The 288,089-nt window shown below is 41.8% G+C and overlaps 3 protein-coding genes, 1 long non-coding RNA gene and 1 gene segment (V, D, J or C); 4 read left to right on the top strand and 1 right to left on the bottom strand.

Annotated features, from left to right (window-relative positions):
* Window positions 1-73,317: 73,317 nt before the first annotated feature.
* LOC105088276 (amphiphysin) lies at window positions 73,318-227,732 on the top strand. 2 transcript variants are annotated; one of them, XM_031454654.2, is made up of 21 exons: window positions 73,318-73,746; window positions 138,579-138,659; window positions 154,220-154,274; window positions 158,726-158,820; window positions 160,181-160,276; window positions 168,622-168,729; window positions 170,277-170,362; window positions 174,631-174,706; window positions 175,459-175,541; window positions 177,886-178,024; window positions 179,080-179,208; window positions 188,142-188,258; window positions 191,777-191,800; window positions 193,706-193,729; window positions 196,542-196,574; window positions 199,888-199,944; window positions 204,379-204,498; window positions 220,033-220,242; window positions 221,896-222,123; window positions 223,956-224,057; window positions 227,426-227,732. In XM_031454654.2, exons 1-21 carry the CDS (start codon window positions 73,678-73,680, stop codon window positions 227,531-227,533), a joined length of 2,040 nt encoding a protein of 679 aa, XP_031310514.2. In that variant the 5' UTR covers window positions 73,318-73,677; the 3' UTR covers window positions 227,534-227,732. The 2 variants fall into 2 exon arrangements, with proteins under 2 accessions (XP_031310514.2, XP_031310513.2); XM_031454653.2 differs by having other exon boundaries at window positions 188,139-188,258.
* LOC116153947 (uncharacterized) lies at window positions 193,738-195,858 on the top strand. The gene is made up of 2 exons (XM_031454655.2): window positions 193,738-193,764; window positions 193,876-195,858. Exons 1-2 carry the CDS (start codon window positions 193,738-193,740, stop codon window positions 195,763-195,765), a joined length of 1,917 nt encoding a protein of 638 aa, XP_031310515.2. The 3' UTR covers window positions 195,766-195,858.
* An 11,093-nt stretch (window positions 227,733-238,825) lies between the features above and the next one.
* Window positions 238,826-240,442, top strand: LOC135321668 (T cell receptor gamma variable 9-like). The segment is given in 2 exon segments: window positions 238,826-238,895; window positions 240,105-240,442. Coding segments are annotated over 2 exon segments (408 nt in total).
* Window positions 240,443-241,969: 1,527 nt separating this feature from the next.
* On the bottom strand, window positions 241,970-252,220 carry LOC135321717 (uncharacterized). Of its 2 annotated transcripts, none has more exons than XR_010381744.1 (3): window positions 252,096-252,220; window positions 247,021-247,277; window positions 241,970-243,276 (listed from the first exon to the last, which is right to left on the bottom strand). It is a non-coding gene; the product is annotated as an uncharacterized LOC135321717 (long non-coding RNA). The 2 variants fall into 2 exon arrangements; XR_010381745.1 differs by lacking the exon at window positions 252,096-252,220 and adding an exon at window positions 247,627-249,301.
* Window positions 252,221-252,286: 66 nt separating this feature from the next.
* LOC105088277 (T-cell receptor gamma chain C region C10.5) lies at window positions 252,287-274,860 on the top strand. 3 transcript variants are annotated; one of them, XM_064487709.1, is made up of 7 exons: window positions 252,287-252,549; window positions 252,659-252,970; window positions 262,096-262,155; window positions 268,729-269,058; window positions 272,669-272,704; window positions 274,177-274,210; window positions 274,296-274,860. In XM_064487709.1, exons 1-7 carry the CDS (start codon window positions 252,507-252,509, stop codon window positions 274,498-274,500), a joined length of 1,020 nt encoding a protein of 339 aa, XP_064343779.1. In that variant the 5' UTR covers window positions 252,287-252,506; the 3' UTR covers window positions 274,501-274,860. The 3 variants fall into 3 exon arrangements, with proteins under 3 accessions (XP_064343779.1, XP_064343780.1, XP_064343781.1); XM_064487710.1 differs by lacking the exon at window positions 274,177-274,210; XM_064487711.1 differs by lacking the exons at window positions 274,177-274,210; window positions 274,296-274,860 and adding an exon at window positions 273,966-274,170.
* Window positions 274,861-288,089: the final 13,229 nt, after the last annotated feature.

Below are 288,089 nucleotides of genomic sequence, written 5' to 3'. Positions count from 1 at the left end.
AGTGAGGAAGGCTGCAAGGTGAGTCCAGCCCCAGCCACCTTGTGAGCGCAACTCCAATGAGAACTGCCTCGCTGAGCCCCATCACCCACCCCCCAGTACCAGGAGAGACAGGAAAGTGACTATTACTGTTTTGAGCCACTAGGATTGTTTGTTTTTTTTTTAAGTAGTAATAATGATACTTCTTCAGCAATTATTATGTGGCACACCCTGTTAAGCATTATACATGCATTTGTCTTTTAAATTTCACAACCATCCTATGATTAAAGGTGAGGCCAGTGAGGCAGAGTGCTTAAGTAATGCTGCCAGGGTCATGCAGCTGGTTCGAATCCAAGTGAGTCTAGAACCTGTTCTCTCCACCACCTCACAGTGGCCTGTCCCTTGGAAAAGGCACAGTGTGGTCCCAGAGGGATCTGGGAGGCCGTCTGGTCCATCTGCTTTGTGGCAGAGTTTGGAAGTAGCTTGCCCAGCCCACACAGCCAGCCAGGGACAGACTTTCCCCTCCAGCACCCTGGGGGAAAGCCGCACTGGCAACAGAAGTTTAAATCCCTGTTCATCACCGGGTACAGGTGGAGGCCACAAGGTACGGCTCATGGCTGGGTCCTGACCCTGGTCAGGAACATCAGTTTGCTCTGGTCTTCTTTGTGTGAGGGTGGTAAAACAAACAGCATCTCTAGATTCCAAAAGGCTTCCCCGACCTCTTCAAACCAACTGGTTTTCTATTCCAGGCCCACTAATGATTGAGGGTTATGTTCATGGTCTAAAACACAGCTGATAGGAGTATATTTTAACCATTTTTAAATGTACAAGTCTGTGGCACTAAGTACAACCGCACTGTTCTGCAACCATCACCCACCATCCATGTCCAGAACTTTTCACCTTCCCATCTGAAACTCTGTACCCAGGAAACGTAACTCATCCCCCCACCACCTCCAGCCCTGGCACCCACCATATTACTTCCTGTCTCTCTGAATCTGACCACTCCAAGTACCTCGTGTGAGTAAATTCACACAGCACTTGCCCTTTTGGGAGCAGCCTGTTTCACTTAGCATAATGTCCTCAACGTTCATCCATGCTGTCAGCATTTTACTCCTTTTTAAGACTGAATAACATTCTATTGTGTGTGTATACCACATTTTCTTTACCCATTCATGTCAGTGGACACCTGCATTGTTTCCACCTTTTGGCTATCGGGCATAATGCTGCCATGAACATTGGTGTACAAGTATCTGGTCAAGTCCCTCCTTCAAATCTCTTAGGTATATATCTAGAAGCAGAATTTCTAGATCATAGGCTAATCTAATGTTTATAGCTTTTTTTGAGGCACTGCCAGATGGTTTCCTCGATGGTTGCACCATTTTACATTCCCACCAACAATGCACAAGGGTTCCAATTTCTACACATCTTTGACAACAATTGCTAATTTCTGATTTTGCTTGTTTATTTGTTTTTATGATAGCCAGCCGAATGGATGTGAAGTGGTATCTTATTGTGGTTTTGATCTGCATTACCCTAATGAGTGCTACTAACTTTTAGGATGATTAATTACACAGAAATATATAATCAGAACATTAATTAATCACATTTCTCCCGAGCATTGCCTAGGACAGACAGCCCTGTCTGTACACAGATAAATTATTATTCTAGTCATTCTAGAACAGTCTCTCACTTATGCTTCATATTTCCTAGCAGATGCTAAATGTTCTTGCCTCTACCTCCTTTAAAAGTAAGCTCAAATTCAGCCCTACTGTCCAGCATACTATGGCTGTTGGATTTAGGGTTTCCATGCAGGAATTCCTTCTTTGTGTTGATTGCAAAACTTCTTTATGTTTTTGCAAATCTGGAGACAAATCCATTAAGAAATTGGGAAAATGGAAAAAGTATTATAATTCTGTGATGATTAAAGCTTAAGAGTCACAGAGATGTTACTGTTTTAAGGAAATCCACTGGCATCAAGGGCAGGAAGCCCTGAAAGGAGACTCAAAGGCCACAGTCAACATTTTCAGGAGCCGAGGAGAGTTCGCCATCTAACCACACAGCCTTGCTCATAACTGTCACCATGTTGTAAGCGTGTGTTTGTGGTTCTGTCTGCTGCTAACAATGAGTCATTCTTGCAAACACAATAAACAGTAATACATTTATACATATGGTGTACTTCATATAAATCCTAGATGCAGGATTCCAAGAAATAACAAATTTTAGAAGCAAAATAAATCCTTAAATCACCAATTTCAACACGTGATTCTGCCTAGGGGTGTCAAGCCTTGCTAGGGTTTCCAAATGTTTGCTAGTTGAATACTATGCATTTTCTGGCAAACATCTAAGCTACAGTTCTTTGTAAATACTTAAATAGAATGAATTCAAAGAGGAGACATGTATGTTACTGTGGAATACTCCAATGGGAAATTAGAAACTGACAGATATTTGAACAAGCAAAGCAACAGAGATTGTATATTTTTGACAGCAAAGCCCAAATCAGGGCAACTAGACAAAATAATTTCATCAGTAAAAAGTGATAAGCTCATAATGAAGCAGCAAGTACCCTAATGCCCAACATGAAGATGCTTTTGGGTGCACTGTCAACAATTCAGCCTGGAATCACTGTGAGAAGAAAGAAATTTTTTTTTTTTACATCTGGGATATTTTTCCTGAAACAAAGACCAAAGCTATAGGATACGGCAGTGGTACTTTGTATGTTTAAAATTTTCATGTTAAGAATGGATAACTGATAGATATTAAATATGGTGTTTCAAGCTGCTTAAATGATTTTAGCTGGCATTTATTTTATATTAATATTCCCACCTTATAATGTTTTTATTATCAGATATCTCTATCAGGTAGGGATTATTTTTGCACATTATTGAAATATGTCATCCTGTCACAATATATTAGTCAGCAGTAGAAAAATTGTTCACTTATTACTGTATCTTTTTTTAAGCATAAAATTGAAACTTTTAACATATAACCACATCACAGAAAAATGAGTTACAATTATTATCATGGCCACTCATTATTATTTAAAAGCATATAATTTTTTGAAAAATATCGAGTAGCTTGTGATTTGGGGAATTCAGGAAAATTTCTAGGAATTTCACCTTTTCATTCACAAATGCCACAATTAATCATTGGGAGTTTGGAAACACTACTTGGGCTTTTGCAACCCTTCTTACTGCCTCTGCCTTTGTTTTTGCTGCATTCTCTCTGTGCTCCTCCTCTCATCACAGAGATCCATCAGAAATCCAAAACTCTGACATCGCTTTCCCGCTTAGAACTCCTCAGTAGCTTCTCATTTGTGTTCACATACCCGTCTGCATAAAAATTTTAGAACCCACCCCAATATATTTACTTATAAATTGCATAAATGTACTACTATACAAAACCAGCATGTTCATCTCAAAACATGCAAAAAGTAAAAATTTTAAAGGATGAAATTTTTTTACATACTGACAAATTCTCATTGGATTTTCCAGCAAACCTGTGAGTCATTTTGGGTAACTTCCAAGAGGTCATGTACCTTACTTTGGCATCCATCGATTTGAAGAATAAAAATCCAAATTCCTCACGAATTTTTTTCATGATTGGGCTCTCCTCCCACCTCTCTGCAACCCCCTCTGCTCCAAGCACTTTCCTTATATGTGAAATATTCTTTCTCATTTTGGCACTTCTGTAAATTTTGTCCCTGTTGCTTAGAATTAGCTGGCCTCCGATTTTGCTGGGTGAAGTTCCTCCCACTTTTTAGTGGCATCTGAAACATCACCTCTTCCAAGAAAGCTACCTGACACTCTCCAAGAAGAGCTGGTGAATGACAGTGATCGTTATTTTTACCATCATCATAAAGCAGCAGCTACCTCTCAGACTGCCAGTCCTCTCCCAGGCGGTGCTGGGGGTTCCGCCTGCACCATCTCACAGATTCGCTGCAACGTCCTAATGAGACTCAGTATCCCCCTTTTGTGGATCAAGCAACCAAGGTTCAATCCACCTGACGGTGAAGCCCAAACACAGGATTCCAGTGACTTCTTTTACAGCCCTTTCCCCACTGCAGTGAGCATTCAAGCTGTATCCGTCACAAAGCAGTGAGCCCTGGAAATCTGGGGCCATCTTTCATCCAAGTTTGCATTCCTGCCATCCAGCATCAGACCTAACACAAGAAAGAGACTCACTGGTTACTGAATAAATTAGTAAGCAATTTAAAGAACAGCTGTGTGGCCCTTTGTAGTGCACATATCAATGAGATTGTTGGCAAATAAATTCTTACAAGCGATTATATTATGAAAAGTTTTTTCTCAGGCTCTTCAGCAAGTGGTGTTGGGAAAACTGGACAGCAGCGTGTACATCAATGAAGTTAGAACACTCCCTCACTCCATACATAAAAATAAACTCAAACTGGCTTAGACTTAAATATAAGACAAGACACAATAAACCTCCTAGAAGAAAACAGGCAAAACATTCTCTGACATAAATCCTAGCAATGTTCTCCTAGGGCAGTCTACCCAGGCAGTAGAAATAAGAGCAAAAATGAACAAATGGGACCTAATCAAACTTACAAGCTTTTGCACAGCAAAGGAAACCGTAAGCAAAACAGAACGACAACCCATGGATTGGGAGAAAATATGTGCAAGTGATGCAACTGGCAAAGGCTTAATTTCCAGAATATATCAACAGCTCATACAACTTAATAACAAAAAAACAAACAACCCAATCCAAAAATGGGCAGAACTAAACAAGTAATTCTCCAGTGGAGACATACAAATGGCCAACAGGCCCATGAAAAGAATGCTCAATATCACTAATTATCAGAGAAATGCAAAGCAAAAGTCCATGAACGATAAATGCTGGAGAGGGTGTGGAGAAAAGGGAACCCTCCCACACTGCTGGTGGGAATGCAGTTTGGTACAGTCATTATGGAAAACAGTATGGAGATTCCCAAAAAACTAAAAATAGGCCTACCATATGATCCAGCAATCCCACTTCTGGGTATATATCTGGAGGGAACTCTAATTCGAAAAGATACATCCACCCCAATGTTCACAGCAGCACTACATACAATAGCCAAGACATGGAAGCAACCTAAATGTCTATCGACAGATGACTAGATAAAGAAGTTGTGGTATATTTATACAATGGAATACTACTCAGCCAAAAAAATAAAATAATGCCATTTGCAGCAAGATGGAAAGACCTAGAGATCATCAATCTAAGTGAAGTAAGCCAGAAAGAGAAAGCAAAATACCATATATCACTCATACATGGAATCTTGAAAAAAAAAAATTAAAAAAAAAAGGACACTATGAACTCATTTACAAAACAGAAACAGACTTGCAGACATAGTAAAGAATCTTATGGTTACCAGGGAAAGGGGGTGGGAAGGGGTATATTTGGGAGTTTGAGATTTACAAATGTTAGCCACTATATACAAAAATCAATTACAAAGTTCCTTCTGTAGGGGGAGGGTATAGCTCAAGTGGCAGAGCACATGCTTAGCATGCATGAGGTCCTGGGTTCAATCCCCAGTACCCGCCTCCAAGAATAAATAAATAAATAAACCTAATTACCTCCCCCCACCAAACCAAAAAACAAACAAGCAAAAAAGATTTAAAAACATTTCTTAAAGTTTCTTCTGTATAGCACAGGGAACTGTGTTCAATATCTTGTAATAACCTTTAATGAAAAAGAATATGAAAATGAATATATGTATAATATGCATGACTGGGACGTTGTGCTGTACGCCAGAAACTGACACATTGTAATTGACTGTACTTCAGTAAAAAAAATTTTTTTTAAGTTTTTTATCATTAACTCTTGTCTGTTCAGACATACAAACTCTCCCGACCTCTCATATCATCTCTCTACTCACTGTCAAAAAGAAGTCAGGATACAGGATATGATTAAATACTCAGATTTTAGAATGTCACGACACGGTCCCAATATTTGCTTAGCTGCAACTTTTTCAAAGTTACACAACCTCTATGAACCATGGTTTTATCCTCTGTAAAAAGGCGATGTTGACAGCATCTTCCTCTTAGAGTTGTTGTGAGGGTTATAAAGCATTTAGAGTGACAAGTGGCAAATACTGCTCAACATATCTTAGTTCTTATCATTTTTAGAAACTACCCAGAATTCGTGGCTCCCAAGCAGCAAAGAAACTGTAGCATCTGAGGGGTTCCTCCACCTTGGACCCCCTGTCTCTCTCTAAACCCCATCTCTGGGCGATCACCTCCACCCTTGTAGCTTCAAAGATGCTCTTCAGTTTGCCATCTGCTCTAGACTCCGTACTTTAATTCATGCCTTTAGCTCAGATAGCTCTCTGAAACTTCAGACTCACAGATCCAAATGCCTACTAAACAGATCCATTTGCCCCTCCCCAGTCACCTCAAACTGTGTCTAAAACACAAAGAATAGGACAAGGACAGAGACAGGTGATAACCAGAAGAGGACATGTACTTAAAAGAGAATTTGTTTCAGATGGGAAAAGCTGAAGTATCTTTAATGCTTGCAGGAAGGAGTGGCTGGAGACGAGAGACAAACAGATGCAGTGAGGTGGAGGGGAGGCGTAAGTGAATTGGTCTGGAGGGTGGGCAGAGGAGATGGTGGTGTGAGGGTGAGGGATTCAGATCAACCAAAAGAGGGAGACGCAAAAAGGTGAGTGATTCTGCCCAATGACTGCTAATTTTTTTTCTTCTTCTTCTTCTTTTTTTTTTGAAAAGAGGAAAGGACATTGTTTGCTAGAAACAAAGTAGGGTAAAGGAGTGCTTATGGCTTTATTCAGGTGGCGAGGATTTCACATTTCTGCCAAGGAATGGAAGAGGAGCTGCCACGCAAGGCTGGCTGAGGGGCCCATTGAGGTCAGAGAACATGAGTCTATAACCCACCACTCCGTGAGGCTGTGTGACTTTCTCTGTAGACTGGCTGGAGACTGGGACAGTGAAGGAGAGATGGACTATTAACAGAGAGGTCTAGGCTATTGGAGCCAATGTGAGGGGCAAGATGGCTTTGGTTAGGGCACAGCTGACAAAGGGGAAGACCAAACATGGAGGCTGTGATGAAGCCAAAGAGAAGAGAAAGGAGGAGTGCTGGGCTGGGAGGAGGATGAGGGGTCAGAGAAGGGTGCGTGAGTTACAGTCTTTTGAGATGAGTAACTCCAAGTAACTGCAAGGTTTTCATTGTGGCCTTGACAGTGGGTAGCTGAGGGAATGGTCATGGGAGATGGGCGTGTGTGGTTTTCGACATTGACTGGGACACTGAGGAAGGATGAGAAGCAGGCATCACTGTGGGTGGGGACAGAACTCGTGGGATCTTCCTCCTGGCATGGAGGGAGGGCTGGCTGAGAGCAGCTGCCTGCTTGGTGAGGACTCCTGAGAATGTGGGCGGGGAGAGGATGGGCCAGGATGTGGCTGGATCGTGGAAGGACTGCTTCTAGGACGTAGAGGAATGTAGTTGTCATGGAACCAGGGTTCAAGAGTGCCCAGAGGGAAGATTCAGGAGACGGGGGCAGAGGAGGACTAAACATTATATGGGTAGGTGTGCTGGGTGTCTGTGCTCTGGGCGGCAGCAGAGTCACAGAGAGATGATTCTCCTGGTGTAAGTCAGTAGGAAGAATATGTTTCATTTCCTAGGGCCACAGAGAATCAAAAAAATAAGAACATTTTTGACTGAAAAAAAAAGTATTGTTTACCCAAGTGAAGGAAAGAGGCCAGAAAAGGAAACAAAACCCACATTGTGGGTGGTGTGGCTCTTGAGAAGGTACGTGGGAGACAACTCCCTAACTTGCTATGGTTGCAACTATCAACTGAAGTAGACCACACAGAATGAGCAAAAATGGGGGAAAAGTAGTAAAAAAAAAAATTGTCTAACTTGTAAATGCCGACGTATCTGTAAGCACATATGTCCCTTTAGGGGATTCAGCCAATGTCGGAGAGAAAGCCCTTGTAAAGTTTCCATTATGTGACTTAAAGAAATGGAAAGATATCCCATGTTCTTGGATTGGAAGAATTAATATTGTTAAAATGGCCATACTGCCCAAAGCGATCTACAGATTTAATGTGATCCCTATCAAATTACCCAGGATATTTTTCACAGAATTAGAACAAATAATCCTAAAATCTATATGGAATCACAAAAGACCCAGAATTGCCAAAGCATTACTGAAGAAAAAGAATGAAGCTGGAGCAAAACAACCTCCCAGACTTCAGATAATACTATAGAGCTGAGTAATCAAAACAGCATGGTATTGGTACAAAAACAGACATATGGATCAATGGAACAGAACAGAGAGCCCAGAAATAAAGCCACAAACTTCTGGTCAATCTTTGACAAAGGAGGCATGAACATACAATGGAGTAAAGACAGTCTCTTCAGCAAATGCTGTTGGGAAAGCTGGACAGCTGCATGTAAATCAGTGAAGTTAGAACACTCCCTCACACCATGCACGAAAATAAACTCAAAATGGCTTAAAGACTTAAACATATGACAAGACATAATAAACCTCTTAGAAGAAAACACAGGCAAAACATCTGATATAAATGTCAGCAATGTTCTCCTAGGGCAATCTACCCAGACAACAGAAATAAGAGCAAAAATAAACAAATGGGACCTAATTAAACTTACAAGCTTTTGCACAGCAAAGGAAACCATAAGCAAAACAACAACCTACAGAATGGGGGAAAATATTTGCTAAAGTGAAGACTGACTAGGGCTTCATCTCTAGAATATATAAACAGCTCACACAACTTAATAAGAAAACAACAACCCAATTCAAAAATGTGCAGAAGACCTAAACAAGCAATTCTCCAGTGAAGACATACAAATGGTCAATAGGCACATGGAAAAATGCTCAATATCACTCATTATCAGAAATGCAAATCAAAACTACAACCTCACATCAGTCAGAATGACCATCATTCAAAAGTCCACAAATGCTAAATGTTGGAGAGGCTGTGCAGAAAAGGGAACCCTCCTACACTCATTGGTGTGAATGTAGTTTGGTGCAGCCATTATGGGGAACAGAATGGAGATTCCTCAAAAGACTGAAAACATACTTACCATATAATCCAGCAATTCCACTCCTGGGCATATATACAAAGGTAACCTTAATTCAAAAAGATACATGCACCACAATATTCATACTATTCATTCTAGTCTATTCTACCATTCCACCATTCCACCATTCATTCTATTCATTCAGCACTATTTACAACAGCCAAGACATGGAAGCAACCTAAATGTCCATCAAGAGATGACTGGATAAAGAAATTTTCCTATATTTATACAATGGAATACTACTCAGCCATAAAAAATGATAAAGCCATCTGCAGCCACATGGATGGACCTGGAGAATGTCATTCTAAGTGAAGTAAGCCAGAAAGAGAAAGAAAAATACCATATGATACTATTTACATGTGGAATCTAAGGGATAAAAAAATACAGACTTACTTACAAAACAGAAACAGACTGACACACATAGAAAACAAACTTATGGTTACTGGCGGGGGGAAGGGAGTGGGAAGGGATAAATTGGGAGTTCAAGATTCGCAGGTACTAATTACTATATATAAAATAGATAAATAACAAGTTTATACTGTACAGCACAGGGAGCTATACTGAGTACCTTGCAGTAACTTATGGTTTAAAATAACATGAAAACGAATATATGTTTGTTCCTATATGACTGAAGTACTGTGCAGTACACCAGAAACTGATACACTGTAAACTGACTATACTTCAATAAAAATATATTTTAAAAAAAGTTTCCATCATGACAGCCTACCCTTTTGGGGCACCACTGGTAAACACTCTGGTAGGATTTCAGGTAAGAGTACCAAATCTTTTATCTCCCTGCTCTTTTCTCACTACTTAAAAATGAAATGTGCCATCATTTCCCCTCTCCCCTAACTCTGCTCTCCCTCGAAACTTCATTAGGCTGTAATGGATTTGTCCCTTAGATCAACGTCCTCGCCATAATTTTCAAAACACGAAATAAAGCCATTTTATGTTTCTCTTATTACAAAAGCTATACATGTTCATTTAAGAAAAGAATTAAAAAAATAAAATCTTAACAGCAATGCATAATTACAACACTTTGTGGTAACCACTATTAACAACTTGGAATAAAGTTTTCCAGTTTTCCCTCAACATGCAATATTGTGACACTGCTGAATTACTGCCCTAGCACACTTTCCTATTCAACCCAGTAACGGATCTCACAGACTGGGCACTCAGGACTCCCCGGAAATCACAGATGGTAAGCAACTACTGCAGTCTTGTGACTCATGTCCCTATAGTCTAACTCCAAGAGCAGGCATGATACATGGCTCTTAGTGGGCTGCATGTTTGTTGAATGAATGAGTGAATATTTTCCTTTGCTTCCTACTGGGTTTTTCTTACCGGAGCTGACACAGCATGTCACAGTACAGGATGTATGGTTCTGAATATAAAAAAGGGAAGGACACTATCACCCCTAGAACAAATGTAGACCATTTGAATTGTCTTTAGAACTCCCTGCAGCCCACTGCTTCCCAAAATTCTTCCATGGAACACCAATCTCTCTTCAAGCTCAGAGAGCAAGGGCCTTTCTGGGGAGGTAAGTTTGGGAAAAATTACAAACTCTTGCCCCTGCCACACGTATATTAAAAAAGCATATTAGCGTATTGAAAGTCCTGACAGCCTGGCAGTAAGACATTTATGTCACATGAACTTTTATTTAATAGTGGGGAATAACTGAGGCCAGAAAATCCTTGAGGCTAACGAGCACCAGATGAGGGCCAGACTGAGTGCCTCTCCACTTGTGGGTCAGACAGAGCTCCCTGTAGCCCCCCCTTTCTCCCTTTCTGGCATTTTGTAAAGCCTCAGAGAAGTTCTAAAATTGGACCAGTGGGGCATTTTAGCTTCTAATGGGCAGATTTTGCAGAGAGCCTGAGAAAGTTCATGTATTTCATGTGCCATCTTAAGGTCTGGGCTTGTTGCCAGCTGTTTCCTATGCTGCTGTTGCTTAATGATGACCCACATGGAATGAAATTTTATACAGGGACCAGTGCTTTAGGGCAGCAAAATAAAGGTCTTTTTATTTTCCATGGGCACCAGTCACCTCCCCTCCCTTATTTGTGAGAGTCTCGGCTGCAATATAACTTATATAAAACATCACAGCTCATGTGCATTCATAAAACAATCATGGGGCATGCTTTCATTTGTCATAAAAATGAAGCTATCCACATACATGAATTTTTTAAAAATACATTTTCTCTAAAAAGTGCAAAAACTAAAAAAAAAAACATTCAGTGGAAAGTTGCCCATACATGGTATATCTGCTGGCCATTTTTGTCAGAATCACTAGACATCATTTAACTTTGTCATAATTCTAAACACTAGCAGTGAACAGTGAAAGTCTCAGGCCATTGAGGTCCATATCAAGAAGGACAGAAGGTCTGGTGTGGTGCTGAGGAGCCCTGATTTCGGAGGAGGACCTGGTTCTGCCATGCACAACCTGTGGGACATGGGACAGTCTAGTTCACCTCTTGATAAACCACGACAGTAATGCCCACATTCAAAGGTAGTGGTGAGGCTTTACGGGGCTTAGCAAGGGATAACTCTTCAATAGGAGGTAAGTCCCATGGCCTATGTGTTTCTGGAGGTTTTTAAGATTCGTTTTCTTTGCCTTCCTTTCTCTTTTAAGACCAGGAGCAGCGGCTTTTCGCTGCTTTCTGTCCCTGAGGTCTCCACCCAAGGGCAATCTGTCATTCACAAGTGCTCCAAATCTCATGAGCACCCTCTCCACGTTTGGACAGTTCCCTGCCATAGAAAGGGAAAGACTGCCTTCCCAAGATAGACTTTGAAAAACGCCATAGCCTGCCAATTAGATGCACTCATGAGATGGCTTGATTATGACCCAGGATAGTCCTGTCCAAATCCCATGGTCATTAAAGCCAGTGAGGTGTGCAGGAAATACAGAAGGTGTACCCAATCCTTGACTTAGAATTCAGCTGGCTTATTCCAGCCATGCAGAGCCTGCCGTGATGAGATGTGGACATGCTTCTCTACTCCAATTTGTCTTCCTAGTTCATACAATTAGGTTGCAATAGTTTGATTTCCAGCAAACTTGCTAAAGCTAATCCCTCCAGGGTCACACACGGCCACCTACCATACTAGGCAGGGAAGCCGCCTCCAACCTCTCTCTTCCCAGGCCCCAGTGGGGCTCATTTAACCACCCACACCATGGGGGCCTGATCACAGCTTCTGAACAGAAGCTGTCTGCAATTCAGCTCCACTGCTTCAGCCACAATGGAGAGGAACCCCTCCAGATTCAGAGAATGGAGCAGGGCTGGTTACCTAATAGATAATTAAGTCCTTCACTTCGCCTTCGTCATTTCCCAGGCACATCTTCTGTGTTATCACATGAAAAAGAGTGTGTGTCCCTTTCTACATCTTGAGTTTCAGATCAGAAGCCTGCTTCTGTCACATGAGCCTTAGTACCTGTCAGGACCATGGGGAAAAAGTGGATTTGGTTGGGGGAGAAGAGGGTAGAGACCTATCCCATAAGGTTAGATTTTCAATTAATAAATATTCTCCAAAATCCCAAATCCTTAAAGCAGATGTCTGCCTAGTCATGCAATCTGGATCACATTATCTAGGTTTTACGTTTTAAGACTACTTCCTTAACTTCAATTTCCCAAGTGATAAAAATGGGATCACAACCATGACTCCAAGTGAAAAGATACAGTGTAGTTTAACTAATCAAAAGCTAATTGGAAGGACTTGTACTTGGCAATGGCAGAGTGGCTGATACCTGGCCTACCCAACAAAAAAACATGGAAAACAGTAATACCTCCACAAAAACAAAACAAACCCGTCTAAAAGTCTCAGAGGGCAACCAAGGTAGTCAGCACCTTGGAGAGAGAAAGGAGACTCCCAGGGGTGAGCTGGACCTCTTTCAGAGCTTTAAGCCACAGAACATTTGCTGATTCACAGTGCAAGGCAATACAGGCTCAACGGAATCAAAGGTGGACTAGGGGTTGACATGGTCTCACTCAACTGGGGAGACCTAAACGGGAGTTCAGGTCTACCCAGGCAGCCAGGAATTGAGGAACCAAGATCCTGGAGGAAAGGAATTGCAGAGAAAGGGGTTCCATACCTGCACTGAATTCACCACTGAGCATCTGATGACCCCTAACGGTGTACACTGCAGAGTGTGACACCAGGAAGACCATCACCCACACAGCCATTCTAGACAGCACTGCCTAGTCTAATTAAATATATGCACACAAAATGGTCCAGCAACTGATAACAGATGAATAACCAAAAGAACAAAAAATACAAGTGGGTATGAAGCCTTGTGCAGGTCAATGGACTGATGAGCATGATTAACTCAACCCTCAGCAACTAAGCTGCCAGGAGGAAACTATAATAAGAACCTAAATTGTAAGATACTTAGAAGCAAATGTAAAAAAGAAATGTAAATGATCAATATAAATAAAACAACTAAATGTATGGAGACATGAATCACTGAACAAATGGAGAGACAGCTCTGATTTCTGGATGGGAACATTCAAAATTATAAAGACAGCAAAACTATAAAGACACAGGAATCTGTGTAGCTAGCATAATTCCAGCTGAAATTCCAGAAGATTACTTATAAAAAATTCATAAAAATTAATTCTAAAATTAATATAGAGAATAAATCAGTGAAACTTTTTGAAAAATGTTTGAAAAAGAAAGTAATGAAGTTGAACTGTCCCTAGCAGAAATTAAAATGCATTATAATAAGCTATAATGACAGGAATAGTTATATCACTGGAAGAGGTTAGATTTTAAATGGATTAAAGATGTAAGTATGAACAAGCCATAGAACACAAACCATAAAAGTAATGCAACATAATGCAGATCAGTGCTTATACATATTATGATTTTGTTTTTTATCATACAAATTTTGATCCATTTTGGAATTTTATTTGCTCTGAGTAAAGCGGGAATTAACCTTTATTTTTCCCAAGTAGTTAGCCATTGACTGAACATCCACACTGATTACTAATGATCCTTATCACAGACCAATTTCCCGTGATTTAGTCATTATCTAGTTCTATCTAGTTCTTTACCTGTACTATTACTATAGCTTCATACATTCTCATGCATGGGGCAAAATGACCTCATTATTCTGAGGATTTCTTTATATGACCTTTTAAATCATTTGACCAAATCACAAAGTTTTTTTTTTGTTTGTTTGCAACTGCATTTAATTCATTGACAGATTTGGAAAGATATTTGATGTCTCTACAATGTTGAATCTTTGGCTCCAATCAGAAGATATGTTCACAATTTTCTTAAAGGAGATGTATTTTCAAAACAAAGGATAGAATATACATATATATTAGTTATATTATTCAGCTATAATTTTTGTCTACATGATCTGCCAATGACCGGAAGAGATTTAAGTCTCCATTATTATATTTCTGTCACAGTCTCTAATATTTTTTAGTTTTTCTTAAAGGTAATTTTTGACTTTTTACATTTGAGTTTCATAGAAGTCGAACTTTTGTTCATTTTTAAATGACTGCTGATTCCTCCACGTCAGCTCTGATGTACTGGATTCAAACTTGCCTCCTTGAGTTGATCGAAAAGCTCTTGAGTTTTTTTTTTTACGGTAGTGGGGACTGGGGCCTGTTGGCAAGCCAACTGTCCACTTTCGGTATTGTTACAAATTTATCTTATGAAAGTATCTGAATATTAATTGTATTTTGTCCTTATTATTTTATAAAAATAATAAAAACATGGAAAGATAAGTGGGTTGGTGTTAACGATAAAAATAAATTAATTCTACTAAAGTGAAGATGGAATTCATCAAATATACCTAAAGGAGGAAATCCTCAGCATCAACTAGGCATTTATTATACAAATAAAGCAAAATTAAATTAGATGAATTACATCAAAACTGTAGTAATATATATAGATTATGTTGAAGAGTAGTGTCCAACAGAATACAAGCCACATAGGTAATTCAAAAATTTCCAGTAGCTACATTAAAAAAGTAATTTAAAAAATTAATTTAATAATTATTTTTACTTAAACCCAATACATATACCCAAAACATTATTTCAACATATACTAAATATAAAAATTGTTAATATAGTGATTTATATACATATTTTTCAGGCTAAGACTTGGAAAGCTAGTATTTATTTTACACTTGCAGTGTCTCACTTCAGATCAGTGGCTATCGTAATGGGTGAGGCAGAGCTAAAAGGTAACGAACTAGGAATCTTTCCACATTTTAGCTCTCCTGGAATGTAATTCCCCTTGTAACCTAATGGACTGTCTAGCTTTGGCACGTTACATTTTCATAAGTGCCGTGAACTTCTTTACTCATCATTTCTGTAAATTGACACAACGCAAATTTAATGCTCTTTGCTTGACTTTAACTTGATAGTAATCGTGTGGCCCATGTTCTATTTTGTTTGCATTTCCTTTCTATATTGTATTCATCTTAAAATTTGGATTGCTCTTGTTTTAAGAGTATGTCTTGTAGACATTAATGTCTGTAGCCCTCCTGTTTTAATTGTATCTCTTACAGACGTTAATTCACTGGTTTAGATTTGTGATGCAAGACTTGCGTCAACATCACTCACGTGTGTTATTATCACAGGCAGTTTCGCCGCCCCATTTGTGTGACGGTGCCTTCCTGTTCCCTATCTTTGCTATTTTGTTTGAGTTTATTTCACTCTTCTCCCTGGGGTAATTTGCAAGTTATTAAGAATAATCTTATTTCAATGTTAAGTAAATGTGGATACTTCAAGTGGATATTTCAACTTCATAAGCAAAACAAAATCCATTCACTTCTTCCTGTGGAAGAAAAGGGAATTCGCCCACCTCAACTTCCTTCTGATATCAGCTCCAAGTTTTTGGAGGGGTATCCTAGGACTTTTGTTTTGTCTATCATTGTTAAGTGATTATTAACATCATGGGGCTTCTCTGTAAATTGGGGTAGCATCAACACAGTGTACCATGAATATGATTAATCTGTTAAAATTTTAATGTTTACTATCAGTCAGGGCCAGCTACGTATCTGTAGGGAGGGCCCAGTGCAAAATGAAAATGGAGAGCCCTCTGTTTAAAATTATCAAGAATTTTAAGACGGCGAGAGCAGAATGTAAAACCACGTGGGGCTGTTTTAAGCATGAGGCTCGGGGTGACTGCACAGACATTAAAGTCCATAAAGACAGTCCTCTTTACTCTTTTCATAGCTCTTCCCCATCTGTTAGTTGTTTTATCATTTGGTAGACTGAAGTACCAAATTCTATATATACTACTTTTTTCCTCTACATACATACCTGTGATGAAGTTTAATTTGTAAATTAGGCACAGGAAGAGGCTAAAAACGATCATGAATAATAACATAGAATTATAACAACATACTGTAATAAGAGTTATGTGAATATGGTTTCTCTCTCAAACTGTCTCACTGTTAAAAATTTAATGCCTTTTCCATTTTAACTAAGCACTTATCACACACTGTGGCTCTCACTTTTGCATTTTAAGATGGGACAGCAAAACTAGCACAAATTTCTTTTCCCTTCTTCATAAGTTCAGGGATAGAAAATTTGTTCTTAACATAGATCTTAGCAGCCTCAGCACACAATTTTTTTTCTTTCCTTATTAAGTCAAGGACTTTTCACTTAAAGGAAAACACTCTACAGCTTCTCTTTGGCATATCTGAATCGCCAGCATCACTACCCTTGTGCTTTGGGGCCATTATTAAGTAAAACACAAGCACTACCATACTGTGACAGTCAGTCTGATAACTGAGACGCTACTAAGTACTTATCAGGCGGGATATCCTGAACAAAAGAATGTTTCATGTCCTGGGTGGGTCTAGGTGAAATGGTGTGAGATTTCATCATGCTACTCAAAACAGCAAGCAGTTTAAAACTTATGAACTGTTTATTTCTGGAACTCTTCATTCATTATTTTCAAATTGCTGTTTACTGCAGGTAAAAGAAACTGTGGATTTGAGAGGAGGAATGCCTACTGTATCTGCATTCCTGCTAGACAGGTCTGCCAGGATTAGCTTCCTTCCTGTAACTCTGGCCTCTGGGTTCCTTTGTTCTACCTGCAAAGAACCTTGCTGTTGCCCAACTTGAAGTGTCTCACTGATCCTTATCAGCTCCTACAACTGTAGAACTGATTTTCTTCATTCAACTCCCCGTCTCAAAAAATCATGACAAATTTATTTCCTGGGTCTCTACATACAAGAGATGGTTGTCTGTTACCTTTGCATGTAACTGATAGTTGAATATGGTGGAGAATTTATGAGTTGCCCTGAGTTTATTAAAAAACTCTGGAGGACTGCTTCTCAAACTTAAGCAAGCATCAGAATCACCTAGAGGACTTACTGAAGCACAGATTTCTGGGCCCACCTGCAGAGAATTGAAATCAGACTGTCTATGGTCCAGAATTTTATCTTCTACCAAGATCCCAAGGAATGCTGAAGCTGCCAGTCTGCAGACCACACTTGAGCAGACCTGTTCGGAGTTCAAAATTTCCTTCAAAAATTCCTGTGCTTCTTTTCCTGTCACTGCCTACAACACACTCTTAAAATAGTGGAACTGTGTTTTGATTCCTCCTTCAACTTAGTCAAAAGTAAATAATCTATTAGCAACTTTTTTTGATATTTTGTTAGGCACTGTTATGGAAAATGTTTGGTTTCTCAACAAAGTTTTCTGAACAATTCATTAAAATGTTCGTTCATTTAGGTGGTTTGTAAGGAAGGCTTAACTTCTTTAATTTTTCAGGAAATTTTTATTTCCTAGTTTAAAAATAACTCATGTATAACAGAGAAGATTAAAAGAGCATGGAAAACAGGGAAATAGGAAATAAAAATTTCCCCCCATCTCACCATCTGGAAGTAACCAATGCTTGCATTTCTGTCCAATTCCTTTACATATATTTTTATTTATTTTAACTGGTTGAGAGAAAAACCTATATAATTCAATTTGGGTCTTACATTTTCCACAGAAAGTTATTTTTACATGTTCCAAGTCAGGTGTAGAGATCTGGCAGGAATACAACTCTATTTATATGGCATGACCAAAGGTTTATTAGGTCACACCTGTTGTTCCAGTGTAATTATTCACAGTTCCTTTTTTTGGTTTGTTTTTACACTCAAAAATGTTTTACTGGAAGTTAAGGGGGAAAAAGTTGGAGGAAAAAGTAGAGACCAACAGTTAAAGGAAATCAAAAAAATTTGAACCAATAAAAGTAAAGTTTTATGTGTAGTATTTAAGGTTTGAAGATGCAAAAGAAAAGTTAAACGTAACTTAACTATAAAATTTTGGAAGGAGTAGAGGGAGAGGAGAGCGAAGGGTTAAAGTGATTAACTCCACACAAGAACTATTAGAGCTGATAAAAGAACTTGGCAAGGTAGCAGGATACAAGATTAACATACAAAAGTCAGTTGCATTTCTTTACACTAACAATGAATTAGCAGGAAAAGAAAGTAAAGGAACAATCCCTTTCAAAATTGCATCCAAAACAATAAAGTACTTAGGAATAAATCTGACCAAGAAGGTGAAAGACTTATACATGGAACACTAACTACAAAACGCTGATTAAGGAAATTAAAGATGACTTAAAGAAATGGAAAGTTATCTCATGCTCTTGGATTGGAAGAATCAATTTGTTAAAATGGCCATACTGCCCAAGGCAATCTGTAGATTTAAGGTGATCCCTATCAAATTACCCAGGATGTTTTTTTTTTTTTTTTTTTTTTACAGAACTAGAACAATCCTAAAATTTATATGGAATCACAAAAGACCCAGAATGGCCAAAGCAATACTGAAGAGAAAGAACAAAGCTGGTGGAATAACCTCTCCAGGCTTCAGAAAATTCTAAAGAGTTACAGTAATCAAAACTGCATGGTATTGGCATAAAAAGAGACATATGGATCAGGGAAAGGAATAGAGAGCCCAGAATTAAATCCACAGACCTGTAGTCAATTAATATTCAACAAAGGAGGCAAGAATATACAATGGATAAAATGGAAAAAATCGCTTTCTTCAGCAAGTGCTGGTGGGAAAACTGGATAGCAGCATGTACATCAATGAAGTTAGAACACTTCCTCACTCCATACACAAAAATAACCTCAAAATGGCTTAAAGACTTAAATATAAGACAAGACACAATACATCTTCTTGAAGAAAACACAGGCAAAACATTGTGACATAAATCTTAGCAATGTTCTCCTAGGGCAGTCTACCCAGGCAGTAGAAATAAGAGCAAAAATAAACAAATGGGATTTAATTACACTTATAAGCTTTTGCACAGCAAAGGAAACCAAAAGCAAAACAACACAACAACCTACAGAATGGGAGAAAATATGTGCAAATGATGCAACTGACAAAGGCTTAATTTCCAGAATCTATAAATGGCTCATACAACTTAGTAACAAAAAAAAAAAAACCCAATCCAAAAATGGGCAGAAGATCCAAAGAAGAAATTCTCCAGTGAAGACATACAAATGGCCAATAGGCACATGAAAAAATGCTGAGTATCACTAATTATCAGAGAAACGCAACGCAAAACTACAATGAGGTATCACCTCACACCAGTCAGAATGGCCATCATACAAAAGTCCACAAACGATAAATACTGAAGAAGGTGTGGAGAAAAGGGAACCCTCCTACACTGCTGGTGGTGGTGAATGTAGTTTGGTGCAGCCACTGTGGAAAACAGTATGGGGATTCCTCAAAAACTAAAAATAGATCTATCATATGATCCAGCAACCCCACTTCTGGGTATATATTTGGAGGAATTCTAATTCAAAAAGATACATGCACCCCAGTGTTCACTGCAGCACTGTATACAATAACCAATACACAGAAGCAACCTAAATGTCCATTGACAGATGACTGTATAAAGAAGCTGTGGTATAGTTATATAATGGAATACTACTCAGCCATAAAAAAGAATAAAATAATACCATTTGCAGCAATGCAGATGGATCTAAAGTTCATCATTCTAAGTGAAGTAAGCCAGAAAGAGAAAGAAAAATACCATACGATATCACTCATATGTGGAACATAAAAAAAGAAAAGAAAAGAAAAAAAAGGACACTATGAGATCATCTAGAAAACAAACAGACTTGCAGACATAGTAAACAATCTATGGTTGGCGGAGAAAGGGGGTGGGAAGGGATAAATGTAGGAGTTTGAGATTTACAAATGTTAGCCACTATATATAAAAATAGATTTTTTAAAATAATTTCTTCTGTATAGCACAGGGAACTATGTTCACTATCTTGTAATAACCATTAATAAAAAATACAAAAATGAATATATGTATGTATATGCATGACTGGGACAATGTGCTGTATACCAGAAACTGATACATTGTAATTGACTGTATTTCATTATAAATAAATAAATAAATAAATAAATAAATAAATAAATAAATAAATAAATAACTTGAGTTAAATCCTTATCTTGGAATGTTGCCCCACCAGGAACAATGGCACCAAATGAACAACACCCAATTGTTCTATAGAACTATTCTTCCAAACCCTAAACACTGACACTTCTGGATTATTGTCTTACCTGCATCTAGACCACAGAACCTCTGCCACAGTTACTGCAGAATAATAGGCATCTTCACCTATCTGCCAGAAAACATCACCATCTCAAGCTGTGAATTTCCTTCTTCTAAGTTTTACAACATACAAACAGTATGTCTGCTTGGTGAAAACTGGGTCACATATGGGTCCCCAGCAGCAAGAGAGTCTGGCAAATGTAAGTGTGCTTCTCTTTTATAGATTCCCAGCTTCTATACTACAGGAAGCCAGTAGAGGGTGTTGAAATTTGTGTTGAGTAAGCCAATTTGCAGAGTTTGCCATAGTCTACCTACCTAAATAGCACCTGTTGGCAGTACTTTTAAAGAGTACAAATTATATATGTATATATACACACACACACACAAATAGAAAATTCATACAGTATAGAAATTAAAAGGTAAAAGCTGCTTCTTATAATGCTTTTCCATCCTCACTTCCTGTATTAGTTATCTATTGCTGAGTAACAAATTACCCCAAAATATAGCAATCTAACAAAACAAAACATTTCTTACCTCAGTTTCTGCAGGTCAGAAATCTAGGTGCTGCTTAGCTGGTTGTCTCTGGCTCTACGTCTCTCATGTTGCAGTCAAGCTGCTGACAGGGCTTCAGTCTCATCTACACACTCAACTAGGGAAAGATCTTCCAACTCACTCACATAGCTGTTGACGGCATTTAGCCTTCCCCAGGCCATGAACTGAGTGCCTCAGTTCCTCACTGACTGTTGGCTGCAGGCCTCCCTTGGTTCCTTGTCCCATGAGCCTATGTTGCGGAAAAATGTGTTACAGCTCAGTTGTGACAGCAACCTGGATCCGGGCGAGAGACCAAGCAGCACTCAGAGAGTTGGAGAACTCAGGTTTATTACGCCAGCGGGGACAGAGGACTTAATACTTCAAGCTCTGGACCCCATCTGTAGGTTTACATAGGCCTTTTATAGGCTGCCAGTTTTACACTTTGCAACATCATATGCAAATAAAGTACAACGGAAGTTGACCAACCAGGAACAAGCTTTGTAGAAACAGACCAATCAGGAGTGAGCTCCATGCAAATGAAGTACTGCAAATGGACCAATCAGAAGTGACAGTAATAACCAATCAGGAGTGAGAGTAATAACCAATCAGAAGTGAGCTCAGGGAACCAATAGAATTCTAGGTGTAAGTTAGCCACTTTAGAGGCAAAAAGTGAGATTAAAGCCTCTGGGTCAGGGAACCGGGCGGTGCTGGGAGGAGAGCAGCGGCCCTGCCTAGGGGTCCTGCCGGTTTTTTTATGGGGCTTCCCGCCTCACCTATGCAGAGGGCAGCTCACAACACAGCCATCAGCTTCCCTCCTGGTGAGCTGAGGAGCGAGATGGCCAGAGAAAACAGCCAAGATGGAAGCCACAATCTTTCTATAACCTTATCACGACAGTGACACCATCGCTTCCACTGAACTGTAGCCACTAGAAGTCAGTAAGTTCAGCCCACACTCAAGAGGAGAGGATAACACAGGGGTGTGAATACCAGGAGGCAGATCATCTTAGAGGATGCCCCCAGGACCCTCTCGCCTCCAAGTAACCACTGTTAATAGTTTCTTATGATTCCTTTCAGAAAGAGAAAAAAATTGGATTTAAATCAATTTTCTGAAATTAACCTGGAAGTGTTCCAAGAATTACTGCTAAGATTTAAATGTCAACCATTCCTAAGTGGCATAAAAGTTGGATCCTCTTAGCCAAGTAAACCAGATGAGCATTAAAACTCACAGCTTGTGTTCGAGCAAAAAAGGTAAACAATACGGCGATGGTAATGTGGTGAAAGTACTTGAATGTGTGTTTACATTTGCACAAATGAAGGAAAAAAATCAACCATGGAACATACAGGCGATGCCTCAGAAGGAGTTTTCTGAAAAATAAATTTGCTCAGAAAATGCCTCCAGCACTGTGTCCACAGAGCTAACAGAGAAGTGGGGCGATGCCTCATGATACAGGTTTCCCTAATGTACAAATGACAATGACTATGTCTGCTCCCCTATGTACCACACATGGCCTCACTCAGAATTTACGGCCAGCCCAGCAAAAGTGGTATTAACCTCCCTTAGAGATGAAGGAACTGTAGCACTGAAATGCAAGCAACCCACCCAAGTTCCAACCCAAGGGTCTCTGGTTTTGATGCCTTTGCTCTTCCCACTTCATTCAATGCCCAAGGTCTGTTTTAGCCTCTTTCTGCCTTTACTGATGCCCAAACTATTCCACAGCTTGACTAAACAGTCATATCTGCAGTCTGCCTTGGGGATCGTTTCCCTCTATCAGAAGGGTATCTTTCAGCTGTCACCTGTCATCCCATCTCCTATGTGAAGAATTCTAGAAATAAGGAACATATGATTCTCATCCGGTTCCAATCAAGCTAATCAGTGATGCCTCACAGGTCTTTTTTTCTTCTTACAGAGGCCAGCAAATATTTAGAAATCATTCTTAAACTCTGTACACCTCAGTAACATTGGATGCTAGCTTTTGTCTTGTTTGAATTTAAATTAAGCAACTAAAAATAGATGAAGTCTCAGCTACTGGCGGAAGAAAATTATACAACAAATAACACTTGTAGACATGTCCACATGACTAATAAAACATATAATGATGTTAAAGAGACTGCTGGGAACTAGAAAGTACTAGAAGCTCTCTTACTGACGTATCTGAGCTATGACTATCGGTAAAATCTAAAGTGTCAAAAACCACTTCAGGATTAAGCATTCATCAAACAAATACTTACTGAGCTTAGTACCAGCCACGGGAAATGCAAAAATCAACAAAAGTATCTTTGGGATTTTAGGGGTCTAGAGAGGCAGAATGAGAAATGATTATATAAAAATAGTTACAGTACTGCTAAGGGGGCATTTATTCCCAAATCCGTACTTTTTCATGAGGAACTTCCATTAGACAACACTAGGATTTTTCTCCACCTATCTCCTTCCCCCTTCGCTGGTAACCAGGCTAAGGGGGAATTATCCCACACAGCGTTTAGAAGAGGAAAATGAACTTGTTTCTTTGTTTCTCTCTCTCTCCCTTCACCCAACTCCTCTTAAGCTCTCTGCCACTCTACTTACAGGAAGCATGGCAGGGCAGGTTCTGCCTGTATGTAAGCAGTTTCATTCATTCTCCAGCATTTGTCGTTTGTGGAACTTTGAACGATGGCCATTCTGACTGGTGTCAGGTGTTACCTCATTGTAGTTTTGATTTGCGTTTCTCTGATAATCAGCAACACTGAGCACCTTTTCACGTGCCTGTTGGCCATCTGGATGTCTTCGTTATACAACCCCTTCTCGATGACAGTATGTACAGTGTTCACTGATAAGACAGTGTGTCTGGCTATAAGCAGCGAGCGACAGCTCCCACTTCTTCCGTTCTCAGAGACGGTGATGCACTGGATGCTGCTGGCCCTGCTGGTCTCTAGGTGTGCTAGCGAGTTGTGCCTTGGCCCATGGTTTGAAGCGTACATCGCACAAACTCTCCCAGGTGACCAGTTGTCAAAGTAGGGGAAAATGCGGGAAATATGTGTAGGAATAGAAGCTAGCAGTCCTGCTAGAGTACCCATAGAAACAAGTCTGGGTGGTCTTGCTACAGTGATTTTATCTCATTAACTTTAATATTTAGTAATGCTTTTTAATCAAAAAAGTATTGGCACCAACCTAAGAAAACAAAAGGTACATATTCCATGAAAAATTAAGTGCTGGATTTCCATTTAGGAACATTGACAGTGAACGTGTGGTTTACACAAAATTCTGTTGCTGACGTGGGCTGTGGTGCTATCCCTGACGGAGTGAAACCAGAAGCCATGTCGGCTGAAAAAGCATCAGCCTTGTGCTGGTTATCAGATTCTAGCCTCTCACTCAGGATTCACCCTTTCTGCCTGCTCTGTGATAGTGGATGTGGGCTTTGCCAGCTGATGTGATGTGATGTTAAGCATTTTAAGCAGACTGCCTTGGAGACGGCAGGAGGAAGGGGTTTGCCTTCCTGGGCCCAGCGTGGCTCACTCCCTCCTGGAAAGTGCACTTTCTTCCCTCCCCACATCACTTTCTCTAGCACTTGTTTGCCATGTGCTGTCCGAATCTCTCAACTCAGGCAGTGGCAGTGTAGCCACAGTGTGGACCTGTGTCCCAGCCGAGTCTGCTGCTCCCTGCACCCTCCTCTCAGCCCCAACTCTGTATACACATGTGGTCCCAAGGAGCTGGTCATCTATCCCACCCATGCAGCCAGGAACCCCCCCCCGTCCCAAGCCATACACACAGGTGCACCAGGCTCCTGCAGAGGGCGGCTGCCTCAGCTCCCTGCAGGTGCCCCGATTCCTTCTAGGTGTTTTACATCAGCCTTGGCCCAGCTTTTCCCTGGAGAGTTGTTTCTGTGGCCTTCGGGATTCAAACACCACCTGGGCCAAGTCTTGCTCCTGCAGACTTGTCCACACTCTCCGCCCACTTGTCGACCTGCCTTGACTCATATGCACACAGACGGTTGTTTTGGATTTTTTTTTTTTTGGTGGGAGGAGGTAATTAGGTTTTCAAATTAAATTTTATTTTATTTTATTCTACTCTATTTTATTTCATTTTTAATGGTGGTACTGGGGAATGAACCCAGAATGCTAAGCATGCACTCTACCACTGAGCTGTACCCTCCCTGCAGAAGGTTGTCCATAACTGCCCAGCAACTGTGGACCAGCTCTGTCCCAGGCAATCCAGCCACTTATACGTCATCCACACCCTCTTCAATGAATTCTGAGCCTAGTCTTAGAGATGGGGCCCTTTCCAAGTTTGTTCTTCCTTATCTATTTTTTCTCAGCCCTTTAGATGTCTCATACCTTCAAATTAATTCTCCTATCATAGCTTAACAATTCCTTATTAAATCATGACCAGGCAAACTTTTGCTGTCAAGAGCCAAAGAGTAAATATTTTAGACTCTTGCAGACCGTACAATCTCTGTGACTACTCACCCCCGCAGCTGTAACACAAAGCAGCCACAGGTAATACACAGTGAACTGGAGTGGCTACAACGTTCACAGAGCTAACCTTACTGTGATAATCATTTCACACATCATCACACTGCATACCTAAAACTGACACTATGTTTTCTGTCACCTGTACCTCAACAGAGCTGGCAGGATAAAAGCAGGCCTGAATGTGGCCCATGGGGCACAGTTTGCCAACTTCTATATTAAACTTCTTCAAATTACTGTGTGATTTCTGTCTTCTGACTGCCCCAGGTTCAACTCTGACAACTGAGGCAGAAGCTGTCAGGGCTCTGCCGGCGTATTCTCAGTTCATGTGCTCTCCACAAGGGCAGATTTGTCAGGAGACTGCTTTCAGGCTGTTCCAACTCACTCTGCCCACACACACAAGGCCAGAAGACTGGGGCACTACCCTCGGGGTATCACATGACCAACAATTAAAGGGAACAGCAGTATGAATACTCCAGCTCCCTTGGCTGGGGTAATTCTGAGACATGTGTTTTGCAGCGATCCTTAAAGCTCCCCACCAGACTAGGCCACCAGGTTAACTGGTTTAGGAACAAACCTATTAATGCATTCCTTCCTTGTCCTATATCACCTTCCCACTCTCCTTATGGTTTCCTGAACCACCAAATAAATGATGTGCACTCAGTGCTAGCCTCAGTGTCTGTTTCTGAGGAAATGCAAGTAGGAAAGAGACAGCATTATTTAGGGTTGTTTTTTTGTTTGTTTTTGTTTTTTTGACTAGACTAATATAAAATACAACTTTTGATGCAGCACAGTCATGGTAAAAACAAAAACAATGTTCTTACTAAATTAAGAAACCTCTGCAGTATCTACAAACACCTTGCAATCAAAATAGCAGCTGTGCTTGTCAAATTTTTTAAACACTTTTATATAAACCAGTAAAACTGAACCCTTTTTTTTGGGGGGGGGGTGGAAGCTGAGAGGAGACACTGAAAACACTCATGGAGTGCAATGCAAGGTTTTACCTCTGGTGCCTAGCATCAACTGGAGTTTAGAAATGTCTGAGTCTTTGAAGACTTACTTTGTAAATCCAATTCAGCGTCAAGTGGTATTGAACGTCTGTGTAACTGAGTAAAGCTTGTCTGCATTGTATTTAAAATGTTAAACAAATGTAATCCTCAAAATCTCAACATCTGAAGTTTTTTTTTTTTTCTTAACTGCAGTTTGAAAGCAACACTTGTAGAAAGGAAGCTGTTGACATGTATCTCTACTAAAGCTACAGAGAAACTGAACAAACTAACAAAGAGAGTGCAAAGCGGGTGTAAGATTTAATTTTGAGATTCTGTAATTCTACTTTGGAATATCTTGATTTGTAGACAGAGTATTAATTTTGCAGCATCTAAGAAACAGATAAACTGAACTTCATCACAATTTAAAACTTCAATGCATTAAAGGACACAATAAACATACTACAAAGGCAACTCAGGGAATCGGAGAAAATATTTGCAAATCATCTACCTGATAACATTTAATATTCAGAATATATAAAGCACTTTTACCACTGAATAACAAAAACACCAATTTGAAAATGGAGAAAAGACTTGAATAGACATTTCTTGATAGAATATATACAACATGGCCAAAAAGCACATGAAGAGATACTCAACAAAACTAATCAATGAATGCAAACTCAAATCACAATGATACCACCTTATTATCCATGAAGACAGCTACTATCAAAGACAGAAAATAACAAGTGTTGGTGAGGATGTAGTGAAACTAGAAAACATACGTACTGTTGGTGGGAGTATAAGATGGTACAGCCTCTATGGAAAACAACATGTCAGTTCCTCAAAAAATTAAAATAGAACTACCATATGATCCAGCAACTTGCCTTCTGGGTATATGCTCAGAAGAATTTACAGTAGGGACTCCAAAAGATATTTGCACCCCCATGTTCACAGCAGCATTATGCACAATAGTCAAAAGGTGGAAGCAACCGAAATATCCAGTATAAGTGGTATATACATACAATGAATATTATTATTTTGCTTAAAAAAGTAGGAAATTATGATACATGCTGTAACATAGATGAACCTTGAGGATATTATGCTAAGTGAAATAAGCCAGTCATAAAAGGACAAATACTCTATGATCCCACTTGTATTACGTACCTAGAATAGTCAAATTTTTAGAGCCAGAAATTACAATGGAGTTGCCAAAGACTGGAGGTATGAGAGAATGGGGAGCTATTGTGTCACGTGTACAGAATTTCAGTTTTGCAAGATGAAATGTGTTTTGCAGGTGGATGGTGGTGATGGTCAGACAACAATATGAATGTTCTTAATCCCACTGAGCTTTGCACATAAAATGGTTAAGATGGTGAACTTTATGTATACTGTACCACAATTTTTTAAAAACTGCAGAAAGATACTTTGAATGGAAGCAAAGGACAAGATCTGTGAGACTATCTGGGCTGAAATGTTTACATATTTCAAAACGAAGAAAATTAGAATTGAGCATATTCTCCATTGAGCAGAATTTGTTTTGCACTTACTTGCATGTTAGAACCTGTAAAGATCATATTTTCTCAATTGAAAATATAGATTATAGTATGCCAAGAAACGAAAGGTGTGAACAATTTAAAATTTTTTAACCTTAAAATGCACATTTGAGGAAGATATCTGGCAATTTCTTGAAAAAAAATTTAAATCATTTAAAAAGTAAGTGAAGACCTTATGATCCAGCAATCCCATTCCTGGACATATATTCAGAAGAAACTGTAATTCAATAAGATATATGCACCCCAATGTTCAGAGCAGCACTATTTATAATAGCCAAGACATGGAAGCAACCCAAGTGTCCATCAACAGATGACTGGATAAAGAAGTTGTGGTGTATATATATGTGTACACACACACACACACATTGGACTATTACTCTGCCATAAAAAAGAATAAAATAATGCCATTTGCAGCAACATAGATGGATCTGGAGATCATCATACTAAGTGCAGTAAGTCGAATAGAAAAATTCAAATATCATGTATCACTTATATGTGGAATCTGAAACAAAGGACACAAATGAACTTATTTATAAAACAGAGAGAGTCACAGAAAAACAAAGTTAAGGTTACTGGGGGAAGGGAGATGGAGAGGGGTAAATTGGGAGTTTAGGATTTGCAGATACTACCTACCATTTATAAAATAGATATATAACAAGTTTCTACTGTATAGTACAGAGTACTATATTTAATAGCTTGTAATAACCTATAATGAAAAAGAATATAAAAAGGAAACATATATATCTAAATTACTACACTGTACACCAGAAATTAGCACAATATTGTAAATCAACTAAACTTCAATTGAAAAATGAAAAAAAATTTTAATAAAAATAACAGTGACAGAAAAAGCTATGACTGAGAAGCAGATTAAAGTAAATGAATCTGTGCCAAGAATGATTATTTCACTTATATTATTTCAAATGCTTAATCAATGTGAAGGGTTTTTTAAAAATAAAATTTACTTTAATATATATGGAAGTTTATTACTTTATTTTGTAAAAAAAGTATTTTTGAGGGGTTATTAGGTCTATTTAATTATTTTTTTAATTGAGCTACTGGGGATTGAATTCAGTACCTCACGCATGCTAAGCATGTGCTCTACCACTTAAGCTATACCCTCCCCTCCGAACGTTTTTTTTTACGTTTTAAATTTTATTTATTTTTATTGTTACTTTTTTTGTTTGCTTGTTTTGGGAGGGAGGTAATTAGGTTTTTTGTTTTTTTTTTTAATGGAGGTATTGGGGATTGAACCCAGGACCTTGTGCATGCTAAACATACACTCCTACCACTGGCCAAGTCGATGGGGTGGCTCAGGCTGGAACAAGATTATTGGGAAACGAGATTCTTTTAGTTCCACTTAAGGCTGACTTCCAAACAGTGCTTCCGACAGGCTTTCAGGCAGCTGGGGGAGAATGCTGTTCTGCTGTCACAGCTTGTTTTCCCCTTTCATCTGTTTCTCAGCCAGGATAGCCTACAGTTATGGTAAACCGCAGAAAGCACCTCCGTCCCACGTACGCCTCAGGGCTCTCGTGTGTCATGCTCAGGGCCTCTGGTTCACGAGCTCCAGGCACAGGCCTTGGCTCTGGCTCCATATGCCCACCCTGTGTATCAGAGCCATGAAGGGAACCATGGTGTGACTAATTTCTTGGATTCATGCAGCTTGTGAAGTTCCTTAGATGCACCACCTCCTCCTCACTATGTATCAACTGAACTTTGAATGCCTAATTATACACCCTTTAATTGTGTTCAGCATTTCATGACCGAAACTGCAGTTTCAATCACAGTGGATGATGGAATTTACTTTACCAATAAATAGATGAAGACGCCTGAGGACCTTATTATACAAGACTACGTTACCCTGAGTTAAGGTGGATTCTGACAGATTGTATTATTGTTGGCCAAATATTCTAGCTTTCCTTCCTTAGATGCTTCTGCAAGAGTTTTACACATTCTTACACAGTTGGATACAGAAGTGGCCATGTGATTTGCAGTAACCAATGAAACAGGGCAGAAGTAATACGTGTTAGAAACTTCTAAGCAGAAGCTTTAAGAGCCAGTAGGTGATTCTCTATGTCTCTTTTCTCTCCACCACAGCAACTGGCAATTTTTCAGGTAGAGGCTGCTCTGCTATCCTGGTTTCAGAATGAAGATGACATGGAGCAAAACCATAGTAATGTACCACAATAAATAGGTATGAGTGAAAAATAAACCTTTATCATTGTAAGTCACTAAGATTTGGAGTTGTGTGTTACTACACTATAACTTAACCTATTCTGACTAACACATAATTATCATAAACTCAAAGGCTAGAAATAAAATCTAGGGGTGCTTGTATACTTCAGTTATGGGAATCCCAGGGAAGAATGGGATGAAAAACACATAAAGACAAACCAGCCAGGACCATAACAATGTAGTCCTAGCCTGAGTTAGATGTTGGGGTAATCAGAGTATGTTACCTGGGTAAAACTGCCTCTTTTAGACAGACAGAAGAGTAAACGTGGACATGATTTTAGAAATAATGTTGTAATAGACTCAGCACTTGGTACATTTACATTTCTTATTGTGGAGAACCCCAGAAAATAGATTATAGATGACTGGGTTAAGAAAGCAAATGTTTAAGCCCAGAAGCAAAAAGAAAACGAATAAAAAGTACTCTGGTCTAGTGCACAGTTTTTGCTCTACGTGTGCTAGAGAGGAAACAGGACTGCTGTACAAGCTGGTTAGATTTTATACTCAGCTGGGTCTGCCTGAAGAGAGTAGGAAAACAGTAGAAGGAATCTGGACTCTAGAGGTTAATCCCAATGTTGTAAGAAAACAGGGATCAAAAAGCATAGCTTTCTACTATTACAGAAGGCACACAAGTTACTCTAAGACTAGAATTTAAGAATTTGATACATAGCTCACAGAACTCAAAAAAAAAAAAAACCCAATAAAAAAATGGGCAGAGGATCTAAATAGACATTTCTGCAAAGAAGACATACAGATGACCAACAGGCATGTGGAAAGGTGTTCAGTATCACTAATTACCAGAAAACTGCAAATCAAAACTACAACAAGGTATCACCTCACAATGGTCAGAACGGCCATCACTAAAAAGCCCACAAACAATAAATGCTAAAGAGGGTGTGGAGAAAAGGGAACCCTCCTACACTGCTGGTGGGAATGCAACTTGGTGCAGCCACTATGGAAAACAGTATGGAGGGCCCTTAAAAAATGAAAAATAGAGTTACCACATGATCCAGTAATCCCACTTCTGGGCATATATCTGGAGAAAACTCTACTTTGAAAAGATACATGCACCCCAATGTTCACAGCAGCACTATTTACAATAGCCAAGACATCGAAGCAACCTAAGTGTTCATCAGCAGATGACTGGATAAAGAAGTTGTGTTGTATATATATGATACAATGGGATACTATTCAGCCAAAAAGAAAAAAAAAAGGGAATGAAATAATGCCATTTACAGCAACACGGATAGACCTAGAGATGATCATACTGAATAAAGTAAGTCAGATAAAGACAATTACATATCACTTATATGTGGAACCTAAAAAATAGTACAAGCGAATTTATTTACAAAACAGAAACAGACTCACTCATAGAAAACAACCTATGGTTACCAAAGGGGGAAGGGGAGGGTGAGGGTATATCCAGAGTACAGAATTAACACATACACATCAATAAAAATAAACAAGGATTTACTGTATACCACAGGGAACTACATTCAGGATCTCATAATAACCTATAATAGAGAAGAATCTGAAAAAATGGAGTATGTATAATTGAATCACTTTGCTGTACACCTGAAACTAACACAATATTGTAAATCACAACCACACAAAATCTGTGGGGTGCTGCAAAAGGAATCCTAAGAGGAAGTCCACAGCAATACAGGCCCCCATCAAAAAAACAAGAAAAATCTCAAATAAACAACCCAACCTACCACCTAAAAGAATTAGAAAAGTAAAAACAGAACCTAAATCAGAAGGAAATAATAAACATCAGAGAGGAAATAAGAGATTAAAAACAGTAAGAAAAACTCAGTAAAACCAAGTGCTGTTTTTTTGAAAGAGTAAACAAAATCAACAAAGCTCTGGCCAGGCTCAGCAAGAAGAGAAGGACCCAAACAAACAAAATAAGAAATGAAAGAGGATAAATAACAACTGATAACAAACACATACAAAAAAAAAGAGAGAGAGAATACTATGAACAATTATGTACCAACAAATTGGACAACCTAGAAGAAATGGACAGTTCTAAAAACACACTGCCTACCAAAACTCAATCAAGAAGAAACAGAATATTTGAACAGTTATAATTTATAATAAAAAATTTTTAATTTAAAAATTAAAAAAGAAAAACCCTCCCTGCAAACAAAAGTCCAGGGCCAGATGTCTTCACTAGGAAATTTCACCAAACATACAAAGAAGAACTTAAACCACTCTTTCTCAAACTGCTACAAAAGACTGAAGAGGAAGGGACACTTCCAAACTCATTCTAAGAAGCCACGATCACCCTGATACCAATACCAGATGAAGACACTACCAAAAGAAAATTACAGGCCAGTATCTTTCATGAATATAGATGCAAAAATTTTCAATATATTAGCAAACCAACCAACACATAAAAGATCATATACCACAATCAAGCTGGTTTCACTGCATTGCACAAGGATGGTTCAACATATGCAAATCAACCAAAGCAATACACCACATCAGCAAAAGAGCAAAACCACACAATCTTCTCAGTAGACGTCAAAAAAAAAAAGCATCTGATAAAATTCAACATTCATTCATGATAAGAACTCTTACCAAAGTGCATATAGAGGGAACATACCTCAACATTATACAAGCTATTTATGACAAACCCACAGCCAGCATAATATTCAACGGTGAAAAGCTGAAAGACTTTCCAGTAAAATCTGGACCAAGACAAGGGTGCCCACTCTCACCACTTCTATTCAATAGAGTATTGGAAGTCCTAGCCACCACAATCAGACAAGATAAAAAGATAAAAGGGATCCAAATTGGAAGGGAAGAGGTAAAACTGTCACTAGATGCAGGTGACATGATACCATATATAGAAAACCCTGAAGACTCCACACAAAAACTGCTACAGCTGATGAATGAATTCTGCGAGGTAGAAGGATATAAGATTAACATACAGAAATCTGTTGCATTTCTTTACACTAACAGTGAAATATCAGAAAAGGAAAGTAAAACGAGAAATCCCTTTTAAGATCACATCAAAAACATAAAAATAAAACACTTAGGAATAAAGCTGACCAAGGAGGTGAAAGACTTATATGCAGAGAACTTTAAAATACTGATAAAATTAGAGATGATTTAAAGAAATGGAAAGACATCTCATGCTTGTGGATTAGAAAAATTAATATTGTTAAAATGGCCATAATACCCGAAGCAATCTACAGATTTAATGTGATTCCTATCAAATTACACAGGACATTTTTCACAGAACTAGAATAATCCTAATAATACAGAATCACAAAAGACCCAGAATTGCCAAAGTAATAATGAAGAAAAAGAACAAAGCCGGAGGCATAATCCTCCCAGACTTCAGGAAATACTACAGAGCTACAGTAATCAAAACAGTGTGGTATTGGCACAAAAACAGACATACAGATCACTGAAATAGAATAGAGCCCAGAAACAAAACCACATACCTAAGATCAATTAATCTTCCACAAAGGAGGCAAGAATACACAATGGAGAAAAGACAGTGTCTTTGGCAAGTGATTTTGGGAAAGCTGGACAGCTGTATGTAAATTAATGAAGTTAGAACACATCCTCACACCATGCACAAAAATAAACTCAAAATGGCTTAAAGACTTAAATATGAAACAAGACACCATAAACTTCCTAGAAGAAAACATAGGCAAAACATTCCCTGACATAAATGGTAACTGACATAAATCATAGCAATGTTTTCCTAGGTCGGTCTCCCAAGGTAGCAGAAATAGAAGCAAAAATAAACAAATGGGACCTAATCAAACTTACAAGCTTTTGCACAGCAAAGGAAACCATAAACAAACAAAGACAACCCACAGAATGGGAGAAAATAGTTGCAAATGATGTGATTGATACGGGCTTAATTTCCAGAATATATAAACAGCTCATACAACTCAGTAACAAACAAACAAACAAGCAAAACCCAGTCAAAAAATGGGCAGAATACCTAAATACACATTTCTCCAAAGACATACATATGGCCAATAGGCATATGAAAAGATGCTCAGTATTGCTAATTATCAGAGACACGTAAATCAAAACTACAATGAGGTATCACCTCACACCAGTCAGAACGGCCATCATTAAAAATGATAAATGCTGGAGAGGCTGTGGAGAAAAGGGAATCCTCCTACACTGTTGGTGGGAATGTAATTTGGTGTAGTCACTATGGAGAACAGTATGGAGGCTACTTAAAAAACTAAAAATAGTTATTATATGATCCAGCAATCCCACCTCTGGGTATACATCTGAATCAAACTGTAACTCGAAAAGATATATGCATCCCAATGTTCATAGCAGCACTATTTACGATAGCCAAGACATGGAAGTAAACTCAATGTCTACTGACAAATGAATGATAAAGATGACGTACTGCTCAGCCATAGAAAAGAATGAAATAATGCCATTTGCAGCAACATGGATGGACCTAGAGATTCTCATACTAAAAGGAGTAAATAAGAGGACAAATATCATGATATCAGTGATATATGTAATCTAAAAAGATGATACAAATGAACTTATTTACAAAATAGAAAAAGACCCACAGACATAGGAAAGAAAATTATGGCTACTAAAGGGGTTAGAGGTGAGGAAAGCATAAATTAGGAGTTTGGGATTAGCAGATACAAACTTCTACATATGAAATAGGTAAACAACAAGGTTGTGACATACAGCACAAGGGACTACATTCAGTATCTAGTAATAACCTATAATGAAAAATAATATATATATGCATGACTGAATCACTATGCTGTAAACCAGAAACTTACACAATATTGCAAATCAGCTATACCTCAAAAAAATATTGTAAATCAACTACTTTCCACTGGAATTTTTAAATTCAAGTACAGTTGATCTGCAATGTCATGTTAGTTTCTGTTGTAATGCATAAAACAAGTATACCTTAGTTAAAAACACTGACGCCTTGTTTTGCTGTTTCTGCAGTGAGAAGTCCTCCTGCAGCCCTGGAGGCCCCATCTGGTGGGCGGATAAGGCTCAGGGACGAGAGAGCACAGGGAGGCGGAGGAAACTCCGTGGCTAATCCTCTCATGCCCACCCCACATCTGCTAGCACAGTGGCACTCCCCTTGTCCTCCCGCTACTCTACCTCGTGGGTACACTTGGCGTTTCTGAAGGGAGGGGGGTGTGACCAGTAGGGCAGATCTGAGGAATCTCATGTCTGGTCACTTAACTCACAACATGCATGTAATTGACTATCCCTCAACCAATTAGAGGGGTGAGCAGGAGTGACTGGTTATTTCTACAGGCAGTTTTCCAAGAAATAAGCAGGGAACCAGAGAGACCCAGCGTGCAGCCAGAAGGAACAGGGAGCCAGCGGGGGTGTCTGTGACAGGCAGAATAGGATGTGTGGACAGCAGAAGGAAAGGTCCAGTAGCCTAAGGGGAACGTGCCAGCCCCGCCTGCGGCCCTGCCCAGCAGTCTGGGCTACAACGAGCTGACACAGGATGAGGAAGGCAAAGTACTAGATGGGCTTCAAAAAGGCAGCACACCTAATTTATGGAAAGATACGAATAGTTGATCGTTTGAGACCAAAATGGTGAGTTGTTTCCCTTTTCCCCATGACTCGTGCTTTCACATGTGTATGAACATGCACAAAGACACATGTGGACACACACACACACAAAGCTGAGGACTGACATGACAAAGATGACAGGGATGGCAGCGGCCAAACGGCCAGTTGTGAGATGAAAGGGTTGGCGGGTGGCGGGTACACAGACCAGGAGAACTGCGCATCTGGCTCTGCTGGAGCTGAGCTACAGGCTGGAGGAGCTAGAGGAAGAGGGACCACTTAGGGAACAGGAGTTGTGGGGCAGGGAGGAGCATCATGTGCGGCCCCTGCCCTCTGTAGAGGATCCAGAAGGAACTAAAGACATTCTCCCCTCAAGTTTGAAAGCACTTCTAAATACAGATGTAGCAGTCATCATCTGTGCTCTGCCCAGCCCCGGGGACTGTTTTCTCTGCACCCTTCCCCCCTGCTTCCCTTTGTTCTTGCCTCCAGAGCTCTGCGCCTGTGATTTTTTCCAGAAGACATCCTCAGCCTCCTGGAGCTGACTCTGTCTGCAGGAGCACAGAGCCCAGGTGGCCCCACCCCCATGGCCCTTCACCACAGATGGACTGATGTGCACGCATGCATGGAAGTGTGTTGGGGGTGGGGGTGACCTTGCTCAGGTCCAGGCATCTCTGAGGCTCAGAGTTCTGAGGCATCAGGCTGCAGCCACCCTCCCTGAGAATCCGTTTGGAAGCTCACCCTCGCTTACCTTCCTCCCCTTCACCCCTGTCCACACTGCTACTCCCTTGCTGGCTTTTTCTGAAAGCACTGCCTTAACGAATCACTTGCACTCAAATTCTTTCTTATCTCAGAGCCTTTTCCTGGAGAATTTTTTAAGGTGTAACTGACATACATTATATTAGCTTCAGGTGCACAACATGATTTGATATTTGTGTATGTTGTGAAATGATCACCCCAGTAAATCTAGTTTCTAGGGAATCTGACGCAAGACAACAAAGGACCAGTGAGTGCTGGCTTCTCGCTGTGGTTTGCTGACAGGCAGACTCTGCAGGCAGCCCTTGCTGCTAAGGTTAAGTGACCTCAAAACTCTCAGACAGACCCGGCACCGGAGTGTGGGAGGAAGCAGTCATGTCTCCAGAGGATCACTCAGCGACGAGGCTGCAGGAGGGCCCACCGAGGTCCCTGAAGATCATCTAACTGCCACAAGAAAAGCCAACATTGGGTACATCCAGCATAACGGAGCTGACAGCAACCATCAGCTGCAGTGGGGCACCAGGGCCAAGCACATATGATGAAAATAAAGATATACGTGACCTTCCCATATTTCCACCTAAGTGTGTTACCCACAGAAACACACACTTCTTTCTTCTTCCTGATACTGCCCAGAGATGGGAACCCGAAAGTCTGCGGAAAGAGAAGCAAGCTCAACAGGAGGTGACATGAAGACCTTAGAATGGGAAAGAGCCCGAAAGAGGGAGCTCTGAGCTCTGATTGAAGTAATACTTTACTTCAGCTGAGTATTTATCTGACTGAGATGAAGTTTTAAAACAGGAATGACTAGAAGGTTGCCCAAAAATAACAGCTTGGTGGTCAATATCTTTGAAAAAGTTTCCCTGCAATATTTCAAGTTTGGCAGCAGGAAAGAGTTGAAACCTCAAATGAACCAGATCTTCTTTGAGGGTAATGTTTAAAATGTACTGACCTTGGCAGAGACTGGCTAAGATGGCAGAGTAGAAAGACCCTGAGATCCACCTCCTCTCACGAGCACACCGAGTCACAACTATCTGCAGAACCATTGATCAAAAAGACCAGAACCTACCAGAAAAGATCTTCTACAACTGAGACATAAAGAAAGAACCACAATGAGAGGGGTAGATTCATAATCAGTCCCATACCCCCAAGTGGGCAACCCCCAAACTGGAGAATAATTACATTGCAGAATTTCTTCTACAGGAGAGAGAGTTGGGAGACCCACATCAGGCTCCCCACCCCAGCGGTCCTGCATCAGGAAGACAAACCCCCAGAGCATTTGACTTCGAAGACCACTGGTGCTTAATGTGGGGAGTCCCGCAGGACTGGGGATAAAAGAGACTTCATTCTTAAAGGGCACACACAAAATCTCATACACACCAGGACTCAGGGCAAAAGCAGTGATTTGACAGAAGCCTGAGCCAGACCTACCTGCTGGCCTTGGAGAGTCTCCTGGAGGGGCGAGGTGGCCGGGAGGGGAGGGAGGCTGCGGTTCACCCTGTGTAGACACACTGGTGGCAGCCATACTTGGGAGCTTTCTACCACGTGAACACTGCTGATGGCGGCCGCCATCTTGGGACCCTCCCTCTAGCTCACTGGCACCAAGACCTGACTCCACCCAACAGGCTGCAGGTGCCAGTGCTGGCACGCATCAAGCTAAATAACTAAGCAGATGGCACACAGCCCTACCCATCAGTGGACAGGCTGCCTAAAGACTTCCTGATTCCAAAGCCATCCAGAGACATGCCTCTAGACAGGGCCCTGCCCATCAGAGGGCCAAGACCCAGCCCCACCCACCAGTGGCTGGGCACTGCACAAAGCACAGGCCCTGCCCTCCAGGAAGCCTGCATTTTCCTCTAGACCAGCTTCACCCACCAGGGGCAGACACCAGATGCAAGAAAACCATAATCCCACAGCCTGTGGACCCAGCCTGTCCACAGCAGGCCAGACCCTATGCTGGGACCAGCTGGCCATTAGCAGGCCAACATAAGCTTCAGGACACCCCAGAACCTATGCTCAACTGTGTCAGAAACTGGTGTCCCCCGACAAGTGATCTGACACTAGCTCTGGGATCCCTTGGCCCCAGACTCCAGGACCTGGCTCTGGCTGCCAGTAGGCTGGCACTAACCTCAGGACCTGGCTTCACCCACCAGTGGATGGGCAACAGCCCTGGAGTCTTCTGGACCCTGACTCTGCCCACCAGTGAGCCAGCACTAGCCCAGGGCCTCCTAGGGTTCTGCAGGCGACTGCCTCATGACCAGGCCTCACTAACCGGCAGCATCCACACAAGGTGGGTCCCAGCAACCAACTAGGCCAGGGCCAAGCAAGCCAGCAGCACACAAAGTCAGCCCACCACAAGAGAAGGACCCTCACAGCCCTTAAGGGTCACCCCTAGAGCACACAGCTTGGGTGACGGGAGGGGAGTGCACCGCTGGAGTGCATGGGCTGTCACCTACAGAAGGCCACTACTCCAAGGTGGAGAAACATAACTAGCCAATGACAAGCATAAAAATACACATAGCATCTCAGACAAAATGAGGTGACAGAGGAACATGTTCCAGAGAAACAAACAAGATAAAATCTCAGAAGAAGAACTAAGCAAAGTGGAGACAGGCAATCTATCTGAGAAAGAGTTCAGAGTAATGTTTGTCAAGATGATCAAAGAACTTGGGAGAAGAATGGATGCACAGAGCAAGAAGCTGGAAGTTTTTAACAAAGAGTTAGAAAATGTACAGAACAACCAAATGGAGATAAAGAATATAAGAACTGATATGAAAAACACACTAGAAGGAATCAACAGTAGACTCAATGACACAGAGGAACAGATCAATGAACCGGAAGACAGAGTAGTGGAAATCACTGCCACTGAACAGAAAGAAGAATGAAAAGAAATGAGGACAGTTTATGAGATCTCTGGGACAACATCGAGTGCACGAATATTCACATCATAGGGGTCCTGGAAGGAGAAGAGAAAGAGAAGGGGCCCAAGAACATATTTGAAGACATAATGGCTGAAAACTGCCCTGACCTGGGAAAGGAAACAGTCACCCAAGTCTAGGAAATGCAGAGAGGCCCAAACAGGATTAACCCACATAGGAACACACCAAGACACCTTGTAATTAAAAGGACAAAAATTTAAAATAAAGAGAGACTATCAAAAGCAACCAGGGAAAAGCAACAAATAACATACAAGAGAATTCCCACAAGGCTATCAGCTGATTGTTTTTTAGGAAGAAACTCTGCAGGCCAGAAGGGAGTGGCACGATATATTTAAAGTGATGAAAGGCAAAAACCTACAACCAAATATTCTACCCAGCAAGGCTCTTATTCAGATTTGATGGAGAAATCAAAAGCTTTACAGACAAGCAAAAGCTGTTAAGAGTTCAGCGCCACCAAACCAGCTATACAACAAATGTTAAAGGAACTCTGCTAGTTGAAAAAGAAAAAGCCATAATTAAAAAACAAGAAAATTATGAAATGAACAAGCTCACTGGTAAAGGCAGGAAATCATCCACACACAGAGCCAGTAGGGACGTCAAAAAACAAAAGCAGTAAAATCATCTATGTCCACAATAAGCAGTTAAGGGATACACAAAACAATTAGATGTAAAATACGGTATCAACAGTAATTGTGAAGGGAGGAGAGTACAAAAGCAGGGTTTTAAAAATGCATTTGAAATTAAGAGATCAGCAACTTAATACACAGATCTCATGGTAACCACAAACCAAAAATCTATAATACATACACACAAGAAAGAAAAAGGAATCCAAATATAACACTAAAGATAGCCATCAAATCACAAGAGAGCAAAAGAAGAAAGGAGAAAAAAGACCTACAAAAACAAATCCAAAACAATTAACAAAATGGCAATAAGAACAAACTGATAATTACCTTAAATGTAAATGGATTAAGTGCTCCAACCAAAAGACATAGACTGGCTGAATAGATACAATAAACAAGACCCACATATATGCTGCCTATAAGATACTTCAGATCTAGAGACACACACAAACTGAAAGTCAGGGGATAGGAAAAGGTGTTTCATGCAAAAAGAAATCGGAAGAAAAGTCACAGTAGCAATATTTATATCAGACAAAATAGACTTTAAAATAAAAACTGCTATAAGAGACAATGAAGGAAACTACATAACGATCAACAGCTCAATCCAAGAAGAGAGCATAATTATAAATATATATGCACCCAGCACAGGAGCACCTAAGCATCGTTTCCCATCAGTACGCTATGAGACTAGAAATCAACTGTAAGAATAATAAACTGCAAAAATCAAAAAGACACTGAGGCTAAACAATATGCTACGAAACAACCAATGGATCACTGGAAATCAAAGAGGAAATAAAAAATACTTTGAGACAAGTGAAAATGAAAATACAATGATCCAAAACCTCTGGGACACAGCAAAAGCAGTTTTCAGAGAAAAGCTTACAGCCATACAAGTTTACCTCAGGAAACAAGAAAAATCTCAAATGAACAACCTAACCTTAATACACCTAAAGTAATGAGAGAAAGAAGAAAAAACAAAATCCAAATTTAGTAGAAGGAAACAAATCATAAAGATCAGAGCAGAAGTAAATGAGACTTAAAAAACAATAGAAAATATCAATGAAACTAAAAGATGGCTCTTTGAAAAGATGAACAAAATTGATAAACCTTTAGCCAGACTCATCAAGAAAAGAGAGCCCAAACCAATAAAATCAGAAATGAAAAAGAAGTTACTACAAACACCACAGAAATACAAAGGATTACAAGAGATTGCTATGAACAACTATATGTCAATAAAATGGATGATCTAGAAGAAATGGAAAAATTATTAGAAAGGTAAAATCAACCAGGAAGAAACAGAAAATGTGAACAGACCAATTACCAGTACTGAAATTGAATCAGTAATTTTAAAACTCCCAGCAAACAAAAGCCCAGGACCAGATGGCTTCTCAAGTAAATGCTACCAAACATTTAGAGAAGAGTTAACACCTATCCTTCTCAAACTATTCCAAAAAATTTCAGAAGAAGGAACACTTCCAATTTCATTTTGAGGCCAGCATCACCCTGAAACCAAAACCAGGCAAAGACATCACAAAAAAAGAAAATTACAGGCCAGTATCACTGATAAATGCAAAACTCAACAAAATACTAGCAAACCTAATCCAACAGTACCTTAAAAGGGCCATACACTGTAATCAAGTGGGATTTACTCCAGGGATGCAAAGATTTTTCAGTATCTGTAAATCAATCCATGTGATACATCACATCGACAAATTGAAGAATAAAAACCATATGATCATCTCAATAGATACAGAAAAGGCTTTTATGAAATTCTACATTCATTTATAACAAAAGGGTTCCCAGAAAGTGGGCATAAAGGGAACATACCTCAACATAATAAAGGCTGTCTATGACAAACCCACAGCTAACATACTTATTGGTGAAAAGATGAAAGCATTTCCTCTGAGATCAGGGACAAGGAAAGAATGACCACTCATGCTACTTTCATTCAACATAGTTTTGAAGTCCTAGCCACAGCAATCAGAGAAGAAATAAAAGGAATCCAGATTGGAAAGGAAGAAGTAAAACTGTCACAGTATCTCTAGGATACTTTATATAGAGAATCCTGAAGGCGCCACCAGAAAGCTACAGCTCATCAATGAATTCAATAAAGTCGCAGGATACAAAAGTAATATACAGAAATCTGCTGCATTTCTATACACTAACAAAAATCTATCAGAGAAATTAAGGAAACAATACCATTTACAATTGCATCAGAAAGAATAAAATAGCTAGGAATAAACCCACCTAAGGAGGCAAAGGATCTGTACTGAGAAAACTAAGGTACTAATGAAAGAAACTGAAGATGACACAAATTGATGGAAAGATATACTGGGTTCTTGCATTGGAAATATCAATACCGTTAAAATGACCATACTACCCAAGGCACTCTACAGATTGAATGCAATCCCTATCAAAATACTGATAGCATTTTTCACAGAAGTAGAAGAAATAATTCTAAAATTTGTATGGAAACACAAAAGACCCCAAATAGCCAAAATAATCTTAAGAGAGAAGAACAGAGCTGGAGGAATCACACTCCCTGGCTTCAGACTATTCCAGATACAATAATCAAAACAGTATGGTACTGGCACAAAAACAGACATGCAGATCAATGAAATAGGATAGAGAGCCTAGAAATAAACCCATACACTTATGATCAATTAATTTATGACAAAGGAGGTAAGAACACACAATTAGGACAAGTGGTGCTGGGAAAACTGGACAGCTACATGTAAAAGAATAAAATTATCTAACTCCATGTAAAAAACAGTCAAAATGGATTAAAGACCTAAATGTAAGACTGGCTACTATAAAACTCCTAGAGGAAAACAATAGGAGAACACTCTTTGACATAAATTGCAGCAATATTTTTTTTGGATCCATCTCCTAGAGTAACAGAAACAAAGAGCAAAAATAAGCAAATGGGACCCAATTAAACTTGAAAGCTTTTGCACAGCAAAGGAAACCATAAACAAAACAAAAAGACAACCTACAGAAAGGAAGAAAATATCTGCAGACGATGCGACCGACAAGGGATTAATCTCTAAAATATACCAACAGCTTATACAGTTTAACATAAAAAAAAAAAAAAACCCAACCAAAAAATGGACAAAAGACCTAAATAGCCATTTGTCCAAAGACAACATACAGATGGCCAACAGGCACATGAAAAGATGCTCAATACTGCTAATTATTAGAGAAATCCAAATCCACACGACTCAGAATGACCATTAAAAATAATAACTGCTGGAGAGGGTGTAGAGAAAAAGGAAGCCTCCTGCACTGTTGGTGGGAATGTAATTTGGTGAAGCCACTATGGAGAATAGTATGGAGGCTCCTTAAAAACAGTGTTACCATATGACCCAGCAATCCCATTTCTGGGTATGTATCTGGATCAAATTATAACTCAAAAAGATACATGCACCCCAATGTTCACAGCAGCACTATTTACCATAGCCAAGACACAAAAGCAACCTAAATGTCCACAGACAGATGAATGGATAAAGATGATCCAGTATATATAAATATATTCACATAATGGAATACTACTCAGCCATAAAAAATAAAGTAATGCCATTTGCAGCAACATGGATGGACCCAGGGATTATCATACTAACTGAAGCAAGTCATACAGAGAAAGGAGAATATCATATGATATCACTTATATACAGAATCTTTTAAAAAATGACACAAATGAACTTATTTACCAACCAGAAACAGACTCATAGACATAGAAAACAAACTATAGTTACCAGATGGGAGGGTAGAGAGGGATAAATTAGGAGTTTGGGATTAACATATACACACTACTATATACAAAACAGATAAACAGCAAGAACCTGCCATATAGCACAGGGAACTGTATTCAGTATTTTGTAATAACCTATAATGGAAAATAACTAAAAATGTGTGTGTATATGTGTGTGTGTGTGTGTGTGTGTGTATGTATAATTGGATTACTTTGCTGTATACAAGAAACTAACACAACATAGTAAATGAGCTATACTTCAATTAAAAAAAAGGATAAACAAAAAAAAGTGTCCACTATAGGAGAGGGGGAGATTCTGGGTTGTTTTGCACCTACATTCTAACGACCAAATACTCCTGGAGAAAAATAACAGAGCACATATTTAAAATACATGGTAATCAGCCTCGAATACACCCTCAACGCTGACGAGCAGTACTATTTCTCCGATCAACTCATTCTCTTGCTCTCAAAAATGGCTCTTTAAAATCATGCCTTATCCTTTCTTGAAATCTTTTGGTTTTCAGCAAATGAGACCATTTCCCATTTTACTGAGAACTGTGAAGCCATCAGCAGGTGCTCCTTCAACTTCCTGATAGTAAACCTATACAACCTACCCACATCTGCACCCATCATCACAGATGTCCCTCTTCCTGGATACAGCACCCACCTTCTCCTGTGCCTTGGACCCTATTTGCTTCTGCTATCATGATCACTCCTATCAAATATCCCTTCTCTCTTTCTGTATATTCAACCAGTCCTTCCAAACTAGACCCTTCCCAACACCATTTAAATATGCTTAAGTCTCTTTGAAAAACAACCTTTCTTCAGCAGGATGTGACTGGGGAGGCATCACAGGGAAGTCTAAAATTCTGGTAATGCTCTTCTCCTGAAGTTCACTGTGAGTCCATGTGCATTTGTTTATTTTATGCTTTAAACTCTGTATGTGTGTAGGTGTATAGACATACACACATATTACATAGGCACTTCTGTATATATGGATTTTTCACAATTGAAAAGGAAAAACCAAACCAAACCTCGCAATCTCATTTAATCCCACCACCATACTGTTGCGCCATGTATCGCTATTTTCTTTCACAACCCGACTTCTGTATTTTCCGTCTCTGCGTTCTAATTCCCAGCCTTTCCTCAATCTATTCCAGGCTGGGTGTTCTGGTCCCTTGCTCTCCCCCGTCCCCCAATCACTCCTCTGAATCAGCTCTGATAAGGTCAACAACGACTTCCCTGTCCTCAAACAGCGGGCACTGCTCAGACCTTACCTTACTGCACAATTCAGCAGTGTTCTTGAATGCTATTAACCACTCCCAGTTTCTTGCAACTCCTCCTGGTTTCCCTTCCTGCCCCTTCTCAGCCTACTTTGTGGACACATCTTTTACTCAGCGTTAGATTCAAAGCTTGCCAAGGCCTAGGTATTTGGTTTTTTTTAATAGATGCTTTGTTTCTAGGCAACTCCATCTGAGATCATTAGTTTTAATTGCTATTGCTAAGCTATTTACCTCCAATTGTATCTTAGCTGCACACATTTCCTTCAGTACCAGATCCATATATCCAACAGCCTATTTAATATCATTCATTGTTATATCTCGAAGGATCTTCAGACATCTTATGCCCAAGACCAAACCAGGCTCTTCCCTCCTCACCCCCAGCCACATCTTGTATTCTGCCAGTGATCCCTCTCTCGTGGATGCCTCAGGCATCTTTTCTTGGCCATCTTCTGTCCCACCACAGGACCTCTGCACATCTCCATCTAGCTGCCTGGAATGTTCTTCTACTGCCTTAGGTAACTGCAGACATTTTTTATGTCAAATGTCTCTTCCTCAGAGAAACCTTCCATGTCCCATGAGTCTAAGTCAGCTTTCTATGTTCGATTCCTTTTCACTGGAGCACTTACCTAAATTCAAATGTTTGCACTTATTAATTAGCGGGATTATTCAGTAAATCTTTAGGGGTCCCACTGGGCTCTTCACCACCTCCCTCACAGAACTACCCTTGTTACCACTCCAGTATGTCACTGGTGTCCAGTCTAGGACACCCATGGAGCAGGCATTCAATAACATGTTTAAAGTGTGGGTGTATAATCATAAACAAATGAATGATCAGCATGTAGTATGACAGAATTCACCCCCTAAGTTAGAGTTAAGTCATCTGGGTGCTTATTTTATTTCAAGGTCTGTATTGTTTTACTTTGGCCACACAACAAAATAAAACACAATGTCCAGAGAGTTGTGGATTTCAGTGGCCTACTGTACACTGTGCCGCACCTGGAATTGTTATAACTCTGCAGGATAAGATGCTAGGAGCCCACAGGAAGAACATTAAGAACATTGCTTCTGAAAAGGAACATCAAAAGCCTCCATGGCCTTCCTCTCTTGCTTAAAAGCCTCTCTCACTAAAAGCTAAAATTATATTATTGAATATGCGTTATTGTGGTAACAAGGAGGCAGGGAGGTGGTTGAGAAGATGGCACGACAATGCAGACAGGGGCTTAGTCTACGTAAACTTTGGGTGTAAGGCCCTTCCTCTGAGATAGGCTTTACATGTTGCAGTGCTTGCTCTTCTGCACATGAAGGACCAACCGCATGAGGAACCCAAGAGTGTTCCCAGCTTTTACAAGCAGACTGATCTTTCTTTTCTGTCCATTCCCAGAGGATCCCAGAAAGACCACAAAAGCAGCATCCTGGCAACGGTCACAGAGGTGGATTAAAGCCAAGGTTAGGAGGCTGACAAAGTCAAGAATTCCACCTTGAGCAGACAGAACAGGGAGTGAAACTCAGTAACGATCAGGGTGATGCTAACACACATTTACACGGCACTGACCATGATTCTGGCACTTTTCCCAAGGTTTAATATATACTATTTTAACCCTCCACACAGTTTTATCAAAGAAGTACTATTTCTATCCCAATTTTAGAGATGAGGGAACGGGGGCAGCAGGAGCTGAGTATCTTGCCCAAGATGATCAATGTTGTGCCATGGTTATAAGCTTTTTCAACAGAAAATGCATTTAGACATGGGGAAAAAAGCATCCTGTACTCCATAAAATGAACAGATAATACTGGGGGGAGGAAACTGGCCAACCGGTCCAGAATTAAGATCGACTTTTTTTTGTTGTTTTTAAGGACAACAAAGAATTGACTCTTAATGGGACGGGGCCACTGCTGTTTGTAACTCTGTCTCCTTTGAAAGTTGCTTACTTTTTGGGTGAGTGTATCCATCTGTCTACATCTTAACAATCTGCAGACTCTTCGGAACACACTGGAGATATAAACCAAATCCATGCTGGCCTCCAGGATGAGACTGATGGACCCTGGTGGGACTGAACTTTTTTATTTTCAAAAATTGGGGTAGGGTGGAATCTGGGAGTATCGAGAGATTGTGATCATAGGTCCTTGATGTACTACACAGGGATCCTGACCATATGGCCACTGGATTCAAGGACCATTTGGACCATCAGCTATGTGTGTCTCAGAAAACATGACACTACTGCAGACCGTTCTCCTCTTTGTAGAGAAACGGTGCACAGAGAAAAAGGACATTCTTAGTTTAATTTGAGTCACTTATCAAGTGACAGGATACAAAATTGAAGCGGACTGACAAGAGGACAAAGTTCTATGTGTTAGTGAAAACAGACATAGTCTCAGAATATAATGCATTAGGTTCTGAAAAGTTGGGGGACAAATGCTCAAGCCCCCAGAATCAGTGAATGACAGCTGAAGGATCCTGTGGCAGCTCAGTAAACAGGATGCCAGAGATCCAGATAAGAACTTCCCAGAGAACACTGTGGGACAACAGCAGGGATAATGTGCAAATGTGGGGATCCCTCTGAAGGTCTGCAGGGTCAGAGCCATTCCACTCTCCAAGCTCCCTGTGGATGTGGGTAGGGACCACTGAAAGCGGCTCACTCGGACAATGCTGTGGCTCCTGACGGACTTCCTGGGAAGAGTGGATGTCTGAGCGCCTGCAGGGCTTACAGCACACACTAGAGGGAGCTGTGAAAGAGTGCAGGGTGGTGGCTGTAAGACAAGGACCAGGAGAGATCTGAATGAGTCCTAAGGATTAGAATGTGCCAGGAAGGGAGCCATACTCAGAGACAACGAAAGATGAGAGTGGATAAAAGTGTCTTAGAAGAGGCAAGAGGGTCTTGGATGAGATCAGCTAAGTCATGCCATTAGGGACATCACGTGGCAGATGCAGAAAGTACGTGGAGAGTTCCGCCTTTTGCAGGGTTAATCTGGTGGAAAGAGTTCTGACAAGCCTACTCTTCATGGCTTCATATGAGAGCATATAGAGGACAGCTCCATATAAGGGTATAAAATAAAGCATGTACAAACAGAAAGCTGCACCACATTCCCTAATGAGCAAGTTTAATATCATGAAAATGTGAACTGTCCCATTCATGCAGAAAACACTGCGATCCAAATTAGAACTGTGGTCTGTACGGTTTTTTGTTGTTGTTGTTTTGATTAAATGAATTTAAAGTTCACATGGAAAAAATAAATGTTCAAGAACAGTCAAGAAATTTTTGAAAAAGAAAGCCTTATAAGATATTAAAACAGGTGAAGCCTCTGTAATAAAAGCAGTATAATGTTAGCATAGAAATAAGCAAAAAGACAAGTGGGAGCTATCTAGAATAGGGTCCCCTACAATGGATTCCATTGCCTTCGGGAATTTAATATAGGAAAATATTTTATAATTCAGTAGGGAACAGTGTTTTATTTAATAAATAATACTGGCAAAATTGGCTATGCATTGGGAAAGAATAAATGAGACTCCTGTCTCTCATACAAAAATAAATTCTAGATGGAGTAAAATCTTAAAGGTAAAGAATAAAATGATACATTTTAAAAGAAAGTATAGGAGACCACAGATGCAAGCTAGAGGCTGGGGAGGAAGGAAATTCATAAGCTATGAAAAAATTAGTCATATTTGATTTTACAAATATTAAGACATTTAAAAAGTATAACTAATATACAACATTTCTATTATTTTGTCACATAAGCAATAATTACAAAAAACATTTGCAATGGATGTAACAGCTAAAGAATAGGTTACATACATACAACTGTAACAAATTATAAACACATCTTTAAAAAGACAACTCAATAGAAAAATGGACAGAGGTTAGAAATAGGCAGGTCACAGAAGAGCAATTCCAAACGGCTTCCAAGACCAACAACAAAAGGTCTTCATGCTTCCTAGGAGTCAGGGGAAAGTAGATAAAAGTAATTATGAAGTACTCCTGTACACCAATGACATTGGCAAACATTCAAAAGGAAAAAGGAATTTCACCTACTGTTACCATCAGGAAAAGTGGGTGCTCATTCACTGATTCACATGTGAATTGTTTTAACTTTTTGTTAAACCAATCTAGCGAAATCTGTCACAGAAAATAAAAAGCAATCTAAAACCACGAAATCTAATCTTTAGCTATAAAAATAGCAATGCAAAAAGAAACATGTACTCAGATGTTTGCTTCAGCATTCTTCACTGTACTAAAACTCCCAGAAACAAAGTGAATACACATTAAGGAGAGAATGGTTATATAAACTGAGGTGTATCTAATCAAGGCATATCTTGCAGTTAAGAATCAGCCAGAGTTTCACTAGTTGACTTGGAGGAATTCCTGAAGCTGTTAAACTAGGAATGCTAGCGGAGGATATATAAAATACAGCCCCATACTTTGACTTCATACCTGTATGTATTGCGTGTTTGTGTGGTTTACGTATGTAAAAATTGTCTATGTTCATAAATATATGTACAAAAGGATCATGAAAGTATGGTCTCCAGAAGGTCACTGCGGTCACCTTTCAAAGTGGTTTGATGAAGTTTCAAAGTGACTCTAGTGTCATTTAAGTCTGGGGACAGGCCACAGAACACGGTAGCTGAGAGGTTGGGCTCTGGAGTCAGGCTGGATCTGAAGTCCACCACCACTGCTTGCAACTATGAAATTCACATAATCTCCTTGTGCCTCAGTCTCCTTATTTGTCAAATGGATTTCTAATACCTAACACACAGACTTGTTAGAAGAATTAAATAAAATGAGAAGTTAAAATATTTAAAGCACCTAGAACAGAGCTTGGCACACAGTAAGTGTCATAGGGAAGAACAAATCTGATTTCATATTGGATCTGTTTCTTTTGCTTCAACGTTTGTACTGTTGCTTTTGCTACAAGTTAATAACTAAAAGAATGTTGCCTATAGTCTGAAGTATACAGGATAGCCCATTTTCAAGGCTCTGACCTCTAAAGGTATACCTCTTTTCCATTCACATAGAGAAAAAGTTGCAGAACAGAGAATAATGCTTGTCTTACTGGAAGTTTATAGGAACACCTTGAACAGATCTACATGGACAACTGCAAGAACAAAGGATTCTGACACCAAGAAGTTTGCAACAACTAACTTTACTCCCTTCCCTTTTAGTATAAAAGCAGCCTGAATTCTAACTCCAGAAGATGGTTCTTTGGAACACTAGTCTCCCATTTTCTGGGTGTGCTGGCTTTCCAAATAAAGTTGCTATATTTCTTGCCCCAACGAGTCATCTCTTATTTGCTGGCCTGCCCTGTGGCGAGCAGTATGAGCTTGGACTTGGTAACAAGTAGTGTAGAAGTCCTTGTTAATGAAACGTTCCCACATTGCTTTATTTTGTGGCAATGAGAAGGTATCACATATGTTATCAGAAAGTTTTTGAATGACATTAAAGAAACAAACCCAGGTGTTGCTATAGTAGAATTTTCTGAATTAAAAAAAAGAAAAACTGCATCACTTTCTAACTTTTCTCCTTCACTTTCTGTAAAGTATGAGTGGGGGAAAAAAACACACCAGACTTAATTTTTCTGGGTAGGAAGAAAGAAGGTAAGAGAGGGCTGGAGAGAAGCAAGAAGGAAAGGAGAGAAATAAGGAAAAGAGAAAGATGTATATGCGCCTCTATGGAGGTTTCTCCAGTATCAGAAGTGGACAGTGCCCGGTGCAGGACAGTGTACGTAGTGACCGTCTGTGTAAATCAAGATAAAGATATGTAGAGTGATGTCAAGACAGGCTGGGACCTAGGACACTTTACTGGAGTGCCTGCACCTGGACAAACGTCTCCTCGAGCAACAGAATACAACCAAACTACAAGGGACTAAAGATAACTGCATGCAAGGCAGTTGGGGCAAGTTACGAACCGTAAGATACAAAAATGCCAGAAACCAACTGCCACTTTTGAGGCGCCGGGAGCAAAAACAGGGTTCTGCACATGATTCCCCCCCACCCCACCACCAAGGGGGTGGGCAGACCGCCTATGCCACCCTTCAGGCCCGACCTGACAGTAGGGGCCTACCCCTCACTCCATTTAAGGAATCAGCCCGCCCACCTAGGAGAGCCAGTCAGGGCACCTGTTACTTGTTCTCGCCCCCTCCTGCTGTAGCACGAGTCCCAATAAGGCCTTGCCTGAGTTTCTCCACCGGCCTGTTACCAATTTCTACTGATTAAAGAGCCCAGAGACCAGGTCGGTAACAATGTCAGCAAGGTAGGGAAATAAGTCCCAGAAAGCGTCTTTCCAGAAAACCAATGATTTAACAGCTATCCACAGGCTGAAATAGCACTGAAAAGAGCTCCAGAATCCAATTAAGAAACTGCCACAACCCAGTGGAGCAGAAAAACAGAGGAAGGCCACATAAGAAAGGGTAGAATTTTACCTGCCTCACTCCAGGGCAGCAAATCCCGTTGCTCAGGCGTTCCTTCCACAGGAGAAACGGGGAGCGGGAGAACCCCAGGAGCCTTCACCACTGAGGACCCCAAAAGTCCTCACGGCTGCTGTGGACTCCCTCAGCCTCTGGCACTGGGAATCCGAGGTGTCTTCACCAGCGTGGACCACAGTTGCGGAGCTCCTCAGAGCTCACACCACCGCGCTCCTCTGCAGCCAGCGTCTCCACGAACCGCCCACCACCCACGCACGGGCAGCACTGCGCATGCACACCTTGTATCCGCTACACCTGGAACTGGCGTCTTCCCACCCACCACGGACATCACTGCGCATGCACACCCTGTAGCCAGTGAACCCGGAACTGGCCTTCCCTCACGCAGGGGCACCACTGCGCATGCACACCTTGTATCCACTGCACCTGAACTGGCGTCCTCCCGTCCACCACGGGCACCACTGCGCATGCGCACCCTGTAGCCAGTGACCCCCGGGACTGGCCTCCCCCTACGCAGGGGCACCACTGCGCATGCACATACTGTATCCACTGCGCATGCACACCCTGTAGCCAGTGAACCCGGAACTGGCCTCTACCTACCCAGGGGCACCACTACGCATGCACACACTGTATGCGCTGCACCTGGAACTGCCCTCCCCACGTGACTTTGGACCCAGCACCAGACTTGCCACAACAGCGCACCCCACTGAGGCAGGGATACTGTTCCCCATAGACTTAACAAAAGTTCATAACTAATAGAAATGCTTGAACCTGTCTTAGAGAACAACAAATAAGCGAACAGCTTCTCAAACCCCTCCTTGTAAACTGCCTATGTGGAGTTAAGTTCACTTTAGTTTTCTTTCTTTTTTCCTATTTTTAATCACATACCTTGTCAGCTTCACACAGCCCAGCTATTTTACAGGAACGTGGAGTTAGCTCCTGGCCAATGCGAGCTGGCTGGGACCGCCCACCCTAAAACTGGGCCTTTGCATGTCCGATGAGTGAGTTTTTGATGTCAGAGCCAGAACACTCAACCCTTAGATCAAGCTAAGTGCCTCCATTTTGAATGCACAGAAGCATGTAATCCAGATGCACCTGTTCAGAACACTGAATACCTCATCTTTCCCCCTACTTCTAATCATCTTTGCCCACACCTAAGACTATTCTGCTTATCCCAGTAAGTACCCCAACCCCGTAGCCTTCAGGGAGGCGGATCGGAGACTTGTTCTCTTCTCACTTGGCTGCCTTGTGAATAAACTTTATCTTGGTTGTAAACCTCAGTGTATCAGAGTTTGACTTCCTGTGCATTGGGCAAATAGACTTAGTTTGGTAACACTAGTGCCCTCATACCCACTCAGAAATCAAGATCTTTCCCTACAGAAGCCAGTCAATAAAGTCTGGATGAAGTGACTGCTTCTAACGTGAAGACACCAATGCAAAGCTACAAGGAAAACAAAAAATCAGGTACACATGATGGCACAAAAGGAAGACAATAAATTCCCAGCAACTGACACAAGAGAAGTAGAAATCTATGAGATCTTTTACAAAAAATTCAAAGTAATTGTTTTAAAGAAGTTCTGAGAACACAGATAATTCAATGAAATCAGAAAAATAATACATGAACAAATAACCCAAAAAAAAAGTGTTAAGGACCTGAATAAACTTCTCCCCAAAGAAGACATACAAACGGCCAACAAGGTGTATAAAAAGGTACTTAACATCACTAATCATCAGGGAAATGCAAATCAAAACCACAATATCACCTCATGCCTATTAGGAGGGCAATTATCAAAAAAATCAAAAGATAGCAAGTGTTAGCAAGGATGTGAAGAAAAGGAAACTTTTGTGCACTGCTGGTGGCAATGTAAATTGGTACAGCCGTTATGGAAAATGGTGCAAAGATTCCTTTAAAAGAGTTAAAAATAGAATGATCATTCTATACAGCAGTTCCACTTTTGGGAATACAGCCAAAGGAAACAAGATCCAGATCTTAAAAAAGGTATCTGCACTCCTGTGTTTACTGTAGCATTATTCACAACAGCCAAGATATGGGAATAGTCTAAATATCCATTTATGAATATATAGATGATGAAGATGTTACAAACACACACTGGAATATTATTCAGCCACAGAAAAGAAAGAAATCCTGCCATTTGTGACAATGTAGTTGAACCGTGGAGATATTATGCTAAGTGAAATAAACCAGAAACAGAAAGACAAATACTGCGTGACTTCACTTATATGTGGAATCTAAAATAGTCATACTCATGGAACCAGAGGAGTAGAATGATGGTTGCCAGGGGTTGGGGATTGGGACAAATAGGAAGATGTTTGTCAAGTATAGAAAGTTTAAGTAAGATAAGCAAGCCCTAGAGATCCAAGGTACAGCATGGTGACTACAATTAGCAATACTGTATTGTACACTTGAAATTTGCTCTGCAGTAGATCTTAGGTGTTCCCACCACAAAAAAAGAATACGGTAACTATGTGAGGTGATGGATATAACAATTAGCTTGAATGAGGTGATCATGTCACAATGTATATGTAAATCAAAACGTCAAGTTGTGTACCTTAAATATACATAATTTTATTTGTAAATCACACTTCTACAAAGCCTGAAATAAAGATATCCTCCACTAACATACAAGGCACAAAACAGGGATTTTTGTATGTTTTGTTCACTAATGGACCCCACGTACTTAGATTAGTGCCTGGTACATAATAGACAATGAAAAAAGTATTTATCAAAGGAATGAATGAGTAAAGATCTCAAGCACTTAAACCAAGGCTTCACAGCGCCTCCTCGAAACCCTCTCACCCTTGCTACTTCTTCTGGCTTTAGAAAAGCAAGTAAAACATGAATTGCTCAGCCCTCAAATTGAAATTTTAAGAGAATACAAGTGCGTTGCATACAATATGAAGAAGAGAAAGAATCCACCCACATTATAGAAAAGGAAAGAGGATGTCAGGGAAGGGCCAAGGAAACATAATTAAGATAAAAAGAAACAGAACAGCAACCTGTCAACATACACAGGAAAGATAAGGTAAAAGTGCCACACAGAAGACAGAGCCCAACACAGATAAAAACATAACTCAAAGAACAGAGGGAGAGTCCTCAGAGCTGCTTTTTACTGTAAAACAAGTTACTAAAAACATACACTCAATAAAAGTGAAGTTTAGAATTGTGCTGTTGACAGTGATGAACTGTCTTGTAATAGACCAACCTTCCTGGCTGAGAATGTGCAGAAAAGTTGAACAGAGTTAAATACACACACACACACACACACACACACACACACACACACACACACACACACACACATACACCATTTGAAGGCATCAGAGAGCTACCAAGCCAGTGAGGACCTGAGGATGGTAAAATTGCATAAATTAGGGAAGCCAGGTAATTGAAAATGACATCTGGCATCATTTTTACTCCCAGCTCTTACCTGGGAGCTTTTACTGATTAAAAGACAGCTGCAAGGCTAAGAAGTTGAGGAGAAAACTGTGACTTATGAAGCGATTAAATAGAACTTCCGAAAGTCTCATGAGGGTTGGATATAAAAATTGGAGTACAAGCCCACAAAAAAGGAAGAGCTGTAGCAAAAGCATTCAGTTGGTATTAAAAACAAACAGACATTCCAAATTAGAGTGAAGTATAAATTGCCCAGCCCTTATCATCAAAAAGACCACAAATAACAAATGTTGGCAAGGATGTGGAAAAAAGGGAATCCTAGTACACTGTTGGTGGAAGTGTAAATTGGTGCAACCACTATGCAAATCAGTATGGAGGTTTCTCAAAAAACTAAAAATATAACTGCTATATTACCCAGCAATTCCACTCCTGGTTATATATCTGAAAAAAACAAAAACACTAATTTGAAAAGATACGTGTACCCCAGTGTTCAAAACAACATCAATTACAATTGCCAAGATATGGAAGCAACCTAAGTGTTCATCAACTGATGAGTGGGTAAAGAACATGTGGTACATTTGTGTAGGTACAATGGAATACTGTTTAGCCATAAAAAAGAAGGAAAACATGGCTGGGCTTGGAGGGTGTTAGGCTTAGTGAAATAAGTAAGTCAGAGAAAGACAAATACTGTATGTTATCACTTATATGTGGAATCTAAAAAATAAAACAAACTAGTAAACATAACAAAAAAGAAACAGACACAGTATACAGAACAAACTAGTGATTACTAGCATTGAGAAGAAAGAGGGGGGAAAATAGGGGTATGGGATTAAAAGGTACAAACTATTATGTATAAAATAAAAAAGCTATAAGGATATATTGTACAACACAGGTAATACAGCCAACATTTTATAATAATAATAATAAATGGAGTATAACCTTTAAAAAATTGTGAATCACTGTTGTATGCCTGAAACTTACATAATATTGTATATCAACTATACCTCAATGAAAAAACTTAAAAAATTAAAAAAATAAAAATAAAAATAAATTGCCCAACCTTCACCAAAAAACAAGTTTGAATGAACTCAATCTCTATTGGGATTAAGATGACCTTCATTCTCATTCCTCTAACTTCCCACCGAAAGTAAAAGTAAGTCCTACCTGGAGGAAGATATCACTGAGAGCCTCAACTTATCTTAACAATATATCACATACAATGCCTGACATTCAATCAAAACAACCTGCCCTGGCCTGCACAAAGGAAGGAAGGAAGGAGGGAAAGAAGGAAGGAAGGAAAGGAAAGAAAAGAAAAGGGAAAAAAGGAAAGAAAAATTATATGAATGAAAAGAAAGAGAAAAAAGATAAGAAAATATTTGGATGCGAAATTCAAAAATCAGGTAACACTAACATAGTTGTGATTAATATGCTCAAGAAATTAAGTGACAAGATGGTGGATTTCAGCATATACTGGGTGTCATAGAGAAAAATCAAATGGTTATCCTGAAATGAAAGATAAATAACTGAAATTAAGAATTCAAAGGTTGCAGGTGAGGAGGGTACAGCTCCACGGTAGAGCGCATGCTTAGCATGCACAAGGTCCTGGGTTCAGTCCCCAGTACCTCCATTAAAAAATAAATAAAATAAATAGATGATAAACCTAATTACCTCCCCCACCACAAAAAAAAAACAAAAAACCAAAAAACAAATACCTAGCATTCAAAATTGGAGGAGTTTCACTTCTGATTAGACTGCTGAAGTTATGAAACACCATTGCTCCTGCCCAAACAACATATCAGATAAAGTAAGAAAAAATTTAAAAAATTTTAAAATGACATTAAAATGACACTGAAGACCTGTGGAAACCATAAAATCTAAATGATTTATATTGCAGAATATCGCAAGCCCTTTCCAAGTGAGGAATGACTGGCAGCCATTTTTACATGCGGGAGTCATGGTCCTCTCTGGAAGCATGGATGTGCCACTCAAAAACGTCAAGAAAAAACTTGTTGGCTCAGTGTTGGGAATGTACCAGAAGCCAGCCTTTGGTTTTTAAACCCATCAGTGATTGCCTCAACTACAGTAAGCAACCGACCCAAAGTCATACCCTTCTGGGGGTAGCTTATATCTGCTGCCTGATTGAGGCATTTAGGCTCAGCACAGGACAACTGTGACTTACCTCTTTGCTTCTTTCCTCTCTCTCTTCCATAGATGTTGATTTCTAATAAACACACTGTCTCTATCTCAGACTGCTGCCTGGAGAACTCCACCTATGGACAGATCTGCCAGAAGTGGCCAAAAAAGTGAACATTAAATTGGGGTTTTGGAGCTAGATTACTCTCTGCCCAGCTGCCGCTGAAGACCTCATCACTGGTGCTAAGTGGAAAAAAGAAAGTTGTTAAAACTTTCAGCAGTGATGAGTGCTGATGGTGTACGTGAAAGAGAATGCACTAGCTGGTGAAAGGTATCAGTCAATGTTTGAAAAGCATGGGGTGGAAAGTGTCTCAATATATTAAAGGCCAAATATGAAAATCCCACAGCTGGTATCATATTCAATGGTGAAAAACTAAAAGCTTATCCTCTAAGATAAGGAACAATGTAAGGATGCCCACTCTCGCCACGTCTATTCAGCATAGTACTGGAAGTCCTAGGCAAAGCAATTAGGTAAGAGAAAGAAACAAAAGAGACCCAAATCAAAAATAAAGAAGTAAAATTGTCTCTATCTGCAGATGACAGATCTTATATATAGAAAACCCAAAAGACTGCGAAAAATAGTATGGTACCTGCAAAAAGACTGCTAGAACTAATAAATGAATTCAGTAAACTCAACATACAAAAATCAGCTGCATTTTTATGCACTAACAATAAATTATCTGAAAAGGAAATGAGGATAATAATTCCATTTGCAAGAGCACAAAAATGAATAAAATACTTAGGAATAAACTTAACCAAGGAGTTGAAAGACCTGTACACTAAAGACTATAAAACACATAAACAAATGGAAAGATATTCCATGTTCATGTATCAAAAGACTTAATATTGTTAAAATTGTTCATACTACCCAAAATGATCTAGTGAGTCAATGCAATCCCTATCAAAATCCCAAAGGCATTTTTAACTCAAAGAGAAGAAATTATTCTACAATTCATATGAAACCCTCAAAACTCCAAATAGCCAAAACAATCAGGAGCAAGAAGAACAAAGTTGGAGGCATCGCATGTCCTGATTTTGAAATATATTACAAAGCTACAATAATCAAAAGAGTATGGTACTTTAAGGCAGACATAGACCAATGGAGTAGAAGAGAGAGCCCAGGAATACATCCGTGCATATACACTCAACTGATCTTAGAAAAAGGTGTCAAGAATACACAGTGGGAAAATAACAGTCCTTTAAAAAAAATGGCATTGAGAAAACTGAATAGTAATATGCCAAAGAAAGAAATTGGACTTTTATCTTACACTTCATGCTAAAATCAACTGAAATGGATTAACAAGTCAAACATAAGACCTGAAACTATAAAACTAGCAAAAAACAGAGAAAAACCTTTTGATATTGATCTCGGCAATGATTTCACAAATATGACACCAAAAGCTCAGGCAACAAAAACAAAAATAAACAAGTAGGACTACATCAAACTAAAAACCTTCTGCACAGCCAAGAAAACAATCAATAGAGGCAAAACGCAACCTAAGGAATGAGAGAAAATATTTGCAAACCATACATCTGATAAGAGGTTAATTTCTAAAATATAAGGAACCCCAACAACTCAATAGCCAAAAAACCAATAACCTGATTTAAAAATGAACTAAGGACTTGGCATTTCTCCAAGAAAGCATACAATGGTAAATACTTATATTAAAATAAAGTTCAACTTCACTAATCAGCAGAGAAATGCAAATTAAAACTCCGATATCATCTCCTATCTGTAATGACAGTTATTATAAAAAAAAATAAAAGACAATACATGTTGATGAGGATGTGGAGAAAAGGGAACACTTGTACAATGTTGGTGAGAATGTACAATGGAGCAGCCTTATGGGAAAAGTATGTAGATTCCTCAAAAAAGTAAAAATAGAACTACCATATTATCCAGGAATTCCACTTCTGGGTATTTAACCAGAAGAATTTAAATCAGAATCTCAAAGACATATCAGCACTCCCATGTTCGCTGCAGCACTATTCACAATAGCCAAAATATGGAAACCACCTAAATGCCCATCAGCAGAGGAATGGATGGAGAAAATGTGGCGTATACATACCATGGAATTCCAGTCGGCCTTAAAGAAGTACGGAAATTCTGCAATATGTACAACATGGATAAACCTTGAGGACATCATGCTAAGGGAAATAAGCCAGTCACAGAGAGATAAATACTGCATGATTCTCCTTACAGGAAGTATCTGAACAGTCAAATTTGTTGGGGGACACTTGGCAGGGCCCGTGACATGGGTTGGTAAGAATTTACCAAAGGCAAGGGAGAGTTTAAGAACAGAGGAAGGTTTAATAGATTCACTGTCACAGGCAACAGCGGGCCACAAAGGCACCGAGCGTGAATGTGCAGGGTCCTTTATTGGGGAAGGGGCTGTGAACACAAAAGGATGGAGGAACAGATTTCAGATTGGATGTAAGTGAGGTAAGGGGCTTTGGTACATGGGAGGATAGTGGATTTACGACTCCAGGAAGGTGGAGTCATGGGCCGACACGAGCAAGCCAGTGGGATGTATGGCTCTGCTAAGGAGGAAACGTGGGCTGAGACAGGTCAGCCTGAGCTGCAGTGACGTTAGCCATTTCTCAGGGCTGTTAACTCTGCTAAGGCAAACACGTTAGGAAAGGGTGTACTTTTTTTTTTTTTCCTGAGGAATTGCAAGTGGACACCTGAGAGCCCAGGAATGGGGGTCGCAGGGCCTCGGCAGGCAGCCGCTGGCACTGCAAAATTAATTGAATCAGAGAATGGAATGGTGGTTGCCAGGAGGTGGGGGTCGGGAGGGAGGCGGGGGCAGTTACTAATCCACGGGCACAAAGTTTCAGTTAAGTAAGACGAGTAAGTTCTAGACATCTGCTGTACATCGTACAAGCATCACCATTGCACATTTAAAAATCTGTTAAGTGGGTAGATTTTATGTTGTTTGTTTGTTTTTTAGGTTTTTTTTTTGGGGGGGGGAGAGGTAATTATGTTCATTTATTTATTTATGTTTAGAGGAGGTACTGGGGATTGAACCCAGGACCTTTGTGCATGCTAAGCACGTGGTCCACCACTTGAGCTACACCCTCCCCCTTAAGTATTCTTAACATAATAAATTAAGATTAAAAAAAGAAAAATATGGGAGAAACAGTAACTAAAAAGATTATGGAGTTTTCTGCCTACTGCTAAACATATTGACACTCTAGGAAAAGATAAGGAACTAAAAGCAACTACCTGGCAGTTGAAAGCCCAGCAAGCAGCGTGGCAGTCAGAGTACCTTCTGCTAGATTTCAAAGAGGCTCTGAAAAGTATCTGCAGTGAGGGTGCAGAGACATCTGAGCATGAGGCCCAGGACTCAACCACCAGAGTAGTTTCAACGTTCAACTCTCAGCCACGGCAGGACTTCGATGCCAAGATCAGAGCCTTGTTATGGAAAGAACAGGACGGTGACACATGGGATGAGGATACCTGGGTTGAAAACCCTGAAAATCTTTTTTTTCAATTGAAGTATTATTGATTTACAATGTTGTGTTAGTTTCTGATGTAGAGCACAGTGATTCAGTTAAATATTTATAAATATACATTCTTCTTTATATCTTTTCCATTATAGGTTTTTATAAGCTATTGTATAGAGTTCCCTGTGCTGTACAGTAGGATCTTATTGTTTATCTGCTTTAGACACAGTAGTTCGTATCTGCTAATCACAAACAATTTATTCCTCCACCCACTTTCTCTCCTGGTAGCCGTAAGTTTGTTTTCTACATCTGTGAGTCTGTTTCTGTTTTGTAAGTAAGTTCATTTGTGTCATTTTTCTTAGACTCCACATGTAAGTGATATCATATAATATTTGTCTTTCTCTGTCTGACTTACTTCACTTAGTATGATAATCTCTAGGTCCATCCATGTTGCTGCAAATGGCATTCTTTCATTCTTTTCTATGGCTGAGTAACATTCCATTATATATATATTCCATTATTTTATACATATATACATACAGATATACACCGCATCTTCTTTATCCAGTCTTTCGTTAATGGACATTGAGGTTGTTTCCTTGCCTTGGCTATTGTAAATAGTGCTGCTGTGATCATTGGAGTGCGTGTGTCTTTTCAAATTAGTTTTCTCCAGATATATGCCCAGGGGTGAGATTGCTGGATCATACGGTAAGTCTGTTTTTAGTTTTTTAAGGAACCTCTACATTGTTCTCCATAGTGGCTGCACCAAACCACATTCCCACCAACAGTGTAGGAGCGTTCCCTTTTCTCCACAGCATCTCCAGCATTTATTGGAGGATTCTGAAAATATTAGATCCACAAATTTTCCTAAAACTTCTGAGCCTTCAGAAGTGGCAATTCCCTCCCCATCAAGAGCTAGCACTCTGTTCTCTTGAAGACAATTTAAAGGCCTCTCCCTCTGCAAGGCCAGGAAGTCCCCTCACTTCCTGGCTACGAGGCCCATAACTTGGGTGAAGTCACAGGATGTCCCAACCAGCAACACACAGGGGCTGAAAAGGGAGGAGAAGGCCTGTACCACAGAGGGCTGCCCGTCCCAGCTGGCGGGTACGGGCAGGACCGGGGGAGTCTGTGTGGGTCTAGATCTGAGTGTGCTTGATAAATGGGGCCCAGAACATTAGACTGGATAATGCAAAGTTTATAAATTAGTTGCACTTTTCCAAGATAAAGGGTTTAACACTTTAAAGACTCCAACCAGCTAATAGGATGGCTCCCTGAAGCATGAGCAAAGTAATGGCCTGTACTGAATGAGGAAAAATACCAGAAGTACTGTGGCAGACAGCAGAGGAAGGGGTTTGAGGACCCAGGGAAGTGGGCGTGCTGGATTGACTACGTAAGGCCGGAAAGTTTAAAAGACAGCCATGTTTGATGGGAAGGCCTGGAATACACTCTGAATTACTATAAATTGGAAAAAAAAAAAAAAAAAAGGGAAATCTTTACAAACTGAAAGGGAGTAATTTCTAGAAAATATTTTAAGTAAAAAAATGCAGAATAATATATATAGTATGCTACCTTATTTTAGTAAGAAATATGAGAAACTAAGAAAACATACACACTTACGCAATTTTGAAAAAGAAACACAAGACTGATAATACAAAAACCCAATCCACTTGGTTACCCACAAGGAATGGAGATGAGGGATGAGGTTGAGGGGACAGGGGAAAGAGTGACACTTCCCTCAGTGGACCTTTCTATACAGTTTTGACTTTTTGATTCATATTAATATTTTACATATCCAATAAAATAAAATTAACAAGGATGGGGAAAAATCTTAAGCTAAATGAAAACAGTAACAAACCTAACTGTTTCCAATGAGTAAGGTGATCTGCCTGACGTTTCTCATTTTTAATTATGGTAAAATATACATAACATACAATTTACCATTTCAAAATTTTTACGTGTATAGTTCTGTGGGATTAAGTGCATTCACATTGCTGTGCAATCATCACTGCCATCCATCTCTAGAACTCTCTTCATCTTGCAAAACTGAAACTCCATATCCATTAAACAATACCTTGTTGCTCCCAGTCCTAGGTAACTACCATTCTACTTTGTCTCTATGAATTTGCCTACTCTAGGTGCTTCATATAAACACAATCATACAATATTTGGTGATTGGCTTGTTTCATGTGGCATCATGTCCTCAAGGGTCATCTGTGTTGTAGCATGTGTCAGTAGTTCCTTCCTTTTTAAGGCTGAATAATATTCCATTATATGAATATATCACACTTGTTTATCCATTAATCAGTCAATGGACACTAGAGTTTCTTCTGCCCTTGGCTATTACAAATAATGCTGCTGTGCAGGTGGGTGTAAAAATATGTCTTTGAGATTTTGCTTTAATTTTTAAAAAATCTATTTATGCATTTATTTTACAGTATCATATTTTTTAAATTGAAGTATAGTTGATGTACAATATTATATGTTACAGGTATACAATATGGTGATTCACAAATTTTTTAAGGTTATGCTCCATTTATAGTTATTATAAAATATTAGCTGTATTCCCCATGTTGTACAATACATCCTTTGGCTGATTTTATACCTGACAGTTTGTACCTCTTAATCCTCCACCTCCATCTTCCCCTCCCGTTTCCCTCTCCCCACTGGTAGAGACCTTGCTTCAATTTTTGAAGAGGTATATATCCAGAAGTGGTACTGCTGCATCCTATGGTAGTTACATTTTAAATTTTTTGAGGAATTGCAACCTTGTTTTCTGTAGTGGCCGTACCATTTTATAGTCCCTGCCAAAGGTACACAGGTGTTCCAATTTTACTATATCTTCACCAACACCTGTTATTTTCTGGTTTTGAGAGTAGCTACCCGATGGGTATGAGACGGTATTGCACCGCGATTCTGATTTTGATTTTCCTGATGATGAATGATGTTGAGCATCCTTCCATGTGCTTATTGACCATTTGTGTATCTTCTTTGGGGAAATGTCTGTTCAAGCCCTTTGTCCACTTTTTAATCAGAGTGTTTGGTTTTTGTTGTTATAGGAATTCTTTATATATGTTCTGGATATCACACCCTTAAGATATATGGTAAGCAAATATTTTCTCTGATTCCATGGTTTGTCTTTTCACTCTGCTGACTGGTTCCTTTGATATACAAAAGAATTTAATTTTGATGTGGTACAACTTACCTATTTTTCTTTTGTAGTCTGTGCATTTGGTGAGATATCCAAGAAATTATTGCCAAATCCAATATTGTGAAGCTTTCCTTTTATGTTTTTGTATGAGTGTTACAGTTTCAGGTCTTACATTTAGGTCCCTTACCCACTCCAAGTTAATTTTTGTACATGGTGTAATACGAGTCCAGCTTCATTTATCTGCATGCAATACCCAGTTTCCCCAGCACCATTTGTTGAAAAGACTGTCCTTTCTTTGTTAAATGGCCTTCATACTTTTGTTGAAAACCATTCGACCATATTTGTGAGGGTTTATTTTTGGACTCTGTGTTCCATTCCATTGGTCTGTCTTTATGCCAGTATCCCAAGTAAGTTTTGAAGATAGTACTTTGACTTCAGTCCAAAGGAAAAAAAGGTAAACAAATCTTGAACTCTTCTCAATAGTGGTATGAATATTATGAAATTGTTTTGTGGGTGTTGTGGAATTGAGCAAATGAGTGAATACAGTAAGGTTTTGGGGAGCCAGAGCAATATGGAAGATGGGAGATACAAGTATGGAATGGGGAAAAGCAAGCAAGAACCTAGGTTGGATTTCATTTAGTGTTATCAATATAAATGCATTGTTTCAAAGACGTTCAGTCACTCATTTGTAATGAATGAAGCCTGAATCTAGACCTTGGTTTCTAAATACAATTCTCTGCAAAGATGAAGAAGAGAATGAATAGAGAAATGGTTTATTCAAAGGTTGGGGCAGAGAAAATAGAAGATGAGCCTTGAACATCTCACTGTGACAGAAAATAAGGAAGGCCTTGAAAAATGATGAGGATATATTAAAAAATGAAGGGGCTTTCACTGACCAAGTCTGGGATAGTTTAAACATCAAGGTAAATGAAAACAATAAAAGAATGAATAAAATAAGAACCCATGAGTCAATACTGACAATAGATAATAAATTAGTAAATACATGGGAAGAAAGAGAAAGCTCTTCTAAACACTAGAATGCTGATTAAAAAATACTGTTGCAGAAAATCACCATTTAAAAACCATCTCAGTAAGACAGATTTAGGCAAGAACCATTATGCACACCAAATTGGGGGAGGGTGATTTTGATAAGAAGCAGGGTATTTACGCAGTCTTGGAGTGTCTACCCACAAACTTCTTATTTATTACAAGTGTTAAAATAGTAGCCGTGGAGTGGAGAACCATGACCGTGGATCTTGAATCAGCTTGCACCCCAAACTCAGCCTCTGCTTCCTTAGAACCCAGCCTCCAACAGGCTCGCTCAAAAGCTACTGCTTTTTCACTAAATTAAGAAGGAAAACAAGGACAAATCAGACACTTACAAAAATACAATTGTTTTAAAACAAAGCAACAGATGAACCCAGGCTGTTCCAGCTAATGAAAATCTTGTTTTTGGAAATCTGTTTGTCAGTGATTTGGAATGGGGGATACATTTTTCTGAGATGCATGCTGTTTTGAAGAAAGATGTTGGATTCTTACGCGTTTCTGAGGCCTGCTGTAACGAAGTAACACCAACTGGGTGGCTTAAACCAACAGAAATGTATTCCCTCACTTCTGAGGTGGGACATCTGAAAGCCAGGTGTCAGCGGGGCCACGCTCACTCTCCCAGCTTCTCCAGTGGCTGTCCACCCCTGGCTGTTGCCACATCCTTGGTGTGCAGCTGTGGACCTCCACGCCCCACCTCCGTGATCACATGGCCCTCTTCCCTGTGTCGGTCTTCACATGGCAGTCTCCTTGGTGTGTGTCTGTTTCCAATTCTTCTTCCTTTACTAGTAAAGAAACTAGTCCTATTGGATTAAGGATCTGCCCTACTGCAGTGTGACCTCATCCTAATTTATATCTTAATCACATCTGCAAAGACCCTATTTCCAAATAAGGTCATATTCACAGGATCCAGGGTTTAGGACTTCAGTGATCTCTTTCAGGGACTTTAAAGAAAAACTCCTCTTGTGTGTTTCTTCTACACTCTCAATACTTCTGGCCACCAAATGCCAAGGGGGAAGGGTTGGGTTTCTGCACACCAAGCAATTCTACAACACCAGTTGGGTGTCCTACAATTCAATTCAGTCCTGACACTACCTACGCGGAATCAGTGTCAGAGCCCATCATTTAAGGCTCAGTCCCACAAGACTGCACTCCCAGCCTCGACTTCAGATGCCAAGTGCAAGTCCAGGTTGTCACTTGTGCTTCTGACCAACTGGCTATAAACTGGAGGTTCCCATGACCCCCTCTGAGGATTTAATTAATTTGCTAGAGCAGCTCACAGAATGCAGAGAAATAGTCTACTTACTAGATTACAGGTCTATTATAAGGATATAACTCAGGAATAGCCAGATGGAAGAGATGCATAGGGCAAGATGTATGGGAAGGAATGAGGAGCTTCTGTGCCGCCCCCAGGCACCACTCTCCCCACGTCACCACATGTTCACTAACCGGAAGTTCTCTGAATCTCACCCTTTTGGGTTTTTTTATGGAGGCTTCATTGCATAGGCATGGTTGATTCAATCATTGGCCATCCGTGATTAAACTCAATCTCCAGCATTTCTCCTCTCCAGAGAGGTCAGGGATGTGAGGAGTAGGGGGGTGAAACAGGAGTGGGGTTGAAAGTTCCAACCTTTTAATCACTAGGTTGGTTCCCCTGGCAAGGAACCCTCATCCCTGAGACCTTTCCAAAATTCACCTCATTAACACACACTCAGGTATGATTGAAAGGGGCTTTCTCAGAAATAGCAAAAAAGCACCTTTATTGTTCTAATCACGTGGGAAATTGCAATGGTTTGGGGAGCTCTGTGCAAGAACAGGGACAAACACCAAACAGTATTTATTATAAGTCACAATATCACAGAGACACAATTCAGTCTATGGCAGATGTGTCCCAGACTAGCTTCCTGAAGCTGATCTAAGCCCAATAATGCTGAACTACTGCAGTAACGCGGAAAGTCAGACTGATAGTCACTGTTTCTAACATCACCACCCAACTCACTTAATTCCTTGGAGATGGCTCCAGGCAGTAGCCTGTTGGGGGTCTTAGTGAAGAAAAGTAGAGAGAGTGAGGGAATTTCAGATCTGAGAATGCAATGGGGAAGAACCAGTCTGACTCCATATTGGATCTATTTCTTTTACTTTAACCTTTGTATGCTATTGCTTTTGCTACACGTTAATCACTGAAGCGATGCTGCCTATAGCTTAAAGTAGACATGATGGCCCATCTACGGGAACCCTGCCTCCCATGCCTGAGTGTTAAGCTAAAATACCTCTGTTTAAGCTCACAGGAAACACCCTGACCAGGCCTATTTGTGATCGGCTGCAGGAAAGAAGAAATTAACACATCCCCTCTGGACTCTGGCCGGAACCAGGACATATTTGCAACAACTTATCACCTTTTCTACTTTACCTCCTCACCTCTCCCTCTTTGTTCTATAAAAGAATCTAGTATCGAAATCTGGGCAAGGTGATTCTTTGGGACACTAGCACACCATCTTCCTGGTCTGCTGGCTTTCCTAATGAAGTCGCTATTCCTGCCCCGATGCCTCGTCTCTTGATTTCTTGGCGTGTCGTGCAGTGAGCAGCATGGGCTTGGACTAGGTAGCAAGAACAGGCAGAAGGTGTGGTCTCTGGAGAAGAAGGAGGCTGTACTGCTAGGGAAGAGGATACAGTGCTGAGTCTAGGCTTCTTGCGTGTAAAATTGTACCAGGACCTTGGCCTGGCCTCTTTAGCCAGGGGCTTTGATGGAAGCGTGGGCTTGGAGTGGAGGGACACTGCGGTGGGGGATCCCGTGGTCCAAGGGAATACCTCTACTATGTCGGCAGAGAGGTGGGGGGTGGCAAAAGATGGGGTGAAGGTCGGGGAGCAGTTATGCAGCCAAAGACGGGCGCATGTGCACAGCTATATTCATGTAAAACATAAACATGGACAAATTTAATCAAAAATAAGTTCCTTGAACTAAAAGGGTCTTGGGTCAACACATGACGAAGTTAAGCACTTGTTAAGAGGTTCTGAAGTAGAACAATGCGACAAAGCTGGGGTTTGTCCAAGCTGGAAAACTTCTCCATAAAACAGTTCAGCTATACAAGCAATTAAGAGGGTGCTCTCTGTAGCCCCAACAAATGTGCTGTTTCCCACATTGCACATGGAATTTTTATAGCTTGTTTGTGGATAGGAAATAACTTAAAATATTTGCAGGGACTTGTCCCTTTCTTCAGAAAGAGTTGTGGCTAATTGGAGTTTCTATTTTGTTTTGCTCCCTGACCTCTCAATTGGCTTGTAAGCCATTAAATGATGTTCAAGCAATTTGTCGTGGGGTATAGAAGTTGTTTTGCATCTATTTTGCATAAAGGCATCACAGATGGTGTTGAAATGCTTTGAAGTTATTAGGCAATTTAATACAATGTTATTGTTTTCCTTAGTGGCCGATGGCTCAGACTATTAAAACAAAGCTCTTGCCTCCTGTGCAGTATTTTGGGATACATTAGTGATGCATTATTAATAGAGTTAGGAGGTTTTTATTTTTAGATTTGGTTAAATTAGGAAAGGAAAAGGGTAGCCATGCAATTTAGTAAAAAATATATGTGGAACTAAAATGTAAATTTTAGTAAATTCCAAGTTGGCTTGGAAAAGTTGAATGTTTTCACCTGCAATGTACAAGATGATCAGTCAAAAAACATTTTTTTAACAGCACATCCTCCTTTCACTGTTCTTTCAACATTTGTGAGAAACAATAAAATTTTTGTCTGAGTCTTTAAACAAAGAGGCAAGTATAAGCATTAGTCATAATTTGTATGGGACCAAAATTCCAGTTAGATTCCACCAAGTGTTTAAATGGAATGGCTCCTTAATTATCTGTATAATGATGCAAAGAAGTTGTAGCTAATGAGGGTATATAGTATATACTTTAACTCATATGAGTGTTAGCAAAGAGGTAGACAGGTAAAAACTGGATCTAGAAATCTCCTTCCCTACGGGTCTAAATGGGACTTACAAGATATAAATATAGGCAAAAATAAACTTCTGTATCATTAAAACATCTGGAAAATGAGTTTTGTGATAATATAGTGACAATTCTGGGACTATTACAAATTACCAAAACCTGTCATAATGATATTTTTGACTTATCAACCAATTTGAAGTGCTATTTAGAAGGAAGGACGGTGAGCTGGGAGTAGGAATTAATTCAGGAATTCTGCCTCGTTCAGATGAAGATCTGGGGTTGGAGTCAGAATGCTTTTTAAGGTTGGGTAACCCTTACCTGAATAATCATTAAATATAATTTGATACCTAAGCTTGTCCCTGAAATGAGAGAGTTGGGGTTACTTTTCATTGATTGTGACATCTACATGGAACTGAAAAGGCCATGTTATTCCTTGATTGACTGAGGGGAAAAACGGATGACATTATATGGAAAAGACACAGTCAAGGAATGTTGGTGGGAGGGCCCAGTGGTGTTGGGCATGAAGGAAATACACACAAACGCATGGATCCTGTCCCTGTCAAATTACCCATGACATTTTTCACAGAACTAGAACAAATAATTCTGAAATTTATATGGAACCACAAAAGACCCAGAACTGCCAAAGCAATATTGAAGAAAAAGAATTAAGCTGGAGGAATAACCTTTTAAGTCTTCAGATAAAGTTACAGTATTCGAAACAGCATGGTATTGGCACAAAAACAGACAGATGAATCAGTGGAACAGAATAGAGAGCCCAGAAATAAACCCATACATACGGTCAATTAATCTTCAACAAAGGAGATAAGAATATACAATGGAGGAAAGACAGTCTCTTCAGCAAGTGGTGTTGGGAAAACTGGATAGCCATGTGTAAATCAATGAAGTTAGAACACTCCCTCACACCATACACAAAAATAAACTCAAAATGGCTTAAATACATGCACATAAAACAAGATATTATAAACCTCTTAGAAGAAAACACAGGCAAAACATTCTCTGACATAAATCTTAGTAATGTTCTCCTAGGGAAGTCTACCCAAGCAATACAAATAAAAGCAAAAATAAACAAATGAGACCTAATTAAACCTCAAAGCTTTTGCACAGCAAAGGAAACTATTAAAAAAAAAAACCCAAAAGACAACCAATGGAATGGGAGAAAATATTTGCAAATGTGACTGACAAGGGCTTAACTTCTAGAATATACAAACAGTTCTTACGTACAACTTAACAACAGCAACAACAACAAAACCCAAAACAAACAACCCAACTCAAAAATGGGCAGAAGACCTAAACAGGCACTTCTCCAATGAGGATATACCAATGGCCAATAGGCACGTGAAAAAATGCTCAATATTGCTAATTATCAGAGAAATGCAAATCAAAACTACAATGAGATATCACCTCATACCAGTCAAATGACTATCATTTAAAAGTCCACAAACAATAAATAAAATGAATAAACAAAATGGTGTGGAGAAAAGGGAACCGTCCTACACTATTGGTAGGAATGTACCTTGGTGCAGCCATTATGGAAAACAGAATGAAGATTCCTGAAAAAAATTTAAAATAGATTTACCATATGATTCAGCAATCCGACTCCTGGACATATGTCTGGAAAAAACTCTAATTTGAAAAGACACCTGCACCCTAATGCTCATAGCAGCACAATTTACAATAGCCAAGACATGGAAACAACCTAAATGTCCATTGACAGATGACTGGATAAAGAAGTTGTAAATACATACAATGGAATACTACTCAGCCATAAAAAATGCCGTTTGCAACAACATGGATGGACCCAGAGATTGTCATTCTAGGAGAAGTAAGCCAGAAAGAGAAAGAAAAATACCATATGATATCACTTACATGTGGAATCTAAAAAAAAAAAAAAAAAAAAGCCAAATGATCTTATTTACAAAACAGAAACAGACTCACAGGCATAGAAAACAAACTTATGGCTACCAGGGAGGGAAGGAAGTGGGAAGGGATAAATTTTGAGTTCGTGATTTGCAGACACTAACATATATATATGATAGATAAACAATAAGTTCATACTGTATAGCACAGGGAACTATATTCAGTATCTTGTAATAACCTATAATGAGAAAGAATCTAAAAAAGAACAGATAAATATATATGTGTAAGTGAATCACTTTGCTGTATACCTGAAACTAACACAACATTGTAAATCAACTACATTTCAATAAAAAATTATCCTAAGGACAAAACATCATTTTGGTTGGGGTCCCCTATTCCCATCCCTCTTCCACTAGCATTATTGCAGAATTATGACTAAGAATGCAGTCTCGTGCATGGCTGCATTTTTTTCAACAAATATTTACAGAGCACCTAATAAGTACCAGCTAAAGTGCTTCATGAATAGTCCAGAGTGGCCAGAATGAGAGCCACATGGCAACCTGAAAATGGATATTGGTGAATTTGATAATAGTTTGCACATAACTTTTTAGTATGCTCAGCATGTATTCCAAATAGAATTATCAAGAAATGACAAGCTTCCCTTTCCACCCACGTTACAGCTCTAGATTTGGGCATCTGGATGATAAGAAAAGTTAACCATTTTCAAAAAATATTCATTGTGTTCCAAAAATCGGTGGGGGAGTAACTGCCAGGAGAGAGAAGAGCTGATACAGAGGAAATGAATGGCTTGGGCTCTAAGGAAGCAGAGAAAAGGTAAACCCACTGCTTGGAACTCGGTCTCTTGTTTGTCAGAAAGAGGGCAGTGACTCTGCAATGGGGGCTGTAGCCAGGCCCAGTAAGGGAACAGAGGGGGCTCTGGAGCTCCCAGTATAAGAGTCACCATGGACTGATATGCTCCAGAATGTTCTGGTATATTCCAACATTCTTAGGCTTGTATTCTCATGGCGAAGATTGCGAAGCAGGGTGAAGGTTCAGAAGCCCTTTGTTTTACAGAACTGACTCAAATTCCTGGCTTCTGAACAGTCTTTTCTGCTGAATGTTGAGCAAGAGAGGAATCAAGTTTCTCTTCCTTTGCTCGGAAGTAAACTCCTGTTTACCTGGGATGTTGGAAGTAGGGTGACCAACTCAGGTAGTTGACCCAGGACTTACCTGGTTTTAGCACTGAGAGTCCTGTGTCCTGGAAATGCCTTCATTCCTGGGCATACTGGGGTGCATTGTCATCCTAAGAAAATAAGAGCCAAGTGAATAGACTGGGTATTTCGGTAACGGAACCATCACAAAAGTTACTGGCTCAAAACAAGTATCATTTTGTTTGCCCATCATTCCACTCTCTTGGCTAGGATGCGCTGGGCGGTTCTTCTGCTGGTTTTGCTGATAATTATTTGTGTGGCTGCATCCAGCCAGTGTGTCGCCTGGAGGCTGGTCTCAGCCGGGATTCAGGGATAACCGGGCCTTGCTCCCGGTCCAAATAATCTAGTGCTTCTCCCTTTTCAGATGGCCTCTCCAAGGGGCTTTACAGCAGGGTAGCTGAACCTCTCTGCAAGGTATCACAGGGCTTCTCGGAGTGAGTGCAAAACCTGCCTGGCTTCTCAAGGCGTAGGTGTACTTCCGCTGTATCTTACTGGTAAAAGTCAGTCACAGCGCCTTCTAGAATCAAGGTGAGGGGACTACGCTAAGAGTGGATACCAAGGGGCAGTTCACTGGGGGCTGCCAAGGTGACAGTCTACTCCAGAGATGCAGTGAGATGCTCTCTCGGATTCACAGGATTCAGGTGCTGGATTCAGGTGCCTGATTTCACTTCTGGCCCGTTTGCTGGGCCACCTGCCTTACTCTTCTCGAACTCTCAGAGAGAACTGAATATGAACAGTTTGATGTATCCCTATTATTCTTACTTCTGCTAAGTATCCTGAGGATGGTGCATGCCTGTGAAAGTTGCCATAAGGTGGGGAAGAAGCAACAGGTTAGGAGGCCCGGATCTCTCCCTGTGGGTGTGAGGCAGGACCCGGCTCTTCCTGCACCGCTTCCTGGATGGGCCTGTGCCGGGGGTCTCCGCTCTGCGCAGGGATTACGGAGATCGCCAAAGCACAGCCCCTGCCTTAAAGGAGCCGAGGGTTCTCGGCAAAGGGCCTCCCGCCCTCGCCCCAAGTCTTGTCTTTAAGTTCATACAAGTGCCAGAATCGGGCCCTCCCTCCTCTCCTCTCTCACTGCCTGTGCCACAGCTCTAACGCCTGCCTGGGCTCAGTTTTCCAGTCAGCTTTCCTCCTCGTGATGCTGCGAGCCTCCGGAGGGCAGGGCGAGGCCCAGGGGTTCTTCCAGAACCCACAGATAATCTAGGGGTGCGCTCTCTGCCCAGGGGATGGTCCAGCAGGTCCTCCTGGGAGACCAGCCCCACCCCTTTCCACTTCAGCGCTGCTCCAAGTCCACATTCCCAGGACTCCCCCTTCTCTCTCTCCATCTTCTCTGTTTTGAGGGAAAGAAATGGCCCCCCCTCCCCCAGCCCAAACTCCGCCCTAAAAGAACCCCAGAGCCGCCTTGGGCCCTGGGGCTGGCTGCTCGGTTCTGTTCCCTTTCTCCTCCAGGCTCCTCTCCATCACCGTGGGCACTACCCGGGCATTTTGACTTCTGGCTTCTTCCCTCTCTCGTGCTCGCCACCCCGCCTCGTGTCACTGCCAGGCCTGGTGCATCCCGCCTTCGCTCTGTCGCTTTAAGCGGGTCCCCGCCGCCGCGCACCCCCCTCACCCCTCCCGGCGCTCGGCTGCTCCGCGCCACTAAAACTGCTCCCGCTCCTCGTCTCCCGCTCCTCCTCCTCCTGGACTCCCGCTCCTCCTCCTCCTCCTCCTCCTCTCCGGCTCCTCCTCACCGCCACCGGCCCGCCGCCCGCTCCGCTCCTCGCAGCCTCCGCGGACCTGCAGCCATGGCTGACATCAAGACGGGCATCTTCGCCAAGAACGTCCAGAAGCGACTCAACCGCGCGCAGGAAAAGGTCAGCAGCGGGCGGAGGGCGACGGGGCAGGTGGCGGGGCCGCGGTGGGGAGGGCCGAGCCGGCCCCGGGAGCGCAGGAGGCCGGGCAGGGGGCCGGGGTCGCGGGGGACGCCCTGCCTCTCCGCCGCAGCCACTGCAGCAAAGCGGCACGCGGCGCTGCGGGGACCCGGCCGGGAGGCGGGAGCGCCGGGGGCGCGGGGACCGTGTCCCCAGCGCCTCAGGGTCTGCCCGGGTCTCCCCGCTCCCTGGTCCCCCACGCGGCCGGCCGCGCTCCCCGCTCTCCGGGGCGGGAGCCGGGCACCAGGAGTGGCAGGTGCGGCGGGTCGCCCGCGGCTCCCGAAGCGGAGGAGCGCATCTCCCTCCCGGCGGGTCCGGGCGGGAGGTTGCGGCGGCTCTCCTTCCTCCGGCGGGATTTCCTGGCTACTTGGGTGCAGCAGAAATGAGAGATTTAGCACAGAAGCTACCCCACAAATCTCTTTGGATCAAGAAGGCTGATGGAGAAAATCCAACGGCTTTCATACAGTACTGGGGAGTGAATCCTGGAGTTCAAAACAGAAATCTAGATACACGCTCTTTTTTTCCAGTCTTTTTTTGAGGGGGGTCTCTCTGTATGTGTGTCCCTTTTGACGCCAGTGCCCTTCTCTGGAAGGTCAAAGATAAATATGACTTGAACCTAACAGTTTTCTGTACATTTCTGCACAAAGGAGGGTGTTTTATTGCATTAAAAAGAATTATATTGTACGGATTGGGTTCCCTGGTGTTTTACAAGTCCCTCAGTAAATTGGTCACTGCCATTTATTTTTCTCTCCCAGAGGTGGGCACAAATGAATCCTAGGTCCATAAAAGCACAGCCTGGAGCGGTTGGAGAGGTGCTGTACCAGGCAATGGGCTTGCCTGGCTTCCCTGACAAATACTTGTCATCAAGACCTTGCCAGCACTGGGTCTTCATTTGTGTCCCGGGCAAAGGACATTCATATTGTCGCTTAAGCATTGCACTTGAAAAAGAACACCAGCTAATGTGCCCTGTGGTTTGTGTCAGTTGAACTGTGTTCTTTTTCACGTGGAAGTATTTGCTGTCCCTAGAATTCTGGATGTTAAGCATTTTCCTGTTTTACTGGAAGTCAGTTTGGCGCGTTGCTCGCCGTGACAGTGAATTTCCCTCTTTGGACCCAGACTCAGGCTGCCCCCCAGTTCCCACTGACCCTGAGCAACTGAGCAAAAGGGGGCACTGATCCTTTTGCCTGTCCCCATGGCCAGAGGCTCTGTGACTGCCTCTAGTCCCTCCCACCACACTGCAGTAAGAGGATTGTATTTCTTTTAATATCTACCCAAGCTCATCCTGGACCAATGTGATCCTCCCCCTGTTGCTCCTTCAGCAGCTAAATTAGCAAGGCTTCCTGCCCCTCTTCCAGTTCCTGGCTACTTGTCCAGAAAGTAGTCAGGGTCTGCTGGGATCCTGGCCAGGTTTTGTCATCATTTTTCCATACTTCACAGTACCCGCTTGTAGGTATTCCTCCCCCTCTTCCCAAGTAATTACTTGAATCTTCAGTCTGAGGCTTTTCATTGAATCCACTTTCCATCTGTGAAGGAATATAGTGATAAAGTCAGCCTTTTGACATATTAAATTATTTCTTAATCTAGGTCACCAGCTGTTAATATGCCAAAAATAAATGAAAAGAAAATGTAATCTGACTTACAGAGCATTCAAGCCCTTATGAAGTGTTGAAAACTCACTTTTTCATGATTAAGGTCAAGGGTGTATTATGATGATAGTTGTGGATAGTGGTTACTCTTCTGTGGGAGCAGCCGTCGGGGGGGAGGCTTGTACAGGGCTTCAAGGGTCCTATTTTCTTCCCTGGGGAAAGCTGCTGCTGAAAAGTGTCTGTTGTACCTAGTTTAGGGGGTTAAGACACCAAGAGGCTGAGAGCATGGGCTCTGCCCTCGGGTAAGTTCTGGGCCCTCCCTGAGCCTGCGCAGCACTACGGGAAAAGGACACAGAAGAATCCAGGTAAGGCAGCCCAGCTGAGCCCGGGCAGGAGCCCGTGGAGGATGGAAAGCAGTGTGTTGCTGTTGCAGGTTTAGACATCTCTCCTGATGATTCTTTCTCTCTGCATCTTCCATCTCTTCCTCTTCTCCAGACACTCCATTGCAGTCATTCTGTGCCACGTATGTTCTTGAGACCCTTTGTTCCTTGTTTTTACCACCGAATTTTCTCAAAAGAGAGCCCACTCCCTCGACTTTCTCATCATCTGTGCTCCACCTAACAGCGTGCATGCATTTTGGTTTCAAACACATGACTGAAACTACTCGTAGAGGTAACTTGATGGCTTTCTGTGAACTTAAAATACATTTATTATTATAAAATACAGTATTATTATTGAAAGCCTGTAAAGATTCATTGGAGAAAGAATGAAATACACATATAAGGGGGGAAAACCCACTCACAAATTTGGACCCTCATAAATTCTACCACCTAGAGCTTTCACAGTCATTTGATGTGTATCCTGCTAGATTTTGTTTCCTTATGTGTATGTATATATTTATACAATGAAAACAGGCTTATCCTATGTGGCTTTGTAACCTGTTTATTTCATATAATAATCATGAGGATTCCTCACTACGTGTACATATTTTCCATCACCATTTTTAGTGACTGAACAGTATTGGAATGTCTGGATTTTAATGAATCCCTGATTTTTGGACATTCAGTTCCCGCTGTTTCTGAATATAACTGCAAATCAGTAAGAAAACTTACAGGGAAAATGTTCCCCCACACTTTTAAGTATCTCCTTAGATAAATTCCTAGAAGAATGATGGTGTCAAAGGTAAGCTTATTTTAATTAGAGCTAGACTGCCTTTTGGAAAGGCTGTATCAATTTACATTCTCACCAGCAGTCCATGAGACATTTGACAAGACCAGCTAATAAAAATTAAAACACTCTTGGGGTACATCATTGGAAAAAAATTTGTTCCTATTTATCTCACTGATATGGTTTTTAAAAACCGAACATTATTTTTTTTCACTCTTATTTTTTTCATCTGCAAATTGTGTGTTTATATTTCTGCCCATTTTATGTAGCATCTCCATCTTGCTATTTGTAAGGGCAGAAACTTCATCAATCCCAAAGGTTACAAACATTATTTCTTCCTTTTCTGTTTACTTTTTAATTGTTTGAGGGTTTCTTTCTGCTAAAGGGCATATTCATGTTTATATTAGGTTTATGTTATGTATATATTCGCTTAAATCTATCGATTGGTTTTGCCTGGTTTCTCCTTTGGTTGTTGAATGAGTTCGGATCCTGCCACTTACCAGAAGACTCAGTTCACACTGGCTTAAGTCAAAAAAGGGATTTGATTACTGAAAATAAAAATATGGCTCTTTCAAGTGTAAATTTAAATGCGATTTTAATATATGTATATATATTTGAATTAAACTATGAACATATACATTCATATATATATATATACATAAATATTTGCACGTGTGTGTGTTATATGTGTTAACTCATTTCATTCTATGAGGCCAGTACTATTATTACCCCTATTTTATAGATGAAGAAGATGTTAAGTGACATGCCCAAGGTCACACAGTACGTAGTAAAGCCGAAGTTTGAACCCAAGCAGTCCAGTACTTCTTCATGACCTCATACTGCCTCTTCTAATTATGAAAAGGGCAGGGGTGGATAAACTTCGGGCCTGCATGGAACCAGAGGCCCAACCCCAGACATGAGGGCTCAGGTGTCTTCTCCTCAGCTCTCGGCTCTGCTGCCCATCCTGTCAGCCCCATTCCTGGGCAAGCTCTTCTCTTTCGGTGGCAAGATGGTCACCAGCAGCTGAGCCAAGAGCATGTCACCATTTGCAGAGAACTCCACAGTGCAGCCCTCACTGGCCCAGATGGGGGCTTGTGCCTACCCCTGGAAGAAAAACAATCTCTGGCCAAGGGCCAGGACCGTGGGTTGGCTTGGGCCTGAATCACAGGCCTCTGCTGAAGCTGGGGGTGGAGAAATTTCCCCAGGCCATATGGACTGATGGTGAAGGTGGGAACGGGTGTCGTGCTGGCCAAATAAAAGGCATCCACTGAGGCTTACTTAAATGGCCTTCTCTGTCCCATGTTTACATAAATAATCACATAGTTAATAATTTAAAATTTAATAGTCAATAAAATTTCCTATCAAATTAATACATGCAGAGATTTTAAAAATCAAATACTAGTAAAAGGCTTATGAAAAATAGCAGTCCCCTGTCCCTGTTCTCCTCAGCCTCCAGTCTTGTTTCTCCAGAGGCAGCTGTTATTAACCATAATGTCTCTCAAAAATATACCTAAAAGTACTTCTTTTTTTCTTTGATTGGGGGAGGTAATTAGGTTTTACTTATTTATTATTTAGAGGAGATACTGGGGATTGAACCCAGGACCTCGTGAATGCTAGGCATGCACTGTACCATTTGAGCTATACCCTCCTCCCCTCAAAACTACTTCTTGATCTATCTTTTCATGTTTGGTAAATACAGGGAAAGATTTAGCTCTCTTGCATTCACCCTTCTGCTTCTATATCCCGCAAAATATTTATAGCAAAAATTGCTGATCGCTAAGGATGATATTTTAAAAAATTAAAGTGTAATTTTTATTGACTAAAGTACATAAATCTTAAGTATTCAACTTGGTGAATTTTTGTGTGTATGGATATCTGCATAGCTACTGCTCGGATCAAGTTATAGAACATTGTCATCCCTCGTGCCTCTCCTGTTCATCTGTTTTATATTTATATGTTTTTAATTCCTTTACCATCATTCCCCTGATGAGCATCTTTTCATGTATTTATTGGTTATTTTGATATCTTCTTTTGCGAAGTGTCTAACAAAGTGTCTTGCCTATGTGTTTTTTTTTTTTTTTTTTTGAGTTGCTTATTTTCTTATTGGTTTGTAGAAGTTCTTTATGTATTCAGGATATGTGTCCTTTGTCAGATAGATGTTTTACAAATATTTTGTCCCAGAAAGTGGCTTGCCTTTTTACATTCTTAATGGTGCCCTTTGACGAGCTGAAGTTTAAAATATTTTTGAAGTCTTATCTGAGGATTACATTTTTCATACTGCTTTTTGTTTCCCTAGAGTTAATAATAGCCTTTTTTTTTTTCCATTTGCTTATTTTTCTATGAACTGTTTAGAATTGTTTGTTCCTGCTTTATCAGATCTGTCAGATGCCTATTACTATTATTGTCAAAGGTTCAGTATATCATATAGTGTAATTATTTTCTCCAACTGAAGGACCCCTCCCCCACCTTTGGAGCCTCTGCCCTTCTGCTGTAATCTGGGCTGATTTTCTTCTAGGCCTGATACAGAGCTGTCAGCCTGGGTCTTTCCTTGCCAATGTTTAAGGCTCATCTATTCTATAATCCCAGGCTTTCAAACTGTCCCCTGTTGTCAGTGTTGTGCTTTATCCTCACTTTCTGCAGTACTTGGTAGAACCAGGTTCTAAGCTAGACAGTGTGTGTGTGTGTGTGTGTGTGTGTGTGTGATTGTGCAGTGAGAATTGGCTACTTTTTCATTGGTTGCCCTGTACAGGCACTTTTATTTATTTATTTATTTTACTTTTTTCTTATTGGAATATAGTCAGTTTACAATGTTGTGTCAATTTCTGGTGTACAGCACAATGCTTCAGTCATACATGAACATACATATATTCATTTTCATATTCTTTTTCACCATGAGCTACTACAAGATATTGAATATAGTTCCCTGTGCTATACAGTATAAACTTATTTATCTATTTTATATATACCAGTCAGTATCTGCAAATCTTGAACTCCAAATTTATCCCTTCTCACCCCCTTCCCCCCTGGTAACCATAACTTTGTTTTCTATGTCTGTGAGTCAGGCAGTTTTAAAATGTACTTCTCTTGATTCTGCTGAATTGTTTCCATTCTTCTATCTTCTGCTTCTATAAAATGTATTGAACTCTCTCATTCATTAATAATACCTCTCCTGTTTTTGTCCTAATATGTTCCTACCTTTTTTTCCCCTTTATTGTCATTTTTGTTGGGTTTTGGGAGGAGATGATTATAAGCACATACTGTCAGCCTGTCTGTTTATCCAGAGGCCTTTTTACTTAAGTATTTAATCCCTCTGGGACTTTTGGGGTCCATCTTTGTTCATTTGTGAAATCCAGTGACATTTATGTGGCCTTAACCCTCCTCGACCTCTATGCAATATTTAAATTAGTGGAGCACTTTAAACGTTTTTGAAGATTTAAACTTTTTTTTAACATGACTCTAGTTAGGAGGGAAACCTTTGGTATGTTATAATACTAACCTTTTTCAGCATGAGATTTTTGGTTTTTGTTTTAGTAAGAGAGTTACACTATTTAAGGTGGGGAGGGTACAGCTCAGTAGCAGAGTGCATACGTAGCATGCACGAGGTCCTGGGTTCAATCCCCGGTACCTCCATTAAAATAAATAAATAAATAAGTAAATAAGTAAATAAATAAATAAATAAATGTATAAATCTAATCCTTCCCCCCAAAAAAGAGAGTTACACTATTTAAACTCTAAGGACACGTGCTGTTTGATATTTTTGGTGCCAGTTTATCTGCTCCAAGTGATTATTATATAACAGCCTTACGTGTGAGTTTTTTCATGCATTATGTCTTCCCAAGTAAATTGTAGGTGCTTGAGGACAAGGAAGAAATGTCTTTTGAATTGTGTGTATCCAGTGTTGATGTATTATTTGACTTCCTGCCCCTGCAAACACATGGTCTTAAAGCATCCTTAAACATTAGTCTTTCTCAGACTTTTGTGAAATTATCATAAAAGTTTCACTTTGTATCATTGTCACCTGAACTGTCATTTTGTGGAGGTAGCATATCAAGTATATGTAACCTTATGGGTCCTGCAGATGGTAGTGACTCTGTCAGTATTAGGTTGAACTGTGCCAAATTGTTAATTTTGTAAGCAAACAGTCAAAAACTGGTAAAGTCATGTAGGTCAACCCAATGTTGATTGTGTGATATGGCAAGAAAAACAGTGTAGTCTCCTTCCTTGCCTAAGTATGTGACATTTGTGGGGTTTTGTTTAATTGTTGCCTTACTGATGACCACATCTAGGTTTGTTCTCAAAAGGAAACATGTGGATGGTGGTTGTGTGTACATGTGCTGCTGTGCATGTGCGTGTGTGCATTTATGGATGTTTGTATGTAAATTGAATGAGAGAAGAAAGACTCTGCTCTGACCAGGAAACTCTTTCCACGGGGCCCAGAGCCTTGTCCGTGGAAGAGTAGCTTCTATGACCATGTTTACATCTGAAGACACTTTGGAGACTGAGTCTCTGAGGCATATCCAGGATTTCCCTTTTAAGATCATCTGAAGACTTCTTTGTTGTCTGCTTCTCCATTGTACAAGCTTATACCTTCTCTTCCACTAAGGTCATTTCCACTGGCTGCATTAGGAACTGCCGAAATTAAAAATAATTGTGAGGACATTCCTGACAGAGTAAGGTTTTTTCCCTTCAATTTTTTTTTTTTTTTTTTACACACAAACACACATATCTCCATGCACCCTTCTTTCTCCAGGAATGAGTACAATAGGGAATCAGAGCTGTAGGAACCAGGATTTTAACACTAGTACAAGTTACCATTATCCTTTACAACATAGCATACTGTGTGTGTGTTCCATAAGTCATACTTTAATCAGTTTTTTTTTTTTGGCAGGTCGAGGTAATTAAGTTTATTTGTTTATTTATTTAATTTTAGAGGCAGTGCCAGGGATCGAACCCAGGACCTCGAGCATGCTAAGCATGCGCTCTACCGCTTGAGCTACACCCTCCCCTCTCATAAATCATAGTTTAAAAGTCAGCTTGTTTATGAACCAATACAACCTAAGATACATGAAATACTTGTATGAATAATAATGGTCTGCTTTACTTGGGGTATGAAATTAGGTCCCATTTTTTTTTGAATATTCAAGTTAAATGCTTCCAACATCACAACCAACGTATCATAAGAATCTCCCACCCTCCCTGGGGTCCCTATCTCGTGAGCAGTTCAGAAACCCTGGGGGGAGTTTCCCTTCTGTAAGGGAGTCTGTGGTTTTCACTCTGGCCTGAGGAAAAGGGTTCCAAAGGGAGTCCAGCGTTCAGATGTCACTCTCGTCCCCTGGGTGAGCACTGCAGTGCACGAGGAACATGGTGGCCCCACTGATGGTTCTCACAGTGAGGACAGGGCCAGGAAGCCTTCCTCTGCAGGGTTGTACTCAGCTGTGCTCACTCTGTGCCACAGGGTGCCTGAGCTTCAAATGTCTGAGCTCTTTATCAGTGGGCTTATCATTTCCAAATACACTTGCACATATACTCACAGCTTCTCTTTCCACAATTTCCCATCACGCCAGGGTTCCTAAGTTCGGATACTTGATATCAGCCATCACTGACTATCCATCCCATTCCGTTCCCCTCCACTCTGTTCTGTTTTTAATAACAAGCTCATGGGGACATATCAAATTGAGTTTAACCCTGCAGTTTGAAAATACTACTGTAGAGGACCTCCAGCATCCTTCCCTATAAGCTGACTTTCTTTTGGGCCACTTCAGTCCATTCAAAGCTATGTGGACGTCTCTGTGTGTGTGTGTCTGTGGTGAACTTTCAAACAAAAAGTATCATGAAGCACTTTGGGGAGGATGGGTTGAGAAGGCAAAGAATATTTTAAGAAATGGTGTGTTCTGACTTTTTGAACACTGAGAGTTTCCACTTGACTCTTCAAACACAATTTTTTATTTTATTTTTCTAGCTATTTAAATTAGGGGCCACCTGAGTAGAGGTCCTAGGGAAATCAGTTGGCCCGTGGGCTTCTGTGAAGGGATGACAGATGTTACGATTTCTGGTGTTGCAGATAAAATTTTCCAGATAGACTCCATAATGGCTAATATTTACAGAATGAAAGTGTCATCATCACAGAGTTCGAGGAATTCACTCATGAAAGTATATAGTTAGACTGTATACCCAGCACTGTGCAAAATTAACATGAGAGTAATCATGATTTCCTGAGAATACTTCCATGGGCCAACTTTTAATATAGTAATGCTGAGGCTGCATTCTTATTGATTCACAATCTAAATTTAAGTGTAGTGCTTAAGTAGATGTACTTCCTGAGTACATATTGAGGGAAACTCTAATTAGGAATAATGTGGGATAAAGCCATTAACAAGATCTTAGTTTTAAAATATTTGCTATGCTATACTTATATGTCAATCTTGATTACCCTTAAGCTACTTAGAACAGACGTACAAAAATCAGAAAGAAAAACCCATTTTGGTCATTTTCATTTTATTCTCATGTAATTATTTAACTGAAAGTTTTTAACTGAAAGTTTAGTTCGTAAGTGGGAAGAACCTGAAAAAATATATTATATATAATATGTTATATAACATATATATACTTTTTTCTATCTTAAAGTGTTTATAACGATTTAATAAAATACTCATGGACCCACATAAATGCATTTTAATTATAGCACCTAACATTTGTTGAGTGAAAGGATGCTACGTTTACGTACTCCAATAGTTATGTATTCCATTGTGAAGTCAATCTGGTAAAATTCAGCTATTCATTTAGAGTCATTTATTCAGAATCTAATGCCCAAAAGGCACTCGCTAGATACTTGTAATATCGCGTTCAACACAGATGTCCTGGCGGAGCATACAGACCCGCAGGAGCTGGTAGAGAGATAAACCTTGACCATACTAATAACTACGTCGCTGTTAATGGAAAATCATAACAATTCTTTGAGGAGAAAAAAAAATAAATGTAATTAGGGAACTCATCTAGAGTGAGAGGAATGGGGACACCTACTTGAAGAAGGTAGATTTTAAGCTAAGATGCTAAAGGATGAATTGCAGCTATCCAGGGTCTGGAGATTATAGGAGTCGGTATGCATTCCAAACATCAGACCCTTTGCCCTTATTCAAGATAAATAAGATAAAAATAAAAGGTGTAGAATATAAATATCAACTGTTGGCATTGGCCTTGGCCTTACAAATGATCTCTTGTACCATTTAAATATTTATCAAAGTGGCAAAGTGGACCCTAATTGTGGTGGTCCTATTCTGGTAGCTATCCCTCTTTTGTGTGATCAGATTTTGCTTTCACACATTGAAGGGTCCTTGTAGGGCAGAGTTCCCTCTTAATACAGAGGCAGGACCCTCGTTCAGAGCTGACTTGCCCTCTGAATTATCAGGCAAACGAAGATCCATTTGTACAACAGCAGTAAATCCCAGCCCGATCGGCTTTCATAGATTTGTTGGTCTCTTATCTTAAACCGTCAGAAATTCAAAATAAACATGAAAGCCCTTATAAAATTCTTAAACACCACACATCTGGAAAGATGAGTTTGTCTTTAAAAGGTTTGAATGCAGTTGGAATCTCAGCTTTTAATGGGCGCGTGCGAGAGAACAGAGGGAACACATGTGGGTAAGGCTGGCACCAACCTGGCTTTGTTATGTTGTAGGCATTCCTGTCCCTAAGGATGGTTGTTAACAGTTGAAAAGCAGAGATGGCCCAAGTCTTAGGAGGATCCCCCATTGTAGTAGCACAGCCTAGAACAGTGTGATACCTCTCTCAGACCCTATCATTCCTCAATATTTGCGAGATCTGTACAAACAGTCCTGCCTTTTTTACCTACATATCAACTTCCTGCCTGCACTCTGTTCAGCGAGTTCTTCTCTGGTTCTCTAGCACATTCTTATATATGTCATCTAGTGGGCAAAACCACTGATTTCTCTTGGGTTAACACCTAGGAGTAGAATTACTGATTCTTTAGGGTAGGCATTATCTAGCTTTAGGGGATAGGGCCAGTTTCCCCAAGTGGTGTATCCAATTTACACTCCTGTCAGCAATTGTGAGAATTCAGAAAGCCTGATCTTCAAATGGTAAGTTTGACGTTGCAAACTGAGTTGTATTTGATCACTGCTACATCCGCACAGGACTCCTTGTTTAATGAACAACTGAGCTTATCTTCTAGTTTCACACATGGTCATAGGAACATTTCTCTCTCAAGAACCAGTCAGTGTAAAGTATTTAAATTAGGTGGTGGAGGGCTGGTGACCATTTTTAAATCACACTACAACTCACACGTGCGCAAGAAATGTACAGAGGGTGCGGGTGTAGACGGGGCGAGGGGCAGGAGGATTGTGGAGCAAACGGTCTCAGGGTGCTATATTCTGCCTCTTGTCCGCTGGGATCAGCATCTCTGGTCCACATGAGTGGCTTTCTCTGCAGGTGTATTTGGTTCAGTAACTTTTGACCTGCATCCCTAGGCTCACACGAGGCCCAGGGGCATGCTGTGCTCCAGCTGACTCCTACTCACCGTGGATTCCTCTCACCCTATCTGTTTTTCTACCATCTGGCTGGAATGCCATAATGTCAGGTTTCTAGTGGCTCCGGGTGGGGGGGAAATTCCATGTAGTCTGGTACCTAAGATGGTTTTGTTCCTTTATGAGTCATTTCATTGCCTTATGTGTGGCGATCATATTCCTGGGACCTCAGCTATCTTCTTCTTAACTTTTGGATTTTATATGCTGGATTTTCTTCGAGTGAGTCAAACCAAGGTGACAATCTCCTGTTTTTGGTGACATGGCAGTTTTATCTCAGCAGCTCAAACTGCTTTAATACACATGGTGCTCACAGGCTTATAGGACCTGGCAGGGAGGTACTGGTAACTTGGGGTCTTAATGCCTCAAGAGATGGGTTTGGAAAAACTGCAGAAAATGATCAGATATCTAAGTTCATTTCGTACAAGATGAACATCCCATAAAATCTTTGCAGCTCACCCTAAAGTTGAGCACCAGGAGAAGTAAGAGAAAGATGTACCACTAAATGTGACCTCACAGAAGGGGACCAAAACAGAGCCTGAACATGTGTGCTGTCACAGATTGACAAAGGCAGCTTCCCACAAAGGGCAGATTTTTCCTGAGCCATCAGTGAACTGATAATGTGTTCTATGTCTGCTTCTTAGGAACTTGCATATGCTAAGAATGTTGATCTCCTCTTAATTTAAGCTCATGTGAATAACTCCATTTTCATCTCTCCAGATGCTTTTCCAAACCCTCTCCAGTCAGTAAAATTTTTATGACCCATCATAGAAACTCTCTAGCATTGTCTGACAGCTCCTACTTCTTCTTCCATTAGGTGGTAGACATTTCAGGTTGCCCTGAGTATCCATTTTTCCTTTTTCCTGGCTATCCAGCTAAAGATAGCATTTCCCACTCTCATTTGCAGCTCGATGTGGCCCTGGGAGTAAGCTCTGACCAGAGGGAGATGAACAGAAAGTGTGCATAGAACTTCTAGATCTTGATTTTAAGCGTAGGGGTTTGGGTCCCATTGCCACCTCTCAGTCCCCGCTGTCTGGAATTTGGATGTAATGGTGGGAGGTGGAGCTGAGACCTTACACTTCACATCTTGCCACCTTGAGCATTGAGTGTGGCAGGAAAATAAGATGGCAGGAGCCTAGGTCCACCACGCACACCCTAGCACAGGGCTGCACAGTTGCTCGGCAAGGCAAGAAAATTCTGTCTCTGCAGAAGCTACTGTGTTTTCTGGCTTTTATTCCTGCAGCTGAACCTCTGTCCTAAGGTTTAGATTGAACTGTTTGAAATTGCCATTTTTTGTGAATCAAAAAATTGTCAGGTATCAGTTTCATAGACTTCAACTTAAGACTACACATCCATTAAATCATTCTTTTTCCTTTGGATCTTGCACCTACCATCTGAGGACACATACTGTGAAAGTAGACAGTGTTTCATGGAAGGTGCACGGATGACTCAGACACGGTGGAGACAGACTCTCAGTTCAGAACAGGTGATGATGAGTAGGTGCCTGATTACTTAGAAATTACCCTGATTCTATCTGATGAAAACATTGATCTCTTTAGTGAAGACCTCCCTGAAAGCGTCATAAGATATTTTAATTCTAATTAGTTGGAAGGCAGCCACCCCAGCAGCTGAGAGTATCAATGGATGGCTTTAAGGCTTGACCCCTGAGTGGTGTTTTTTGCTTGAATTGTGATGTGAATGGTCTGCCTGTATCAGATCCTTTGTGAAGGGCAGGCGTTGGTGAGGCTCTCTGGACTATTTGGAGCTGGTGTGTCTTTGGTAAAAGATGAACTAGACTGCTAGGACCACAGGAAGATTTTGTTAGGATTTGGAAGCAGTTCGGAATGCTGAGAAGGGATTTTGGAATTAGTCTGTTGTGGGTTCGAATCCTGATCTCACTTCGTGGCTGTGCAGTCTTGGGGCAAGTCTCCTCGAACCTATATTTCCACTTCAGTAAAATGCAGATAATGATGTTGATTTTTCAGACTGTGGTTAGAATCTGTGCTAATATTGTAAACATTTGGGCAGTATGTAGTAGTCCCATGGAATATAAATGGTAGCTGTTTTTATTTCCTTTGGATTTTGATGTCTTTCTCGAGGTGGTAAATTAGTGCTCTATTTATATGGTCTCTAACCCTCCTTTAGAATAGATGGCAAAAAAAGGATCTAAGTATATACTCCACACATCAGGCCAGATTGGGAAGTGCTTTGTTTGAACTGAGAAAACCTGGTACATAATGCATGTCTCCTTTGGTCACATGCAAGTGTGCTAAAGAGGTGTGGACCAGAGCCCCAGGTGGAGACAGACTGCTTGCTGTCACTGCCCACCCTCGGGTGCCTCTCAGGCAGAGGGTGGCCCTTCTTCTCAGCCATGAGGACACAGACCCATGGGAGCTTTTGAAAATCCTGATCCTGGTCCAGGCAGAGAAGCAGCTTTTGGCACAACCAAGATAGAAAGACACCTCTCTTTCTTTTCTCTCGGAGCTCTCTGCGTATCAGTGCTTTTGAGAAAACTGTTCAGATTGTAGGGAAGAACTTGATCCCATGTGTAAGATTAATCCGCTTTGCCCTCTATGCAAACTCTTGAAGCCCCCTTTGAAACTCTAGAGATCTTTTCATGGTGATAATGGTACAAAACAGTCCTACTAGGGTCTTCGTTGAACTTTAACTCAGAATTTTAGAGCTTGAAGGGACACGTCTGAAGGTGTGTCCTCAGGCCCCAGGTCATTGGCTTAGCGCTCGGTCTCAGCTGTGTAGCGGATCTGTTTGGGATCTATTTCATGTACAATACTTAGGGTCATCTCTTCCTGTGATTTGGCTATCTCATCAGCATCATTAAGGTTTTACTAATTAACTCTTCTTATTGACATTTCTGGAATAAGGAAGTAGTTAAACCTCTGTTCCAGCCCCGTGCAGAGGAAGTAGACTTGGCACACCTGTAGATAAGATGCGCTAATCTAAGCAGGCACGTTTAGGTGACTCAGCCTGGGGCCAGCAGGTAGAATTCAGCTGCTGGTTTCATTTCTCTCTTCATTTCATTTCAGCTGCAGAATCCTTGCACCAGGCAGGGTACAGAGTAAAAAGGATACTTCCCGTTGTGTTGATGCCTTCCACGGTGGAGGCTGGAGGTCTAGGAATCAGAGCTGTACACAGGGGTTAGTCGCATGATCATCATTTTGTAGAACAAACATGATCCTGGGGCCCATGTAAGAGCTTACCTCATTTAAACATTAAAAAAACATATTTTATTGTGGTAAGAACACAATACATGTGAGATCTAACCTCTTAACACATTTTTAGGTATGCAGTACCGTTAAGTAGAGGGGAGTGTTGTACAGCACGTCTCTGGAACTAACTCATCTTGTTGACCTGAAACTTTACCCCTGTTGGTTAGCAACTGCCTGTTTTCGCCTCCCGGACAGCCCCTGGCAGCCAGGGTTCCACTCTTTGAGTCTGTGAACCTGACTATTTCGATTCCTCACAGGAGTAGAATCATGCAGCACTTGTCCTGCGAGTGGCTTATTTCACTCAGCATCACTTAGCCTCATGTCCTCACGGGTCATCCGTGCTGTCTCGTAGTACAGAATTCCCTTCTCTTTTAAGGCTGATATTCCATTGTGTTTATTTTCCTCATCCAGGCACCTGCCCATGGATGTTAAGGTTGTTTCCACGTCTTGACTGTTGTGAATAGAGCCGCAGTGAGCCCTGGGGGTGCAGGGACCTCTTCCAGATCCTGATTTCAGCCCTTTGGGGATTAAGAAGGAGGATTTCTGGATCATTGGTCAAACCTGATATTTGTCTTTTTTTTTCTTTAGATTGTAAACTGACTATACTTCGGTTAAAAAAACAACCTGATATTTGACCTCACATCTGGGTATCACCTGCCTCACTTCTGTTTCATTTCCGTCTCCTCTCTCATTCTCCCGCTGTGTCTTTATACTCCTTGCATCTTTCCTGTATGAGCACATAATACGAAGGTAAATGTTATTTGTTGTTTATTACTGAATGTTTTATGTCCCCTTTTTATTTATTTATAAAGCAGGTGGAGATGGACAGACCCATGTTTAAAACGTGGCTCTTCCAGGTGCTTGCTGTTTGGCCAGGGAGAGTCACTTAGGTTCCCTCAGTTTCACTTTCCTCCTTTGTGAAATTTGTAAAACACTTACACTAAATAATTACTGAAAAGATTAGTAGATATTGCAAGTGAAATGTCTGGCTCAGGGCCTGGGATGGAGTAAGTTTTCCATACATGGCAGGTGCTATTTTTATAATCGATGTAAGCTGGACATTTGACATTGTTCTTAGAATAAAATCTCAGTTAAGTTGGTGTTTACTTGCATGTGCCCTTCTAGGAGTTTTCCCTTTTTTTTGGAGTCCCTGGATTTCTTTTATGCTATGCTCTTTCCTCCCTTTCATTGGTTTTGTCGAGCAGAATAGAAAATGGCTATGGAATGGATGAACTAATGATTATCTATAGAGTATTTCCAATCTGATCTGTAACTAAGTTTCCTTCTATAGAAGTAGTTACTTTACAAATATGAATGTAACAGGTGTTTATTGCTGGAGATCATCTACAGTCCATCCCCCAGGGATAACCACTCTAAATGTGTATATATTTTTTACCATATGATCCCAATTTTGTTTTCAAAAGAAGAGAAATTTAAAAAATTGAGATTATACAGACCATAGCTTTACACCCAGTGTTTCGAGGGGTTTTGTGTGTGTGTGTTTTGATTTTTGCTTAGCACCATTTCTTGGTTCAGTGCACTTGGAGAAGTGGCTTTTTCGCTGCAGTAAGGATGTGCTATTGTTTGAACCAGATTCAGCACCAATTGTGTTCATGGAATTCCCTGGAGGGCCTTGGGCGCTCCAGTGCGCCAGGCGTGGCATTTCTGACAAAATGCACGGTAAATGCATAGTCTGAGCCAGTGGCCACTGCAACTGAGCTCGGATGGGAGGATGTCTGGGTCCCATCCCGCATCAGGATGCCTCTCACGTTGGCTTTGAGGGGCTTCACTGGCACCTGGGTCAAACAGAAATAAAAGAAAATCCCCATCAAAGAACAGAACCCTTGTTCCTCCAGGGGAGGCTGTGCCTTTGTCCTTGTGTGCTGTGCACATGTCACTAGTTCTGCCGACTTTGAGGCTGTTCATCGGCATTGAGGATAGTTCTCATTTAAGAGTCAAGCCTGCGGAGGGGAGGGTACAGCTCAGTGGTAGAGCGTGTGCACAAGGTCCTGGGTTCCAGCCCCGGTACCTCCAATAAAATAAATAAATAAACAAACCTAATTACCTCCCCCTACCAAAATAATAATAATAATAATAAAACAATTAAAAAAAAAAAGTCAAGCCTGAAAGCAGAGGGCTGATTTCAGGAGCCTGCCTCTCCCGCAGCCTTGTAATTTGATGGTTAGCCTCCTCTCACCACTTAAATCCCTAGCAAATGGAGTTGGTGCCAAGAGCCCATTGGTCTTATACCAGAACTTGGCTTTTGCTTAAAATAATGCCCCCTGCTTCATGATGGCTGATTACTGACTAGCTAAAGCACGGTCCATACCATCACAAAAAGGCTATAGCTCATGGAAGCTGCCCGTTGTGTTGCTCAGAACACACACATCTTCTTTGTCTCCTGTTCTTTTGTGGGAGCATTCCTGACCTAGCTTGCCTGGGGAGGGGAAGTGAAATGGACAGGTTGAAAGAAAATGGTCAGTGCACGGTTTTGACTGCCGACCGAGGCTGGACGCATGGATTAAAATGATTTGCTGCCGAGGCATTTTCCTCACGCATGAGAGAGAGGCGAGCACAAGACTTTAATCCACCGATGACAGCATCTGGTGAGCGGACCTCCCGCTCCGATTTCTCTCTCCAGGAGGCCCTGGGCTCTGCTTCTCTGGCTTGATGTCAGTGTTGATCGTTGGTGTCGGTAGTGACAATTAGTGGCATCAATATATTGAGGGGTTTGGGGAGATCCACGGCAGAGATAAAACTGTCACCCTTTCTTCTTTTCAGGCGGGGGGGCTCTTGGGGTGCTGATCAGGGTAATCACCTTTGCTGTGGAGCTGAAAAAGCCTGGACAGAGATCACAGGCTTGTATTAGGAAGGCGGGGAGCTACTCAGTGAAGAAGAGAAGTAGAAGGGGGCCAGAGAGGAAATGTATCTAATTTCATTTTCACTATAGGATTGGAGATAGAGAGCGTTACCCTTATTTTCAGAGGAGGGCATCAAGGATGCAGAGAGAGAAAGCGGAGGATAATCAGAACAGCTGGCAGTGGCCGTGAGACAGCATTGAGGGGAGCTGGCCCACGGATTCATGTTCAGACGCCCACAGTCCTGAACGCCATCAAAGCTCGTGTCTTATGCAAGCGAACCCCCGCAGAAGCTCTGACCACAGGGATTTTACGAATAGACACAAAAAAAATCCCTGATTTATAGCAGACTTTCCACCAAAGGGGAAAATATAAGAAAGTTTCATCTCTTAAGTAAATTTCCATAATGCTTTATAAATGGAATTTTTAATAGAGTCAGTGTTTGGACCATCAAGAATTAGTGCCCCAAAGGCCCGAATATTGGAAGTCTTAGTTCCTATTTCCAGTAGCGCTAGCGGTGTATGCATTTAAAGTAATGCCCGTTACCAGGAAGACTGTGCGAGTTCCTGGCGTTCCTCCTTGAAGCATCTAGACCCTTTACACTTTCATTTTATTGTGCAGTCATGCAAATAGACGGCTTAGCAGACGTGGGGCCATTCTCCAATAATAGAAACAAGCCCTTCTGGTCCCTCTGTATCACCTCCTCCTCCGTCGATCTGTAGCTCTTGCTTCACTGGAGGCCCTAGTGGCTTCTGGTGGGGCCTTCTCACACTCCCGCTTTGGACCGCGATAGCCTCTCTGATGTTCGCTCGAAACACTGCATAAAAACACTCTGCTTTCAAAAACTGGACCTGTATCAGTATATAACCCAATGTCCATCGAACTATTTTATTATTCCGGGTGTTCTGCTTTGGAAATTTATTTCCAAGGGAATTCATCATTAAGAAAATGACTTTCTCCTTCCCACACCCTGAACGCTCCCCTGCACACATGGTGGGCGCGCAGAAGGAGCAGAGGCTTTGTGCGAGGTTGGAAGGTTTATTACTGCATCCTTTGCTCTTGTTGAAATTTCTGTCTTGCCGTCTTTTGTACCAGCTTCTCCTGTCTTCTGAGGCTCTGCTTGGAGCCTTTAGCAGGAGGGCTACCTGCTGGGGGCATTTGCTGTGGACCACCTGGCAAGGTGCCCAGCAGCACCGACAGAAGGCCTTGTTTATCAAGGACTTCTTGGGGCTCACACACCCTTGTGCTTCTGGGTATGGTCTTTCCACTTGTTCCCCACCTTTGTCTCTCAGGTCTTGGGAGTTCAGATTCGGCTGCCACCTGTTAGGTGATTATTCTTGGTTTTGTGGATCTCTTTACTGTAGTTTTTTCCTGTGTGTTGGGGACAGTGCAGATACCTCTTCTTTTATTTAGAAAGATTTTGAGTGCACAGGTGAATGAGGTCCATCAATGAAATTTCATCTGTCAGCCGTGGTCTTCATAAATGCCCACATCAGCCCAGACAGGTACAATTGCACTTATTTGCCTAGTTTTGAAGTTTTCTGGAAATTCCCTCAACTCATCTTAATTAGCACAGGAAGCAATTCTCACATCGAGCTAATGCTTTCTGCTGTATAACCGATGTCTTCCATGCATTACATACTCCAGTGTTTTTTTTTTAACATTGTTTTATTGAGTTATAGTCATTTTACAATGTTGTGTCAAATTCCAGTGTAGAGCACCATTTTTCAGTTATACGTGAACATACATATATTCATTGTCATGTTTTTTTTCTCTGTGAGCTACCACAAGATCTTGTATACATTTCCCTGTGCTGTACAGTATAATCTTGTTTATCTATTCTGCATATGCCTGTCAGTATCTACACGTTTTGAAATCCCAGTCTGTCCCTTCCCACCCCCTCCTCCTTGGCAACCACAAGTTTGTATTCTATGTCTATGAGCCTGTTTCTGGTTTGTATTTATGTTTTTTTTTTTTTTTTTTTTTGCATACTCCAGTGTTTTGTGAGATTTGTCAAAATCTGCATCTTTTTTCTTGTTTTTGTTTCTAGGATGGGAGCAGAGCTTGAATACAATTCTGCTGGAGTTGTTTTTGGTAGCTCTCTCGCTCTGGGGCCTAGGAACAGTCTTGGTCCTCAGGGTGGTGTCTCATAAGTGACCGGGTTGTATGCGCAGGGAAAGCTGGAGTTGTGCGAGGCTTGGTACTAGCGAGGAGCTGTCAGCCTGGATTTGTTGAGTCTCTTGGCACGTCAGGTTTCAGAGCCTGCGTGGAGGATAGATATGGAGGCCTGGCTCTTCTGGTGGCTTTAATTACTCAATGGCACACAGTCAAGGGGCTTTAGAAACCAACCACTATGCTCGTTTTAGGCCACTCGTTTTAGGCATGTGCATTTGTAGCTGTAACTTGTGCCAAGCTTGCTGCCAAAAATGGTGGAGGCACTAGGAAGAATCTGGCTCCTGTGGAGTCCAAAGGAGGCTGAGAGAATAGAAAAGGATTTCAAAACTGGTTTGAGTAGCTTGCTCTTTTGCTTTGGAATTCTCAGAAATGAAAGCTATGTCTTTCAATGTGATTTTTTAAAAATGTCGTGTTTTTCTGCCTTATTTTATTTTAGTTTTTTATTTGACATTATTTCAGATTTATAGAAAAGTTGTAAAGTGAGGCAATATTCAAAATCAGGAAATCAATACGGTGCTATCATCCCGTCTACAGACCTGGTTCAGCTTTCGCCTGTTGTGTCCTTATAGCGCACATCACTTTTGTCTCCTTTGATCTCAGACAACGCTCAGCCTTTCTTCGTATCAGGATATTGACAGTTTTGAAGAATCTAGGCCAGTGACTTTACAGCAGGCCCCTCCGTTTTGGCAGGCTCGGTTTCTCATGATTCAACGGTTTTGGCAGGAATAGCAGAGAAGTGATGCAGTGTTCTTGGAGTGTCATGATGCGTCACGTCAGTGTCTTGGAGATCATAGTAAGCAGAGCAATACGCCCTCAAGATGTCCACAGCCTAATTCCTGGAACCTGTAAATATCTTACCTTGCCTGGAAAACGGGACTTCACAGATGTGATTTAGTGAGGTTATCTTGAGGTGGGGAGATTATCCTGGAATATCCAGGTGGGCCCAGTGTAATGCGGGGTCCTGATACAGGAAGGAGAGAGGCAAGAGTGTCAGAGACGGAGATGTGACGAAGGATGCAGAGGTTGGAAGGACGCAGGACCTTGAGCCAAGGGATGCGGGCAGCCTCCTGAGGCTGGAGAAGGCAATTGAACAGATTCTCCTTTAGAGCTGTCGGAAGGAGGTTTTACTAAGACTGAAAAAGGAGTAGCAGGCACAGAAATGATCTAAAATAGAACTTTTCACTTACTCAGTGATTACTTGTTGTGTTCTTGCCCTGGGCCAGGCAACATTGGACTTGATCTTAAAGTCAATGGGAAATGGTTGAAGCAGCAGCAATTAGATGTGAGTGTTTAAAGGGTCGATTGGACCATGGTGTAGAGGATGGATTGGAGGGGTAGGAGGACTTGACAGACAGATGAGTGCACAGGGGAGGGGGCCGGGGGTGGAGGCCATCCACCAGGAGGAATGGTGGGGGGCTGGAGAGGGGTGGACAGGATTGAGGGGCCTTTGGGAGGTAGGATTGGCAGGACTTGGTATGTGGGAGTGGGCAAGAGGGATGATCAAGGGCAATTGCAGATTTCTGACTTGAGAAAGTAAATATAGAAGGAGGAAGTCAGGACTCCCATCCTTTCTCTTTCCCTTCCCGTCAGTGGTTTCAAGTTCATCTGATCCTGCTTGACTGCATCGTGAGTCAGAAGTCACAACATGAAGACACGCTCTGAGCCTGTTGATAACACAGCGTCCCAACATAAGATCAGGGGTGAACGTGCCCTCCTCACTCTTGGCAGTATGTCCCCCCACCTTGTTAGTACGTCCACAGATCCCACTGTCACCTCCTGCCTCCCACACTTCCTGCCTGGGCCCTCTTTCTGATGGCCTAAGACATCCTTGGGCTCCCTCCTTATGTCTAGATGGCTGGTCCTGGATGCTCTACCTGGAGCTGGAATTGAGGCAAGAGGCTACAGGGCACTCCCACTGACAGCTCGGGGAAGGTGGAGGCTTGTGTACAGGTTTTGCCCTTCTGTCTGCTCATCCTTCTCTCCCACAGCCAAGTGCCCCCTCGTCCTTCCTAGCACATCAGGGGATCCTCTTCCCCACTTGCTCACATCCAAATTCCAGTTGGACCTTTCTGGACACCCTGATTATGCGGGAGGATTCCTGCTCTTCTCCGTAGCCTCCGCTCTGTGTTTGGGCTTCACTGGCCAGTCTGATATCATTTCTACCTGCAGGAGAACCATGTCAGGGACTGTCCTATCGCCGCTGAGTTCTCCAGCCCAGATTCCAGCTATGATCTTTTCATAAACCTGTTTTTTAACATGACCTTTGTCGTTCCTAGAGCTTCGCACCCTGGACAGCAGCACAGACCATGTGCCTGTAGCCCCCTGTCTGCCTGCTGCGGAGGGGTAGGCAGGAAGCAGAGGGAGGCATGGAGGGAGGGGAGGAAAACGCGGGTGTGGAGCCCCGGGGAGCACTCTTCTTCCACAAGAAAGCTGGGGTCAGAGTCACTATGTCAGAGGTGTAGCTGGAAAGCTGCTCCCCAATCGCTCTGCAGTCACAGCGCGCCGGCTGCTAGCAGACGCCTTGCCCCACTTTGACATGGCAAGTGTCTCTCCTGGAGGGCAGAGGCCATCTGTGTCCTTGTTCTTTTGGACAGTCTACCACAGTGGCCTGAAAATCAGTCTTCAAATTCTTACTCTTTTTTTTTTTTTTTTTGGACTAGTCTCATCCCTGCCTTGTATTTCTTTCAAAGGTTTCTTAGATTCTTTAAAAAAAAATTTTTAATGGAGGTACTGGGGATTGAACCTGGGACCTCATGCATGCTAAGCATGCTCTCTACCACTGAGCTATACCCACCCCTTCTTTCTTAAAGTCTTTAATTGCCTCTGTATCACCTAGGATGATCATTTGAAAAAATATGGCTGATAAGAAAGTGTAGAAATAGTTGAGAATTGGCAACACTGCGTTCTTCGTCTGGCTGGGATGGACTGCTCTTCGGGAAGATTTAGCAGACAGGTGTGTTTGTTTAGCCCGTGTCGTGTTGGTTTTTTTTTAAAACAACACATTAAAATATCAGGAGAATCCACATACTGCTCTGGATTTCAGATTTCTCTAGAGAAATATGAAGACGGAGCAATGCTGGGCCGGCTTTGCCTCCAGGCAGCAAATTCCTGGAGCAGAATCGATTCGCTGCCCCGCCCTTTAGATGTGTCCTCTCTTGTCTGGCGGATCACCTCCCTCTGCTGAGCCTCAGGTCTCTTTACCAGACAATGGGATCATAATCATCACCACCTCACACATTTTTAGTGTGGAGTCTGTGCATCCAAAGCACAGTGTCTGATGTGAAGTAGACCAGCTCTGTGGGTTACCGCCCCCCCAAGAGCTAGTTCACGGGCTTAAGAGGAGATGGTGTGTTTGGGGAAGGTGTTTTGGGGGCCTGGGAAGAGGTGTTGGAAGGGGCTTGGCGTTCACCGGGATCACACAGGCCTCTTGTGTGCAGACCTGGCACAAACCGTGTCACCCTACGCTCCTCTCCTTCTTGCCCCACTTCCAGTCCATCAATAAGTCGTGTCAGCTCGACTTGCAGAACCTACCTGGAATCGGAGCCTCCTCGATTCTCCCTCTGCCCCAGACCACCCTCCTCTCTCACTTGGTGATGGGACCAGCCTGCTAACTGGCTTCCCGCTTGTGCCCTGGGCCCCCGCATCTGATTCTCCTCGAGACCACCAGGGCTAAGCTCAGAGTGAGTCTGGACTCCCCTCCAGTGGCGGTACCCCATGTCACTGTGGTTGCCACGTCCCACAGGTCCTCGTGACCTGGCTCCTGCTTATCTCTCTGGCCTCATTTCTTAACCACCCTCCCCGGCTCTCTCCACTCCGTATCTCTCCTCTCTGGGTTCTGCACGGCATCTTGAGCATCCCTACTCTTGAACGCACTACCTACTTAATGTGTTCACCTTATGATTCCTTTCCCCAGTTGCATGTATGCTTTGGGCAGGGATTTTATTTTTGACTGTGTGTTCGCTGCTGGAACTCCAGAGTCAAGGGCAGGACCTGGCGCTTGGTGGGTACCCCCCAAATGTCTGCCGAGGAAGGAACAGAAGCTAATGGAGGAGCTCATGTTACCTTCTTCTGTCCAAAGTAACACAGCAAATGAACACCTGCTATTTTTATAGAGGCAGGTAGCCCCTGGGACAGAACTAAATAGAGGGAAAATGATAGGTCCTGGAACATCCTTCTTTGATTAAAGGTAGGCGCCGCCCAGGAGCCTGCGTGTATCCCTTGGTGCTGTGAATGCGGCCGTGGTTAATTCAGCAGTGCTTGCTCTCTCAGAACACACGTTCACCAGGGTGTCCCGGCAGCTCCTTTTTCTCTTTTTTTGGAAGAATGTCAAAGCAATTTAGTGAATATGTTCCTGTACTGAAAGAATAGAATCTATTTCACTAGAGTGAGATAGATCCTTCAACAGAAAAATAATTAAATGTTTGACCCACTATTAAGCTGCTTTATGGTTTTCTTCTTCTAGAAAGCCCTTCCTTGAGATCTTTTAGCCGGTATGTCTGTTATGTCCCTACTGTGTGCCAAGTGTTTTGTAAGATATAAAGAGAAGGATCAAACCGATGTATGCACTTGCACTTCAGTAACTTGCAATCCAGTTGGGGAGAGAGAATGCAGAGTCACAGGCAGCTACAAGAGCAGGTGTGTAAGGACAGGAAAAGAGATGCAGCTTTGACCATCACTGGGGACTTAGACTCTGCCAGACACCACCCTCAGGGTAGGTCAGAGCACGAGCCCTTAGTTACTCAGCTGCCGGTAGGTGCTGCTGGTCCCGCTCACCGGTTAGTGCAGTGAGGTGCACAGCGCTTAGTAAGGGGCTCGAGAGCGTGCAGGCAGGATCCTGTAGTGCGAGATACTGAATTTGAATCAAGGTTGCTGGGCCCCAAGGTCATTAGATCCTAAGGTCACTTCTCTTTCTGCTCAAACACAGCTGAGAAGATGTTGTAGTTCATGAAGGGGGAAGATTATGTCTGCGGGGAGAGACCTCAGAGGAAGCGGAAGGGAGGGACTGGCTTCAGAAGGACCTCTGTGTCAGGGTAGTGGGCAGGCGGGAGTAGGGGAGCGGGCATGCCGGCTTTGGCTATGAGTTTATTGTTGGCAGGGCCAGGGAAGGATGGCGAGGGTTCGGGGGACTTTGCAGTATTTCCCTACTTTGGGGACCCTTTCAAACTTACGAGAGCACAGCTGAGAGAAAGGGGACTTCAGGCTTTCCAGATTTGTATGCTGCTCTCTCTCTCGGCTGGGGTCATTTTTACTTGGAAATTGTCTTAGCTTTAGGAACTAGAGGGCTTGATGGGAGTCAGAAGACCTGATGACTTAGCCCGATACACAAGAGAGAGAAAGAGAACGGGACTTCATTTTGGAAGAACTCATTTGCGGTTGGTGGGAAGACCTCCCTGGGCTTTGGACCCAGATCAGCCTGGGTGTCGACCCCCACCCTGTCAGTAAGTAGCCGTGTGGTAGGTTTTGCCCTCTCTAAAATGATGAGAGTGATATTTATCATGTTCTCCTTTATATAAGGCAAACAGCGAGAAGATTTCACTCTCAAAAAAATTTTTTTGCCATATATATATATATGCCATATATATATATAAAAACATGTAAGGCTGTAGTTGAAATAGGTTAATGTCAACTTATAAGATTAGTGAATAAGGTGGTAACATATATTTAAAAATCTCATATGAAATCAGATCTTTCCTTAGAGATACACAGCTTTTTTTACTCTTACATTTTATGAAACGATTTTTTAGCCTTTCCCATGCATTTCTGACCTCAGCATCTTTGTTCCCAAGGGAGCCACCTTTTGAATTCTCTGCCTCAGTTTCCCAGAGCATTTCAACACTCTTTCAGAGTCATTTGCAACTGGTATTTGAACTCAGGATGTCCATGAAGTCTTCAGTTAAATTTTAACAATTGCACCAATAATCTCTGGAAATTTTGTGTTAAATTTAGTATCACAAGAGTTCTTTATACTGATGACTTGGCAGCAAAGAAATAATAGTCTTTAGAATTAAAGCCACTTCCAACAGGTTTTCTGAAAATATGTATCTGGTTTTTTCCCCCTGATTACAGAAATAATAAATACCTGTAATAATCCAACATAGCCCCGCATAATTTGAGAGTCGATTGGGCACAGAATAAAGTCAGGAATGCGAGTAGGGCATACTCATTGGCAAAAAAAAAAAAAAAAAAAAAAGAACTTTACATTTTGACAGGTCCATTTTGATGTGGGGGCATTAACAGACCTGTAACATACAGCAAACATTTAGAAAATCATAAATCAGAGTGCCCTTTGCGTACCCAGATCAGTTCAGCAAGGAGGGAAGAACAGAATAACGATTAAACATGTCCTGGAGTTGCTTTGCTTTTTTTTTATATCTAGGGAAACTAAATTCTATGGACAAGATTCAAGGTAATAAGAGACACCATTATGTGTAGGTGACTGAGAGAGTGGTGTGGGCTTGAAGGTGGGAGGAAAGGACTATTTGAGATAAGATGGAAAGTAGTACAGAAAATGATCATTAATGAGCTGCTTTGAAGTTCAGAATTTTGAAGCTGAGAAGCCCTAGTTCACTACTCAAGACTATATAGAGGCTTAATATTAGAGTAAAAATTGTGATTCGTGGCTTAGAGAACATGATTGGCAGTCATGATAATTGAGAAAATTTTCTTTTGGAATGGGCCAAAGACGCTGGCATATATCTAGGTGTATATCTCTGATCTGATGTTTTAGTCCATCAAAGCAGGGTCATCCCTGCGCACCACTTTTTCTGTGCCATTTGAAGGTTTCTTTCATTGTTTGAGAAAAATTGCTTATTAAATATTTTGTTCAAAGAATTAAGCTCGGAGGACCTTGCTTTGCATTTGCCAGCCCCCAGTGAATATCTCGGGTTATAACAGAGTGCTTTCTCTTTGGCAAGCTTCCATCAGTTAACTGTCAGAGTCTCTCCAAATCCCTTTTCAGTTGATTTTAGTACAAAATGTTATTTAGGTATCAGAGGGTCTTTTATTACCTGGACTTAAGCACCGCCAATAACTCAGGAAGTTTGACAGTTTCCCCTGAAAGCACTTCCTCCTTGTAAGCACTTCGAGGTTGATGTCAAGGTTGTTCTTTGATGGCACTAAATAGTCACAACTGCCCAACCTGGTGTCCCAGCTGCTCTAGGAAACGCGGGCACCTAGAATAATTTCCCAATAGGTAAGATGGTCTGAAGTTGCAACAAAGGGTGTGGAGCCTGACGTACAGACGGGTGTGGCTTCAGCTCTTTGATTTATTTAGTTCCTTAAGGAGTCGTAAAAAAAATTATAAAGTTGGTAAAGGACGTCCTAGACTCAGATTTTAACCAGACGTTAGACAGGTATCGATCGTTCCATTCATTAACACCCTAGAGATTCAGAGTAGCTGTGGATTTTACTTATGTGTGTGCATGTATATGTGGGTATTTATTTATTTTAATTAATGATACTTGGGTCAATATTATTTGGGACCAAAGTGTGTTACAGGGAAAAGAAACGTAGGCTTGGAAGTCAAGAGGACCTGGTTTATAATGGAGACTCTGTTGCACACACAAGTAATCCCATCTCTCTGAGCTTCCATTTCTCCATCTGCAAGTTGATGATTAAAGTGCCTGCCTATTCTGTTGGGGATTAAAGAGATGTGTGAAACGCTTAGCACAGGATGCAGGATAGGGTAGGTGGGCAGTAAATGGTAATGGCGGGGATAATGATGAGGATGAGCAAAACTGGGACCCGTGGTGTCAAGTCTGGTGTGGTAGCATGTAGACCATTGATGTATTTATTCTCCTGGTTTGGGTTCTGTGCTTTCATCTTGTACGCCGCGGTGGCTCCAGACCACGTCTTCCACCTTAGGCTTTGCGTTTTCGCGTGAGTGCGGTAAATGTACGAGAAGAGATCGGTGTGTGTTGCTGAGCGCTGACTCACTAGCAATTAGCACTTCCACTTCTTGATTTGCTGGGAGCGTGAGTTACTGTCTAGAGTAGTTTTGAAATTGAGCAGATGCTCTTGATTTGAGACACCCCATGACTGGTACCACAGGACTGACGTCTGGTACTGTCGCTTCACATCACGCTGCTACAAGACACCAAATTTCTGACTCCACTCGTCTGCTAATGTACGGTTTGTTTTGCTCAAAGGATGCCCTTTAAAAAATTTCTGCTGAGAACGGGATGGATGCATGAGACGAGAATGGCCGAGCTGGGTGGTGGGTGCAGGAGGGCATATTACATTACATCCTTATGTCTACTTATATGTCTGTGGTTAATTTCCCATAATAAAAATTTTCCACATTTAAAAAATTCTGAGATGGTTGCCTTCCTGTATTTGGAAATAATAGTCATGTTCTAGTCCCATGTCTGGATACAGCCATCTTTTAGGTGTTGCTTAATGTATTGGGTCATTATTTGGAGGATGAGATGATTTAAAAGGGTAAAAAAGAGGACATCTAATTCCAAAAGAAATGCGAGAACGTTCTCTCAGTACAAATAGAGGAAGCTTAGAAAGAAAGTCTTTCTGGATGACTGCAATCTCACTGTCCTCTGGTTTAAGGATTACATAAGTGAAGTCCTCTGTGGCCAGATTCCGTAGTTAAGCATACATTTATATTTAATTTTCCCATCAGGAGAAATAATCAGTACTGAAGCATTATTGAGATTTAGAAAGTCTGCCATATATGGCTCTTAAGTGATGAAGGATGTTCAAAAATAGCCCTCATTGCATTTAAATAGCGTATTAGAGCAGACAGGAAAATTCCACTGGCACAGTGGACTACTTAATAGATCCACGGATTAAAAGCTTAGGCTGCATTTGGGTCCGTGGTGTGTAAAGCAACATCAAAACCTGGCATAAAGTGTGTTTGTCACGTTGCTTCTTCACATATTCCTATGTGTAAAAAGAACGTGTTTTTCTTAAGCCAGGTGTGTGTCTACAGGACCTGGTGCCACAGATGACCTCAGGGCTCGCCTTCACCATCAGCTGCATCCTCGTCCTGACGAGGCCCTCGCAGGTGCCTATAGTTAGCAGGGTTTATGATCTTTCCTTCCCTCTAGCTGAAAGCCAGCAGTCAGCTTATACCCTCTGACAGGCTCCGTGGGAGAAGGATGTTTGCTCACTCTTCCCCCAAGTCATGGTTTAGAGCCTGGAGGTTGGAGTCAGACAGCCCTGGGTTTAGATCTGGTACTGCCTCTTAGTAGCTGTGTGCCACGTGGCGTCATCATTCTCAGGTCCTCATCGTGAAATAGGAAGGACATTGATGTCTACTGAACAGTACTGTTGTAAAAGGAAGTAAGATACAGATCCTTGCTTAAACTGGCACCCAATAAATAATTGTGTGAGCTGTTGTTATTATTATGACTATGAATCATTGACTTAGACGCCTGAGCGATTGAACATGAAGCTTGCTACTTCCCAGAGTTGGAAATTGTCATCTTTCTTGGTTGTCACAGAGAATTCAAAGATGAGCATTTCGTGATTCTTACTTGGAAGGGAGAGGAGATGTCGATCTAAAACCCGAGAGGGAAAAGGTATTCCTGGTGGCTGGATGGCAAAAGTCCCCAGATGCCCTTGCACACTGGATTCAAGCCCAGATCTTTACATAATGGCCACTTTATTTCAGTAGAAGTCGTGAGGACGCAGCTCCATCTGCTCAGGTCTCTGCCGGAGCAGCCGTGCAATCAGGCCGTGCACCCAAGAGAGTTCAGAGAGAAAATTTCCAGGAAGCCTGCTGCCTGTGAATGTCAATTTTCCAGTTCTCTCTTCCTAAGCCCTGTCTTTCAAGTTCCTAGGAGAGCCTTTTCCTCTTCTACCCCAAGGCATGATTCATGGTCGAATGACAAGATTTACCCACCAGAGAAGGAACAGTGCATCTCTAAGGGGAGCTTTAATTTTTGCAGAATAACTGCCTCCAGCAGTGGGTCCCTCATGAACGGTATTGTCTGAAAAGGAAAGTTCTAGGTGTTAGTGAATGGCTCACCTGCCCGCAGGGACACCTTAGGAATGTGATCACATCTAGAGAGACAGACTGCTGTCCAAGGAAGGGGCCTCGAAGCAGGGACATCCATGCAACATATGCCACTACTAAGAAACATTTCCTACTAAAATGTCCCACTGCCAGGGCTGCTGGGAGAAATTCCTGATTCCACATGTGGGCAGCAAATGTCCAAGATGAATCTGGACTATCTTGTCATCCTCTCAAGACTCACGGGTCACTTCCAAAGGAAACAGATGCCGGCTCAGAAGAGCTCCCAGTGACCTGAGACATCACAATGAGAACATCGAAAGGATACTGACTCTGATAAATTAAAACACACCAAATACGTGAAAACGAATGGGCTTTTATAATGATCCTAAAAACGCTTACAAACAAATGCACACATAAAACTAAATTGGTTGTCACCAAGTCATTCATCTGTCATGGACTCAGGCCAATGAGAGTCAAATCCTAAACCCTCAAAACACAAGGACAATCCCAGCTCTCTCTGACTTGGTTGTTCCAGAGCAGAACCCAGTGCGTCGAGGGGTGTGGCCGTGGTGATGGCGCGAAGGGGAGTTCTTTAGGGACAGCTTTCAAGGGTTGTTACTCATGTAAAGAAGACGGCAGGGCTTGGTGGGCAGCGAGCAGCGTGGGGACTCCTGGCTACTCCATCCTCTGTCTCCAGGGTGCTGGTGCATGGCCCTCACAGCCATATCCCTCTGCTCTGGCACTTGTGTTGAAGGCTATTTCCCTATTAGACCATGAGCTTCCCAAGGGCAAGGGCTCTGATTTATTGCCCTCAGTCCTCTGGTTGTCTGCCACGTACCTGGCGTATTGTAGCTCTCAGTCAGCGTGTATCTAATGAGTAAGGACCTAATAGAATACGCCCTCATCCTTAAAGAATCCAGGAAGCCTCATAGGAATATTTACATACGTCCTTTCTTGTATTTTATTTTGTTTTTTATAAGTGTGTCCTGTTATTATGATTTTGCTGTGTTAAAAGTATATCTTTTTTTAAAAAATTTATTTATTTATATATTTACTTGGTGGGGGAGGTAATTAGGTTTACTTACTTATTTTAGAGGTGGTACTGGGGATTGAACCCAGGACCTCGTGCATGCTAAGCATGAACTCTACCACTTGAGCTATACCCTCCCCCCTAAAGGTATATCTTGTGCTCTTTTACTGAAATACTAAAAAAAAAAAAAAAAAATCTATCATTTACTTAATATCTACTATTTACTAGGCTCTAAATTAGCAATTTGTGAAGCTTCATTCTGTTGACCTTCCCACCCTTCTGAAATCTCTATTTTATAAATGGGAGATTAACCTCAGAGAAGTTAAGTAACTTGCCAGAGTCACTCAGCGTGGAAGTATGGAGCCCAGGTCTGTGGCCCTCCAAGGTCTGTATTCTTTTTACTACACTGAGATACAGAAAGGTAATTTTGGGCTCATGGATGTTTTGAGTGAAAGGAAGTGCTGTTGAATTTCATCCTTGAGAATGAACAAACAGGACAGTGGTGATTCTTTTCACTCTGACATTTTATGGCAAGAATTCCCTATTCCTGTTGGTAATAAAGCGTGAGCTTGCCAATGCATTGTTTACTATTATGTATGGAGAACCATTCAAAGGTAAATTTCCCCTTAGACAAAAATGTAATGAAGATAAAGAGTTTGAATCCATGTGCCAAATTGTGCTTGAGTGTGGGATGATCACATGCATTTTAAAATCAGGGCCCTGAATAAACAAGATTTTTTTCGTTTTTTCAGAATGCAGCCTTTCAGACAGTCAGCAGGTTGCACTCAGTCTGCTTTTGACGGCACCCTTTGTGCTCTTCATCCCACCCCTTGGGCTGAAGCTGTGTCGTGTGCCGACTCCTGGGGCCACTGGGTCCTCCCAAGCTGATGGCAGATGAGTAGTTTGAGAAAAGCACTTGGGTGACTTTTAACTTCAGACGGTGGGACTGGGAGGAGGTGCAGCCTGAGGCACCATCTGGAGGAGCATGACGCTCACTCACACTTTTAGTTTACATCTCTCTGTGTATTATCATCTGTCTGTCTGTCTATCTATCTATCTATCTGTCTATGTCTGAAGTTCTCAAACTGTTTGGTCTCAGTACCATTTTGTGCTCTCAGAAACACCTGATGGCCCCAAAGAGTTGTGGTTTATTTGGATTATGTTCATTGATATTTCCCATATTAGAAATTGAAGCAGAACAATTAAAAGCATAAGAATACACAGGCACACGTACCATTAGCTGTCAGAGCAAAGATGTCGTCACACAACATGGAATCTGCAAAACTTCACTACACCCTCACGAGAGAATAAGGGTGAGGGTGTTTTTGACCCTGTGGACCCACTGAAAGGTCTTGAGGACCCCCTCAGGGGTGCCTGGACTGCATACTGGTCATTTCTGATCTGTGTGTTTTTTGTTTCTCCTCTGCTTTCTTGAAGCCACTCCAGTCAGGCTTTCTCCCTGACCAGGCTGCCTGCACTGCTGTGTCAAGATCGTCAGTTTTCTCCACATGCTTAATTCAGTGGCCAGTTCTCAGTCAGCACCTTGCTCGATCTCTCAGAACCATTTGACACAGTTTATCCTTCACTCATCCTTGAAACATTTCCTTCACTGGGCTTTCCCCATGATTCAGTCCTTGAACTTCTTTTTTAAAAAATCTATGTTATTCACTTGGTGTGGACATCATCCAATCTCATATTTTAAAATACCATTTATTGTACAGATGCTCCCAACTATTATTTCCAACCTCGACCTCTCTCCTAAACTCCAGATCCGTATATCCAACTGCATACGTGACCTCTCTCCTTGGAGTCTGATAGCATCTCAGAATTCACATGTGCAAAACTGAGCTTTCCAGCTCCTTCCATAAACATTCTTGCTTAGTTTTCCTTATCTTAGCAAATGCCCATCTTTCGAGTTGCTCAGTCGAAAAACTTGGAGTTGTTGACTGAAATAAATGCACAGGCTAAAAGTTGAGTTATGTTTTATTTGGCGGGAGGACTCAAGCCTGGATGACAGCCTCTCAGATGGCTCTGAGGGACTGCTCCAAAGAGGTAGGGAGGAGCTAGGATATATAGGAGCTTTACAGCAAAGACCAGGTAGTCGGAACAATAAAAGATTACTTGTTATCTAAAGAAAACCAGGCATCTCAAGTTAAAGAAGGAAGCAAACATTTGGACTCATTGAATTCATTCCTTTGACAAGCACATAGCTATCTGGGGCCAGTATTCTGTCCTTTCTTATTCTGAGTCCCCTCAGGGTGCACCACTGTGAGTGGCTGCAGAGGCTGGGCTGCAGGCCCGTCCTCACTGGGGGGTGGCGGCAGCCGCTGATGACTTGATGGCTTCAGCATTCTTTGTTTACTGAGTCATTCTCAGCCCCTCTTTTGCACACTCCTCATTGGGTCCCATAGCCAGTCTCATCTGGCTCAAATTCTAAAACAGATCTAGAATCCTGCTACTTTTCACCCCATCATCTGTTTCCACCCCCATAATGTCCTGCCCAAGTTACTGCAAAGCCTCTGAGCTGTCCCTGGCCCCTCCCTCGCTTCACTGTAACGTCGTCTTCACACAGCGATCTGGTTGTTCCTGTTAAAATGTGAATCAGAACATGCCTCTCTTGCATTCTTGGCGATCAAGTGCCTTTTCATCTCTCTGAAAGAAAGCCAGAGTCCTTAAAAACAGCCCCCAAAGCTCCATTGTCTCTTTCCTCTTTCCCTGGCTCACTCCCATTCCCCCACCCTGATGTCCCTGGGGCACCTCTGGGCTTTTGCCCCACAGCATCCTCCTTCTAAAGTGCCCCGCTGCCGCCCATTTGTCTGCAAGGTTCACTTGTAACATATCAAAACAGAACAGGACAAAAAACCAGAAAAATGCCAGAGAACTTTGGGAGGTGTTGAAAATGTCTCTGATCTTGATTGTGGATGGTCTCCAGAGTGTTTGCGTGGGTCCAAATATCAAATTGTACACCCTAAATATGTCCAGTTCTTTGTATATCCACTCTACCTCAATAAAGCTGTCCCAAAACAATGCTGGACGTTATTCAAATATCACATTCTCAAGTTTCTTGTCAACACTACTTCTTGCTTTATTGTTCTCCGTGGCATGTTGCACCATTTAATATACTATATGTTTTATTTATTACTTTAAAAAAAACTGTCTCTCCTCTCCAACCACGGCAGAAAAATCTCTTAAGGCTGCAGTGTATTTTGTCTGTTTCTTCTCTTGTAATTCAGTGCCTAGATTGTGCCTGGCTGATCCTCAACTCTCAGGAAACATTTGTTAAATAATTGAAAGGGTGGGAACCAGACAGTCTGTTTCCTCTCCTCAGGTTGAGAAAGAATTCATGAAATATCAAAGAAATAAAGTAGGATTAACTAATTCTAAACTCTAAATTTTCACAGAGTATTCAAGGTAATGTATAATTTAATTAAAAAAATTTTTGGTATGCTTTATGTTAACTTTTTTTGTCTTCCATTATTTTTTAGTTTTATTTGGCAGAGGGAGGTAATTAGGTTAATTTATTTGTTTCCAGAGGAGGTATTGGGGATTGAACCCAGGACCTCATGCATGCTAAGCATGCACTCTACCATTTGAGCTATACCCTCCCCAGCTAATGTGTAATTAAAAAAAAATGTCTTTTAGAATAAGCCATGACTTTGATCCTAGGAAGGCCCAAATTTGTGTTGCGGTTAAAGTGCAGTCTCATACCTCCCGGGTTAGTGTCTCGGGCATGACCTGACTGTGTCCTAAGGGAACTTGGGTGTGGGCCTCTTCTTTGAAAACAAGTGCAGCTAGTTGGGAATTCTCAGGGCCGAATCAGCATGATTAGCATCCTTACTCCATTCATCTTGCAGCTTCTCGCACTCAGATAATAATAGCACAGGTAACAACAAGAGGTGACACTAGTTAATAACGGGAGGGTGACTATCTCAGGCTCCTTAGGACACGGGCTGAGGAAAAACAACCCCAGATGCAGGTCTGGTCCATCCCCCCAGGGCCCCACGCAGGACACCCCTGGGATTTGGCAACCCCAGGTTTGAAACTGAAGGATATACAGACAGCTGTGAGGGTTTGGCAAAAACAGGGAAGGTTCAAGACAAAATAACTTCGGGAAGTAAATCATTAAGTTTTCTACTTTTCCCAGGGCCTTTATTTTGCACTTGTATGTGGTAAACTCTGAGAAGGCGACACAGGATCCTGTGTTTCACACATATTGGAATACAAACCCTTTTGTTCGGGCAGCATCCCACTGGGGGAAATTTGTGAACATAGTAAGGGACCTTTTCTGTTTGGAATATGTTACATTTTTTCATCTTTCCTCTGGCCTCCAATGCTAGGAAGAGAAAGACATAAAAATTAAGTAGAAAGTTCTTATAATTAAATGTTTCTTCCAAAATGAGGACAAAGTCCAGGAGGGGGTTTTATTCACATAGCACTAAACCAGTGCTCTGATGAGAATCTGTAAAAGCGTATGAGCAGCGAACGTCAGCTGAACCTTTTGGAAGTTCACATTAGGCTAGCTTTTTGCATCAACTTTTTTTGTAACTCAGGGGCTGGTTTACAGTGTGTGCATTTTTCTGGGTCCTTCGTGCTTCTCTTTCGTCATGCATAATTTACTTAAAAGGTTTGGTGACAGAAGAGTCAGAAGTTCAATTTAGGTGTAGGTGTTAAGGTCATTACTTCAGATTTGGCTATAAATAGAAAACATGTCTTCCCCTAATTGATTTTGATTATTCCTTTCTCCCATAAAGAATTATTCTGGGAGTATAACCATTGACAAATGTTATTATATTCATCACACAGTTTTTGCTCCTTTGCAAGAAGAGTTCTAGATCAGGGATTTCTTAAATCTTAGGTTATTAAGTTGTCCTTTGATATCTCAGCAGCTACCGACTGCCCACTGATCACTGAACATAAATCAAGATAATACACCCCAACAATTGTAACCACTGTGCAGTACAAGACAGGCCTACCTTTGATGTACATTATATTAAGAAACACCTTAGGAATTGTTGGTTTGGGAGTGAAGGTGTCACCCGTTCCTGCCTTGAGGCTTAAGAACACTGTTCTCTGAAGAATGGTGCTGCAGGTGAAAGCAAAGCCAACAGGTGGTGCGAGGATCTGGCCAATTTTTTTGTGGCAACCAGTGTTCCAGGGGAGAGTGGCCGGACTGCGGACGAATGGCCATTTCTGCCTCTCCTGTCAGAGGCGGTGACTGATGAGTCACTCTGCACACTGTGGACCAGCCAGACAGAGCAGTGGGTGCCCGCACAGCCTCTGCTGGGTGTGTCATAGTCTTTCCTTTCGTCCCTGGTTGACTTGGAGTCATAGTTCTCCAAGTGTGTGGTCCAGGGACTTGGGCAGAACCCAAGTTTTATGTTGCAAGCAGCATATCTTCTGCCTATTCCTTCTGCTTAAACATCTATCTCCATACTTCCTTGTACCCTGGTAAAGGTGATTTGTATGTAGACCAGACGAGAATGAGAATAAGCCAGAACCCCAGACAGATCTTCTCCAAGAAATAATAATGACTAGTTATGGAGTGTGTATTGTGAGCCCTTTCTTTATGTGTTATTTCATTTGGTTCCTCAGAACAACCCTATCAGGGAGAGTTGATCATTTCAATTTCATAGATGAGACAGATTCCAGAAAGGGTCAGTGACTTGCTCCAGGTCACATTACATGGCAGAATCCAGATTCTGTCTCCAAGTCCTTATTTACTGCTGTGTTCTCTCTACTCCCCTCACTTTCCTTGTGCTTACACCCAGGAAGGAGTTAAGTGAAGACCCCTCAGGCAGGAGGCTAGGGGTTCTGTCCCATCCTTAAACCTTTCCTTTAGAAATACAAATGAGCAAGAAAAATGGACAGCCCTCTGCCCCCCATTCTTTTGCCCTTTGTCTTAACGTCCTCTGAGTTGATAAACGACTCTGGGTTGAGCAGCATTGTCTGGGCGTCTGATTCTCATAACCAGGTGATTTCCTGGAAGACCTCAGATGGTTCATGCTAGGTATTCTCAGGTGGATAAGTATAAAAACAAGGAAAAATAATGAAGACAGAACAGCAACACATTATAAGGAAAATTGTCTTAATTTAATATCTGAGGATATTAAATCAAACATTTGAAGGGCTGTCATGTCGCGAAGGGATTCGTTCTGCCCTAAAGCAACGAACTAGGAGAACCAATAAAGAGAAATTACAAGCATGAATTGTGGAGCTCAGTATTAAGAAGTTTTTATTTGGTTTCTTCCTCCCTCCCTCTTCCCCATCCCCGTTTCCCTTCCTCCCTCCCTCCCTCCCATTAGACTTTTCCAAAGTGGTCTGGGCTTGTCTGGAATGTTTGAGTTCTCCAGCACTGGGTGGCCATCTCACAGCCTTTCTGAGAAGGCGTGTCTCAGTGATCGGTTTAGAACTGGGATCTTACACAGTGCCACATCTCAGGGTGTTTAGAAATTCGAGTGGCAGTCAGGACCGGACGCTTCTAAAATGTTCATCACTGTAGAAGTTCCTTTGTAAGGGGTTTTTAGGGAAGGTGAATAAAAGCTACAGCAGTGGCTGGAGAAGGTCACTGGTGATTCTTCTGTTGCTGTGGCCCTGTCAGCTTCAGAGAGGACTGGTGGGGCAGCCACCTCCCCTCTTTGGCTCTGATCCCAGGTGAATGTCAGATAAGAACAGAGGGAGGGCGGGTAGTAGAGGCTGGGCAGTGGAGAAGTGATGGCCAGGCAAGGTGGAAAGAGCATCAGACTGCCTTTTGAGGGCTTCCCTTAGAATCCTGGCTCTGACACACAATGTTCACTCTCCGTTTCGTACATGTATAAACATTAAAACAACTAACATTTAACCACACGGATATTCATGACTATATTTTCCAGGTCAAAAAAACCCAACAATTACAGAGAAGACTAAAGATTTTTCTGGTTTTCTGTGCCCAGTGCGCGATCGAGGGTCCACACAGAGTAGGGCCGAAAGCACCTTTGTCCACAGATGAAGGATGCCGCAGAACACCCGGGGTCTGGATTTACTTACACTATTCAGCCTTTGGGGAGTGTTTTAATAATGATTTTTTATTTAGGTAATAGTAATGAATGCTAATTATAGACATTTGGAAGGCCTAGAAAAACAGAATAAAAAAACTCTCCCCTAGGCCTATCACGTAAAGATAATGCTGGTAATTGCTGCTTATCATTGTTTTATCTGTCCCATCAATATTTATGTTCATAATGAGTGGGCTTTTGGGCTTTGTCACAATTTTCAGGCCAGCCATCTCTCAGTTGTAAGTGGCAGAGGCTGTGTGAGATCAGCTGCTGACTGGGCCTCCCATTTCAGTTTCCTGAATCTTGTCATTAGAGGAATCCTAATGAGAGAGCGATGGCTGGCTGGAATTCTAATCTTCAGTGTTGTTTGGAGTGTTCACTGGTGTCTTGAAGATCCTGCTGTCTGAGTGGACCTCACCAGGGGCTGATGTGTCTGCTGGCCAGATGCCGTGGGGCAGAAGTCTCCAGTCCTGGAATTTTGATAACTCAGCTTTTCAGTTGTTGTCCTTATGGAATCTGCAAGTGCATGAGGGGAACAACAAGGCCCTGCTTCGTTCCTGTCGTCTGGCACCTGGTGAAGACAAGGAAAATAAGAGTATGTGTGATCAAGTTGACGTTACTAACTGTGGGAAGTGAGGCTGATTCAGTAATGTTGCTAGGGTGCTAGCTGACTACTCAGGAAAGAAAACAAAAGACCTTGAGATCCTTGCCTTACACTTCACATCACAGTCCATCCCAGGGCCAGTGCGGTGTTGTATTGAAGCACTGAGGGCCTAGAGCCAGCCTGCATGGGTTCAGATCCCGGCTCTGCCACTTCCTGGCTCGGAGACTTTGGTCAGGTTCCCTCACTTCTCTTTGCCTCCACTTTCTCATCTGTAAAATGGGGATGGTAATTAGTAGATGGCAAGTATTTGCAACACTTCTGACAAATGAAGAGGTGATAGGTTTCCAACGCAATTCGGCAGGATACCAAAGCTCATGCCTTGGGTTTATGTTCTATTATAATTGCCATTAGCCCATGTTCAAAATTATACACACACACTTCTATGAGTGGTTGTGTGTGTTTGTGTACATGTATGTGTTTCTTTCCTGCCTGTTCCATAAACGATACTTGTCAGCTTACAGTACTGTAAAAGGTGCAAAATAGCAAATATTACAAATAAGAGAGAAGAAGAAGTAGAAACAGTGTAGAAGGATGTGGGAGAGTCACAGTGCAGCTGGGATTGACAGGGCAACGTGGGGAGGCTGAGCAGTTTCACCATCCAGCGCCCATCAGTCTGAATCTACATCATCACTCAAGGGACGTCCACATCACTTTGATTCTGAGAACAGTGGAAAAAATTCTCTTTGGAGTCTTCAAAAGAGCGTGCTTACTGGTTATGTAACGGACAGCAATCTGAAGACCCTTTTGTCTGCACTGCTGCCGCCGCCGCTGTAGGCGATGCATTTCATTGTCCTGGTGTCAGCTGGTGGTACCACAGCAGAGCAGGTTAGAGGAAGTCACTTCTTGGAGTTGAGGACAGTGATACTGTGATGCAGTCCAGGTGCTGCAAGGGTCCTGGGCCTGCTTGTCCTCTCTCTGGGGCAGGTGATGCCCCTCACCTGCTCTCTGCGTTGGAGGGGGCCGGACCCTGCAGGCCGTATTTCCCAGGCTCCGTCAGTTGGCTTCCAGCTGGGCTTGGCCATGGGGAGGCACTGCTGGGAGATTGGAGGGCGGGTGGAAGGGAGCATCCGGGGTATTTCTGACCCTTCCACTTCACCTGGGGTGGTTACTTGCGCTGCAGCTGTGAGTCCTTCCTGGGTCCAGCTCCCCGGGGACTGGCCGACGATGGTGCCGGCTTCTGCTATGTGACCTTGTCCCCTGGGCTCTCTCCAGCTCGGGTGTGGGAGCAGTCTCCCCCGGCTGCTAGTCTGTGGAACACCTCACTGTGCCCTTTGGCGTCTCAGCTCCTGCAGCCCCTGGTGGTAAATAAGCAGTTTCTGATTTCTGACTCATACAGACATCAGGCCTCAGCTGATCTGGCTGGATTCTGGATGATGCTATGCTGTCTCACTAATCAACATAATAAAACAAACGAGAAGCTTGAAGCCTGGTCCCCACAGCTAACAGGCGGTCCATTACTCTTCATCACCTCTTCTTTGTGTTACTCCTGTGAGTATGCTCTCTTCACCGAGGGGCTGCTCGGGTTGATTCAGCCTTGCCAAAGTCCGGGACCTCCAATCTCCAGGACTCATTAGAGCAATTTCCAGCCAGGCTGCTGTGTATCTGCTTGGACATCCACTTGCACTGGGCACAGTGTTATGTAAAATATGTGCTGTCGTGGAGAATTACCATTTAGATTGAAGAAATGTATTTCATTTGTTTTAGTAATTTATTTCCAGGAAACTTATGGCCTTACAAATGGAACATAATTGGGACATTTGGTTTTTCGGTTTTCTGAAAATTGCTTCCGTCTCTATATTAATAATAAAAAAAAAGAACAAATAAAGGACACCTCAAAAGACACATAGATGCAGCTTTTCTATTACCTTGAATACTGTGGTTTCCCCGTTTGGATGGGCACTCATAACCCACTTCTCACAGTGATTAATCTGTTTATATCTCCCCACCTGTCAGACCCTTGTGCCTGATTGCTTTTTTAAATTTTAATTGAATTAAGTTAATTATTTTTTAATTTGAAGTATAGTTGATTTACAATGTTGTGTTAATTTCTGGTATACAGCATAATGATTCAGTTATACATATATATATTCCTTTTCATATTCTTTTTCATTATAGGCTGTTACAAGGTATTGAATGTAGTTCCCTGTGCTGTACAGTAGGTGCTGGTTGTTTATCTGTTTTATAGATAGTAGTTAGTATCTGCAAATCCTTGATTGGATTTTTATTCCAAGCCTTTCTGAATTCTGACCTCCCTGAAAAATCTTAAAAAAAAAAGAGCTTTTCTAAATCCTCATATATAAGCAATATTCCTTTATCAGAAAGTGGAAGAAACTGTCATCACCATTGCTATTCCTTATGGTGCCTGGTTCTTCCCCTCCCCCGGCCCCACTGCAGTTCAAGTGTGCTCTGCACCAATGGCAGATGCTTCTCTCAGGCACTTCTGTTTTACATAAAATGTGAGCTGGTATTTATTTTCTTTAGGACAAATGTATAAACACAGAAATACAGTATTTGCTTCCCACCCTCCGCCCCCTTGGAGTGTGGGAAGGAATAGATGGGATTTCAAAATTGTAGAATAGATAAACAAGATTATACTGTAGAGCATAGGGAAATATACACAAGATCTTATGGTAGCTCACAGAGAAAAAAATGTGACAATGAATATATATATGTTCATGTATAACTGAAAAATTGTGCTGAACACTGGAATTTAACACAACATTGTAAAATGATTATAAATCAATAAAAAATGTTAAAAAAAAAGAAATACAGTATTTGCAGTACAAGTAGGCACAAATACACATATAAACTTAAGCCACTGTTATGAAAATGTTACCTAGTATTAGAAATTGTTTAAGTGTATGGTGATTTTAAAAGATTATTTTGTATGATTATAAAATGCATGATGTTGCATTGAACTTCGTTTAGCAGTTCCCCACTTGGGGGGCATTTTTGTTTTCTTTTTACAAATAACATGATGATGAAGATATCTGCGCATAAAGTCATTGTTGGGATTTAAACCATTGCTTTAGGTGATATAAATTATTTCTCAGTGATCATATTATGCAGATTGTATTTATCAGCCAAAATAGATGGGGGTTGGATTCCTAAATCGTATTTCCCTTTTAAAGTGTAACGTTAAAACACTTATCTCCTAGTGGCAATAGAGTAATAGTAGTTGTCATTGTGAGTGTCTCAGATGCAGGGACTGGGCACTAAGTGACTCGTCTGCACAAGAGGGGAGAACTGGGGACAGAATGCCTCTGAGCTGCATGAGAGCAGAGACACACAAAGGCGGAAGCGTGAGTAAAAGACCCAGACCCCTGTTAGTTCCCATTTAATATGATTCAGGGTTTCAGCTGGGCCCCTGAGCGTGTTGTCAGTGATGGTCCACTGAGCATCTTGCTAGGATCCCTGGCTCCCCATTGCACTGGAAACCCAGTGCAGCTGAAACTACAGGTCTGGCTTTCTTCCAGGACATTCTGTAGAAGCTACTGTCTCTCGTTCCCCAGCCAGAAAATTAGCTTTGCATCTCTTTGTCCTTCATCTGTATTCACCTTGCGTGAGTGAGCTGAAAAATCGGCAAGCCTTTGACTGCTCTGTCATTTGCTGTTTTCATACTCAGGAGAGGAGCTGAGGAAATATGGTTGGGTACCTGATCGTGATTCCAGTAGTATGCCTGCTGGGTTTGCCCATGGGCCGGATTACAAAATGCTGGCAGCTGGCGAGCTGCATATACTGTGCCCGCTAGGAACTTAAGGAGGCTGGAAAGCACATGAGTTATATAGTTTGACAACGTGAACATGTGAAGGGCATCTCCTCTGTGACTTTAGTTTTTCATTAAACAAACTGCTCTTGGTTTCAGAATCTATATACTTTCCTTTTGTCTCACTGTTCCCTGCTTGGCATGTCACTCCACGATAAATTAAGTGCAGTGACTACAAATGGAAGAAGGCAGAATAAGCTTCTGGATGCGGAAGTCTGTTTGTCATGTATTGCCAGTGACAAGAAGATTGAGCCTTGTTATTGTGTTTCGTCTTCTGCTCCCAGGTTGAACTACTGCGGTGACTGGAGCCCAGTGTGGCTGTGAAGTGTCATAGGATTAACACCCATCACTCACCAATTATCTTTTTAAGGCAACTCTCCTCGAGATGTGAAAATTGTTATATAACGTGTGGTTTCGCATCTCTTAGCCTACAAACGTTCCTTTAAAAGGAAATGCTTTATGTCTTTCTCACCCAGGTGCTTACCACCCAGCCTCCCCACTCCTTTTGTGAAACTCTGCCTTTCATTCTACCCCGAGGACTAAAAATACCATTAATCAAAGTGTTTAAAATGGTTTCTCGGATTTAATCTGAGGAAAGTTTGGTGATGGAGACCACTTTTTAGGTCCAGAAAAGTTTCAGTTCTCTGAATAAACCAAGATAGAAATTTAAAACTAGACCCCTAGTTGCGGGACTAAATTGTCAAATTGTTCCTGAAATCGGGGCCGGCTGCTCAGTCCTCAAAAATCAATACTTGAGAGGCAAGTGTTGGTGGAAAGGAAAGTTGCTTTAATCAGAAAAGCTGGCAGTCTGGGGAGAAGGCAGACTCAAGTCCCTGAGAACCAACTCCCAAGATTCTACCCAGTCATGAAAGGTTTTAAAGGGAAAAGGGGAAGTAATATCAGTTAATTGTAGAGAGAGGGGATCAGACCCATCGCCGTCTCCCACTGCGTTCAGGTTTGTTGGCTTCTTGTGATCTTTCTTTAGATGGTGTCTTGTTCACAACGTTTGTTTGCAAGAGGACTGAGGGGGAAGCTGGGGAAGAGATCTGGTTGTCTGTTACTTACTTACTTTACTTCCTTGATCTATGGAGAGAACTAGCAGGTTAAGCAAGTTCCAAGTCATGTGATCCAAAGATTTGAAACGTGTGCTTGGGGTGAGTAGAGGGTAGGGGTGCCTGGTTTAAGGTTAGTGACAATATTGCTTTGCTAAAGTGACAAGACAGAAGGGGCCTCCTGCAGAGAGCTCTTTCCTGCCAAAAGCTGCTTACAAAATGCTGGCATCTCTCCTTTGAGTCCCAATTAGCGTTTTTTTCGCCAAGTGTCCCCCACCTGCATTTATCACATTTGGGTGGTGCAGAGCCCCTGGTATCATACGACAGCCCCAAACCACCAATGCCCATACCTGTCTGCTCACTGCCCTTGAGCTGTGTGTTGTGGAAGCCTTTCTCTGGGCCATCTGTCACAAGCATTTGTTTGGATGGGCTTTCTCTAGGATCTATGCTCAGAAAGGTTTCAAGAAATACATTATTTGTTTCAGTCAATGAAGTCAACAATGAGCATTCTGAATGTCCCTAGGCAGCCTAGTGGTCACCTTGTCTTGCAATTTTTAGCCTCTTAAATGTTTTATGAATCTTTCTCTTCTCTGCTGTTAAATAACCAAAATTTAACTGAGAACATTGGCTTTATTTAATGATTCATGAATCAGGCGGCATCCCATCTAGCAAACAGAAAGAAATTCTTCTGAGCTGTAGAAAAGGAAAGATTTTTAAAGGTGGAAAGGGGGCAGAAGAAGTAAATTGTTAGCAAAGAATGCATCGTTTCAAGGAAAAGCATATTCCTAAGGGGGATGGAAAGGTTCCACTGGGGCAGATCACTTCACTAGTGCTAACCAGTTCGGGATCACCTTCCTGAGGGTGGTTGAAGCTGCAGTTGCGTTAGGGATTAGGTCTTGGTTTGCTGCTGTGGGACTTAGCACAGGTGACTCCATTTTGGACCTGTTGTCTCAATTCCTCCGTTGTGATCAGACTCTCAGCCCAACTGAGAGATGTGACCAGAATTTAAGGCATTAGTGCCGCTGTCAGCTACTGCTCTGTAGTTCTTGAAGCTTCTGGTGATCCTTTGTGTGGTATTCATAGGTCGTGACTTTTTTTTTGCTTTATCTCTGTGATTTTCATGGGCCATGACTTCAGGTTCATAATTTTTAAGTTAGCCATTCTCTTCGTTCCTTTTCTGATGTTTTAGTCTTCGGGAGATCATTTGCTTGGTGGTTAGTGGCTGTAAACGTGCATTTAAAATTTTTGAGAGAATATAGTGCACCAGGGAGACTTTCATAATGACTGTTATAAACAGGATAATTCCCAGTATCAGGAGTGCACTTCACAGCCATGGTCCCTAAGACCCAAATCAATCAAAGTCAAATTAGTCAAAGAAAGACCTTGTGGAAGGAGTCACCTTTTCAAGCTAAGTGGCTTGCTCGCTCAGTGATTTTATATAACTGACCGTCAGTTTCCCCAGGAGTGTTCATCCAGGTGCGGCAGGCGGTGTTGGCCACAGCACAGACACCTCCTTGCTCAGTTGAAAGAGAATCAAGGGCATTATCAAGAACAACTTTGGCCAGAGAGTCTAGGAATTTTTGTCAGGCAGCTATTGCTTGAATAGCGGATTCTGCAGTACTTTACAGAATTAAGGAGAGATTCCTGACTTTATTCTCATTTACGTTTACTCCTAACCAGGGAAGTACAGCCCCACCAAAGGAAGTGGATCCTGAGTCATGAATGCCTCTCTGGTAATTCCTCTTTAACTCAAGGATGTAAATCTAGGGGAGTCAACCAATGAGGTGTCTTTGTTTGTGGAAAGTTAGGGGCTCAGTTAGGTAATGTAAGAGGCACTGCCTGGCTACGTGCCAGCCATCCAGGCATTCATAAGCCCAAGGAGAATGATAACCACCACAAAGACAAACCTTGTTGGGGTCACAGACCACTTCCTTCAAGATGGTACTGTTAGTGATGCCTGTTCAAGCCAGCAATCAGCCAGTGTTCTCCTAGCCTGCAATGGAGTTGTTCTGAGTACCTTACAAAGATGGGTGCTCTCGGTGGCATCTTTTAGTGAAAAGGGGAACATCTTGTGTAGATAATCACAAGAATGTGAGGGTGCAAGTGTACTAAGCTATACGTAGGTATTCGTATCAAATTGTTACATGCAGCTGTAATTGGAGAAAGGTAAGAATGATGCACAGGATGTTCTGGCTATAAAAGCTGAACTCTGTAAGAGACTTCTAAGGGGGAGGGGCCAATCATAGTTTGTAGTGACATTGGGAATGGAGGAGAAATTGGTCACAGGGGGAGCCAGGGGGTCTCTAGGATCATGGACAGTTCAGTTGTTTTTTATTTTAATGACAAATCCAGTTGTCTGAAAGGTTACCCCCTTAGCAATGGCCTGAGAGATATGAATGGTGGTGTCATTTTTTCCAGACCAATGCCAGAGTAAAGGACAGAAAGAGAAAAAGAAAAAGATTTCATGTTTAGTTAAAGTATGAAGTCTCAGTCTGATGTGTCGGAGGAAGCGGTCTACCTTGATGTTGGCTTCTGCTCTTCCTCGTCAGTTTGATTTGGAAAGGGTCTCCAGCTTTTGCACACGGCCAGGTGTCAGGTGGAGCTTTCTTCAGCTGTGTGGTGTGCATCAAAGTTGAAGTCCTTAGAGTTTGCCTCCCACCTGGGTAGGGAGGAGGACCTGGTGTATTCCCTCCCAAGGAGATTCAAGGGCAGTCTATGTTCTTAGTGATTCCCAATCAGAAGAGTGGGAGAAAACTGCAAACATCAGTTTGGAAAGTTGTGACCAGATACTTGAGGAAACTGGAAGAATTGAGGATCTAGTCCAGTTTACAGATTTATAACCAAACCTCAGAGATGATTAACAGAATTAGACTCTGATATAGACAAAGGTGCAAACGTATTTTTTTCTTTCTACAATTATCCCCATTTATTTTTTAAAAGGATAGTCACAGTAAAACTAATTCATTTGCATTATACTTGGCCTGATTATTTACGTAAATGTAGCAAGAATAGTGATTGACCTTATAAGCTCTTTTTAAAACTGCTGTGCTGGAACCTTTTAAGCAAGGTGCCGGGTCAGTTTTTCTAAGGCCTGTTAGGAGAACAGGTTCTTACTGAACTTACGCAAATAGCTGACTGTACTGTCATGAAAAGAGGACTCAAAATTTCTGAATGTTTTGTAAGAATCATAGTCATTCTCCTCACTTTCTTCAGTCCCATGTAATAAATACTCATTCTGCTTGAATCCAGTTTTTTTCTGGTAGTTCTGGGAATTTTTCTGCAGTTTAATTTTATGATATTAACGTGATCAGAAACCTGTATTCCAGAGTACTTGTCAGAATTCTTTCCATGAATCTTTCTAATGAAGTACTTTTTCAGGAACTGTCCTTCAAAACCGTTAGAGTAAAGCAATAACTGTCTGCAAATGATAAAAGACTTACAAACTACATGGCTAAAGATGTGATTAGCATTTTTTACAATGCAGTTGACAAGGAAATTTGGTTATTTCTGTGATATAGAACATTTTAAGATAATAACCAGAATTATGACTGATAGCATTATACCAAGACGTACCAGAATTTTAGGAATTTTGTATAATTTCTAGAACACTTATATTAATAACATTCACCCATACGATATAACCTAAGAATGTTTATCATCCCTTATTTGACAATGCTTCCTGTGTCATTTAACATATCAAATAAGCCTGCTTAGTTTAATATTGCTCTTTCATAAGGAGAGAGAACAAATCGTTTGAGATGTTCTGTAAAATCTCAATGTTAGTTCAAGGTCAAAAAGACTTCATTCAGAATTTGACTTTTGAGAAGCTTGTCTAAAATATAAAAAAACTTGCAAAACATTTGGTCAAATAGGATCACAGGTCACTGTGAAAAAAATAATTAGTTATTTAACCATAATGACAATTAGAGACTTTGAAGGCAAAACAAATGATTAAATGTTAAATGATTGTTAAAAAAAAAAAAAGGAAAAACTTAACTCTTTTCATGGAGAAGGCTAGTTTTACTTAAGTAATGAAAGACTTTATAATGATAGTAAACACAGGAAATTATTTTGATGAAGCTCAGTCTTTGCTTTCTAGGCAGATCATTTAAAAGGTAAAGAAAAACCTTCGTTTACAATTTCTCACTAAGAGAAGATCAACAATCCAATAAAATGTGTCTTTTCAGCAGATGAAAGAAAAACAAGGTTTAGTTTTTACATAAGTACATTACTGGTTTTAAAGCTTAATTTTATAACCCCTATAATAAATTTATTTGATTTTAGCCAGCTTGACCCCACAAGGTGAAAATCTCTCTCTCTTTATCTTTTCCCAATTTTTAAAAAATTATCTTTTTTCCTCATTCTGAAATAAGTAGTTTAGGACAAAATAACTTTCTTTTCCATTAAAAAAATGTACCTCCATTCCTCATATCATTTCTTATTGAAATCATATATTCTACTTCCCTTGTATACAGAGATGTTTTCCTTATTATTTATAGTAGCTTTAATTATAAATATTAGAATTTTTAACCCTAAAAACCTGAATTTTTAGTGAAAATAAGAGGTGAACAACTGTGAACTGTTTTTTTACATTATTCCATGGCTTGACAAATTTACAATTATCTTTCATATGTTCTAGAAACATATGCTTTCTCATAGTAAATTTTTTAGGGTGTCACAAAATATGTTTGCTAGTAAACCCAAATATCTTTTAATTTCTTTGTAAAAGGAAGCTCAAAGTGGATAAACCTGTGTTCAGTAATTAATTTTTCACTACTTCATCTCATTTGGAAATGATCTAGATACTTAATGACTATCCACCATTTAATTTAATTTGCAAACTTTAAGGTCTCAGGTTACTGAAAAGATTTGGAAGGCTCACCTAAAAACTTTTTTATCCTACTTAAATCGATTCAACTTACTTGTTCTTAACAATTATGTTTATGTTACCCATAAAAGCTTTATGAGACATTTGACAAAGTCGTTCATCAACCAAACCGTTTTTCTTGCTGACAGATTTTGGAAGAGATACCATGAACTTGTTTGACCTTTAGTAAACCTCGATAGAATACAAGTTATATGTCTGCAGTAATTTTAATGTTGATAACCTTAAAGACCTGTCTGTCTTAATGAAACCAAGACATTTAGACTAGGTTTTATTTACTAAAGATTATCTCAGGTCATGTGAAGCTGAAAAGCATTTGGGTTAGTTTCTATTACATTTTCAAGAATTTTAGAGCACATAATTTATGTAAGATCTTTATTTTCTTCAGGACAATTAAGTAGAGCTCTTTTACAAGTTAATTCTGGTCCTATCATCTAGAAGTAGAAAACACCACACATCTACCACAAACACATAGATACGCGTGAACAGACAGATGCAAACAGAACACACGCTTAAGATTTCTCCTTTGCCCAAGTTCCAAATGACCTTTCCTCATTTTGTTTTCCTCCTGATTGAAAACTACCTCCTTGAAATTTGTATTTTCACATTTACACCTCCGAGAACGGGCAAAGAGTGTAAGTTTCTCGAAGAAGGACTGGTTTCCTAAGATCAGTATTTTACACGCCTTATGAAATGAATGGGAGGGGTTTGGGGATTGATAAATAGGGATAGGTGAGCTTTGAATTGCATCTGGAGACATTTCTAAGATTTTCAAAGATTTTTGAGATAAGGACAGCTCCCCTTAATTCCTCAGAGAATTGTCCGCCTAAATGACATCATACGTTGATCCACCCGTAAATCCTTTTACAAGGGCTTTAGAAGGTTTTTCTGTTTCTCTGGGTACATCATTTTATTTTAGCTTAGGGGGGAGGCCTGAAATTTTTTTTCTATCAGGCTCTGCAGTTTGGCCAGTTTCTGACCACAGAGCTACTTTTAGCAGGGACAAACAGTAAATATTTTTGGCAGTATTGAACAACCCCTTTGACTCAAGAGGCATCCCTCAAAAGGGTGCAAAACATATTTTGTTTTTCTCTTTCTATGGGTTATTACAGAGATCTGGGAGAGCTGACTCTGGTAACGATGCTTACCGTCATCTGGTTTCTGCCAGCCTTCTTCGGGCCCCGTCAGTACTTCCAGGATTCACCAAAATTTGGCAACTTTTTCATTCATTTTAATTTTAGCTTCCCTTGGTGACTCAAGGGAATAATGTAGCAGCTTTGCAGAAAATCCCTCAGAGTCCTGTCAACCCTCTGCCCCCAGTTACTTCAGCCTTGGTTTGCAGTGAATTATTCATACAGGGCAATTAATGGTGCTGATGTATGTATCCCAGTAACCTGAGCTACACCTGGCAGGAGTTACAGTGCAGGGATTCTGTTTGGGAATAAGCGATCTTCAGGACCCTGTGTGGGGCCTCGGGGTGCTAGAAACAGGGAAGGGAGACTCCCAGCGCCCCAGTGACTTATGCAGGCTAAGGGAGTTTACACCTGGCTGAACCAGGACTTCTAATGATTTGTTTTTGTTGCTGACAGATGCTTTAGCTCTGAGCGTGTTATGTCAATCTGATATTACGTTAAAATAATCACTCCTTAGGACTAAGCTCAAGGCTTTGCCCACATTTGACAAATCAGAGCAAATCTGTGATCATCAAAATGATCTTTGCAGACTTGCTACAACACTCGCCTGCCAGGTGATCCTGGTGCCAGCCAGGTTGAGGAACTCTGTTTTAGAGGTGTGGGGCTCCCCGGGTCTCGATCCCTGTGGTGTGGCTCAGGGTTCCGCCAGGTACATTTGGTGGAGCATCAGTCTCGAGAGATACTCCTTGGACTAAAAGGTTCTCTGGTCAAGAAAATTTTGGACAACACTCCATACTGCACCTCCTTCTTTAAGAGTCAAAATGCACTTGACAATGTTCTCTTCTAGGAGGTTTATGGTTTCTTGCCTTTGTTTATGTCTTTAAGCCATTTAAAGTTTATTTTTGTGTATGGTTTGACGGGGTGTTCTGGTTGCATTGATTTGTACGCAGCTGTCCAGCTTTCCTAACACCCCTTGTCGAAGAGACTGTTGAGGCAATAGAAGTAAAATAAAAAATAAACAAATGGGACCTAATTAAACTTACAAGCTTTTGCACAGCAAAGGAATCCATAAATAAAGTAAAAAGACAACATATGTAATGGGAGAAAATATTTGCAAACGATGCTACTGACAAGGGCTTAATTTCCAGAATATACAAACAGCTTATACAATTCAATAACAAAAAACATACAATCCAATCCAAAAATGGGCAGAAGACCTAAACAAACATTTATCCGGTGAAGACATAGAAATGGCCAATAGGTACATGAAAAAAATGCTCAATATCGCTAGTTACCAGAGAAATGCAAATCAAAACTTCAATGAGGTATCACCTCACACCAGTCAGAATGGCCATCAATCAAAAGTCCACAAATGATAAATGCTGGGGAGGCTGTGGAGAAAAGGGAACTCTCCTACACTGTTGGTAGTACTGTAGTTTGGTGTAGCCATTATGGAAAACAGTATGCAAATTCCCTGAAAACTGAAAACAGAGTTACCCTATGATCCAGCAATCCTACTTCTGGGCATATATCTGGAGAAAATTCTAATTTGAAAAGATACACGTATTCCAGCGTTCAGAGCAGCACAATTTATGATAGTCAAGACATGGAAATAACCTAAATGTCCATCAACAGATGATTGGATAAAGAAATTGGGGTATATTTAAATAGTGGAATACTACTCAGCCACAAAAAAGAATGTAATAATGCCATTTGCAGCAACATGGATGGATCTGGAGATCGTCATACTAAGTGAAGTACGCCAGAAAGGGAAAGAAAAATACCATACGATATCACTTATATGTGGAATCTTAAAAAAAAAAAAAAATGAACAAATGAACTTATTTACAGAACAGAAACAGACTCACAGACATAGAAAACAAATTTATGGTTACCAGAGGGAAAAAATGGTGGCAGAGAGAGAAATTGGGATTTTGCAATTTGCAGATCCTAACTACTGTATATAAAATAGATAAACAGCAAGGACCTACTGTAGAGCACAGGGAACTATATTCAGTACCTCGTAACAGCCTATAGTGAAAAAGAATATGAAAAGGAACATATAGAGACAGATATACCTATCTATCTACATATCTGAATCACTATGCTGTACACCAGCAGTTACATCATTGTAAACTGGCTATACTTCGGTTTAATCAAAAAACCCATCATGCAACATTTGACATAGAAATAGATTTGCTTATTTACATTTGTGATTGTCTGATGTTAAAATCCCCTGCTTGCAGGTTGAGTTGCCTGGAACATTGGTTCTGAGATCCAAACCCAGACGCTGCTCGTGTCATTTCAGTTGTTTCCACGTGAAAGACAGGAGCACCCATCAGGGGTTCGGGGCCGGCCAATGCTTACTTGTCATTTGGGGGGATGGCCAGGAGAACCTTCATGGGCATTCCTGTTTCATTTATATGAAGTCACTCTGTTACTGAGACAGAAACTCAGCGTTTAATTCACATGTTGCAGATAAAAACGTGATTAATCGAAACGAGTCCACTTCCTATGGAGTGGTTTGCAGAACCACCTTTTTATAAAAACCTAATTGTGATGACTTCATTAAAATGCAAATTAAACTGCAAACAACCCAAATCCAGTCAACTATCCAGCACGTTTAACCATTTGGAAAATTTTCAGCTGTTTGCTTTAAGAGAATGAAGGAAGCACTGAATAGAGATTATGCATTTGTTTTAAATAGCCAGCATTCAAGGTGGCGTATCCTATGATTGTTACAACTTCAATCTGACCATCTTGGCTTTTTTCCTATGTTTACAACAAATGCCCAGAGTGAAGATTTTGTTTTTTTCATTTACCAGTAGGCTGTGATGTTGTTTGTAATTTTTTCATTTATCCTGTAGGGTGTGACGTGGAGTTTGTAATTTTTAAAGCATCTCTTTCCAAACTTGGATGTACACATGAGTTGCCTGGGGATGGTGGTATATTGCAGATTCCAACCCAGTGGGTCTGGGATAGGCCCTTAATTCTGCATTTCTAGCAAGCTGCCAGGTGAGGCATGAGAACCCACTTTGAGTGGCAAGGATTTAGAGACAGAAACGAGAACAGGATGGAAGAATTCCATCAAATAAACAATCGGTTATACTTATTGCTTGATAAACTCCTCAGTAGGACTAACTTACTCTTGAAAGCTTGCTGTGCAGTAAGAAGATTTGAAAGCGTTTATCGGTTACTCCTTTCTGTCACCCTGGACATGATATTGATCAGACTGCAGCATTCTTTCCATTTTCTGACTAATCAAATACTGAGCATTATCAGTTATGGCTTTAACAGGAATACAGGAGCCGAGGGGAAAGAGCCAGCATCTTAGAAAGGCAGCTCACGTCTGGATCTTTCTAAACAAAAGGCAGAGAAAAACTACACCATTGCCTGTAACACAGTGTGGACCTGGTGTAGCCAGTGAATCTAAAGCAGTTATCTCATGAGAACGCAGGCTGCGGAGAGAGATTTTTGCCTTAGAATCATGGTCGGGCATTTTCATAAAAACCCAATCCCAGCTTTTTAAAATTTTGATTTCTATTTCACACCAGCGACCCTGCATGGGACTTGATTTCCTTATAAACATGGAATCAGACAGATAGAAGCTAGTTGCTTGTAGGTGTTTTTCCTTTTTTACTGCACTCGGGATTTACTAGGTGCTAAGGTCAAAGATTTTGAATGGAACGACCATTTTAGTAGGACAGAAGTCGGTCATCCTGTTTCTTGGTTTTCTGTTCTGAAAGTTCAACTTTATGACCCTAAAGAGCTTTGGTATGGGAAGGAGCATCGTTCTTTATTCTCCTTTTTTCAAAATTGTTCTGACTCTTCTGGGTCTTTTACATTGCTGTATAAATTTTAGAATTATCCTGTCAGTTTCTTCAGAAAGCCTGCTAGGAGCTTGGTTGTGGTTACCTTGGATTCTCCACGGAAGAAAATCGACATCTGAACAACATACATGAAAAGATGTTGTGCAAATGCCAGGGATAAAAATCCGACAACCTTTTGAAAGGAAAAACAGTCTGCCTTGGAGATGATGCCTTCAACTGAAGGCTGGAAACATCCACTTTTTAATGAGAATTAAAATTTTAATAAGAATTCCTTTGCCAACTGTTGGGTTTATGGTCCTAAATAGTGTCCTCATTGGCAAAACCCCTTTGTTGTGGGGTTAGTACCATTAGACTTGCTTATGGTGCACATTGTTTCTGGTAGGATGAATCGCACTGGGTTTTTGTTTTTTTTAGATCATTCCTACACCAACACAGCAGTGGTACTTTTTTAGAACTGTGTTGGGTTGCTTTAGTTCATTATTTCTCACAGCTGGGAGGTAAAAAGGGTAGTGGGAGGTTTTGAGTTAGGGATTTCAAGACCCAGTTCTACTGCAGGATGCCCTGTGGAGAGGATGCAGGCAGCCAGCAAGGGATGGAGAAGGCCCCTGGCTCTGGCAGTGGAGGAGGGAGCTGGGATCTTTTACCTAAAGAGGAAGGGGAGGGAACTGTTATTACAATGTAGTGAACTCACCTACAAAACAGAAACAGATTCACAGACATAGTAAACTATTTTATGGTTACCAGGAGAAAGAGGGTGGGAAGGGATAAATTTGGGAGTTTGAGATTTGCAAAGGTTAACCACTGTATATAAAAGCAGATAAAAAAAAATTTCTTTTGTATAGCACAGGGAACTATATTCAATATCGATAATAACCTTTAATGAAAAAGGATATGAAAATGATTATATGTATGTATATGCATGACTGAGACACTGTGCTGTATGCCAGAAATCGGCACATCGTAACTGACAGTACGCCAATAAAAACAAACAGACAAACAAATAAAATTGAAAAAAAACTTAGAGGGGGGAGATGTCATTATTGGAGGGGCCACCTGGAAGGGAGAGGATTGAGGCCGCTGCAGTGGTGGCTTCAGGGAAGGGTCAGGGGGACCAGATTCCCATCCTCTCTGCTCTGCCCTTTCATCTTCTGCTGGCACTTCTCATGGTTCATTCGAGACAGAAGCCAGAGGGCCGGGGCCGGATGTGGTCCCTAGAGGCCTGCTTCCTGGAGCGCTGGTGGCAGGAGCGCTGGAGAGTGGAGGGTGGGGTCGAGAGGCATAAATGCAGAGTATGCACCACTGAAGTGTCTGCATGCATTTATAGATGGTTTGAACAACTAGTGAAAGGCTGTTCCAGAAGCATCTTTCACTTATGCAGGAATCGTGTGAGTGTCACTGAGGGTCTTCAGAACACAGCTATGTCTTTCCCACCCATTCTGTCCTGCAGCAATTCTTGCATATCAGACTGTGCTTCTTAAAATAGCCCCTTAAAGGATTCCCCAACCCAGACAAGAGTCTGGTGAGCTCACCCAAAGCAGCATACTGTTGGCACAATATTTCTTTGCTGTCTCGATATGTCAAAAATTCATACAGGGTTTGCATTTAACTTTATAAAATATCCATGTTAACCATGGGAACGAAACGATTGCAGCTCCAGGAGCTCAGATTAGATCTGAACAGTGAGCCTCGTACAAAACCGTGCTCAGAACTTTCCCTTCCTCAGTAATTCACTTCATGCAGATCAGGCTTTAAAAATAGTTGCAGAAAACAGAAAATCAAGGCATAAAATCAAAATACAGAAATGTGTGCAAAAATAATTAATGCTGCATACAGTTTGCTTGTTTCTTCGTTCTTTTTTCTTTTGTAACAAAAATTCTTATTTTTTGTTGACATGATGTCGATTTACGATGTTAGGTTCAGGTGTACAACAAGACGATTCAGTTATACATATGTATTTGTTTACTGATTGACGTTCTGAGGATGAGAAGTGTTTCAGCTCTCTGTACCCAGGAGCAGAAGGCCACATGCTCTGACAAACAGCTTTCATGCAACCATAAGGAGCAACCTTTGTCTCACCCAAGTCCCTCCAGCACCTTATGTGGCCCCCTGTTCCAGTGCTCTTTAAATAAAGGTCATGAAGACACTCAGAGTTCCTTCTGGAGCACAGATCTTCAGAAAACAACCACAGGAACAAACTGAATGGAAAACACTGTGCCTACCCCCATAACAGGACTCATTTCCGGAGGAAGTATGGTTTGGTGTTCAGTCTATTAGCAATCTCCTTTTTTTTTTTAACTTCCATTCAAGCCTACAATTTGCATAAACTTTGCTTTTTAAAAAATCAGATTATTGTTAGTTTGGGATCGATAAACATTAAAGATAGAGACTACCAGTGGAACTGCCTTTGAGTCACATCCCGTTGGATCCATCTGAAATCCTGGGTAACAGTGAGTCCTGGCATTTGGGAGTATATTGCCCCGGTTTAGGGGAGCATTTAGGAACCTATGGAATTTGGGTGGTGCTCCATCTGAGAATCCACAGAACGTGATTTCAGAAGTTCTTCAAGCACCCTTCTCTTTCTTTTTGTCTTCGTTCAGAACACGTTTGTGAGGCAGAAAGGGGCAGCTTACCACAAGGCATCATTTAATACAAAAAGGAGGGGACTTACTTGAAGAGGGCTGTGTCCTTCCTCATGTCCCTGGCCCTGGGCAGGACTGCGGTGGGGACTTTGGTGTGAGGATGCTTGCCGTATCATTCTTTCCACCAGAAAGTGCTGTACTTTTAAGTAACTTATAGTCTTGAAAATAAAACCTAAACAGGACAAAGCAAGCTGCTCTTGGTATTAGCCAAATTCTACCCTCAGTCCCCAGGCCTGGATTTTTTTTCTGATTCATGAGGAGATGTGTGAGCAGATCTGATGGTGGCATTTGGTTTTCTGGTTTGAACAAGGGTCACGTGGAAGAATTCCATTTCGTGCTGCTCTAAAACTTCAGCTATAAGAAGGAGCCACCACTAAAGAGAATTCTAGGCACCTAGGCAATTCCTCTAGATTTTCTTGGTGGCATTGACTGTGTTCCTGACACCTGTGTGTTTCCTGGAATTGGAGAATGGCTCAAGAGACATTTATTGAGCCACAGAAAGAGACCTGCCAGCAAACCATGCTCTAAATAGAGATGATTCCACAGTCTTTACAGCATCACATTAGCTCTAAAAGGTCCCTCGGTATCATAGAAGGTTGCAGATATGACCTTGGCAATACACTTAACTTTCCTCAGTCTCATCTGTTGCGTGAGTGAATTGGATTGCATGAAATACAAGCTTCCTGTCAACTCCTTCATTTTGCAGTTTAAGATGAAGATATTAAATCAAGGAGGAGAGAAAAAATTAACCCTGTCTAAGCATCTTTTGGAGCCAGGCATCGAATCAGGCACTTTTGCTTGTGTTCTCACTTAGTCTCCCCAGAATTGGTATCCTCCCATTCTAAAGATGAGAAAACTGTGGCTCGGCAAAGTTATAAGTTTGCAAAGGTTACCCAGGTCGCATAGGTGATGGAGCGGGGACCAGTTTTCTTTGACATTCACACTTGTTTTCTTTCCACTGTGCCCGTGCTCTTAGAATTCAGAGCAGTGGTTCTTCATCTGATGGAAGCTATGAACCCCTCCTAATGAAAAACACATCCATATTATATTAGGTCATTTAGGGACAACCTGGAATCCATGGACCCCAAATAGAGAGCCCCTTGCCCAGCGGGAGGCCACAGTCATTTTTCTTTTCCTAAGGGACATGAAGAGTCCGTCTTCGTAGTATTCACTCCACAGGTCTCAACTGAAGAGACTCTGTGTTGCTATGATTGTCCCTGTGGGTGTATCTTCATCAAAGAAAGAGAACGTTACCTCCTTTACATCTGTTTCATACCCATCCGCACTCGCAGCTGCCTCTTGCCTTAGGCAATTTGCAGCTCCAGCTGAAATCCCGGGTGGGGTTTTCTGGACTTCAGTTCCACCTGAGTCAACATCTTCCTTCGTATTTGGGCCGCAGGTCGGTGCTCTGAAGTCGCTGCTTCATCTTTCGCTGATACCGTGGGTAACTGAGGTCACAAAGATGCCTTGAGGAATCTGCATGAAGGAACCAGGAACAGACTGCTCCCTGGTGAACCGCCTGGGTGTAGAGCCCTCCGTAGCTGCCCTGGCCACGCGCCTTTTTAGCTGCTTCTCTATAGGTAGATTGCCCAGTGTGGCAGACCAGTTTTCTCTCATGATACATAGAGGAACATCTTCCCCCAGCCAAGCAGCATGAGGATTACTCTGAATGATTTAATGAGGTTGGAGGATCCCTGTATTAGCAATATTGTCACGAGATAGCACTTTGTCCCTGAGGATCACCCCTGGAGAGGGAAAATCTGGTCCCTCTCAGAGCCTCCGGATGGCTCAAAGGCCTTAGCAGACTTTCACGTCACTGAGTTTCGGTGTAAACCTTGTGTTCTGGGTTGGATACTGGAGGTGTCCAGTTTCATAGAAAAGCAGTCCCCAGACAAGGGGACCCAACCCAGAGGGAGACACTGGGCACCTGGCTTCCTGGAGAAGAAGGGGTCGGATGCCAGGGCTTCCAATATATTCCTCTTTGTTAGCTCAGTATCCCTCGAGCTATCTTTTTGCAGTAAGATTTATTTTATTTGTTTTTGTAAGTCAGAGGACTGAGATATCCTCAATATTAAAGGGGAGGATAGAAGAGAATGAGAATGGAGCGTGACACCTCACCAGGTGGAAGCAGCTTCGGCTCGTGCTCACTGGTTCTGCATTTTGGGGGCGCATCTCATCTCTGTTTCCCTTCCAAGCTCCTGAACATTCTTTCCTCCATGGCTTTCTAGCTCCCAGTTGCCTCTGTCCCACTTAGGATAAACCTCCTCACGTCAGAGACTTGAACCTTCTCTCTACCGTTTGTTATTCTCAAACTTTTTAAGTCCGAAGGCCACCCAAGAGGGGATGGAAGGCTGTGAACCTTCCCTCTCTCATCTATTCTTGTTTACGTCGCCCAAAGGATTTCCCAGAATCAGCAGGAAGGCTCATGCCAGCCTCTGAGAGGCTTTGATGGTGTGATGGCTGATGGACTGTTGAAATCTGCCAGAGCAAGAAGCAGATGTCATAACGGTCCAGAAATAAGTCCCACAGAGGACCAGAGGGAGGGCAAGGTGCAGGACCTTGATGGGCATGTGCACCATTCCAAAGGATGACTCATCTTGTTCCTGGCGCGTTAAAGCCACTTCTTTAAGTTTTGAAACACATCCAGAGAGAGGTCCAGGGACTAGTTCCCTGAAGTTTGGGGAACAGGGAAGGGTGTGCCCAGAGGCCATTTCAGATCAAGTGCCTGCACTGCGCTCCCTTGCCGCCGATGGCCTCCCTCCAGTCCTAGATCATGTAACTTTGCACAGTGTCAGAGTGAGCGCTTGGTGAACACTCTCTGAATTTGTAGATAGAGAGATGGATATATCAACCAACGAATGACTGAGTCATCTAGTTGTGGGTAGAGGTGGGAGACCAACTCTCTGTTTCTGGTCCAGAAAAGGCCACGGTCATCCTATGCAGTTGACTCCTGGACTCAGTGGTAATATGTCCATAATTTTATGTGCTCTGCTTTCTTTATAAAGACAGGATGAAGACAGAGGTGCCTCCTTGTCCAGAGGAGACTAATGAAATGGGATGATTCTTTCCTTGACTTTTAGAGTCTGGCTTAAGGAAGCATGAATCCCCCAGAGTTGGAGGTTTGTCTAGGCGGAACCCTCATCTAATGTGGGAATCTCTCTAGGGCATCCCTGGGCCAGTCCTACAGCATTCTTTCAACCATCACTCTTGTCCTGGGATCAGATTGTACATAGAAACACGTCTCGGTCACCCCTGTGACCTTCATCCTGAATTACATTGGAGTTTGCATCCCTTCTCCTATAAGTTTCCCACTTTGGATCGTAGGACAATTTATCCTGCTTTGGGTCATGCCTCACTGTTTCTTAACTTTGCTTTGATCTTTCCCTTAATTAACCGAAGTCATTTCCATGTGGAATGGAAAGTTTTGCATTTTTTTCTTTGACTTCAAATGCCAACAGCTTTTTTGAAAGCTGCAAACATAATATTCCATTTCTAATATTAACACATTGAGAGAAGGCTTATTCTCTTATGATTGCAATAGTCAGTATTTAATTTGCACTGGACTCTGAGGATTTGAAATTTGATCAGAATCTCGGCTTTACAGTATGGGGAAACTGCCCAAATTAAAGCATTCTAAATTTTTAATGACTTTACTTGGGGACTTTATATGTGAGCAGTTGCTTCAGAAATGCATGTAAATCATATAATTGGAACGGCCCTTGCAACCCAAGCTGAGAAGCTAACTGCTTTAGGAGACACTGAAAAAAGATTTATTAGTTTAAATATTCCAAATGGCCATATTCCTGCTTTCCCTATTTAATTTTTTTTTTTCTGCCTAGATCATGACGTCTTTTAGGATCCGAGCTTCTGAACTCAGGGCTGAGACTGAGAGGATAACACTCAGCCAGCCCTAGAAAAATATTTCTGAATCTTGCTGAAAGGAAAGGCAGCTGGAAAAATCTTATCCAACCTGGAATGTTATTTTGCACTTAAAAACCAACAGCAACCACAGTTGTAACAGAAATCCTATTGTGTCAAAATAGTAATGTGTCAACGTAGATGAGTTTATCTTTGAAGTGAAAGACCTAAATTCTAAAACCAAAATGCACCAGGCACAGAATTTTCTTCCTTTTCCCTGTAGGAGGAAGATGTGTCATGTTGTCAAAATCTGAATATCAGATGTATGAATATATAGTAATCCTCCCGTAGTATCAGTGGTGCCAAACTGTTCAGGCTTAATTGATACTTTCAGCATAGCCAGTGGAGAGGTGAATGAGAGAGGCCACCTAAATTATAAACTCACTGTTAAATACTGCGATATAAACATAAGGTAAATTTTTTTTTGGTCGTCTCAATTCTAGGTTTCATTTGTGAAATAAAAGAAGGTAAAAGCACTATTTTGTCATCTCAGTTCTAAGTTTCAGTGTCTTTGGTGCCTTAAAATACTTTCTATGTAGCAGATCAATCTTATAACCTGTATCAAGGCTTCTGGAGAAAAATCACAAAACTACTTAAATGTGAGCAAATGCACGTGGGTGGTTTCTGCCTCAGCTGGACTCTCAGTTCCGTCCAAAATTCACACTGTGTGTTTCTGTTTCTTACCTTTCCCAGTCCCACATCTAAACCATTTCCATCTCCCTGGTGGTGTCTTTACTACAAGCCTGCCTTCCGATTGTCACCAGATGAAGATGACCCACTCAGCCTCCGCAGTGGAAATCCGAGGTCATCCCTGCCTCTTCTCTGTCCTGCCCTGTTTTGTCTCATGAGCCATGAAGTGCTGCATGTTTACTTGTTGAGGACTGGTTTTCTCTGTTCCTTAGCTCCGGCTGTCATTTACTGCCAGGACTATTTAATTAGCCTCTTAACTGGTTTCACTCTTCGGGGCTTGCTCTTTCTAACCTGTCCTTAACACTGTCACCAAGGAGTGCAAATCTAATCACGTGACTGCCTCCCAGGAAGGGAAACGCCTCATTGGCTTCCCACGGTCCATACGAGCAAATTGAAGTCTTTGGTCTCGCAGATGAAGCCTTTCCCTAATCTGCCCTCTGCCTAGCACCCTAGCCTCATCTACCCTGGTTCCACATCTCGCACCTGTGTCCACACTGTCACCTGACCGCCGTCCTGAGGATGCAGCTCACTTTTCTGCAGCCCCTAAAACAATGTTTGTCAAGCAGTCTTCAGCAAGTCTATATAAGCTGGAGATAGAAACAAATAGGTTTTCTTCCCTGCCTGCTAGTCATTGAGATTTGCATTCTTCTCTAGGGAAAACATCTAACGTGGTGAGTTGATTATAGATTCAAAAATCAGAGGATATTTGAAATGTGACTCACTGAATTCCCCTGTTTGGTGAATAAACCTCTTCTCTAACACCTCTAACTCCGGGTTAAGCTCAAATAACTCCTAGGACAGTGAACTCATGAGCTCTGCCAACAAACTAATTTCCAGAAAACCAGGATAGACATTTTGGGGTGCAAAAATGTCCTTTCTATACCTTTTACCTGCCCATGCTGGGTCTTGGTCTTGGTTTCGGATGGGAAGGGTCCACTCCTTCCTTCTGTGGGTCCTTCAGGTGTTTGAAGAAAGCTGTACTCTCTTCCCCTTGGTCTCCTTCTCTCCCTGGTGGTACGCCCGGTTGTATCCCATGTGCCTGCCACCTCGTGGTGCCAGCTCGCTGCCTTTCTGGGGGCTCCTTCAGCTGGCGCCAGGGGGTCCGTGTATTTGTGTGTTTCCCACCTTGTCCCCCACAGAGAAGCATCCTGATGGCTCTCCCGGAAGCTCTCGTGCTTATTAGTGCAGCCGGAGATCACGTTAGGTGCTCCGGCAGCAAGACCACTTTGCCAACTCATGTTGACTGTCCGCTAAAGTCATTCCTTGATTCTACGTAAGGGCGGAAACGATGTGTTCTTAGCATCCGTCCTGTTGCGTTATGGTTGAAAGTTGAATACGGAAATACATAATAGTTGCACTTGGACAGTTGTATTTTGACCTAAATTTTATCCCTGTTGGATTTCATCTTGTTTGAGAAGGGTTTTTTTGGGGGCGGGTATCCTGATACTTATAACATATCCAATATGCTCCCCAGCTCTTTGGTAATGGAAGTTTAGGCCATCGATAAATTATTCAATAGGGTGATATAATGATATCTATAATAATAGTAGGTATTTATTGAGCATGAATTATACGCTAGGTGTCACAGCTCAACATCTCCATGTGTATCCTCGGTAGTTTCGCACAGTACTGTGAAGTAGGTGCCACTGACACCCTGTCCTTACACGTGAGCCACTGAATCAGGTACAGGTTCCCCAGGGCTGCCTCTGGAAACCTTTCTTTCGGTTGATGTTAATTCACTCATCAATATCCTGAGGACAGTCTTTCAGCCAGTTACTAACAAATCCACTCACTTGTCCTAGAAGCTGATATATATATATAAATCTCTCATATACAGGATATCGGTATGCTAAACTCCTGATTATTTATCTTTATGGTTTTTCCTGATTAGGAGCATATAAACATTGAGGAAATCATGGTAAATGTAGCAAATTATAAAGGAAACAATAATAATCACTCTGAATCTTACCATCCAGAAATAACCAGTATTAACTTTAAAATATCCCATATATATATATAATTATATATATAATCATGTTTCTTACGCTTATCAATTTATTCCTTAGTTACAGAGCCCAATTCTTGGAAAATCTCAGCATTTTCTGCTTGGTCTTTCAAAGAGACTCTTAACTAAGTGAGAAGAAATTATTAGTTAATTGAATGATTATTTATCCTTTTAATATTTATGTTACTGGATCCCCCCAGCTTTGTTTAAACAATGAATTTGCAATGAGGAATATGATATCTTTCATATGATTCATGTGTAATGTTGGTCTGTGAGATGAAGTTGTGTGAGGTTGAATAATTGGTAATGTATGTGAGTCCATATACAGTTTTTTTATCTTTATTAATGCCAAAGGAAGGAATACAAGCATATACTATAAACAGCTAGTTTTAGAATAGAATAAAACAGTCATTTTTTACTTATATACTTAGAATAATTACTATTTTCCTCCAAGGAAAATTTACTTCTTCAGGGAATCGGCATGGACTCTGACTTACTTGGGTAAATACTTTGATACTTGGGTTTATTTAAAACATTCTAAACCGAGTCTAAGGGGGAGAAAAAGGTATGGCCTGAGAATGTGTGTAATAGAAAGTACACGTTTATTGCTTATTTTGTTACTCAGGGAAAGAAATTTATCTATTTATTCCTTAGATATAATGCTATTTATCTTCTTTCTACCCTGATTTTTAAACACAGCAACTAGCATTTGTTACTTATGCTTTGGTAAGTCACTTTCCCCTGAAGGAATCATTCACACATTTCAGATGATTCTTGCTCTCACCACTGCACATACACTGCTTTCCTTTCCAGAATGTTTTTGTTTCACCCCAGAACAATTCTGACTATTTGAGCGACATCAGGATGAGATCTGTCAGGGCTTCTGGGTGCGTCTGCAAAGTGGACTGCTCTCTTCCATTTCGCTCATTTCCCCCTCCCCTCTTCACATTGTCTTTTGGAAAGCATTGCTGAATCAAAGACTGATTCTTTGCCTGAAAATGAGTTCCTTCAATTCATATTTCTGTCCCTGGGAGAAAATTTGGATCTGAGGCCATCCAGGTTATTCTGGAATAGCTGACGATTCCAGGCTTGTAACTGAAGCAGATGGGCCTAAATTCTACCTCCTGGTGCTGTGTTTGCAGTGAAATTAACATTGCAAAGTCACACACCAATGAGATTCATGGTCTTTCAAGGAGTGAGGTCTCTCAACAAGTAGTAGCATGATGCCTACAGGCAAACAAATAAAAGTGAGATGACGATAATAACAGTGGCTAACATCTAACAAACAGCTACTACATACCAGAAATTCTCCTGAGTACTTTACATAAGTTCTTGTTAATAGTTTGAAACAATTCTGTGATATAGGTAATGTTATTATCCCACTATATTATATCCTTTGTAGAATACGTTAATATCATATCCTCTTTTACAGAGGAGGAGAGGTTTGGAGACAGGCTAATTACCCTGCAGTAATAGACTCAAACTGGGATCTATTGGACACACCACAGGCTTGCAGATTTGAGTCTGGGTTCTGCTACTTGCAGAGCAAATGATCGTGGGCAGGTTGCCTGACCTTTCTGAGTCTCAGTTCCTTCATCTGTAAAAGAGGAATGAGCAGGCTTTTGGGTGGATCAGCTGGAATAATAGACCCAAAGTCCCTAATGTATTGATTGGCTTGGGGCATGTTCTTAGCAAAGGCTATTTGGTGTAGCCATTATGGAAAACAGTACAGATATTCCTCAGAAAACTGTAACTAGACTTACCATATGATCCAGTGATCCCACTCCTGGGCATATATCTAGAGGAAACTCTAATCAAAAAGATACATGCACTCCAATGTTCATAGCAGCCCTGTTTACAATAGCCAAGACATGGAAACAACCTAAAGTCCATTGACAGATGACTCGATAGAGAAATTGTGGTATATATATTCAATGGAATACTACTCAGCCATAAAAAAGAATAAAATAATGCCATTTGCAGCAACATGGGTGAACCTAGAGATTATCATACTAAGTGAAGTAAGCCAGACAGACAAAGAAAAGTACCATATGATATCACACATGTGTGGAACCAAATTAAAAAAGGATACAAATGAACTTATTTACAAAACAGAAAGAGACTCACAGACATGGAAAACAAAGTTATGATTACCAAGGGGAAAAAGGGTGATGGAGGGATAAATTGGGATTTCCAGATTTACAGGTACTAACTACTATCTATAAAATAGATAAACAACAAAGTCTTACTGTGTAGCATGGGGAACTATATTCAACACCTTATAATAGCCTATAATGAAAAACAATATGAATGGGAATATATATATATATATATATATATATATATATATATATATATATATATATATATATATATAACTGAATCATTACACTATACACCAGAAACTAACACATCATAAACTGACTATACTTCAATTTAAAAAAATCCAAGCCTGTTCAACTCCAAAGCCACTGAACCAACATGCTTCTGAAACAGCAAAACCAGCTGTGCTAAAAGGGAGACCTGCTCAGAAAAGTGAAAGAACCACCTTGCTCTGCTTATTATTTGAAAACATCATTAAATGGAACCATTTTGTCTCATTCACACACTAGGTCCTTCAGAAGCTTGGGAAAGCTGATGAGACAAAAGATGAACAGTTTGAAGAGTATGTCCAGAACTTCAAACGGCAAGAGGTAAGTACGTTGATCCAGTTTCTGGAGTGGGAATGCTTTGAGGTTGAAGAAAGAACTTCTTCACTGGGCTTGTTCCTGGAGGGTGACGCTGGTTAATCCTGTAGACTTTTTAATGTAAAGCCAAGAGGCAGGAGGCAGGGCTGGAACAAGATTTGAGTTTAGAATCTCAGGAGATTTAAGACTTTGCGTCTCTGGAGCTTTTCAATACCGGTGACTGATCTAAAGGAAAGAGGATCTTTTTGGTGATTTATATTCCACTATGTATTAGCAGTCATTCAACGCTTCTGGCAAAATCACTTCAATGACCGCATGCTTCAAGTGTTCTCAATAGAGATTACATCTCCCCAAGAGGGAGAAAATTGGTTCTTGGTGGAAGAAAAAAAAATCATACTCTTTTTTTTCTATGAATACATCACAGGAGCAGACATAGTCCATTCATGGTATGAAAACTTCACGGGGGGTGTGGTTAGGAAAAATTGTCTAGAAAGAGTCCTCAGGGGGAGGCGATAAGGAAAACCAGTTTGTGGTATTTGCTCCTGTAGTAGGCTGCTATGTGTTTAACAGACACACGAATAAAGGAACAACTGTTGTTTAAATTATTAAGGCTTGGTAAATGGCTAGTATATTACCTTAGGAGAGCAGGGATGAGGGTCAGGGAGAGGGAAGATATGAGCGGGGCTCTCTGAGGTTAGAAGCTTCAAATCTGGAGCTTATTCTAGAGGTGGAGTGGCCAGAAGGCGGGGCCAGCAAACTCTGGAAAATGGGCTTAGGATATGGGGACAATGTATAGGACATAGGTTTATTTTCCGGGAGCGACCAGTGTCCACAGGGGATATTGTGGCCTCTGGGATGACAGCCAGTAATGGAAGGTCATCACAGGTTTTATTTTACTCCCTTGGCTTCTGTTTTTAGATCCCTGATCCTGGAGGTTTCTTTTCTTCCGTATGTGTATCAGGTTTCTAACTGTTTTCTCACTGGAGATAATTCCATTTCTTTTCCTCACCAACAGGTTTATAAAATCCAGCAGGTAGAGCCAGGGAGGCTAGTCTCCACCAAAACACATTTGTGAAGGTCTCCAATTTCTTCCCAAGACTGAGGATTGATGTGTACGGATCGGAGCTCAATGGACTAAGACTGAGAGCAATCTTGTTCTATCTGAAAATGGGAAGTGGGAGGGGGGATTTGGAGAAGAAAACGGTAACAGGGAAAAATAGTTCACGTCCAGATAACTGAGTATTACAGAGAGCTTTGGGTTTAGGAAGGCAGAAAAGAGAATTCCTAGAGAAATGTTGGGTGAAGACCCATGGAATGAGTTGTCTCCCTGTCTCCTTCTGGACAACAGGTTCTCCACTCTCCTTTGCTCTCATTTGGAGAGTTCGCACGCACTTTTTCATGCACTAGGAGAACACTCACGCAGATCATTGACTTGGCTGGCAGTAACTTCCCACAGAGAAACTTGTCAGTCAGTGCCCTGTTACTTTTCAGGGCAACCCCCAATGTCTGCTTTGAAGGGTTGGATTTGGATAGAAGTAACTCATGTTTACAGTTTTCCCTACTTGAGGATTTACACTCTATCCTTTGAAACCTAGTCTTCCTGTCTCATGTGTCCCTAAGGATCTAATTAGTTCTTTGCTGTTAGATTTTTTTTTCCTCTATCACTTTTATGGCATTGGGGGTGCTAACAGCTAACCTTGGGGAGCATCAAGTTCAAGAATGCATTCATGACAAAGCAGGACTTTGCATTTTCCAATTATGGTGAATTTTCATTGTTCTTTTTTTGGCCTTTGTTGCTTGAACAAGCTGAGGATTGCTTTTTGTCTAGAGGAAAGTACATTTGTTTAAATCATCTTCATTGGCTAAATGATCCATGCTACTGGGAGCAGCAGCACAGAGTGACTTTATAATGCTGCCCTACCTCCTGGTCCTGTCACTATGTACATTTTCAAATGTTACGGAGCAAATAGTGTACAATCATTTTTTTTTTTAACTACTTAAAAAATTGAAGTATAGTTAATTTACAATGTGGTGTTTCAGGCATACAGCAGAGTGATTCAGTTGCATACATATGTGTGTATGTGTGTATGTGTGTGTGTATTCTCTTTCAGACTCTTTTCCATTATGGGTTATTACAAGATATTGAATATAGTTCCCTGTGCTGTACAGTAGGTCCTTGTTGTTTATCTATCTTATATAATAGTAGTACGTATATGTTAATCCCAAACTCCTAATTTATCCCTCCCCCCGACACTATCATTCTTGAAGACAAACCCCTTAGTTCTCTCAAGACTGTTAGCAGATTTCAAGATAGAGGTAAAGCGTCAACCTTTGGGGAAATTTGAAAGAACAGTTTTACTTTGTAAGAGTGAGACACATAGAATAAAATGTAGAAATTGTATTTCTCAGGGAATCTCCTGACCCTGTCTAGTTCCCTTTGAAAATATTCTTGCATCAGAAACATCTTGCATTGGTACGTGCTCATTTTGATAATTTTTTGCTCTAATCAGAAAGAGTCATTTCGTGTATTGAGGAGGGAGGGAACCTTCACCCTGTCAGTATATTAGAAGGAGAGAGAGAAAAGGAAGGGGTGGGAAGAAGGTGAGGAGAGCAATTTATTAATCTTCCTTAGAAACACAGCAAAGGTTGGGACGAATAGCTGAAGACTGAATTGATTCATACTCGATAGAGGGAAAAGTGTATCCCCTCACCCTCAATGTGTGTTGGTGACCAGTTCTCATCTGTTTCATACGCCGAGAAAGGTGTGGTGAAACGTTATCCTAGGAAGAAGCATCTACCGAGATTGTGGTGACTTCTACAAGGTTTCTTATTTTTAGTGTTAATATGACAGTGGCTCATTGCTCTCAAGGCAGAAGGCATTATCTTAAGGCAACATACTCTAAACACATTATCTGACTTAGGAAAATCTAGGAAATCTAGATTCCATGTTTTCCTGCTATTGTCTAAATCTGAAAAGATACTACTTACAGTATAAAGGGGAAAGTATATTTGAACTTAATGCATTGTGTTATAGTCATCCGGCCATACTCAGTTAGTACTTTAATCAAAAGTAGTCCACTAGAATGTTCTAGAAAGTATTCAAACACTTTGGGTCCCGATGATCTTTTTTGCTTTTAAATTCCCTTTAAGAAAATCATAAAAATCCCCCTAGTCACTGATAGATTCCCTGCTTGTTTGTGGTGGAAACAGAGGTGGCAGAAGAGTCTATGTTTGAACTTGACCTTGAGGCTTAGCTTTTACCTTATTCCAACCTTAGATTTTCTCTTTGGTCCCAAACATCTTTTCCTCAGAAGTGGTTTGTGTTAGACCAAGAGCGTAGATGAAGGGTCTCGGCATACACTCTCGTTGTCCACTGCGCTCCCTGTGGCTGTGGATTTTGTGGTCTAGATTTCATGAACAGCTCAGTCAGGATGGCGAGGAGAGGGGAGAGGGGGACCCAGCAAAGGGGGATACAGTGAACCCCTCCCGAAGACCTTGGGGTTTTCCCTGGTGACGAATGGTAAGGAAAGCAAGGACAGTGAAGCCCAGCGGGAAGGAAGAAATTTGATTTCACCGTTTCATCCCCAGAGAGGTTTTTTCCCCCTTTTCTCTGCTTCCTCTCTTACCAGAGATGCTAACAAGTAGCAGAAAGTAAGTGGCGTTAACGCTGGCTGCTTTCACAGCAGTTCACCTGGGAACACCATAGCCGTGTAGCCCTGCCACTTCTCCCGTGCCCACCACCGGGGAACGGCCTAACTGATACAATACAAATAAAAACAGAAAGAAATCCTGGGACTTCGAAAAGCTCTCCAAAGGAGGGGATTCAGAGCCACTGATTCCAATTATTAGGATAGTCCAGTAACGGAAAGCTGGAGTCATGTCTTCATCCTGCTCTCTCCTCAGCCCAGGGGTCCTGTGCGGGCTGCTCTCATCATTTTATCTGCACGGAATCCAGTACTTTGCACAAAAAGATTTAAAATGTATGTTAAATGTGAAGCTGAGCTAGTGGCAGAAGTGATCATTTTGAGCCCATTCCTGGAGCATGTTTTTGTTTCTGGGATGGGACAGGTGTTGAACAAAGTGTGAAATTTTGTAAGCAGTTTCATGACATTTTTTTCAGACCTATGTATATAAATCATTAAAAATGACAGAATAGATGTTTTAAAAAGAACGTAAATACAAAACCTACTCACACAATTTGTTCATGTGTGGATAGAATTTTTATTTATGGCAAATGGCATTTACATTCTGAAAATTTTTATCCATTTGCTTGAGCAGATCAGCCTAGCAGGTGCCCTGGAACTATTTCTTTTTACCACAGATAACCATGATGTGACCACGGGAGTGTGTCCATCTTTTGTTATGTTAATAGCGACTTTCTTCTGAAATAGCCGCTGACTTGATTAAATGTGAGCCCGTCGGGTCTGTTTGGGGTGATGATCCAAACATGAGAACAAAAATGACAGCATCCTGTAGCAGAATGTGGAGGACCTCAGTCCGCCCACCCAGCCTCCTGTCCGGTCATGAGAACTGCTTCTGAGTAAGAACCTCTGGTGGTGAGATTTCTGTGCACCAGAACGTGCCTTTCAAACGTTAGCTGCATCAGAATCACCAGGGAGGCCTCGGTACAGCAGAGATGGCTGGGCCCCTGCATCCCCTTTTCCTATGCAGGAGGTCTGGGGCGGGGCCTGAGAATCTGACAAGTTCTCAGGTGATGCCCATGAGGCTGGTCCGGGGGTCACACACTGGGGACCAGTGCTTTGTTTTTATTCATACAATTTTTACAAGCTCTTCCTCTGTTTAGTTTTTGAAACTTCTGATCCTGTTTTTTGTCTGTATGCTAGAATATAGATGTAGACTTGGTAGTCATACTCTGAGTTATCTGTGACCTCCACAACTCAGATCTGTGGAGAGGATCTTCCCTGTGGCAGTGTTCTCTTCTTCCCAAGGTGGGTGACCCTGGGAGTCATCTGCCCCATGGAAATACAGATGCCCCTGAAAGAGATGAAATGTGTGCTGCTCACACCTCGATGAGAATGAGTTTAATTAGGCTCTTTCTAGATTGTAAGGCTTCCCAGGGGGAAGGATGGAAAGGATTAGAACTCTAGGCATAGGATCTTGAGAAACAATGAAGAGTCCTTCTCTGGGAGTCAGATTAGTGCAGCAAATCTGAGGCCTTGAAAATGACAAGATCTTCTTTCAAAGCAGCTGAAGCAGTGCTGGGAGGGAACCTTAGAGCATTCTGTGCTTACATTGAACAAGAAAGGTCTCAAGTCAATAGTCGACGATCCTACCTCAAGAAACTGGAAAAGGAAGAACAAAATAAATCCAAAGCAAGCCGAAGGAAGGCAGTAACAATGATGAGACTGGAAATCAATGAAACTGAAAATAGGAACAAAGTAGAGAAAAGAAATGAAACAAAAAGCTGATTCTTTGAAAAAAAAGTCAATGAATTTGATGAACTTTAAACAAAACTGACCAAAAAAAAAAAAAAAAAAAAAGATACAAATCGTTCCTCAGCATTCATTTAGAGACCAGTTCCTGTATCTTCCTCTTCCCCTTGGAAAGGAAGCTTATTATCTAGTTTGGATGCTCCCCTCTAAGTGATCCCCAGGTTGGCCGCACTCTTCTGGTAAAGTGATGCAGAGAATTAAGCACACCTCTCATCCAAGCATAGGGAGGCTGTCTGAAATGGTTGTGAAGATCGGCATAGATGAGCTGCAGCTGATTTTCAGATTTGCATTAGTTTTATTGGTTTCCATTGCCTCTGATTCTCCCTTCTGTGTCACCCTCTCAGCTCCTTGCTGACTTTGGATTACAGTTTCGATCTAAGTGATGGAGAAGGAATGTCCGATGGCAACTGACTGAAACCTGGAGCTGGATATTTTTTTAGTGCTTTTTTGTCCATGTCATACTAGAGCTGCATATGAAAGCTACATATGTGTCCATCAGCATGCTGTGTCAATTACATGATAGACCCAGAGAAACATTATGGCAGTGGTTCCCAGATAACTATTAGAATCACCTGAAGACCTTTTAAGAATTCTAATTCTTGGGCCCCTCTCCAGACTTCTGAATCAGGTCACACATCTCACATATGTCTCTAAAGAGCCATCGAAAGGTAGTAACGATTTGGATGCAAGCCTGAAATTTCACTGATACAGTGAAGATAATGCACATATTTCCTTATATGTGGAATAACAGTACACATATTCCTTAACTGAGCATCTTTTGGACTGTGGTCATAAACCTGGATAATTATAAGAATTTTCTGTAGAGCTTAAAAAACTTACCAATTTCCAAGCCACACCTCACTGGCTTAGGCCAAAGCACTGATAAAGTATTGTTATTATTAAGACTTCTCATAAGTAACATTTATAAAGTTGTTTGGTACATTGTCTCACTTGATTTTCATAACAATTTATAATTCTGCTTTACGTATGAGGAAACTGAGTGTATCACAGTCACAAAAGCTTTCGTTGGTGGAATGAACTTGATTATTTTTTTTTTGGCCATTGGTATTTAGGCTTTCTTATTTCCTCACAGCAATTTACTGCGTTGGTTTGATTTTTTTTCTCATAGCCATTGTTGAGTGGTTCTTATACATCTGCGTAAATTACTGCTGTGAACTTTAGGATCCTGTATTATTGCAACATTTAAAGCTACAAAAAAAAGCTTTCTGAAAAGCATAACTGTGTATTTAAGACTCAAAAGTACAAATTTAAAAAAAAACATGGAAGCAGTTAAAGTTCCCAACTGGCTTGTTTTGGGGAGGTTTTGTATATTCCTTAGGAAGATATTCCTTTGTAGTAAGACACATAGCAGAACTTGGTTCAGTCAAGTATTTATGAAGCACCTACTCTCTGCACAGTTTATCGTTTAAAAAATATCACATGGAGTAATAATAGTGCATCCAACATTTATTGAATTCATACTGCGTGCCTGCTGCTCTGCTGAATATGGACTGGCTCCCTCGACCTTCATGATCGCCCTGGCAAGTGAGTTCTTTCATCACTTCATTTTGCTGATGAGGAGTCAGAAGCCTAGGTAGGTTAAGTGACTTGGCCACGGTCGCACAGTTAGAACTGTTAGAGCTCAGATTTTAAAGCCAGGCGGTGGTCCCAGAGCCCACCGACTTCGCCACTATGCTGTCTGAATCGCGTGGGGTATCCTCTGAAATCATGAGCTTTTGAGACAAACAAGTGAACAATCAGTATCTTTATTTATGGATTAGAACTGTATCACGAGGGCAGAGAAAATGGTACCATTACTTAGGTTGTTCTCATTGGTCAACCGGTGACAGCCACACTCATCAGCAGCTGGCATCCGAGCCTTTACAGTTGGAGGGCGTAGACGTTCAGAGGGTCGAGAAGCATGTGTGCTCTTGAGGCCAATTGTGGAGCCTAAATAACCCAGACCACCAGGGCTCTGATACTGGCTTACTGCCTACCAGGTGTGTGACCTTTGGACAAGTTTCTCAGCCTCTGTGCCTTAGTCTTCTCACTTGTGAAAATGTGCTGACCTCAGAGTTATTGTGAGGATTGTGAGTTAATGGAACTGTTGTGACACTTACGACAGTATCTAGAAGAAAGGAAGCACTCAGGAGATGGTGGACTTTGTTATTACGTTGCTATAGTAAAGGCTTGTTTTGAGGACATTGTTAAGATCTGAACCGCGTACCTCCTAAGTGTATATGTTGAAGCCCCAACCCCTAGTACACGTTAGAGTGTGACTGTATTTGAAAGGTAGGGCCATTAAAGAGGTAATTATGGTCAAATGAAGTCATGTTGGTGGATCCTAATCCAATACGACCATTGTCCTTATGAGAAGAGAGGAAGACATCATTTCTTTCAGGATGCACGCACACAGGAAAAAGGCCATGTAAGGACACAAGGAGCAAGCAGCTGTTTGCAGAGAAAGCAGCTGTTTGCAAAGTGAGGGGAGGGGCCTCAGGAGAAACCAAAGCTGCCAACACCTTGGTCTTGGACTGGTGGCCTCCACAACTGAGGAAATAAATTTCTGTGGTTGAAGATACCCAGGCTGTGGTGTTTTGTGATGAACCCCAGAAAACTAATAGAGACATCATAAATGAGGCATTCTGGACGTTATTTTCTGTCTAGTGCAAGGTACTTCATTCCCACTTATCAGTGCGTCTCTGTAACTTGATACAGCAATTGTTTTTCTAGTACTTGGAAGTCCTGTCCAGTTTGGTCATGATAGGATGTTGTAGACAGAGTGGCATCCAGACCACAGAAAGGGACACTGAACAATAAGCCAGAGGGAGAGTCCTTGTGGGGGTGGGGCTCCTATGGAGTTTCCCTTCATTTCTGGGTCATTCTCCCCTCCCCACTACATTCAGTATCAGGCTCTAGGAATTAAGGCAAAGACTGAAAAAATATTTATCTCATGCCTCTAATGCGCCTTGTAAGTCAAGTCAGTTCACACACACACACACACAAACCTCGCATGCATGAAATGAAAAAGAAAAAAAGGAATGGCTTTTCAAGGCTTTTCAATTGTCTAAAGGCAATAAAGCTTATTTTCAAGTCATATACAGCCTGCATCCTGTGGTGAGTTTAATAGTTCTAACTAGGCAATTCTATCCCCTTGAACCCAGCGCGGGTTAGCTTTCCCAAAAGGTCAGAACAGAGATCTGTATAAACTCAAGTTGGTGGACTTAAGGGAAATAGATGGGAAAATGGTACGTCTAACGACTAGCTGGCTTTCCAATTTTGTTTTGTTGAAACACAGAAGGTGTTTGATTTGGTTTTCAGATCATAGGTATTCTTGGAGTTGCTGACAGGGATGGCTGGAAACTGGGCCATGAATCTCAGATAAAACAGTGGAAGCTGAGATGCTCTCTTTGATGTCTGTCTCCCTTCCATGCACCACCCCCTACCGCCATCAGCCCAGAGCTGTGGTTTCAAAATACACTCCAATTTCCTATCTCGTATTTTTTGCACTAATACATGCCAAGAGGAAATTTTTTAAATGGAGACACCGTTCTATGAAATCAGTGTTGGGTTCTTAATGAGAGCTCCTGTTGTACAGAGAGCGCAAAGCAAGGAACCAAATGTGTGTGTTCTAGAGGCCCTTTGAAAACCTCTCGTCTTCCACCGTAACGGCACCTGAACTTGACAGAGGGAGAGCTGTATTTCTCAGTAAACCAAACGCCCGCAGTGTTGAGCAGCCGAATGTTATCTTTGATCATAAGTGGATTCAGACATGCCGTGTTAGTCTTATGGCTGCTGCTTATGGCTTGTTAAATCTCACCTCCCCGATAGTGTCATTTTCTTCTAAGCTTCAAAAATGATCAGAAAATGTATTAACATCGCTCCCAAGATTGAGTTAGCCTGTCTGAACTCCGAGAAGTTGAGCCAGTTTTAATTTTGCTGTGTCACTGAGCCTTTTCAAGAGAAAAATGGCCGCAAAGGCCAACAATAATAATGTAACTGGGAACTTCTGTGGGCTCATGATCACAGGTGAGCTGACAGGACTTAACTTTGTGAAATCACAACTCTGTGAAGTTATATCTCTTCAGATCCAAGCTTTATATATCTGTTAGTATTGTTGGCTTTCCCCCTGAGCCCCTTTCTAAATGTCAACTCATGGTTTCTTAGTTAGAGGAAATTTAATTTTTAAAGTGTTCTCTATTGTAGGTGCTGCTTGCTTTTTTTCCTTCTATTTTTTTTTAAAACAAAGGTTACCTATAAATATAACCCAGTACTACATTTACCACATTTTAACAAGTCAATTCAACAAGCCATTGCTCATTTAATAGGCATTATTAAATACTTATTGCCTTAAGGTGTTTAGCTTGACCTGCATAACTTTGCAAATAAAATGCACTGGATTTGGTTTTGTAAGTACAGGTTTTGCTGCAGTGGTCTGTGCCCCTGTCTGGGGTTGTCATGCACATGGTAGCGTGGGGCATGGGGCACCTGAATTTGCAGTGGTTGCTACCCTGAGTTTGGTTCCTTAGAAATTATTAATTCATTTCATGCATTGTGTCTACAATTCAGTCAAATTAATGCCTCAAGTATGGCTTCCTTCTTCTGGGCAGTTGAACTGGCTTAACTGTGAGCTAACAAAATTATACCCCTGTATTGATTCCTAAGTCCTAGTCATTTACCCATATTAATATCTTTTTGAAGCTTCAGAATTTAACGTACCTAAACAATAAGTGACTTGACTCATTAATCTTCAGATGTCATTTGTCATAGCTCATTGCAGCCCTTTTTTTCAGCCCAGTGTCCAGAGACAATTTGCCATAGCTGTTGGACTTAGAGACACTCTTCTTGCGTGTCGGAGTCTGTGGTAGCTCTTCTTACCAGGCACCTGGCTCACATTACAGGAAATCTGTAAGTCTTACTTGCGCTCACCAGAGTGCAGTAGGGAACTTTGACATGGCAGCATTTGTAGCTGGTCCTTTGCCACTACACAGACTAAATCATTACGTGTTCAAGAACTAAAGACGTGTTCTGGGAGCTGTCCAAGGTGCTAAACAGAGACTTAAGCCAGGAGAGCTGTCCAGGAGCCCCATCTCTCTGGGAACCAACCCCCTTCTCTGCCCCACTCTTCCCCCAATACATATAAACAAATAATTAAGGAATTGGTGTTACTGAAGACCTATGTAATGTAAAACAATTTGGAAACACATTTGATTAGGTATGGCAGTGATTTCTTTGTATTGGGCAACAAAGATCTGAAACTTCCCATGGTGATGTGCCTGCTGCACTTTTTCTCTTGCTACTTAATTAGATTTTAAACTTCAGTCTGATCCTTAAGGGCAGATATCATGACAGGTGCTCACAGGAGTAGGGAAAGGAAGCAACAGCTTCAAGAGGCCACTTAAGAAGAGAATAAAGGAATTTTTTGACCAGAGTCAGTGACCCTCAGACTTTTGTAAGGTTTTAAAACCATGAACACTTTTTGCATGTCTATTATTTTTTGACATCTTTATGATGAAACTCTAAACGACCCTGGCTTGTTTTCTAGGACAGCCAGGAAACAGGAGACTGGCGAGACTGCTTCCTTCTCAGCCCTGTGAGAGTGTGACACCCAAGGGAGGGAGTGTGGGGGAGTAGCTTCAATGAGGAAGGAGAAACACGCCACTCCCTCAAGTTATGTGGGAAGAAAGTGAGGCCTGGGGGACCGTCTGGGCTTGAGAGGCAGCTGCTTCTGACACTGATAAATGATTCAACTGAAGCAATAAATGAAGAACCTCTGACTAACACTGGAGCCATGTTATTACACTATATGCCCAGGCAAGAAATTCTGTAGGTGGTGAATCCTCTTGGATCTTTTCCAAAGAGGAGTATTAGTAGGCAATGCAGACAATTTAATTACAGTAGACTCACTTGCCCTTCGGTTGCCGTGGGCCCTGGGGAAAGTGTGACCAAGAGTTAGAATAATAATTTTATCTTATTCTGTAGGTCAGACATTAAGAAAATAGAAGGGAAAATTCTCAAGGCTGTGGAATTTTTAATCCCTTTTCTGCACATACCCGTGCACAAAACACAATTCAAGCCTGAGCCACTGAAATGGTCATTTTCAGAGGAATTGAGATGGACTTTCGATTCAGTGAAATCTGAGCAGTGCTGTGAGAACTTATTTCTCTAATACAGATGTCTTCCTCTCTTTTGTAACTTTGACAGTTTGCATGAGATTTCAAATAAAATCTGAACAGATAACTAAAAAAAATTTATTTCTCATTTAAAGCATATTTGTGATTCACATAGAATAATGATGTTAAGTAAATTTTACTATGCAGTAGGTTTTGTGCAGAAGAACTACTCTGTGGCATGTTAATAGGTGAAACATTTCTCTCCAGAGCCTTTTATCTTTTGATTCAGGCAGAATTTTATATGAAATCCAATATGGTTATTACCAAATGCTTTATGAACTTTAATACTCATGGGGAAAATTAAGAATTTTAACAATTGGAAAAGAATAAAGTTATTTAAATCAGCCTCCAGTTTTTCTCGTTAAATTGAACTCATCTATTTAAGCCATTATTGTATAATTTGAACTTTCTTCCACCCTTATGATATCTAAAAATTTCTTCTGGGATTCTTATTTTATTTTAAAAATGTTTATTGTTCTCCTTGGGCTAGATGAGTGCAGTGTATAGATTGGCGCCTGAATCATTTCATTCTCTGTCTTGTCCTGAAAGAGAAGGCAATGACTTACTTGTGGGCTTGACTGGACATGCTTTATTCCTTAAATATTTGGGAAAAGAATGCCCTTTCATACTAGTCTTTTGCTGTTTTCAGGTACTCTGAACAGTTGTGGTAGCCCCAAACCATCAGTCACCGTGGCTGGCTTTGTATTACTGTCTGAGAGGAAAAGCATCCTTGTGGGTGAGATGGGGGCCCTGCCTCAGCTAACTGCTTCTCCCCCTTTTCCAGGGAAGGAGCACGAACGGTAGTGCAGCAGAGCCCTAAAGCAGACGTCTGAAAGCAGGAGACATCTGTGAAGTTCTGTTTCATCTCTGTGCAGTTTTTCATTCTCCATCATAACAGGTGGCTGAGTGGTGGTAAAATAATGGTTTCTCCATTTGCTCCCCTCCGACCTCAATAAACTGATGTTTCAGAGAGATATTTTAGGTTTGTTTTGTGGCTGTGAGTGCCCTAGACAGACCATTAAGTGCCCCCAAGGTCTATGCTTATGTATTTTGAAAAATGTAGCCTTAAGGGACTCAGACCCTCCTAATTGCCCCTTTTTGGGCTGTCGGCCTTAGATGGGCCTGGCTCTAGATCTGTCTGGGTAAATCACATGTCTGATTTCACATATTATTCTCTCTAAATATCTGCCATCTGTGGGGACAACTAATTCTGGCCTTGTCCTCTCTCAGTACCATTCTCCCTCTTTAGTTGCTGGACCACCACTCAGCCTCCCATTTGCTTAACCATCCACATTATCCTTCATCTTTCCAGTTTGATTTCCTTTCTGAAATGTTTCTGTCAGTGCCTTTAATGCTTTTCAGCTCACTAACTCCATTGGCTTTTTTTTTTTTTCTTTAGACTGTAGCCTGCTCCATCTTTCTGCATTTCCACTATTGATGGTGAACCATTGTATCAGGCCGTTTAGGGTAGATTGTGCTGTGGTAGCAATACCTTGGTGACTTTCCAAAACAGATTTGTTTCTCGCTCATGAAACTGCACGGTAGCTGTACCTCATTCTGAGATCTAGGCTGGAGAAGCAACCCCTGTCTGGAACACTTTGGGGCTCATAGTAGAAGAAAAGAAATGGTAGGAGTATGTGATGGCTCTTACGTCTTCTGCTCAGAAGTAGCACATGTCACTTCCACTCACATTCCATTAGCCAAGTCAGGTCCTAAAACCAAGCGTGATGTTGATGGGGCAGGAAATAGAATCTTCCCTAAAACCAGATCTGGTAGGGAGGTGTAGTATAGATTTGACAATAATAGACTCTCCCCAAACAATATCTTTTCAGCTTTTTATTCACTCAGAATCTTACACAGTGCCTGTCATAAAATGGATATTTAATAAGAGAAAGACCTACTTCTTTCTTCCCCAAATTCTTTTCTTGTTGGTGTTGAGGTCCTTGGCCAGACTCCACCTGTTTCTCCTCTGGGTCGTTTTTAGCCTCTACCTTTACCCAGGTGTTTATCATTAGCATTTTTCTTCATTTCCCTTATCTGTTGCCTGCAAACAGTTTTCCGCTATACTTTGATGTTTTGGAAGTCCATCATGGTTAGGTTTGGTTTTGTTTTGTTTTTAAATGTAGCTTGGGCAGTTTGCATTCACACTGTATTTCTGAATGGCTCAGCAAGACAAAGGAAACCTAGAGTTGTGATTTTAAACCATGCTAAGCCAATGTGAAGGGAGTCAGTTGTTTAGATCTCTGATGATTTCTGGTTTGCCATTTGGAACAGAGTCATTCTGGTTGAAGTTCATATTCCAACAAGTGAATTAACCCTAAGCTTTCATCTGGTAGTAGCTGGATTTAGAGAGTTGCAAAACGGCTTGAGCTTAAGGCAGATAAAGAAAACCTCACGTGAGCTTCACATAGACTTTATCAGAATAATGTCACTACCCCTGCACTAGCGCATAGAGGAAAATGTTCTCCTCTGGAATTTCTTTTGGAGTCCGGCATAGTCTTAAACACGTCTTTTCAGAGTTTCTTCATATTAATCACTATCTGTTTTTAAATGTTCTGGGCATTTAGTCCTTGCTGTGTACCCCCAAACACTTTGAACGGCTGCTGCAGAGTGAAGTGTGATCTGCTTTGTGATGCACTTTTTTCACATAGACATTTTAGTTCCTCTACTAGATTGTAATTTACTGAAGGAATTAGGCTTTTTTATCCCTTTATTCCCCTCCCTTTTTGGTAAATTCTAACAAATGCTTGTTGAATTGAATATGACTCTTACAGTTGCTATGTTAATAGGTGTAGCATTGACTATCAAGTTAGAGTTATAAAGTAGTTGGCTATACTATTAATTTTCAAAGTGGAGTCATTCTGTATGCTAGCTCTCTGCAATTGGCTAAATGATTAGGCAACTCAAATGCATGCATTTTTAATGTGTTCGGCTGCAGTGTTGTAGCGGACACTATGGGTACCACCCATACGCTCCTAGCACCTACCTTTCCTAGACTGACTTGGAGCCGCCAGCATCAGCAGCTCTTTGCCCGAGGGCTTACTCTGGTTCCTGGAGACCTGTCTGCCCTGTGTGGACATAATGGGGAATTAATGTCCCCCAGGGGCTGCCCTCAGCCGTTGACTGACAAGAGTTGATGGATAAATGCCCCAGCTCCCTTGCCTCTAGGTTAGGATATCTAGAGAGTGTTTGGGAACCCTCTGCCAGAGTTCCCCAGCGGGATTACGGCAGAGTTGCCCACTGCGGAAACTTGCTTGCTAATGAGGCACCTCTTCCCTGCTCTGCCTCACTTCTCCATGCTACCATCGACATCTCCTGGAGTAACTCCAGATTAAAATCGAATCCTAGTCTCAGAGTCTTAGAGTTTCTAAGAGCAATCCAAACCAAGTATTTCTTTTTTTTTTTTTTTAACATTTTTTTTATTGAGTTATAATGTTGTGTCACCAAAACAAGTATTTCTATGCCAAAATTTACAATTTAATGATTTCTCTATTTCGGTGATGTCCAGTGGAAATACAATGCAAACCACACAGATAATTTAAAATTTGATGGTGACCACATTGCGAGCACTCAACAACCACATGGGGCTAGAGGCTGCCATATTAAACAGTGAACAGTGGTGATCAGTTTCCTACCATTGTAACGTATGTGTCAAAATTTAGAGACTGGAATATAGAGCTCTTGAATATAGAAGGGTGTATTGTGGGTCATAGTTTCCATTCTCAGCAAAGTCTTACATGCATTCTCCTTTTCTTTTAAGCTGAATAAAACCTCTAAACATCCAGAATGATGGGCACCTTGTTTAGACTGAGTCTGCATATTTATCTCCGTTCAAGAATGAGCTTCTGGCAAAAACAACTCAAGACTGAATGACTTTGTACATGTTTGCATGCAAAATATAGACGAGATGCTCAGCCTCTCTCTGTTTGTGTGTTTTCAGGCAGAGGGTACCAGACTTCAGCGCGAACTCCGAGGATATTTAGCAGCGATCAAAGGTAATATGTATGAGTTGTTTACTGCATGTTACCAAGCACGGCTTGTTCTTGGAATTTGAGAGTGACAGATTCAAGTGTTAATTATAAAGCCATTTGGCTTTCTGGCAGGATGGGTCCTTGAGCACAGGTGTTCCTTTCCACCCACTCCCAAATTCCCATTGAAATGGTAATCAGAATATATTAGGAAAAAAATACGTCTGCCCTTATGCTGGAAACTAGGAAAAAGTGCCTCCCACGTGCCAGAGCTCTCTAGGAAGAGTTGTTAGAGGGAGCTTGAGACCTTGTTTAAGGCGAGCTGCAGCTGGCTTCATCCTGAGGGAACGGTGTGTCCCAAGAGTTGGACGCTCTCAGCCTTCCACAGAAGTCGTCTAGCTGGAAAGGGCAGGGGTGGCAGCAGGGTTAGCAGGAAACATGGCCCTGGAGCAGCTGTGACTTGGGCACCTGCAGCCCTGCCACGGTACAGGGGACAGAGAGGCCGGCATCCCACTTGCAATGGTCACATCTCTATATGAAGGAGGGAAGACTTTCCCCCAGCTTTTCCCTGACACATTTTGCTGGTTGAGCCATGTTAACAAATGATACTCTGTAAGAGAGATCTGTGTTTGAATTCCTTTGGCCACGGCTGGCTGAAATGAATTTTTAAACAGGTGACTTCAGAGTTCATCAGAGCCCTTAATATGCTGGTGTAACCTGATCTCCTGTAGGCCTGTGGAGTAGACGGCATTTCCCACCCATTTGGCAGTGGAATGCTTTTCTCTTGTCAACGTCTTACAAGAATCCACATTCCTTGGGGCATATTTTGGGTTTGGGGAAACCCCCATAAAGGCCAGGGTTATGCCTTAAGTAGATCCTAATTTGCATTTTCGAAGTGCTTTCGTGGCCCGTTTCTCTGGTTCTCACAAGAAGTCTAGCTCCCTAATGGTACAGTGATACAGGCCGCATTGCAGAGGAGTGAGATCTTGCCAGGAGAGCGATGGGCCCTGGGTCTGGCCCTGGGGGCTGCGGCGGGGGAGTCACCAAGCCTCGTCTATGAAGAGCCCCAGACGTTCCTCATCTGTAAAGCTCTCCAGTTGCCGTCTGAAGTCCCCCCAAACCTCTCCCACTGGGATTCTGTGAAATGGGACTAAATGAGCTGCACTCTTTGTTTTATTATCGCTGATCTCTGGGCGGTATTTCCCTCTGCGGGTCTTCATTATTTTGGCTGATGGCTTGGGCTTTGCAAGGGAGAGCTGATGCTCTCGTTCATTTTAGCAGCAAACACTGCGTTGAGCCTCATGTACAGACCTGACACTGTTCTAGGCGATGGTAATGCAAAGATGTAAGACACAGCGTCTGATCTCACGGAAATTGCAGTAGACAAAGTGGAATAAACAAGAAGTCTAGATCTATGTGTAGTAATGTGTAGTTTAACAGAACTGTGTGTTCTGTGCTATCACAACAGAAGACAGACCCCCCACCCCTACCCCCATTCTAGCTGAGCAACAGGAGACCAGGTCAGAAATGGTCCTCCCAGGAACTTACCCTTGAATGGATCCAGGAAGGGGCATACGTGGTCATCAGGTGATAAGAGATGCCAGAGAAAGAGGTTGATGTTGGAGGGACGTTCCAGGTAGAAAAAGCAACACAGAGAAAGACTCAAGAGGCAGGCTGTTTAGGGAACAAGTCAATCAGTGAGATGCAAGCAGGGAACTGAGCTGGATGAGACGTGGAAATGTAGGCAGCGTTTGTACACAGAAGTGCTTATGTATCATGTCGTATTGGGTTTTATTCCGCCGATGGAGAAGCAAGTCATTACATTATTGGAGGCAAAGGAGTGAGTCCTATGATCAGATTAGCATTTTAGAAATAATTATTGTGGTTGTGCAGAATCCAGTCTAGAGGAAATGAAACTGCTAGGAGATGTCTTAGAAGCCTAGTCTAAGGGTTTAATAATAATAGCTAACCCTCATTGACTATGTATGTGCCAGGCACTGACAGAAGCTTTTTATGGCCTCATTTCACGTGATTCTCATTTCAACGTGTGGTGTGTATTATAACCGATTAATAATGTACACTTTGGAAAACTGAGGTCTAGGATGACCCAAAATTTTGATGAGAAGGAAGTGGTTCCTATCCAGTAGTAAAATAATTATTCTTCTATATATGATGTTTGATACTTGTCTTACAGTTTTGGAAATCACGAATCTTTTAAGAAAACATTGGATGTGAGATGTTATTAAATGCTATTTAGCATCCACTCTGCTCTAATGTTGCCAGATTACTTTGAAGGGAATTTGGGTTTAGCTTTTTTTTTTCTCCCCGTCTCTCTCTTATGCTCTCTCAGAAGAGTAAATCCTGAATCCCTAAAATCTCTGCCGGTCTTTATGCCTTTCAGGAGCAAGGCTTGTGTTGTGTTAACCTATGTATCCATCAGAGGGCTTCCTATGGAGTGTTCTAGAAACAGTCTTTACAGCAACATAGATTCTTTCCAAATGATCCACCACTATTTACCCCCACAGCAATTAGTGGTTATTTCTGGCTGCTAATGGACATTATTTACAGCAACATTGTGCTTTTAGCCTCAATGAGTAAGTCCTCATATAATTTTGCTTTAAGCTCACACTCACAGTTTTATTTTCCACCACCAGGTTTTTTTGTCCTGCAATGCCATCATGCCTTTGTCTTCCACTTAAGACATTAAAACCCTATGTACCGCTGTTTATAATTTCCATCTGACTTGAGGCAAAGATTCAAAAGAAAACTTCAGAAGCCTTTTAGCATCTGAATGACAGGATTCTAACTAGTGACTCACTTTTGCTGTCGGTTTGAGGGTCCATTTCTTAGTGTCGATTTGCTTGTTCTTGGAAGGGTGGATGTGGACACTTGAAATAATGTTGCTGCCCTCTCCGAGGAGCCCACATGTACAGTAACAAGAGAGGGAGTCTCCCTCGCTTGGATTCAGAGTGCTAGTGCCTCTCCCCACCTACATGACTCTGCTTCATCCGAGTCCCCAGCGAACCAAGTCATCACTGCTCTTTCCCACCTGCCCTGCTGGGCTTCAGCTTGCGGTCCCCACATCATTCCAGTGGGTGTGGACTGTACACCTCGTGGTAAATAAAGGATGTCCTTCGTTTACATCTGTTCTTCATGGAGAAAGGGTCACAGGCCTTCATTCTTCATGTGGCCCCAAAGTACATTCATACCTTTCATATGAAAAGACCAAACATGTGTCTGCATCTTGTTGGGGGACAGACGGGGAAGTTCTCTGCCTGGTGAGTGAAAAAGGATTCTGAAATACCAAATCAGATGTTGGCGTTTATACATACGCTGCAGGGCTAGACTTTGATCATTTCAGACAATCTTTTATTTCGTCCTCTTCTTTCCCTGTTGAACCCAAAACTGACAGCCTTAAATCCAACAAGCACGTGGCAGAGTCCAGAGGGTTGCGGCTTTCAGCTTCACGAAAATACTTTCCCTCTTTGATTCACTGGCATTAAGGTCATGAGATGTGTTTTATGTTTCTAATGACAGCACTTTGATTTTTCTCTCCTCTCCTTTTATCCAGCCCCTTTTCAAACCCCCGAGGGATAAAGACAAAGATTCCAACTGAGCCAAGTCTCACCCTCCAGCTGTTAGGGCAAGTCTGGTGCCAAAGAGGTGCTTCTCCAAGTCACTAGCCAAAGACCCCACCTTGTTCTGGTCCCAGCCCTGAGCCGTCTGCACGGCAGCCACACTTTACCCTCTGTGTTTTGAAGGAGGGGCGGAAGGGAGACTGGGAAAGACTTAGTGATCCTTTATATCACCATGTTGCGCTTGGAAATTTGATGTCTTCTGTATTATGAATAACCACATCTTTGCAAAGTACCAAATGTACCTCTAATGAAAATTCTCACCCATAGACTTAAGAACTCTGAACTTTCTGAGAGTTCTGTTTTAAAACTGTTTATATAGCTTTTAGTAATATTGGAAAAAGAACAACTTCTATTTTCTTCTGAAAATTTTTAGGGCACTTAAAGTACTTTCAACTGCTGAAATCTTAAGTCCTGTTGATTTTGCTTCTACCAGCTTTATTTCTTATACTTAAAGTCATTTAGGATTAATTTTATTTTTAGAACTCTAATTTCACAGAGAAGTTTTCTAGGTGTCCTGTACCTGTATGGTTTCATGTCATTTGGTAAGTGGCAACATGCATAATAGGACATACTATTGTCATTTTCAGAACAGGACACCTTGTTGATTTTTTTCCAAACCCAGCACCTGTCATTACCATGTAAATACTAGAAAATGCACAATGTAATCAGAATCAGGAGAGATGTGACTACAGATGCAAATTGCAATTGTGCCTGCCCAATTTTTCCTCAAATGATTAGCAAGTGTTCAAGACTTCTCCATTCACTTAGAAAAGTAGGGAAAGGAGGAAGAGACTCCTCACCCACCTCTCTCTAACAGGAGTTGTTTTTCTCCAATGCCAGGCATGCAGGAGGCCTCCATGAAGCTCACCGAGTCGCTGCACGAAGTCTATGAGCCTGACTGGTATGGGCGCGAGGATGTGAAAATGGTTGGCGAGGTAAGAGCTGGTTAAGCACACGGCAGGGGGCCTCAGGTGGCTTCTGCGAGGCTCCCACCATGTCCTGCTCACCCAGCCTACCCCCTGACCCTCCCTTACCACTTCTTGGCCCTATAGTCACGAGGGGACACATGTACCCAGAAGATACTGTGCAATTCCACCCTCCAGACAGACCCGAACTCATAGTGAGGAGTGAACATGATTATAAAACCACTTGGGTAGAAAGCTGTGGGTTAAAGATGATTTTTCTTCAACATCAGAGTTACATTTTCCTCTCCCTTGTTACACTTCTTAGCCCATTGCAGCAGGAAAACTGGCTCGTGGCATGATTTTTTTTTTTTTAAGGAAGTACCAGGGATTGAACCCAGGATCTGGTGCATGCGAAGCATGTGCTCTACCCTGAGCTCTATCCCACCCTGCCTCGTGGCATGATTTTATGTGCTGCCCCTCCTTTACCCACCCCTCCCTGAAAGCAGGAGCAGGAGCTGGGAAGAGCATCCCTTTCTACTTAGCATCACCTGGTCCATTTGCTGGGCTGCAGGGCCGAGGACAGGTGCATTCAGCTGCTAATAGGAATTTAACTAACAAAAGGCTTTGTCCCTAGATATGTCATAACACCTGACATGCACCTTCTAGCCCAGGGCCGTCTGGTGTCATAGTCAGACCATGGGCTTCAAATTCAAGGGTTGAAACCAGAGTCTGTCATTTATCAGCTGCGTGACCTTGGCCAGGTTATGTAACATCTCTGGGCTTCAGTGTCCTCTTCTATGTAGTGGCAACAGTAAGACTTCTGTCATAAGGATATTGTAAGAGTTAAATCACACACACACACACACACACACACACACACACGCAGGTAAAGCTTTTCACCCAATGCCTTGATGCAGTGACAGTAACAGTAGTAACAGTAATGCTAGTAATACTGATTGTGTTTATCATAACTGACGCTCCGTAAATGGCAGGCCCTTCCCGGTGTGGAAGCTTCAGCAAAGGTTTGTTGTTTGTCTGGAGTGCTTTCTGATTTCATGGATTGCTTCAGAAGCAAGCTGTCTCGGGGGAATTCTTCACAGAGTCTTGGCACTGAAGTCGGGACCTGGGAACCTTTTGAAGTTTCTACATTCTTTATTAACTCAGACTCACAAGCACATTTTCAGATGAGCTGAACCCTTAGGTAGCCTATATTATCAATTAGAACTGGTAGCCAAATTGCTGGAGTTTTAAATAATCCACATTCTTTCTAGCATTTACTCTCCAGAGAAGTATTACTTATCTCATATTGTAGTTTCAGGTTTTTAAGAAGTGGATGAAAGGTTCCCAGTGAAAAGCATTCTGCAGTCATCTCTTCGTCTTTTTCTTTCAGAAATGTGATGTGCTGTGGGAAGACTTCCATCAAAAGCTAGTGGATGGGTCCTTGCTGACGCTGGACACTTATCTGGGCCAATTTCCTGACATAAAGGTATTTTACTCTGTATCTTACCAGGGAAAGAGTTGAATGGTCCCATGTGCTTATTGGAACATGGGCCAGAGATGAGTGGAATTAAAAATCCTCAAACTGATATCAAAGACAGTGGTAACTCTTCCTTTATTTAAGCATGGGATTTTTATCCTGTTCCTATGAGTTTAAAATAAAATATAGTTACAGAAATCACATTTTCCCCTTTAATGAACTGTTTCAGCCTTTGTTTCTCTACAGAAGTCTTTTTCATTCTATAGACATAAAATTGTGAACCAGAGATTGCAAAAAAATTCCAGCCTTCTTTATGTCCAAACTTTTTATTGTATAGCATCTGACAAGAACTTCCACTAGAATAAACAGAGGTCACAAGGGAAGGAGGAACTTCACTGCAAACGTGAGAGCAAAATCTGATCTTTCCTTGTTTACTGTTTATTTTGCATACTTAGCACACCTGCGTGTTTTTTCCCTCTCCTTGAAATTTTCAGGTTCAAATTGAATTATTAAGATGCAAGCATTTCGAATACATTTGCATCGGATCTAAAAATATCTTGTCTAAAACATTTGTCTTATCTGACGCTTGGCTTCATGGAAAGGGAAATGCACAAGTGAAGGACTGAATACCGTAGATTTAGGATTGACTCTCGAGGTAAAGATGGTTTTTAAACCATCAGGATTGAAAATAGAAACGGTAGTGTTAATAGATCTGTCTCCTAGTTGGTTTCCCAGCTCAAAGAGGAGGGCCAGGTAAGACAGCCAAGTGCTGCCCTGCCTGTAGAGTGAGGGGGCCACGGACCAGCACCCGTGGGCATCTGCAGTGTCTTACGAGGTGAATTCTGATGTGAAGTTGCACTTTCACCGGGCCTCTTCGTGGCCATTGCCAAACACCAGGGCACTGTCTGCACTAATGTGCACCAGCCTTGGCCACCAAACATAGCGGAGCTTCTTGGCCCAAACTGCACTCATACCAATGACCTTAGTTTCCTTGGCCTACTCAGATTGCTTAACACTAGTTGGCCAACATCCAAAGTGTGTTTTGGGGATACCCGAGGCACCAAGAACCTAAGTGGATCAGATTAGATACGTTAGTCTTGTGGGCAAACTGTCCCAGAGAACAAATCCGAATGCTGGATTCTCGGTGATGTTATCGTAAAAGGCAGCAGAACGCTTCATTGAGTCATTGTATAACCACATCCTAGTGAAAAGGTATTCAGTCAGGTTTTAAAACTTTCTGAGAAATTTAAAAGAATTTTTTAAATTAAAATTCTATACAGCTATCTGCACTAGCCTGCAGGGGATGTGTTTTGAAATACTTTCAGATAATTTGATAGGCATTGACATTTTGTCTTGGAATTTATAGCATTTGTGTACCAAACAGTCTCAGAATATTGTTTATTGCGTGGTAATTTAGCTCCATAAAATCCAATTCCCAGTACATCAGAAGACAGTAAAAGAAAACTTTGTCTTCCTACTTGAAAATTTCAAACAACCTTGCAACTTGTCTAAGTCATTCATATAATGTTTATGGTATGACTTAGATAAGCAGATGAAGGCTGTGATTGGCTAGAGAATACATTTGAAAAGTTGTTGAGTTTCAGGAAGAAAACCTAGTATCATCAAAAAAGTGTGAAGGACCTTATTTGTTATGGTACTGCCCAGCAATGGTTTTTGGAAACTGGCTGTTCGCTCTAGGAGTATATAATTTCAGAAGACAAATACACACAGATGTACCTGCATTGAAACATAGATTAAAATAAAATCATGATGGATTAGATTGGATAGTCATTTCAGTCTGTTGAAGACGTCAGTAGAACCTTTCCTGAGGTCCATGATTGATGGTCCTCCAGTTACTGTATCATCTTTACACTAGAAATTTGGAGTCATATTGTCTAGCTGGGTGCCCTGAAGATAAATGAAACACATATCATGGTTTTACCTATGATACGGAAAAAGCCTACACTTTCTCTCTTTCTCTGAAGTCACATTTAGAATGTTACAGCACACGCGTAGGGTTTCAACCAAGATAGAGAACTGTGAAATCATTTCATGTGATAAACAATTAAGGGAATACCAGTGTTTAACATGGAGAGGAAACAGTTTGGAGTTGGAGAGTAGGTGGTACAGCTACTTCTAATATTGAAAAGACTTTTCTCCTATGCAAATGCACAGAAGTGTGCCTTTACTCAGGGAATGGAAGTTGGAAGTGGCTACAGAGTCTGCCACTTTGTAAAATGAGTGCCGAGTGATTATGTAATGAATGGGTTATTGATGAAAAGGAGGATTATGATTAAAAACACAGTGGAGAATTTTCAAAGCATGGGACGCGACTGACTTCCTTGACTCTCATTGAAATCAACAGGCCATGTGTAGTTAAAACCTCAGGCAAACTTCCAAATATTTATCGCAGCCCATCAGCAAGGGCTGTGAAGTACCATTCATGAGGGGATGGCGTTTGGCTTTTCCAGCTGTGATTGGCAGGGTACCTGGTGTTACGGTTTTTATTATGCCACACTGACATCTAAAATCAATGTTAAAAGAGCCAGCTTGTCACCAGCCCAGGCAGGCTTACAGCTGTGAGCAGTTATTGTAAAATGCAGTTTAGAATCTATCTGGGCGGCTATGCAGGAGCCACGAAGCATATTTACAACCATGTGCCAAAATGAATTCCAAATAGGGGTTATTGAAATTTTTTTTTAATTCAGTAAATTATTTTCTTTAATGCATAGGGTCAAAGCACAGTGGAAAGTCTGAAGAACATTTAATTAAGTCACTTAATTAAACTATTTACTATTAAGTTAGTAAATTTACTTAATTAAATTTTACAATTGGGTGGTTAAATAAGAATTGTATCATTTTTTAATCTAAAAGCTATAATGTATTAATTGCACCCTTGCTTAGGAGATGCGGTCCTTTTTTCAAGTTTCCCAAATATCAGAGAAGTAAGGAAATAAGATTGATTTGTTTCTCCAACACAAAAATATATGCATCAAGATGAGTGATAGCCTTCAAATAGTCACTTCTACCCTGGTAGGCGGTACTCTGCAATTGACTTGTCAGTTACACGAGAAAAGGAGTCACATTATTTACTTCACTTCTTGCTTTTGAACAAAAAATAAGATGATCCACTGCATTCTTCCACCCTATTCTCAGGCTTGGAAGTAATTGAATTTTTGGCTCTTTTTAAAGATCAAATTTATCTTCAAAGAATCCTGATTTGCTTCTTTGAAGTTAATAAAAGAGATGCCCCACCCACGTCCACAAAGCAGAGCTTTCTAAGCATTTCCATTGCATTGCACAAGGCCACTGCCTCAAGGGACAGTGCTCCTTGGAGGGTGACAGCTAGATATCTGCTAAAAATAATGCGCTTTGTCACCTCAGCACACTTTATCCACTAACCTTTATTGAAGGTCTCCTCTCTACTCTGGCCAGGCTCATTCATCACAGACCTTCAGGTGAATGCGATGTCAGTCTGCTCTCCACGAACACCAGTTGGAAGTGGTTGGCTCAGAGGGTAAAGTGAAAGGGACCAGAAGCAGCTAAATGAGAGTAACTGCCCCACCCACCTGTCAACTGCTGAAGGGGGTGTAGAGGAGTAGCACCGAGTGACACTAGTTAAATGACAGAGTCATACGGCGCTGTTAGGAGTACCAACCAAGGGTCAGGAGCAGGGCTGGGACTGAGAGAGGTAAGTATGGGTTCAAAATATAAGGAGACCTGATTGGATGGCTGACCCTGCTCGAACATGACCCTGAGAGGGAGGGCCTTCTCACATTGTGTGCCCTCAGTGTCTCATTAGCCTCCCCCTACTCCTGGCACTGGCTGCGGGGCTGATATCAAATTCATTTTTGCCACAGACTTTCTGAGCAATCCTGGACAAGTTAGAGGTTAATCACATGCAATTTCATGTTCCCTACTTGTAAAATGGGAAGATCCCTGACACACCCACATTATGTGTTACTGAGGATCATGGATTATGGATTATATTTTGTAAGCCATGATTATTTTTTTTAAGTACAGTCAGTTACAATGTGTCAATTGCTGGTGTACAGCACAATGTCCCAGTCATGCATATACGTACATAGATTCATTTTCATATTCTTTTTCATTAAAAGTTATTACAAGATATTGAATACAGTTCCCTGTGCTATACAGAAGAAACTTGTTTTTTTTAATCTATTTTTATATATAGTGGCCAACATTTGCAAATCTCAAACTCTCAGATTTATCCCTTCCCACCACCCTCTTTCCCCTGGTAACCATAAGATTGTTTACTATGTCTGTGAGTCTGTTTCTGTTTTGTAGATGAGTTCATAGTGTCCTTTTTTTCTTTTTTCAGATTCCACATATGAGTGATACCACATGGTATTTTTCTTTCTCTTTCTGGCTTGCTTCACTTGGACAATCTCTAGGTCCATCCATGTTGCTGTAAATGGCACTATTTTATTCTTTTTTACGTTGTAATCCATGAACATTTATATTATTATTGTTTTCCTTCTTCTGACTATATCAAATTTAAAGTTACTTAAGGATCTTTTTCTGCAGCAGTTTTCAGTATTAGACGATCTGGGCATAACTGGACCACTGGGGATTTTTTTTTTAAAAAGGACCGGTGCCTGGGCTTTGCCTCAGACTAATGAAACCAGAATCTCTTAGTCTGGGGCCCAGGAATCAGTATATTTTACACTATTTGCTTATTAGTTGTTCCTCTTTAACTTAATTTTTAGTGGCTGCCCTGCAGTTTACAATGTACATCTTTAACTCATCGTACCTGATTTCAAATAATATCATAGCACTTTATGCACAGTCTGAGGACCTTACAGCAGTGGACTCCAGCTCTTTCCTCTCTTCCTCTATGCTGCTGTTGTCATATTTTCCCTTTACATAAGTTACAAAGCCCACAATATAGTGTTTCCGTTTTTGCCTTAGGTTATCAGTTACCTTTTCAAGCAACTAAAAGGAAAAAACCAAAATCTTGTCTACCTTGATTTTTACCATCTCTGATTCTCATTTCTTGTTGCAGCTTCACTTGGTATGAAAATTCTTATTCTGGCAATGGAGTTGTCCCAGCTTTTGTTGGTCTTTTAAAGAAATCTGTATTTCACCCTTACTTTTGGAAGGTATTTTTGCTGGGAATAGAATTCCAAGATTGCTCCTGATTCTTTATTTTTCAGGGCTGAAGAGATGCCACTCCATTGCGTTCTGACTTGCATAGTTTCTGAAGATTAGTCTTCTCTGATTCTTTTTTTTTAATGTGATAATATTTTATTTAGTTAGATTTTTTTTGGGGGGGGGAGGGTAATTAGGTTTATTTATTTATTTATTCTTAGAGGAGGTACTGGGGATTGAACCCGGGACCTCATGCATGCTAGGCATGCGCTCTACCACATGAGCTGTACCCTCCCCCGAGTCTTGTCTGATTCTTGATTTTAAGCAGTTTGGTTATGATAGAGCTGGCTGTGTGTTGTTTGGTATTTATGCCTTTCAGGATTCTGTGAGTTTCTTGGATTTGTACTTTGATGTTTTCCTTACTTAATAGAATTCTCAGCCGTTACGTCTTCAAATGTTTCTTCCGACTCCCCCTCTCATCTCTTTCTGTGACTCCAATTATACTGTTAGATTATATGATACTTAATATTGCATTACAGGTCTTGTATGCTCGATTCTTCTTTTTTCTTAACCTTTTTTCTCTGTGTGTATCAATGGAAATAATTTCTCTTGATTTATCTTCAACTGTACTGTTTCTTTTCTCAGCTATTTGAGGTCTAGTGAAGAAATTTCTCCTCTCTGATATATGCTTTTTCAATTTCTAGCATTTCCATTTGATTTCCATTCGGCTATTCAAGTTTCCGTGTATCTGCTGAAATTCCCCATCTGTTTGCGTGTTTTGTCTAGCCTTTCCAACTAGACACGTTAACATGTTAGTCATAGTCATTGTACAATCACTGATTGATACTTCCAACATTCGGGTCATGTCTACGTCTGGTTCTGTTGATTGCTTTGTCTTTTCTCCTGGGCTGTTTTTCTGTTTTTAATGTGTGTGTTTCAGACTTTTTGACTGAGTGCCGCCATGTATTGAATAGTGAAGGCTGAAGTGGTATTTGTCTGCAAACGGGCATGCCTTTTTGTCAGGCCATTTAGTGTGAGCGTTCCAATCGATCAAGTTGCAGCTTGAGCTGGACTGGGGTTTTGCTGTTGCTCTTGTCACTTTCAGGGCACTCTGCCTTTCAGATTCCTTGGAATCGGGCTGCTGATACCTTGTGCTTAGAGCCTCACGTCTATTTTGTTCTCAGACCCTGGGGTGAGGTCTAGTTTTTGCCTCTTCTTCGACCCACATAGGGTGGGCCCTTGGATGCCAGAGAGTTTTTCTCAGCGCTCCCACTCACCGTCGGATTTCAGGTGTCCTTGGATGCCTGCACGGCAGAGGGGTCTCTCCTTGCCCTTCCTCCAGGGGTGGGCAGCTGTTGCGTGTTACTCAGTGCCGGACTTTGAGCAGGAGCGAGACTGTTGCATATTTTACTTTCCTGGCCTTTTCTTAAGCAAATTCAGCCTCATATGTGAGGTTGGTCTTGAGCAAGAGCTTCCTGCCCCTGCCCAAGTGAGAACAGACTTTTTCTTGTTACAGGACTCAGATCTTGGGGCCAAGAACCTTTTATTCTCCTCCCCTCTCGGCAGATACTTTTTTCCTACCCTTTTGTGTGTAACAGTTATTTTTGACTGGATCCTAGGGGCCAAAGGGATTCCTAGAGCCAGACTGATTTTGCTTCTATTTCTTCCCTGAAATCGGTGGGTTTCTGCATGGTCTCTGTGGGCAGGAGGATTTGTTGCTTCCTCCTCAAGCTGCTTAAGGCTTTTGCTTTGTAAAGAGAACAGTGTCCGAGGAAATAGGCAGGGCTTTGTCTCTACCCTGTAGTGATCATAGGTCACCTCGTTCTCACCTGCAATGCAAGGGAGTATCTTGTCCCCAGACATTCTCTTAGCATCGTCCCCTGATGGCCCAAGGAAAGAGCTTGCCCATAAATGCAACTTCCCCTTGTGTCTGGGACATTCCGCTATTCCAGACTGACACATTAGCCCATACTAGAGCTTCAACAATTTGTCACAATTTTAGCTGACCTCTTGTCCTCTGGTATGGCGGCCACAACTTTTACCTGTCAAAGGTGAGATGGTTTGAGTGTCTCATCTCTCCCTGGAGGGACTTGTCCCTCTTTGGAATTCAGATTACTTTCTTGCCTTGCCGCTTCATGTCTCTGATACAATCAAGAAAACTCTGCTCTTATAGATTATCCAGATTTTTTTCTTTTTTCTTTTGCATTTTTTTTTATTGAGCTATAGTCATTTTACAAGTTGTGTCAAATTCCAGGGTAGAGCACAATTTTTCAGCTATATGTATGTTCATTGTCACATTTTTTTTTCTGCTGTGAGCTACCACAAGATCTTGTATATATTTCCCTGTGCTGTGCAGTATAATCTTGTTTATCTGTTCTACATTTTGAAATCCCAGTCTGTCCCTTCCCAACCCCCACCCCCTTGGCAACCAAGTTTGTATTCTATGTCTATGAGTCTGTTTCTGTTTTGTATTTATATATTTTTTTGTTTTTTGTTATTTTTAGATTCCGTATATGAGCGATCTTATATGGTATTTTTCTTTCTCTTTCTGGCTTACTTCACTTAGAGTGACGTTCTCCAGGAACATCCATGTTGCTGCAAATAGTGTTATGTTGTCGGTTTTTATGGCTGAATAGTATTCCATTGCATAAATATACCACTTCTTCTTTATCCAGTCATCTGTTGATGGACATTTAGGCTGTTAGTGTGGGAGTAGCAGGTTTTGCAGCTCTCTGTGTCCTAACTGGAAACAGAAGTCTCTAGGAATCAATACATTTTTAAAGCTCCTCAGATATGACTGATGAACACTTCTAGGGAAAAGGATTTCTTAGGAAATAAATCTGATTTATAGAACTGCTGTTAGTGTCATTGGAATTTAAAAACCAGGTCCTAATATAGTCTGCTACTATCTTCAAAATGGAACAAAGATTTAGAATAGAGGTCTACCTGCTTACCTCAGCCAATTCTGAAACTTCTCTGGTGTTTGACTGCAAATTCTGCCTTCAGTGCAGCAGGACTGGCTGAATTATTATCAGAAGGGGAGATACCTACCTAGTGGTTTTCACACAGAGGCTCGGAGGCTGTAGCCTGATTTCCAGGGATCGTTTGTCTCCTGAAATTCTGGCTCACCTCCAGCTCCAGTTAGGAGCCTCCGCTGCTCTGGACAAGGAAAACCCTTGGCAATCAGGAGGAGAATCTAGGATCGAGTCTCTTTCTTAGTGCACGTGTCTCCCTGTTGGCAGAATCGCATCGCCAAGCGCAGCAGGAAGCTGGTGGACTACGACAGCGCCCGCCACCACCTGGAGGCTTTGCAGAGCTCCAAGAGGAAGGATGAGAGCCGCATCTCTAAGGTAGGGCCCCTCCCGCTGTCGTCTCCACTCTCCGTGTCCTGGGACCAACAGCGACTTCGCTTTTTACAATGAAATCTTTCCTTTTTCATGGGCATTGGAATCAGGACGGAATTTAAACTGAAACATGGTGCTCGTGGGCTGCTTTCCATAATTTTTAAGTAACAATAAGGGTTTTCAGGTCATTGCAGAGTTCACGTGGGGAACACTGACTCACTCATTTTAATCGTGACAAACTTTCGACCCCAGCAGTACTGCCTGATCAAAAAAATATGAAGTCTGCCCACACTCTTCCCACGATTGGGGGGGGGGGGGGGTCCTACCTGATGCCAAAATGCAGATTCAGCTAGAAAATCAAGTTTGAAATTCTCAGACACAACTTGTGATTGAGAGTGCAGTTATGTGCTACAAATTTCATATCATTTATTTTCTTTTACAAAACCCATTTCAGGAGCTTTTTTTTTTTTAACCATGTGTGTCAGTCATTTACTGACAACTCACTGAAGACACCTGCTAACAGTCTGCTTTGTTTCTAGTCTTATCTCCTCCCGTCTCCCTACACACAGCTGCCTGAATGGCCTTCCAGATGGAGTTTCTCCACTACTCTGGTCTTTTACTGGCTCCCGTTGCCTGTAGAAAGAAATTCTCAATTCCTTTGCCTGGCGTGTGCAGCCTTCACAGTTTGGTTACAACTCACCCCTCCATCCTTGTCAACCTTCAAGTCTTCTTTCCCCTCCTGTCCTTCCTCCACACACATATCCTAAGCTAGAGCCTCCCTGACCTACACACCAGTCCCTGAGCAGCCACGATGAGGGGTCCCCTCTGTGCAAGGTCCCAGAGAGGCTAGGCACTATGTTCACCACTTCCCTTACATCGTCTTTCCTTAATACTCCCCACACCTGTGAGGGGGGCAGTGCTCTGTCCATTTTGTGGGTGAGGTACCTGAGCTGCAGAACGGTGAAGCAACCTGACAAGTCCACACGGTCAGTGAGCTGGAATTCAACCCAAGGAGCCTTTACGTACTGCAGTCCTTTCCCCACCATCTTCTTTAGCCAACAATGTTTGCTAACTCTTCAAGACTCAGTGTCAAGTTAAAATATATCCTTCCCTTTGGAACCTTCTCTGTTCTCTGTGCGTCTCCCCCAGTAGCGTGCTCCATGGCAGCTTATCAGCTCTCTCTTGTAGTGTAATTATTTGGACTTCCCACCAGATGGGGAGTTTCTTGGGGAAGCAGCCACGTCCAGTATCCCGGTCAGAGCAGTGCATGTGACAGGCTGTTAACGCATCTTTGTAGAATGAATGAATCCGCCAGAGACTGTGAAAGCAACCAGACCATTGTAATCAATCTAGTTTCTCTTTTAAAATAAGATTTAGTATTTCACTTTCATTGAAAAAATTCTTGTGGATTTTAACCAGATTTTTCTTCTTCCCCAAATGTTCCCACAAAGCGAATTCTATTTTGTATTAAATGATGCTGGTGTGACTAGAAATCGTGTGTGTTTATGTGATTTTTTTTTTTTTAGTGTAAACTTGCTATGTGTCACTTGTAGGCAGAAGAGGAATTTCAGAAAGCACAGAAAGTGTTTGAAGAGTTTAACGTTGACCTACAAGAAGAGTTACCATCGTTATGGTCAAGGTAAAGGTGCTTCTGTACAGGTGATAAAAGGGATGGCAGAGTATGCCTCTTCCTTTGCAGGGGGTTCGGGGGAAGCGGTGATCAGCTCCCGGGGGAGGCAGGTTTCAGGGCAGTGCAGAGAGGGGAACGTCCTGGCTGGCAGGCGGTGGCCATGGGATGCTCAGCTGTGAGTCCTTTCCACCGTTGCCAAGAACACAGAAACGTCTTAGTAAGGAAATCAAGTTGGTCTTGGCAGCTAACCAGAAGGGACCTGAGGATGCTTCAGAGAAGTCCTTTGGGGAAATGGTGATGTCTCTAAATCCTGTGTTTATGAAGAACTTCTGAAATGAAACTTCCCGAGCAGATAATATCAGAATTCGGAGCCGAGCACTTGTTGTGAATGTATCTCTTACTGCTCGTTTTTCACAAGCCAAGGTTATGGTCAGAATGCGCCCTTCCAGTGGAATGAATGCCAAATTTGTTCAGTCATTGGTTTGTTCATTTGCTTGTTCATTCATTCATTCTTCACTCATTCATTCATGGAATATGTACTGCACGTCTGGTCTATACCAACTACTGTCATATGCCCTGGGCTTGTACTAGTGAACTAGTCGAAGGCAGTCCCCACTTTGAAAGAATCTCTAATTTCATAAACTGGAGAGAATCACTATATTAGATGCATCAAAAATATTGAACTTTTTTTTGGTAAATTAAATCCATCCTGGTTGCTTTAGTTTCCAAGTTCTAAAAAGGAAACAATAAAAATATTAGAAAATTGTAGATGCTTGTTTAGTCATTCTAAATAAGGGATTTCTTTTTAGTACGGTGCCAATTATTTCTCTAAATAATCATTGATGTAAACAAGCTCAGATATGCTTTGTGTCAGGAAAGAGAAGTTAAAGATGAATGGGGATTCTTGTTTTTGCGAAATGTATTCAAGGTTTGGTATGTTTAGGCTGACCCATCCCTCTGGGCAGCCTGAGTCTGTCCTCTCAAGCAGATATTTGCAGCTGGCGCAGGGCTGGTTGCTCCCCTCTCCTCTCAGTTCCTTCAGCTGTTTCTGTCCGTATCTGCCGACGTTCGATATTTGGTCGTGTATGGTGACTTTAGCATCCATGTGCTGTTTTGAAATCTGCTTCTTTCTCTCACCGGGATGAATGGAGCATATGCTCATTCATCAGTCCTCCGGTGCTTCTCCAGCTGAACTCTCAGTTCCTGGAGCCACTTTCGGCCACCCTCAGGGCAGGCTCCCAGAGCTGGAGAGGCTCTTTGCCGAGTAATTGAATGGGGAATGACTGTCTGGATGACTGGGCTTCTAGAGAAGGGGTCCTGGGTTGCCACTTAGAGTCCCCCAGGGAGACTTCTCTGCAAACAGCACAGTGAGCTCGGTACCTCTGCAGTGTTGTCAGGACACCTGCACGTGCAGTCTCTCCTCTCCCATCCAGCCTCTGTCCTCCTTAGCCTTTCCTCAAATACGGGGCCAAGCCCTCTCCTTTCCCCGGGTCAAACACGGCCACAGGCTGCAAGTAACCATCGCCTGCAAATAAATGCGTGCTTTGTGGTCTGGGAGGTCCTCTGCCCCTGAGCACAGGGCTGCCTCACCCGGCTCTCATCTCTCACGGGACTTACTATTTCCCAAACACACTGCGCCAGGATTTTCTTTATTAATATGTGTGTATGTGTATATACACAGACATATGCATGATTATGTATATTACAGTTGACTCTTGAACAGCTCAGGGGGTTGGGGCACTGCCCCCATACAGGCTAAAATCTAAGTACTGCTACTCCTTCCTCAAAGACAAAGGGATTGATAAGTGTCTCACCCAAGGGCAGGAAACTGAAACAGTTTGGCTGGCGTGAGGACTCAAACCCGAGTGCTTTTGATTCCAGATATTCTGATCTCTTATTCAACACAAAGTTTTCCCCACACTTAGTTAATTTCAAGATTTGTAAAATGAAAATACACATGCTGTATTTATTGGGAAAAATCTGTGTGTAATTGGACCTGCGCAGTTCAAACCTGTGTTGTTCAAGGATAAACTGTATTTTAAATCAATTAAAAGAAAAAGTAGGTGGATTCAGGGACATGTGATCACTATAGATAAAGAACATTAAGTGAAACATTTGCCTTTCTCTGTCTGGCTTATTTCATGTAGCATAATGCCCTCAGGGTCCATACATCTTGTCACAAATGGCAGGGCTTCCCTCTTTTTCAAGGCTGCATAATACTCCATTGTGTCTGTTTACCACATCTTCTTTATCCATCCGTCAGTTGATGGACACTTGGATTGTTTCTATATCTTGGCTATTGTGAATAATGCTGCAGTGAGCATGGGAGTGCAGATATCTCTTTGAGATCCTCTTTCCATTCCCTTCGGATATAGATCCAGAAGTGGGGTTGCTGGATCATGTGGCAATTCTATTTTTTCACTTTTTGAGGAACCTCCATACTGTTTTCCATAGTGGCTGCACCAGCTTACGTTCCCACCAACAGTGCACAAGGTTTCCTTTTTCTCCACATCCTCAGCAACGTTTGTTATCCCCTGTCATTCTGATGGTTCATGTTGTGCTGCATGTTACCATTACATACGGTATCTTTTTTTTTTTTTTAAAGGCAAACGCATAGAAACAGTGTAGAAAAGTGGTTGCCAGGTGCTGGGTGTGGGAGAAGTGGGCAGAGGTTGGTAAGGGTACAGACTTTCCACTCTAATGAATGAGTTTTGAGGACCCAGTGTAAAATATCGTGACTGTAGTTGACAGTGCTGTTATATAATTGAAATCGGCTGATAGAACTTGAATGTTCTCACCAAAAAAGATAAATATGTGAGGTGATGGGTGTTTAACTAGACGGGGGAATTCTTTCACAGTGTATGCCTGTATCAGGTCACCATGATGTACACTTTAAATATCTTACAGTTTTATTTGTGAGTTATACCTCAATAAGGCTGAAAAATAAAAAGGTGAAGGAAACCCAAATAAACTAATCTTATAAAGAAAAAAAAAGATTAAGTGAAGCATGGTAGGAATTTAAGGTACAGGTTAAGCCATAGAAAAAGTAAATCTTATTGGTAGGATGGATTTAGCACGAAACTATTGTTTCATCTCTGAATCTCTAAACTGAACTTCTAGCTTTTATTTTATTAAAATCCTAAACCACCTAATTTATGAGAAAACACAGGAATAACAATATTCATGCTTACACAGATTTCTTGGCAAACATCCCATGCTTTTTTTTTATTGCATTTTCCTCCTTTTGCATCCAAATATTGTTTCTCCACTTATTAGTTGCATGACCTGGGAAAATAAAACTCTCTGTGCCTCAGTCCTTACTTTCTCTGGATTGAGATTTAGAATCTAATTAACCAATCAAGATTCTGGACTTATTTTTGAGAAGGTCATTGAAAAAAGAGCATGAATTAAATCAAGATAGTCATTTCCTCGGATGGGCTCAGAAGGATTGAATTAATGTAGAGTCCAAAGAGCCTACATTTAGAGCACAGGGAGCTTATACTGGGGATACTGGGCTGAATCCACTGAGCCGACTGGTGTGCTTACCCTTAGGGACCTACAAATGAAGACCGAGGGGACTTTGCTCATGTCATAGGACGCCTCCCCTCCCCGCCCCCCGACCATGACTTTGTTTCACAAACATGGTTGAAGTATTGTGGATGAATAGCAGGTGTTTTGACTTGTTCAGTGAAAGCACACTCTAACTTTAGCTGAAGAACTGTAATTAATTTGTAGGGTTTTCTTTTTATTTCCCTCCATCAAATTTCAGAGTCCAAAGATAGGATACCCAAACCAGACCACTTAAATTTGGTAAAAATTAAGAATAAACTTCTCTATCTCAAAACCTTTACAAGATACCTATCTAAAATACAAATTCTTAGAGCAGTGGTTCCAAAAATGTTCTCTCTGAAGCAGCAGCATGAATATCACCTGGAGCTGGTTAGAAATTCAGATTCTCAGTCCCCACCTCAGACCTACTGAATCGGAAACAAACCTCCAAGTGATCTTGATGCACATTCAAGTGTGAGAACCATTTCTTAAGGTGTTAACCACATTTTAGGGAAGGCTGTGCTCTACACCAGGAGATGCTTTTTTTGTTCACTAACAGATCAGGAAAGGTTGGGCATACTTTGGGTTAAGTAGTTTATTTAATCCAATGCTCTTCAAAATTATGTAAAGGAAACCTGTTTTTAATATATTTCATTGCCATTAAAAATACAGTTATGCTGACCGGTCTTTCCTGTCTCTTCTCTTCTCTTTGTGTCTCTACACGGTAGACGAGTTGGATTTTATGTCAATACGTTCAAAAATGTCTCTAGCCTAGAGGCCAAGTTTCATAAGGAAATTGCAGTGGTGAGTAATGGTGATTATTTTTACTTATGGAACATAAAGAAAATGAACGTTCATTCTGGAAGCAAATGAAGTGGTTCCACATCGTACAAAGAATTTACTCTCCTGCATGTTTCTTTTAACAGTGTGTTATTGCTCTCAGTAATATTTCTACATTTTTGGGTAATGACCACATGGTTCTGTATATCTGGGAAAAGATTTTAGTTTGTGCTCTCATGAGTTGCTGCCTGCTTGTTACAGTCTCAGTGTCTTTTTTTTTTTTTAAGTCAGTTTTTAAAATTGGATTTTTAAGTGAGACTTGAGGCTGAGGAAAAACTGGTCTCCAAAAATTCAAATAGTCAGCAGCTCTCTCATCACTGATGTTTTCTTAGTTCAGCAGGAGAGTGGGATGACTTTATCTCTAATTGAATCAATGTAAACAATAAGATTTTTGTCTTCTGCTCTGTACTCTGATATATATGTATATATAGATGTGTGTGTCTGCGTATGTGTGTGTGTATACATACATTATATATATATATATATATATATATATATATATATATATATATATATAAAGTTTATTTGTGTTTGTGGCCTTACAAATTGGACATCAATTTTAAATTAGACCCTATTCAGAATTTAAATTAGCCTGACCATCCATACTATCCTAAAATTCTTAGCTTTTCAATAAACAATTCCTACCTGGGGGCAATAGTTTGAGTTGGCTGCAGAATGACTTGCAGCTAATAGACAAATGGCCTCTGTTCCCTTAGCTTTGCCACAAACTGTATGAAGTCATGACGAAACTGGGCGACCAGCATGCTGACAAGGCCTTCACCATTCAAGGAGCTCCCAGGTAAGCCATGTTCGTTAGAGCCAAGTTCAACATCATGCATCTTTCAGGCAAGGATTGTTGCAATTTCTGCAGTCTGTACCAGCCTATACTCTGTTACTTACCCTACAAAGATCCAAAACTGAGGAGCCTGTCCATCCATAGGCTGACAGCAGCCTTAGTTCTGTCCTTTTACATTGACTTTTAGCCTTCAGATGTATCTCCATGGGCTTTTGTCATTGTCACAGAAGAGTTGCTGTCAACCTCTCTCTGCTTCCCAGAAATGGTGTTAATTTCTAGTTGTCCACTTGTTACTTTATTTGGAGAAGAGAGGAATTCTCCAGACTCACAACAGTTAGTCCTGATACTTCTTGCTGGTGTTGACACCTCTAATGAATCCATTTGGGGAAAGGAAAGAAGAAGTAGGTGAGACCTCACCACCATCTTACCTCCTAACGTGACCTTGACCCTGCAAGCACTGCATTGCTTGGGTTTTATTGAACATTGGTTTGGCTTTATTTTGAGCATGCCGGTCAGATGTACCAAAGGCCCAGTGACCCGTAGGGGAAGGGTCTACGTGGCCGGGGTTGGGCTTCACACCAGCTTTCTCCTGTGATTTGCACATCCTTTTTATTCCTTCCTTCTCAGACATTATGTGCTCAGGTAATGCAGGGTAGCGAGGCTTGGGTTGGAAGTCAGAAGACCCAGCCTTCAGGTTTACGACTCTGCAATTAACTTGCTTTGTCTTCCTTCAGTAAGTTCAGTAACCTCTCTGGTTAAAGATCTCATTTTTTTAAGTCAATAAAAATCAAAAGGTGCTAATAAACTAAGCATCTTGTAAGGTAATATGAAGTCCTGACAGTCTATACTTACAATTTTAGCATCAATATATACACATGCATTTATAGAAACACATATATACCACACACACACACACACACACACACACACATACACACAGGCACCACCACCTCCATACATTACTGGTTGGATCTCTCTGGAAATAGCAATGTTCTCTTTGACACCCTTTGTTCTAGCTTTGTTCTAGCTCATACTAAGTGAGCATTAAGCACACCTTCTTTTTCTGAGGGAAAGAACACTGCCTAAAAATACACACCGAAGGGGTGGACTGCTGTTTCCAATACAGTTATTTCAATACAGGGCTGGAAACCAAGAAAGACTTGTGATAAGAATATCAAAATGACGTTTGGGTGACGTAGAAATGAAGTGCATGGGAAAAGGTGGCTCCCTTATGCAGAGGTGAAAGGGACAAGCACATCTGGAAGTTTCGATGTTGCTGAGTCAGATAAATTGAAGAGAAAGTGGGGCCACGACCACTTAACAAATGTTCCTCTCGTTTTTTCCAACGTTCCTCGGCAGATCGAGGTGGTGAGTGAGCTCAGTGGCGTCTCCGTTAAGCATAGATGGGGGGCTGTGCTTCCCAGCAGAGGTCATGATTGCTGGCACGGCCCCAATCATGCGCTGTGTCCGTGTCCTCTCCAGGGGACCCGTTCCCCCGACCCCTTGAGTATGTAGACCATGCTGCTGTGTACATGCTCATTTTGGGGTGCAGACCGTGTTCCCGCAATCTGTAGTGTTTAGAAATTCTTAGAGAGTAGAATGTGTCCCAAGTGCTGTCTTAGCCATTGCATTTGGGCTGTTTGCGAGCATCCGGCCCAGCGCCGGGAACGTGGTGGCTTCTCAATAAACACTGCGGACTCTCATCCATCACATAATTTGTTTGCACACTTCAACGTGTCTGAGTTGAGTTACTGTTCTCTAAGGTGTAGGAAGGGAAATAACGAATTCGTTTCTGAATGTTATCAGAAAGCACTCCTGCAAAATCTTAATTAACACTATCCTAGGGATGCGTTTTAATATCCAACTTGTAATTTGGGGGGTAGGGTTTTCTATAGATTATGCCATAGCAAGAGTCTCCTATAAATTAAAAGTGAAATTAGTTCCATTAATTCAGCTTATGTTTGGAAGATCCTTGCAGAGCCTGGTTGGCACAGCAGAAAGAACAGGGGTTTGCATTACCAAAGCCTGAATTCAGATCTGTTAAATTGTCCAGTGACATTAAGAATTTTTATTCTCTTCTTGCCCCTTTTACTTACCTGTAAAGTGGGGACAATCGTGCTTGGGTCTGGTGACCTTAGAGATCATTTATGAATGGGGTTTGGTGCAGAGTGGACGATAAATGGTACCCAGTATCCCATCCCCATTAATAATAACCAGAATTAACTGGACCAGGGAGGAGATAACGCACAGAACCTGTTCTGCCTCAGGATTTCTCTGGAAAGGGGGCCCCTGAGAAATAAGTACCATTCCTTAGAAGGCGCCTTGCTTACTCCCTGTGTTCATCTAGTGACTCAGGTCCCCTCCGTATTGCAAAGACCCCATCGCCGCCCGAGGAGCCGTCACCCATCCCGAGCCCGACAGCTAGTCCCAATCACACGCTGGCTCCTGCGTCTCCTGCACCAGCCCGGCCTCGGTCACCCTCACAGGTAGGAAGGGATCACAGGTACTGGGGGACTGGAAGAGCCCACGGTAAGGTGACTCCATCTGGGATAACCCCATGGAGTGGGGACAGTGACTGTGAGTCTCCGACTGGGGAGACTTTGAGGTGTGAGACTTGGGCATTGTGATCATCTCTAAGGAATCAACTTACTTTTCTTACTTGGATTTTGATGTTTCCTCACATACCCTCTGCTTGAGTGTGTTGAGACATCTTTCCACAATCTCAGCTTCCCCAGGCTTGCATGCTCACCTGTTTCATCCTACCTTCTCCAAGAAGCCTCCCTCCTGTAGCACTTTGTAACAGCTGGGCCAAAAACAGCCCAAAAAGGCTATGAATGCATGTCATTTCACGTTTTTTGTGTCACCCGTGGTATATTGCACGTGCATTCAACAGAAGAGTATGGAACAAATGATTGCAAGAAAGAGAATGAGCCAAGCAAAAATAAATACAGAGAAAAATCGCCACCCTTATCTTCCCTACTTTTGGTGAAAATGAAATTCCTATGGGGAAACTTGGAGTCTCCACTTCAAACTTCCTCATGTATGGTTGAAACTAAGGGACGTTGTAAGAAGATAGTGGACAGATCTTAAAGTGCTGACTTTCCAAAATACTGGAAGGCAGGGTGGGATGTGTCCTGTCCGTAGGTGGTCTCACGGATTCCAGTGAAAAGCTTGCTTGATTTTAGTTCTAAAAATTGAATGTATTGCTGAAGCGAGAAATCATTTTCGGTTGACTTCAGAGAAGGTATTTAACTTGAGAGGCAGGTACTTGGCCTGTGACCCTGTATATCACACTTGTGTTGAAAAGGATGGAGCCTTAGAGCCTGAATTTTTCTCCTTGGACCACTGCTTGTCAGAGCTCAAGGGCCACCCAGCAAAGGCTCTTTGCCTCAATCAGGTGGCCTTATATCTCTTTGCAGACCTAAATTTCAATCAGTGATCAATCCCTACGCCCAGCTGTGTTCACATAACGTTTCTGCATGCCTCCCGTGTCGTCTTTGGCTGAATTAACTCCTGTGTGTTTGTGTATGATGCTTTGTAGACCAGGAAAGGGCCTCCTGTCCCACCTCTCCCTAAAGTCACCCCAACAAAGGAACTGCAGCAGGAGAACATCATCAGTTTCTTCGAGGACAACTTTGTTCCGGAGATCAGTGTGACGACACCTTCCCAGGTGAGTGCCCGGTCCAGAGCTGGGATGCCCATGAAAGCACCATGACAGTGGACCCTCGGGGTCAGCTTTAAAGAAGGCGGCAGGTATTAAGAGCCGACAACATGGTTTCAGCCATCGTTCAGGCTTACGTTCATTCCCTGGTATGTCTGAGTGCTCTCAGATGGGAGATGTACAGTGTATTTGAAAAGACTCATCTTTTCGATTGTTAAAGAGTTGTACATACTTAGTTTAGGAAGTTGGGAAGATACTGAAATGTGTAAAGTGAAGAATTTTAATAATCACTTAAATCCTATCACTCTGACATAGCTACTAATGCCCTTTGATTTTCTTAGTTTTTTTTTTTTTTTCTAGATATTTATCAATTCTGCAGCACAAAACTCAGATTGTATTGTTAGGTATTCCTGACTTTTCTTCTTAGGCTTATTGAGCATTTTTTTCAGGTCATAATATCGACTGGAGTATTCTGTCTGATAGATGAAACCAACCCCTGATTGTGGCCAGAAGTTACTCCCACTTTTTCTGCGACTTCACCGGCACTTGGGTGAACGTCAATTCATACTAATTCACGTTTGCACCTTTTATTCTTTCTTTCGTGTTGCTCCCTAGTCAAGAATAGGAAAACGAAATTCAACGAGGTGAACATTAAGTCTTTTGACCTCCAGCAGGAGCAAATGTATCCATGCACATCACTTGGCAAATGGAGCCGTCAGCGGTCCCCCTGCTTTCAGAGACACCTGACTGTGCTGTTCCTCCTCCAGCTGCCCTCAGTGGGCTGCACACCTGTCCCAGCTTGGTTGTCCCATTGCCTCAAGAAGAGCCTTGACTTCAAGAGTTGCTCCTAATGCCGTCAAAACCATCTCTTTATTAAGAGGGAACATCCCCAGAGAAGTCACATATGCCAGTACCATTTCCTCCCAGTATTCTCAGGGTCAGAAATAATATTAACATTTTGCAAGGGGTGTAATCACTGAGTATGTCAGTAACAACACTACATACAGCATCCCAGTTGCAATCGCATCCTGTTGGTAATAAGAGAAATAATGTTCTAAAAACAGGGAGCTCAGCAAATAAAATCTCAGAAGCAGTGCAGTGGCAGATGGTAATTTCTCGCCCCTTTTGAGGGTGTTTATGGACAGACACAGTGCTTTTAGATAGTTTTCCTTCTTTGGTTTGTATGAGATGCTAAGTTTGGGAAGCTAACTAGGGCTTGGAATGTGTTTAACGGCTCCTTTGAGGAGGGGGAACTGGGTGTCTATCAGTGCATGGACACACTGTATCTGTGGATACGCAGATGCCATCAGGGATAACTGTCTTTGAGCCAAATGAACTTACCCAGCATCCGCCGTGGCCCCAACACCAACTTGAGACGTTTCCATTTCCACGTTAGTATTTCTGGTGGCTCGTTCTCTTTTTTGCTACATCAGATTTGTAAGTGAGAGTGTTTTAGGGTGATAATACCCTCACTCAAGTGGCTTTCACCTGGACCCTCCAGGAACATCCTTTCAATGTCATCACCAATAGAGAACGTGGTCACCTCGAAGCCGTGTGTACTTAGCTGAGGACACCTCTCTATTCAGCAGCAGAGGCCACTGAAGTAGAGAAAATGTGACTAGTTCCAAAGTAAAGATGGGCTTCCAAAGTGTTCCGTCTCTTAAAACGTTTTTCTTTGCGGTTTGCTGGCTCACATGAGGGTCCTTCACAGTGGAGGGGGAAAAAGAATCAAAGCACTTTTTAAAGTTACAGATGCCAGAAGAGGCCCCCTGAGTCCTTTTAAGAGCATTCACTTCTGCTGGTATTGCTGAGTGGGAGTGACAGGCAAGGCCAAGGGCTGGAGGGCAGAGAGAGAGAGGAGGACATGCCTTTTAAAGCAGAAGCGTCTCCAGCCGCGGCTGGAGCAGCAGTGGCTGCCACGCTGACACGATCTGCTGGTGGAGCTGCTGGCCCCGGCATGGCTAGTCCGCATGCCCGACTCCAAGGACAAGCACCTCCCCACTGGTACCTTTTACAGCTTACGGTCAGCCTGCCGGGCGATTCAGAAAGAACTGACCACCAGAGACATTATGGGGTGCATTTTTCAGGTTCAGCTTCATTTGCATTATTTTCTTTTAATTTGGGGAGGAGATAGAAGGGAATTTCTATCATTTTTTGTCTACATATGAGAGGAAACATGGCAGGTGGACCCCAGTGCATAACTTGAAGCACTTGGGGATGAAGCAAGGATTTGTATTTCAGTCTACTTCCTCCCTTATTGAGTGACATAATCTAGTTTTATTTAAAAACTCATCAGTGCTGGATGCTGTCTTTTCCTGGAGCATCTTGACAATTTCCTCGTAGCTGTGCTTCTGTAAATGTCGACGTTACTTCCGCCCTCTTGGGTCTCATCCAGCAGAGGTTCTGATTCTGCAGAGCTGGGGTGGGGACCAAGAGTCTGTATTTCTGCCCGGCCCCCAGGGAATGCTAACCCTGCAGGTCTTGAGATCACACCAAGAGAACCACTGTTCGAGGCCACCAGGAGTTCCATGTGGTACACATTTGTGGCCACGGACAGAATACCACAGAGCAGTCACAGATTTCTTCCAGGAAAATATCCAGCTGAGTCAAACGTATGTCGTGATTGACCGTTTGTAACTGCTTCATTTAAAAACAGCGTGACTTACACTGTTCCATATTTAGGATTGGTGGATTTAACACACGTGTCCATGTATGCTTCTACTTTTAGGTGTGTTGATCAGATGACATGTCAATCCACATATTACAAGTGATCGGATTGTCTCATCTGGACAATAATGCTCCTGGACATGCACAGAGAAATGATGAAAACCAGAAATAGAAATGCCAGAAGCAAATGAGATGCCAGTTGCAAGAAGGCAGAATATCGGAGACTCAAAAGCTGAGATGTATTTGAAAAGATTTTCTTACAGATACGGATATTTATAGTAATATAGAGTTGTCCACTTGAATTTTATTTTAATATTTGAAAAACATCTAATGAGTCATTTTACATTTAACAAAGAGGCTGATATCCCCAGTTTGCTATTTTTATCATGTGCTTAATGGGGAAAAAAAGCATTTGTGTTAATCCCACCCAGAAGCTCAAGATGTGAAGAGTGAAACATTCCTCATCTCTGGTGGATTTGGGTGTTTTGTACCCCAAGTCTTGTCACCATGGTAATTCTCTCTTGAGTGTGTCCTGGGGTTGGAAACAGAAATCCATCGGGCCTACAGAGCCCTCTAATGGCCCAAACCATAAATGTAGCATATGTATTCTGGAAATAGGTAGTTCCAAGAATCTTCTCTGGGAAGTATCCTTATCTGCTTACAGGGAGATGCCTGATTGTCAAGACCACAGGGCTGATTTTGCTTTTCTGGCTGTGTTTACAGAAATGGACCTGCAGAAGGACAAACCCATCCCTCCCTATTTTTTCCTCCCAGGAACTGAAATAGAAAGAAGCTCTGTGTGTGTGTGTGTGTGTGTGTGTGTGTGTGTCTGCATGCACACAACTGCCTTATTCTTTTAAAATAGCATTTTCCACGTAGTCCCGTGAGATGCTGTGAAAAGGGGGGTCCTTGGTCATGGGAGGCTGGGAGGGGCTGCACTTCCTTTTGCTTTTCATAAGCTCCTGTCGGCATGTTCAAGGCTCTTAGAGGTCCTGCAACCGAAGCCCTGATTACTTTGTTTAAATCAGGGTTTCTCAGTCTCCCATTCCCCTCAAAATACCTTGTTCCTGGGAAATGGAGTTTTGGTAAACATTTTAAAAAGGAAGATTTAAAAAGATATTATGTCCCTGGAAACCTAATTGTGACAAATAGGATTTTAACAGGAGATCAAGACCAAAAAAAAAAAAAAAAAAAAATCACGGATATATACACATAGACACTTGTGTACGTCCAAGGTTGTTTCCTTCTTTCTCTTTGAAAAAATGTTTTCACTGCTTTCTGTGCTGACTGGATGACTTAACTTTAATTCAGACGCTCACCCTCCTCTCCCGCCAGGCCTTTCCTTAGCGATTGTGGCCCTGAGCAAATATTTGGTGAGGAGCGGTGCAGGGGCCTCCATATGAGCAATCTGAGTCACTTAACACCAGCACAGCAGCATCCTGGTGGCCGGTCCCCTGGGTTCTGTGGGTGAGATGCAGTGCTGCCTGGTGGGAACAATCTGCTCACCAGCCGCCCTCTTGGAAGCACCTGGCCACCATGTTCCAGGACAACCTGGTGGATATGAGTCCCAGGTTCCTGGGGCACATGACGGAGCCTCCGTAGTGAGTAGGGTGAGAGAATGCTCCAAAGAGGGGGGGGGGGCTGGACCCATGCAGGTCCTGCTGCAGACTTGGGGTGTCCTGCCTGGATGGCCCTGCCAGCTGTCACTGGTCCCCACAACCAGAGGGTGACCTTGAAAATTTCAAGAAAGGTGATGAAAAGCGCAGGGATACTTTGGGATGCAGGGCTGGGGGTGGGATCTCTGCTTGCCTGTTCCCCTGTCAGGCGGCAGTGGGAAGAGAAGACTGCTGGTTTTAGGATTTTTTACCCCAACTATTTTGCCTAGATCTTTTCTCAACAATGATGTTGCATATTTCCTCTCTTGGATATTGTTGCTGTCCCATTTACAAATCCAGAGGGATTATCTTTTGAACGTCCCAGATTATTCCTCCAGGCCCTCCTGTCACCCTGATGTGCTGGAGGGCAAGACATCTGAAAGCCTTTAAATCCTGTAACTGTCAGGACCAAGTCAGCACTATTTACTTCGCTCCTCTTAGATCTCTGTTCTCCAGCCCGAGGCTGCGTCTTACGTTTTAAGTTCGTGAGATCATCCTGTTTTCTCCTAGCCAATCAAACCGAAATAGATTTTTCAACTTGCAAAATAGGTTCAGGAGATGGCTCTTTTCATCTCCTCAGTCCTGATGAGGCCAGCCTGCAGTCACCTCTGTGTGCACCACTCTCTTCCCCGTGTCCATCACCTGGTTTTCAGTACCGCCTTGGCGTCTCTCTCCCATGAGGCATCTATCTGGACCAGCTGCCTCTTCTTTGAGTTGATATTTTTATTCAAAGTAAACATGTTAGCATTCTTTTAAGACAGAAAGAATGAAGATGAAAATTGGCAGGAGGAGAAATAGTGCATTTCAAGCCCACAGTCAATCAGAATGGGTTGAAGTTTATTTCTTTACATGTGGGTGGGCACTAGTTGAAAAGTTTAGCTTTATTCCGCTGAACTGTTCTTGTATCTGTGTGGAAAATTAGTTGTCTGTGCGTGTATGGTTCTGTTTCAGAACTCGATGGTTTTCCACTGATCCGTTGGCCCACCTTTATGTCAAGACAGTGCCGCGCTATCTTGACTATCCCCTTATACTATCTTGGAATCGGTTAGGGTTAGTCCTTCAACTTTGTTTTTCTTTTTCAGTATTTCAGCTATTCTAGCTTCTTTGAATTTCCAGATGAATTTGAGAACCAATTTGTAAGTTTCTGCAAACTCCTGGGATTTTGTGTCAGATTTCTAGGGCTGTGGTCATAAAGCACCACAAACTGGTTGGCTTAAAACCACATGCATTTATTCTCTCACAGTTCTGAGGCCAGAAGTCCAAGGTCAAGGTGTCAGCAGGGCCATGTTCCCTCTGAAAGCTCTAGGGGAGGACTCTTCCTTGCCTTACTCTAATTTTCCCACTTACTTCTGCTGGGGACGTCTTAAGTTTACAATTAAGGTACTGGACGTCTCCCAGTATAGGTGTACAGTTTGAGCAGAATCCTTCAAAGATATTGCTTCAGCATCTTGCTCGCATTATTTCTGGTGATAACTCTGCTTTTATTCTTTTTTTTTTTAATTAAAGTACTGTCAGTTATAATGTGTCAATTTCTGGTGTACAGCACAGTGTCCCAGTCATGCATATACATACATATATTCATTTTCATATTCATTTTCATTAAAGGTTATTACAAGATATTGAACATAGTACCCTGTGCCAAAGAGCAGAAACTTTTTAAAAAATCTGTTTTCATCCTTAGGTCGTTCCTCTGTGAGCGACATGTCTTTTTCCTCTGGCGACTTTTAATGATTTCTCTTTTAACACTGGTTTTGAGAAATTAGTCGTGATGGGCCTCAGTGTACTCATGTCTCTGATCCACTTTGGTCAGTGGCTGCCCAAAGCTTGTCCTTTTCACGGTGAATGGCAGGAAGATAGAAAAAGCAAGTCAACCATGCAAGCACATTTCAAGCCTTTACTTGAATTTGTGCCCTGATATATCCCTTGGCCAAAGCACGACGCATGGTCAACCCCAAGTCAAGGACTGAGGAAGTAAACTCTTTCTATCATGAGGCCAGGGCAAGGCTAGCCAGAAGGATTATGCTCAAATTGTACACCTATCCTGGGAGAAGTCCAGTACCTTACTAGTAAATTTAAGATGCCCCTAACAGAAGACACTTCATGAAATACGGCACAGAAGATTCTTATAATTGGCAATATTTCCCACTGGATGGTCCCCCACGATGGTTTCCACATCTAACCTCCTATTTTAGGTACACATCCCAGGTCACCTTTTCCAGACTTTTGTTTATAGAACAGTAGGTGAGCTCAAGCTTCCACAAAGCTTAAGAATGTTGGGACCACATCTGATCTACTCCATTGGTGATGGACGTGTAAAGAGTGAGAAAAGATTACTTTTCTTTTGCTATGTTAGGGGAAGTTACATGTCACTATGTTTCAGCATGTGAGTACTTCTGTGCCCTTTTATAAAGGGCTACTATATTAACGGGCAGCTCTCTCAAATTACTCTTTGATATGAGTGCCTTAAGGGGTAACTCAAGATTAAGGGAGAACAAAATCATATAGAAATGGAGCCTGAAGAAGCCAGTTACACGTTTTGAAGGCAACCAAACTGGTCTGACGGATACTTGATGACAGTAATTTTACACAGATACACATCATTACTAATGGTAATTACTAACAGCATGATGTCCACTTGCATTTTGAGTATCCAATATATTTTGTTTAGTAGCTTCCTTGTCTTTATTACTCACGGTCATCTTACCAGGTATTATTACTCTCATTTTATGCATGAAAAACGGAGTCTCAAGCTGAACTGACTGCCCAGAGAGACAGCTAGCAAGTGGCAAAACTGGGTGCAAACCCAGATTTAGTTCAATCGTGGTCAAAGCATAGCTCGTTATAGGCTGGTTTTCTTTTTAGCCTTGATCTCTAACTTCCCATCAGAGCGTCCTTAAAGGGATCCATTAGGTTCATAAGGGACTAAGGGACATATTTGCTTGGGCTAAATTTTTACGGAGCACTTGCAGAATGTCAGGAATTCCTTTGCAGATCTTAGGGTTCCCTGAGATGTGGGACCGGGTCTCTGCAGCAGCCTGGAATAGCACTGGAGTCAAAGGGCAGCTGATAACCTCGATCAGCCCAATCTTCTCATCCCCAAGTGGGGAAGTGATGCATCTGCCCTTCAATTTTGTTTTAAAGATTCGCAGTGCAGGTAAAATGCTGTTGGGGGATAAAGTAATTCTTTCAAGGCAGCAAAGTGCATTAACAAGAGTTAATGTTCATATGTATCAAGTTCTTCGAAGAATGCCTAGCACATTCTAAGTGTAACAGAAGTGTTTGCAAAATGTTAAGTATAATTTGTACCAGCATAAAAGTTGATGAAAAACAAAATTCATGCAGATTTTGAATAGCGGCTGAGGGAATCAGTTGACAGTTTTGTGACTGCAATTATTAAAGACAGAAGGATCTCAGAAGAGCATTATCCTTGTGAAACTTAAAAAATTTAAATGAGGAATAAACATGCCGCAAAATAGATAACTCAAGACCAATAGCAGGATATAGTAGCAGATTTCCTTCTGTAATCCGTGTGGATATACTGAAAAAAAAAAAATATCTGTAGTCATATATTTCTAAATTTTAAAATTTTATGTCCATAATCAGTGTTAATTAAAATAACTCCTGTTCTTTAAAATTTTTCCCTAAACGTCTCTATTCTTATATAATATTTTATCTATTGTTGTGAACTGTCAGTTTCTAGGCAACAGATGGTCAAAATCGAAGAGTATTTCAAAAACCAGACACATGTAACTCGAACTGTGTGAAAACTGACCCCACTTCTCTCCACTGTGGTACAGTTTAAGAGGGCTTTATGTCAGCTCTGCCCTTGACCGTGTAACCTGAGCCTGGGTTAGACCAACGTCAAGTCCACGCCCTTTCCTTTCCTGTCATGATCCCGCAATAAATGAACTAATATTAATGCTTAGTAGTATAAACTTTTTTGTTATTATTATAGCAGGATTCTCATTCTCTATTTTTTCTCTCATTCTTACTTTCTTTCTAATCTAAGAATATTATTGGGGTGGGAGCTCATTTTGCAGTGAAACAGGGCATGTTTTTCTCTCTTTTGCTCCCTCATAAACACAGTTGGGACAAACAGTATTATGGATGAAGAATGGATCATAGGATAACTGAATCCAGGGACAGGGTACCTCTGAGGGGAAGAGGCAGGTGGGATGTGGTCACAGTCACAACGACCCCTTCCTTTTTAACTTTTAGCTTCACAGGGGACATGACAGCAGCGGGTGACTGTTAACAGGTGCACACCTTAGCCCATTTCATTCATCCGGTCCTCTGTAATTCTTGACCTGAGTTTTCTGAGCTGGAAGAGAAGGACATTCCTTAGATCTTGGTGGCCTTAGGGTTCATCTCTCAGACATCCTCTTTGTTGCCTGGACTTGGAGCTGCACAAAGGATAGAAACCAGGTCCTGGGCCGTGTTCCGGAGTGTCTTACATTACACTTGGCCTGTGTGGGTTATTCCCTCTCCCATGCATGAGCCACCTCAGTGGTAAATTATCAAAGCATGCTTGGGGGATATGAACTGAAATTAGAGGCTTGCACGTGGGTTAGATCGTGAAGTCTTACCGGATTCAAGCTAATGCGTGTTTTGCTTTAGCAGAACGAAGTCCCCGAGGTGAAGAAAGAGGAGACTTTGTTGGATCTGGACTTCGACCCTTTCAAGCCTGAAGTAGCACCTGTGGGTTCTGCTGGAGTCACCCACTCACCCATGTCTCAGGTATCAAGTGGGTTTTTGGACGTTTGGGGATGAGAGTTGATACACTTTAATAAGCTCAGTAAGGCGACAGGTGCCTTTCCCTGACCCCTCTCCCTTTCATCTGACTCTTTTCGGTTGACAGATATTTAGGAAAGGTGGAACGAGGACTTTATCGATGGCAGTTGTTCTCAACCTCCCCTACCATTAGTTTTCTCTGCCCAGGGAGCCACACTTCCACTGTGCCGGGGAGCATCCGTCTCAGAGTGGTTATCCATAGTGGCCCCTTTGCACGCAGAAGTGTCCAGGTTTGGGTGACACATTTCATGGCTTCCCTAAGGAAAACTCTTTATTTTGGTTTGGGGTTTTCTCTTCTTAATTTTTTTTCTCTACTTTCCTTCTTCATACTTTGCAAATTAAGGCATATTTGAAATAACCATGAGATTTTGCTCCAATGGGAATCTTTTTTGGTCTTGATCATTCTGAACTTGAAGTTGAGGTCCTCATCCTCCACATTACAGAAACTTACCCTTACATGCCCCCAATGCAGAGTAGGTCTTGCTTATCCAGGCTTACCCTGCTAATGACTTCCTCGCTCTCAGCATTTTCCCCTTCAGTGGTGGTTGTGATAGCATTGTCTAGCAGAGGGATACTGGTGGTGGGTGCTGTAATGACCTGTGGGTGATTGTTCCAGAGTATAGTTACCTTACAGTTGTCTGTGCTCACAGAAGGAAGTTAACTGAAAATTTTTGCTAACCAGATTTTTACATCAGAGTTTTTGATGTGGTTGGGGCAAACCCAAGGATGCTAGAGTATACTTCAAGTTAATTAATCAAGGTGTATTGTAAAACTCAACTTAGGAATTGAGACCCAGCTCAACTTCTGGTCCGGAAGCCTTCCTGGTACCTTATAATAAACCACGGGGGCATAGACAGCTCAGTGTGGCCCTCAATAAATAAAGCTTCACTTTAATCCATATTTTGTTCCGGAATGTGATTGAGTTTCTACAGACCTCCATGCTGGGACATTGGAACAATAAAAACTGAGATGTCAATAAAGCAGGCAACTCAGTAGATTAGACACTAGTCTGAAAGGTACTTTACAAAAAACATAAAGGCATCTCTTAGATGAATGCTTCAAGAAGTTCTGTTAACTCCCTTTTAAAATATTCACGATGTGCCTTTAGCATATTAACGCCTCCAAGAAGCCCTGCAATCAAAACAAACAAAGTTCAGATTTGTTTAACTTAGAGTTGCCCAAATTGGCTTGACCACGGAAGTCTGTTTTAATGAAACATTCTCAACATTCGCGGGAATGGTCTCTGAAGCTCATGCTGGGAAACGCTAGCGCAGTCACTGTCAGCAAGTCTGAGGGTTCTATCTTGGTGGCCACACAAAGCAGAAAAATGAATGGACATATCATTCGGAACGTCTCCTTTTCAGAGCTGTCTCATTGTGCAGACAACCAGCAGGGTTCGTGGGACTTCCTCTGCATTACCATCCAACAGTCATCACTTTAGTGGCAGGAGAAGAGTTTCCATAGTGGATGCTGTGATGCTCAGGGGGTCAGATGCCACGGCATTTCTGTCTGCAAGTTTGAATCAAGAGAGAACCCTCTGATATGAACTCATGATTACATTAATCCATGAATCACGCAACTTTGTGTGGATTTAAGACTAAGAGAGCCTTTCAGAATTTAAAGAACAACAACAAAATGACCTTGCCCATGCCGGCTCATTACAGGAAGCTTTGCTGTGCTCCTGAAACTAACATTGTAAATCGACTCCACTTCAACAAAAAATAAGAATTAAAAAAAAAAGTCCTTGGTTAAAACTTCAAAAGTCTTAGTTTCTGAAGAAAATGCATCACTGCCATCAGGGGAAACTGTGTGTGTCCCCCTGCTCTTCACTCGGGCCTGGTAATAAATTGCTCTGGCTTCCCAGTGGCCGTAATTGAGTCACCTCACTGCAGAGTCCTGTGGTCCAGCGCTCATCACGTCTCTTCTCTTGTGCTAAGAGGAAAAGTCTTAGGCTGAGGTAACAAGGAGCACAGAGCTATTAGATTCTGCAAACGTCTTTCCCCTTCACTCAAGATCATATCCCTTACCGACTGCCTGACCCCATGTTTTAAATTGATGGTCCCGCGGCTCACAGAACACCTTCCCCTGTGATCCCTGCAGTGTCCATGTGCGCGGACACGTCCTTTCCTGACCCCAAGGAGTGATAAGCACACTGCCTCACGTTGCTGCCTTCCTTTGAGGAAAACACCTGTGCTGTCTGCATGATGCCAGGATGTGCAGTAGCTTTTAGGGGCTACGATTCTTAAGGGACTGTGAAGCAAGAAAACATAAACCATCTGTATAATCAGAAAGTGCATATAAGGTGCAGAAGGAGTCCATGTACAAAAAACAGTCGAGCTGTTTTACACTTAGCCATTTGCAAGTAGGTGCTAACCCAGAGACCAGCCAGGCTGCCCGGAGCTGCAGGGTGGGGCCGTTAGAGGAAGCCCAGACCAACGTGGGGGGCGGGGGGTTCAGTCGGAACCACAGGTCCACCTTCTGTACTATGGAGCCCGAACAAGCCAGCTGTAATCCCATCTGGAAACTGACATATTCTTAGGATGAGAGTGCCAGGCTCCCTAATTCTCTGTTTACATTTGGAGATTCAAACGACTGCATAAACATGGATCCCTTCTAGTCACAGAGGCAGGAGCAGAGAAGCATGTGGCTTTAGCAGAAATTCTCAGTCACAAAGGGAATAAGAAAGAGACGTGTCCCCCACTCTCCCTGCACACGGTGGGAGTCATTTGAACCATCTGGATTCATTCCCCAGGATCAATAAACTTCACAATTAAAATGCTGGTGGTTAAGTGCAATTCACCCACATGTCTTAGGAGGCACCCTGCTAATTTACATGACTGCCAATTAGATGAGCTGTGCGTTACCACCCAATGCAGCATATTGAAGATCTACCTTTCTGAAGTTCATTTACCATCAAGCGGGTCATCCTCTTGAATTTGGTACGAGAGGAGGGGAGAGAAAATAGCGTTAGCAATGATTAGGATCGGCATTTCCTCAAAGTGTGATAAACTCTAATATTGGGGCCCCTTGTCTACTTCATTTTAATTGTGTGTGTGTGTGTGTGTGTGTGTGTGTGTTAAAGTTTATTCATGGTTCAGACATAGTTTTTCACTCATAGAGCAAAAGCAGATTGACTAGCCCTGTGCTGTCCGATAATGGTAGCCACTAGCCGCATTTGGGTATTTTACATCAGACTGAAATGTTAGGATGTAAAATTTAAAGTTCGGTTCCGTTACACTTGCACATTCCCAGTGCTCAGTAGCCCACGCGAGCCGTGGCTGCCACGTTGGGCAGAACACATGTGGGACATTCTCATCCCCAGAGAAAGTTCTGTTGAACAAGTGCTGACTAGATGTTTCGAAAATACTTATGATTTTATTTCAAGAACTTTCATCACCCCCGCATTGTTTACATGCTCGGGATTTGCCTGCTAATGGTATTTTTGTTTCTCTGTTTGCTTGCAGACATTGCCCTGGGACCTATGGACGGTAAGAGAACTAAGAACGCTGTCTTTTAACGTCTCTGGATGGCTAAACATTTGGGAACCTCGCTATATTTTACTCCATCTGTGATGGAAAGAAGACGCAGACGTTTCTGATGATAATATGGTCCCCTAGGGCAGCCATCAGCTCCCTGATGGGTCTAAGCGTTCCCTGCAGGTGGAGACGATGGCGAGGGAAGCGTGTCGGTGCCAGACTCCTGGGTGAGCAGGAATGCAGTGTCGTGCCCTTTGTGCCTCCTCCTGTCATTACTGGGGGCTGGAGGAACTGCTGTAGCGAAGGGCAGCATATTTGCTATTGCCTTTAAATGGAGCACGTGGAACGTGTGGATGAAAAAATGTAAAGGACGGGCCACTCTACGCGGGGAACCATTTCTTCCATTATTATTGTCAGTGAAGCCTCGTTCATAAGAATTTGAGCTTTAGAGCCAGATAGTCCTGGATTTGAGTCCAGACTCTACTTCTTATACCCATATGACTTTGGGCAACTTCTAAAACTCTTTAAGCCTCAGTTTTTCTCATCTGTAATAGAAGGGTAATGACACCCACCTCAGAGGGTGGTGTGAGGCTGAAATGAGATGGCGTGGGCAGGGCAGGCAGCCCAGTGTCCGGCGTGGATCAGTGAAAGGTCGATGCGACTGCTAATGTTATTTGTTCAGCTAATTTGATGTGCAAGGATGAGTATTTCCAGAATTTAGAGCTGAGAATAAAATGCAAACAGAGCTTCGTGGTGGCCACGCCTGTGCTTTGGAATTAAGGAAGTGGCCGCACCCAGATGGAGCCTCACAGCCCTGGGTAGAGCCTTTGTCTGCCTGTCTTAGAAGAGCCCGAGCTCGCGTGGTCTTAACAGCTCAACCCGAGTTCCGTGTCTCCGTCTGTGTTAGTGAGACAGCAGCAGGAACGTTTGGTAGATCTAGATTTTTAACAGCCTGATCTTCTGAGGTGACATTGCTGCCTTCTTCCCTTAGAATGGAAAGGTGACGTCCCCTTCCCTTCCTTTCCATGGGAGCTTGAAGCATCGTGGAGAGCTCTCAAGAGAAGAGCTGAAAAATGTTGAACGGAAACATTTTTTATAGGAAGCTGGTTTTACTTGTATGTTCCCAAGAAGGGATACGTGGATTGATATTGAGAACATCTGAATTCTAGCCTCAACTTTGTGTTAATTCTTTTTTTTAGCACACTTTTCCTTCCCTAGCTGGGAGAGGCTGGAGGTGTCATTTAGAAGGAGGGTTGACTAGTTCAGAGGACAGACCTGGGAATGGTAACAATGACAAGACTGTAAAGCAGCAGCCCCCTGGATATAGTCGCTCACACTTCTGGATCTTCTCAGCTGCCCAGTGTTATTTCCCTGTGTGCAGACGAGCCTTCTAGGTGGGGAGGAGAACAAGAGGCAAGCCCTCCAGGCAGTCAGAGTGGTTAGTACGTCAGATCTGCCTCCATCCAAGCACCACCCCAAAGGCAGAACCAAGGGCAGGATGAGTTGGGGAAAGATTTTATTCTGCTCTTAAATCAGAGCGTGCGATACTGTGTAATTTTGTGGCTGCGAATGCTTGATCTTATTGTGCTGTTCTCAAGCTTACTTATTTATTTGAAACTTGGCACTCCAGAGTGCTAAAGCAAACGGCATATAATAGCCATAAAACCCCTTTTTGATACTAGAAAATGACAGAGGCTTTCTTCATGTTTCAGTGGGGTGGTCTTAAACAATGTTGGAACAAAACTCATTCCTCTTCCGTAACAAGTTGCAAAATTTAATATCAACCCTGTAAAAGCCAAAGGCTTCAGCAGTATGTTGACTTTGGACTGATGGGATTTTAATATGCTGGGGGAATTTTCTTTTCATGTCTTATGATTGTGATTATGATTATTTATTATTATTATTTTACTCACACAGACGAGCACCGATCTGGTACAGCCGGTAGGTAAATGTCCAGAAAATTCTGGATTTTTTTGGTATTTAATATGCATTGTTTACATGACATATTATCTAGAATGAGCTTTTCTTCTCATGGCATTGCTAGTCACAGATTTAGCCTTAAGCCATTTAATTTAAATACGCTCTAGCTTTGTTTAACTGTTGCTACCCTACTGAAGAGCTTTGTGTTTCTCATCAGCGCTTACCATGATCTATTTCATCTTACGTTTTTGTTTTTGTTTTTTTCTTCCTTTGCTCTTCTGCATACTCTAAAGACTGATTCTTCAAAAAGTCTTTCCCTGTGTAACCTGATCATGGAGGAAACTCCAGACAGTGGGTTGGCCGAAGAAATTCACAGATCTCAAATTGATTTAGGTGCACTTATGTGGGGCCCTGATGCTAGTACAGAGAGTGTCAGCCAGGAACTTCCCCAAGGTGGGTCGCAGGAAGACTCTGCATGTGTCTCTGAAGCAGAGCGAGACGTGGGATTATCCACTGGGATGCTTCCTTCTGCTGACTGGCACACGGTAGCTGAAGAGGGTGAGCATGTCCTGGGGCCAGCCCCTCTATGTGGAAGTGAACAGCTGCTCCCGGAGCCCGTGCCGGGGGCTGAATTTGCCATGGCTGCTTCTGTGGAGTTGGAGCAGCCTTATGATTTACCTGATTCAGAGATCCCAGCCATGGAGACTGGTGGCCTGGTCCAAGAAAGTCAAGAAGCTGTTAAGAAGTCAGAGGAAGAGGAAGACCAACAGAAGATCCAAGATTCTATCTGGGCAGGTGTGGAGACATGTGAAAAGGTAGACACTGGAGCTGTTGGTATCAAGGCACTAGAAGGTACAGAGGAATTTGAAGAGAAAGTGCATGAAAGTACAGGAAACAGGGTAGTAGATCTTTGTAAGACAACAGGCAAGCAAGACCGGGAGACCTTAAAAATCAGTGAAGAGGGAACTAGGAAAGATCTAAGTGCTGGGTGTGAGGAAAGCCTAAAGACCAGTGAAGAGTGTCTTGAGGAAACTGACATATTAGAAAAAGAAATGGAAAGTGTAGATATGATAGATGAGTTTAGTGACAGAGACCAAGGGCTGGGTGACAGGATTCAAGTAGTAATAAATAATTGTATGGTTACAGGGGGTTCTGGAGCTAGACCTGCCATTCACACAGGTATTTTGAATCTGCCTCTCCAGACTGACTCTGTATCTAATACTGAAGATGCCAGCTCCGAGGGATGGGGTTTAGCTGGAAAAGACAGAGAGAAAAATTTGCTAGACCCTCCTGACCACGATGTAACGTATCCTTCAGCACAAGGCAGTGCAGACGCTGAAGAGATTCAGTGGGAGGCTGTGTTACATGCTCCTGGGGGTGACCAGGATGAAAATCAGGCTGTTGTTTTATCAGTAAAGCATGAAGCGACAGCTCAGACTAGGACAAATCTTAGCTGTGCTCTGGGAACTAATGCAAACAGAAGAGATTGGTGTTTGTGTCAGGCTGGAGATCCATTCATAGAGGGAGCTGAAAATACAATGACTGGGAACTGTAGCCACACCATTAACTTGCCAAGAATTGCAAAAACGGACTCTTGGGGGACAGATCCAGGTCAAATCTGGCAGCCAAGCTTGGATTCAGGAGCAACTAATATAGATACATTGGAATGCTCTGGTATACCAGATAGCCAAGCAAGTGGATTTGCCAGTTGCCTTGATTCTATTAACCACTGGCCTATCAGGGATACGAGAGGCTTAGATAATTGCTGGGAACATTTGGATACATTTGGGAGCAAGAAAGGGATGGAGGTGGACTTACTAGGGGATGTAGGTGGGGAACAAGCCACTGCTAGCTGCTGGGAACAAAACCAAGAGATAATTAGACCTTTGGTTCTGGGAGCCTCCCAGAATGCTAGCATCGAGTGTCCCCAAGACAGTGACACCAACAACTCAGATTTGTCTGAAGATGAAATTGCTAACCAGAGATATGGATTGTTGTACCAAGAAATAGAGGCTGATAAAGAAGAGGTACTTACCCCAGTATGTAGTATAGACTAGCCAAAGACTTCTGTAGGTTCTGTTTTTCCTAGTGTTTCTCACCTACTTCATTATCCATCACTATCTTCTCTAAGGTCTGCCTCATCTCCTTGACAGATTGTCCTGTACCTCTTGAAATCTGTGCACACCAAACACAAATAGGTTGACAAAAAAACAAAACCAAAAACAATCGAAAAGATAAAACAATGACAACAACACAAAGAGCAGAATGACTGTGTTGGGAACTAATAAGAATCTATTTTACCATCCCATTTACTGAGCTTTTTTCTTTCTACTTTCGTTTTTACTGTTCGAACACTGAAATATATATAGACCAGACTAATTTACTGTTCCTAGAGTGGTTCCACCACCAATAAAAACACATGAAATGCTTTTACACAGGCCCGCTGAAACTGTGAAATCTCATAATAGTTGTTCATTGAAATGATGTATTAGAGAAATCCTGGAAATGCTTCTAGAGTCTATCGATGGCTTAAAAAGAGCTATTTAACCCCTCACGGCTCTTCTCTGAAATCATCTTCTCATTATTGAGAAAGTGGGCTTTGGTTAGCACTGAGCCCCGTACCAGTAATGACTGTAAAAATAATCTTTCTTTTCTTGTCAGCCTATTTGAAATAAAACATTTCCATTTCCTAAGCACCTTCATGCGCAGCAACCTTTTGTATAATTTTTAAATTCGTGGTGGTCTTTATTTTCCACCTTCTCTTAGAGATATTTACTGACCTTACAAAAGTAATGAAAAAATTAACGTTACTTTGATTTCCATTTCTGTTTAGGCTTCTGGTGGTTCATTTAATGGATTTGCCCAGGTAAGAAGTCGATTTGCTGGCAAAATCCATCTGTTGAGAAGGATGCAAAGTTTTAAAGTGTGGACCTCTAAGTCACTGGAAAGCATCGTGTTTGAGCATGTCGACACAAAGCTTGACCCCACTTCTGGTGACTTCAGTAATGGAAACAGTAGTAGCAGCAACGTTGCAGGGCTGTTGTGAAGGTTAAACGAGACATGAATGCAGAGCACTTATCCTGGCAGCCTAGCTCATACTAAGCGCTCCATAACTATAGTTAGCTGTTGCTAATATTATTAGATAGTCCATGGAATTCTGTTGAAGGAATTAGGAAGTAGAAGTTGTCCTTATCTGAGGGATCTATTAGACTCAGCTGTCGGAAAAGAGGAGGTAAGATTGTTTTGAACTAATGAGATGGGTCTTTACAAAATATAAGAGATTTTTAGGTGCTTCCTTCTAAAGAGTCACACAGGAGCCGTACTACACAGAACCTTACGTCTTCGGTGGTTCTTCAGGAAGGAGCTGTCGGGAGATCAGAAACCACTGGTTGCCTCAAGCCAGTAAGACAGTATTTTCTTGGGAGTCTGTGGAAGAGGAGCCACCAATGGACTGTCGCAGTCCCATATATATCCCAACAGATGGACAGTTGTAACCCAAGCAAAAGGCAGGCCCCATGGCTGTCAAGTTCACGGCATAAGTTCTGAACACCTCTTCAAGGGAGACTTCAAATATACGCGTGTCTGTGATGAATGCTTTGTTTCGGAATATCAGACACGAACAATTTTGAATTTTAACATTGAGAATTTTTCCATTTAAAAGTTTGATTACTTTCCCCCATGTTACCTATAAAAAGATAAAACCCACTCATACACCCACACCCAAGTACAGTGACACACAAAAATGCAGAGAGACGATAATGTGTCTCTCCCATCTGCACAGGACGCTTTCGAAAGATAAGGTCCTAAGAATTGTTATTCATTTCTCATTTTTTATGACTTATTTTTATCAGTTATAAAGGCATGTAATTTAAAGAGTAACACAATTTTATAAGAGTTTTTTAACTTGAAAACTTAACCCACCCTCCTCCATTTCTCATTTCTTGGAGAAAAAGACTTTCACTCCTTGTAGCAGATTCTCTGGTTTCACCGCCATGAGCCTGCGTGACTTCTTGATTTCTGGAGCGTTAGCTGTTGACTCCTCTGTCTGGGAGGTGGGGCTTACAGCACTGTCAACCTCCTACCATTCACATCTCTCCCCGGCTTCCTGTCCTTCCGCTGTGCAGCTTCATCCCAGCCACCCGGCCAATCGGTGGTAGTGTTATCCTGATGCTATAAATGTGATTAGTGCTCACGTCACAAAGCTTGCATTTCCTTTTCTGCCAATTTTCTGTTTTCCTTTGAGGCAATAATTGTAGGGCCTTGTTTGTGAGCTTCTGAGTTCATTTGCTTTGTTTTCTAGGGACCTCCTACGAATTCAACCCCAAACTCAGTAGTTACAAAAATCACCTCCTGTTTTGTTTAAAACATGAGTCTGTAAGTTTCGTCCTCCTGAAGAACTTGCCTGTCAGTCCTGGACTGCTCCCGTCTGACCTGGGGACGCTGTGGCTGTGACTTGCTGCCACGGCTGTCATCGCAGGGTCTCCCATCACATCTGCCGCGGGGACTGCCCTGACTTCTCTTGTCTGTCTCTCCTCTCTTTTCGGGACACAGATCTTCCTCATCTGTGGTTAAACCCCTCATTTGGGTACAGAGCATCCCCTTCTAGTTTCCTGAGGAAAATGTGCACAAGAAACACGTACTTGGGACCTTCTCCATTTGAAAATATCTTTATTCCCACGTATATAATGGACTGTTGGTTTGGATATTATATTGCACGTTGTAAACCATTTTCCTTTAGAATTTTGAAACCATTGCTCCCCTCAATTCTACCTCCTGGTGTTGCCACTGGGAAACTGTCATTTTGATTCTTGATATTTTGTAAGAACCACCTCCTGCACCCCAGCCCTTTCTCTGCCCTATTTTATGCCCTTCCCACCTTCTTTTTCTCTTTCTATCCGAAAGTTTGTGCCATCTTCCTTATACCGTAGTGTCTCTGAAGTTTGACAGTGATGTCCTATGGTCTGGGTCTTTTTCATATATTACACTAGGCCCTTTTAATCTAAAGATTACGTCTTCCAGTTTGGGGGATCTTTTTTTCACTGATGATTTCTTTTCTTTTGTTTTCTCACTCTGTGACACTTCTTTTTCGTATGTTGGCTTCTTAAGCTAGTCTTCCACTTGACTTTTCTTCCCCCACTTTTTCCTTTTCTCTTTCTCTGCTTTCCAACTCTTCTAACAGATTTTTCACTTCTATATATATATTTTTAATTTCCAAGGGCTCTTTTTGTTTATTGAATATTTGTTTTTTAATAGTGTCCTCTTATGAATACAGCATCTTCATTGTATCTCCAAGGGCGTTAATAATAATAATCATTTTTGAAGGTTTTTACCCCCTGCAAAGTCTTCATTTCTTCCACTTTTTAAAAACTATTTCATTTCTCCCTTTAATATTTGAGATTTTTCTTAAGTGCCTGGTGATCTTGGCTGTCTATTCGTATTTAGGACTAGGACACCAAAAAGCTGAGAGACTTGTAAAAGTAGGTAGAGTTCATTGACTCTCGGTATTGCTATAGGATTTTCTGGCTCATCTTTCTGTTGGTGACGTCTTGATGTTAAATTCTCTAGGGGCTGTTTTTTTCTCTCTGTGAACTGGTCAGATTACACAGGAAAGGCTCTTCTGGTCTCCTGTCTGGAGTTTATGAGCCTGGCTCCCAGCATGATGAGAGATGGATTTTCCTAGAGATCACTGTTCCCTTAGATTTCCTCCAGCTTGATTTTTTTAGGATTCATATCCTGAATGAATATATTGTTCACAGCTTTTAAATTACGGTTCCTGACTTACTCATAGAGGCGATAGCAGTATGATTAAGGTTTCAACATTTAAAACGTTTCAATTTGTAGCTTAGACCCACCAACTTCTAACTCAGTGTTCATGCCCAGAAGGGAAGCTGAGGACCAAAGATGCCTCTGAAAATTCGGCCCTTTATTTCATGTCGCTCATGGGATCATCGAATTCTGCCAGCTTAGATTTATATCTAGAATAACTACCGTCAAAAATTAGCTTTGCATTTTTTTGCTTTTCTGATTAAAAATAAAAAGAGACAAAAAAACACTTTATAATGTATTCATTGACACAATTGGTGGGAGCTAATTTAACTGATATCTTTGTTGCTGCTTTTCTGGCAAAGTAACTGAAACCCTAAAAATTCTTAATTGTGTGCTTTATCCCCAACTTTCAGCCCCAGGACACTTCATTATTCACAATACAGACAGACCAGAGTATGATCTGTGACTTGGTAAGTCAATTTGGTTTGTATCTTGGGGACGTTGTTAGTTGGCTGAATGTTCCGAGGTTGATCGTTGTGGGTTATCCAGAGCTTGAATATCCAGAGTGTGGTTTCCGTAGCCCCCCTCTTTTCTAGAATGTAGGAAGCAAAGCTTCTGAAAGAGCTCACCGTGACTTTGAATGGGGTTGCTTCTATTTTATAAAGGCACCGTGATCCCAGAAAAAATAAAAGTTTCCTAATTACGGGCTTCCATGGGACACAGTATATCCATCAAGGGCATGACTATAACTTAGGCTACAGGATTGGAAATGAAATTACCTCAAGAATTCATTTTTCAGAACAGATCCTTGCTTTTCCTTGAACCTGAAGCTACCTCGTGTCTCATCTCCTCCCTCTATTTTGCGAGTGGTAGTGGTGCACAGCAGAGATGCAGTTTCTACTCTGCTGACAAGTGAGATGAGAGAAAAGCTTAGCTGGGGAACGAGTAGGAAGCAGAAAGCTTACTCTCGGTGTTAGAGGAGATTCTTACGTTTATCGTGGGAAACGTTTTTGGCACCAGCTCACTAGCAAAGTTGGATGGAGAGACCCTGAGGGATGTCATCACTGTGAGCGTTGTCAGTGACACACTGCAGAGGATTCAGGCTCTCTGAGGATTAGTTCATGAGGGTTATTTGTAGCTTCCTGGTTTCCCCTGGGAATGGTATAGGATTGTCCCAGCTCCTGGCTTGCACTTTGGAAACTTAGAATTGGGTTCAAGCAGAATGGATTTTTCTTTTTAGATGATTTTACTTCTCAGTAAGGAATTCTGCTCTGGAAAGGTTAATTTGTCTTTAAGATTAATTTGATATTTTTCAAAAGAAAGTGTTTCTCTAACACCTTGTCCATAGATTGCTGTACTTTTGTCTTTTGGGGTAACCAGGTGAAAGGCAGGGTCTGTGAGGACTGCAAATAAAGATTTAAATGTTTAAAATTCCGGTTATGCTGGTGTTAGTGTTGGAGCCAGAGGGACTTCTGTTTCACGTTCGTTGGTGGTTTTCAGCCTGGGTGATGGAGTAAGGGTTATACTGATGCTGGAGGATGAGATTTTTAATTATCGGCTGTGAATGGGTTAAGAAAGAAGGAGACATACTGATATAAAAAGAAAGGCAATGGGTCAGAATTCACACCTGGTGGGGGTGGGTGTAGCTCAGTGGTAGAGCACGTGTTTAACACGCACAGGGTCCGGGGTTCAATCCCTGGTCTCTCCGTTAAAAAAAATTCGCACCTATTACTGTTGCAAACGTCCTGGCATAGAATTCAGTGGGTTTTAATTTCTCTGAGCATCTCCCTACCCCCGCAGCTGGTCCTAGGGGCTTCTATTGCCTGCTCTTCCCTTCTCTTTCTGTACGTTCTCTGAAGCCGACTTCTTCACTTTCTTTCCACTGGGGAACTTAGCTTTGTCACACCCAGCACTGCAGACTTCTTCACTTTCTTTCCACTGGGGAACTTAGCTTTGTCACGCCCAGCACTGCAGATGCTGCTAGTTTCAGCTCTGCCCCGTGAGGAGCTAGAAGATCATAGTGAACCTACGTCTCCCGCTGAGTTGTGATTATGTGACATTTTCCCAGGGGTGGGACCATTCCCCAGCATTGGTTCGTTGACTGGTTTGAGCAACATGGAGGCTGCACCTCTCCCCAGTCTGCACCTTATGACCTCACAGGACATCCCTTGGGTACAAGTTTAAACCCTTTTGAATTGGCAGACCTTGCTCTGGGCTCAGGATTGCCTCCATGGCCTTTGAAATTCTCACCAAATTAGCTTCCCCAGGTTTGGAGAAGCAGGGCAGTAAAGCAGTCACCATGTTGGAATGAGACTGGACTCTTAACCGCACTCTCCCAGCCCATCTCCTTTTCCTCTGCTTTGACCTACCTTCCCGCTTATCACAGAGGATGCTGGAAAATGTGCACCAAAGCTACGTTACTCCTTTTATCCTAAAACAAGAATTCCATTTCTAAATCTCAGAATTAAACCGTTGTGGCTTCCTGCTACCACTAATATATATATAATATACCTCTCCTCTGAATGCACAACGGTCACTCCTCCAGCACACAGTAGGAGATCGTTGCCAGGGCTCCCAGGTGGGGACGGCATGATATCAACCCATTTGCAGTGTCTGCACCGGAGGCTTCTGGTAGAAAAGAAGTGATCGAAGCAGGGCACAGGGCTACTTTAAGATCATTCCAGGAGATGTTGTTTGCATTTTTCCTCTGTTGTTCTTTCTAACTTGACAAAGTATTTACAATTTTACATCATCTTAGAAGGACTAGAAAGGTGACTTCTATTTCCAAATTTGAGAGGCTGATTTTATGTACAGTCATGCATTCAGTGGGTCCTGTTTGACCCCCTGGAAATTCAAGCGTTAAACTGCAATGTTATATTGTAATATTCGGTTTGATGTTATAGCAGAGAGGAAAGTGTTGTGCTTTACGGGACATAATGAATCTCTCCTCCTCTTCGTACTTTGTTTTCATTGAGTTATTGTCTGGCTTCAGCAACCAAGGCAGTTGGACTCATTTATGAAATCACCCTACTTATTCTTGGCATATATATAAAACTTCAAAATTTCTTCAGACTTCCAAGAAACCCAGACTCTGATGCAAATATTCTTTTCATTTTAAGTTACCTTTGTGTTTGTTTTTTTCTTAATGTACAAAGTTAGATTTATTGGATTCCTGTCTTGAAAATTCCCTGGGCTCCTCATTCTCCACTGCAGACTCAGCTCACGGGGGGCCCAGCCATCTGCTCATGGGTGTCTTGGTCTTCTCAAATTACCCTTCCTGTCCTTGCTGTGTAGGTCATTTGACACCATCCTTTCATAGCAAATCACCTTGACTTCCGAAATGGTAAGATCACACCCTGAGAGCTGACAGTATCTCTTCGCTGCTATGAAAACTCGTTCCATTATGAAGATAATTCCTTTTGAACAATACAAGTGAAACCATTTCCCATAAAGAACTCCTGAGAGTCTATTAGAGTGAATTTTATCTCGTTCTTTCTTAAAAATCATGTCAGATCACCCTTTAAAGGTTACAAAAACCCGTAAGAATATCAAATCTCTGTACACTTATCTACCCAAGTGTTCTTTCATATTATTATGCCTTTTGAAGAAAAGAGTGGCATGCTCCTGGCATGTGTCACAATGGAGGATTTGGTGGGAGGGCCCAAGGCAAATATTTTGTGTATTTTTCCATCAAAAGGCTATTCATTATCTATTTTTTATAGTCACAGCATAACTTCTCCATCACCTCCCTGTGGGACTTAGCACATGCATCAAGTTCAGTGGAACTCAAGGTGGCTTTTGATTGCTTATGGCGAAAGTTCCTAATTTCTCCAAAGTATTTAAATACTTTGATGGAAAAGGATCTTAACGTGCCCTCCAATGGCCATTCATTTTGTGAAATAGTCATGCTAAATAAATATGTAACATTAACCTAAGTCGAAAGAGAGGTAACAGTTTCGGTAGTAGCCATGGTAACAGGCATCAGCTGTGGTAATTTTAATAGCCTCTTGTTATTTATTACTGCTCACTTTAAAACTGGAAAAAGTCTGGAGCTAAGAGATTCCAGAGGCTTGGTTCAGCATATCATTGGAATCAGGAGGGTGTCTGTGCACAGAGGTCGCAGTGGGAGGAAAAGATCTCCGTCTTGTCCGCGCACGTTGAAGAGTCTGATTGGTACCACAGAGAATCCTGCCATGTGTTTCCTTAATTAGTTTATTATATGAAAAAAACCGCTGGCCAAGGATTTTATCGGAGGGAGAAGTGGAATAAGGGACTGAACAGGAAGGCACCAGGCAGCCAAGTGTCTGAGGTTGTGGTGGCTCCTTGCCACGTAGCTGGGTCTGCTCCTCCCGGCTGGGGCCGGGGCACAGTGGCTTCATAGTGACCACGCAGGAGAATGCATTTTGATCTGAATATTGGGATGACCCCTCAAGTTTTTGGTTGCGATGCATATCAACGGAGGTTGGTGGAGGGGCGGGTCCCAGAACTGTGTTCCCTGGGGACTCTTCCTTACTCCCTGCAACTTCCAAAGGTGGGATCTTCTAAGCTCTCCTCTCTCTGCTCAGTAGCAGAAAATACTGTTTTAAGATCTCTTATAGACATCATAAGGAGATGCTGAAATGTTGAAAGTAAGTAAAATAAATAGCCAAAATGGTACGTCTTTGTCCAACTTCAAGGGAAATAACAGTGCTTGATGGTGGTAACACGAAGCTTAGTCAGAGTTTATTCCTAGACTTTTCAGTTCTAATAAAGCCCGTGATGCCAAGTGTGGGCTTTTTTCCAGCACAGATTTAATGAAGCGAATTGCTTGTATGTTGACGAAGAAAATCTTGCTTGTCCAGCGTTCTGTAATCTATTCACATGCTGAATCTTTTTCCTCTAACCCTCGAATCAAACCATCGAAGGCTGAATCTGAACAGGCTCCGCCCACCGAGCCGAGAGTCGAGGAGCCGCCTGCGCCCCCTGCTGCCGGGCCGGACCTCGGACTGGACACGCGGGCTGAGGAGCCAGTGGAGGCGGCAGTGGTGAGTGCCACCTCCCTCCCACCCTCCACCTGCCTCCCCTGCCACAGCCCTGCTCACCTCCAGATCCCCTGTCTCCCTCCTCATTCATGCTTCACTTGGGCGAGATCACCTCCATGTCTGTCATGGCTCCCCCAGGTTCAAATGACCATTACTCCTTTGACAGTGACAGTTCATTCTCTTACTTTTTTAAAAAAGGAAGCTATTCAGAGACCTGATCTGATGCTGTCGTGTAGCCACAGGCTTGGTTCTCAAAAAGGAAAAAAGGGTGCCTTGATTTTTCCTGGTACTCTCCTGTGCATGGTAGACAGGTTGTAAGAACTCCCAAATGACCGGACTTGTTAATGCTGTAGTCCACCTGTGATGGCTGGAGGTGGGCCTTCAACGAGGGACCAACCTGTGGGTGATAAACAGAAGGATAACAACTTTGTTGGCTGAGTCTAAATGCTGATTTCTTACCATAGGAATTTTGTAGGTTGGTTAAGGCCCAATGAGGGATTGAAATCCCACATGAAAAATCTATGAATCTATAAGGATTCCTATGCATACAACCATTTGCTCAAAATCAAGTCTGGTGCTGGCTCTTATAATGAGAGGGACTCCAAAGATGTATTTTATGCAAGGATGGGCACCCATTTGTCTACCTGGAAACCTGCCCTTACCTTGCCCCACATAGCCATGTCTCACACCACATTCAAACTGGGATGGGCTCTATATGCACCACATTGAACTGGCTAGCGTAACACTCATGAAAGTGTGGAATGATACCAGGAAAATTTAATCTGAAATACCCATGGAGAGTGAAAACTAGTTTACTTATGAAATGAGGTTAAAATGTCTCCCAAGAATTTCAATCAGGGTACCACTTCCTACAGCCTTCGTAGAATCTGTACCAAGAGGAAAATCAATCTCTCTATTCCCCAAAATAACATCGCCTAGATTAGGTAACTAGAAAAATGAAAGTTTTATTTCTTGCTGTTGATGCCCTAGGTTATTTTGCTGGGAAAAGGGAAGGTCATCTGTCAAATCTATCATTTATTAATAGAGTAGAGAAAATAAATAATAGGGCAAGACAGTGATGCAAAATACAAATTAAGAGTAACTCAAGAAAACGGTCATATTTGCCATGTAAAGATACAGATTGGGACCAAGTCCTGTAAGGAAAACAAGAAATGTGTTCCTTCTAGGAGCATTGCCTGCACAGAATTTAGGCTGGGGAGCGCTGAGGCTCTGTGCTGCAGTGTCCAGAATTTTTCTTCCTAACCCTCATTCCTAGATTCCCAGGGATCTCAGTAACGCCATGCAGATGGACCATTTTCTTTTGGCATCAGATTGTGATCTGTCCACCAAACTTAGCTTTAAGATGGCTTAAAAAACAAAGGAAGGGAAAGATCCAATTGAACTTTTGACTACTCTTATAATTAAGCAGAGAACTGATTTTTAAAAGAATATGGACGATGCCAGAGGGTTAGAAAGGTATTGATTAGGTTCAGATATTGATTTAGAAATTGCTTCAATTCTGCAAAGTTCTCACTGAATTCCTATTTTTAATAGCAGCACAAACTCCATCTTTACCAGTGCTTTTAAACTGCACTGATTCATTGCCCCAGACTATTCAGTGGAAGGCTTACTGTCGGAATGCCCGTGGGTTTGAGCAAGGACGTTTGGAGGTTGTGCCGTAGGTTAAAGATGTGAAATAGACAAGCTAACGTGTTAAAGGCTCCGATGTTAACCCTCCATCTCCCATCTTAGGGCCATACCCACATTCCTCTCACACCCATCTCCACTTTAACACACTTAGATAGGTAGGCTTTTGTTTTTTCAAAATCTAAGTTCATCGGTCTTCCAATGAACAATCTTAGTAGCTACTAGTTATCAAGTCCCAACTATGTCGTACCTACTACATCCGTAATGATTTATACTCTTTTTAATCAAAGGTGATGTTAAGAATATTTAACAAACTGCATGGTACAAGCACCAGCCACCACTAATGCCAGCTTCCCTAATGTTGAGGAAGGAGCTATTTGGAAGAATTCTTCATTCTGAAAATACTTATCTCCTAAAGCTTGTTAGTGAAGTTTAGAGAGTAGAAAATTTAGAAGTGAAATGTGAGGTGATTTGGAGAGTCTTACGAAGGATGCAGGCATCTGCGGAGCTGCAGAGGTGATGTATGAACAGCAGGTGCGGAGCTCACCGTGTGCGTCACCCTCTCTGAAAAGAAAAAGTTTGAGCAGCTCATTACTCCATCCTCCAATGGACTGAAAATAACAGTAAGGGAGGGCAGCTTGCAGCAGTTCGGTTTGCCTGATGCTCATCAAAAGTGGCTACTTTCATGTGTTTTAGAATCAACACACTTGGATGAAGTCAGTTCTTCCCCCTGGTCTCCCTTCCACTTAAGAAAATAACATCATATAAAATGTATTTTTGTTCTCTAACCTAGGTTTCTAGCCTCTTTCGTCTGGTCATGGTTAAGATAAAATATTAGGGTTAGTTTTTTTCTATAGAAAGGTCTTTTCTCTTGCAAGATGGGTGATATTTAGTTGTAAAGATTGAAAAACCCACACTGTGTCCCGGGCATTAATTAACAGGCTGGCTGTGGTTGCCATCAGTCAGGATGGGGCTGACGCGACCTTTTGAGGTCATCATTTTCGCTATCGAAATGTCACCACATGGTTATTATTTTCCGTCTTGACAGAGTGCATTTCATATGAGGTGAAATTGATGGTTGTTTTGCTAAAAAAAAAAGAAAAAAAGAAAAAGAAAAGAGTCAAATGTAATTTCAAAAACCGGAAATTTAAGCAGCAGCGCACAAAGAAACCTGGGGCTTTCAAGAAAAGTTTAATTATTACATTTTTGTTCGTTGTTTTATTCCTCATATAGTTAATACTGTCTTTAGCTTTGCCCTGCAGCACCACATTTGTGCTAGTCTATCTGCAGGAAGCATTTTAAAAGCAGACACTCGCTACTTCTCCAGATGTTTCCATGTTATATAAATACTGAAAATTTTCTTTAGGAAAAACAAATCAATATTTGTTTAGATACGTATCAGAGAATTAGGTTAAAAACACAGATAAAGATGATTTTTACCTCCATTTACTTCATTTTCTTGCAGAGATCCCCTTTGACCTTTTCTCTAGATTTCTGTCAGCTCCCGTATTTTACTCAAATGATGTGCAGTGGACCAATGCCTTTTTCCTGCTATAAGTTTTAAAGAAGCAATGCAGTGTAATTAAATTTAAGGTTAACATTGTTTCCCAAAGATATAAATGGGGAAAAGATCGAGGTGGATATTCTTAGAATTTTAAGAATAATTTTAGAATCCAGAAAGGGTGAAATGCTGACCCATTGTCTTGGGGATGACTTTTGGTTTTGCTGTGTTTCGTTTTTCAAACATTTCCGCAAACTTAAGTTGACTCATCAAGACCAGTTTAAACCAACAAATATATACAAATAAACATACAGGCTGCAGTCTGTGGACCTCATCTTGCCAGGAAGGGGTATTTGTCTCTGTGTGAGTAGAATGCACGTGCTAGACTCCCACCTGCATTCAGCTTATGGTACGTGTGCGTCCTCTGCAGGCGTCAGGCTGTGGTCTGGATGTGGGGGATATGGTGGTGCAGGGAGTGGGCCTGGCTCCCGCCATCTTGGTTCACACAGGCTGGAGCCGGAGGAGGCAGACAGGACACAGCGGTCGGGCATCCTTCTGGGACGGGCATGTGCGTGGGAAACAGCACTGAGGTCACGTGAAGCGTGAACACGAGAGCTCGGGCTTCACTGTGCCTCTAGATGTGAGCTCCGCAAAGTCAGAGGAAGATGCTGAAGACCAGAGGAGGCTGGGCGTGGCTGATTTCTTGTCTGCCCTTCATTATCATAGAAGGAGATCCAAACGCAAAGTGCTCACTCTGAAGCATGCCTTAAATCATATATATATGTATGGGTGTGTGTGTGTGCGTGTGTGTGTGCGCGCACACTTTGGAGATGGATGTACATTTTTGCCTTTCTCAGAAGGAAAAAAAAAGATCACAGGAATGGTTATTTTCTCTGAGTTTGACTGCATCCCTATTAGCAGCTAATTACATTCTCAATGCCCCTCAGGCCAGACAAATAGCTGTTTCTTTTGTGCCCCGTGGCACCCAGCACAGGACTGGCTGTCTAATGTACGCCCAGGAAATTATGAGTCATTGATTTGTAGATGGATTGACACTATAATCTGCAAGTCCTGAAAGAAACCACAGCCAAATCCATTAAAAGACAAATGTTTAGACGGTCATCTTCTTTCTCTCTGCTTCCATTCAGATAATTCAATTTTTATATTTGGGGAAAGGAAGCTGCCTGTTGTGATCGGCAGCAGCGCCGGCTGTCTCATTATGCTGCGTAGTGGCTCTGCGCCAGCGAATCCCCAGCCGCCCCAAATACCAAATGGGGTTAGTAATGATAACCTTCAAAGTTTCCTCCGAGGGCTTGGAATTGTCTGGCCCATAGAGGTTCCTCAGTCAATGATTGTTGCATGACATCATTATTGTCATCTCTGTGAAAAGTGGTTTCCCCCAAGACGAGCAGAAGTGGGTGAAAGCTCTACTTGGAAAGGAGAAGGCCACAGATGTGGAGGATGCCAGCCCCTCTTTTCATCCTGCCGTGTGTCAGAAGTTTTAAGGGACTCCATCTCGTTTGGGTTCCCATCAACACAAGTTTTCTCTTGGTTCCTAAAGAATCTGCCTCCCATCAAAGTTCTTTGCCCTTTGTAAGAAGACTTCCTTTCTTCTCGGGACCTTTGTATTGAAATTTTCCAACCTTCACTGCCAGGAAGATGTGGGCACTCAGAGGCGTGCAGCCTCCTTCAGGGGCTGGTAGAGGAGCGAAAGGGCAGGTGAACAACACAGATACATAACAAAGTTGACCCAAGTGGCCCGCTGACATCTTCCTTTCTCTCTACCATTGCCCCAAGTCACAGGGAAGAGATGAAGTTGGTTGGGGGTCAAATGCAGGTCACAAGATGGTGGGCAACTCCGCGCACACCCCTCACGTCTCGCAGAGCCGGTTGACATGGGTTTGTCAGTTTCCTTCTCTGGAAGGTGGGGCCGTTGTCATTCCGAGAGGTAGCGGACCTTAAGTATTCATCAGCTGCTAAGCGGCCGACATGAGCCATCTTGCCTGCTTTCTGGGGTCTCAGATTCCAAAGCCCCTCCTTGAACAGACCCATGGGAGGATGGTGTAATGTGATTATTTGTTCAGAGTGTGATGACGATAGGTGAACGTGAGCATCAGATTTCAGGTTGTTCTTCATGACCCAGGAGCCACACGGAGAGGACAGATGCCTAGTGATTTTCCGCATGTTACTTTTGGCATAGACATCTTTTTTAATCGAGATGCAATTCACTTAACTTAAAATTAATCGATTTAAAGTGAAAAATTCAGTGGCTTTAGGACATTCCTAATGTTCTACAGCCACTGTCTCTGTTTGGTTCCAAAACATTTTTCATCACCCCAAGGTAGAGCCTGGTACCCTTCGCCCCCACCCCAGCCCTCTGCTTTCTGTCTCCATGGATTTATCTACTCTGGATATCCATAGAAATCGAATCACACAATATGTGGCCTTTGGGGTCTAGCTTGGTGTATACGTTTGAGCCTATACTAAATTTAGTGCTTTAACTTGCTGTTTTTAACATGGTTTTGGTGGTAATTAATTTCAGGATAAAATCTGCTTTATTCTCTCTTCTTAGTGTGTACAGGGCTCAATTCATAAGCCCACACTGATACCACTCCTGGCCCAACCGAGTAAGACCAGACTCATCAAATGCTAAAGAGACAGCTCCACTTCGACAATAATGCCCCCCCGAACCCCCTCCCCCCAGCATCAACCCCAGTCCTACCCCATAAGTCGGAATTCAGACCTGGCAGAGGCTTAGAGATGTGTTTAGCGGCTCAGCCCTCCCTGAGGTCCGTTTGGTCCCTGGGTAACAGGGAAGCAGGCATCCAGGCCAGCGTGTGTTGCAGGCTCTGCACCTGCTCGTGCCGTTTCTTGTTCTGTCCATCCTCCCAACGCCTCCAGGGTAGAAGGCCCTTCATGTGGACCTCTCCTCCTTGGTGGACATGAGCTGGAATCGCAAGTGTGATCAGGAAAAAGTGCTCGACTTGAGATCAGAGATCCCTTCCTTTTCTCTGGCAAATATTGTTCCAATATTGAGTCTCAAGCAACCCAAACGCTGCCTTTGAGAATTACTGAGTGTGGCCTGTAGTGAAAAGCAATGTTACTGATGAAAACACCAATAGAAATAAGGTAGAGTCAACAGGGCCGCTCTCTAACAACAGACATTACTGAGCGCTGATGTCTGACGTGCTTTCGCTCTCAGCAGTCCTGAGAAAAAGGCGCCATTCAGGTATCATCGCCCCATTTTGCAGATTAAGGAAACTGAGACACAGAGAGTTTAACCAAGATCACAAACCCAGAAGGTGATGACGTGTCAAAATGAAACAGAAATACTTGTGTAGCCCCAGCCTTGAGCTTCTCAGAGGCAACATGGGTCCTAATCCTCCACTTTGACTGCAAAGCAAGGATCTAAGATGTATTAGAAAGATCCTTGAATCTTTGTCTGCGAGTCTGTTCAAATGATCTATTTCTTCTTGATTCAGTTTTGGTGGGCCGTCTGTTTCTAGAAACATGTCCATTTCTTCTAGGTTGTCCAGTTTGTTGGCATATAGTTGTTCACAGTATTCTCTCTCTCTTTTTTTCTTTTTTTGTATTTCTGCGGTGTTGGTTGTAATGTCTCCTCTTTCATTTCTTATTTTATTTGGGTCCTTTCTCTGTTCTTCTTGGTGAGCTTAGCCAGGGGTTTGTCGATTTTGTTTACTCTTTCAAGAAACCAGCTCTTGGTTGTATTGATTTTTTCCTAGTGCTTTTTAAACATAAATACATAAACAAATAAATAAAAAGCATTGTGGGGGAGGGTGTAGCTCAGTGGTAAAGTGCCTGCTTAGCATGCACAAGGTCCTGGGTTCAATCCCCAGGACCTCCATTAAAATAATAATAATAAAACAAATAAACTTAATTACCTCCCCCACAAAAAGAAAAATCAAATATAAAAGGTGTTGGAAGCTAAAAAGAAAAGAAAGCTCCCTGAATCAAGAGTCTGGAGAATTGGCTCGGTGGCTAACCAGTGAGGTGGTCTTGGGGAAATCATTTTACCCTTCTCTGCCAATTTTCTCATTTCTCCTTTAAGAGGATTGTGCTTGATAAACAATATGTTCACTTCCTGGTCCCCAAATTCTGCAGCTTACTGCATCAGACAGTTAAGGATTCCCAAGACCCTTGGGTGATGAGAACGCCCTTTATTCAAGTCTTCTCTCCCAGCTTCTATTTGCCGGGCAAGTGGGGTGACAGATCATCCTGGAGGAGGTTTTGCTTACCAACGCCAGGGACGAGTCAAAGCTGTAAAAAGGTTGGCAGTTGGGTCTTCCAAGTGTGACTGTCAGCTGCCTCCCCTTCCTCAAGACTCAGGCCCCCCGACTGCTGTCTGGCTGCGTCCGGCTGCGTCCCAGGCTGCCCAGGGAGGTCAGTGTGGTTGTCGGCAGGCTCTGGCTTGGGAGTTTGGCAAGTAGAGCGTGCTGAGATTTAGGTGATCTGCTGATCGCCGTCTTTTGGTCTAGTCTCTGGATGTGTCTGGCAGCCCCGCCTCTGCCTTCTGCCAGCCCCAGCCCAGCCTCCTCACAAGAAGGCAGTTTGAGCAGTGGCAGCAAATGCTCAAAGATACCATAGCTAGGCCGGGTGAAATGGTTACTGTGCAGTAAAGGCATTTTCCTTAAACAACCTCTTTAACGAGCTATTTGCAGCCCTCGTTGGGGCTGTCTTTTGTGGCTACTTTGGAAACTAACACTTACCTTGGAAACTCCCATCGCCGAGAGGGTGTGATGCACGCTATGTACCTTTGCTTCTAAACATAAATCCACTTTTCCTATCCATGTCTCCCATACAGTGCTTTGCAAATAAACCTCTAATTAAAAGTTTAATGTTTTAATAAGTATCCTTGTTAGACATTCTGCCATGACCTTAAAGGCCAAATTAACCAAAAATTTATTAACTTTGGCATTTCAGCAGGAGAGCTTAATATTTCAAGAAAGTATGGAGCTAATTCCGGGAGACGTTGCCATGGCAACGCTGCTGCCGGCCGCTGAGATGGGCTGGGACCAGGCTGCTAAAGGGTTGTGATGGGACTGTCGGCAGTCCTGGGAGAGCAGATTGAAAAATGATGATGGAGATGAAGGTCAGGGGGAGAAAACCTACTAAATCTCTGTATTAGAAAGGAAACACGTAGAGTATCAAATAAAGTTTGTAATACCAGGTGCCACCTTTGAAGGGAGCTCCATCCGAGGTCCGGAGTTCCCCGGGAGAGCTCATCCCTACGGTCATGCTGAAGCGAAGTTTTGACCTGCAGTGTTTAAAGTGTAGTTTCTGTGAAAAGGAGTGCCAGCCATCAGCCTGTGTCTCGGTACAGGAATCTTCTCTTTGGGGTCATAATGACCCCAGCTGCCTCTCAGGCTTTTCTTTAAACTGGATCCCAAAGAAAATGCTGTATTTCCATATAAATGCTGGGATCTTTAGACAGGTTAGGAACTCAATTTGGCTGTGGAGCCGGGATACCCACTGTGGTATTAGCCTCCCTCTGTTATTTCCCAGAGGGGTCCAGGGGTCACTCCAGCCCCCATGCTTGTCAGTGGGAGAGTCAGAACTAAACCTCGGGGTTCCAGCTCTGTCTCCATCATGTTTCCCCACCTGTGAAATGAGAACAGTGAGTTAGGTGAGCCCTCTGGTCCCTCCTGCTTTGGAATCATATTGGTCTCGAACGTAGCCAGGACTGTCCAGGTGCTCAGGTTCTAGGTTCTCAGTTGTAGCTCTGCAGTGCCCTGGACAAAACCAGGAGAGGGGTTGACCTTTTCCACGTTCCCATTCTGTACAGATCTTCCTAAACCGTGGAATCTGCAGGACTGTTGGCAAAAACAACGTGGAGAAATTTTTTCCAACCAGCCTCTTCTTGATAGCTTTCTATCATATCATTTGTATCAAACAAGAGAGATCTTAGGACATGGTTGCTTGGGTGCCCAGGTAGATCATGTCTACGAATACAAATGTATATTTGACTTATAATCTATGAGTCTCATCTTAAAGGTAGCATTCCAGGAGCATAAGTGAATGCATTGGCTGTAAGAACACACTCTCATTTTGGGGCAGTGGGGTTGTCAGTAGGGCACAGCAGGTCCGTGGAGGTGCCAGGTCTCAGGACCACTGTGGAACTCTGATTTTCAAGGTGTGTTGTCTTCTTCGACGCTGCTTGGTATGAAAAAAAAAAAAAAAAGAAAAACCCACAGAATTTAGAGTCAGACAGACTGTTCCAACCCTGGTTTACTGACTACTGAGTCACATCAACTCCAAGTATGGGTTGACTTGTGTAGAAAGTGGGAATTTGATAAGGTTGTTGGGTGAATAAAATTCAATAAATGTAAAACATTTACAGTGCCCGGAAAATTGTAGAGTCACAGTGAATGTCAGTTTCCCCCCAGGCTACGGAAGGTGCATTTATTGAAACTGTCAAGCAGAAGCCTGTCTATGGTTTAGAATGATTCCTCTCCATGTTTGGGCAAATTGGGAAGCCTGGAATTCAGTGATCGTTCAGCCAGGCACCTCTGCCAACAGCAAGTGTCACGAAGATGGCTCCTCTGACACTAGTGTAAAATGCCCTATAACCAGATTTTTAAAAATACATATTTCTTACATTCTTATCATTCGTGTCATTTACCCCAGGAATATATTAATGAAAATGAAATGCATCCCATGAGCATGTAACTGATGATAATAAGAGAAAACTGAAAACAGTAAAAAAAAAATCACAAAAATTGACCAGATTCAGTATTACCAGTGTATTTTTTTTTAACTTTAATGCTCTTTGCGCCTAAAGAGACAAAGGAGGTCCAAGTTGGATAGAACTCTATTCTAGAAGTCTTAGCCAAGCCCAGGAGAATTTTTCCACAAACCAAGACATGAACAAGTCCTTAAAGCATAGTAACTGAGCCTGGCCTAGAAAAGTATGTGAGTTTCATCCATCCCGCCCCAGAGAAAAGGCGACTGCCCCCCACGAGCGTGGAAGCATCCTTCTGAAGCATCCAGGTCGTCTGGGGCCTGCTGCTGCTCTGACAGCAGTCCAGCCTTTGATGCATACATTCCAAGGGGATTCAAGACAGGTGGCTGTGAAATGCTCACAGCGTGAGGCAGAGTCCAGGAAGCAGTGCTTCCCTTACCACGCATGTGGATTCCCAGGACTTTGTTAAGATGCAGATTCCGATTCAGTGGGTTTGGGGTGGGGCCTGAGATTCTGCATTTCTAACCAACTCCCAGGTGATGCCTCTGCTACTAGCTGGGACCAAGGGGGAGATCATAGGAATCCCAGTTAAGTGCAAGTGTGTGAGGGGCATAGAAAAATGATGTGGGAGGAGGGACTTTAAAGTGTTACCATTGGTCATGAAATTATAGGTACTTCGATTTCTTTTTTTTTAACGAATCAACAGAATGCAGTAATTCAATCATAAAGGACAGTCAAATGTGCTTACACATATTCAAGAAGTCAGTCATCTAAGTTATAGATAATAAGTTGTGTCCTTGTTTTAAGATTCCACATATGAGTGATATCATGTGGTATTTTTCTTTCTCTTTCTGGCTTACTTCACTTTGAATGACAACCTCCAGGTCTATCCATATTCCTACAAATGGCATTATTTCATTTTTTTCATGGCTGAGCAGTATTCCATTGTATATATATATACCACATCTTCTTTATCCAGTCATCTGTTGATGGACATTTGGGTTGTTCCCATGTCTTCGCTATTGTAAATAGTGCTGCTATGAACACTAGGGTGCATGTGTCTTTTGGAATTATATTTTTCTCCGGGTATATGCATATACCTGGAGATTTCTTCTTTAGGCCTCCACATTTTTCAGATTTTCCCTAATGACCATTATTTCATAAAAATACTAAATTTTTAAAAAAGGAAGCTACATCATATTAATACACAGAAAAAAGCTAGAAACCAACTAGTGTTCAATTATAGAACTGTTAAATAAATTGTTAAATAGAAAAAAACAATAAAGTATTATACACCTACTCGTATAATTTTTCCCAGAAACACACAGATCTGTGTTGTAAACTAAACAGGCAGATAAAGCCTCTGTGTGCATGGAAAATGAATAAAAATAAATAAATCGAAGTGGTACTATAAATTATCTACTTTATTATTTTGAAACCCACTGTGTCCATTATCTTTTAATCAGAAAAATACCTATTTTCAGTTAGCCTACCCTACAGGTGTATGGAATTTCACTCTGTGGCATCTCTTCAGTTGTCCTCATCCAGTCCAATCACACAGTTGGCAAGCTGCTTTTCTGGCTTTGTTCAGAGCTAATATGACCAATACTACAGTAAACAAGTTGAGGACAGGGAGAACTCTTTTTAGACTCTTTGCAATAGATGTTTTTCACTGTAAATCCATTTGGCCAACAGATATTACAGTTTGGGCAGAAGATGAGATACTGGTGTTTCTCTGAAAATTTGGAGCGGAGAGCAAAATTGAATAACATTGACCATCAAAGACTTGAGATACTTTCAGTAGTTTCAGTCTTCTGGTCTCCCTGGATAACAATGGACTATCCAAACGCTGTCATTAATCATTGTGATTTTTTTTCCTAGCAGTTATAACATCTATAGTAGCAAGCAGAATCTAGAAAAGACTAAATTTAGAGCCTAAATCTTCATTAGCTAACAAATTGGAATGCATAAAAATAATCATATAGAAGAGAGAACCCTATCACTGAAAACCTTTTCAATCTGTCCTTGATTTCTCTAGAGCTAACACCTAATCTGAGCAAACAGATTCCTGTTTTCCACTGTATTTTTATGTTGTTCAAGTACTGCAGGCAGTAAATATGCATTGGAAATATTTAGGTAAGGGCAGAAAATGTGGGACAGATTCCAGACAAAAAGGGGGAATTGGGACACCCTTGACTTTCAGAGCAATGCCAGACGAAGGCAGAAAGACGTGAGGGAATACAGGTAGTGGACTGTGTTTCTGCAGTGTTCTTCAGGTCTGTAAAATCAAAGTGTTCATTTCAGCTAGAGAAATAGGAATTCATTTCTAATGGACTCAGACTTCGTCTCCATTAGCATCATTAATTTCAATATTTTGGTGATTTTTATTCGCCATCATTCTTATCAACAATTTTCCGCCTGCCCCTTCCCTCTTCCTTTGTGACAGAGGTCAGGTAAATTGCTGACGTGCTGAATAAACTTGGGCTGTTATGTTCCTTCTAGGTCAGCGCAAGTCCCTGCAGACAGATAGAGCCCTTCGTCGCCACCTGCTGGTGACCGTCATCACAGCAGCCACACGGTCAGGTTGAAATCAGATCCAGCCAATGATGCCTGTTTAAATTATTTAGCAACGGAAAGGTGATAACATGTATATCTTGCACTAGGAAAATATGATACAGCCAAATTGGCAGATATACAGAGCGCTCTAGATAAATCAGGGACTCATTATTAACATTCTATTTGTTAAAGTGAGTTAAAAATTTACTTTTGGCAACACCATCAATACTTCACAGAAATATATTCACTTCAGGAGACATAACAATTCAGTTGAGAGTAAAAATCCAATTACTAATAATATGTACTTGGAACATGTGTGTAAGTAAGGTTTTATATATAATCACTTGGGTGAGTAGCTGGTCAAATAACATAATGGCTGCCTTTCTATCTGTAACAGTAAGTGTGTGTGTATTTGTGTGTGTGTGTGTAGTGGCATCCACTGCTCTGCTGGCCGGTAGTGTCTGTATGATATACAGCCCATCTGGTTTGAAGCTATTAAAACCAGGAGGATGTGCACTCCATAGGTGTGATTTTTCAGACAGATGGAAAGCGTGCATAACTTAGAATTGTGACAACACAACTTGCTTTCTACATCTGGGCTCATAAATTTATTGCATGCACATTGTCTTCATGTATAGTTCCTGCTGTGGAAGAAACTTTGCTAGGTCCTCAGGACCCTTGAGAGAGCTTGCTGACGTCTCCAACAGTAAAGCTAAGGACAATGGTTCATCACTCCTCTTGGAATTAAGATGCCCTCCTAATTTATGTTCTGAGTCGTACTCTCTTAACCATGACAACAGTAACATACATACAAAGACCAGTGTTTATGTAAAGCAAGAGATGCAGTTCCCTTAAATATTTAAATTCATTTTTTATTATGGAAATTCTCAGCCATTTAAATATAAATCCCCACCTATGTGTTACCCCACTTCAATAATTATCAACGTTTTATAATTCACCTTAAATAAGTCCATTACAATTCATATGAAAGGATTCTTTTTCTGAACTCATGTACTTTAATGACAGAGTAGAGAAAAAAAAGGCATAAATGCCGGGTCATGGCTAGTGGCTGTATTTTGGATCCTTGCACACTGTGTGGAGGGCCAAATCCTCATAATTCTCCTAAGAGAGGGAAGATTCCCCTAAGAGAATTCTTAGGAATCCTTAGGAACCTCCTCTAAGAGATCCTGCTGAGAGGGAAGTAGATTTCTAAAAGCGTGAGTAATACTTGCCCATATAACAAATAGTATAGCTAGTAGCGTTATTTTTCACTTCTAAAGTAAAATGTTGCAGAAAAAGCGTATTCTTCAACAGGTGATGTATATAAGCAAAAATAAATTTGAGTCAGAAGAAAGTTTTTTTTTCTAAGTGCCCTGCTGTGACCGCAGGCTCATAATCTCCATCTCCCTTGTCCGAGGCCCGCTTGGCAGACACCCTCCATCACCGTTTTCTGGGTTTGGCAGTTAATATCTGTAACATCAGAGCTTTCCTAACTTAATAGGACAAACTGGGTTGCATTTATTCAGTGAGGGAAAGGAATGACTAATGCTAATCACATCAGAAAGCAAGATGAGTTTTTGAAATATATGTCCTGGGCGTATTATGTAAGATTGATCTAAAATTCTCCTTCTTTTTCCGTCTTTCTGATTTGATCCTCTCGGTTCAGGTCTGCCGATGATAGAGTCCTGTTACAGACCTGGACTCCATAACCAATCTGCTCAAAACTGAAACTTCTGGTTGCACTGTATTTTCTTATTGCATGTTTTAAATGCTACCGAATGCTTTTATTTTGACTTCTTTCCAACCTTCAAAACACAATTCTCATTGTTTCTATTTTGCTTTTTCCACTAAAGGATCCAAAATCTGATTTGATTTGTTATTATAATGCATATTTGATGACAAAAATGATTTTTCCTTCATTCTCAAGAGGTCTCATTGAGAAACTTGCTAATTTTTTTTTCATGAATGTGATTTAGCTTCTGGGACCTTCCCCAAGAAGATTTTAACATACATACTGAAATGCAGTCTTCCTAAGTTCTGACTTTGTGTGATGAGGATGCTTGTAAGTGGCTTTCTTCCATGACCCAGGTAGAATGGGGCCCAGGCTCCTCCCATTTTGTGACTCAGATGTCCTCTCTGGCCTTGCTGTCATCTGCTTTCAAACAACAAAGATAGAAAGAGCTTGTGGAGGGGACCACCAACCTTAAAAGCCATGGCTCAGAAGTGGTGTATGTCATGTCCATCCATTTGCTACCCCCAACTGCAAAGATAACTGTTGGGGGCTCAGGAGAAAGAGACGTCAGAGTTTTGATGATCAAATGGCAGACTCTGCTGTACCCACGTCCTGGGCTTCAGTACATGACAAATAAAGCCTCGAGAAACTCTAATTCAAAAAGATACATGCACCCCAATGTTCATAGCAGTACTATTTACAATAGCGAAGACATGGAAACAGCCTAAATGTCCATCAACAAATGACTGGATAAAGCAGTTGTATACATATATACACAATGGTATGTATGTATATATAGATCTATAGATATAGATACACACACACACACAATGGAATACTACTCAGCCATAAAAAAGAATGAAATCTTCATTTGCAGCAACATGGATGGGCCTGGAGATGATCATACTAAGTGAAGTAAGTCAGACAGAGAAAGATAAATATCACATGATATCACTTATCCGTGGAATCTAAAAAAGTGACACAAGTGAACTTGTTTACAAAACAGAAACAGACTCACAGACATAGAAAACAAATGGTTACCAAAGGGGAAAGGGAGCAGAGGGATAAGTTAGGAGTTGGGATTAGCAAATACAAACTATTATATATAAAGAGACAAACAAGAAAGACCTACTGTTGTAGCACAGGGAGCTATATTCAACAGCTTGTAATAACCTATAATGAAAAAGAACATATATATGTGTGTGTGTATATGTATGACTGAATCACTATGCTATATATCAGAAATTAACACAACATTGTAAATGGACTTCAATTAAAAAAAAAGAAAGCCACAAAATCTGATGTGCCTCAGCAGAGCGGAGAGACATGAAAAGGCTGAGTCTGACTCTTACTGAGGCCCATGGAGAGACAGACACGGCCTATTTGGTTTCTGGGTTGCAGATCGCACCTGGAGCGGATGCGGATGTGACTGTGGGCACCCTGGTGCCAGCAGGTGAGGGGGCCCCAGTGGAGGCAGCAGAGATGGAGAAGGCGGCTCTTCGCACTGGAGAAGAAGCAAGTTTAGAGGAAGCCAAGGTGGATACCGAAGCCACAGAGGCGGTAGACAGAGACAGATCTCCACCAGAAGAAGCAGAAGTGGCAGTGCTTCAGGTACGTGTCCTCGTGAAACGGATTCGGTTCTAGGGAGGTGGCACCCCTTGGAATGTTCTGATCGCTTAACGGTGATGACTCTTTTGGGTGTGGAATAGTGGATGGTTTGTGGCCATTCTGTGGCACCCCACTCTACCGAAAAGAAACACTCGATTCTCAGAAAGAGTGGGCATTCTCTCCACATTCTCTCCATTCATGTGGTACCTCCACTCTGTCCATATCAGCATCGTGAGGCTCCACACCAGCCCCCATTGCTATGGCGAGCTCGGTGTAAGCACAGATGGAGGCCAAGGAAACTGGGGAATAAAGGGATGGAGAAACAGAGGGAGACACAGACAACACAAAGGATGAGATGAGAAGGGAAGGAGGAGAAAGAGAACAGGCTAGAACAATAGCGTTGTTGTATGGATTCAGTGAGAAAAGAGCCCAATGTGCTCAGCGCGGGGCCAGCCACGTGGTGAGACGCCAGTATCAATAGTTAAGTCGTATCACTATTATTACTGTTTCGTGGTTGCTATTATTATTAGACTGCCCTGAACTCATCGACAGGCTCCTTTCACAAAAGGCCCATCCGTATGTATGTTGCACTTTCAAAAGGAAGTGGGTGATTAATATGCACATGAACTTGGAGTTAGCCCCAGCTCTTCACGGCATCAGAGAGATGGTCAAAGGCAACACGTGATATTTATAACGTGGGACCTCAAACCCAGGTGCCAAAGCCAAGACAGTGGTTCTAACTTCATCTCCTACGACTCTGGTCTTCTAAGTAGGAACGTGAAGAGTTGGTTTAATGTTAGGCTTTGCTTTTTCCTGATTATTTGACTCATAATAAATTTCCCTAAGTCTCTCCAGAGTTACTGAAAGCTTGAAACTGAATGATCCCTTCCAAAGAGCAGGTAGCGGTAGTATTTAGAGAAATAAAAGTCTGTTCCAGTTTTTTCGTAGACTTTCTTGTCACGATGCCAGGGGGTATTTTTGTCTGTACAGGCATGCTTGTTGGAAGAGCGTATCCTTTCCTCCAAAAGAAAGGACGTGCACGTGTTCACTGGTATCTGAGGGAATACAGAACTTGATCTCTAGGCTTGCATTATGCAGTGAAATTCCCCTCTGTGCTCATCTTTTTTTAAAAAAATAAGAGGGAGATCTTGGTCCTCTGGTTCTTTCCCCCAGACACTTGGAGTGGCAGGGTGGGCTCCGATGACAATCACCAAGCGCAGGACAGGTAGATTATCTCCAAACACAGGCCGGATCTTTACCAACAGTACGATTTCAAGGAGAAGAGGAATCACAGCAGGTTAAATGTCAGTTTCAAGCGAGGGCTACTTTCAGTGGGACAAGAATGGACCAGGCAGAAATGGGAGCGTCCTTGGAGCCCTGCTGCATCCCCTGCAGGGCTGTCCCCCGACCCGGTCACAACTCAGCCTGTCTCCCCGAAGTCTCCTAGCCCTCTTCCCAGTTCCCACGGAAACCTCACTCTTAACAAACTGCCTGCTTGTTCAAGGAGGCCATGCCTAGAGGAAGGTCCTGCAAGGCGGGGGCCCAAAGGTCAGAAAGGCGTGGGGAGCAGCAGGCTTGAGGCTGTGGAGGGGGACGGGCGGCGTGGAGGAGGATGCTCCCGCCCGGCCCCGCACCACCGCGTCTCTCTTCCCCCAGGAGAAGGTCATCCCTTCTGTCGTCATACAGCCCGCCTCCAACAACGAAGGGGAGGGAGACCACGAAGTAATCGCGGGTGCAGAGTCCAAGGAGGCGACTGATGACGCCGCGCTCCCGGGCCCCACCAGCGAGCCGCCCCCGGAGCTGCCCTCGGCGCCGAAGGCGGGGGAGGACGCGGCCCCCGCCAGCGGGGCCTCCCAGGAAGTGCCTCCCGGCTTCCTCTACAAGGTCTGCACGGTTCTTAGCTTTTAATTCGCTGACCACTTGCCCTTCCTTTGCGTTGAGACCGTTTTGCATGTATTAAATGTATTAATGAACTTCTATGATAAGGAAACAAAATTAATGGGAAGAAGGTTTTGCTCCAAGAGGCCATCGGATGGCTACTTAGAGTCTCCACAAACTGAAGAATCTTTACCAAAACCCCAGTAAATATCTAAAAACACTGAAGCCAGCAGTTAAAGGCAGATAGTCCTACCTAACAGAATATAGTTGGAATTTTAAGTTGCATATTTGATTTTGTGTTTCCAAATTCAGCTCCTTTCCTTCTAAACAGTATTAAATGTCTGTGTGTCTGTCACGGAGAGGGGGTGGGACTGAACAGGCACAGTCATTTTCTTTTTCTTCTCTCTCTCTCTGCTCGTTAGAAAGTAGCTGCTACCTTGTCCCCTCTGATGGGGACGGATGGGGCTAATGGATTCATGAATGAAGGAATGTGGAGACCAAAACTAGACCTGTGGCCCGTGAAAGGATATGCCCCACCGTGCCCTGTTCTGAGTAGAGGACCCGAAGGCAGGGGGGCGGGTGCCACTCAAGGCGTGTCCTGGCCGGGCTGGCCCCCAGCTTCCCTCCCTGGCTGCCTTGCGGGCGGAGGAATTGGACTTCCCCGCTTGCTGGGCTTCGGTGTTCTCATCAGAAAAATGAATTTGGAGAGGAGATAGTCATTTCCAGGCCTGAGTGGACTAGTTAGCTGGGCTAATGTTATGATTCGTATGCAGAACACACAGTTTAAAAGCCGGTTGTTTAACCTGGGCAGTGGGGTTGAGGCAAGGGACATGGGAGACATAAAACCGGCCGTGACTAATAGTTATCCAAGCTGGGTGGTGAGCACGTGGGGGTTCGTTAGCGTACTCTTTCTCCTTTTGCTTTTTAAAAATTTTCTATAATCAGACTTTTAAGAAATGTTTCAAAAAAGGGGGAAGAAGAGTGGGGAGACAGGATAGATGTTGTTTAAAGGTATAAACTTGCAACAAGTGGTAAAGAAACCCGAGAGGTCTGATGCACAGTGAGTGCAGACAGCCCTGTTGTATTATAATCATCAAACCTGCTAAGAGACTAGGACTTAATTAACCCAACAACTAAAAAGAAATGATAATTATAAATGTGATGGAGGTGCTCATATTGCTACAGTGGCAATCATGTTATGATATGTAAGTGTATCAAACTGACAGGGTGTGCACCTTAAATTATACCATGTTATTTGTCAAATGTATTTCAATTAAAAAACAGAAAAAGAGAAAGAACAGAAACAGATTGTAATGGTTTAAAGGGGAAAATAGAGAAGGAAGTTTATTTTAAAGAAATTGATCACAGGGTTTAATTAGATAGCAATTCCCATATAACATGCAAGTGATGGTTTTCCCAATTATTAATTCTTTTACAGAAGCTGGGATTAGAGGAACTTTTCACTAGGCATCTTTAGTTCAGGTTTGAAAAAAAATGTAATAAAGCATCAGTGACAATAAAATGCAAATCTCTAACAAAAATATGATGAGCTAAAATTTAATTAATCCACTGCATTTTAGCTCTTGCAGAAGGCATTGCTTTACTAAATATACATCCAAATGGTCTCGATATCAGTTTGTAGGATTCAGATGTTTTAAGTAAACAGATTTCCTTTCTCTCTTCAGAGGCCTCTTTTAGGGTGTGACCCATATCTTCATCTTTTCTATTCAGTGTGGAGATGCTTCGAAGAGTGCCTGCTGATGATCTGGCTGAGAGACTTTGATTTGACGTCTCCTTTTCTTTCTAAAATTGATCAGTTATCTTACAATCTTTTGCAGGTGGAAACATTGCACGACTTCGAGGCAGCAAATTCTGATGAGCTTACCTTACAAAGGGGTGATGTGGTGTTGGTGGTGCCCTCGGACTCAGAAGCTGACCAGGTAAAGGGTGAGGGTGGAAGGTACTGCGGGCTCTGGTTTTTCCTGAGGGTCAGCTGGGCACAGTGACTTCCTGAAGCCAGCTCCACTTTCTGAGATGCAAGGAAAGGGCGTAAGACCGCAGCACATCACTAACTCGGTGTTTCGGGTGCCTCTTTTGGGATGCTAATATATTGTGTGTTTTTTTTCTACAAATAGATGACATTATTACCATCTTTCAGCTTCAGTACTTGAGCATATTGGTACTAGCTGCTTTAATTTTCTTACTGCTGATTCCCAAAGCCATCTCAGGGCACATTTCCATTGCTTTTTGTCTTTGGGTCATACTTTCCTGTTTTTTCTCATATCAGGTAGCTTTTTTTTTTTTTTTTTAATGGATACTGGGCACAGTGGTTGAGACATTGTAGAGTCTCAGTGATTCTGTTTTCTTCCTCTGAAGAATGTTTCTTTTTCTTCTAACATTTAAATTACTAGGTAAATACCTTGGATCCATGGAAGTTTGTTTTATACTTTGTTAGGGTGGATCTGTTTTAGTTTTGCCTTTTTCTTTTAGTCTAAATTCTTCTTTTTTAAAGAAACGTTTGAGGGGGAGGTAATTAGGTTTATTTATTTATGTTTAGAGGAGGCACTGGGGATTGAACTCAGGACCTCACGCATGCTAAGCATGTGCTCTGCCACTTGAACTATACCCTCCCCCTTAGTCTGAATTCTTAGTCCTGGGACTTTGTCTCTACCCCTAAGGCATTCTCCTTTGAGGTTTCCATAGAAATCTTGAAGGGTTTATCAAGCCCACCAACTTTCAGGCATTTGAACTCAAAACTCTGCCTCCCCTCTATTGGTGGTGCTTAAATGTCTGCTCAGCTTTTCCTGCCTTCCTGCTGCTCCTAGAGTCCCCGTCATGAATTAAGCTTGGGGGGCAGCCCAGGATTCCAAGGGAGCTTTTCTGTCTAAATATATCCGTATTCTCAGGGTGTTCTCCATAAAAGGCCACTTTGGTAGCCATAAAATCTCTCCCATCCAGGCCCCTGCATCACGCAGACTGAGGATAACCCTCCGAGGGAAGTCTTTAGTTACATAGATCTCACCCAGGGCAGCTTCAAGGGTTATACATCCCCCAGTTTCTGCCTGCTTTTGGTCATCCTCAGTGCCTTCAGATAGTCATTGTATATGCACAACCCCATTACCTATAACCACTCCAATATAGAAACATATTTTATATTATATATTTTGTAAGCTGTTTCTCTATATAAATAGTTGCATATATGTATGCATATATATATATATAGGGCTGTATAGGAATATGTACTTGTTTTAGTGTTTAGAATGGCTTTATGCAAAAGCATTTGTCTGGCACGAGCTGTTTTGCCATTACCATTGTCTCCCGCATAGCCTAAGCAGTTAGAATTTAATTTTCTATACTTTCCTCAGCTAAAGATTGATACTGACTCTTACTTTTCACTTTGTACGCTGCATTGCAGAATGTATGTGTCAGACTGGGTCTTGTTTAGGGGTGGGTTCCAGCCCTTTATTTTTGTCTTTTTTTTAATGTTTGTTTTTTAAACACTTTTTTATTGAGTTATAGTCATTTTACAATGTTGTGTCAAATTCCAGCGTAGAGCATACTTTTTCAGTGATACATAAACATCCATATATTCCCTGTCACATTTTTTTTTCGCTGTGAGCTACCACGAGATCTTGTATATATTTCCCTGTGCCCTTTATTTTTGTCTTGACTGCAACTATTTTAAAACGCACGAGTCCAGTCGGCTCCAGGAGATTTTTCAGTCGCTGTAAATACAGTCAAATGTAGACACTTGAGAGGAAAATATGAGCTTTTATGTGCTCACTGGACATGTAGAAGATACTTAGTTATCATCTTTTACTCTAAATATAACTTTGTCCTTCACATACATAACATCATAATTTTATGAAAGACACTTTCCCTCATCAGCTGGGATATTATCAGTTATTTTTATTTTTATGGAGTCATTTTTTTCCTCCATGTTATGTTTTTCTGCCTTCCAAAATTGGTCTGTCTAAATGAGTATATTTCTCGTCTCTGTAGCGGCATCAGTTTATGGTCTCAGATCATATCAAGAGGGAATGTATTCAGCTTCTTTATTTAATTTTTGAGACCTCGTTTTATCTGATGTACTTGAACTCTCTTGGGGATTGGCTTAGATTAAATCTGGTCATTTCTCATCTGAAGTGGGTCTCTGTCCTGGACTGGTTAACATAATAAAGATAGTCATTTCCCCCAGTTTCGCTTCATACGGTCTGTATGTCTAATATTATTTCTGCAACTCTGCTTTCCCAACTGGGCTCTGTTTACTTCGAGTTGGCCAAGGGCAGACAGCAGCCTCGGTTTCTCAGTTTTAGGTTTGGTCTCCCGCACTGTCTGCCCACATGTGGATGGGTTCTTTAACCTTTCTGCGGCTGTCTCTATTTTTATGAGCGCATACCTACCTATACGATAGATGTTTATGACTTTATAAAGCTCTAGGAAGGTCTCCAGCGAGAATGTCGTGACATCAGACTGCTTTGTCGTTTATATAAACTGGAAAAATTCATCAACAGCAGCCACAAACACGACAGTGATACGAGGCAACACATATCAAGCTGTTAGTATTCGCTAAGCCTTGTGTGTGGTGGCTTATTTCAGTTAGGTGCTGAGAGCTGGCAGACAGAGTTCTTGCTTAGAAGCGAGCGGCTGAGGATGAAATAAAAGAACTTTCCATGGCCTTGTCAGCACTATATTCCAACCCAGGGGTCCTCAAGCCTTTTTTCACTGTGATCCACAGGACAGGAAAAGTTCCAGTGTGTGTGTTTTTTTTTTTTTTTTTTAAAGATTTGGCTTTAAAAAAAACCCATTTTTTGGAGGGGTGGGGGTAATTAGATTTATTTGTCTACCTATTTATTTATTTTTAATGGAGGTACTGGAGATTGAACCCAGGACCTCGTGCATGCTAAGCACGTGCTCTACCACTGAGCTCTGCCCTCCCCTGTGTGACGTTTCCACACAGTGTTCCTCTTGCACTGGCTAGAGTTCTAATTTTTGCCTCTTCTTTAAGAACTTATGTCATAATCCAGTTAGTGTCAATTGATTATCCTTTATACAAAATTACAATATTAATATGAACCTTCAATTAACTATATGCATACAGTAAATCCTTTCAAATATGTATTTTTTTAGCTAACAGCTTGTTTGGGACAAGCCTTCCCACCGAGCTCAGCACACCAGTTTACATGTAACGTGACATCCTCATGGCAGGACCACGACACTAATGAAACCAATTATCTTATCGACTGTTGCCCGTGCAGGTTTTTCCAGTGGTTTGTGGGACTCTGAAAGCCCTGTCTTTGTCTTGCAGGATGCAGGCTGGCTGGTAGGAGTCAAGGAATCAGACTGGCTTCAGTACAGAGACCTGGCCACCTACAAAGGCCTCTTTCCGGAGAACTTCACCCGGCGCCTGGATTAGGGCCAAAAGTATCGTAGAAAGAGCCTAATGACCGGGTTTTTAAACCTTTGTGCAAACCTAAAGAGTTCACTTTTGCTCTGTACTCTTAACGATCTACAGACTGATGCCAGACGAAGCTTGGAAGGCTATATCCATGGAGCATGTGTGCAAACAAATGTAAGAGAGAAAAAAAAAAAAGGTAAATTAAGGAAAAAGTCTTCACTGGTTCCCACGTTATCGGTAACAGGTTTCTTTGTGCTTTGTCCGAGCTGTGTGAAGACTCGTGTACTCGACTCCCCCTCCTCCCGCCAGTTCTAAAGTAGCTTCCTCCAGACCAGAACCTTAATTTCTCTGCGCCAAGTGTGTGGTGTTGAGTGGCTGCCTTGCAGAAGACGTGACGCGCTGTCCTGTAAGACGAGGTTATCTTACTCCCCTGCGCAGGTGTGAGCACACGCTCTCTCCCCCTTCCACGTTTTACTGTGTTGAAAACGAAACTGCTGCAAAAGTTTTCAGTGTTCTTTTCCGAGACGCCTCTCTTTCTCTCTCGCTCTCTATATGGACACACGGTCACACAAGCTAGTTCCCATCACTGCCGGGTCTATGTGTATGCACAAGGCTACATATACATAGTTACTCGCCCTCCCTTCCATGGTAGCTCTTTGCCGCTCAAGTGTCATTGATACATGCATTGCTCTTATTCTGTCTGGCATTACAGTTGCAGCTTTGCCTCCGGGCAAAACCAGCCACCCCATTGCCAAAACAGTCGACGGTATCTGTGTTCGTAACGTGCATTTTTTCAGGATGCGATGACGGAATAGCACGTCAGAGCTGCTGCCGCTTTGGGGAAGGCAGAGCCTGATTGATGGTCTCGCTGTGCGGCCTCTGTGGCTGGAGGTCAGAGACTTGGGATCAGCCGCTCAATTGTCTTAATTTCTGCCTTTCTGAGATTGGCTAGATGGCGGGGCATTTAAATCCATCCCCCCCAAAGAACAGTATTTCCAAAAGCTCCTATATATTTCCACCTCTTTATATTTATGCAAGTCATCTTCACCGATCGTCCTGAAATAAGAGTAGGTGATGTATGCTGTATCCACAAGTCATCTGTAACGATTATGTTTTCAGTGCTGTGTCATTCCAAATAAACCTTTGGTAAGCTCCAGCAGCGACCTTACTTTCCTTCTGATGAGTCATTTGTGTTGAAAAGCTTGTTTCAGTCGAACGCACTGCTTGCAACAGTGTATGTTGGAGTTGTTATTTGTGCCGAAATATGCTTGAACCCCCACCCCCCGTCCCCCAGTCGTGCTCCATAGCGCGCCTCCCATCCCCAGACGCCTTCATCCCAGTCATTGCTGGTCACTCGGTGGTCCCTGCTGCCCGGCAATCACTACAGCACAAATAACAGCTGTGGGGGGAGCCCCCCCGCCCCGCCCCCGCCCGAGGTGCCGGCTGTGGCTGCCCGGTCTGTGTAGCACAGAAACCTGACCGCCTTCATAATCAGCAGTTTCTTCTCACCCCAGCCTCATTTTTGGGTCGCTTTCTGACATGCTTATGTTTGGAGGTACATCAGAAAAACAGACTAGATGGCATGGAAAAGTCGATTCACTGGACCATTGCTTACAGAAGAGAATTCTTAAAACAAAACGCTTTCAATTGATTTCGATTGAAAATTTCTATTTCAGTTGAATTCTCTTCGGCCAGTATAATTGCCCACGATATGAGCTGATCAAGGATGGGCATCATTAGACTTGTAAATGTGGTATGCATTAATGATTCATGGTTTGAACTCTCTGGGCGGATTTCTGACTTGGATGTTTAAGTGTTCATAGGGAAATTGCTCTTATTGACCCGAGATTTTTCCAGGAGCTAATTTCCAGGGAAACTGGATCATCACGAATGACTTTGACCCAAGAAGCAGTCCCCTCACCTCCTTTTCATCTTTTAAGTTTTCTCTTACAAACTCTGTGGCACTCAGACCCTCAGATAGTTCAAAGGACCTTCAAAAAGTCAATTAAAGCAAGCCTGTAGTTCTTACTAACATACACCTGGCTGGCATTCCTACCCACGTGTAGATTGGGTGATGCATATAATTGCAAGGTGAAGCCCTCTGGCAATTTGGGCTTTTAACAGTATTTCAGCATCACTAGGGCCCCTAGGATGGGAAGAGCTCCGTGCACCATGCTGTCATTCTGTCTCCACCTTGGCCTGCTCTTTCTGGCAAAGCCAGGAGAGTTTTCGAGTGAGCCAGACGCACACACCCATCATGTCTTGGGCTGCCCGGGGAAGGGGGTGCAGGTTCAGAATTCTGAGTCATCCTTCAGCACATAAAAAGCCTAAACTCAGGCTATAAGGAGAATCCCAGCATGGCCCCATGGCCCATTCTGATGGCCCATTCAAGGAAAAAAGACCTTGGGGAAACCACACATATGATAAGAAATCAACGAGTTTAAAGATGAATGAGGCTGAGCACTGGGTTCCACACAAGCTACGTGAACACCTCCATGCCTTAGAAGTAGACTGGCTGGCCTTGCTAGGAGCAGCAGGAGCCCGAGCTGCCTTCTGAGTTTTATTTGGAACCTGACTAAAAACCTGATGAATGTTGTGTGCCAGACCTTGGAGCTGATCCCATTACAGTTTCCTTGCTGGATGGTGTAGCTACTGCCTTCCCAGCAGGACGTATCCTCATCCTGGGACTCAGATAAATGGCATGGGACATTTGGTAGCTGCGTGGAGAAGATGGTGACTGGTATTCTTTTTGCAAACCTAAAAAACTGAGAGCACGTGGTCCTCTTTGTCCTCGCCTCCACTTTGCAATGATCCTGTCACCACGGCCAGGCTGAGACGAGCCCTGGCTATTCAGGGCAGCCTTCCTCAAACGGGTTTGCAACATTTTTGCATAACACCTGAATTAAATATGCTGGAATAAGCTCGACCTTCCACCCAAATACTTTGTGGCTCGTTGGTGATCCTCTTTGAAGCTTGCTACATAGCAGCACATACTTTTCCACTCGCAAAGGTAACTGAGATACAGCCCTTAAATCTATGCAAACTGAGAGGGGCAGGCCAGGTATCTTGAAGCTCTTTCAAAGGATATCTAAACTTGGATTCTTGAAATCCAGCTAATGCCTAGTCCCCTGTGGTCTCAGGTCCAACACTCAGGTTGCCTCATTCTTGTGGGTAGGGTTCAGGTCACGTGCCCCCCAACCCAAACCCACCAGGCTGCGTCTGCCCTTTGCTCTGGGCAAACACCTCTCGAGGACTTTTAATACCACGGAAAACCAGTGCGGTGCAGGGGTGCCTCGTCCTTGGCACGTTGCCACGCGCCTGACGCCCTTATATCCTCCTCCGTTAATAGATATCATCAGACTCATTGTCCTTGGGCTCTGCTCTCCAGAATCCCACCAGTGACCACCAAGTGGTTTCTGCGACATCTGATGGTGGCTCCAAACTCCTCCAAACTCTGCTATTCCAAGATGCTCATTTTCCCTATTTCCCCACCTCTCTGGTGGTTCCTTCTCTGTCACCTCTACTAACCTTTCTTGTTTCTTCCAGCGAGTACTGGAGTGGGGCATGGGGCAGGGCAACACCGATCTCCACCCCTTGGTTTGTATTCCACTGTCCAAAGAAGGTTTCCTTGGAGTGTCTGACTGTGGCTTCCCAGTCCACACGTTCATGTCTTCATTAAATATTTGTCAAGCCCTTGCTACGTGTCAGCAACTGTGCACAGGACCACGTTGACTAAGACCTTGTGCTTGAGGAACTGCTCTGGAGACCCGGCTGCGGCACCCCAGGGAGGGGTCCCCTTCTTCAGAACCCTGGGCTTGGAAACATGGGAGCTCGCCTCTGCGATATATTTTCCAGATTACAAACACCTGCCTTTGTTTCTTCCCTCAAAATATTGTGCTACTGTGCACTTTCATCCCTGCTACCGATCTGGGAGTGGTCCTCACCCCTGCCTAGGAAGACCCTTCTGATGCTCAATGTCCCACTGTCTCCCTACTTCCCTTCCTCCTAGTTTATCCCCCACCCCCCATTTTACCTACACTGATGTCAGTGTTAGCACCACTCCCCTCTTGGTTGGTCTCTCTCTCTCACACACACACACACAAATGATGAACTCCATTGTATGACATACCGAATCCCCTTTCAAAGCCCCCCACGTCTTCACCAATATTTGTCTTCAGAGGAGTCTCTTCACTGTCCCATCTCACCCTCCATTGCACCTCTCTGCTTTGCTCACCCCCTTATGCAACCTCCCTCTCCGGAATGCCCACCCCTCTCCTGTCTGCCTCTGTATCCCCCCTTTCCCTCAAGGCACAGCTGAAGTCTCACCTCCTCAGCGGAGCTTTCCCCACCAGTTCACGCCTCTGTCCACACCCACTCGGCTTATTGAATTTAGCGTAAAAATAATATCATAACCTTTTGTTTCCCTAACTAACCAATAAACTCTCTCCCAGCCTTCTCTGTATCCTGAATCTGTTCTAGGACCTTATATACAAGTGCACCAAGCAAAGGAACACGAGACTGAGCGATTGATTAATTCAGGGAAGTCCTGAAACTCCAACCCCTAATCTGAAATTAAACTTAAGAAGAAACTATAGAATGCTCTTGCAGTAACTGGAGAAGGGAACGTTTTCTTAAACCAGACTTCAAAGTACCCAAAGTGTATGGCCAAACAAAAATCTGCCTACAAAATTTTGAATTCCCAATTAAGGAGAGGTACTTGAGACAGAATTAGTCGACCGATGATAGATTTGCTGAGGGTATTTGTACCAGGCAAAACTCACAAAGGATAAATATCTAAAATACAGAAACTCATTCAGGTCAACACAAAACTAATGATAATAATTAGTATAATCATATTTTAATTTTAATAGTTTAATTATGTTTACGTTATTTTATTTATCTTTATGTTTATGATATTAATAAATTACTGTAAATAGTAATAAGTATAATAATATGCTTGGTATTATATAATATATAGTGTAATGATATATAGTATAATAATAACTAGCATTTATTGCATGTCTGTTATTTACCAGACACCCCCCTAAGTGTTTTGCATATATTCATTCATTTCACTTTCACTAACCTATAAGCACTTGCTGCTTTTACTTTTTGCAGTTGGGTGATATGAAGAAACTCACTTAAGGTCACACAGCCAATAAACGGCAGAGCCAGGCAACCGCCCAGGCAGCCTGGCTCTAACATATGCTTTAACCCTCTCCTACCGAACCTCCTTTTTGCTATATCTGAGACTCAAAGAGGCAAGTCTCTGAAGGAGACATCAGTGGATACCAGGCACAAAAAGAGACCTTCAGCTTCCTAACAATCTGACCAGAGCCACTAATCTCATAGACTAATGAGATACTGCTTGGTAGCCAACAGGCTGGTAAAAATTAAAATGTCAGGTTACACAGCACTGGCGGTATTTAGTGAACATATGCAGGTGTATTTCCTGTGACCAGCAGCCCGGATTACATTCGCAGGGAATTGCTTAGGTGGTGCGGCAGCAGGTGTCAGTCAGAGCGTAGCCGGTGACGGCCAGGAGGGGGCAGCAGTGGGAGTGCCCGTCGCCGGGGGATGGACGCAAACAGCTCAGTGGCTGCGGACGAGCAGAGAGGAGCAGGAACCAGGTGAGCTGACGGATGTACAGACATAGGTGATAAGCTGGGGATGCCATTTATATCAATGCAAAAATACATTCTTCACAAACCGCGCTCTAGTCTTGACAGATACATAAGCTTGAAGGACACACATCACACATAATAGATCGAGCATTCATGACGGGACTGGAATCGGGAATAAAAGAGGAAAAAAGAATAAAATAAATATCAAATATGTAAAACCATGTAGTAAACTGGCACAAGTTAAGGATGATACTGCGCTAGAAACTGAAAACTATGAACCCCCCAAAATGAGAAGTAAGATTAAAAAATTCAGCAAAAACAAAAAGAAAGCAAAATCTATGTACCATGGAGACACTCAGAGAATGCTGATTCCAGGACAAGCCATCCAAATCTTGCATTTGAGCTTTGTGACTTAATTCTCAACAACCCATCTCCCCTAAGTCTCAAGAGTGGTTTCAACTGATAAGTTAAGATCAGGGTAACCCAAAGGGCATTTGTTCATTTTCTTCAGTGGTTGTAGAAAACACAGCTTTTTCCTTCTTTATGGGAAATTCGTGCACACTGGCTGGTACTGGCCATTGTGCATTGGTCCTGAAAGCTGGCCTCACCCTCAAGGCAAAGCTCTTCTCCAAGACAATTAAAGCAAACCCAGAATGAGCACGTTTCCACGTTTAAAGAAACTGTATTCAGGCATCACTACAAGCCCTGGGGAGCTCAGGGACACAAACATGAGAGAAGGCATGAGAATCTCGTTTTCAGCCAAGACGTCTTCCAAACCAGAGGCAGCTACCATGTCCCTCAGGCATAGTAAGTATGTTGTTGATCATCCTAGTGATTTTTAAAAACCATGTGACATTAAGATATTTAAAAATTATAAATAAAGTTACAGCATAGTGGAAGTGGTACAGACAGATGGCAAGTTCTGAATCTCCGCAAGAGAATTCTATTTTGCATGCATATTTGGACTTACTAAAGGTCTTCTCTTTTATTTTCCAGACAGAGGCAGAACCAGTTACCTGTAAGAATCAGCACAATGTAGCTTTTCGTATCTACTGTAATTGTATACATGTACCAGTGTGTGCATGTGTGTGTAAGCCTGTGCACGTGGGCTCTCTCCGAGCCTCAGTGCTTACATCTTTTCTAGGTAAGGTACTTGAGCATTTCCTATGCATTAGCTTGAAATGAGTTTGCCGGAGTAAGTGCCTCATGTAGTGGTCAGACTGGGTAACAAAGCCAGTAGCTACACATAGCTTCCCAACACACAGGAATTCATGGGATTTTTGTCATGGAGCCCACTCAGAATAGGATTTTTCTTGAGTGGTATCGAGTCAAAAGGAAGCAAGCAGCATGCGTGATTATTGGATGAAAACTCAAAGGATAAGCTACCGGTTTTCATCTTGCCACAACAAATGATCGGAACTGGAAGAGATCAAAAACTTCACCCACTCCTCTCTTTTAGGGGCTGGGGAAATGAGGGCCTTGCGAGGAGGAGTTGCTTGCTTAAAGATATCAAGCACATTAGAAATACAACTGGAAAAACAGGTTCCTTGCTTTTGCATCCTAGGGCCCTTTCATTCACTGTGCTGAGTCTTTTGCTGTTAATAGACATCACTTTCTGGGGCTCCGATACAGGGGACTATAACTTGTATGACATACTGCCAATGGCCAGGAGGGGGTGCTAGGAGATAGTGTGAGTAAACGCAATCCAAATGCTACATTTTGTAAGCAAGACGCGCAAATCGAAAGCAATCAGCAGTATAGCAGCATCTCAATTTGCAGTACACTGAAACAGCCCAGTGAGGAGAGAAATTACTTCCTGAGTCACAAGCAGGCCGGCAAGTTTCTTAGGGCACAGGATCTGGAGCCCGGCAGACTCGGCTCAAATCCTCGGTGCGTCTTTACTACCTAGGCAAGCTCAAGTAAGTCACTTAACTTCCCTAAGCCTCCGTTTCATCGGCAAAATGGACATAAGTAACACTTACTTTATGCTTGCCAGGAAGGAGTAAATACGTACAGTGTGAGGCATTCAGTAAAGGGTATCTGTGATCATTGAATGCATCCACGATTCTATGACCTTAAAAAAATTAGCCTTTACAAAACAATTAACTCAAAAGTGCTAGAAGAAATTGCTACTCCTTTTTGAGTATGAACCGAGCGAAGGTTCTTCAAGAGTATCTCGTGCTCTTTGTTTACTAAGGTCCAGACTTCATCACAGACTTTTTTTTTTTTTTTTTATGGATGAGGGAGGTGATTAAGTTTTTATTTATTTATTTATTTATTTATTTATTTAATGGAGGTACTGGGCATTGAACCTAGGACCTTATGTATCCTAAGCAGGTGCTCTGCCGCTTGAGCTACACCCTCCCACCAGACAGCAGGCTTTTAAAAGCCCCCTTCAGTAATAATAATGTGCAGCTGGGTTGAGACAGCAAGTAATTGAAATAGTGATCTGATTGCTGTCTCAGATCTCAGGCAGGAGGAGCCATCACAGAGCCCAGGACACATGGGCAGAACACACACCACTGAGAAAGTGTTCACACCATCAACCGATCACTTTCCTAAGGAAACAGAACATATGTACTGAAATTTTTGTGCACGGGTGTTCATTCACGGTAGCACCATTTATAGCAACCCCCAAATTAACCCTAATGCCTGAAAAGAAAAAAAGTATAACTGAAGGATGTTTCATCACAGGGTGCTATGCATCATCCAAAGGATGTAGATTATTTAATGTAACAGGAAACTAGTCAGAAAATGTCGTTGGAAAATAATATATATGCCAGAACTCCATTAAAATTGTTAGATAATACCTTCATATGGTCGAAGAATCAATCAAAACACTAAAACTTGCCTTAAGAAATCTTGCTTCAATGAGGTATCACCTCACACCAGTCAGAGTGGCCATCATCAAAAATCCACAAATGATAAATGCTAGAGAGGGTGTGGAGAAAAGGGAACACTCCTACACTGCTGGTGGACATGTAGTCTGGTGGAGCCACTGTGGAAAACAGTATGAAGATTCCTCAAAAAACTAAAAATATACTTACCCTATGATCCAGCAATCCCACTCCTGGACATCTATCCAGAAGCAACTCCAATTTGAAAAGATACATGCACCCCAATGCTCATAGCAGCACTATTCACAATAGCCGAGACATGGAAGCAACAAAATGTCCAACAACAGATGACTGGATAATGAAGTTGTGGTGTATGTATACATAATGGAACACTACTGAGCCATAAAAAGAACAAAATAATGCCATTTGCAGCAACATGGAAGGACCTGGAGATTATCATTCTAAGTGAAATAAGTCAGAAAGAGAAAGAAAAATATCACATGATAGCACTCATATGTGGAATCTAAAAAAAGAAAAAGGAAGACACTATAATGAACTTATCTACAAAACAGAAACAGACTCACAGACATAGTAAACAAACTTATGGTTACCGGGGGAAAGGGGGTGGGAAGGGATAAACTGGGAGTTCGAGATTTGCAAATATTAACTAGTATATGTAAAATAGATAAATAACAGGTTTCTACTGTATAGCACAGGGAACTATATTTAATATCTTGCAGTCAGCCATAATGAAAAAAATATGAAAAAATACATGTATGTATATGTATGACTGAAACATTATGCTGTACAGCAGAAACTGACACAACATTGTAAACTGACTAGACTTCAATTAAAAATTGAAAAAAAGAAAGCAAAACAACTATGTTTATATAGTTTACAACAACATGGTACATGCATATTGTATAAAGTAAATGCAAATACGTAATGAAAATCCACATATACTATAAGACCATGTTTGATAAACATTTTAAAATGAAAGATACACATATTGCAAATCAGAAAGACTAGAAGAAATAAACAGCTGACTTACATACATTTCTGGACATCCAAAATTTCTATAATAAACTTAAACTGACTTTTTAAAAGAGTTTAAATAATATAAGCAGTTTGGCCATAATTATGTAAATTATAAACGCAAAAGTAGAAGGAAACAGACGAGGTTGTCACTACTTATGCTGCCGCATAGTTTGAAGGATAGTGATCTTTTCTTTTTGTTCTTTGCACGTTTGTGTAACAAGTGTGCATTCCTCTCATTACCAGGGAAGGGAACTAAAGAAACGAGTGGTGAGGACAGGGAGGGAGCAGGTCAGGATATAACCTACTCACCTACAGAAGCTGCCTGCCCCACTGGTGCTTATCTGCTGTCAGATAACACACTGCAAAAAGGGCATTTTTTTTCCTTAAGAAAATGTCTGGTGGGGAGGCTATAGCTCAAGTGGTAGAGCACATGTTTAGCATGCACAGGGTCCTGGGTTTAATCCCCACTACCTCCTCTAAAAATAAATAAACCTAATTACCTCCCCATCACCACTATCAAAATAAAGTAATTAAATAATATAACAATAAATAAAAAATACTAAGAAAGAAAGAAAGAAAGAAAGAAAGAAAGAAAGAAAGAAAGAAAGAAAGAAAGAAAGAAAGAAAGAAAGAAAATGTCTCCCTAGATTACAGCCAAGAACAAATCCGTACAGGAGAATGAAAGCCCGGGAAACTTAAGAAAAGATTGTGTCCCACATCTCAACCCCATAAACGTGACATAGCTCAGGATAAGAGTGTGGTAAAATAAACAGATAAAGGTATAGCGGTTGGAAGGCTTCACTTTCCAGCCTATTAAATTGAAAATTACAGAGACGCAGGGGTCTTCTTACATCGAAAGGAGTCTAAGGGAGATGGTTTCCTGTTTCTGGTCTCTTACCACCCAGCTTCCCAGGACCCCAGGGTTGATCTGATCAAGTCAGGTGCCTGCTTAAAATTCTTCACCCTGCTACACCCTTCCTCTGAGGATAAAGTCTAGAGGGCTCAGGCTATGAGACTGTGATGTCCCACCGCCTCCCCGCCTTTCTTGTCTTCATCCACTCTCCACCTAGAGTTCTATGACCCAGTATTACAGACTGGTTTGTACTGTTCCTCTCTGGACTGCTGAGTGTCCCACCCTTCCTGGCTGACTTTTGCTCGTCCTTTTGAGCTCAGCTCTGCTCAGGTACCACCTCTTCCAGGAAGCGGCTCCTACCCGGGAAGTCAGGGATGGACGTGCCTCCAGCAGCATTCTAGGAGCGCCAGCTGGTGCTTCCTCCCACAGCTCCTCCTGCCCAAGCTGTGGTGTGTTATTTATTCATTGTTCTCTTTCTAGTCACTGGTAACAGTTCCTCGAGTGATGAGACTATGCGTTATTGATCTTTGTAATCTCAGGTGTTTGTCGAATGGATGAAAGAGAAAGGAATGAGTGGATGAATGGACACTGGAGTGTTTCTTTTCCATGTGATGTCCTAATTTTAGTATTTAAGCAACCTCACTTCACAGGAGAGAGAACAGAGGGCCAGAGAGGCTGGAGATCCACCCCAAATCCTACAGGAGGTGGCATTCAAGGAAGGTAGAAGGCAGTGGACCTGATGAGGAGGTAGGAGGAGAGTCAAGAAATATTTTGGAGGCAGAATCCACAGGAATTGGAGCCTGTTGAATTAGTCAGGAGAAGGATGTGAGGCTGACACTCAAGGTGCTAGCTTGGATAAAGTGGGGATCCAAGTCCTTCCCTGAGAGAGAAGAAGAGATGGTTAGGTGGGAGTTAATGAGTCCACTCTGGGCTCTGAACAAAGTCAGGTTGAACTCCCATGGGAGATGCACTTGAAGATGCCCAGCTGTTAGCAGGACACATGCGTATGGAGCTCGTCGGGAGAAAATGTGGGCTGGAGATGAGATGGAATTTCCTCCTATCTCCCTCCCCGCCCACACCTGCAGGATGATTAAAGCTAAGAACAGAGAAGAGGTCACTCAGGCAGAGCAGGTAAAGTGAGAAGTGGAATCTGGAAAGCAGCACTTTTCGGTGGTTTAGGAAAGCGCAGCCTATAAAAGACACCCTGGGAGAGATGCGATGTCTTGGGTTAGAGAAAGAAAAGCAGACTAAAAGGCAACTCCGGCGTCCACACGGAAGAAGCACTATTTTACAGAGAAGTTGGGGTCTCATAGAGATACGTTGTTCCAGTAGCTGAGGGAGAAGGCATAAACCTGAACCTTAAACAAAAGCAAACACACTGGAATGGCGTGTTCAGCCCCCCGCAGGTAGTCTGTGCTGGAGGGTTTGTGGGTAACTGAACAGGCGGGAGCAGATGGATGAATCAAAGTCTCTCCAGCTGGTTTCAGAAGTTCTCTGTGGTCCCAAGGATGTATAACACAGCTCAGACCCCCCTCCTTTCTTCCCGCCGACTCTAGCCTGCCAAGTCCCTGGGGTTATTGAGCGTTTATTCTGTGAAAGGCAATGGGAGGAAGGAGAGAAGGCCAAGATCATAGCATTAAGTCGCGCCGCCTCCCGTTAGACACGCTCCATGGTGAGGTGCGTTATCGTTGCATCTTTATTACAACCAAAAAACTTAGCATGATGCCTTGTCCATAATGGAAGCTTATGAATAATAATTTTGAAAGAATAATGAATAATAATGATGAATAATAATAATTATGGAAACAATGAATAGTGTTTGGAAAAATGAGTCACCTCAGAGTTCTAAGGTGGCCCTCCATGCTCTTTGGTCTGTACTCAGCTGGAGGACTTTGTGACACTTCTCAGGGAAGGGATGTGCTAACAGGCGGGGAGGACACACCTTCACAAGAAAGCAAGAGAGCCATGTTCAGCCTCACCCACGGGAAGTTTGACGGTTGACTCAGCCAAGCCACAGAGGTCTGCAGCGCCTCTCGGCAGTAGTTCCAGGCTGTCCTGGAGGAAAGTGTGGTCCATCCAGACATGCTGTCACCATTCCAGCTGTTAACTCTGGCAGTCCTTGGGGCTTGTAAGTCTTTTTCCTCCCCCAGTCTCCTTGGACAGATCTCTAATTTTTGTCATTTAAAAAAAAATTTCCAAATTTTTGGTTTATTTACTTTCCTCCTTTTTTTTTTTAGACGGTGTGTATGGTGCAGGTCATCTAGAGCAACCGCAACTGTCCAGTACCAAACAGCTGTCAAAAACAGCCCGCCTGGAATGCGTGGTATCCGGTGTCACAATTTCTACAACATCTGTGTATTGGTATCGAGAAAGGCCCGGGCAAGCCGTGCATCTCCTGCTGTACATTTCGTCTGACAACACCGTCAACGTGGAATCGGGCATTACGCCGGGCAAGTTTGAGGCAGACAAGACACCTGACACTTCGACGTCTACCCTTACCATTCACAGTGTAAACGAACAAGACGCGGCCACCTACTCCTGTGCACTCTGGGACGCGCACAGTAGCAGACCTTAGAGCCGTGTCGTTCGATAAACGTTCACTGGTTTTCCATTCACTGCCGTGAATTAGGAAACCACAGTCGCCACCTGTACGCTTTTGTGCAGTTTTCTAGGTAAACTTTTATGTGGCTGACTCTATGTGAAGTTGCCACACTCTATATTTTCTCTAAGAGGAAGCTGTGCCTAAGTACGTGCAAATAATCAGGCTCGATTTTCAGGGCTCTGTTCTCTGCCCAACAGGCTTTCCCGGGGCATCCATGCTTAATCCTCCAAGTTGACCTCTGTTACTCCCTCTTTTATCTTCTGCCGAGATCTATACCCCACATTATCTATACCAGCCAATTTGCATTATGTTAAGATATTTTCTGATCCACTCTTCTCCTTTGATTAAAATAATGGAGATTAGATTCAATGCTATTTATTCTCTAGAGGCTAAAATGTAACAAACACAGCATGATCTAACTGACTGCAATGATAAATATATCAAATGCATGCCCTAGAATGGTGATACTGGATTTTGCACAAAGCTTATAAACACTGCTACTTACTGAATCCAAATCAAAGTCTACATTGGATGGGAGCCTGGGGAGTAGTTCATTTTCTGGCTTAAGTGTTCGATGGGCACTCTGAGCCAGGCATTGTGCACAGCAGAAATCGCAAATCTCATAGGCTCTGTCAAAGCTGGAGGTTGCTTTTGTAAAGCCCCTTTCTGTTGCTGGGCCACCAATCCCCAGTGAAATGACAGTCTCCAACTAGATGTGGAGTCATTTACCCCTGCTGCCCTTCTTTTTGCTAAGGTGAATTTCACCAAAGTCACTTTGGCCACACACACCAAAGGCAAACCGGCCAGAGGCAAATCAGCCCCGTCCTAAGTCAACATTGGCAGTTAAATGATTGTTTAAATTGCAGATGCACAGAACACAGAAAGCGTTTCATTGGAATATACAGTACTGAGTACTGAATGGGGCTCCCCACACCGTCTGCTGAAGTAAGATCTATGTTTCCATGATTGTTGAGGTATTTGCATTACCGAATGGGTGGAAGGGGGATTTTTGTAGAGATGGATGCCTGAAATCTCCCGATGATTTTGACTCACCTTACTTTCCTTTGTACCTGAAGAGGGTATTCACAGTGACTTTGAATAACAGAACCAACATTATATTATCTAATTCATGCTGAATAAAGTTCAAGGAAACCTTAAAAAATCACTATTTTCTGTAACATATCATCCATTACCAACTCCCCACACATACTAGTGTGGCGGGAAAAAAGGATGTGTGTTACCTAAGAGTCAACTTGGAAAAAAACCCACAATTCTAAAAACTGCTAGGCCCCCCAGGAAGTACACGTTGACTGTCTATCTTGAGTACGCTCTACTTCCAGCCCTGAGAGCGGGTTTAGAGGGTCAGCCTGAGGTAGGAGAGTGGAGTGGTCACCTTTGGAGGTTTGGGGCATGGATCCTTTTTTTCCCTGTGTCACGTCTGTGGTGCCTAAATTATCTAACAGGAAACTTTGATCACCTTTGAATTTTATTTCAAAATTTATTTTTAAAAAGAATTCACACATTTCACAATATTAAAAATACCTTGGCATATTATTGAGAGCTTAGAGACAGCAAGTGAAACTTGATGATTAGAAGTGCTTATAGTGAAGGAGGGTACAGCTCAGTGGTAGAATGCCTGCCTAGCATGCAGGAGGTCCCAGGTTCAATCCCCAGTACCTCCAAATAAATAAATAAATAGACATAATTACCCCTCTCCCCCAAAAAAGAATGCCTGTAATGGGCTCTGTCTTGACTACTTTTTCTCCTCTCTCCTCTAACAACTTTTGCTTCTTTTACAAAACGAAATCTTGTTTTCTCTCCTGATTCCCGCTGATCCTGTCTGCCAAGTGAGAGACAGTGTTAATGCTCAGGGTTTCCAGGGTGGCTCATTGGGCTGGAATGACTCTTTTTTCTTAAGTGGTACAGACACCAAGTAGTACAGACAGTGCCAAAAATATGCAGTCTTCTCATTAGCGTGGGGCATGGCGGTTTTGCTTTCTTTACTTCTGTTTTGTCCAGGTGCAGATGCAGTCAGGAGGTCGTCTCAAGCAGAACTGCACACTTCATTGCACAGGAGGCTCTCCATCTGCAGGGTGGCTTGGCGCTCAGTGCCTGAGAACATGATCCACCACCGTTCATGGAAAAAGCTGCTAGAGAGTCAGCCTTAGGTGGTCTTCACTGGGAGAGCCGGCGGGGAGGGACAGACCTTCAGCTTAGACTCTGTGAGTCCCCTTCTGTGGGGGCACGGATTTCTCACATCTTACGAGTGAGTCAGACATGCATGATTAATGACCAGTGGTCTCATCCCTGGTTGCTGTCTGGGAGCAGTCAGTGGAAGCATCAGCAGGGGACTGGGAGGCGGGAGGAGACTGAGGTCAGGGCAAGTTCCCTCCCTGACAGGTGGCCTTGGATTGGCTGCATTCTCCTCCAGTGACCAGATACAGGTGACATCCAACTCACAGTCAGAAGGTTTATGTCCAGGAATCAAAAGATGAAGGTGGGTGTGGCCATTCCTTTTTATACAATTGACCCAGCAGAGGAACGTGTTTCCTCTGCTAACACCCTGGGAGGCTCCTTGCTCCTCCTCCTGTTCCTCTTCCCTGTCTCCTCCTCATCCTTTTTGGACACTCAGCCTGGGCAGACAGGACGGCCGGCTTCAAATATTTATCTGCTTTTCACTCTCGGAATATAAATTTGTTACTCTATTTCTCAGATTTGGTGAGGGATTTTTTTTTTAAAGTAACTTCCAGTGAAATAAGTCAGACAGACAAAGACAAATACTCTGCGTGATCATTTATATGTGGAATCTGAAAAATAAAACAAAAGAATGTAAATATAAAATTACAACAGATTCACAGACATAGAGAACAAATTAGTGGTTATCAATGTGGAGAGGGAAGTAGGGAGGGGCAAGATGGGGTGTGGGTTTAAGAGACACAAACTAATATGTGTAAAATAAATAAGCAACGGCACAGAGAAGTAGAGCTGTTATTTTGTAATAACTTAAAATGGAGTATAATCTATAAAAATATTGAGTCACAATGTTGTACATCTGAAGATAATATAATATTGTAAATCAACTATACTTCTATAAAAATAAAATAACTTGTGCCAGCAAAAAAAAAAAAAACTAATGTTTTTGTCTTAATAATTTTGCTTCCTGTTGGAAATGCTGTTCTTCTGTTTATGTTTAAAACTGGACAGATATAATTGAAGCAAATGAAAATATTTATTTCAATAGCAAAAAAGAAACAAATGTATTCACTGTAAGGTATCGAGATGTAACTTTTCATACACGTAAAAGTGCTAACACCAAATCGGGCTTCTGAGGGTCACGTGCGACCCCGCAACCATGGAGTACATAAAATTCACAGAAGAAGAAGAGGAAATGAAGACCTAATATAAGGGCCCCTGGGAACCTACAGTACCATCAGAGCCCTTATCGTGACCGTGACCACATCCTTCGCAACGCGGAGCAACCTCGGTCCTGAGCCCAGACCTCAGCCTCAGCCCGCAGCATTTCCTGTGCTCCTCGGGTCGATGCCTCATGTCAAAGGAAAGAGGAAAGGGAGTCTGATGGCTATCGATTGCACCCCCACAGATGTTAGTAACTGTGCCCCTAAATGTCTGGTTTGACATCAGTTCCTACTGCTGTGGGTTCCTAGTTAGAGACTATGTATGTTGAAATGGGCTGATTATCTGAAAGAGAAGAGAGGGCAAGGTGCATTATTTCATTTCCCAGAGATTTTTCAGTAATTGTGAGAGACTCAGGCTAGAGGCACTAACGATGAAATGTAATGGAATTCATATCCATGTAGCCCCCACGGGCTGCCAGATAATGTGCTGGAGGTCACATGTGTTCAGAAGCTCATGTGATTACCATTAAAACCCTGCTAATAAGTATGTTTGATGCAAGAAGGAACTGCTGCTTTGAGAAAGGCAGTAATCAGTCCAAACAAATAGTCCATGCTGTTTCAACTGCACTGTTGAATAGTGCACTTTGAATACCCTTAGTGTTTATTAACTTTATAAGAATATACTTTGGCATTTGTGACCAAATCCTATTGCCCAGCTGAGCAGAGCCTGGTCAGGACAGAATGAGTAGCCACTCAAGAGGTCATGGCTAGAAGGTCAACTTGGGACATACTTGACTGGGGACAACACACTGGATTGGGGGCCAGCCACACTTACCAGAACCCTCAGAGTAGTCAGCCCGCCACAACTAAGGGAGTCATGCAGGTCACATACAGGGCACCCCTAGAGCATCTAATTCAGGTAACAAGAGGGGAGTGCACTGCTGGGACATATAGGGTGTCTCCTAAAAAAGGCTATGTCCCCAAGGTCAGGAAATAAAACCACACTTCCAAATACATAGAAATAAACACAGCCAATTAAGCAAAATGAGGCAACAGAGGAATATGCTCCAAATGAATGAACAAGATAAAACCCCAGAAGAAGAACTGTGTGAAGTGGAGATAAGCAATCGACTTGATAAGGAGTTCCAAGTGATGATCCTAAAGACATTCAGACAGCTCAGAAGTAGATTACGCGAACAGAGTGAGGAATTAGAAGGTTGTAACAAAGAGTTAGAAAATATAAGGAAGAATCAAGTGGAAATAAGGGATACAATAAATGAAATAAAAAATACATTAGAAGAAGTAAAAAATAGATTCCTTGGTATAGAGGAACAGATCAGTGAATTGGAAGACAGAGAGGCAGAAATCACAAAAGCTGAACAGAAAAAACGTAAAAAGAATAAAAAGAAAAAAAAAGAAATGAGGATAATCTGAGAGACCTCTTGGACAGCATCAAGCGTACTAACGTTTTCACTGTAAGAGTCCAGAAAGAGAAGAGAGAGGAAAAGAGGAAGAGAACATATTTGCAGACATCGTAGTTGAAAACTTCCCTACGCAGGAAAAGGAAACAGAAATCCAGGACCAGGAAGGGAAGAGAGTCCTAAACAGGATCAGTGCAAAGAGGACCACACCAAGACACGTTATAATTAAAACGGAAAAAATGAAAGAGAGAATATTAAAATCTGCAAGGGAAAAGCAACGAGTTACATAAAAGGGAGCTCCCATAAGGCTATCAGCTGACTTTTCTAAAGAAAATTTGCAGGCAAGAAGAGAGTGGCGTGAAATGTTTTAAATGCTGAAAGGGAAAAACCTACAACCAAGAACACTCTACCCAGGAAGGCATTCCTGCAGATTTGATGGAGATATCAAAAGTTTTACAGATAAGAAAAAAATAAGAGTGTTCAGCCCTGCCTAACCAGCTTTATAAGAAATGACACAGGGGCTCCTTTAAGTAGAAAAGAAAAGGCTACAATAGGAATATGAAAATTAAGAAAGGAAAAATCTCATTGATAAAGGCAAATATACAGGAAAAGCAGTAATTCAACCACATAGAAAGCTAGTGGGAAGGTTAAAAGACAAATGTAGAAAAACCATCTGCATCAGTAGGAAGCAGTTAAAGCCACGCAAAACAAAAAGAAGTAAAACACGGTATCAAGGACAGTAAACGTGGGGGGTGCGAGTAAAAGTGCGTCGTTAAAATGCATTCAAACTTAAAAGAGGTAAGAAACTTAAGATATTCTATACAGATTGCTACATATAAATCTCATGGTAACCACAAACCAAAGAATCTATAATAAATACACACACAAGAGAGAAAGGAACGCAAACATAACACGGAAGACAATAATTAAATCAAAGGAAAGAGAACAAAAGAAGAAGAAAAGAACAAAAACGAACCACAAAAAAGCCCACAAACAATTAATGAAATGGCAAAAAGTAACTGTGTGTCAATAATTGCTTTAAGTGTAAATAGAATAAACGCTCCAATCAAAAGACAGAGAGTGGCTAATGAATATATTTATAATCCACAATATCGTGTTAATATCCGTATATCTGCAGAGAAGAAATCCAGCAGTTAAGACATCATAATGATAAGAGTTGTTGTCGTGACAATGTGATCACATTTTTATTTTCATCTTTGCCCTGTTTCTCTGAAATTCTTCAATGAGCTTGTTCCACGTCTGAGCTGGGGGGCTTCTGTTGAGTCATGGCACTCCCCTGAAACTCGTTTTCCTGGTCTATAAAATGAGAACTACCAGCACCAGTACCATGTGATGTGCTACGAGATGAGAAACATTTAGAAAAAAAAAGCCTAACCAATGAAAATGCTCATTAAATATTCCCTACCATAGAAGTCAATGTTTATTAAACATGCAATATTTTAAAATACTATGCTGAGAAAAAAGTGTTCATAAAGTAGCTCCTAGGCAAGTAGACACCATTCGCATTCCCACAGAACTCAAGATGCTCCTGCAGCTCCCGCACATTCATGCCAAATAGCCCTCCAGAGACCACCAGCCTTATCTTCAGATGCGCAGGGAAGTCTGAGGATCAGAGCAAACAGAAAACTCAGGCCTGAAGAACCTGCATCCCAGGGACCCGCTAGACTCACCAGTTCCTTTCCCTCCCCGATTCAGGCCACGCCCTCCTAGCCCTGACTCGGGGCACCCAGCCACCAGGTCCTCATCTTCCTACCTTTTCCTCGAGCACATAGCCTGGCAGCCAAGATGTCACTGCTGGAAGCATTCACCTTCTTCTCCTTGTGGGCTCGTGAGTCACTCCCTGACCATTTCTTTTACACGAGTGAACAGAGAAATTCTTTGATGTTTCTTATATTATCCAAAGCTCACTGGAAATTCTCTCCTTTTATTCACAGTTGGACTTGCGTTATCTAAAGTGGAGCAGTCCCAGGTATCTGTTTCCACTGAAGTAAGGAAAAGTATTGAGATCAACTGCAAGATAGAGAGCAGAGATTTTGAATCAGAAACCGTTTACTGGTACCGGCAGAAACGGAAGCAGGCTTTGGAGCATCTGATTTTCGTGATCTCAACGACAACCACAGCTCGAAATCTAATTGATGGGAAAAACAACAAAGTTGAGGCAAGAAAGAATTCTCAAAAGCTTACTTCAACCCTTACAGTAAATTTCATAGAAAAAGAAGATATGGGAATTTACTACTGTGCTGGCTGGTACTCACAGTACTAGAACTGTCGAGATACCCCACACAAGATCCCCTCCCTGGGTCTGCACCCACCCACATCCTTCCCAGCCCCCCACCTGGGCTCCCAGTCGCAGCCTCACCTCCTCTGCAGTATTTCCTGAGCTTTCCAGGAGCTCATCCTGCATCATGCTTGCACATTACTTTCCAGCTGACCCCAGGAGGTGTGCTTCCAAAGCTTTATTTGACCCTATATCCCCACGAATTAAAATCTTGTCTGGGAACTGAGGGCGCTACGGCTGTGCCACGGAGAGTTCTCTGAGTGGGCATGCTTCAGGCTGAGAGAGCGCATCACCATGTTCCATTATGATCCCATTTACTCAAGACAGCAGCTCTGCGGTATAACTATGATTGGTCCATTGTACAGCCACAGAAATGCAATCTTAGAGGACTTAAAGTGAGTGACAAGCCAAAGACAAGAAGTCTATAGTTTTTAAACTGAACTGTGAGACCCCACCGAAAAGTTTAAGGACTGCAACTCTCTAAGTGAACAGTAGGATATCTGGGGTAAATTGTCCCTTTTGTTGGGAGGTGTGGGGAAAATGATTCTACCAACGCGATGTCATCAGGATAAAACTCTGGGTTAGATGGGCCCGCCATATTGGGCAACTCTGATTCTGCCTGTAAAAGAAGAGAGAGGACCAGCCAAGACCAGAAGAGCTAATGTCGTGTGTGTGTGTTTGTACGTGCACGCGCATGTGTGAGTGTGAGTTCTCTATCAGTGTTCTCAGTGCTTTGCATATATTAGCTCCTCTAAACCATACTACCTATAAGGTCTTTGGGTTATCTTGAAACGTATTTGACTCATGGGGCAAATAAAGCACGGGGCGGTACAGTCACTTGCTCAAATCACACATCTGGTACACGGCCAGTCGGCAGAGTGATGTTGGGACCCAGAAGATCTGGCTCCCCTTGTCTGTTACACAAAACCACTTCTTACTTGCAGGGATCAACACATTGTTCCCATCCCCACAGAGACAGAATGAACCACCACAGAAAACTGATGCAAATTATTAACCCACGATTTGCATGAGTAGGTGTCTCCACAGAATAAGTAAAATGCCAATAAATTATCAGTTGGCTATTCAATATCAAACAATAAAAGATCCTTATTTTCTATTTCTGATAGTAGTATCTGCAGTGGGCTTCTGGTAAGAATACCGGTAGGAATGCATACTGTTCACTTTATTTAAAAATTCCCCATAAAATATTAACATATTCACTCTTTCTAGCCACTAGTTCAAGCATCCATAGTCTGATTTTCAATTTTGAGATGTACTGGAAGGGAAAAAGGAGGATTTGCAGAGCAGGCAGACACAGGAGATGGAATTAGACATACAGTCCTCCAGACTTTCTTCTCCCGCTTCTGGTGGGCTCATATTTTTTTTTATTTATATCCTGACCTACAAGGTTTATGACCATTGCAGTTTCTTAGTTTAGGGGTAGGGGGCAACTAAGGAGAACAGTCCTGGTCCCCTATATTTTTAATGCGAGCAGAGAGACCAGAAACTGAATGGAAAACACCAAACGTGAGGAGATGAGCCCTTTTCAGAAGAAAAGCCTGAAAAGTGTGGGTTAAGCTTCTCAAAATATCTTTGCTAAGTTCTTTGCACATATTTTCTCACATAATGTACATAAGAGCAGTGTAGCTTAGTGAGATAGTGTCTTTAGAGAAACAGATCTCACGGGATAAAAGTTGTATCTGCTTTTCAATGGCAGCCCTAGAAAAAATAGTAATCAATTCAATGATGAACCAAGGGAAAGAGGCAGATAATTTATGTTGCTTTCAAATGACAGAATATTACAAAGCCATTTAAAACGGCGTTTTGAAGATTTATTAATACAAATGAAAATGTTTATATTCACATGCCCCCCAAAATCATGTAAAGGACAAATGAATATACATTAAATCTCAAATTCATAAATATCTACATCAGTGGAAGAAACAAAATGCAGGTAATATTGGAGTTTTACGGTAGTTTTTTTTTTTTCCTGATGGAGTGGATGTTTTTTTTTTTTACATTATTAATGAATTTGTACATTTTCAGAAAAGGACTAAAGAATTTTTACAATTAAAATCCTATTTAACAACATAGTTTTCTTTTGTCTTTCAATAATGTTAAAAATACAACTAGAAAACACCATAAGTGACTTATTATGTCTTAGGCACCATTATTTACTTTATAGACATGATCGCTTTTAGTGTGATAATGTAACTTTCTTAAGTCTCTGAAAGATATTTATTGAGGCAATTATAGATGTAGAAACTGAGACGCCAAGAGATTAAACAACTTAACTGACATCAGAAGAGATAACTAAGTAGAACAGAAGGGTAATTATTTTCATAGGTCATTAATAATGACATTCACATAAACTTTTTAAGGACCTAAAATTTCAAAATATAAAGGTAACTAAAAGAACAGAATATGAAACTGCATGTGCAAAGCCCATTTAAATTTAAAACGTATGGGTAATGATCCAAGCAAACGTATTACTATGTATAAATGTGTGGAGAAGACGCTTAAAGGTAAATGATAATGGCTATTATTTTCATCATTTTACAACCTATTTACTCTGATTTTCTTCCAGGAGCATCTGTGAGTTATCCAGGCTCCCACAGTTACCAGTTTTGTGACTTATCCACACTGTTCTCATCTGTTAAAGAAAAATAATAATAATACTAACTCTCAAGATTGAGTATAAATGAAGTAATTAAAAAAATATATTTAGAATAGGGCTAGCGAGTCCTCCATTGATTTGCAGTAGAAGCACCTGACCCACTGCTTCCTCCTCTCCCACCAAGTCACACTACACTTGGGTCCCCCAAGGACAGAGGGGTCCTCATTTTCTGCCTTCTTCTTGGCGACATGGTCTGGCAGAGAGGAGAATGTCACTGATGGGAATATTCATATATTTCTGCCTCTGGGTTTGTGAGTGTCTCCTCTATTATTCAACACAGATAGGAGATGAAAGACATTCTTTATTGTTCCCTCTTTCTATGTCAGATGTTCAAGAGAATATCCCCTTTTTTTTTTCTTTTGCAATTGGATGTGGGCAGTTAAAACTGGAGCAGCCTAAAATGTCATTTTCCAAAGCAACAGGAAAAGTGCTCATATATCTCGTAGGGAGAAGACTGTGAAAATACAGTCATACACTGGTATCTGCAGAAACCAAATGAAATTATGGCAACTCTGATGTTTGTCATCTCAATAAAACCCCCAGTTCTGGTTTAGTCAGGTGAGAAAAACAACAAATTTGAGGCATGGAAAGTTTTCAAACATCTCATTCAATCCTTACCATAAACTTCGCAGAAAAAGTTGTGACCATTGACTGCTGTGCTGGTGGGTCCCAGCTGGTGGTTTTATTTCTACTGTGTAATTTGATACTTTCAGTTTATATATTTCCCTAAATAAGCTATTCTGGTTTTATTGTAAAAAAAAAATCTAACAAAGTAATTTTCTCTTATTTGATAATAACAGTAATAATGAGTTCTAATAATAAGAGTAATAATAAAATATAATACTAAGAGTAATAATAAGATTTCATAACATCATTGAAGACTCGGGATGTGCCAGTTACTAATATCTGAGCATTTCATGCATTTTCTTCATGCAACCTGAAAGCTTCTTAATACCTCTAAAAGATACGTCTGTAGCAAAGTGAAACTGTGCAAAGTTAGGCATAAGCTTAGATAATTCAGTCCATGTCAGATAGGGGTAAGTGGTAACTGGAAGGTGTTTAATATCTGCAGTCATTAAAAATATATTCATGTGGATTATTTAAAACAATACTGCTCACAATGGTAAGTTAACCAAAAGAAGGGAATATAAAGCCAACTATGCAAATCCCACTTAAAATATGTATTTCTATCTATAATACTAAGCAATCCCATTTCTATCCATATGTATGCAGAGAAAAATTCAAAGCAAAAGTAAATGCTATGTGCCCTTTTTTGTCCTTTTTTATACCTTATTTTACCCATTTTCTGTAATAAACAACCCTTATTTATTTGCGTTTTCACGTTTACCAGCTCCATGTCTTTGAAAGAGTCCCTTCTGTTTGCCTCTATCCTCATCTGTCAACTGGAGATTATCGTAACGGCTACCTCCCTGGACAATGAAGGGGATTAAATAAAGTAATACAAGAGAACATTTAGAATTGTGCTTGACAAATAGCAAGTCCTCCGTGGATGTCACATTCATTTTAAATGTTATCATTACTTATTAAACATAACATTGCTTTTAAAATATTCCTGCATGTGACATAATGTTCATGAGATTGTGTGCAGAGCCAGGCTGAGTAAAGGCTGACTTCCCCAGATTGCTCTGTCTCTTACAGCCATCAGCCATTGCATTCCAGTCCCCTCTTGAAGGCACTGAGATTAGAAATTAAGTCTGATTTCTCTGAGTTGTAATCTGCACCGTGACATCTCAATTAATTTAAAAAAAATTGTCCAGTTCTTGTGCATATTATTATATAAAGTTGAGGAGGTATTTTAATGTCTGATTTTTTTTTGTAGTGTTAACGGAAAAATAAAAGTTAAGTTTCATACCCAAGTCCTGGATCACCGGCAAGTTATAGACAGACAGACATAGGGGCTGAACACAGCAGGGCTGTCTTCGTATTTCTGCGGCAATGCTACTACAGGCTGGAATTGCAGGGGGACTGGCTGAGTGGACAGGAGAACTGTCCCCGCCCCACCCCCAGCTGTACACGTTCATCTTGGGGTTTTCCTTCCAGACTGTGAGCCCTCTTACCCCATCTGCCCTGCACCCATGAAACCAGAGCTGCTCTTATCTGCAGCAGATCATACAGAACCCCGGAGAACCACCCCACCCATCCACCGCTTCTTCTGAGACATCAGATCCAGCCTCGCACTCCTGCCACTGGCCTGAGACCTCCTGCCACCAGAGCAGAGCCCTCGCTTTCTTACCTCCTCCCTGGGCGTCGTTCTGGTGACGGGATGGCACTCCTGGAACTGGCCATCTCCTCCTTCTTCTGGGCTTGTGAGTTGCCCCCCGATCATTTCAGTCGTCAGGAGAGACTGAAGAGGGTCTTTTTTTGTTGCCTCTTTCATGTCGTTCATTCATGGGAATTTCTCTTCTTTGCTTGCAGCTGGCCTTATGCTGCCACAGTTGGAGCAACCCGAAGTATCAGTTACTGGAGTAAGAGATAAGAGTGTAGTCCTATCTTGTAAGGTGCCCTCTGACAGCTTTGACAAAGATTACATACACTGGTACCAGCAGAAACCAGATCAGGGCCTGAAACAGCTAATGTACGTCTTGACAGCATCTGCTCTAGGCGACTTAGGAGGGAAGAAAAACAAACTTGAGGCAAGAAAATATGCTTCCATTTCCACCTCCACCTTGAAAATCAGTTTCTTAAAGAAAGAAGATGAGGCTACGTATTACTGTGCCCTCTGGATTTCTGGCCACAGCGTGAAGTTCCTCAGATAACACGTACAAGAACCATTTCCAGGCTGGGCTCACCCACATCCTGAGTACACACAGCCACAGAGGCTGCGCAGCTGGGAGCCCAGCCTGGACCTCCCACTAGAGAAATTGAGGCGTGTACTTTTTTTTTTTTTTTTTAACTATCCAGAAATTACCCGTAAGTTATAAGGCTCAAAGAGGAAACCACCAAGTGCCAGGAAACACGCTGGTGACATTATACCTTAGATACCATCACAGCGCTGTTGCAGTGTAACGATCATTTCTTTCTACTTCAATACTAAGAATTTGAGGGGAGGGTAGAGCTCAGGGGTAGAGCACATGCTTAGCAGGCACGAGGTCCTGGGTTCAATCCCCAGTACCTCTTCTAAAAATAAACAAACAAACAAATAAATAAACCAAATTACTCTCCACCCCAAATATTAAGAGTTTGAGGCTTCACGAGAGAAAATGACTTTTTAAACCCCCAAATCCCATGCTTCTTCGACTCTGTCAGGCCATCTAAAGAAGTTGAACTGGGTGATTCCCACGTATTGGGGTGAGTGGGATGAATGAGGTGAATGGGGTGGAGCTTTCGTCTGTCTTCCAGGACGGGGTTCTTGTTCACTCCTCACTGAGTGACACACTCCTGGCACAGGCCTCAGATCACCCCCCCCACCCCACCCCAGCCCCGGGGCATTCGGTCATCACACAGCAAGGTGGAGTCTCCTGCCAGGATCCTTTTCCCTGGGATTCTGCCCTGAGCCTGGTCACAGCAGCCATGGATCCAGAGCTGCGGCTGTTTCCCAGGCACTGTTGCAGGCCCAGGAGGTGTAATTTTTCTTACATTTGTCTCATGGACAACCCGTTGACATTGGTGCTTTCATGACTCACATTGTATAGATGAGGACATAGAGTCGTGGAGATGGATTTACTCTGTGGTCACAGTTACCGAATGGGGACTGAGGGGAAGGCTGGTTTCTGGCTTCAGTGCCTGTGTTTGTAACCGCAATGCTGACCTGCCTCTGAAACGCAGGCAATAGAAATGGCATCTAATCTGTGGTTCCTAATGAAGAGAAAACAAACTCTCCTTCACAAGATGATGACTGAAATAACAGACTACTCTTCCACACTGAGTCTGAATTTAAGTGTGGTCTTCCTAGAATAGGAATCCCACGGCTGATTTGATGTTCAAAATATAAACCAATAATAAAATATAAAACAATAGAGAAATAATAACAAAAATCAAACAAAACCAATAATATTATTTTCTTATGTTTTGAAATAATAAAAATCATTATTTCAAGAATTAATATTTTACTTTAGGACATCCTCCCCTCGATATGTGAAAATTTCTTCCATCAAAACCAACTTACCTTATTTTGGGTTCTCCAGAATATACGGCTTGAGATTTGAGTATAAGCAGTTTATTTGGGAGATGCAGGCAGACGGGCAGGGCGGTAAGGAAATGAAATGTGAAAGAGAAGGCAGACGGTAAAGGGTATTTGTAGCCAGCTCCTCGGAGAGCAATGGGACCGTAATAGGGGTTTAAAAACTGAGCGATGAATCTGAAAAAAAAAAAAAAAAAAAAAAAGGACACAGATGAACTTATTTACAAAGGAAAGACAGACTCACAGACATAGAAAAAGACTTATGATTACCAGGGGGAAAAGGGGATGGGAGTTTGAGATGTGCAGATGCTAACTACTATATATAAAATAGATAAACGACAAGTTTATACTGTACAGCACAGGGAACTATATTCAATACCTTGTAATGGCCTATAATAAAAAAGAGTATGAAAAGGAATATGTGTATATATGTATGTGTATATATATATATACATATAGACTATGTATATTTCTGCAGTCTATATATATAGACTACTATGCTATATATCAGAAATTAACACAGCATTGTAAATGAATGGCTGAATGAAGTAATGAACTTCCTGTCCTGCTCTCACGTTTTGTGGACTGGCCGGATACGCAAAATGGAAACTGTGGCACCCTAAGTGAGCCGGTAGTCAAGGTGGTGGTGAACCAGGGGGTCTTGTAAGAGTTATAAGGCTGCAAGGAAGGGTTCACAGAGTAGAAGAATGTCCACGGTATCATATTAAGTAATAAAGACAGAGCATACCATGGAACGTACGGTATGAGAGACAAATTTTAAAAAGGAACATTAATCAATCTTAAGAGAAGGCAGCAACTATTAACAAGTAGTCATCTCTGTGTGATGGGACAAAAAGGAATGGTCCTCTCTTCTGTTTGTGTTTCTTTATGAACTATACTAAGTACACATTCATTTTATAAAGGGAAATAACAATGAGTTTTATTTTTAAGGTATGTTAAGGCGTTCTAAAGGCATAGCATCTCTGAGGTTCCCATTGAATGGTAACGTTCAAAACTAAGAGAATCTGAACTGTCTTCTTTAGTTGGGTTGTCTACAGAATAGAGTCAAACATAAGTAATCTCTCCCTTTAGCTTACGTCTGCAATTGCCTAATGATGTGTAGTGAGGATCAATGATGCTAAACTGGAAGGTACCCATGAAGCCTGTCAAGTGTGGACTCTATGCTTGTCTCACACCCTGTTTTCTCCCACTCCATCCCCCTCTGTTAGATCAATAAAGGACTCCCGCCCTTTAACAAGAAAATGACTTCTTTACCCTAACATCATTGGTTCGTAAAAAATCACACAGTAACAAGAGAGCTCTGCTGATGAATTAACAGACCTATTTCTGCAGGGCGTTCTGAGAAATAACATGAGCCCCTTTCCCTAGACAAAGTCTATGTGTCTTCGTCTAGCGGTTTTCGCAGTCTGCGGGTGTATGTTCAGAGCACCGCTTCCTCTTACTAACTCAGCCCTCAGGTGTGCTCTGCAATCATTCTGTTATTCAATCACCTCTCCCAGCAAGAGCTGGCGGCATGCTGCTCCTGCCCCAGGTCTTTGTGGTGGCCTCCCTCTGGACATGTGAGTGGCTTTACCCAAGGGGTGTCTCATTCTTTCCAAGGGAGGCAATAGATCATGGACAGTCACATCACCCCTTTCAGATGGACCGTAGCCACAGGATGATTCAGACTAAGCTGACAAATTCCACCGTTACCTTGAATTCTTCAGGAAGAAAATGTAAACCTCGGTCCCCCTGCTTTTCACAAGTAGAGAACAAATTATACTCTTTTGACGAACATCAAAATTTTGCTAATTCCTCGTCCTGTTTTTCTTTCAGACACAAGTGGAGACATTCTAGTAACACCACTCATGACATCCATTACCAAGAGAAGAGGAAACACAGCATTTCTTGAATGCCGAATAAAAACAGATAGGTTAAAAAAGAACGCGTACATACACTGGTACCGGCAGAAGCCAGGTGAGCCTCTGAAACGAATTCTGTTTATTTCCTCAAATGAAAATATTGTCCATGAACAAGGGGTCAGTGAGGAAAGATATGAAGCAAGGAAATGGCAGAGGGATTCGTTGATGAGCCTCAGGATACACCAGGTTACCGAGGAGGATGCAGGGCTGTTCTACTGCGCCTGCTGGGACACACCGTGCGGCAGGGCGCCACTGTCATTGCACGAAAACCCTCCTACGCCATCGCGCCTACACACACACACACACACACACACGTTCTGCCTCCTGTAGGGGGCTCTTCTCCTGCACGTGTGCCCTGAGCAGTGTAGCTCAAGGACCCCATCTGTAGAGGCTTCTTTCAGGTACTCACTTACCTTTATCGTCCACTCCCTCCGCTGGGCCGTGGGCTGGCTTTTGTAAGTGCCCCAGACGGTCTCTGCTTCACCATCGCTGGAAGCCTCCTGGGAAGGAGGCCGTAATCCAGTGCTCAGTGTGATGGGTTGGCTTAGAAAGAAAAAAAGAAAGAATGAGTGAACGAATGAATGATGGAAGATACAAGGCCTTTCTAGTGACATACACCTGGATTTCAGGTGTCAGCACGATCCAGAGGAGTTATAGAATCGTTTTATTCCTTTTTCCCAATTTTAAATGGGGCAGGATGCTAACCGCAACATAGGCTGCTGAGGACTGAATGAGGTTCCCACGTGAAAGTTTTAGCACAGTGTTCAGCAAATCACAGTGTCCTTTCCCGCTGTGACTAAACCACTTCACTGAGCCATCCCAGCTAAAACAGGGATGAACTCAGGCCCTCTTTAAAAATCACATCATACATTGTCCTCCAAACAACAGTCAAGCATAGCTCGAAGGCTGAAAAACTAAGAATTGTGAATAGGGAGAGGTGGGAGGGTAATGAACCAAGGGGAATCTGTTTCCTCCAACCCCTTTCTTCGTTCACAGCAGAATGAAGAAATGTCATAAAATAGCATCACGGTGTCCTCAGCAGTAACTAAGGTCATTGTTAATGGTTACCCAACCTTGTGAATTTTCTGCAAACTAATGGTCTATATAATATGCAAACTTCTGCACAAGGTTCTGTGTAAGGTTCTAAGCAGGATTATTTGTCTCATTTGTTACTGTCTACAGTAATAATACTTTTCTTCTAACTCTCACGATAGCCATACAGAGCTACTCACACTCTCACAAGATACGGTGGAAAATCTGTAACTCGGGGAGTGAACATGACCACAAGGATAAGAGTATCTGAAGCAAGATGTAAAGGAAACACAGGGGAGCCTGGCTCCCAAAGTGATGCTAATATTATGTTATTATAACAAAAGTGTTTTTGATGATGCTGTTGGGCATCTGAAAGCTTCTCTATACGAGGAACATGATCAAAATAATACCACAACAGGTCTTACTGAGAAAGGCTTTCATTGGTTCGAAAGTGAACCTTCCTCCCCGCTCCCTGCCTCCAATGGGGACAGGCTGCCACTCCATCTCCTGTCCTGTCCTGATTCACTCCTCATTCTTACCAGTCACTGGCAATGCTGACCACTTGGATTTTCCTCACGTCTTTGGTTTGGGTTTGTAGCTTGACTTGTCTCCTTTCCTGCCTTTTCATTGTTTTCGTGTCCAGAGTCAACCTTTTTAATGCCTCTGGCTGCCCTCCATGCTTTTAACAGATGGAGACACCAAAATAAGAATTTCTCAGGATCAACTCTCCTCTACCCAAAGACTAGACAGAACAGTGCTCCGTGAGTTGCCAGCTGTCTGGGATTCTGGAGAATACCATTGTGCATTGGTATCAACAGAGAGAAGGGGACCTCTGAAGCGAATCCTTTATGGCTCAACAAATAGTTACGAGCTAGACGAGCCTCACTCCCGCTGGGAGTCAGATAAGAAAGGGAACGGAATCTTTTACCTGATAATCAATAGTGTCCTCAAGTCCGACGAATCCACCTATCCCTGTGCCTGCTGGGATCTCGCAGTGGCACAGAGTCCAAAGGGATCTGGAAGAAAAGCTCTCTTACTAACCCTCAACCCCTCTCATACCCGGACAACCGCAACAGGCTCTTTGATTCTTTTCATCAGAGGTTCGTAGTTGTTGAAACAGGAAGGACCCTTTGGACAAATTTAGTCCAATGTCCATACTTCAGATGAGGAAGGTGGGGTCCAGAGATGGCAAGTGATTTTTCCAAAGCTAGTCAACCACAGAGATAAGGTACCTACACCTGCATTTCAGATTCTCCATCCAGTGTCTTTCTCTGCCTCTCTTGTGGTTAGGGTTGAACTTTTTTTTTTTTTTTTTTTTTTTTTTTTTTTTTTTTTTTTAGCACAGTTGCATTTCTCTAAAAGGAAGCTGTGACCATGTTGGTTTGTCTTCATAAGTGATGTCCCCAGAACCCAACCAGGTCTGATTTGTAGGCAAGTTATGTGATTGTCACAGCGTTTAGAAGGGGGATGGACTCCCAGCTCCATCTGCTTCCTTGTTTTCCCGTTTCCCTTACTGCCATTCTTTCTTTGTAGTTTCTATCTGTTCTGAAGTCCTCAGTAATGGGAATAGTTTTCCTGGCATACACATCAAACGTGGAGATCCTTTTCTTCATGGATACCTTTGTAAAGTCTTTGCCGCTTACCAAAGGACCTGCCCAGCCAAGCCCTAAACTTCCTGCTCTTCAGTATGAGACCTGGGACCAGTCCTAACCGGGTGGTTCTGCAGCTGGTTCCAAGGTAGGTAGCCCTGACCTGCACTTGCTTTTGCTTGAGTGACTCAGGGCTTTTTCATGTCCAAGCTCTTAGCAGCCATAGCTTGAAAATAACAAGAACAATAGTAATAACAGCAAAATGCATCCCATTACAATACAGCTAAACACCTCTCTTCTTGCATGTCTAAATAGTAGCCAGAAGAAAAATGATTGATTCCAAACCCATTCCTTCACCACCATCTGTACAAGTTGCATCATTCCCACCCACCCCCAAATTTTCCTTTCTCAGGAAAGGTCTATGTGTCATTTAACACCATGCATGTCAAAAACCAATGGTGCTTTCTTGACCTTCCACATCTTTGACTTTCTCTGGTATTGAGAAAAAAGAAATGAGGAAACCTAACTGTTCTTTAGGTGTTTCCTGTGATATGAGATCTGAAAGATGAGATAGGAGGCCCTGGGAACTGTGGATTCATCTGGTAGAAAGTAAACCACAAACCAAACCAGACCCCCTGGTTCACTGGCTGAGAACAGAACTGGCTGCTAAGACAGAGCTCTCAACCCAGACTCTTAGATCTGAAGCAGAGAACTCCCACTCCTGTCTCTCACTTAATGCAATTGTAGAAGCTCTTCATTTTCCAGCTGACATGGGCCGGGTAATCAGCAAGCCCAGGAGAGAAATTACCGCTTAATCTAAACCAGAGTTATAATTCTGAACTGCAAGACCCAAATGTTCCCACAGACACGGTAACCTCCTAGTGTTATTCAAGGACAAGTGGAAAGAAGCTACTGTTTGGTGTGCGGATTAAACATCCAATGTTTTATACTTGACTGTTTGAGATACAGATCCTCTATATATTATATAGACCTGAAATAGACCTGGAAACTATGTCCCTGCCACACACATCCTCGCAACCCACACACCCAAGAAGCAGAAGTAGTTGAAAGAACTGCGTTTTGGGATCTGGTGAACTTGAATTCAGCTCAAGGCTCAGTTTGAATTCCCTAACTCTGTTCCCAATTTGTATTTTAATAGCAAAAACCATTTTACAGGTGAAGCAGAATAAGGATGAAATGTATGGTTGGTGCCAAATGCATAGCAGACCCCCATGAATGTTCTTCCCTTTCACTAGCCGAGAACACAGTCATGGCTTGTGACCTTGGAGCAGGGACAAAGAAGTGGGAAAGTAGAACGTTAATTTCCCAAGAAAGAGTTTTCCACATGCAATTGCCTTTCATACACACCTGCTCAGATAAGACAAGTATTTCTTATTTGCAAAGAAAGAAAGAAAGAAAGAAAGAAAGAAAGAAAGAAAGAAAGAAAGAAAGAAAGAAAGAAAGAAAGAAAGAAAGAAAGAAAGAAAGAAAGAAAGAAAGAAAGAGAAAGAAAGAAAAAGAAAGAAAGAAAGAAAGAGAAAGAAAGAAAGAAAGAAAAGAAAGAAAGAAAAAGAAAGAAAGAAAGAAAGAAAGAAAGAAAGAAAGAAAGAAAGAAAGAAAGAAAGAAAGAAAGAAAGAAAGAAAGAAAGAAAGAAAGAAAGAAAGAAAGAAAGAAAGAGTTGCTTGACTTGTTTGCCTACGGGTGCTATGTAAATTAAAAAGCATCTGACATGTACTTAGCGGCATGTTAAGCACCCAAAGAGCAAAAGAAGCTCTAACAGACTAGAAGATCCTCAAGTTCAGAATGAAGACAGAGATTAAATTGCTAGAGGGAAGAACCTGCTTGAAATTAAAATGACCTGGCCTCTCCCGAACACTATCCCAAGTTCTATAAACAAGTAAACTTGGTCCTTCCCAATGATCCATTGTATTATATAGACACATACCAGACATCATTTAAGCAGTGGCTAAAATCAACAGTATGTCAGGCTGTGGAAGCTAGTGGCTCGCAGAGAGCATGTGATTTTACGTCTTGTACATGTCAGACAGTATGTTCATTTTGCTTTAAGACATGCCTGGCCATCTCCTCAGAAGAACTTACTCATGGACTAGATTTAATTAACACCATCAAAATTTCTAGAAGATGAACCAATTTGAAAAAAAATGCATAAGTTATTATTTTGTTTCAAGATGGAAACCGAATCCTTAAATAAAACACGAGACTCATACTTTTTTTTAAATGGTTTACCAAGTTTGTTTGAAGATTGTTGACTATGAAGTCATTGTTTCTCTTGAGAAAGTGATGCAAAACTTCAAGTAATTCATTTGAAACATGTACTTTACTTCACTTGACCTGCTTGTTATTCATATATTTGTATAATCATTCCTCACCCTGCGTGAAGTAGAATTTAAGTTGCCTCACTTGGTCCCCTCAGAACACGGTGAGTGAAGTGTGATTACAGGACAGCCTCCAAGAGGCTTCTTTTCAACATGTCAGAGAACTGGACGGGGTTCTTAAGTTTTGTTTTAAATAAGGAACCTATTATTTCAAAGAGACAGAATTCTACAAATTTCTTATTTTATCCTAGGAAAAATAAGGTCTTAGCTTCTCATTTGCCATTGTCTTTTTAAAAAATGTGGTGCCAATGCTAATCGTGGCTTAATGGGAAAAGAAGAACTTTGTTCACATTTCTCAGTGCTCTTGGGTTGGCACATTTGCATTTTCAGTTACTGAAGAGTTTCCTCCTTTCAGAAATACATTCCCGAAACACCAATGGAGCACGTTGGTGCTTGTGAGAACAGAAGGTCCCTTCCTTTGACACAATCTCTGAGCAGTTTCAGCACAGCTGGACACCTGGAAATTAAAATAGTCTTAATTCTTAGAATACTTTTCCTGGTAACTTAGAAAAGCAAGTGGTTGACCAGTTGGTGCTAATCTCTTCTTTTTCCTGTTTTTGTCATTTCCATTTTCCATCAGTGCTTTTCAGTGATTACTTCTCTGTGGAAAACAGACATTTTAGTCCATTTTTCTGAAGAAAATTAAATAATCAGATGCCATGAAACCTATATTTAAGGACTTCCAAAAGAACCCAGAAGATCAAACTGCCAGTTACAAAGTTTTTAAACTGCTAGTCACGGCCTGAAACTTCAGAGAAGGCTAAGATTTTTGTAGGAGCCCTAACCAGTGTGATACCTCAGGCTGGATCAAGATTTTTGGAGAAGGGACCAAGCTCATAGTAATTCCTCCTGGTAAGTAACTTTTTTCTATTTTAACTTAGTAACAAAAACCAGATAGATACTTCATAGAAAAAAAACAATTTATCTGACTGAATGAAGACATTCTTGTCTTCAGCATATGAACAGCATTTTTGGTGCTACTGTTAGACCCTATATGGAAACAAAACTACCTTGTAAATGATTAATTCACTTTCCTATTTGTAAGCAGATTGAAATTCTACTTTTAGAAATTCTACTTTTAATCCAAAAAGAATAGACTAGAAATTAAAGCATTTTGAAGACCATGTTTGTAAACCATTGGTATAAGTTACTGGTTCAAAGTACTTTTCTTGCCGATGGTCTATTAAGTGAGAAACTCTTTTCTTAATTTTTTCTTCTCTGTAGTTTGAGATAAAACACTGTGCTTCGTTCTCCCAATAACCTGAAAAACCAGTATTATTGGTTTTCATGTCAACCCTAACAGCGGCGCAAATTAAAATTGTATAGTAAAAAAATGTAGAATATCAATAAATCCCACTTCTTATTACTCTACTTTCTTGGACGTAGGTTGAGCTCAGTGGAAATTTATGCTATCACATCTCTTACTACATTGCCTGGATATGGACCAATTTAATGGACTTTATGAGCTCAGTGAGCCACCTCAGCTCCAAAGTCCATGAAAAGGGTCTGCATAATTTCACATCCTCATTTGCTCATTCTCTCAGCAAACACTTACTGAAGACAATTTCTGTGCTGGGTGCTGAAGGTAAAAGGGTGAACAAGACACAGATAGAACAACTCCCTTCACTCAAAGAGTTTCTAGTCTAGGAGAAAAGCATTCTAGGTTCTGGTTTCATTGGGTTCCATCTTTGTTTAACGTTAAGCAAGGCCAATTTTTAAATATTTATACAAATACGGAAAACTATGGGCACAATTTGAAAGCAGGCACAGAGGGAGATTTCTGTAAAGGCTTTTCAGATAGTGGGTTAACGGATGGCAGGAGAATCAAAGTGTTTGGTTCTGGCACACGGCTCGTTGTTACAGGTAAATGTTCTTTGAATTCTGTAATAAGGGAGGGGTGGGAGGCACGGAACGCAGGCACCGCAGGCTGCAGTGCTGGTGCTGGCTCAGAATTCTTGGATCTGGTCCCTGCCTGGTCGTGAATCACGGAAGGGTCGCCGGAGAAGTCCGTGTCTCCGTAGAGGTTCTTGGAGTCTGTTCTCTGCCTGACTTAGTACGGAGGACGTTAGCAAGAGTTAACTAGTTAGACCAAGTGTGAGTCCCCTCAGTGGTGGATATATTAAATTCATTTGTGTTGGAAAATTTCAAAGACTCTTAGAAGTTTTTTAATTTGATTCCAAAAATAACCAATGGGAAAATTGGACAAATACTGCTCAAGTTGTCAGAGAATGATTAATATTGAGTATCAAGATATTTAACTCTGCAACCATATTCAGTAATGTCGTAAGGTGGATTTGTCTTTTTCCTAAATTCAATCCAATAAATTTGTTCACTCCTCATTTCCCTGAAAGATGAAATTTTGCCTGGGCAAGGGGGAACGTCTCTCAAGAATGTTCCTACCCTATGAGATCTGTGGAAATGAAAGTTTTAAAATTTTTTCACAAAGTTGATAAAGCATTAAAAAAAGAAAGAATTATATATTTCTTATTTCTTTAGTGGTTGTGATCGTATGAACAAATGAATCTGTGTATTGAAAAGCAATGTTCCATTCTCCTTTTTTTCAAGTGACTATGCTCAGTGTAAATTATAGCAATTGAATTAGATAAAGGTGACTCAGATAAAACTGAAAAATGATTTTTAGGAGCGTGCGGCGCAGGGAAAAATATGGACTTTGATCCTGGGTCTATCACTTTCTGTATGATCACCCTTAGCAAATAAGTTTTGATTCACTGGTTATTGCTTCATCAAAATTATAAAAATAATACATGCCCATTATGGGAAAAAATTGGAAAATACAAAAATAAAGAAAAAAATTTAATGTTTATATTGGCACTTATCACTGTTAACAGTTTGCTGTATTTCCATTCATTCCATCTGTGCCACAACCATCTCAAGTAGATGTTGTGAGGATTAAATAAAATTTAAAATGGAAATTACCTACCACAAATGTTGGGACATGGTCGGTGATAAGAAGGTAAATTTCTTTCCCAGAACGCAAATTCTTACTCATTTATTCATTGGAATTCTTTGTGAAATCAGGAGTACAGTAAAATATATTTATTGCCATCTTAGGTTATTTTAGGACAAATAATCAGCATGCAAAAATTCTCTGTTTCTGTGATGAATTGTTACCTGCTTCTAAAAACGGTTAACAAGTAATAAGCATTATCTCAAATACTATTAGCCTGAATATAAGATGATCTCTCATTTTCTAGTTGAAATATCTAGAAGTAAAAAAAAAGGATTTTATTATTATTATTATTTTGCAACTTGAATATTTAAACTTATAGGGGTATAGATAAAAGTCAAATATCCAATTGTAATATTTAGTTTCTTATTTGGATTACACCCACAAAGTTTAAAATTATGTCAATTCAAATGTCAGGTAAGAAATATTGCTTCTTTTCCCACATATTTCATTAAAAATTTTATTGGGACCCTAAAATTGCATTTAAAACAACTACCTTTAGAGCAACTATCTAAGTCATCTCCGGGTCTGTTTCGTGATCCCCATGTGATGATGCTACTGGATATTTTATTTAAAGAAACAACTATCCACTTATAAAATAAAAGAAAGCATTTATAAAATTTATTCTTCTATTCTATACACATGCAAGGTAAGACGAACTGCAGCGACTTCAATCCCAACTACTATTTACCAAGTAGTAATCGCGCTCCCAAACCAGCTTTAATTAAGTTCATTTCAGGTTAGTATCTTGTCCAGGTAGTATTTTTTTTTTAATCAGAGCAGAGTTATTAGAAAAGCATCTTTTAATAGGAGAGGTTGCACAAGAACTGAAATATAAGCAGCCCCTTGTTTTGCGGGGGACAATTTTCAGAAAGAAAGCTGCACTTTATGCCCTGGCATTTTCAGTCAGTTCGAATTCCGCATATTTTACATCCGTGTCACAGAACTAGGACTGGCAAACATAGTCTCCCATTAAGTCACACTGGAGTTAGATTTTACTAAATTATCAACCCCCCGGGCAGAAAAAGAAGCAACCTATAATGTACAATTGATTCGTCATTTATTTAAACTCTTTGTTTCCAACATCTCTTTGAGAAGACCTGAGAGGGGAAACACTCCCACAGGCAGAGCGTGAAATGAGAATAGAAGATCAGAGGCATGAAGGGAAGCAGAAGAAACAAGACCTGTGATGGTCTAGCAAGAAGCACTGGGTAGAAGTTTATGCTCAAAGGAAGGAGAGTCAGGTGTCAGTACTACCTCAGTGAAAAGAAGTCAATTAAAAAAAAGAAAAAAGAAAGTAGGGGAAATGTAGTGGAATGCATACCCTTTATTACGGATAAAATGAAGCACACTGAATTTTCAGTATGTTTTTCTCACCATAAAATTAGAAAAAGACTTCACTGCACGAGTCTTTAAGGAGGAAAGTGAAATATAAAGAGCGGACATTGACTTTGACATCCGTTTTATAAAATGGAAGAAATGATTTTTAAACAAACCCAATGCGTCAGTGCTCTGGGCACCATAACACTGAATGTCATTCACAGATGGTGGCCCTCGGCAGACAGGGTCAGGCAGGTAGGGGGTTCATGATACCGGGAGGATCTGAGGGCCAGGCATCCTGCCATTTCTCTGGTCATTCTGTCTTGAAGGTCCACTGCCAGGACTTGCAAGCTGAACTCTGTGCATGAGCTGAATAGAAGTCAGTATGAAGCTGAAGTTTATGGTAAAGCCTTGGAATGCAAATAGACTGTACTGTTAATTGGGGAAAAAATTATTTTTTGACCACACACACAGTTCCATATACTAATTGCATATATTAAGCTTTAGCCACTGATTTTCTTAACTCTGGAGATGCAGGGGTTAAGACAAGACAGATTATTGCCTATTGATTGGGGATGTGAAAGGCATGTTTTCTGTGCTGATGGCTTTGAGAATTTCAGACAAATGAGAGCACAGTGGAATGCAAACCAGGGAATCAGTTTTCATGCTTAATTGTCGCAGATCCAATTGCAAACCCCAAATACCGAATTCCAAGCACTAAGGGTGTGGTTTGGTGTCATAAGGTTAAAATGTCAAGTTGGAACACAGAATCATCACACATTGCTAATAATAATGGTAATAATTATTATTAAATCTCTCATTTCCATAGCATTTTAAATTAAATTGCTTTGGAATCTTGTTTCATTTTGGTCTCACTTCAGCACTGGTAGGGATGTTGAATTAATATACATTAACATCATTGTTTTCAAATAAATGAAGACTTTAATTTACTTGCTTTGCTCAGTAACAGAATTTGTTAGGAGCAAAATGAACCAGGAACAGAAAGCTGGTCATTTGAATCATGGGCGGGCATAGTTGCACTAGGATGTGAAGAAATTAGAGAAGTTATTAGTCTAATGTTTTTGATATGGGTTAAGTCACCATGGAGTTATTAAATAAAAGTTTTCAGCAATGGAACAAAACTCATAGTCACAGGTAGGTATCAGAAGAACGCAGTTTATTTTCTTTTCAAGGTTTTAGAGGGAAGGAAGAAACAAATCTGAATAATAGTTAATGTTTAGAAAAACAGGACTGTGATGGTGTTTAGATGATTATAATAATAAGATATGAAAAAAACTTAAGTTAATACAGAAAATGGTCAAGATGTAAAGTCAATGAAACATAGAAAGTTTATAAATTTAAAATTCGTATTTAAATATAAATAAATGTCTGTAATTATTTGACTAAAAACGTGACAAGAAAAAAACATATAGATCAAGATTAACAAAAATATTTCTCCAACTGTATGTGTACTTTGCCTTATTATTATAATCAATAAAATATTATTTGAACTAGAAGTGAGATGTATAAAATTAAAATAAGCACATTATGACCTAATTATATGTGCAGCATGAATAAAAACTCAGTATTTTTGGCTTGCTGATTTAGTATAAAAATCAGGAACTTTGCTACACAGGCAGAAATTATCAAGAATATTTTTCGTTTCTTCTCAAAGGAGAAATTCAGTTCTTCTCTTCTTAAGGAATTGTCCGTTAAATTATTAAACTAAATTCAAACTAGACAAAAGACAGTATCAGTAAAGCACTAGAGTTTTAACTGAAAATCTAATTGGAAAGGATCCTAATATTTACAGTTTCAATCATTAGATTAACAATAAATCTATAATCAAGCAACACACCAGCATTCAAGTGACATCCTTTGTAAACTGTTTTTTTTTTCTTATATATTTTGATGTTATGTCTGCAAGAGAACCCAGGAATCATATCTTTTAATATTATACTAATTTTATACACTTTCTTCAGCCGGTGAAAACAGAGAAATAGTTGAGCTGGAAAACAGTTCAGCAGCCCAGGACGGTAGATTCAAATTTGAGGAGAGACACTGAGGGTCAAAATACGGTGTTTTAAGTCATGTTTCAACTTCAAATGAAATTCCAAAATAAAATGTGTTTTTGATGAACATTTGCTAAAGTGAAACAAAATTCTGTAAGTGCATTATCTGGGAAGGTAAATGATCATTTCTGAAGATAATATATTTTAATAGAAATTTCGGAAATGTTGTTTTACTTCTAAATTCAAGGCACTATAAATAATTTGGAGGTGCAGCATTAAAACCACTTTTCCTATAAATCTACAGTGGTTCAGACGGGACATTGAGAATTTGTATAAAATTAGAAGCCAGCAAGGAGAACCTCTTCACTTCAGAACAAGGTTTGGGATCCACATTTGAAGCTAAAAGTTCAGCTTGACCAATTGTCAAGTACAGATGGACGTAGATTCCCATGAATACAAGTGACTGTATATTGTTTTAAAAATGATAACCCTTTTTTGACATTTATTTATATAGGAATCAGGATAAATACGGTGCATTCCAGAATCAGTTAAATGATGAGTCAGGATCCACAGAGTTGCAGAACATGAGAATGTGTTATTTGGCCAAAGAGACCGTAAGTTACAAAACATGGAAAGGAAAGGGAACTAGTTTACAAGTGACTAAAGGCTCTTACCTGTAGAGAGAACATCAGAGTTACCTGGTCTTCTCTCCACTCCCCATCCTCGCCACCCACTTTCATCCACCTTAACACAGGCTCCATTACGACAGAACAAAAGAGATTTAAGAAATCAAATCCGTTCATGAATGTTGCAAGCATTAATACGGGGCAGTTTTAGGTCATATTCCAACTTAGCAGGTGGAGAAAAAACGAAAGCCAAGGTGTACGCCAACCTCTGCTCCTTAAAAGCCGTGACTTTAGACGAGTTGTGTAACCTGTTGGACGTCCCTTCCCATTGCAAATGAGAACAGTAAGTACCTCACCATCTACTGTGGCTGAAAAACCACGGTGTGAACTAATTCAATGGCAGCTCAACTTTCCTTCCTTTGACTGTTTGCTAGGGTGTTCCACAACGTTTATGTTTCTCTCCTAATTCTTTTCGATTCTATTCCATTTGCCCCCACAGACAGAAAGCTTGATGCAGACATGGCCCCCAAGCCCACTATATTTTTCCCTTCGATTGCTGAAATAAACCTCGATAAGGCTGGAACACATCTTTGTCTTCTGGAAAATTTTTTCCCTGATGCTATTAAGGTACATTGGAAAGCAAAGGACAGCAATACAGTTCTGGAATCCCAGCAGGGAAACACCATCATGACGAACGATACATACATGAAATTCAGCTGGCTGACCGTGCCTGAAAAGTCAATGGATACAGAACACATATGTGTGGTCAAACATGAGAATAACAAAGGAGGAATTGATCAAGAGATTCATTTTCCTCCAATTAACCAAGGTACGTGATTACAAATATAAAAAGAACCTCCTAGAATTCTTTTTTTTCCAAAGAAAATACCCCACCTTTTCAATCGAGCATTAATGAAAAACAAATATAAATCGTTCTGAAATGTTTTTACATTGAATGGTGGTTTAAATGTCCTATTTCCCCATAAAATTAAAATTGTATTAGCATTGAAACATAAAAAAGGAAAAAATATTACTGAACTTTTTCAGCTCAGTTTTACCATCCAAAATATAAAGGTCACAATGAATGTATTTTAAGGTTGGTGTATAGATTCAGTGAAACAACATACATCAAAGTACCTATCAATTTAGCACACAATAAATGCACAAAAAAGATTCCACTGTTGATGATCTTACTTGGTCAGGAAATAAGAACAATCATACATCATTCAGGAAGGTTCTACTAAGCAAGCAAAGTCACTCTCACTTCAGTCTTGCTTTACTCAAATTATAACCCAGCAACAATGAGTTATTAAATGACAAAATGGTCTTCATCTGGGAAAGCCAGGTCATGGTTCAAGAGAGAGGAAAAGAATTTACTTGCTGTGGTTTTATTATGGTCTTAGGTGTTTGAGATTTGTAGTTGATACACCAACTTAAGCTCAAATTTCATAATTAAAGATTGGCTGATGTTAATGTGTGCAGACATACTTCCGTTCTACATATGAGTGTGTTTCTTGCCATCGCTAAGTGCCTCTTACGAACTTTTATTGTGGCCCTAGCATGTGCCAGCCTGGAAGGGATGCAGATGAGCACACTCGGGTGAATTACTGTCCCAAATACAATGAACTACAGTAAAGGGATTATACTCGGTTCCTAATCACTCAGGGTCACTGGTCATTCAGGCCTGATGTCCCGGAGGAGCCCCTTTGAGGCGGATGCTGTGAGTACTGCTCCGCGTGGGCAGAGGGCTGCACGTGCCTTGGCACTGGCAGTGGTGACTTGTAACTCACTAGACCTGGGACTTACAGTCCTAACAGACCAAAGGTCCCAGAGTGCCCATAGGAAGGAATCATTCTGTGCTTTTCCCCGTGGTTAAGAAGCCCCTTTTAAGCAGTAGGAACCAAGCACGTAACAAAATGTGCAGAGACCTTGCTGTGTACCAGTCCAAATTTCTGAAGCAAGTGTTTATCTTCTCAGATCCTTAGTGTGTCCATGATCAAATTACATTTGAGCACTTAACCTTGCCTTTCTCCTGGGGCTGTGATGGAGAGCACATGAAATTGTATCAGCGAAAACACTTGTTTTTTGAAAATGAACACCAGTGTATTTATTCATATATTCCTTGTATTTATTTATATCCTTTCCTAAAACTAACCAGAGTAAGGTTACAAAAACAACTGTAATTTTCTTTTTTTTATTGTAAAAGCAAATGATGAGATTATATTTTATAAAATGTTAATGCCAAAAAGTGAGCTTAATACAAAACACAGTACTCTATACCAGCTGAGTAAATATATCAATTCAAATGGGCACAAAGTAAACAGCAACATAAAATAAATTTTTTTACATATATGTACTGTTCATTGTTTCTAAGAACAGTTTAGAGCCTTAGCTTTTTCAACTTACGTAGTTATCAAAGGAATAAAGCCAACCACAAAATAAGAATCAACAGAATGCAATAATCCAATCATAAAGGACAGTCAGATGTGCTTACACATATTCAGAAAATCAATCATCTAAGTTATAAATCATAAGTAGTTCATTTGTGTCCTTTTTTTTTTTAGATATCACATGTAAGTGATCTCATATGGTATTTTTCTTTCTCTTTCTGGCTTACTTCATTTGGTATGACAATTTTCAGGTCCATCCATGTTGCTGCAAATAGCATTATTTCATTCTTTTTTATGGCTGAGTAGTATTCCATTGTGTGTATGTATGTATGTATGTATGTATGTGTGTGTGTGTGTGTGTGTACCCAGTCATCCGTTGAGAACAACCATTATTTTCTATTTCTACAGCTAAGAAACAGAGGGTAAGGAAGCAAATATGTAAAGCATAAGTTTAATATAATCTCAGGCTTAAATGTCCTGTTAGGTTTTGACTTTTTCTAGTGATCAGGGAAAAATAAGGATAAACCAAAATAAATCATTGTGTCTCTGTCTTCCTCCTTCCACAGTCTATTTTTTAGTACAAATAGTTTTCATTGATAATAATGGTAAGGTACTATATATTTCTCCAACCGTATACTTTATTGATACTGATTTAGGTTTTTTTCCTTATCATTTTTCTTTTATAAATTAAATAGGCCCACTGCATATTTAAATAAGAATATCAAATTTATGCCATTTCTAACTATATTTAATTGATTTTACATTTTGATCATTTTCTTCATGAACTAAAACTTTTTCTGAAAAATGTGAGCATGAGGCTGAAACTTAACTGGCTATACATTTTAGAGCCAACAAACATTGGTGTTAGAGAAGATATCAATTAAAATCAGGGATTCAGATTTTAAGATATTTTGTCCTTGTATGAATGTTTGCTTTTATCTTTCATTATAGATAAATACAACTCTCACCACAGGTTTTATGTTGTCAGAGCACTATGAATGTGATTTGGCCTATCTTTTTATCCTGGAGAGAATTACACTCAAATGCTGAGCTCCTGTAATAAAAAATTCATTTATTAAGAATAATTAAGATATCTGGAAAAGAAGAAGTTTTTAATGTTCACAGTGGTGGAATTACGTTGTCTCTGTATAGATTAATTTCTCTGTATTTCTATGGATTATTTTTACAAAGTCCTTTCCATGTGCTCTGTCTCATTTAATTCACCACAATGATCCTCTGAATGCACTCTGCCATCACTGGTATGACTCCTGGTAAACTAATTATCCTCTAATCCTTATTCCTCTTTGGTAGCATGGAGTCCCCCCAAATACAAGTCACTGCAGTGTCACTGGGGAGTTAAAGGAGGTAACACATATGAAGTATTTAAGCTAATGCCTGGCACAGAAATAATTATTCACTAGCTACTATGCTCATTTATATTGTTACCTTTATGTCCACAAACTCCACAACTGCAGAAAACCACGTACACGAGTTGGGGATTTGTGGGATGTGTGTGATTTGGAAAGGTCTGGCTGCTTTATTTTGACTACATGGGAAATTTACCGAAGCCAAACGTCACACCTGAGATTCTATTGTGGATTCTGGGATTGGACAAATTCATTTTGGTAGCAGCTCTTCATCTTGGCAGTGAATGCTGAAGACTGTTTCAGCAGTCACTTTTTCTGACTACTGATCTTTTTCACAAGTATTTTTTGAACACTTACTTTGGGGCAGACACTGTGCTGGGAGCTATGAATACAGAAGGAAAACAAGATGGTCTTGGGTTACACCCTCCAGTTGTGATAAAGGAGAAGAATGTGCCCTTCATGAACTTCAACACTCTCATATACAGAAAGCAATCTATGCATTACATGTACTTACATCAAATCAGACCATCTATTCTCGGATTTGTAGGGCTCTTATTTTTAACATCCCTTCTCTTTTGGCAAATTCTGTCAGTCAGAGTCTATCCACAGACCCACACAGAGACACACACTGCTAAATAATGGATATAAACAATTCACTAATATTTGCTCTTATTTCTTGTAGAGGACACTACAAAGCCTTGCCTGAAAAAAGAAAGTGGTAAGTTTTTTTTGTTTTTCTTTTTATCTCTGCCTTTATGTCATGTGATAGCAGCTTTTAACTCTGGATCAATCTAACTTTTGAACTTCCCTGGCTTCAAGTAGAAAAACCAGAATGCCTGGGTGTTGCAGAATAGACCGAATGATATTTTAAGTCAATCCGTTTTCTCCCTGGAGTCATCTTAACCCAGGAAATGCTGGCCTGGGTATGAGATGTCTGTAAATTAGAAGATGTCGTGATGGACTCTGAATTATTTCAACAGTGGGCTTTGTTCATTAGTGTGGCTTGTCTTTCTAATGCCTGGGGAAATGGGACATCAAGCTGTTTGTAGATTTCTTTGTCTCCGGTCATTGCTAGCGGCTAATACATGAACTGACACACTGAGAGCTCCATATACACAAGGTGTTGTGCTGTGTCTTGCAGGCATACTCTCTTCCGTTCCCATAATACTCCTATGAGCTGGTACAATATTTTCCCCTCACTTTATAGATGAGGACGTGAGCTACTATTAATTAAGTCCCTTGTACCATACCACCCAGCTAGATCTAGGATTTCATCCCCGCCCGTCTGAGTCATGAGTTCACATACTTCGTTTCTGTCCCTCCTCGAAGATACAGACACAGAGCAAGAGTCTCAGGGACAAGGCCCTGAGACAAGATGGACCCGTGGGCGGGAGTGCGACTGTGTGGGCTTCTCAGGATCACAGAGTGGACGTTAACACCAGTTTGTTTTTTTTGTTTTGTTTTGTTTTTTAGTTGCATGTGTATGGGTAAATTGCTTACAGTTTCTGAACAATAGTTTCCTCACCTGCCAATAGGGAACAGTTACACCTCACTCTGTTAGTGAGGAGGTAAGGGCACAGGTGTGGAATGTCTCCCATGGGGACTCCATGCAGCTGGCACAGAACCAGCAGTACGGGGGGCCCTTTCCCCCTGCCGTGGAAGGTTCTAAGTGAATTTAGAAGCATTGGCTCTGGCCCTGCTGATCCTTCCTCCTTCCCGGGATCAGGCGGGCTGGAACTCAGCTAACACATTAGCTGCCCAAGGGAAGCAAGTTCTGAGCACAGCACCTCCTGAGATCTCTCTGCACCCCAAGTGCTAAGGACTCTAGAGTTCTGACTCTATGAAGATGAACCATGGAAAAGGGCAACTTCCACAGGCAGAGACCCGGCCGTGTAGTCCATTGAGTAGCGAGTCTGGCTCGCAAATCATTGCTGTAATTTTTTTTTTCTTGATATCTTATATTTCCTCCAAAACTTCAGAGGAGAGTAAGTGCAGTTATCCCACCATCACCATAGCCACCAGCATGAGAGACATTAAAGTAAAGGCAGGTGAGTGAGGCACCTGCCCCTGAAGCTTCAGAGAGCGCGGATAAACCACTTGCTTCCATTTTTGTACCACGCCCTCTTTACTAAAACCTCCCCCACCCCACTGTGACCACCACCGGATTTCCACGGATTGCACCCTTCGCAGGAATCTCCTTGACGCACAGTGTGAAATGGCTCAGGTGATTCTAACTGTGCCCCCCTCCCCTCACCGTGTCCCGGCCTCTCAAGGCAACGGGTGAAACTAACGGCCCGCTTTCCCCTTAGACACAGTGCGGCTGCAGCGCGAGAGCACGTCCGCCTACTACGCGTACCTCCTCCTGCTGCTCAAGAGCGGGCTCTACTTCTGCGTCGTCGCCTTCCTCCTGCTGCGGAGAACAGCCGTGTGCGGGCACGGGAAGGGCTCGTGACGGAGGGTGCCGGAGGGCCGGCTGTTCCTCACCGTCTGTTGTCTGAAAAAGACGTCTGCTGAGGACCTAGCGGGGCTTCCCTCCTGGGTTTGGGTCATTGCAGATAATTTTTTTTTAATTATTGTGTAACGTTTTTTCAAACTGCTGGGCAAACATATTTTACTCTGTAACAAGGAATTCTGCCATTACTCGGGGTTGGGAGGGGGCGGGCAGAGGGCAGGCCCCCGGGAGCCTTTCCCGCCTCGTCCCCACGGGCTCTTCGGCTCCTCCGGCCACACGAGTCCCCGCCCTGAGCGCCCTCCGCCCGCGCGGCCGCCCCGACCTTCCCCGGCGCACACCCCGCGCCCGCCAGCTTTGCCACTTCAGTTCTGTACTTCGTTCTTCATAATGGGCACAAGAAATTAAAACAGAAATCAAAAGCCCACTTTGGTCTCTGTGCACTTGAATTTCACGAAATCTAGCCAAGGTAAGAAACAGGATGCCGACAGAGCTATCCAGTTCTGCGCTGGTTGTAGCAAAGGTCAACACCACGTGTCTAAGTCTCCCTCTGCGATGGTGGTTATGGTGCTTTCTCTGGGGCTCTGACTCCAAGGGGAGTCGCAGCCAAATGCAGGTGCCCGGGTTCCTTCTCTTCCAAAGGTCGCCAGATCAGACTCACTGGTGTGGGACGTTCCCACGGTGACAGGGTGACCCCTAGCATGACTTTCAGTGTGTGTGCTCAGATCTGTACGAGTGTTTCACAAGCACTGACTCCTGGTCCTCACATGAACCCCCTGAGAACTGTGCTGACACCAGAGGGGCATCGCGGTGGACGGTGGAGCACCCGGACTCTGACCCCCGGGGGCCTGGGTTTGCACCCTGGGTCTGTATTGGTCTCTGTGAAAAATTAATCAGAAATGTTGTTGGAAAGTTAATTTGCATAGCAGAACTCCCAAAACTGATAGATAATTCCTTAACATCACTCATCAATCAAAACATTCTTAAAATTGCATTAAGAAATCTCGTTTCAGCCATCTATCTCCTCATCTCTTACAGGTCACACTGTTGTTTCTTCTGCCCCCTTCTAGTTTTTCTTTATGCAAACACGAATGTACTTACAGATACACATATGTGCAGGTACATATATTCTAATCTCCTCCCTTCGTACACAAAGGTAGCAAACAATATATATTGTACATCCCAGAGCTGTTTCCATGCATTGTATAGAGACACTTAGTTGCATGATATTTCACTGCAGAATGTACAATACTTTATAAAATCAATTCTCCTGTGTTATACGGTTGGGTTATTTCTTTTTTGCTGTTATAAAAAAATGCAGAACTAGAATAGTGCTTTATGTCATTTTGTATGTTGGTCATTTTCACAGATATGGCCAGCTTGCCCATGATGGCCATAGCACCAGCCTGCATTTGTACCACAATGTAGGTGAGTGCCAGGAGCCTGCTGTCCATCTATAGGATATTGCTAATCTGACAGGTGAAAACTAGTGTCTCATCCTGCTTTTAATTTGCCTTCCTCTTACTATGAGTGAAGATAAGCATCTCTTCCTAAATTTAAAGTCTATTTGTATTTCTTCTTCTGTGAAATATTTGTTCATGTCCTTTGATCATTTTTTCCTGTGTGGTAATAATACTAACAAGAAAAACGCTCATTTGTATGTGTGTCTGTGTTTCCAGAGAAACAAGACAGGAGACAAAATGTGTGATGCATGACAGGTGGGGGGAAAAGTCACTGTGTATTCTTCCTCTAGTGACTTACTTTAGCGTAAAAACTTTTTTATACTAGAATTAAAACAATGTATCATTTAAAATTGGGAAGCTCTGTTTTCAGCTTTAGTTTCTGCAAAAAAGATTCTTGGGGAAAACAAGGAGAGGTTCCCTTTTTGGAAACAACATAAGCCAACCACGTACAAGAAAGATGAACAGGAATTTAGATTGACTTCTTGATTCTCATGAATTTGATCAGACCTCTTTAGCCCAAATATCTGGACCTTCTCTTAGAGATTTGGAATTATTTCTGCACTGGGGAGGCACAGAAGGCAAAAGGGGAAACTTGCAAATCACTGGGGGTTTTGTGCAGCTGGTTTCCCCCACAGCGCACTGCTAGGCAGCGTCTCCCATGGTTTCCACCTTCCTAGCAACTCCGTCCCCTACTTGCCCTGGGCCGCCCTGACCTGGGAGGTGCGGGGAGGGGAGAGGCAGTGGTGGTGGAGGTGACAGCATGAGTGGCAGGAGGCGCTGCTGTGGCTCATGTTGCTTCATTTCCTCAGGCTTCTTCTGTTCATGTGCTCTGTTAAATGCGGTTGATTCGTGGAAAACGATCAAGGTCAAACTGGCCCCCACTATTTAGGGCTGTGCATGGGGTGGCTGGGGTGTCTTAAGAAAATAACAACAGTTAAACCACAACCAACTCTGCTCACTTTCAAAGGGCCACAGCTAATGGGAAGGAAATTTCCCTGCACACACACAAGGAATTGCTGTGAAACACACTCAGGCTGCGGGGCGGGGTTCCCACTATCTGTCCCTCCAGTTGGCTCCTATGTGAGGTGGGAGCCTCGTGCCCGGATGTTCAGATGCAGCACCTTCCATCCACGCTCAGGACCCTGTTCTGAAGGAAAGAGCAGACAGGACTTCCTGCAGCGCCAGGACGGCCCCTGACCTTCCACCAGCGACCTGCCCTCTCCCGGGAGACGCGGTCACTGGGGCTGCTACTTGTTGATTTCAGTTCCTCAGTAGGGACGGGGTGACACAGGACCCGCTCCCCTGAACCCAGCAGCACAGCCAGACTGCAGGAGTGACAACAGTGACATGCTTTGTCCCTCACAAGAACAGAGATACGGAGGCCCTGGGCTCGCCTTGCAACTGAATGTCCTGTACTGAGTCACATGAGTCCCCCTAAAAGGATGAAATGGCCTCAGAGTCAGCCTGAGCAAGGCTTCAGAGAGGACAGTAACTCAGATCACAGTGTGATGGTGAATCAGCAGAGGGCTGTTCTGCAATGTCAGTGTGAAGAACAAATCTCCCATCACGCTCAGCAGGGGACAGAGAGGGGTCCAGGCCCACGGGCTCAGTCTGTCCTGTCCCAGAGGAACAAAGCTCTCTTGCTGAGATCAACAATTCAGGTTCTCACTGTCTGACTTGAGGGCACATTCAATCATACACTTCATTCCTCTGCTCTGAGAGCCAACATCTGGGGGAGCCTGGGCTTCCTACAAGGACTGGCCGGTCCCACGGGTCCAGCCCAGCATGGCAGCTGGGAGCTCGTCCTCAGGCTAAAGTCACACACTGACGTCGGGCTGAGGCGCCGTCTCTGGGCTTGGTGTAGATGCGAGCCCACTCCTGAGACAGGGCGTTCCCACTGCCATGACACCACTGCATTCTTGTGCTTTCAGTCCCAAGGTCAGACCCTGGGGCTTTTCCTCCCCCCTTTCTTCCTGTCAGAAGCTCTTCCTGGTTAGAGCCCAGCCTCCAGGCAGCCTCCCAGCTGCATTTCTGTCACCTGGGCCAGTCTCAGAACAAGCACGGCTGGAGGTGACGGTGCAAATGGCCAGTTTCCACCCAGACCAGCACCAGTATCAATACACACAATTGAATTTTTTTGGAATGACACAAGAAAAGTGAAAGAAAACTAATAGGCACGCTGCCTTCCTGTGAAGCATTAAGGTGACTATTCATGCTTGAAAATAAAAGCTCACAGTTTAATTCAGTTCATTTTTATTCAAAGTAATGCAACACAAAGGGAAATGATGACAAAGATTTCACAGGGTGATTTTAAAGAAGAGTATTCAGGCTTTTTTAGACCTTATTTCTAAGAGAAGGATACTATTTCATGATAAATAATACAAAATGTCTGGTGAATTTTATAGATATTCACAATCTCTCTTGCATCCCCTTTTCAAATTCTGACACCTTAGACCTAATACATAAGGAAAGAAGAAAAATAAAATGAAGCATTCTAACCCTTTCGATTTCTTTTTTTAACTTTTTTTTATTGATTTTTAATCATTTTACAATGTTGTGTCAAATTCCAGTGTAGAGCACAATTGTTCTGTTATACATGAACATATGTATATTCATTGTCACATTTTTCGATTTCGTTACTTTTAAATGTTTTACCAAGAGCACTTGCGCATGTGTTACAAACACAGGGGAAATGGAGGATGTTAAAAAAGAAATACAAAAGACATGTGAGACATGAAACAAAAATTGCCATAATGCAAATCAAAATGAAAAGATATTTTGCGTACTAAAGAAGTGTTATTCCAATATACACGACGTCTTTGACTGAGACCACAGCACAAGACTTTCTGCAAGTATTCATTAAAGGATCAGACTCGGTCTCACTGAAGGCAGGATGGACCATGACATTACCTTAACAGCCAGAGGCAGATCAGCAAATGTACGTGGATATGGTACAATGTCTGTGAGGTGTTACAATAAGTAAGTTCTTTATTAGCTGTCCAATAACGTCAGCTGTGGATGTCACTATTTCAACTTTCAATAGGAAGAATCCATGTCCAGCCCTTTTCTAAAGTAGCATTTTTCCCTTTGTTTTTGTAACAGTCTATGCACTGAACATGGGCTGTGTTTTAGACACTTAAAGGACCATATGTGAGGCTACAGAAGAATTTATTTTAAAGTAATTTAGAAAAGGATCTACTATTCATATGCCCAGATTTTTGTCTTACGTCGAACACTGCTGTGGGAGGACGGGGCTGACACGTGCTGGGTACGACGGATGCAGAACAGGACCTCAGCCCCCGGACCCCAGCTGCCTCCGCCGGCCAGTCTGCCCCTGTGCCAGCCGCCCACCTGCTCTGAATCAGTGCACTGCTTTCCCTGCTTTTACATTTTATTTATTATTTTCTATTGAGATGTAATTGACATATGGCATTATGTTAGTTTCAGTTATACAATATAATGATTCCATATTTGTATGTATTATGAAATGGTCACAGTAACTCTAGTTAACATTCATCACTATACATAGTTACAAATGATTTTTTTCTTATAATATGAACTTTTAAGGTCTACTCTCCTTTCGCTTCTGGGATTAGTTAGGTGGAGTTCCTGCTATTAAAATTTCCTTTCTGTTTATTTGCTTGTGCTTCTGAGGGTGAAATTCTTCCTCTAGAGATTCAAAGGGATTTAACAACGGGTCCGCCTGGAGGCACATCTAGCCGTCCTGCTGCGGCTGGACCCCGTCCTTCATCTCAGAAGCTCTGAGACACTCCAGAGCCCTCCTGGTACCAGATGGGGCTGGGCTGCATCCCAGCTCTGACCCCCACCAGCCCCGCGGCCTTGGCCCAGCTACTCCCCCTCCAGTGTCACAGCCCTCGAGGGCGAGCCAGACACTAACAGTGGCAGCCTCCCAGGACTGCCGCCCCCCCAAGCACTCAAGAGTCAGGGTCGTCACTACACAGAGTCTGACCCTGAGACAGTCCAGCTCAGGCAACAGAAATGAACTGGGTCATCCTTATTTCAAAACTTGAGACTCTAAGTTATTTTCATCCTTCACAAATTGGACCTTTACAGAAAATGCTATGAAATTTTATACTGTAAAATGTGTGATAAATTCATGTAAACAGGACAAATCTGGCTATATACTCATTCATTTTTTTCAAATTTTACTTTGAATCTACTCAAATAAATGCTCCATATTTACCTATTTTGTTATTACAGTTTCATTTTCAAAGACTTACTTAAACAAAAGTAGTTCTCATTGTCCTAAAAGTGGTTTTTCTCTGTCCTGCTTTTCTTCAACTTCCTCTTCAGATCCTAGATGGTGGGGAAGGGGAAGGAGGAAAAATACAGCATTTTGTTAAAGCAACAAAGATTTTTTTTTAATGACATTGTATATGCATAAAATGTTAAATAAGAAATAAATGTTTAATCTTCAAAACTGTAACTGTAAAATAAAGTTTTACTTTATTTCTTGTAGGAGGGAAACCTTTAAAATAGGTCCTGTCATTTGCACGCATCTGTCAGAATGCATTTCATTGCCGTCCTTCAAAATGTTGGTGTAGACCAGGCACTGCTACACATAGCTACTCCTCCCCTGCCTCTTTGAAGACAAACTGTATATATTTTGGATTGTAAATATCTTTGAGATTTGGTACAGATAACGAAATCCACATATTTTGAAAAATGGCTGTATTGTGAGTGGGAGAGTAATGAGAGCGAAGCTGATGGTCACCTCCGTAGGTGTGGCCACTGACCTCTGATGCAACCGTTCTGGGTCGACGTCTGGGTCGACTTCTGGGTCGACGTGTGCCTTACCTTATCCTTGAATTTGACCCAGTCATTCCACTCTGTACTTATTTCCTTAGGGGATATCCCTGGGGAATAATATTTGTTTTCCATTATGAATATTGTCACTCTAAAAATCAGAAATAAACCTTAATACCTGAAAATAGAAGAAAAGTTAAATAATTATTATATTTTCATGAAATAGCTTATATCCGCTTAAAATTGATAAGTTTATAACAATAAGGAAAATGCATATGCTATCAAGTAAAAGCAAATATATAATGAAATAAACTGTATATACTGGAAGATCATATTTGATAAAAATAAAAAACTAGATATATACATATATGTGTGTGTGTGTGCACCCAAATCAGAAGCACTAGAAGAAAATGACCAACTGACACATACATTTCTGGATATTCCAAAATTTCTACAATAACCTTAAACTGACTTTACAATGTTTTTAAAACAGAGTATAAATTATAAACTGCATTGTGGTCACAATTATGTAAATGAAAACACAACAGTGGAAGGAAACAAACTAAATAGCCAACACTGATGTTGCTGCGTAGTTTGAAGGATTGTGATTTTTTCTTTTTGTTCTTTGCACGTTTATGTAACAAGTGTGCATTCCTCTCATCACCAGGGAAGGGAACTAAAGAAAGGAGTGGTGAGGACAGGGAGGGAGCAGGTCAGGATATAACCTACTCACCTACAGAAGCTGCATGCCCCACTGGTGCTTATCTGCTGTCAGATAACACACTGCAAGAAGGACATTTTTTTTTTTTCTCAAGAAAATGTCTGCCTGGATTATAGCCAAGAACAAATCTGGTACAGGAGAATGCATAGTTAAGAATCTTAAAATTGCATCCCACATCTCAACCTCATAAATGCCATATAGTTCAGGTTGAGTTTGTGGTAAAACAAACAAAGGTATAGTGGTTGGAAGGCTTCATTTTCCAGCCTATTAAACTGCTGTGTAAATCATAGAGACACTGAGGTGGTTTAACTGCCGTCTCACGAGGGAAGGAGTCTGAGGAAGATGGTCATACCAAGTCTTCCTTTTTCCGGACTCATTTTCCAACCGTCAGGCTAACAGCATTTATGACACAACTGGCTGACATAGCTTAGAATTCTCTGGGAGTCCTAAATAAAACCAAACTTGTAATTAAAACATAATAATGTGTGTGCTTTATGTAACTTAAAAGTGAACGCAAGCAAGGCCTTCAGGAGATGGTCAAGTGAGGCGGTCAACACATCTTCTCCTTAAAAAAACAAATCATCTCCTATAAAACTGGGCAGGAAGAACAACCCTAGCCAGCTCAGCACTGAGGAATGACCAGAGGCTTATATCAATCTGAGAAGTGTTGGTGTTTGATCAACTGCAGAATTCAGGGAATAACATGGCGCTCTTGCCTGGAGCCGCTCCCATTCCTCCCCCAACTTCCAACACCCAGCTCGATGGGCATGAAGGTTTTTCCAGGGTAGGGCAGGTCTTGAGGACTTGTAGAAAAAGTATGCAGCTGAAGGAGCTCCCTTAGTGAGGGGTGGGGAGGATGTGGGGAAATGGTGAACTGACACACTCTGTGGTGTGTGAGCAGGAAGGGCCAGAGGCTCCCCTGCTTTGAGTTTGCGGTCATGGCTGCAACAAACAGGCTTACTCACCTGAGACCCCAAAGACCCTGAGCTAGCCTGACCAACTCTGACCAAGTGCAGAGGAAATATGAAAGACTCAGCAAAAAAGCACAGGCTGAAGAAAACTCCAAATACCCTGAAATTTGAATGTGCTGCCCATACATACATGTATGCCTTTGGCATAGTTTGAAAGCCTCAATCAAGCCTGTTGAGCACAATCTGTATACATCCACTGGTTACCACTAAGCTATGGAGACACAGGGATGACCCTAGGAAGCTAGACTTACAAATAAAAGAATTAAAAGAAAAAAACTGAGAAGAGACATCAGCAATCACACACCATACAGGACATAATTTCACACATTTTCCCATGCAACTTCCCAAGCAAACAAACAGCAATAATAGCAAACTTTTGGAGAAAATTCAGAACCCAGAATTCCTACAATACATTTTGAACAAAATATTTTTTAATATTTTAATATTATAAGACAATCAAAGATTCATAAAAGTGTGACTATTCTTAGGAAAAAAATAAAACAAAAATCACAATTCAATATAAGCTGTTTCTGACTGTGTCCAGATATTTAACAAAGACCTCAAAGTTAACTATCATAAATATGGTCAAAAGATTAGAGAAAAATTTATTCAAAAAATTTGTTGAACAATAAAGGAAAGTATGACAATAATAAATCAACAAATGGAGATTTTCAAGGAGACAGAAATATAAAATAAACAGAATTTTAAAAAATAAAATCTGAAATCTAAAGTACAGTAAATTTTTACTACAGGTTGTTAAGAGAATATTCAAGTAGGCAGAAGACATGACCTTTAAACTTGAAGGTAAAACAATGGAAGTTATCCAGTTTGAATAAAAGGGAGAAAAAGACACACAAAAAATTAAACACAGCCTCATTCCTGATCTCCACCCTGAATTCTTTTCAGGGTGTAACTGGTCAGGGAACTCAACTGCTAATGACTCAATCCTTGCAGAGCAGGAAGGCAAATGACATCCTGTAGCTGGCAGCGCCCCCTCATGGTGCTAAATTGCACCAAGGTATGGGAGGCATGTCATGATCATTTTGTCCAGTGATGCTAGAAGTGCTCATTCCTAGGCCAGGCCAGGACTTCACTGATAGGCCAGTCAGTGTCCCATGACTGGAGCAGACACTATTAACAGTAGCCAAAAGTCTCCAGCTCACCTATCTTACCAGTCTCTTATGGTCCAGGATAAGACTCCCTCTTGTTGCTTCTTCCCGTACCTAGAGTTACACTATTACAATCATTGGATCTCATAGAGAACTATATATTCGTTCAATTCTTTCAATTCGCTCAATTCGCTCAATTCTTTCCTAGTCATCATTATTTTTATCAGAGTTTCAGTCACACATTTGGTAATGCAACAATCATGAAATAGGCAAAACACAAGCAATGTACCTAGTAGCATTAATAGGGTTAACCAAATATTTAAGCCAAGAGCTTCTAGCACCAAGCCAGTTTTTTAAGGGGTCACCAAGTCTGGGGAGTGGATCACTTAAGGAAGAAATCTGATTTTTCATGTGAGTCGTTAAATGCATTATCTTAGAGGATTCACCTGGTGTGGGAAAAAAAGCAGCATTCAGTCTGAATTATGGAGCAGGTGCCTCCTGAGATGCTGTAAGGATATGGAGGCCCATTTGATGTTGTAACATCACTTTTCTCAGAACAGAGGCCTCAGAATTCAGTAGGATAATAACCTGATTACTATCACGTATAGCCTGTCGAGTGAATTTTCTTAAGGTTTCAATCTGGCCGATTATATCCTCCAATTCTTCTGAAGGCACAAAAATGGCTGCCAAAGGGTCATACCAATGAAATTTAGATCTCCTGACCCATCAGGTTCCTACCAATGGTAAATTTGCTGGGGCCACATCTATGTTGGCACCCAAGTGACCCTGAGTCCAAGGGAATTCTAAGATACATCTTTCTATCCATCCTGGTGAAAGCCAAGGCCATAAACTGGTACTGCAAATCCATTCAGTTCCATTAGGAACGACTCAGAGTATCTTCAGTCATCTGATCCAGTCTGCCTCGTATTGCTGTCTCTAAGGGAGATGACATATTAGCCTTGTTCGTAAGGCATCCAGCCCAATTTCCTAGTGTTAGTCTGCTGGTTATCCTCAGTATGGTTTAATTGTTCCCAGCATAAAGGGGCTTTTAAACTTAAAGTCCATGATAAGGGCCTTTCCGTTTAGGCTGGACTGAGTCTTTAAATGTGTCCTCCTTGCACACAGCTCACTGCAGGAGAACTAAGAGTCCAGAAACAAACCCTTCTATTTATGTTCAACTGTTTTTCACAAACGTGCCGAGTCAATTCAATGAGAAAAATGTAGTCTTTTCAACAAACATTTCTGTGACAACTGGATATTCAAAGGCAAAAGAGAGTTTATTTCCTCACCTCCAAACACAAAAGTTAGTTCAGAATGGTCAGAAGGGGGTGCAAGAAGTTAGTGAAAGCAACCAAGTGGCACTAAAATACTGTACTTTTTAAGCAGGAAGCACCAAATTAAACGCTAGCAGGACGTATAACAGCATCACATTATGCGTCAAATGCAACATCCCAATGAGGTAGAAATTAATTGCTGAATCACAAACAGCCAAGCATGTAATTAGGGCACAGGCTCTGGAGACTGGCTTACGTGGTTCAAATTCTTAGTGTGCTCTTTCTTAGCTAGGCAACCTCAGGTAAATTACTTAATCTCTCTAGCCTCTGTTTCGCATGTAAAATGGTCACAAAATGAAATAGAGAGACAGACATCTATTTGGAGGTCATGAGCAAATTCTAATGCTCATAAGCCCATGGGTCAGCTCGGCTGTTCAGCTGATCTGGGCCAGATTTAGCTGTTGACCAGCCAGGCCCCAGCCAAGCCATCTGCTGACCAACACGTGATGCAGTCAGGGTAGCCCAGGCTGGAAGGAATCAGCTGTGTTCCAGGCGGTATTTCATCCTCCGTCTGACCAGCTGGGACGTGTTCTCATGACGATTGTGGGCATCTCAGAGAGCCAGCGGAAGTGCATGAGGCCGCTTGAGGTTACGTATGGAGAACAGGGAAAATCTCAACACCCCAACGTGGAAAAGCAATTAAACAGATGCCAATCCTGAAATATCACTGATGTTGGAATAATAGAGAATTTAAAGTAGTTTTTATGCCCATGGAAAAAAAAATAGAAAATATCTAGAAAAGAGAAATATAATGGAAGAATTAGAAAAGGAAACCAGTCTGTAGAGATAGGTGGGTAGAGAGATATAAAGAGACAGAAATAGAGATAAGGAGAGAGATAGTAAGACAGAGGAGAGGCAAAGAGAACTAGAGAAAGGGAAGGAGATAGATCTGGAAAGAAAGACAGAGAGATATAGAGAGGTGGGTGGTCATAGGAAAGAGAGATGTGTGGACTTAGAGATGGACAGACAGAGGGATATAAAGAGTGATGGAGAAAACCATGCGGAGATGGAGACTCAGAAGGCAGAGAGAGAAAGAACCAGGGCAAGAGAGGGAGCTGCAGAGCAGTCGGGAGGGTTGTCTAAATCCACTACACCACTGGGGCTGCACAATGGTAATTTGCTAATTGCAATATTTCTCCTTCATTTATTGGTTATAATATTTCCATAAAGAAGAGCTTTCATTCACAAGCTCTGTGTTATTCTGAGATACAGTTCATACAGAAATGGTAAGGTCAATGTTTGATTCTTTTTTTTTTAAATTGAGGTACAGTCAATTACAATGTGTCAGTCTCTGATGTGCAGCACAATGTCCCAGTCATGCATATACATACATATATTCATTTTCATATTTTTCCCATTAAAGTTCATTACAAGATATTGAACATAGTTCCCTGTGCTATACAAAAGAAACTTTCTCTTTTTTTAAAATCAATTTTTATATATAGTGGCTGAGATTTGTAAATTTCAAACTCCCAAATTTATCCCCTCCCGCTCCCTTTCCCTGGTAACTGTAAGATTATTCACTATGTCTGGGAGTCTGTTTCTGCTTTGTAGATGAGTTCATAGTGTCCTTTCTTTTTTTTTTTCAATTTTGTTTTCACAATACTGAGATAGGGCCTTAGCAACCTCCACACATATATACATGTATTTTTAATATTATCAATGAACTTGTGCGTTTTTATATGTTTTCAATTTTTTTATGTAGGGGCTGTTCTTTTGTTTGCACTATCCTCTCTCTGGCCAGTGAGAGCCTCTGCAAGCTGGTCTCTGTGTCATTTGAGTGACTTCAGTTGTCTCTGACAGCTTCTTTGCTTTCAGCCAAGATAAGATGTCATCAGTTTATCTTTGAACCTCTCCTACCAAATCTCGGATTCAGACATTTATCAGTTGAGAACTGGAACTTTTAATAAGAAATTCTTATTCTAGGAATGCTCATTACTTCGGCATCAGTATTGCTTTCTAGTTTTTTCAGTGGAGAGCTAACAAAGGGAGTATTTTTTTAGAGAAAAATGATTCAAATTATAGATTAGCAGGGTTTTACTAAATTTTTAAAATATTATATTTGCATTTCGCTTACGCTGGACTCAATATCTAACAGTATCAATAGAAATTTATAATATATAAAAACAAACATTATAATTACTATTAATAACACTAAGCCCAAAGGATGCAAATTGAGATTTTTTTCCTTATTTCTCTCTTTTTCTTTCTTTCTCTTGTTCTTCCAATTTTTAAACCACGAGATTTCTGTCCCAGCAAGGATTTTCTGAGACCCCAAGGCACCTGCACTGGCTTCCTGGACAACAACCTGGAACAGTGTGCATTCAGAGCTGCTGCTGCAACAGTCTTGTGGTCCCTGAGGCACAGGGACCATCAACTGGAGTCCTGACCATTCCTCACTCCCCAGCCATCTGTCATAACCTGAGAAAATGAGTCACCTGAGAGGGACAGGCTGAAACAATGACCCAGAGGGGCATTTTCTACGATTTTCTATGAACATTCAAACATAAATCCAAGCACATTTGTAAAAGCAGTGGGGGTAAATCTGTATACACATCACTTAAATTCCACCATGATTTTACTATACTCATCTGACCACCTGGCTCTCCACCTACGAATCCAAGTAAATTAAAGACACAGTCTACTTCCTGACAATCAGGCTGTCGAATAAAACACAGGACGCCCAAGTAAATTTCATTTACTTTTTTTTCCATCATCCAAACAGAACCACAGTGGGAGTAGTCTCTTTTAACTTATTTTTCAACATTTGGTTTGTAAGATTTCTCATATTATTATAATTTATTAATTCACAATTCTATAAAGTACACACACAAAACATGGTTTTTTTTCCCTTTTGACTATTAAACGACATGGATCTTTGCATTTGGGGGAATTTTGAATAATGTAGCCATGAACATGCTTCTCCTTGTGTCCTGGTGACATGTGCACACATTTCTGTTTTTTCGGATTCATGCCTCCTAGTAGAAGCACTCAGTCACAGCATGTCTGAGCTCCTTTCAAAATGTTTATTGCTTCTTTGTTTGGGGGCAGAAACTGATCATGCCCTTCGTTCCTTTTTCCATTTTGTGTATCTTTCTTTCCTTGATTTCATTCCCTTTAAAATTCAGTTTATTTAAACAAACAAGCAGTTCGAGTGTTTCTCCCATCTCCCACCCCTGACCCTTGGCAACGAGCAATCTATTCTGTGTATCTAGGAGCTTTTTTGGTTGTATTTTAAAATTTAATACAATTTTTAGATTTCACATATAATGGACATCATACTCGATTT

Source organism: Camelus dromedarius, chromosome 7, assembly GCF_036321535.1.
Source record: "Camelus dromedarius isolate mCamDro1 chromosome 7, mCamDro1.pat, whole genome shotgun sequence".
NCBI lineage: Eukaryota > Metazoa > Chordata > Mammalia > Artiodactyla > Camelidae > Camelus > Camelus dromedarius.
The sequence above is the reverse complement of the archived record's forward strand: the minus strand, read 5'-3'. Positions and strand labels throughout refer to the sequence as shown.

Excerpts from the sequence above, each read along its gene's own strand:
- LOC105088276 (XM_031454653.2), top strand. The coding sequence starts at position 73,678 with ATGGCTGACATCAAGACGGGCATCTTCGCCAAGAACGTCCAGAAGCGA. Across the intron at positions 154,275-158,725 it reads ATATTTAGCAGCGATCAAAG|GCATGCAGGAGGCCTCCATG; the intron begins GTAATATGTATG and ends CTCCAATGCCAG. Across the intron at positions 175,542-177,885 it reads ACCATTCAAGGAGCTCCCAG|TGACTCAGGTCCCCTCCGTA; the intron begins GTAAGCCATGTT and ends GTGTTCATCTAG.
- LOC116153947 (XM_031454655.2), top strand. The coding sequence starts at position 193,738 with ATGTCCAGAAAATTCTGGATTTTTTTG. Across the intron at positions 193,765-193,875 it reads GAAAATTCTGGATTTTTTTG|CTTTGTTTAACTGTTGCTAC; the intron begins GTATTTAATATG and ends AATACGCTCTAG.
- LOC105088277 (XM_064487709.1), top strand. The coding sequence starts at position 252,507 with ATGGCACTCCTGGAACTGGCCATCTCCTCCTTCTTCTGGGCTT. Across the intron at positions 252,971-262,095 it reads TTACTGTGCCCTCTGGATTT|ATACCTCAGGCTGGATCAAG; the intron begins CTGGCCACAGCG and ends CTAACCAGTGTG. Across the intron at positions 262,156-268,728 it reads GCTCATAGTAATTCCTCCTG|ACAGAAAGCTTGATGCAGAC; the intron begins GTAAGTAACTTT and ends TTGCCCCCACAG.